Consider the following 226,185-nt stretch of genomic DNA (forward strand, 5'->3'; position numbering starts at 1 on the left):
TCAAGTCTCTTTTCACTCTGTTATACAGCGCCACCCCGATTCTAGTACACTGCATTGTATAGCATATTGAAATGAAAACTACTGTAAGATAGTTCATAATTTTATTACTGCATGCAAATAGACTGGATTTTAGAAGTCTGAAGGATAAGATCATGTACTATCCACTAAGGAAAATAGCAATGATAATTCTTTCAGTTTTCAGTTAGAATCTGTTTGCAAAGTACCCGTTAAGGCAAGAGAGATTATTTTTATTTTGTATAATGAAAAGAAAAAAAGCTAAAATTTTATAGATACAATTATTAAAGACAATAAACCTTGAAGAAGGTCCAAAACAACACTTCACATTCAATATTAGTATTTTACTTTGCAATCTCAAATAGAACACGCTAAGGTATTTTTATGGTAGTCTTCAAATATGTAAATGTGTTGTGTTAAAATTCTTCCCATTTTATGATTGGGAAATGTGAGAAAAAGGAAAAGACTTCTGTGAGGTCACCAGGTCAGAAACTAATGTATTAAACTATGGTTTTAGCTCAGGGTAGACAGATTTTAGAACAGAATTTAGGGTATAGGTCTCTGTAAAATGTAATACCACACAAATATTTGTTATTTGTGTTGCTGTTATCGTCACATGAGAATGGAGGCCCATAGAGGGTATGCATTCATTGAAAGTAGCTGTCCCATTGAATGGTTTGGAAAATCACCAATGGGTCTATAGAGTATAGAAAGTTATATATATTATGTAAGTAGACAGTCTTTGGTATGATTTTTCCCCCTTTGTAAAATATCAAAAGGAGTAACACTAAATTTAAGAGAATAATGCACCAATAACTGAATTCTTATGATTTCTCTTTTTCCCATCTCTTCTCTCACCAAACTCTCAGCTCCTTCTTTTCTCCTTGTCCTTCCTTTTCAAAGATAGAGATGATATTAGAGATGGGAAAGCCATGGAATTGTTTTTAGATTGTAGCCCTTTTGACTTTGTCTCTCCTTGGATGTTCTGGGGCCATCATCATCTCTGGCTGAGATTTGCTGGAGACTTCTGATAGAGCTTTCTGGTCAGCCAGTCACCCCATCAGACTGGGATTCCGAGAGCCCGAGAAAGTGACTCACCCAGCACGGAAGGTCCCACGGCTGTCCACTCCCGCGGGTCTCAATTATCATTCATTCCACTAGGGTTTGGTGTTCACTTCCATTAGGATACACCTCTGTGTTTGGTTTCAGTGAGCCACACTTCCCTTTTAGTCCTTGGTGCCCATTACAACTTTAAAAAGATGTCCATTGACTGATGAATGGGTAAAGAAGATGTGGTATATAAATATAAATATATATATATATATATATACACACACACACACACAATGGAATATTACTCAGCCGTAAAAAAGAACGAACCAATGCCATTTACAGTAACATGGATGGACCTAAAGTTTATCATACTAAGCGACCCCAATGAGTGGACAAAGTATCATATGATATCACTTATATGTGGCATCTAAAAAAATGGTAAAAATGAACTTATTTACAAAACAAAAATAGACTCACAGACATAGGAAACAAACTTATGGTTATCAAAATGGAAAGGGGAGGATAAATTAGGGATTTGGGATTAACAGGTGTGCATTACTATATATAAAATAGGTAAACAACAAGGACCTACTGTCTACTACTGGGAACTATATTCAATATCTTGTAATAACCTATAATGGAAAAGAATCTGAAAAGGAATATATATATATATATATATATATATATATATATACACAGACATATATATGTATATATGTTTAACTGAATCACTTTGCTGTACACCTGAAACATCGTAAATCAACTATACTTCAATTAAAATTAAAAAAATAAAAGCTAGCTGACAAACAACCCATGATGTAATTTGAACGGCATTGGAGGAAATTAAGGAAGTAGAGACCAGCGGTGTATATATTTAGAAATGTGCCTACCCTCCAGTCATCCCCCATCAGCCTCTGGAATCTTCTACAACCTGTCATTGTGACTCTACTACAGAGTTGACAGTCCCCAAATGAGGAGACAAAATGCTCGCTACTTGACCTGCACTTGCGAGATCTGTTTCACTTCAGGCCCTGGGACAAAACATCTTCAGGAGACATTTACATCCTTCCCACTGAAAATGGAGGCAGCTCAGCATCATCAGCCTTGCTGTTGGTATGGCTCTAATTCTGGGATCAAGTATTTTGGAAGCCGAGCACCTATCTCTGATGCAAGCCTCTAAACCTGACACCCTGCTTTGTGCTTGTCAGTTGTACGTTCTCTGCCCCTAAAGTTCCGGTAGATCCTGAAGCCCTGCAGCCTCTTGACAAAGTTCCCCGATGCCACACCTCCTTGTGTCCTGCCCCTGGACCATGTGTTGCTATGGTGCGCCTGGGTGGTAGACAGAACAATGGTGCCCCAAAGATCCTAATCCCTGGAACCTAGGAATATGTTAGGTTACAGAACAAAGCGGAACTAAGGTTGCAGATGGAATCCATGTTGCCGATCAGCTGACCTTAAAATAGGGGGGTTATCCTGGATTATCCAGATGAAACCAATGTAAACACAAGAGTCCGGAAACATGGAAGAAGGAAGCAGAAATATCAGTGTCAGACTGAGGTGGAGTGAGAGACTCGACTGGTCATTGCTGACTTTGAAGAGGGAAGACCGAGGTCGTGAGCCAGAGGCATGAAAGCCACCTCTAAATGTGGAAGAAGACAGGAAACGGATTCTTCCCTGGAGCCTCTGGGAGAAACACACACATCTCGTTTTGGTTCAGTGAGACCCATTTCTGATTTTTGACCTCCAGAACTTAAGATGATAAATTTGTATTGCTTCAAGCCACCAAATTTGCAGGAATTTGTTAGAGCAGCAATGGAAAACTAATATATCCTGCACATCCTCCCATCTCTCTTATTTGTGTTTAACCCCTAGTGAAGCAGCTACATTGCCGAATCTTTTTTCTTTGTTGCTATTATTGAAATGACTGTGTCTGTTGGTAAGTCTGGGTCACAGTAAGTCTCCTCTGCCCTGTGAAGGTTGACCTTTCCATGCCCAGGTCACGAAAATTGATACTCAAAAGTCCACCAAGTAGAACCTAAGATTTAAGAACACTGTCGGTCGGCCAGACCACATCTATAGGTACCAATCTACCTAACACCAGCTCCCCCTTTGTGTGACCTTGGGCAAATGACTGTGCCTCTCTGAGCCCCAGTTTTTATCTGTAAAATGGATAGTAAACCTCCTTGGATAGCATACTTGGAATGAATAAAAGATAATGCCAGAAAAGTACACAGTGCCTGGCACAAAGTAATGTTTACATAAATATTATTTCTGCTTCTTATCAATGTCTCACTCATTATTTCCCAGCTGGTACAACAGAGACACTAATTTAACCAAAGACCTTGATGAAATGCCTTGGGAAACCAGGCATATGGTCCCCTCTGCATTCAAGAACCACTTGACTCTGTGCTACTCCAGCGTGTAGACCGTGATATATCAATATGGGAAGTCATGCCCTTGGGGATTCCAAGACCAAACTTCAGAGGGACAGAAAGAGAATAATGATGTCATTTTGCAACACAGAAACTTGAAAGTGTACAGTGAGGTGGAAGATGTGGGCTTTAATCCTCTTCTACCACCTCATGGCTTTGAGTGGACTGGCCCTGGATAAACACTGAGGTCACTGAGCCTTGGTTTCCTCGGCTGTAAAATAACACTGACGAAACCTACTTTGCAGGCTGTTATAAGGATTAAGTAAAGCAATGTATATAAACAATGCATATAAATTGTTTAGCATATTTTTAGACTGCAGCATGTAATTAATACATGATAGTTATATATTTTATTTTGTTTTTGTACGTTTGCTATATTCCTCACAGATTTTCTCAGCACTCTGATAAAAGGATAGGATTGATTATAAAATGAAATGTAAAATTCTTACCTGAAGGTCTAGATTCAGTTTTAAGTTCACCCTGCCCCTTCCTCCAAAATCCAAATAGCTTGAGATCCAGTGCAAATGTAAGTGAAAAAAAAAATGTTATTGGCAACTGTAGTAGATCACTATACATTCTCTTGTTCAGAGCATATTCAATAAATTAATTCTTGGTGTGATCCTAAAATTGGTAAGGCAGCTTAGGTAAAATCCAGGGCAGTAAGTTGCCAGAACTGATTATGCGTCCTGGGGGCAGGACCTGAGAAACGGAGCAGCTGATTGGTTTAAAGAGGCTTATTCTGTGGATACACCCTCCTCCAGGAACCCCATATATGTACAAAGCCACTTAGGTGTTTTGTCTCCTCAGTAAACATCTTTAAGGGGAAAAAAATGTACTGAACACCTCTGGGCATGCCAACTAATGTTTATTATTTTAAAATACGAAATATGTTTTCTGGTTCACAACCCTCTCACTTAAGGTTTGACGGCATGAGCCAGTTCTCCCAGGGGTTTATTGATCCTAAAGAAATTAATCACTGAGGTCTAAAGTGGAGTGAAGAATTCAGTCTTGACCTACAGAAATGTGTCAACCAGCCCATGTTCTCGCGCAAATGTCCCTTCTTCATGATTATACAATCTGCTCCGTTTTCCAGCTCAATACAGCACAGTTCGGGTAAGAGGCTGGGGTAGGGGTCAGGAATTCCAAATGACACTGGGACCAGGTGAGACAGAGCCTACGTGTGAGTCACGTGAGAATGACTTGGATGGGGTACGAGAAGGGTCTCTCATAGCTGGACAGCCTTGTATTTCCTCCAGCATCAGGAATTAATCGTCGTTACCCCTCTCTGGGGACCCTGATGCAGTTGTGTGGTAAGAGTGGGAACTGTGATTTCCTGCCTCGGGCTTGAGGTGTATGACCCTTTCACTGACGGGAGGAGAAAGTAGACAAAGAAAATGCGCGGTGTAACTTCCCCCCGGGACCTTGAGATTGGGGTCCTGGGCCAATCTGCTGAGCTGGTGTTATCAGAACAAGCCCACGGGCAGCTAGGAAAAATGTAATCTCTTTCGATATGTTCCAAGATGGAAATCTTATGTATATACCTTAAAAGAGCCTATAAAACGGTGTCCTTATTTTGGCCTCATAATTAAGTCATAACAGAAGTCTGCACTGCTTTTACAAGGCAATATTCTAGTTCCTAAGTGGGTAAGAGACATGGATGCTTTTGCCAAAAATTGTAATTTATTCTGACAAGTACCCTCCGCCCCTGCTCCCACCCTGTTCTTGATGAGAGAAACAGGTCTGGGCTTGCTCTGAAAGAGTTAAAATGAAGCTACTTAAGCTCATGTGGGACATAAAAAAAAAAAAGAGCAGCAGAGTCTGTTGACGAGAGCAAAGTTAAGCTGGAGTTGCCATCAGGGCAGGAGTATTGATCATTTTGAAGAGGAGTTCTGGGGTTAGAAAGTAAGGTTGACTGACTGTTGTCACTTCGTGTATGTAGGGGACCACGCAGAAGTTGAGCTGCCCACTCCTGGTCCCTGGCAAACTGCAGGGGTCATGCGAAGGTGCCCCATCTCACATAAAGAAAAGGGAAATGTGTTTTCATTTTTCTCCCATAAAAATAATATTTAAAGTATGGTTCGGTTTCCAGACAGTTTTAAGAGCTAAAAGGCTCATGAGGTAGGGGTTGGGGGGAGTTAGGAATGGTCATAACATTTAAATGTGCAAAAAATTACCTTAATTTGGGGAACTTGCAGGAATTGTATGTTTGATATCAATTTATTTTCAGATCAGTGGTTTCATTCTTAAAATATTCACATTCTGCAGAGTCCGGATACAATTAAATTATAAAATGAGATGTTTGCAAAGAATTTGTTTCCAAAAAATATGGTCCCATAGGCCTATATTTTAGTAAACTTGACTTTAGAAGACCTGCTCCAGGCAATTAAATGTACGTAACTTAACAAAGCCCAGGAGTGAGGTTGCCTTCAGCTATACTCTTAGAAAAAAGATTTCCATAAAAGCGTGCTTTCTTGTATTCTATTCGTGAAAATTCTCTAAATATTATTCTGCATTAAAGACATGTGAAGTAAAATGATTCTTAAACGAGCTCAAATTTATCTAAAGGAAAATGAATCCATCGTTATTTGCATCCTTTCCCTTGGAAGGAGGGAAAAGGTAACATAAAAACGGAAAAGGTAGTGGGATGAATTCATTCCTTGGGTCTTCAGAAATTATGTGCATTTTTCCAATAGCTTTTTCATTGCCAAAAAGCACAATCCTAAGTCATCTACATTTTTCCCATTTGGAAAAAAATTGCATAATTGAACTGTTGCCAAAAGCAAAATATTTGATTGCACATTCGAAAGTGGCTTTCAGAAAAGACCAGTAAATCTAAGACCCCATTGCAATGTAGAAAGAATCTAAAAATGTCGTTGTCTTATTTATGTCTTCCAAGTATCTGACTGAGAAAATGATTGGCAGCTGTACACATACCCTGGCGTCTCCCTTGAGTTCTCAGTTACCTACTGCTGCTTAACAAACACCCCCAAAGACAGTGACTTAAAGCAGTGACAATAATTTCTCACAATTCTATGGGTTAGCTAGCTTCACCTGGGATCCTTCACGCTACTCCTTCCGTTTTCTGTTCTCACCTGGGACCGTTGGACCCCTTCCTCCAAGTGGTTTCCTGTCCTGGAATTAATTCTCTATGCCACGGTAGCCTAGGGGAGCACTCCAAGAGGCTCGAGATAGAGATGATGAGGCCTTTGAAGATCTGGGCTCTGGAATCTGGCTGCATCACTTCTGCCACCTTCTATTGGTCTTAGCAAGTCACAAATAGAGCCCGGATTCAAGGGGGTAGAGAAACAGACACCACCTCTGCGTAAGAGAAGTGACAAAGACACATGTGAGGGTCTGATATACTGGAATGGAGGAATTTGTGTTCACTAATTCAGGCTGCTCTAATAAAAACCCCACAGACTTGCTGGCTTATAATCAACAGAAAGTATTTCTCACAGTTCTGGAGGCTGAGAAGTCCAAGATCAAGGTGCTAGCAGATTCAGTGTCTGGTGAAGGCCCACTGCCTAGATGGTCATCTTTGGGCTGTCACCTCACATGGAGGAAGGGACAAGGGAGCTTTCTCAGGCCTCTTTGATAAGGGCTCTGCCCTAATGACCTAGTCATCCCCCAAAGGCTCCATCCCCTACCATTATCTCCCCAAAACCTTATTACTAAAATCACACTGGGCATTAAGTTTTCAACATATGACTTCTGGGGGGACACAGACATTCAGTCTATAGCCACCATCTGCCATAGGTGATTTGTAAGATTTGGTGTCAGGTCAGGAATGATAAGTGGGACTCTTTCTTTGACTCGACAGATGCTAATGGACTTGGAAACAGATTCACTGTTATCTTCCCACCAGTGACCGCTGATTGTTTGTCACCATCGAGATTTGAAGTATCACCTTGGCCCAGAAAAGTGGCTGGCACATTGTACAGCTAAATAGCTAAATAAATACTGAAGGCATTGAATGAAGAAAACACATGTGGATAAACCTTCACTCCTTTCATAAGAAATGAACTTATAGGAAAAGAATCCCATGGTTTTCTTGAAGAGGCAGTGGGGTGAACAGTTCTACACTAAGAGTCAGATTCTAATGCCCTCTATCACATTTCCCTGTCAAAGCACAGTAAAAAATGGTAATTTTTGGTACATAGTAGTAGCGGCTCCCTGCTTGTGTGCATGTGTGTGTGTCTGTGTGTGCGTGTCTGTGTGTGCATCTGTAATAAGGAGTGGAGTTGTAGTGAGTATTTCCTGTTGCCTGAAGGCTGCAGGGATCCAGATTTCTTGGCACACTTCTATTTGCAGAATACCTGGCTTGAGAAGCTCTAAATGACTGGACACATGACCCTGGTCCTGGACCCTTATTCTATCTCTGGAAGTGTAAGAATAAGGCCAACACCCTTCCCTGCTTCCTCTCAGGTTACTAGGAGGACGAAATTACACTAGTGAATTTGGATGGTAATATCCTAGACCCCCCAGAGTCCAAAGCTGGAAGTAGCACCAGTGAAACAGCATTGTTTTTTTCTCAAATGAACAAAGTTGTTCATGGAATGCTCATCATAATCTCCCCATCTTACACCAATATATTTACTATTTTGTTGTACATAACCTCAAAGCAATGCACCTCTGAAAGGAGTGCCTGAGGTAGTAGACTGATGTTCAACAATTACAGCCAATATTCTCTTGTTGGATAGTGTGCAGCCAGTCCCTGAAAGAAAAAGCCACAGAGATTTGAATGAAAAAACACAGAGCTGAATGTTATAGAGACATTTTGCCAATAGAGTCGAGTCCCGATAATAGTTTCTATGAACTAAATGGTTATGTGTCATGGTAAATAAAATCTGGTTTACATTTTATTTTACCCATATGACTTCTCTTTTCTGCTATTACTTAAATAAATGTAAGAGGATGACCAGAAAAATACGTATGTTCACTGGTGAATATTCCCTCTGAGAGAAGTTCAATTTAACAGGCCAAGCAATTCCAGAGCCTTCCTGGCACTCAGGGATCCAGCGGGGCATCTCCAGGATCCCTCCTTTCACGTTCACAGCCCTGCCCCAATTCTGCTCGCATCACCCCAGCTTGGAACCACAGTCCTTCATGAACATACATGAAAACAAAACAAAAAGTGCTTTTACCAATCATTTACAAAGTTTAGAAATTTCACTAAAGGTTTGAAGGTCACATAAAAAAGAATGCAGTCTTTTCTTAGTTTGCTGTCTTCTTTGCGGTTTTTTTTTCCTTCTCATTTTCTTCTCACTCTTCAAGAAACAAAGAAATGCTCCTGTCCTTGTATTCAGTAGATCAGCTCCACCCACATGGAGGACACTCGAGGTCTCAGAATCCCAAGGGAATTTTGTAATCAATTTTCCCAACAAAGATTTCTCACTATGATAATCCCTGTACTAGCCAATAAGTGAATAAAAATATCTCCACATTTTAGCATAACTTTATCCCAAGTTTCCACTCTATGAGCTGATGTTTATGTTCTGTTTTATTCACTGATATTCCTGATGACACTAATAGTACAGAAAATTAAGTTGGGGATGATGTTGTTTTAAAATGTAATACTGTCATCCAGCAACTTGTCTGCATGTCTAAACTCTCCCGTTGTCCCACAGAAACTGTCCCATTCCTCCCCCGCTAACTCTTCCTTCTCATTCTCTGCACAAATGCTTCCTTCCTAAATCACAGCTAAGACAGAAGTCAGGAGGCATCAATTCCTAAACTTGCTTCTCCTCCATCTAAAGACCTCTTTATGTCGGTACCCACCCTCTGTCTGGTCTTAGGGGAAGAGGCATCCCTTCTATAGCTCAAAGCGAATCCTGCCACCTGTTCTCTTGATCCTGCCAACTCCCTCGCTCCTCAGGGGTTTATTTCATCCATTTCCCTCCTGACATCATCAGCCTCTCTGTTTCAGCTCTTTCTTCCTCCTAAAACTCTCATTGGACCCCACTCTAACTACAGTTCTCTCTCTCTCTTTTTTTTTAATCAATATTTTTTTACCTGAAGTACAGTTGATTTACAGTGTTGTGTTAATTTCTGCTGTACAGCAAAGTGATTCAGTTATACATATATAATTAGTTTATTTTAATTTTTGGCTGCATTGGGTCTTTGGTGCTGCATGCAGGCTTTCTCTAGTTGTGGCTAGAGACGGCTACTCTTCATTGCGGTGCACGGGCTTCTCATTGCCGTGGCTTCTCTTGTTGCAGAGCACAGGCTCTAGGCACGCGGGCTTCAGTAGTTGTGGCACGCGGGCTCAGTAGTTGTGGCCCGTGGGCTCTAGAGCACAGGCTCAGTAGTTGTGGTGCATGGGCTTAGTTGCTCTGCGGCATGTGGGATCTTCCCGGACCAGGGCTCGAACCCGTGTCCCCTGCATCGGCAGGCAGACTCTCAACCACTGCGCCACCAGGGAAGCCCCGGCAGATGGACTCTTAACCACTGCACTGCCAGGGAAGCCCTGATCAATATTATTTTAACTGAAGTATAGTTGATTTACAATGTTGTGTTAATTTCTGCTGTACAGCAAAGTGATTCAGTTATACATATGTATGCATTCTTTTTTAATATGTTCTGTTCCATTATGGTTTATCATAGGATATTGAGTATAGTTCTCTGTGCTGTGCAGTAAGACCTTGTTATTTATCCATTCTATATGTAATAGTTTGCATCTGCTAATCCTAAGTTCCCACTCCATCCCTCCCCCCAACCCCCTCCACCTTCGCAACCACCAGTCTGTTCTCTGTGTCCCTGATTCTGTTTCTGTTTTGTAGGTGGGTTCATTTGTGTCATATTTTAGATTCCACATATAAGTTGTATCATATGGTGTTTGTCTTTCTCTTTCTGACTTACTTCACTTAGTATGATAATCTCTAGTTGCATCCATGTTGTTGCAAATGGCATTATTTCATTCTTTTTTATGGCTGAGTAGTATTCCATTGTATATATGTACTGCATCTTCTTCATCCATCTGTCAATGGACATTTAGGTTGTTTCCATGTCTTGGATACTGTGAATAGTGCTGCTATGAACATAGGGATGTGTGTATCTTTTTGAATTATAGTTTTGTCCAGGTATATGCCCAGGAGTAGGATTGCTGGATCATATGGTAATTCTATTTTTAGTTTTCTGAGGAACCTCCATGCTCTCTTTTTTCTTGCCTCTGCAGCCAAGCTTCCTACGATGACAGTTCATAGTTGCTGTGTTGACTGACTTGTTTTTACTGCTAGCATCCCTTCTTGCTGCTTTGGGTAACTAGTACCTGACTGCCCTCTGAGGAACCAGGCCCTCCTGCCTCTTTGTGATCTCAACCTTATCTAACCAATCTCACAGGCAATACTGATGGATTCAGAGATGGACACATGACCCAAGTTGGGCCAATTAGAATAAATTAGACCCAAGGAATTTTGTTTGAGTTATTGAGAAAGTAGATTTTTTCCCCAAGGGCTTGAAACCTGGAAACAGATAGTCCTGGAGCTGCAACAGGCTGTCTGCCAACAAGAGGAGAGGCCAGCTGAGAAGGGAGCAAACATGGAAGACGGGCCTGGAAATGGAGAGAAACTGGATCCTGGTGACGTCACCAGTGTGGCTGAGTCCAGCGGTGGCTGAAGCCAGAAATATTCCTGGATGTTTTAGTTACATGAGCCCATAGATAGCTTTTTACATAAGTCATTTCAGTTGTATTATTTTCCGTCCTTTTCAAGCAAAGAAATGTCTCACAAGACATTCCTCACCGTTTGCAATTTTTCCCTTCTCATTCATCTCTCATCCGCTGGGGTCCATCTTCCAGCCCCGCCGTGACACTCAAAGCTCCGTCGCCAAGTTCCCTTCTTTGCCAGGCATTTGTTCACTTGTCCTTCCTGTAGAGCTTGAAAATATTGGCCAATCTCTCCTTTTGTTGAAACTATCTTCTCCCTTGAATTTCTCCACTTTTTATTGTTTTCCTCTTGCCTCTCTGCATTTTCTTTTCTCCTTCTTTCTTCAAATCATAAATCTTATCACAATCAGAGTGTCATCCTCTTCTTAGTCTCTAAATCTGCATTCTTTTTTTTTTTTTTTTTTTTTTGTGGTACACGGGCCTCTCACTGTTGCGGCCTCTCCCGTTGCGGAGCACAGGCTCTGGACGCGCAGGCTCAGCGGCCATGGCTCACGGGCCTAGCCGCTCCGCGGCATGTGGGATCTTCCCAGACCGGGGCACGAACCCGTGTCCCCTGCATCGGCAGGCGGTCTCTCAACTACTGCGCCACCAGGGAAGCCCTAAATCTGCATTCTTTTCCTGTGTGATTTCATCAGCTGTTAGGGTTGTACGATCATTTATCTTTTAGTAGTTTGCAAGTTTCTGTCTCCTGCTCTGAGCTCTCCTTTGAATCCTAGACTCACACAGTCAAATGATCTTAGGCGTCCTCACCTAAATGTCCAAACCTACAAATACCATTTTCCTTCCAAACCTGCTTTACCCTTTTTCTATATTTCCTACACATTCCTGTGTTCTTATATTTATTACATCAGGCAACGACACCATGGACACCCTGCACTTGCCAGGGAGTCCCCGTCTTTGGATTTCTCACCTCCAGCCTTCCTGTCTCCTATTCATCACTAATTAGTTGCATGACCTTGGGAAAATGTCCTAGGCTTCAGTTTTCTCATAAATCAAACAGAGGTATCCATAATATTTGTTAAGAAGATGAAGTGAAACCTTCACATAAGCAATCCCATTCCTGGGCATATACCCAGAGAAAGCCATAATTCAAAAAGATCCATGCACCCCAATGTTCACTGCAGCACTATTTACAATAGCCAGGTCATGGAAGCAACCTAAATGTCCATCAACAGAGGAATGGATAAAGAAGATGTGGTACATATATGCAATGGAATATTACTCAGCTGTAAAAAGGAATGAAATTGTGCCATTTGCAGAGACATGGGTGGACCTAGAGACTTATACAGTGACGTATGTAAGTCAGAAAGAGAAAAACAAATATCGCATATTAATGCATATATGTGGAATCTAGAAAAATGGTATAGATGATCTTATTTGCAAAGAAGAAATAGAGACATAGATGTAGTGAACAAACGTATGGATACCAAAGGGGAAAGGCAGGGCAGGGGGTTTGTGGGATGAATTGGGAGATTGGGATTGACATATATACAATACCATGTATAAAATAGATAACTAATGAGAATCTACTGTACAGCACAGGGAATTCTACTCGGTGCTCTGTGGTGACCTAAATGGGAAGGAAATCCATAAAATAGGGAATATATGTATACATGTGGCTGATTCTCTTTGCTGTACAGCAGAAACTGACACAGCAGCGTGAAGCAACTATACTCCAATAAAAAAAAAAGAAGAGAGAAGAAAAGTAAATCTAACCATGGAGGGGGGGAAGCACTTCAAACAGTATTGGGCTCATAAAACATCTGAAATAAATATTAGCTTATATGTCAGTTTTCTCTTGATATGTAACAGGACACCCCATAACCCAGTGGCTTAAAACAAGCCACTCATGAATTTATTTTGCTCATGAATCTGCAAAGAAGTGAGGGCTCAGAGGGCCCAGATTACCTGCCCTGTGCAGCATCAGCTGGGGTGGCTGGACCAGGGGCCGGAGGGTAGACTTCAAGATGGCTCAACCGCTCAGGTGGTTGACAAGTTGGTGTTGGCTGTGTCTGAGCTCAGCTGGGCCTGGGGCCAGAGAGCCACGTTCTCCATGTGGGCCCCCCTGCCCGTTAGCTTCTTCATCGTAGGAGGAATGAGCACCCACGAGAAAGGAAGTGAGTCCTGAGAACAAGCACCCCATGGACAGAAGCCGTCAGGATCTTAAGGCCCGCGTGCAGAAACTGGCACTGCACTGCCACCATATTCTATTGTTCAAGTAGCCACAGAACCCGGGTTCGAGGAGAGGGGCCATGACAGTTTTAGACGGGCAGACTGTCAGAGGATGGAGAAGCCAAGTTACAAAGCCACCGCGGCTCTTTCTCTCCACTCCACCACCGTCCTCCTCTCCACAGCCTCTGCCACAGCTTTGCTTTAGCTTTTAGTATATTTCCTGCACTGCTGCCACCACCTATGAACTTGTCTCCTCTATTCGTGCTTTTCTCCAGTCTCCTCCCACACTGATATTTCTAAGACTACATTACTCACCGCCTTTAAATCCCTGGATCACTCCCCATAATATGAATAATTCCAATTCTTTACCATAAAACTGTAGTTCCCAAACTGTGCACCAAGTTACCCTGGGACGTCACATCAAACTCACAGTGGTACAGTGGGATATTTAAAAATTTCAAGGCAAACACAGAGACATCTATCAGCTCCTGCACAATATCATAGCTTAAGGTCTTTACCAGTTTCTGGATCGAGCTACCTTTCTTTTGACGACGTCTTACGTACACAAAGTTTGGTTTCGGGTGTTTTCTCTGATTAAAAAAAAAAAAGTACTATGTGAAAATCAGTGTGGAACAGGAAACGAGGGTGGTGGTGTCCAACCTGAGAGTTAATAAAATTTGAGATGTTCTCTGTGACCAATAGACATGCACATCCCATCAGTAAATTATTATTAAAGAATGATATAAAAATTACTTTTTTTTTTTTTTTTTTTTGCGGTACGCGGGCCCCTCACTGTTGTGGCCTCTCCCGTTGCGGAGCACAGGCTCCAGATGCGCAGGCTCAGCGGCCATGGCTCACGGGCCCAGCCACTCCGCGGCATGTGGGATCTTCCCGGACCGGGGCACGAACCCGTGTCCCCTTCATCGGCAGGCGGACTCTCAACCACTGTGCCACCAGGGAAGCCCTAAAAATTACTTTTTATTTCAATTTACATGCATTGTTTTTCCAAACAGCTGTTAAGTTGTTGGGACACAATTACTTAGTAAATGGTTTGGACCTGATTACTTAATAAACAGAACTGTTAAGTACTTCGTTTGTGCTCAGACTGCCATGAAAAATTCTGAGTCACTGAGGACACCATGAACTGAGAAAATCTGGGAACTTCACACATCATGTGTGAGACAGACATCTGAGAAAAAATGTTTAAAATACTGTTGGCCATCTTTCCTTTTTAAAATCTCTCCCCCAGCCACCAAGGTACTTAGTCAGGAGGAAAGACACTTGTTTCCTTGAGTTTGTCGGGATTATATTACTCTGTGCCTCATGTGCTATTTCCTCTATGTTTGCCCAAATGTCAACCCCTCTGGCCAACTTCCTTCTTCCAGATTTCCAGTCTCTGTGCTTCCTGTTCTCTAATCTAGGTTTGCACTCCCCACCTCTTTTCATGGTATCCTCTGGAACTTTCTCCATGATTTAATGACTCTCCCGTATCCTGAATTTCTTCACAGCCTATATCCTACTCTTTAATCAAAACCAATTCCTCCCCTGGTACGTGGCTTTCCCAGCAGCCTTCTTCAATGGAAGCCTTTCATTCTCTTATGTTAGGAATATTCCCTTACGTGTTCTCTTAGTGACTAACTTGCTTTGGAAAGCTAACAGCAGACCCTGACTTTCTCATCTTTTTGAAACACTCCTGCTCCTATAAGACTCTTGCCATCAGGTTAATCCCCCTGTCCTCACCCAGCTCCTCTCCGTCCCCAAGAGCATTTCGTTCCTCACTTCTCACTGTATGTTCCCCCATCCAGTGATGACTCTGTCCTCTGGCTCACCGTCCTTTTCTCCACCCTGTCTGGTCTCCATCCTGAGTGACGTCAGCAACCATCTGAATGTGTCATCCCACACCGAGGCTTTTCGGTCCTTGGTCTCCTCATTTCCAGCCACCTTCTCTTCTGCTCCATGTCGTGGTCTAGCCCAGACTTCTCAAAATGTGGTCCAGGGACTGGCTGTACCAGGATGGTTTAGGAGGCTTGATAAAATAGGCCAACTGTCCAGTTCTACAGAATCACATTTTTGGAGGAAAAGTCCAGCAAATCTGCATTTTAACACTCTTCCCAGGTGATTCTTAGGCAAAGTGACTTTGAGATCCACTGTGTTAAACTTGGCTCTCATCAAAACTATCCCATAGTTTAATTTAATGACTCAGAAATCACATTCTTTAACTAGAATCTCCTATCTTTCCAGAAAAATTTCTCAATTATTCCCACTACAACTGCTCCTTATATAATGAGGCCTCTCCCTTAGCTTTTTTTTCCTCATTATATGCTGTTTCCTGATCTCCCTTCCCTCTCTCTTTAGCTTAGATTTTTATTAATAATAATGATAGCAAATGTTTCCTGAGCATTTACTATATGGCAGACACTAAGTCCTTTATCATATTAATGCATTTGACCCTCACAACGTGATGAGGTAAGTGCTCATTTTAGTCCTCATTTTTTTCTTGCCCAGAGATTTTGGATTCCCTTGCCTGTGTATGCCTTCTGAGCTTCCATCCAGCAGTGCCCCAGCCCTGATCCACCCTCCCGTGCTTGGCCCCTGGCCGCTGAGCACAGCAGGAAGACCTGGGACAGTACGAGTTCATGGTCACCTGCCCTAATGGGCCCTGAACACCAAGTGTTGGGGGTCGGCATGGTCTCTCCCCCTCTAGTGGGCTATATCATGCCTCCCGCCTCAAAATCTCCCTTCTTTTCAGCAGAAAACTGTGACTACTACTTCACAAAATGGAAACCCTCAGACAAATACAAACAAAACTGCTTGCCGCCCAGTCTACTAAAACATCTACATTAGCACTTATGTTTCTTTCTTTCCTTTTTTTTTTGGTTCTCTTTTATATTTAAAAAAAAAATTTATTGGGGTATAGTTGGTTTACAATGTTGTGTTAGTTTCAGGTGTGCAGCAATGTTGTGTTAGTTTCAGGTGTACAGCAAAGTGATTCAGTTATACATATATAATACACTCTTTTTCAGATTCTTTTTCATACAGGTCATTACAGAATATTGAGTAGAGTTCCCTGTGCTCTGCAGTAGGTCCTTATTTATCTATTTTATATACAGTAGTGTGTGTCTGTTAATCCTAGTCTCCTAGTTGATCACTTCCCCCTACATTTCCCCTCTGGTATCCATAAGTTTGATTTTCGAGATCTGTGAGTCTGTTTCTGTTTTGTAAATAAGTTCATTTGTGTCCTTTTTCTTTCATTTACTCACATATTTGACAGAAATTTATTGGGTATTACCATGTGGCAGGCTCTGTGCTGCACTGTTTCAAGGAAGAGACAGGTTGTATGCCTCTTCTTATGTTATAATGTGAAAACCAACACCGAGAGCGGTCAAGAAGCTTGCCTGATGCCAAATCTCGTCAGTGGTGGATGAGCTCACCAGACCCAGGGTCCAAGCTCCTAACTGGCAGATGTCACCACTGCTCCCTCAGTGTCCCAGTAGTCCTGTGACCAAGAGTGAGAACTGCCAAGGGCCCTGGTTCAATGAGAGCGGCTACACTCACCTATTTCTTCTAAAGCAAAGCCTGGAGGTTAGGAACAGCTTTGTTATCGCTGGAGAATCTATATGTTTTCTCCTCTGGACATTGAGAACCACATAATTGATCATGGTAAATTTCGCTTTGTCATCTCAGAAGCTTAGGGCCAAATTCCAGCTCAGTGAGGACCTGCGGCTTATCTAGTTGTGCTCTTTTCTCTTTGCCCTTAACCACCCATTCCCTTGTTTTCACCGTTTGTCCAGATGTTTTAATTTTGGCATATGTTTTCAGTAAATTGCTCAGATCCTTTTTGGAGCAATATTTGACACAGTTAGAGATAATGTGTGTGAAACATTTTTTAAACTATAACTGTAGTTATATAAACTATGTAACTGGAGCTATATGAACTAAATATATAAACATAAAGAGGTAAAGGCAAGAGTTTTAGTCCTTTCAACAACTGCGGTACAGCCCAGCTATATGCATCTCAGATACAGTGAACTAAAGTTTTGGAGAACTGGAGAGAGCCCTGTAATTCCCATTGAGACTTCTGGCAACGAAAGTTTTGTCAGAGAGAGAAACTACATGAATGAAGGGTTCATTACTCAGCAATTCAAGAAAAATTGGGGGTCTGCATTCTTTTAGGTATTTAGAGTGCTTGTTACTTTGCGGTACGTGGGTGCTCACTGTGGTGGCCTCTCCCGTTGCGAAGCACAGGCTCCGGACATGCAGGCTCAGCGGCCATGGCTCATGGGCCCAGCCGCTCCGCGGCATGTGGGATCTTCCCAGACCAGGGCACGAACCCGTGTCCCCTTCATCGGCAGGCGGACTCTCAACTACTGCGCCACCAGGGAAGCCCAACTTTTAAAACTAGTTTAAGACTGAGGTTCTGGATAAAGATGGTGGAGTAAGAAGCCCCTGAGCTCCCCTCCTCTGATGGACACACCAAACCACAAGTGTATGTAGAACAGCTATTTCTGAGAAGGACCTGAAGCCACCCAGAACAGATTGTCTACAGCTGAGGACACAAAGAAAAGGTCACACTGAGAGGGGTAGGAGAGGCAGAGATGTAGTCTGGTCAGAACCCACCCCAGTGCAGCAACTCACAGCAGGAGGGATGTCACAACCGCAGGGGTCACCTGAGGAGCAAGTGGTCAGAGCCCCCCGTCGGACTCCCCAGCCTGGAGGTCTGCACTGGAAGAGGAGCTCCCATAACGTTTGGCTTTGAAAACCAGCAGGGCTTATGTCCGGGAGAGACAGAGGGCTGTGGGAAACCAAGGCTCTGCTCTTGAAGGGCTCGTGCTCAGACTCACTTGCTCTAAGTCCCAGTACAGAGGCAGCAGCTCAAAAAGCACCTGGACTGTAGGAGAAGGAGGTTCACTGACTAGTTTTAGGGCATGTGCCAGAGGTGCAGGGAGACAGTGGAACTTCCTCTGGGGCTGGCCGCTCTATTGGGTGCCATTTTTTTTTTTTATTCTCCTTCTACCTAGCCATTTGGGTGGGGTGGGTGCTATATCTGTCACTCTTTGTCAACCTAACTCTGCTGTGAGGACCCACCCACCCTGGCTGGCTCTCCAAAGCAGCTCTTGTCCCGCCCCACCTAGTGGGTAGCCTTGGCCAGCACTGGTCCCCTCCAAAGTGGCTTCCACTCCAGGGGGCCAGTCCCGCACACCAGCATTCAACAGTTGTGTCTGGAGGCCAGCCATGCATATCACTGTGCCCATAACAGTCACAGGTGGACATCTCAGCTAGCTGGGCCAGGATCCAGTGCCCCCCCTGCCCCCCACAATGTGCCCACAGACATCATGGCCCAACCCCAACAGGAGGGTGCATGCAGCCCACACAGAGGACACCCCTGGAGCACCTGGCTCTGGTGACCCAGGAGGGATTGTGACACTGGGCTCCACAGGACACCTTCTACATGAGTCACTCTTTCAAGACTGGGAGATGCAGTTTATCTACCTAATACATAGAAACAAACACAGAAAATTAGGCAAAATGTGGAGACCAAGGAATGCCTTCCAAATGAAAGAACAAGTAAAACCTCAGGAAGAGAACTGAATGAAACAGAGATAAGCAACTTATCAGAAAGAGTTCAAAGTAATTGTCATAAAGATGCTCTTGATAGAAGAATGGATGTACTCAGTGAGAACGTCAACAAAGAGACAGATAATATTTTAAAAAATCAAAATTAAAGAATACAATATCTAAAATGAAAAATACACTAGAGGTAATCAACAGCAGATTAGAGGACGTAGAAGAACAGATCCGTGATCTATAAGACATGGTAGTGGAAATCACCCAATCAGAACAGCAGAAAGAAAAAAATATTTAAAAATCAGACACCAAGATCCTTTTTGATCTACCTCCTAGGGAAATGGAAATAAAAACAAAAAGAAACAAATGGGACCTAGTGAAACTTAAAAGCTTTTGCACAGCAAAGCAAACCATAAACAAGACGAAAAGACAACCCCTCAGAATGGGAGAAAATATTTGTAAATGAAGCAACTGACAAAGGATTAATCTCCAAAATTTACAAGCAGCTCATCCAGCTCAATATCAAAAAAACAAACAACCCAATCCAAAAATGGGCAGAAGACCTAAACAGACATTTCTCCAAAGAAGATATACAGATTGCCAACAAACACATGAAAGAATGCTCAACATCATTAATCATTAGAGAAATGCAAATCAAAACTACAATGCGATATCATCTCACACCGGTCAGAATGGCCATCATCAAAAAATCTACAAACAATAAAGGCTGGAGAGGGTGTGGAGAAAAGGGAACCCTCTTGCACTGTTGGTGGGAATGTAAATTGATACAGCCACTATGGAGAACAGTATGGAGGTTCCTTAGAAAACTACAAATAGAACTACCATATGACCCAGCAATCCCACTACTGGGCATATACCCTGAGAAAACCATAATTCAAAAAGAGTCATGTACCACAGTGTTCATCACAGCTCTATTTACAATAGCCAAGACATGGAAGCAACCTAAGTGTCCATCGACAGATGAATGGATAAAGAAGATGTGGCACATATATACTGTGGAATATTTCTCAGCCATAAAAAGAAACAAAGCTGAGTTATTTGTAGTGAGGTGGATGGACCTAGAGTCTGTCATAGAGAGTGAAGTAAGTCAGAGATAGAAAAACAAATACCACATGCTAACACATACATATGGAATCTAAAAAAAAAAAAAGAGGTCATGAAGAACTTAGGGGCAAGACAGGAATAAAGACACAAACCTACTAGAGAATGGACTTGAGGTCACGGGGAGGGGGAAGGGTAAGCTGGGACGAAGTAAGAGAGTGGCATGGACATATATACACTACCAAACGTAAAATAGATAGTGGGAAGCAGCCACATAGCACAGGGAGATCAGCTCGGTGCTTTGTGACCAGCTAGAAGGGTGGGAAAGGGAGGGTGGGAGGGAGGGAGACACAAGAGGGAAGAGATATGGGAACATATGTATATGTATATGTACAGCTGATTCACTTTGTTATAAAGCAGAAACTAACACACCATTGTAAAGCAATTATACTCCAATAAAGATGTTAAAATAAATAAATAAATAAATAAATAAAAATGAGGATAGTTTAAGGGCCCTCTGGGACAAAATCAAGCATACTTACATTCATGTTATAGGGGTCCCAGAAGTAGAAGAAAGAGAGAAAGATAGAGAAACCTATTTGAAGAAATAATGGATGAAAACTTTCTTAAGTTTTCAGTTTTCCTGAAACCTGTGTCCAGGAAGCACACAGAGTCCTAAACAAGATGAACTCAAAGGGACCCACACCAAGAGACATTATAATTACAATGTCAGAAGTTAAAGAGAGAATCTTAAAAGCAGCAAGAGAAAAATAACTACAAGTTACATACAAGGGAGCCCCCATAAGATTATCAACTGATTTTTTTAACAGAAAGGACAGAAGGATCTGGCATGATATTTTCAAAATGCTGAAAGGAAAAAATCTTACAACCAAGGATATTCTACCTGGTAAGGTTATCATTCAGATTTGAAAGAGAGAAAAAGGGTTTCCCGGACAAGGAAAAGCTTGATGAAAAGGAGCTCATCACTGTGAAATTGGCCTTATAAGAAATGTTAAAGGGACTTCTTTTAATGAAAAAGGAAAGACCATAACTAGAAACAAGAAAATTATGAAAGAAAAAAATCTCACTGGTAAAGGCAAAAATGTAGTGAAGGCAGTGGATGAATCACCTATAAAGCTAGAATAAAGGTTAAAAGATGAAAGTAGTAAAATCGTCTATGTCTGAAATAATTAGTTAAGCAATACACAAAATAAAAAGATGTAAAATATGATTTCAATAACATAAAATGTGAAAGGGGGGAACAAAAATGTAGTGCTTTTAGAATGTGCCTGAACTTTTAGCAATCATCAACTTACAGTAGACATATATATGAGGTTTGTCATATATGAATCTCATAGTAACCACAGACCAAAAACCTATAAGATACACAAAAAATAAAGAGAAAGGAAAGCAAACATAACACTAAAGTTGTCAAATCACAAGGGAAAGGAACAAGAGAAGGGAACAGAGAAGAATGGAGAAGAGCTACAAAAACAACCAGAAAACAACAAAATGGCAATAAATGTATACCTATCAAAAATAACTTTAAATGTAAGTGGACTAAATGCTCTAATCAAAAGATAATGGGTGCCTGAGTGGATAAAAAACAAGAGCCGTCTATAATCTGCCTACAAGAGGCTCATTTTAGATCTAAAGACACAGACTGAAAGGGATAGGATGGAAAAAGATGTTCCATGAAAAGGAAATGAGAAGAAAGCTGGGTTTGAAATACTTATATCAGACAAAATAGACTTTAAAACAAAGACTGTAACAAAAGACACAAAAGGGTATTACATAATGATAAAGGGATCAATCCAGCAAGGGGATGTAACATTTATTAATGTATATGCACCCAACATAGGATCACGTAAATACACAAAGCAAATATTAACAGACATAAAGGGAGAAATTGACAGTAATACAATAAAGTAGGGGGCTTTTAACTAAAAACTTCACTAACTGGGTGAAGGAAACATACATCCAAGTCCAGGATCTTTCTCCTCAGGCAAGGGAAACAAAAGCAAAAATAAACAAGACTACTTCAAACTAAAAATGTTTTGCACAGAGAAGAAAACCATCCACAAAACTAAAAATCTGCCTACTGAATGAGAGAAGACATTTGCAAATGATATATCCAATAAAGGGTTAATATTGAAAATATACAAAGAACTCACACAACTCAGTATCAAAAAACAATCTGGGGTTTCCCTGGTGGCGCAGTGGTTGGGAGTCTGCCTGCCGATTTACGGCACGTGGGTTCGTGCCCCGGTCCGGGAAGATCCCACATGCCACGGAGCGGCTGGGCCTGTGAGCCATGGCCGCTGAGCCTGCGCGTCCGGAGCCTGTGCTCCGCAGCGGGAGGGACCACAACAGTGAGAGGCCCGCGTACCGAAAAGAAAAAAAAATCTGATTGAAAAATGGGCAGGCGATCTCAATAGACATATTTTCAAGATATGCAGATATCCAGCAGACACATGAAAAAATGCTCAACATCACTAATCATCAGGATAATGCAATTGAAAGCACAGTGAGCTATCATTTCACACCTGTCAGAATGGCTATCATCAAAAAAGACAGCAAATAACAAGTGCTGGCGAGGATGTAGAGAAAAGGGAACCCTCGTACACTATTGGTGGGAATGTAAATTGGTGCAGCTAGTATGGAAAATATGGAGTTTCCTCCAAAAAATTAAAAATAGAACTACCGAAAAAAAAATAGAACTACCGTATGATCCAGCAATTCCACTTTTGGGTATTTATGTTGGAGAAAACAAAAACACTTTTCAAAGATACATGCATCCCAGGGTTCATGGCAGCATTATTTACAATTGCCAAGATATGGAAGCAACCCAAGTGCCCATCAACAGAGGAATGGCTAAAGAAAGTGAGACGTACAAACTTAAACATTTACTTAAACAAATTATACAGTCACATAGAAAAGCTCCAAAGAAAAAAAGTGAAATACAATAGTATTTCATAAAATAAAAAAAGAAATTTAAAGAGCCTTTCAAGCAACTGTCAAATATTTATTGAGGGTCTACAATACACTAGGCACGGTTCTAGCCACTGGGGATACAGTGATGAAAAGCATAGGCAAGGTCTCTGTGACCTATAAACTAGACTAAGATTTTGTTCAACCACCAGTATGTTCCTGTTTTAGAGGATGCATCCCATTTGAAAATTAACTCATGTACATAGACTTACATATTTAAAGGATATATCCAACAAGTGTACCCATGACAAGAAAAGGCTGTTATTAAATATTAGTATTATTATAGCCTAACCCCTTTCAATGAAATGTGACATGTTTAATAATATTCATACTCAGCAGCTCACTGCAATGATCCATGTAGATCTTTGAGAATTTCCTTTCATTCTTTTTATTTGTCCATAAGTATACTTGGATAGCTTCTTGAAATAAATCTGTTTTAAAGAAAAGATAAACATTTAGATAGAAAACACAGAAGGCTGTTTTTGTTAAAACTGAAGTTTTCTCTTTAAATGATTTATATGGATAAAGGAATGTGTAGCCTTATAAACTCTTGGGAGTTGAGGGATTGGGCATGGATATTAGTGCTTTCACTATAAACTAGCTGCAAAACAGGAAAGCATTATTCTAAAAAATATTTTAGATGTAAGACAGGAAGACATATTTCCTTTAAATACAGGGTAAAGCATAGGAGTATGCTTCAGCCATCTTCATCTGAACCATAGGGTCTTCTCTTAGAAGTTTTGCTACTGTATATCATTTTTCTAATTTGACTTCCTAGTCTACTCTCTTTTCAGTTCTTAGAACATATTCCCCAACAAAATAAATAATTAAACTATAGATGAACTGTCAAAAGGGAATATTATTTTAATGCAACATTAACATTTTGGTAATTAACATGGAAGTTAATGCATTTAGCAGATGTAACAACATTAGACTTGTAAATTTTAATTAAAGTTAATGGCTCGTGATAGCTGTAGAGAGCAGGCATCCTCTCTAGATACTGAAAACATGTCTGATGTGATTAGAAATACTAAATGTAGAATAAAGGATAGTACTGGCAATGACTATTTTTCATTTCTTACAAAATCAGCAACTTGAAAGTCCTTTCAAATGAGGAAACTGGCAAGCGAATGGAAGTTAATAGAAGAGGTGATGATAATATTTATGGAACTGACTCAAAATGCACAAACCGTTTTTGTGTATTTCCCTTTCTATATGAAGCTACCTGAGAAAATTCCAAGAAAAGCAATGAAGTTACTGAGTAATTTTAAACTAGGGACTAATATGTCATCTTCAATTCTCTCTGAAATTTCTAATGGAAAGTTGCCATCCAAAAGTATACTCAGATGGCTCAGTCTAGATTTCTGAAAACAAGAGTCAGTTACTTTGAGTGACAAATAAACAAAAAACCTGCGTGTAAAAATTTTGATAAAATGATGAATATGTTGACTGATAGGTAGCCACACTTATTAACCAGCTAAAAGTATATGTAATATTCAAATTCAATGCCAATGATAGATGTTTCACAAACAGATAATAAGTCTGCCTATTTGCCATTGGGGGTCAAGATTCCTTTAATGTTTCCCAAGTATCTTCCTTTCTACTAAGGCCTAATTAATTAAGGTTACTAATTCCAAACAATCCACTAAAGATACTGTATTTCTTCCATTCTAAGACATAGCTTCTTTATTTACTAGACTATAAGCCTGTCTTGTTTAAATAGTACTTGGCAAAAGTAGGAACCCACTAAATATCAGGCGAATGAATGAATAAATTTAGTTTTCTGAAATTTAAATAAATTTACAATTAATATCTATATTTAATACTGGCTATTAATTATATATTATATACATTATATTATATATACAATGAATACTGCTTTCTTGTTTGGTCCCCCAAAACTGTTTTAAAATCCAGAGTGTCTTACAGTGGATGGTGGAGTGGAATCAAAATACAGAAAGTTAAGTGTTTCCATAAGTAATTATTGTTTTAAGAATAAAGTGAACTCTTCAAAGAATAAATTGGACCCTGTATCCAAGCAGCTCTGAATGCAACATTTTCACGCGCCTTCACTGAGAGTACAAAATACAAAAGACTCAATAAAGGATGAGCTGTAAATACCAGAAACTTGGATGCTGGCACACCCCCAAGGAATGATGGATTCTGAGTTGTTGGTCAGGGCTCACTCCTGACTGTCAAATTCCTTATGGTGCAAAGCACTGAACCGGTCAGCATGAAAGCTTCTGTCATTCTTTAGTCCTAGAGGTGGTATGGATTGCAGAAATTACAGATTAAACAGAGACCATTTCAATTTCTTTTCACACTCGATTTTTGGCTTGGTTTCCAACCTAGATGTAGACGGGCTAATTTGCAGGGCTAGTGAAAAGTGGTAGTCCCGAGGTTTATTGTATATTATAAACCTAATGGAATGTTGAGAACGAAACCTTGCTTTCCAACTGGTTTCTCTAGCCGTCTTTAAACTACGCTATAAAAATGACGAGAACTCGAAGCGGAACTGCATCTGCTGGCGAGTGACCATTCAACGTCTCAGATTTCTACACATAGAACATGGATTATATCATAATTTTGTTATGAATTTTAAGCCTCTTTCAATAATAACAGTGACCTCCTAGGTCAGGTATTTTCTGGGTAATTAGTAACCAGCTGGGTTAGGAGTCTAAATCTCATAAAATATTTTAAAGATGATTTTATGTTTTTGTAATTCAGAAAGGTCAACCAGTGAAATCAGGTAGTTCTCTGTTTTTCCTAATGGTGAATATGAACTTACACCTCAATCTCACTTGTCATTTTGTGAAACATGGACTCTTCCTGTCATTAGGGGCAGAAAAATACAATTCCAAAAATTTAAATATTTGGAAACACAGAGAAGGTAAATGATAAATTTACCGGTGAGCAGGAATTGTAATTCAAAACATGAACCACTGACCAATCCAGTACAGACACAGTGATTTTTTTCAACCACCCATGTTTAGGTCTCCCTGAACTTTGAGTGCTAATAGTATATCAGCGTGGCAAATAATTTTACACCAGAGTTACCAGACTTATTAAATATAAATATGGATGCCCAGCTAACTTTGAATTTCGAATAAATAAAGAACAATTTCTTTTTTAGTCTGAGTATTGCATGAGACATACTAAAGTATTATGTGTTGTTCATCTGAAATTAAAATTTGAGTGGACGTCCTGTAATTTCTTCTGGCAACCCTACCTCCTTGTCCAGATTCTGGTGTCTCCCCCTCATTGGCCTCTTAGCCCTAGTTCCTGCAGTTTAGGTGGGGCTGTTTGTGGCATGTGTGTGAGGTGTCCTATGTGTGGCCACTCATCATCTTCTCTCCTGCCAGACCTGCCAGACCACTGTTCACACTTTCCTGGGTCTGTCCCTCGTCCGCATGGACTTTGACATTCTCTCTTCCCAGAGCTCCAGGCTCTGGTAGGAATAAATGCCTGTGCTCGGGACACAAAATCTGCCCAGTGTCTCTAATGACACCACTTTCGGGATTTCTGACCACAGGGCGGAAGGTGCTTCAGAATCCCTGATCCCCAGAGACCTCACCTCCAACCCATGTCCCCCTTTTCCTTTATCTCCAGGCTCCTGCCCCAAATTCTGAACTGACCACATTTTTGTGAGGTGATCAATCACTTCCTCATAAAGATCTGCCTCCCTTGATGGCTTACTCACCTTGCTTTTCAGCTGGAAAAATCTGGCTTTGCTGGGTTTTCTGACACAGACTTCAGAGATCTACTTTTGAAATTGAAAACCTGACTATTGAATTTCTGTTTGCTTTCACCTTTAAGCTACCTTGAGGCCAAGGTTGCCTGTGGTTGAAAGGGGGGGGGAACAAAAAAGAAAAAAATGACTATTGTACGATTTTACATGACTGTGTAGCTACTCTTAGAATGTGACTTTGGGCTCAATGTTTTGCCCCAAACTTCTTCCTTATCTTCAGATTGAACACGTGGTCATCTTTATCAACCTACCGCCGTCCAGTTATCTGAGGGACCCTGTGACCCTGTGAAAGGTCTTAGTCTTGTAGTTCTCAGTTTTTCTCCTTGTTTACAAAATGGGACATGTTGAGGAAGAGTTATTTAATATTTTTCAAGTAACTCTTATGTGTTATGTAATATGAAATATTTCATTACACACAGTATCAAATACAACAATTCCTAGCCTACAAAGAACAAAATACAGTACAAGGCATGCCTTTGAAATATGATGACTGTACACAGGCTCCCCAGTTCTCCCTTATTATAGAGTGTATGGTTGTATGCGGTGATGGGATCACATTACGTTGTGAGTGGATCACAGATTTTCGACATTACAAGGATTCCAATTGTGTATTTATTTAGTCAAATTTCCTCATTTCAAAACAGCACAGCTGTATTTTTTTTAATTAATTAATTAATTAATTTTAGTTTTGGTTGTGTTGGGTCTTCGTTTCTGTGCGAGGGCGTTCTCTAGTTGCGGCGAGCGGGGGCCACTCTTCATCGCGGCACGCGGGCCTCTCACTATCGCGGCCTCTCTTGTGGCAGAGCACAGGCTCCAGACGCTTAGGCTCAGTAATTGTGGCTCACGGGCCTAGTTGCTCCGCGGCATGTGGGATCTTCCAAACCCAGGGCTCGAACCCGTGTCCCCTTCATTGGCAGGCAGATTCTCAACCACTGCACCACCAGGGAATCCCCCACAGCTGTATTTTTCAATTAAGAGACATGGTCGGGAAGTTTCAGAGAGAGTCGGCCTGTCCTTTACAAATGTGTAATTTTACACTTCATATTCATCCCAGTCATCATTTAGCATTTATCTTGTCAGTGGAATGTGTTAACTTTTAGAATAGAAAATCTAAATATTGATTTTTCTAAGACTGAATGTATCTTCACTGGGGGTACTCACACTCATGTCCATTTCACTTTTTGCTCATAAAACAATTTATCTAGCAATTATCTAACAATTTAAAAATCAGGACAAGAACAAATGATTTATGGTGAAAATGTGTATCAATTATTGATAAAGATGGAAAATATACATATAATTTTATAATAATAAAAGAACTATGAATTAAAACAATATGACCCTTTTATTTTTTTCCTTCCAAACTGGCGAGTATTAAAATGATTAGGGTAGTCCCTGTAGGTGTAAAATATTGAAGTGAATCAGAAACACAAACCTTGCTCGAAAATTCTAGCTTACTTCATTGGCATTATCCTAATCCTGCATCTCTTTTTTCCTTAGCAGTGATATCCACCCTCCTGGCTTCATTTACCATTTTACACCTATGTTTCAAAAATAATTATCACCTACATATTCAGACCCACACAATCAACTGGCTACTTGAATTCCACTTGGATGACTCACAATTACCACAAATTCAATACCACAGTGGGATCAGCCCATATATATTGTTCTACAATTTTCCTTTCTTTTATTTAACCTTTCATTGTAGGTGTTTTTTCATAATGGTATATTTATATCATTAAAAGTAAATCCATTTTTGTCCCTTTTTGCTCTCCATCCCACTGTTAATGCTCTCTGGTCGGGACATCATCATAGGTAGCCTGGAATTTTGCAAGACCTTGCCTTATTGATTTCCCTGTGCTCACTCTTGGACACTTTCAATCTTTTTTTTCTCTAATTAGCCAAACCATCTTGTAAAAATACTGAATTTAGCTCTCCGTGTGATCCGAAGGACCTGGTAGTCCATGGGGAAAGGTTTGAATTTTCTTCCAAAGGAAAAGGGAAGCCGTTGAAGAGATTCAGAGGTGGGGAAGTCACACACCATCACTCACCCTTTTCAAGGGGTGCTTTGGCTGCTGTGTGGAAAAATGGATTGTGGGAGCACTCGTGGGATCCAAGAGACTAGTGAGGGGGGCTTTAGCTGTGGTCTAGACGGGACGTGATGGAGGTTGGGGCTGAGGTAAAAGCAGTGACGAGAGGTGGACAAATTCTTGAAATATCTTGTAGGTTTAATTGACAAGAATTTCTGATGGCTTGGATGTGCGGGGTAAGGGAAAGAGAGTAACTGAGAATTATGGGAGATGGGGAAAGGAATTCGCTTAAGGAAGCAGTCAGAAATTTCACTTGGGGTATATTAATTGTGTCATGCCTCCACCACATTCAACTAGAGATTCGAGTAGGCACTTGTCCATATCAGGCTGGAGCACAGCGGAGGAGTTTGGGCTAATCAGATAAACGTGGGACTCATATTTATAGCCCTAAAAATGGAAGACGGGGAATATAGTTAGAGAAATGGTTGCAGAAATGAGTCTGAGGAACTGTTACATGTAGCGACTGAGGAGTGAAGAAAGAGGCAGCGAAGGAGACCAAGAAGGGACAGTCAGAGGCAGGAGAAAACCAGGAGAGTCAGGTATTGCAGAAGCCAGAACTGAAAGTGCTGGAGAAAGAGGAAGTGCTGCTAAAAGGTTAAGTAAACTGAGGACAGAAAAGTACTCACTGGAGCTGGCAGCACAGAGGTCAGGGATAATTTTGATACGAGGTGTCATTACTGTTATTTGCCAATCATAACGAGTGAGTTTCCAGCTTAAATCCTTTCAGTGGCTTCTCCTCGGCCCCATGATGCAGTTCAAAACACTTCCTAGGTCTTTTAAATCTCTCCACCTTCCGGCCAGTGCCCTGTTCCCTGACCCGTCTCTGCAGCCATACTGGACCTCTCTGAGTTGCAGTCCTGAAAACGTGATGTGCTCTCTCTCCTGTCAAGGTCCTCACACAGGTTTGAACCAACAGTAACTTCTAGACTGTGTGGCATATGAGAAGCAGCATTACATGGTGGTTAAGAACGCAGGCTTCTGTTAATCCCAAGCTCCTAATTTATCCCTGCCCCCCTTTCCCCTTTGGTAACCATATGTTTATTTAGATTCACACTACTTTATATAAAATAGATAAACATCAGGGACCTACTGTACAGCACAGGGAAGTCTATTCAATATCTTGTAATAACCTAGAATGGAAAAGAAACTGAAAAAGAATATAGAAGTGTATATGTATAACTGAATCACATTGCTGTACACCTGAATCATTGTAAATCAACTATGCTTCAAAAAGAAAATACAAGAATGCAGGCTTGAGAGTCAGCCTTCCCAGATTTGAATTCTGGCTCTGGCTTTTCTATTTGTGCCATCTTAGGAAGTTCCTTTTCTCAACTTAAGTTTCTGCAGTTCTTTTTGGCCCTTGAGTAAAATGGGATATGTCATAGAATTATTGTTAAGAGGGAAAAAAAGTCACACTCGAATGAGAATTACAGGGCATCAGACTATGGATGTTAAAAAGGTAATTGAATCATGCCTTCAAAATCTCAAAGAAAAATTATTTATAATCCATATTCCTGTATCCAGGGAAAAAAAGTCAACCAGTTAGAAGGGCAAAATAAAAACATCTTTCCAGACATGTAAGAATTTAGAAAATTATCTCCCACACGGCCTTTCTTAGGAAATTATTTGAGTATGTACTCCTAAAAATAAGGGAATTAAAAAGTTGAGGAGAGGACAGGGAAGGCAAGAATAAATGACTATAGCGAAGGAAAGTGATGAAGGGAAGTCTGAAAAACAGCTTCACAGCAGGCTCAAGTGACAATTAATCCTGATTGGAACCAGAGGATGGAGAACTTTTGAAGTTCCTAGGAAAAAAATACAGCATCCAGGAATCTGATCATATGCCTAGCTTTAATATACTGGGTGATCTGAAGAAGGAAATAAATGCTGACAGTATAAGAAGCAAACAAAGGCAACAAGACAATCCAGGATAAATTAAAAAGGTACATAGGATAGTTATGCTACACTAATTGGATTTGAAATAAACAAGATTTACATGGTTAAACCACAAAGTTTAAGTTTCATTTGACATAACCTCTAGAATTAACTTATAGACAAAAGATTTAGTTACGGTCAAAGTGCCAACTTGATTCTCTACAAGTTCAAGTTTAGATGACTGGAGTGGGAAGGTAGAAGGTGGAGAGTTCAGCTGATGGGAAGGACATGGGTACAGTTATCCTCATCTTACAAAATGGGGAGTGAAAAAATAACATCTCTAGTTGCTGGCATTCATCAAGGGTGTCAGATGCAAGGTGACTCTGACTTTACCAAGCAGAAAGGAGATCACTAAAATCATACTGGGAAACTAACAATAAGAGTTTAGTTTTAGGAAAGCTGATAAAAAAAACAACAGGCTCAGAGCTGTTTTTAAAAGTAATATCCAAAAGCATGTTGCAGAGCTGGTCTGATGAGAAAAGCCTTGGTGCTCCCACTGCTTCCGCTCCCCAACCAACGACACGACAGTGCCAGGAACTCGCTCACGCAACTCTGGGAAACAAGCACTACCATTGCCATCAGCGGTCACCCTCTGCCATCCACGCACTGCACACTTGGAGGCTCAGGAGAGCCTGTTTCTTTTCCCTCATGTTGTTCACCTGTAAATGAGACTAGGAACAGGTGCATCTGATTGGCTGAAACTAGGCCATGTGCTTCTGTCATAGACACAAGGGAAATGGGACTGAGTTTAGCTCTTAGAGTAGAGGGGAAGGAATCAGAACATTGGTTTTTCCCCAAATATGATATTTTAACGCTCGCCGGAGATGAGGACAGATGAAACAATATGTAAAAGTCTATTATTTAAAGTTATAAGAATAATTTAAACAGAGACTAAAATTATTGCATTCTTTTTTTGTTTCTTGTTCTTACAACCTGAATCCAATTCATCAGAAAATTCTGTTGGTTCTCCTTTCAAAATATGTACAGAAAATGACTCCTTAATGCCTTTCCTGCACACAGCCTCATCCCAGCTAGCGCAGTCTCTGCCCTAAATTACTAAAATAGCTTCCCAGCTGGTCTCCCTGCTTCATTCTTTGTCCCTTTACAGAATATTCAAAGTTAGCAGCCAGAGAATTCCTTTCAAGATATAAGAAAAATCCTGTTGTGTCTGTGCTCAAAACCACGCAAAGACTTCGAAGGTGACTCATTGTAAAAGTCTAAGGCCCTTCAGGATCTGCTGTTCTCCCCACCCAGCTGTGACCTCATCTTCTATTCTGACCCCACTCACTGGTCTCTCATCCTTCATCCAACGTGAGGGAAAAGCTTTGGTCCTGAGCACTCTTCCCCCAGGTGTCTGCATGGTTAACTCTCTCGTACCTTCAAGACCACCCTGCCCTTAGACCTCCCAGTCTCACCCTTTCTGTTTTACCAAGTTACCTTTTTTCAACAGCTCTGATCACCTTCCAACATACTATGTATAATTTACTTAATTATGGTGTTTATTTTCTGTCTCAAGAATGGTAGTTATTTTGTCTCTTTTATTACCTGGTGTATCCAGGCCCTTAAAAAAGCTCCCTGGTATAGGAAAAGAATAAGCCATTGTTGAGTAAATAAATAAATGGATGAATAAATAATTGCTATAAAACTTCATAGGGAAGAGCTGGTGGAATTAATTTATCTAAATTCTGGTTTGTCAGAGCAGAACGCTGATAGATAGACCCTAAAACAGGTCAGTCAAGAAATATCAGCATATATTATTTAGAATTATGGCAGTAACTACAAAAAGAGCAAAAGTAGAAATATATAAAAGTGGTTGTGTCTGCAGGACAGTACTGGGAGAAGAAAGAAGTAGGGCAGAGCTCTGTGGCTTTTTATTTTAAACCTTTTTGAACTCTTGGATTTTTTTTTTTTTTTTTTTTTGGCCGCATGGCATGCAGGATCTTAGTTCCCTGACCAGGGATCAAACTCGTGCCTCCTGCAGTGGAAGCATGGAGTTTTAACCACTGACCACCAGGGAATTCCCGTGAACTCTTTGTTTTTAAAAAATCATGTATGTGTGTTCAACACTTTGACAAAAACTAATGTTTTTGGTATAATCAATTAAAAGGAAAATGTAATGCTGCATTAAAAAATTTAAATACATAATGAAAAATGAATTATATGTTCATTGTGAGTAGGAGATAGAATGTACAATGGGAAGTTGATATGGGCTGAATGTCTGTGTCCCCACCAACACCCATACGTTGAAGCCTAATCCCCAGTGTGATGGTCTTTAGAGGTGGGGTCTTTGGAAGGTAATTAGATTTGGATGAGGTCCTGGGGGAGGAGCTGTGAGATGATTGGTGCTCTTATAAGGGGATGGAGAACCTAGAATCTCTCTTTCTAATCAATGTGGGGATGCACCATGAAGTTGTTTGTCTGCCACCTGGAAGAGGGCTCTCTCCAGAACCTGACCTCCCTGGCACCCTGATCTCAGACTTCCAGCCTCCAGAAGTGTGAGAAATAAATTTCTGTGGTTTATAAATTTCTGTGGTAATTTGTTAGAGCAGCCAGAACTGACTAAAACAGGAGTAAAAATCATGACTAATAAAAATAATGAAGTAACTTCAATATTCTTCTGGTCAAAATACCTTCCTAAATTTTTTATTTTTATGATGACAAATTTCAAGCAAAGAATGAATATATACGTGCCCATCTCTTAGCTCTGTCAAATTTTAACATTACACTTAATTTTGTATTCCTACTCTTTGATTTGCCTGGTGTGAGTCCCAAATATGGGTATAGATGGTTCATGGAAATATTGACACATGACTCTTACAAATTCTTTTTTTTTTTTTGCGGTACGCGGACCTCTCACTGTTGTGGCCTCTCCCGTTGAGGAGCACAGGCTCCGGATGCGCAGGCTCAGCGGCCATGGCTCACGGGCCCAGCCACTCCGCAGCATGTGGGATCTTCCCGGACCGGGGCACGAACCCGTGTCCCCTGCATCGGCAGGCGGACTCTCAACCACTGCACCACCAGGGAAGCCCCACAAATTCTTAATAGTAAAGGTAATGGCACATGTGCTACTCTAAAGAGAATTTTGTAAATTACAGGTAGAATAATGCTGTTGAATATGATGAGGCAAAATAATGGCTAAGCATTGCATTTCTGGATATTTTTATGCAATAGGACACACTGATCAAATCCTAACAGTTTTTGCTTTCCTGGCAACTCACAAATATGCATGGAACTTATAAGACATGTCTGTAAATGGGAGGGCAGGATCTAAAAATTATGCTACAAAGATGGTATATACCCTTGTGCATATCTGAAACTCAATTTATGATTCTAGAAATGTAATTGTTGGACGTCAAGTTCATCCATTAAATAGTAATAGCAGTTAATCTCAGTTGTTTCCATTGAAATTGGCAAGCCTAGCTCTAATCTGTTATGTTGGGTGCCATTTTGATAAGAAGTGTGTGATAATACCATCCCCGGTATACAATATTGCTTCAAATTGCTCTTTTCGTGACTTTGCAAAGCATTTCTCTTACCTGGTTATCATCTGGCACTCCGAGAAGACAGTGAGCATCAGCTGACCCACTTGGGGAACGAGGAAGCCACATCACTCTCCAATCTGTCCTACTTGCCATATTAATGAGCTGTGTTACCACCTGCCTCAGGGGAGCATGTGTGATCAGTTCTCCCACTTCTGATCGTGCTGTCATGATGATGAAGGGCTGAGAGAGAGGTTTAGGAGAAAGAAACCTAGTTTAGTTAAAAAAGAAAAAGAGCAGAGCTGATTTTAATAATAGCAAAATTAGTATTAGCACTCTTGGACATACTGTAATTCTCAAAGATATTAAAAGGAAAACCTCACCAAGTTAACTCTTCCTGTTTGTTTGCAGTCCTTCCTGATGAATGATTTAGAGGGACAGCCTAAGTTTTAGGCCACCTGTCAAATATAGAATTTACATGAACACAGAAAGTTGTTACTAAGCATCGTGGTCTCTGGTGAATTCTCAGTAGAAAAATATTAACATAAAATCTGTGGGGATTACAATATTTGACTCAAGACTTTACTAAGCTCACATTAAGAACCAAATATTTGGTTAGAGATATGAGAAAGCATTTATTTTCTTCCTGTGTAACTCTTAATGCTTCATAATATCTTGATGTGACCTTGACATTTTTAAGGACTTCATTTATATTTTTGTCGATTACAAAATACAAACATTACTATTTTAATTCTTTTTATTGAGCTATGTATAAGGACTCCACAGACAAAGAGCTCTAAAAATGCTTTTTTTCTGTGAGTATCTCAATTTCATGGGAGAATACCACCCAAACCGATCAGGTTTATACGAACTAGGACATGTGCAAATATAAGTCCAGAGAAAGCTATGAAATTGAAAAGAGCTTTCAGACTTACTATAAAATTTAACTAGACATAGGTAAAAAGCCAGCTAAGCTCAAATTTAATGACTAACCTTCACTGTAAATTGGGCATATCTCAAAAAACACGATACTTATTAAATGATTTCAGAAAAATCACATACCACAGTTTTTTCATAGAGTTTTAAAGCAAAAGCGAACTCAGAATAATTATTATTTCTCTTCCAAAATTCTATTCAGCATTCTTGTCAATGAAGGATACTGAAAATTTTTATAATAACTCTTAAAAAACCATGCTTCATTTTGGTTCCTTAAGAAGGAAAACTGAATCTCCTCTATTTTTTTTAAGGCTTCTATAACAGACTGAAAAATGATTCAATAATATTGTAAGACTTCAGATATACCCCTGTTACATTCTAAGAGGCCAAATTAGTTGGCTATGGCTACCGTAATAAAATATCACAGACTGGATGGATTAAACAACAAAAATTTATTTTCTCAGAGCTCTGGAGGCTGGAAGTCCAAGATCAAGATGTCGGCAGGGTGGCAGTGTTGGTTTCCTTGGAGGCCTCTCTCCTTGGCTTGCAGATGGGCTTCCACATGGCCTTTTCTCTCTGTACACCCCAAGTTGTCTCCCTTTGTGGGTCCACATTTCTTCTTTTTATAAGGACACAAGTCAGATTGGATTAAAGCCCACCGTCACAGCCTTTTTTCTTTAATTGAAGTAGAGTTGATTTACAGTGTTGTGTTAGTTTCAGGTGTACAGCAAAGTGATTCAGTTTTATATATATATATATAGATAGATAGATATAGATATAGATATTCAGATTCTTTTCCCTTATAGGTTATCACAAAATATTGAGCAGAGTTCCCTATGCCATACAGTAGGTCCTTGTTGGTTATCTATTTTATATATAGTCGTGTGTATATAGTAATCCCAAACTCCTAAAGCATCCATCACCCCTTTCCCCTTTGGTAACCATAAGTTTGTTTTCTCTGTCACAGCCTTATTTCAAATTAATCTCCTCTTTAAAGGCCCTGTCTCTACACTTACAAATTCCTCTTCCTCTTGCCCCTCCTCTTCTTCTCCCTCTCCCTCCCCACCTCTTCCTCCTCCCCACTTCCTTCTCCTTCTCTTTCTTTTTCCTCTCCCCCCCCTTTTGTTATCTTCTTGACAATTCAATAATTCAAAGCTTAGTTATGGAAGAGTGGAGAAAATAGGAAAGAATGTTTGAACTGTCATTTTTCTGCATTTTTCTCTAAGTCCAAATCTGTTTCATTAAAAGAAATCATAATAAATTTGGGAATCATGCAGAACTTCTAGCAAGGAACTTTGAACTATTTGAGGGTCTGAATTGCTTCAGTGCCCCCTTGGCATGTCTTGGCGGTGGCATAGGCATGAGAGGAAATTTATAATAATTCTTTAGATCACCACTTTAGAATTTTCTGGTATTAAATTTTCATCACTTTGCTCTGGTCCTTGGAGTCTCCCTGTTTAAAATACTAGCATATTTTTCAGTTTAAAAAAAGGAAAAGAAAAAATAAACTAGTACAGCTTTACCAAGAGCGTTTATCCTGTGGGATAAAATTGTTTCTGAAGTTAAAATTCTTCTTCCTGTTTTCCCAGCATATCAGGTGGGGTCTCCCTTAAAGGTGAAGGACAGGGATCATGCTAGTGAAGGGCGAGTCTGCCTTCCAGTCCTTAGCACAAAAGTCATCCTGCTACTGTCTGAAGCTGTTGCTCAGACAGCTTTCAATTCAACTCAGAACACTTCCTTGAATTATTGATAAATCTGCATCATTTGGGGAAGTAGAAAATGGTAACATGGTGGAATTAATAGTTCATCTCATTCTTTCTTCAGGGATATGGCATTTTTATGTGTTGCACAGAAGAAAGACCTTATAAGTGAAGATTTCATTTTGTAGGAAGTATATTTATGTAAGAGGATACAAAGGATGCTCCGAAGGGAAGTCTTGAATCATTCATCAGTGTATGCCTCACAGTACTTTGTACTTTATAGTGAATTTTCAGTAAATATTGGCTGAATAAATAGATGAATTTACCTGGAGATGAAGCAAACTCAGGCATATTAAAATCCATATTGTCAACAGCACTAATTCTCAGCTCTGAGGCTGCAATCAGATAGATACGCCATAAACAGAGATTTCCAAACTTTCTCAGTTCGTGGTGGTGCCCTTAAGTGTATCAGCAGTTTTTTTTCACAAGCCCCTTGACAAACAAACAAAAAAACAAACCAAAAACCAAATCCCCAAACCCTAAACCCCAACAAAAATCAAACAAACACCACCTGCCGATTCAGGTCACCAAGTAATTAAATCTTAACAATTTAGTATTTATGCCCTAACAACTCAGTAGCCATTTGAAAAAAATTATATGCATAATTTGAAAGAGCAAATAATACTTTTATTTCATTCTTAAATAATCACAATTACTAATAAGATGCACAGCTTCTTAAGCCTCAGAAGCAGATTGGACAACACCCCCCATGTCATTTTTGGTTCTACATTGATTATTTTCATGATATTTGTTTTTTAATCTCAGCAATCTCCCAAAACTCAACTTCACAAAGATATGATGTCATCAAAAGGAATGGAACTCGATGTAATATCCAAACAGTGAACTGCCTCAGGCTAGTAGCTCATAAGAAGTCTGACAAATGTTGAGTGTTGCTGTGATTCCCTCAAATATTTAAAATTTTCCTAAATATTCTCATATGAGTTCACTGTAGTGAACACAGTTTGAGCAAATAAAGTGTTATCAGCAAGAGTCAGATTATTGAAGGTACCAATCATTTTCCTAAAAATAAGACTGTTCTCAGTTATTTTTGTAATAATACCACTTATGTATTGACTTTCCAATACTTTTTTCAATAGTTTTAGGGAAGCAATGCATGTAAGAGCTTAGGATGTGGGACCTGTACATAACCACATTCATTGAACTTGCTGGAGTCACAAGTATTTGGTATTCTCACCTGTTCTGGGCATTTATTATTCTTTCTCAGTTCCTCTATTGGAAATGTGGAGTCTCAGTACCCCTATTTGCTATCACCTAGAAGAATCTGCTTGGCAACTGTATGTTTTTTTTTTTTTTTTTAACTCCTTCCTGCAATTAAGCTACAAAACCACTTGGTGGTGATAGATGCTTTATTCATAACAACCAATTACCAAATATGCTTTTTGAGGTCTAGTCAAAATCATTTTTCCACTATTTTCAGATTTCTAAAATTAAAACAATAAAATAGCTGAGTTGTAAAGTAAATAATTCTAAATAGAACTTGCAAAGGAATAAGTAGAAAGATTTGGTTTGGTACTTTCTTCACTAATCCTTGTATACAATTTACTTTTAATTTTCATTTTATACTTAGATTTTGATTAAAATATTTTGTGTTTTTTAAAAACAGATTTAATGTTCTGCACCTTTGTATCATAGTTCATTGATTCTAAGACACCACTGAATATGAGAAGCATTCCAACTTCACAGATGTTAAATGTTAAAAACACAAAAAAGGTGTCTTAGAAACAGTGAGATGCTGTATTTGCAGATTCCAAAAGAGTCTTAGTTCATGGGAGATACTCAGTAAATATGTCTAGGGAAGAAAAGAAGGAAGGAATAAGAAAGAAAGAAGGGAAGGAGGAAAGAAGACTGTGGAGGGGAGGATAAGGAAAGGAGAGAGGAAAGAAAGCAAGAAAAAGGGCAGAAAAGAAAATGACATCCTCTTCCCCAAGAATGGGCATAATTCTGAGGCTTTCTTGGTGGGAAACTTCCAATTTTCCTTTTCACAGATGGAAACTTTATTTATTACATCAATAGTAATTTGATATTGATGAGTTAATAAAAATGAAGCCACTGAGTTGTAATCCCAGGCCCATGAGCTTCTGCATTCCTTTCTTCCCACGTGGAAGGAAGAAAAACCAGACATAGCTACCTTTGGACCTTCATGCAGGGGCTAAGCCTTGTTGCCTCCTTTCTGTCTGGATCTCACTTTGTGTCACCTCCTCAGAGAAGCACTCCTGGACTGCCTATGCCAATGGGATTCCCTCTCAGAGCTTCTTATCCTTGGTTCCCTCCAGACTGTCTCCTCATCCCCACAAGGGCTCATTAACTAGGCTTAAAGTGTAACTCATTTCCAAAACCATGTATACTTTAACAGTGATTTCAAAGATCAGAAACCATTTAGAAACCAAAGGAATGCAAGCCTACATATTAATTACAAGATTTAGATTGAAAAAAAAACAAACCACAGTAACATGCACTAACACTGAATAATCTTAAACCTACAAAACTAACAATTTATAGTTAATCCGTGATGATAAAGGAGGACCAAACTCTGTACCAAGGGCAATGAGAGTGAAGGAAGGATAAGCTGGACTTACTTCCATGTATTTCTGGAGCTGGATTGCTAATTGGCTTGTGTGTGAGCTTCTGTGATTTAGTAAGCTAACAGGTAAGCTTATGTGAACCTAGCCCATCTTCCTGCTTTTGGACAGGCCAGAAAGATGAGCTAAATTCCATTTTTTAATTTCAGTAGAGAAGGATATTTGAGAGCCTACTTTGCAAGTTTACAGACTCTTTTTTTTTTTTTTTTTTTTTTAATTTATTTGGCTGTGCCGGGTCTTAGTTGTGGCATGTGGGATCTAGTTCCCTGACCAGGGATTGAACCCAGGCCTCCTGCATTGTGAGTGTGGAGTCTTAGCCACTGGACCACCAGGGAAGTCCCAAGTTTACGGACTCTTTTCTTGCAGTTACTTTTAGGCCATATCTTTTGTAAGTTTCTCATGTTTTACTTTAAGGCAGGTTATTACTCTGCTTTACTAGTAAAGGAGAATAGCAAGCCTGTTAGTGCATGAGGGTCATCCTCCTTTTGCTACCCTGAGATGTGATGCCTGGAAAACCTCCATGTGCTTTGTTACAGTTGGTACCTCTGTTCCCCACCTCAGCCCCACCACCTTTTCTTTGCCTTACGTCACACTCCAGCATCCCAGGTAGAACCCCAGGGGCAAAACACAGATGAAGCTCCATCCCAAAGCTGCACTGGTCCCAGAACTGGTCCGTGAGCTGCTGCCCCATCAAAGGTGTGAAGATCTCCTAACACAGCAGCTGATTTATCTCAGTATATGTTAAGAAACAGAGGAGGGTATTGGTTTTGATTTTTGTATAGTTTTTGTACACACATAAATTTAAAGAATCATGAAACAGGAAAATATATAGATTATCCATAAAAAGAATTAAAATAGTAGATTCTGAAAGTAATAAAGTAGATTCTAGCTTTCAGGGGCTAAAAAATCAGCAGCAAAGATTCAGATGATATGATTGTTCTGACTTAATATAATCTCTCTACATATTTAGATTTCAAGATAGTGTAATTGTCCATAAACTCACTAGCTAGGTATTAGGAATAAAGGCTTGGTAATGTAGTAATTACAGAAATGTATATTAAAAATTTTACATAGGAAATTAAAACTAACCAATCATTGACATGACACGACTAATTTTCATGTTTTGTTCCAATCATTTCTAGTTTATATTCTGACAGTTCTACAAACTTCCCATTGTAAAACTGTAAAACATGCCTAACTATTTAGATTGGAGTTACAAGATATAGGCCTGATGGAAGTATTAATTTCATGTAATTTAGAACATGAAGAAGTAATATTTTTATTATTTACTTGTCTTCAGAAAATGATTGTCTTTACCTTTCAATATGAGCAAGGAAAAGACAAATAAAAACAAAACAGAATTTTTAAAGTTGCATACTTTGGTTGCCCAAACTATACATTATGTGTGTGTATATTTATATATTCTTAAATAATTTTTAAAAGTTACTTATATATATATATATATATATGAGCAACTTTAAAAGTAATTTATATTTTAAAAATAATAATAATATAAAATAAGTAGATATTTATATAAATAATTTAAAAGTTCTGAAGATTAAATAAACCTATTAGTAATACAGCAATAAATAACACTAATGGGCAAATGTAACAAAATTGTCCATTTAGGACTGTTTGCGGTTTCCATGGGTGACAGTCTACTGTTTGTCTTCTACTCTTTCAAAGAAGGAATTATCCCATAAATCTATGGATAAATATTCGTTTGCCTCACCCAGTACTTGAATGGTTTATGAATTTAAAGGTTCTTGCCCTGAATTTTAAGGATTGGAAGTTCACCAAGTTTTTAAGCATATTTCTGATTTTTGCCCCCAATTTTCAAGCTTTGGAAATGACTGTTTTGTTCTAGGAAGTGTTGTCCCAGGCGCCTCTTACTCTACATAATGCTAACTTTTCCATAGGAAAGCTGATATGACAGAGTGATTAAAGAAATAAGATGTCTGTATACATGTACCACATCTTGAATGAAATTGTGCCATTTGCAGAGACGTGGATGGACCTAGAGATTGTAATACAGAGTGAAGTAAGTCAGAAAGAGAAAAACAAATATCGTATACTATCGCTTATATGAGGAATCTAGAAAAATGATACAGATGAACTTATTTGCAAAGCAGATATAGAGACACAGACATAGAGATCACACTTATGGTAACCAAGGGGGGAAGGGAGGGTGGGATGAACTGAGAGATTGGGATTGACATATACACACTACTAGGCATAAAAGAGATGACTAATGAGAACTTACTGTATAGCACAGGGAACTCTACTCGATGCTCTGTGATGACCTAAATGGGAAGGAAATCCAAAAAAGAGGGGATATATGTATACATATAGCTGATTCACTTTGCTGTACAGCAGAAACTAACACAACATTGTAAAGCAACTATACTCCAGTAAAAATTAATTATAAAAAAGAAGAAATAAAGTGTCTCCATAATTTGAATTTTACCTGATGGTGAATTCAATGGCAGAATTATGGAGGGTGTTGAGGGTGTTTATGATTATCTAGGCTTATTGTCATAAAGACAGTGAGAGCCTGCTTTCGGTATATCTTTGAGTTTGACATGGCATGATTCCAAATCTGGCTTTACTCACATCCCGTATTTCCAAATAGATTGAACATTAACTGTGCAGTTGAACTGCTGAAGAAATCATTACTGAGGTATTTTTAAATGCACTTCCACCCTTAAGTAGAACAGCTGAAAACAGAAGATCGAAGAGATGCATATTTTAAGCAATAAAGGCTCAAGTGTGAGCAAAGAGGGTTAGAAAGAGGAAAACAACATTGGATGCAACTTTTCACTTCTTGTATTGACTTTGTTAGTGATGCCCTTTTGGATCTGTAGTCTAAGGGCAGCCTCTCAATTTATCTATGTGAAATATTAAAATCAAGAAGAAAAACATTATTTTCCATTTTCTTTCCTTCGTAGGAAATAGACAACTGTTTCAACTGCTCAGACCTGAACGAATTTGGTGCATCCCAAGGCAGAAGTGAGAGCACAGAAGTGGTAGAGGGTGATAGAAATTAGACAGGACTCTGAGATATTCCCATTCAACTTTGTGAAATCACAGAGCATTTGTAGCATCCCCCTTTCAGGGTAGACACATGCACACAAAATTTTCCAGAGAAACCTGCACTCTTTAGATTTATCTTTAACCGGGCTTTCTGTTAGCATAGATCAGAGAAATTGCCACCAAGGTGGAGGAAAGGGCACCCTGTGAAATGGCCTCAGTTTGGTCCCACATCAAGGATGGGATGTACCAGTGTGAAAAGGAAAATCATTCCTGAGTATATTTCCTTCATTGCTTTGACTCTTTGCCTACTGCCTATTGGCCCTCTGGCTTTTGTAGTAAGAGTCAAAAAGTAGAGATTCAGTTGAATCCTGTTGACCAGAGGAAATCATGATATAAACATAAACGGCCAGTTGTGCTGTTTCTTTCTTGTTTTGCAACCAATATAAAATATTAGGGACTTCCCTGGTGGTGCAGTGGTTAAGAATCCGCCTGCCAATGCAGGGGACACGGGTTCGAGCCCTGGTCCGGGAAGATCCCACATGCCGTGGAGCAACTAAGCCCGCGAGCCACAACTACTGAGCCCTCGTGCCACAACTACTGAAGCCCGCGTGCCTAGAGCCCGTGCTCCGCAACGGGAGAGGCTACTGCAGTGAGAAGCCCGTGCACTGCAACGAAGAGTAGCCCCCGCTCGCTGCAACTAGAGAAAGCCCACGGGCAGCAATGAAGACCCAACGCAGCCAAAAATAAATAAATAGAAGAAAAATATTTTAAAAAATAAAATAAAATATTACATTTTCCTATGTTAAATATATATATATATCTAACATATATGTGTGTACACACACACACACACACACACACACACACACACACACATACAGTGTTGAAATGATTCCTCAGTTTTAAAACTACTACAAAAATAGCTGGGAAAAAGCTGCCGTCAGTATGCTGCTAAAATAAACCATGAACTGTCTTCTCAAGGTACAGAACTAGATAGATGGGACATAGCAGAGTTGTCTTTCTGTGATTTTGAATTCTAGGTGTTTGATGGCAGGATAACATTAAGGCAGATTTTATTGCTTTAAAGGGAAGTTCATCTGCATGATCCGTTAATAATCACATGCAAGGGGCCAGGAAAGTGAAAAAGTAGCTTTCAAATATTTTTCGTGAGTGTTTTTACAGCACGGTAGAGATTTATTTTCTGCCACTGTACAGTGACCAGAGCCAGGCCCCGAGGAAAGTGATCTCCCTGGGGTTGTCTGCAGTGTGCACTTTGACCTCTTCCTCTTGGCCCAGGTTAGTCCAGACATTTCAACAGCTTGACTAAGCCTCATCACCGGTCAGCTGCCAAGTTCAGCGGCTGCCAGGATCACTAGCTGCTTTTTAAGTACACCTGTTGCCAGCACTGTGTATGAGTCAAGAAGGCTAGACCTTTCTGGTCTATCCCACTGGCTAGGATCTCTTTCAAAGAAGAATTATTTTTAATACGACTTCATCATTCTTCATCAGGAAAACATTTTTTTTAGCAAGCTTCTCTCCTTACAGAGAAGTTGTATTGACCCTGAATTGCTATGGTACATCAGGTCTGGGTTAACCTACAGATAAAAAATGGTTTTGATAATCAGTACTACCACTACTTTGTATTTTTCATTGTGTGGGCCAGCAAAGCTACATGAATAACAAAACATGTAGACAGGGTGCAAACTGAAAGGGTTTTTTTTTTTTTAACATCTTTATTGGAGTATAATTGCTTTACAATGGTGTGTTAGTTTCTGCTTTATAACAAAGTGAATCAGTTATACATATACATATGTTCCCATATCTCTTCCCTCTTGCATCTCCCTCCCTCCCACCCTCCCTATCCCACCCCTCCGGGTGGTCACAAAGCACCGAGCTGATCTCCCTGTGCTATGCGGCTGCTTCCCACTAGCTATCTACCTTACGTTTGGTAGTGTATATATGTCCATGACTCTCTCTCACTTTGTCACAGCTCACCCTTCCCCCTCCCCATATCCTCAAGTCCATTCTCCAGTAGGTCTGTGTCTTTATTCCTGTCTTACCCCTAGGTTCTTCATGACATTTTTTTTCTTAAATTCCATATATATGTGTTAGCATTAACTTCACCGTAAATGGTACTTGATTATGACACTTAAAACCTTTCATATATAATAACACATATATATGAAAGGTTTTAAGTGTCATAATCAAGTACCATTTACGGTGAAGTTAATCTGATAGTTAATGGTAAGTATTGCATGGTAATTAGGTATAAACACTAAGTAGCACGTATAAAGGACTGTAATTAGTGCATTTCAGGGAGCCAGGCAAGCATTTTTGAAGCAAGCTTGGTGGGGAGATGAATAGAAAAGCAGTTAAACCTGGACTCTGCTCTAATGATCCCTCGGACCAGAGGAGCCTCTTTGGCCAGAACTCTCTGCTTTTCCATGAGCATTTGCTCTAGGCCAGGGGCCCAGGGCAAGGGGACAGCCTCCCCTATCAGCACAGAGGTGATGAAAAGTCATAGATAGAAAGTATATTGGATTTGGAGAGTCTTCACAACTTCTGAAACACTGTACACTATCTAGCTGCAGCTTTGTAGTCTTTTAAGGTGAAGAAACAGGACACATAGGGATGTTTTCAACACTCTGGGCATCATTTAGCCATGATAGGATACTTCTAGGGCTTCATGAGCTCTGTTTTGATCCATTTCCCTATCAGTCACTGTTCATGAGGGATAAGTGTTTTCCTCATACCAGTGAAATGTCTGGTCCGTATCCGAATGTGTAGTTCATTTAATTAAGCGTGTTTTATTGATTATCTATCTACCTATCGACCCATGTACATTTCTAAAAGGTGGTACAAAAGATAGTTTTTAGAAACCTTAACCAGGGTGAAATGTCTTAATCCTGGGAATATCTGGTTATTTTCCCTGCTGGGTGTGCCTGTGTATAACTCAAGTGACACTGTCCTTACTTGACTGATTTTGATTTGGTGGGACTCGACAGAGCAACCTGGTTCAAATGCCAAATCATTGGCTTCATTCTTGCCCACTTTCCTACCCCAAGTTCAGTTCATTGTTAAATTTTGTTGGCTGTATCTTAATATATCTGGGAAATATTTATATCCCAGAAATATATCTGGGATCTGACCATGCTTATCACCTCCACTGTTAGCACGACAATTTAAGTCATCAATATCTTTTACCTGATTGTTATACTAGTCTTTTAACTGTTTGACTAGTTTCTACCCTGGAATCTGTTCTCCACAGCAGAGCTATTCTCTGCAAACCAAAGTCGATTTGGTCACCCTTCAATGGCTCTCCATTCATACCCTGCTTTATTTTTTAATGAATTACCATTTGACATAGTATGCATTTATTGGCTTATTACATTATTATTACCTTTTCTACAATATAAGGTCCATGAGAGCAGGGACTTTGTGTCTTGGTAAGGGTTTATCTTTATTCCTTAGAACAGTGTCTAGCAGGTTTATTAACACTTTATTAACCACTGAAGTCAACATCTACTATGGAGATTTTGAATTATTTTCGTTCTAAAAGTAAACTTTCTAAATCTTAATTCCATGGCTTTAACATTTTAAGCATTTGAGCTATAATCTACTCATTCTTAGCTCGAATCCCTTTGGTTGGGAAGCCAAACTAGTGAACGGACCTAGGAGTGATAGCAACTGCTTAATGAGCACTTCTATGCCAGGCTCTTGTGCTTCAGCATTTTGCTGTATCTCATTTAATTCTAGCCTAGTTCTAGAGACAGGTATTATTACTATTCTTCTTTTACATTTAAAGAGACTGAGACTTGGGAGAGATGAAATAACATAATACTCAGAGTTAATAACCCCTGAGCTGAGATTACAATCAAGGTGTGGTTGACTCTATACTGCCTTCTAGCCGTGTCCTCCGGTAACGCGTGTCAGGTTATTGAAGTAGCGAAGCGGCTTAATTCAAAGCATTCCTTCTGCAGTTCCATGTGCTAGGGTTCTGGGATATAACAAATGTCCCTCCATCCCCCAAAGACTCTTAGGGACCAAACCAGGTAGTTCCGCTTTCAGGAATGTCCTAAAAGCCACTGTCCTCTAAGCTGGGTCTCTTACTTTAATGTAAGTTTCTCAAGCGCAGAGGCAGTTACATCACCTAGGAAAAGACGATGGGATCAAAACGCTATGATCCAGAAGAAGAAAGCGTTGTCACCAATTTGGCTGACCGCTTGCAAATAGGGCACTTAAACATAAAGTTCTCAAAAAGCAGCCGACCCCCGGCTTGGAGGGAAGTTGGCGGAAAGAGGGGAATAGGTTTCGGCCTGACCACAGGACGGCTTCTCCAGACCCGCCCGGGCTCCAGCGCGTAAGTCGAGGGGTCCCTCCGCGGAGGCCAGCGGATGCATCGTGCGGCCAGAGCAGGGCTCGGGGGCGGGGCTCGGCGTGGGGGCGGTGCCGACGCCCGCTCCGCCCCCTCCTCGGGGATGCCGGGATGTTTACACTCCTGACAGCAGCAGCCGCTGGAGGAGGAGCGGGAGTCTTGGGAGGATGGGCCACCGCTAAGCTCGCGCTCCGGACGCGCCTCGCCGTGCACAGGGTGGGTCTCCGTGCCTGCAGCGTCCGCGGGGGCGGCGCGGCGGGAGGTGGCCAGCGCTCCGGGCCTAGCAGCTACAGCCCCCGGCCCAGCGGGCCTGTGCGCGGCACCGCCTGGCCGAGCCGCCCGCCCGCCCCGGGTCCCTCGCCGGCCGGAGAACGGAGAGCTCCCCGCTTCTTGGTGAGTCGCCACCGGGGTCTCTGGCGCGCGGGCCGGGGCCCCGCCAGCTGGGGCCGCCTGCGGGAGCCAGGCGGGAGGGGAGGTAGGTCCGGCTCGCGCGCGGCAGCCTCGGGACCCCGCCAGGGGGAGAGGAGGCTGTGCGGGGCGCGCGGACGAGCGGGCGGGGGCTTTGGTCCGGTCGTGGGCGGTGGCGAGAGCCTCGTGCCCCGTGCGGCTCGGGCGTCCGAGGCCGCCGCCGTAACTAAGAAACTCCGCGGCCACGGCTGCGGCGCAACAGGTCTCGGTTTGGGGACCCGAGGAACTTGGCGAAGTTCCGCCTCCCGCCGCACGCTCATTGGCGGCGGCGGTTATTTATTCCACGTGGATTGGTTGGGTTCAGCTGTCAGCCGTCAGCCTCAGCTGGACTGGGCAGAGCGAACTTCTGAGGAGAGGTGGGTGGTGGGAGCCTTGCAGACCGGCCTTGAGAAGTGCGGGGAGGGTTACCGGTCTGTTGGAGAAGGAGCTTTCCTGGGACTCTGTCAGAACTAGGAAGCGTCAGGGAGAGGGATTGCAAGGCAGTAGCGAACATTGGTGGTGATAGTGGCAATGGAAAAGAAATAAAGACATTGAACACTGAGGCCCAAGCCAGAGAGGCGAAGGGGAGCGCAGAGAAGAAAGGAGAAAAGTAAGACCACATTGCCCCAGGACAGGGTCAGGAATCGAACACAACCTAGAGGAAGGATCCTACAGTGAGATTTAAGAATCCCTGTTACCTCTTTCCTATATACTGTAGGCCTTGGGAGATGATGTTTCAAACAGGTGAATCTTGTTCTTGCACAGCTGTAGGTCTTGTTAGGGATAGATACTAAGAATAGACTTATTTTACAGTAAGATATGTTTCCAACCTTGAGCATTGTTGGTGATGGAATTGAAAGTCAGAAACATTGCAGAAGTGGAATGATTTTTCCCCTCCTTTGAGGCTACTGATCTTAAGGATGCAGTTGAAACGATCAGATGCCCATGGTTTGTAGAGCATTGTGTACCCGTTATAATTAGAACCACTGTTTCTAATTCCTTCTCCAAGGAATTTGCAGTTTCAAGGAGTATGCACACTCCCAGCAGGCTACAGCAGAGTGTCTCGCCAGGTTGCATTACAGAATAAAGTACAGAATGTGTGTGTGAGACCCATCTGTTCTGTTTAGGAGCTTGAGCTGCTCCGGGTGTGGTCGGAGAATAGCATAGTACTTTCACTCAAAAAGTTTATGGTACGTTTGGGACTATCAGACAAACACTGAAAGGGTGAATAGTTAGACAAGAGATACAATTAACTCTGTAATGCTTTGTGGCAACTCTTGCTGAATTGATGCCGAGTATTCTTGGCTGTAACGCTTGATGAAGGCCAGTGCCCCCAAAACGGTTAACATAAAGCGTAAGCAACTTCATTTCCAGACGAAGGGATCCCTCGCTACCGTCGAGGAGATCCAGTCCACAGGTTGCTTCACTCCTAAAACCGCAGCATCCTCAGCTTGGCCCTGGACTAGGTGGGAGCTTGCTGGGGTGGGGGAGAGATGTTGAAACTTTGAAAAACTTTGCGTCTCGGAGGCGTCAAAGGGGTAGAAACTATGGGGACGGCGAGAGGAGGGCGGCGAAACTAAAAGGCTAAGGCACCCCTAGTGGAAGCTGGTTGCTTTCCCGGGGTCTGGGGCAGCCCGGGACCTTGCAAGGCGCGCGGTCCTGAGATTCGGCTCTCGAGCAGGAGGCCCCGCCCCCTTCAGACTGACGGCCTCCACAGCCAATGCGCGGTGAGGACGGCGCTGCTCCCGCTGGAGGGCGGGCACTTCCCCCGGCCCCGGGGGCTCAAGGGAGGGGGGCGGCGTGTGGGATAAACGGGCAAGATAAGGGGAGGTTGTGAGGTAAACACGCAAAACGAGGAGGGGGGGCTTGTGAGAGAAACGCATAAAACGAGGAGGGGGCTTGTGAGAGAAACACGTAAAACGAGGAGGGGGCTTGTGAGATGGGGGACGTGTGGGGTAAACGGGCAGTGTAAGGGGAGGTTGTGAGAGAAACAGGCGTAAAATGAGGAGGGCGCAGCGGCAGGTTCCTAGGACCCCGTGGTGCTCGTCTCCTTTCAAGGTTCAGCCGCGCTTTGGACCCACCGGTTGGTGTGACTAATGGAGGGGAGGAGGGGCTCTCACAAGACCCCTCCTCATTTTACGCGTTTCTCTCACGAGCCCCCTCCTCGTTCTTTGAAATTATCTGAAAATGAAAACCAAGAAATGTCAGAATCCCAATCCTTAAGCGTTTTTACAATTACTTGGGACTCTTTCCACAGTTAAAAAAATTTTTTTTTCACCTAAAAAAGTAAAGACCGTCCCTGGAGTGCAGACTCATTTCCTAGTTTGCACTGCTGTGCTGCTCGGGGTCGTTGACTCGGGTCACACCTGCAGCGCCCTTCACGCCCTTTCCAACTCACACATTGTCCTGGCTGGACAATTTCAAGAGCGCTTTTGCAGCCCCTAAAGCAGCACTTACGCCAAGAATGAGGAAAGCACGCCTGGTATGATGGCCGCGTACTGGTGGGGAGGGGAGGTTTGAGGCCTCGGGTGTTAACCTACCCGAATAGTAAAACTCAGTTTTGTAGTCTCCACATGACCAGAACGCGGGTATAGTTTGTGCGCAGGAGTATCTGATCTCGTACTCCCCTCCCTTCATCTTTCTGGTGGTTGCAGTTGGCAGTGTGAGGCTCTGGTTTATTGCAAACATTTAAGTATTTTCTTCCCGACTCTTGTGCATTTACTGAAATGTAGATTTCTTTTTTTTTTTAACTTAAATATGTAGTCAGAGAAATCATTAGAGAGTTTTATAACCAAAAACTGTTTTCATTGGAACTGCCTGATGTTTTAAAATGTATCTTTCCAGTATTACTAGTGTAGCCACTGTTCAGGGCGTCTGGAGAGGAGAGAATAACGATTACTTAATGCAGTTTTGGAAAAGAAGTTGCTTAATTAGGTAATAGGTCCCCAAAATTCCTTTCAGGTTTTGATTTTTTTTTAAAACAGGCTTTGGTGTTTAAAAAATGTGCAGGGCAGCTGCATAAAGCAATACACTGTCCACATTCCTGGTTTCATTCAAATTAATATATTTGTCCCTTCAAATATTTGCTCAAGAGTTATGTGGGTAGGTGTTTTAGTACATCATTCATAAAACGTGGCAGCAAACTTAGCATAATACTAAGGGTGTTTTGGAAATGACCTGTGTGATTAATGTTTGCTCTGAATTGCCTTACCAGCAATTATTTTATCAGCATTTCTATAAATATATAACAAGATGTTTTAAGAAGCATTTCTTCATACTTTCGAATGTTTCAATTCATTTCTTCCTCCCTTCAATTTTATAGGGAATTTATATAATTGTAATCAAATATATTTATTTGCAGGATATAACGGCAATTGAGAAATTTTGAACTTATACATAGAACTAATGTAGAACCATTCATTCTTAGAGCTATAAAACCTCTAAACTGCTGATTCCTCTTTTGGTGAGTAATAGTTTGATTATCCCTGTGTATTATACATCTTTACAGAATAAGGAAAACACTTAGAGAATATATTTCATGGTTTTTAGTGAGCAGTGGAAATGAGAAGGACAGATAGATGGTCTTGAAGCATTCCTTAATTTTTTGGAGCAGGATAACTTCTTTTTTTTAACTTTTGTTAAAATAACAGCTGTCATACTATGTATATAACGAGCCGATACAATGAGCTGTTTGCTAATAGCTATCCAAAGTGTTAATCGGAATAGTGTGTAACTGAATGGAAGTTATTTAATTGGTCTATCAAATATTAGAAATTTGTATGTTTTCTGTTACTTAATGGAAATAGACCTTTCTGTAAATCTTGCCATTGGTCTTCTATTGATAATCAGTGTAAGTCATTAAAGGCAGTTTTTTCATACCAGGTTGCTTTTGTAGAGAACAGGGGTTCGCAGACTTTGTCTGTAAAGGATGAAAGAGTAAATATTTCTGGCCTTGTGAGCCGTATGGTCTCTGTGACAGCTACTGCCACTGTAGCCGTGGACATACCTGAACAGGTGGGTGTGGCTGTGTTCCAGTAAAACTTTGTTTATACAATCAGGCTGGAGGCCCAGTTCTGCCCTAGAAGGTAATACCAAGGGTCTAAACCTGATTCTAGGATGGATGTTTGGGCTGACAGGGATTTTCCACAGCACTGTGTTCGCCTTTTCTGGTCCTTTGATCCCTTATGACGTTCTCTTGATCTTCCCCAGTCCTCTCAGAATAACGCCCAGTTATTCATTGCCAAATTTTGTGTTTAGTCTCAGAGCCCTCATAAATATATCAGCCCCTTTCAGATTTATTCACCTGTTCAGGGATTTCTGTCATTCTTTGCCTCGGGGCAGGGGGGGATCCCATACCCATCCAGTGATGTTGAATGGATTTGCGCTCTCTCCGCTTCCTTCTTGTTGCTAAGCCAAGATGGACTCTGATGTCAGACATTTTTCTTTGCTTGATTGACTGATAGCCCTAGAAGGAATGTGCTTTGCTGTGTTTCTTTAACTAGTAGTTTTTGTTCTAAGTCGACTGGAGTGACTGCTTTTTCTGCTGTTAGAGAGAATTTCTGGCATGAGCAAGAGGGTGCACAGATTTTTTTTTCTTGTTAGAAAAATTGACTAAGCCTTTTTTTCTTTTTTTTGGCATTCTAATTTAATCATTTTATTAAGCTTTTTATTAATTTATTTATTGATAAGTCTTTTATAAAAGACTGTTTTTCCAGTAAAAAAAAAAAATTCTAAAAAGGGCCTGCATTTGTAAGGAGAGGCTATAGTCACGGGCGTTTGTGGCCTGGGAGTACTTGTGGGGTACCTGACTCTTTGCTTTCAGTAGAGTTAGCTGTGGCTGACCTGGTTGCAGCTGCTGAGAAGCGGTTGAATGGAATGGAAAAGGCAACAGTTTTGAGCTTACACAGAAGGATTTCCCAGTCCTAGCCAGGAGTGGGTTCTGGGTGGGCCGAAATATTGACCCCTCGGGGCGGGGCCTGGGGCTTCAGAGCTTCCCCGCTAGTTGCCAGCAGCTGCTACCAGCCTCTTCTCTTTGTGTGACCTTGCTGCACAAATATCATTTTCTGTGTTTACCATGATGTGAAAAAGACTAAGGCCAAGGCTTCGCTCCTACTCTCTGACCTTGCTTGAGTTACTTGATTTGTTCAGACCGTAGTTTTCTCAGCTCAGGTCACATTGCTTTGAGGAGTAAATGACAACATCTTTGTAGAAGGAGGGTAGTAGGCTCAGTGAGTGTTAGTTTCATTTCACCTCTTTCTCTATTCTTAGGACGTTTTGTGGTGGGAAAAACACGTCTTCTCAGTTTCTTCTGATGGCAGGCCCTGCTGCCCAGCTTTATCTGAAGAGGCTCCTACCCAGCTCTGCTGCCATTTCTACTTTCTCCGCCTTAATTATTCTTCCCTTTTGCCCTGTGATTTCCATATTTATAATTTAATTGTTCCCAGCACGAGTTAATGTTTTTACTAAACTTTGTGGGGAGAGGGCAGTAATCCTTAGTTCCTCAGGTAGAAAAAGCCACAAGAGCCTTGGGGGTTATAGTTTGGACAACAAAAAAAGTGAGAGTTGCAGAAAGATACTTAAATACTAATTCAAAAATGGAAAAAATTAAAATATTCTTTCTAGTGTGCTTCCAATTCTGTTTTTTTTATTGTTAAGGTATTTTTCTCATATTCTGCTACTTAACTGGCAAATTACTCTAATTTTTTTGTGGTCGTAACCATAGCAAAGCCACATATCCTCTATATATTATGATTGGAAAAATGGAACAGTTAGACATGTTTATGAAAAATTGTTATACCTCTAAAATGTAAGGAGTTGCCAATCTTCCATTGCCTTTTATATCTGTTGAACCCTATAGTAAAATAATGGGATATGTTTGCATACTGTCATAAAGATACCCAGAACTGGACAATAGGTAATTTATTTCAGGCAAATAGCTTGTTCTTATTTCAAATAGTTTACTTCTAAGCATGGTTTGTTATTTAACAAGTACAGGTAAATTGAAAGACATTATACAAGAAGAATGTTTATTGATGGATTGATTTTATAGGAATAAATTGATGTTTATTCTCCATTTTTTATGGTAACCTACAAATTCACTTCTTTTGTGTGTGTGTGTGTGTGTGTGTGTTTAACAGTCTTTGGTATTTAGACACATTTAGAATAACATAGCAGCAGGTGAGGTATTCAGTGAAAGATGGCATTTTTTTAACATTTTAATATATACCTAAAATAAAGTTTTAATGAAGTTTCTACATTTGATAAATATTTTGGTTGTTGAATGGCATATTGTTTTCAACTTCACTTTGTCATTTTGTGACCTAGAGTGTTCAAAGTATCAGCTGTTGATGAAGAGCTGTATTTTATTAGGTGCTTCTCCCACTGCTCTTCTAATCGTTCTCATCGCTCTCTCCCTCTCTCTTTTAAGTAGGAAGGAATTTATTACACCATGTTTAATAGTATTTGGTGGCTGGGAGGGAGTCTGAGCTTCTAGCAAGGTTTCCCAATACTGGGCCACCAAGGGAGTTGCTGCCTCTTTCGTGATCAGAAAGCCACCAGCCTGGGACTACACAGCCACTGCTCACGATGGCGCTGCTATTCTGGGGGCCCTTGACTGCTGCGGTCCAGGTGATGGATGCTCTGGGTTCGGTACTTAACACCTCCTGTATTAGTTTCCCAGGGCTGCCCCAACAAATTACCACAAACTGGGTGGCTTAAAACAACAGGTGTTTACGCTCACAGTTCTGAAGGTCAGAAGTCAGAAATCAAATTGCCCACAGGGCTGTGCTCTCCGTGCAGGCTCCTGGGAGAACATGCCCCATGCCCTTCTCTCAGCCTCTGTGTTGGCGGCCGTCCTGGACGCTCCTTGGCTGATAGGTGCACCACTCCAGTCTCTGCCTGTGTCATGTGGCCTTCCTCATGTGTCTCCTCCTCCTCTTAAAAGCGCACCAGTCTTACTGGATTAGGGTCACCTGATGACCTCATCTTTACTTCTATTCACTTACACTTAAAATTTAACAAGCAAAATCTGTACTTTTTTTTTTCCCCTCCCAGATTCTTCACCACACAAAAGATTTTTAAGATTTCTGGTCTTCCTGTTCTGAACAGAATATTTTCAGGTTGTACAGAGATTGTACCTGAGAGATAAAGGTACCCAGGTTATCCTGTACATATGTCATCTGCAGTTTGTATTTTATACTACCATAGAAGAGCTGTTCCAAAATCAATTTTCCATTCACCATTATTTTGTAGTTTCCCTTAGGAGACCTTAAGTCCATAATTCACTAAATCAAATACTTTCAGAACTGGAAGGAAACTTATAAATTGTCTAAACTGGCCTTTTCATTTAATGTGAGAATAAACTGAAACTCAAGGATGTGAATTTGCTAATCCACATTCCACTAGATTCCTTAATAGTCCATATTGCCTTGTGTGTTACCTTTGTCATGCTCTTGGTAGTAGGCATGGTGTTTTGTTTTCACTTGCTTGAATTAGCAGTCTTGTTGCATTCACAGTACGTGCTCAAAAAAAGACTTGAGGATAGAGTGACATTGCACCTCTGATTGCCCATATCAGGGCCTTGATTCAAGTCAGCAAATATTCGAGAGCCCAGCTGTGTAGTGGGGAAGTATTTCTGTTGCCTCTAGAACGAGGAACGTTAGCGTATGTTGCTATATCCTTACTATGAAATAGGATCAAAGAAGAAGAAATTCCTGTTATGGAGGCCAGTTCTAGGAAGCAGTCCTTAGTTAGAGATGGTAGATAGATAGTAAAGGCCAGAAAGCTCCTGGGTGATCACAGGGTTGTTTGGTCAGTATTTCATAAATAACACATTTCATTATATTAGATACCTTGATTCATGAGGGCCAGGCTTCATTGTTTGTTTGTCATTTTGCTGTATTGACAATAACTTACGTGTCCTTGTTGCTTCTTGCACAGTATGTATGACTGAAACGTTTGTTAACCCCACTGACCAGTTTCTCCCTTTAATTTCTTCTTTTGCCATGATTCAGAGATCATGATGGGCTGTTTCCTTTTTCTCTGTAGCCATGCCTTTCTCTTAAGTTGGTTCTCATTTGTTTATTATATGTGTTCCCTGTTTCAGTGAAAATCCTATCTTACAAAGCAGTTATTAGAGATTAATCAAATCAATCCTAAAGGATTTGTCTTATAATTCCTTGAAATAGTTATATCTATCTGTACATTGAAAATAATTTTCAGAAAACTTGTATAGCCGTTCAAGAATACATAGTGGCCTTCTTGCCATCACCGTGGTAGGCTGTATTTTCAAAGCATTTGTCCTATTACTGTGTTTCTCAAACTATGGTCCTCACAATGCCTGTGTCAGAAACACTGATTTGATAAGTACAAGCACTGGCGTTTAAAAGCAAGTACCCCAGATGGTTGTTATACACAGATTGGAAAGCTACTGTTCTCTGATATAGTGCAAGTGATTTTAATGGAGGTGTTCCTCAGGCAACAGTAAGAAATGCCACATGGCCTTTTTAAAAAAGATTTTTTCATTTAAAAAATTATTTATGATGGAAGTCCATCCCTACTGCTACCATCATTTCTCACTGGGGCTGTGTGGCCCTTGGAGTAGTTCACACTTAGTAATCAGACCCTTCTAAGCATATGTAGCCAATGTTTCAGCTCAACTGGTGGCCAGGTATTACTGAAATCAGTGTTATAAATCAATTAAAATAAATTAGATAAATACACATAACTGTAAATAAGAATTGAGTAATAATAGAAAATTCCACTTCAAACTAGTGAGAGAAAATAGTACATCTAAGTGTTAATTTTAGTTCTGTCCCAACCAAACGGTCCCTCTTGAGTGTACTGCTTGTGCTGTGTGCTGTTCTCACCATTTTTGGCATTTTTAGGGTATTTTTCTCAGCTGGGTGTGAAGGCTTACCACTTCCCTTACCTTGAGATGGTTTGCATTTTGCTTAAGGGCAAAGCCCTTAGCCTGGCAGCAGAGATTTTGCCTCCAGGCCCCAAGGCCCGAGCTTTACCTGCAGTTGCCTCTCTTGCTCCTGGGTTTGACTTTGCCAGGCTCTCCTGTCCTGCTTATCTGGCCGAGCTGGAAAGTGTTTGGGAACAGCGTGATGACGGCGTGATGACTAACCTGTTCCTTTTTCCATCGATAACAAGGAGCTGGTTCTCGAGTCCTTTCTAGCTGCCCTCCTTGTCCCAGATACAGGCCTTAACATGTAAGTTATGTTCTTTACTTAAGCAAGCCTATGTGGCCATTTTAAAACTACTTTCTATCAGTGATTTTTTGTTTACCTTTTTCTTTAATTAATTTGGAGTGTATCAATAAATTCAGGCCCTTTTTGTTTATCACCATTTCTACACCCACCTTAAAGAAATATATATTTATACACATATACATATGTAGATCATAAATAATGTAAGAAGAAACAGCTTGACAAAGAAGGTTTTGAAGTCCTGGATTGAGTCCAGGTTCGTTTTTGTATGTTTTCAGAGGCCAAGCACAGGGTCTTAGGGTGAGTTAAATTAATATCCACAGAACTCAGTTTAAGAGTTGAGTGTCTGGCTTAGGAGAGAGATCACGGGGTGTGATTAATGGTTCAGTTAATAAAAAGAAGCCTGGGCTGCAACGATGTGCTCGGTTGCCAGGACACCCTGTCTCCCGGGCTGTGGTCCCTGCAGGGCACGCTACAGTTCCTAGGCCTTTTTTGTTCACGAGATGGGTTGTCAGCCTCTGAATGGCAGTGTTTCCAGAGTAAGACCCAAATGAACATCCATTTTTCTTCATTGTGAAGTTTGTGGGGTATTTGCGTATGCATCTTGAGACCCCTGGAAAGATGATCCAGTTGGCTGCACAGCATTTGATGTTAAGCTTAGTTTCAAATCAAGGCCAGCTTTCTCTGAATTTGGAAGGCATACTTGCCTGCAAGCAGAGAGGCAGGCCGTTTGCTCTCTGGAGAGCTGCGGCAGCTGTAAGGGTGAGTCTGTGTCTCTTCCCTTTATGATCCTCCTTTTCGCATTTGTTCCTTTATTGTTCTCCCCACTTTCCTACTGGGCCCCACCAATTCACAGGTTGAAGAAAGAAATTTGGGGATATTGGTAAGTAGCTCACAGTGAGTAGACAAATAATCTAAACAAAGATCTATCTTTATGCTTTTAAAACTCAGTTTTGATTAATTGCGGAAGATGGGAGACAGGCGTGAGCAGTGTTATCTGTATGATCACTCCTGGCTCACCCGTCTTTAACAGCTCTGTATCGGGACCTCTGTCTTCAGCCTCAACCCTGACCTGCCTTTCCAGATTCACTTCTTTATTCTCCCCCAGATGTTGGTCCCATCTGACAACTTACCATTTTTTGATAGATTTTGTACCCTTTCTGGCCTCTGCTTTATCTTTTTCTAGCTGCTTTTAATTTCCATTTTTTTATACTTCAGCTGTTCAATCTCAGTGATTAAAAATCATCTTTATCCTTTAAGACTCTGCTCAAATGTTATACAAAAAGTACAAAGAAATCTTCCTTCTGCTTCTTTAGGCCTTTAGTGCTTATCGACTCTCCCTGTTGTTGTACTTGTCTTAGCTTCCGCCCTGGAATATGTGCTTCTGGAAGGTGTGAATCATGTCCTGTACATATTTGTGTTTCCTGCAGGGCCTGGGACCATTCTTGTCAGAACTGGCCATTCAGGGAATGGCAGATGACTGCATCCCAGAGCCTGTATGGGGCAGAAGGTCTGGGTAGATACGAGTAGTGAGAGAATGTCCAGGACAGTTGAGCAGTTGATTTCAGGGAAGTATAGGGTGAATGGCAGACACAGGGGCCCACAGGGTGTGGTATGAGGGAGGTTTACTCAGTGAAATGGGTAAAGGTCTCACCTGGGCTTGGTGTCTGAACGCTGAATTTTTGAAAGATCTCAGAGTGGGGTGAGATGGGAACGAGGACTGGGAAAAAACAGGAGTATATGCCAGACACGAAGTTGGTGGGGATGGAGAGGGGTGTGGGGTCAGGACAGAGACCAGTTGGGTGATTAGGTATAAATTAGAGGCTTGGGCAACAAGGAACAAAGTAAGAACTGAGCTCCTCTAATTAGGACATACATTGAAACAGGACCAGGAGTCAGATGACATTGATTTGAACCTGACTTATTACTAAGGTGTTCACCAAGTATCCTTCTGTTTCCCTTCCTTAGAGGCTAGCCCATTCCTAGTTCAAGGTAAGTGCTTTGGCTTTTCTGTAAAGGGAAAGGAACCTCTCTCTGCCCATAGAGGGTGCTTACTGTATATATTTGCCAAATGAATTCCATTATGATGTTCTGATAATCCCCTCATGGATAATCCCCTCAATAACTAAGTTATTCCCTTCTTAGGAATAATTACTAATTTGAATTGATGGAAAATTATCATTTGATTTGTGTTCATCAAATGCTGACATAGTAAAAAGTTGTTCCACTTCAAAACAGATACGTTTTATTTAGTATCTTTTCATATTTTTAATTGCTAGAAGTTTAAAAGAACAATCAAAATGTCAATAATTATTTTAAAAAACATTTAAAGGCCAAGCCAGATGGACCAGAAATACATTGTATATTCATGAACTCAAGAAGAGACACATAGGCAGTTAACCTGGGAAGGTACCACCTTATCAAAGGTCTTGAACACTGTGCTCAGGAGATCGACCCTTTCCTCTCCTGTGATGTGATTATAAAGAGTTACTTGTACCTTTATGGTTTCAAGTTTTGTTTTTAATAGGGGTAAAAGCTATAGTGCTTTGATACTTCTTTATTTGGTTCTTAGTTAATGGCACGTCAGGAACTAGCATCAAAATAGAATCAAGGTTATTATAAAGGGGACCTCAGATATATTTGTTAAAAAAATGTATTAAGTTGAGTTTGGTTTATGAGATGTATGAAGAAATTTAGTTTATATTTGAAAATCCAGACTTCAGTGATCCTATACTATACTTTAAAGTTACCAAGAAAAAGTAAGATTACCAAGAAGAAGTGCTATTTCTTTCTTTTTTTTAAAAAATAGATTCCCCCTTTAGCGTCCTCTAACTTTTTCCCCCTTTTAAAATTAAGGATTAAGTTAAATTTATTTGTTTGTCTATCTACTCGTTGATTCAGTTTTTAAGGAAACACCCCCAACACCTTCTGCCTGTTTCTAGGTAGGTTTTAACCTTGTTTAAAATCCTTCAACTATTGTCTTGAATAATTTCCAATCCCTTAGTCTCCTAACTGCGGTTTGGGCGTTGGTGCTTGCTCTGCTGCGTCCTTAGCTCCTGTCTTCCTGCCCTGCTTGTGGTGGCCCCGCTCTCCCTGCGTCAGTCGGGACGTCCCCGTCCTCTGCCCGGCCAGCTCGCACAGTTCCTTCAGATGCACCTCGGTGTTTTCTCTGCAGGGCTGGCCTGGCTGCCAGGCTGCCTGGGCATCCTTCCCATCAGCTCTTGTCCTGGCAGTCCCTGCCACGGCGTCTGGTGGAATACTTATTTCCTGATATTGTAAAGTCTGTTTCTTTGTCTCCCCTAAGAATAACCTGATGGGTTGGAATTACCTCAGTGCTTTTTGTATTCCCAGCCACTGGTAGACACGTTAGCTGTGGTCAAAAAGTGGCTGAATGAGTTTTGGAGAAGATAAGAAAGCAAGCAGATGGGCATCTGGGATGGGTCCCAGTCACGGCAGAGGGTCTGGGTAGGTGATATTGTCCTTTATCTCCAGTTCCAGCACGTTTTTCTCCCTACCCCTGTCCCCCACCTTTGAGTAGCTGTGGCTGTTTATTGAAATGGGATGAAATAAAGACATGAGAGACTTCACTTTCTTGCAGATTCTTAGGATGTTTTATTTGTGTCCTGGTGTTTGCTGCCTCATTGAAGGCAGGGGTTTAGATGTCTTTGACTAAGCGTGAAGAGTTGATTCATCTCTCTGTTACGTTTTCTAATTCTTTTGCAGTTGTGACTGTCTCTGTCCTCCTTCATAAGCAGAAGGAGTATGGTCATGGGGGTCAGGAGGGCAAACCTTGTCTCGTATGGTTTTGGAGGCCTTCTCAAAGCTCTGTGCAAAATACACTTACCTCTGGTCTGCCCTTGTCACTGCAGTGCCAAGATGGCCTCCCACGCGGAGCACCATCCAGTCAGTGACTGTCAGAAGGGCGCAGATCCCTCCACTTGGCTTGGGAAGGGAAAGTTGAAATACTCTAAGATACAAGGAAATACAGGTTTTGCCTCAGTTTTAGATAAAGTTACCATAGTGCCTAGTGCTGAAGAGCAAAGGCGAAGAAATATTAACCAGATCAGTGTAGAGTTCAGAGCCCTGCTGTTTACGCCGAGAGTACAGAACAGCTTCCTCCGTTCGCATTCAATGTGCATTCGCCAGAACTACCCAAGTTAAGAACAAACATGGCTTCTTGGTGGCGCGGGGGTGGGGAAGGCCTCGCTCACGTGGATCTTGGATGCCTGTGGGAGGCCCGCATGACCTGTCTAGTAAGTAGCTGGTGGTTGCATGTGGCTTGAACACCGCAGAGCAGTCCGGCTGGTGAGCAGCTCTGGGGTCATCAGTGTGGAAGGTGGAAGCAGGTGAGCATGCCTGGGGAAGGTGTGTCAGGGCCTGTCCAGCCTTCCTCACGTAAAAGGGCAGGTTCACTAAAAGGTAAGTAAATACTCAGTGAATCCTGGGAGAAATTAAAAGTTAACTTCTGTGTTGTTGCCTGACTTCAGCTGTAAGTATGACATGTAAGGTATTTCTTGTGAAGACCCAAATCAGGCTGTTTCCATCCTTAATGAATCTGTGCTTTTAAAGCCTCTTACTGTTTGCCATTTTTCTAAGATTTTATCAGTTCTTTAGTCAGAGGAATGGACTTCTGCAGAGTCAGAAGGTTTCTGAAAACAAAACTGAAGTAGGTGTCAATTATATAATTCCATTTTGAGTGTAAGTCTGTAATCACTATTAATTAGATTTTCAGGTTTTTTTCTATGAGTCCTTTATGTTTAAAGTCTCACGTACAGTCCTAGGTAGCTTCTTCAGCATACCATGTTTATTATTGCTACTATTAATGTAAAACAGTCATCCTTGTTCTTTGGGTAGTATCTTCATAAAATCATAGTTTCACATGATGAGTGTGCCAGAGAAAGTACATTTGTTTCTAGTGACTGTAAAAGTTTGGCATGATTTGTAGTGTGTGTTCAGAAGAGCAGGAGAGGACTGCATGGTGGTGCAGCAGCAGTGACATGATGGGCGGTGTTGGCTGAGAAAGTCTGCTCCGCAGCCGCCTTGGTCAGCTTCACAGAATCCGTTTAAAGACTTGTGTGGTTCTGTGGTATGAAGAAGAATGTAACAGCGATTGAATTTAGTTCCTCAGAAGGTAAATTTTAAAACATAAAGTATAGCCATGATTTACTTAAGTTTGTTGAGAAATCTTTTTATTAAAAGCTAGGACAGTTTTGTGTGACTGTCAGTGGCTTTTCCTGCTTGCTTCTTCTCCCTTCTTTCTTAATTTTCTGTTAATTTTCATTGCATTGGAAGTCTGTGTACAGTAAAACGGAGGTCAAGCAGCCAAGAGGTCTAATTCTTCTTCTTCTTTCTGTTTTTGAGGGGCGAGAGTGGGCAGGAGGGGGCAAGGCAGGAGTTTTCATAGAAGTAGAGTAACACATTCAGTTTGTTTTGCTAGACACTGATTGTGTCCTACTAACCTAATTGTCCCTTAGATAGACTCTGTTGTTATGACTGACTCAGGTTGTGAGAATGTCGTGGGGCCCTGGGTGTGGGTCAGTGGAGAAGTTCCCTGGCAGGGAGTCCTGCCTTTACCACCGGGCTGTAGGGCTCCTTTCCTTGCCTGGGGTTTAGGAGCGTCAAAGGACGGAAGTGATAGGACATCTTTTAAAACCACTTCATAGTTTACTGTAAACTAGCCTGGAAAGAAATGAGGGTTTTGGAAGTTCAGGAATAATCAGAATATAGAGCAGTGACTGTGGTAGAGCACATGTGCTAAACAAATGAAGAAACAGCAGTTTATAAGCTTTTTTTAAATAAGGATAAAATATAAAATCTGTGTTAATTCAGAAAAATCTATTAAATTTTTCCTTTATTTAAATAAGTGTTTTTTAGTGATGATTTTTCAGTTAGTGAGTGCTTGTTACAGACAAAAGGCTGTTAAAACAAATGACCTTACAATACATAATTCATACTCATTAAAGTGTTCCCAAGTACTGGCTTGTATTCCATGGGGTCTTATCAGCTTTGTTATGATAGAATTCACTCCTATGAATTATTTAGTACAAGGAATGCTTTTTATAATCAGATTTGGAAGATGGGTCCAAGCTATTTATCTTAGCTCTTTACGTATGTCAGTCTTTTGCCGTGGATGGTTATAGTTCGGCTACCATGCTTTTTTCTGGTGTTAACAGCTGAATGGTTGGCCTAGTGATCACGTGCTTTTGCCAGGCCTTCGTTGTTGCTGTGTGGGTAACTGAATGACATGGCAGAATGATAAGGGACATTTATTGTGTTTGTAACAGCATCCTGTGCCCACAGTTAACCAAAACAAATGGAAAGTGTCAAAAGCTTTTTTGGACAAATTTCTTTGAAAGGGGTGAGTAAGGATCACTTGTGTTTTTTAATCCTCATAGGGAAATTCTTCTGTAACGATAAACAGAAGAAATAATACCATCTTTTATTTGTATTGAACTTTAACCCTTTTGAGAAGTAGTAATACTTCATTCTTCCAGGCACTGTTTCTGGTAGAAAACTCCCTGTATTTGCCACTCAGGGAGAAGGATTTGGGGCCTTGCTGTGTCACCGCAGGCTGTGTGCTCATCGTGAGCTTTCCTTCAGAGCAGAGCAGTAACTTGTCCTTGATCGTTCAAAAGTGTCAGTAGATGCTCATGTGAATTTGAACTAGTTAGGTCCTGATTGTTAGACCTGTGTTCTTTATAAATTCTTGTTTTCTAAATTTGATTATTTAACAACTGTTTATTGGACTTTCATATGTACTGGAGGTTAAAAAAAAAAAAAAAAAAGGAAGAGACAGATTCTGTCCTTAAATAGTAATTGCTTGTGTTGTTATTGGACCTAGTGAGGTATTGGACCTCAAATGCACAGATAATGGAGTCACTAAAATGCCCTGGGACAAATTACTTAAAGGGGTGTTTTATAAAGGTTCACCTGAGTGTGAAGCAAGGTTGGCCAGGCAGGCAGGCTAGCTGGGAAGGGTGTTTCAGCTAGGATGGCACACTGTGTCAGAGGCGCACAGGCGTGAAAGAGCCTGGCATTTGGAAGAAGTGTCAATGGTTCATTAAGGCCAGAGTATAGGATTTATATGCAAGCCAGCAAGGCTAAGAAAAGTTTCATTCCTTAAAGGGTTTTAGGCAGGAGTGTGACATATGGAGGTTTTCGTTTGAGATTGATCATTATGGTGGGTGTGGGGAGTAGGAATTACATTACCAAAGTCAGGAAGAACAATTAATTGGTTATAATAGCTGCAAGGATCATGAGAGTCCGGGAAAAGCAGAGAGAGGTTTCGAAGGTAGAATTAATGGGAGTTGGGGACTCGTGCAGGTGAGGGAGTCAAAGGGTCTGTGATGGCCTAGGAACTATATGACTGAGTGGCAGTGCCATTCACTGAGGAGGGAATACAGAGTAGAATGGATTTGAAGTGGTCAAGATTTTAGACGTTTCTGGTTTGGCTAATCAGGCAGAGAGATCCAGCCAGTAGGGTTGGAAATGAGATTCTGGAGCTATTGGTTCATAAATCATCAGTATGTAAGAGGCAGGCTATGTGCCAGATGAAAATGCATAATTATTGATTTAAATAATCAAGGGACTTGCTGTTAAAGGAAACCTGAGCAAGCAAATAAGCAGAATTGCTCATTGATCATCGAGCAAAAGATGTATTTTGTGTGGAAAGGAAAGAAGCAGATAAAATAATTTTCTAATCACGCCCTTTATGGTGGTGATTCAGATTGCTAGCTTGATTTATTCCCAGCAGGTAGTACATTAAGTAGAAGTAAATACATTAACCAATAATTGATAAAAGTAAGTCACTGGAACTTGGATCTTCATCCAAGAAATTGGAAGGGATTAACGTGTTCTCTTTAGTATCACAAAATACTGGAAGTAACGGACCCGTTACTGCAGAGAACAAAGCATGGTGCTGTGGCTAAAACAGTGTATACATAGCCAAATTATTGTTCACGTGTGGTTAAAAGGGAGTGACGGTTTCAGATTTTCAAGGGGTAGAGAAAGTGTGTTGCATGTGTGACCTTTAGAAAGAATACTTATAGATGTACTATAGGAGAAAAGTCAAGACTAAGAGTTTGGGAAGGGGCCATCTTTGTACGAAAGCATTGAGAATGAGCACTGGAGCAGATTAGATGTAAAAGCAGGACTAAACAGGTGTTATTCAAGGTTGGAAATAGTACAAAATGCCAGGGATAACTTGGATAGGCTGTGGCTATAAAACGTATAATCTCTGGAGATGGAGAATTAGGGGAAAAGTAATGACATGATCAGTCCTTGGCTAACCTGGATCGGATTGTGCATAATAAGATGGATTTTACTTTTCCCTTGATAATCAGCCAAAAACTGGTTAGTGGAGGACTTAAAAAAACTTGGAAGTCACCATTAGTAGAATTTAAAATTGGAGGGGATATATGCTTTCTAAGTAGCTGGACAGGATTAAAGCAAGCAAACATGGTTCATACGGCAAGAGATGAAACAACAAACCAAACAGGAAGGAAACAAAAAACAAGACTCTAAAAGACAAATACCAGTGAAACAATTTACATTAAATGTGTTTAACGTGTTAAATGTGTTACATGTATTAAATTTCTGTTTTAAAAGATGGACTCAACCTAAAAAATAATCCTCACCTGTGTCCTGCTTTCAAAAGATACTTAGAACAAAGAAACATAGAAAGGTTAAAAATAAAAAGGTAGGCCAAGATTTGTAAGGAATACACAACAGAAAACACAGAAGGTTAAGAATAAGAATTCCAGAGTAGAATTGAATGAAAAAAAGAAAAGCACTGAAGACAATAAAGGACAGTTTTAAAAAAATTGACTCGCTGTAATCATTAGCAGACCAGTAACTATGAAGATCTGAAGTTATATGAGCTGCCTTCACAACAGACTTCTAAGCCCAGTTTTTATATTTTCACTTCATAAAATTAAATGAATGGGAATCTTCTGATTCATGCTCTTGAGTTAGTATATTCTTAATACCAAAAATTGGACCAAACATTTAAATAAAATATCAACCAAGCTATGTTTAACAGATTACCAGAGTTCTCCAAGAGATTAATGGAAGTTCTGTGGAAGAATTTTGTGGCTAGACAGTTTTGGAAAAATCTGTATAGGGTACCATTTTTGAGGGTCACAGTGCACTTTTTAGCATATTAGGGTCCCTGAGAAGTCTAGCCCAGTATTTGTTTAGCCCAGTATTTTGCAGATACCTTTGATGATGGATCTCTCTCTGTCTCTCTGTTTTGGTTGTGGAATACCAATAACAACTTAAGGGAATCCGGTGTTTTAAAGAACAGAGTTTGGAAAACACTTCTGAATATTGGTGTACATTCTGTAATAAAATTAAGACTAATGGAACAGTTGAAGAGTCAGTCATTCATTAATCAAGGAGGGTTTATCTGAGCATATAAAGGTGGTTTAATAGAAAAGATCTAGTTATATGATTCATTACCTTGTTTGGTTCAGTAAGAAAACTTGTATGATAAGCTTACTAGAGCAGAAAAGCATTTGATATCATTTGATACCTAACTCCTCCTTTTTTTACATTAAAAAAACTTAGAAAATTGGGAATATCGTTTGATATGGAATATGGTCAGTATCATAATTTGTTGCAATTTCATAGTTCGTCCTTATTCTTATCTGCTATATTTTAAGCTTTTTGAGAGAAGGAAATAATAATTAATTTTTACATTTTTTTTGTTACCCAGTCTAATATAGGACCTTGTGTTTTATGCATTCTGTTGCGATTTGTTAATGAAGACATTATTTGGAAGTGTATCCGTATGTAGTTTTTAGATCAAAATGGATTATAGTAAAAAATGATCTTTTTCTTTATGTCAAGTATTTTTTAAGTGTGAAATACATGATTTTTCAAAATGGAAATAGATACTCTTCAGGATGGGCCTCTTTATGTTTGCTTTATTCATTTGCCTAGCAAGCCTTGAATACTTAAGGTGAATTTAAATTTTGTCTAACAGTTAAGTGACAGGAAATTTTATAAAGGTTCTTGAACAGTAAAGGGGTATTATAAATACTGTTTTTAAAAAGGATTATCCTGGCCAGAAGGATTATCCTTGGTAAAGCAGGATGCGTAAGGAAGACTCCTATAATGGCAGAAGTGCTCATTTAGGAAAAGCAAGGGATTTGGGGACCCGAGGCCGGCTCAGAACTTTCCAGGATGTGGTTGGGTTTTGAGCTAAACACAATTTTTCTGTGGTCTTGAGGATTGCATTCCAGCCCATGAAACCCTAGCTGTGAACTGTGGCTTTACAGAGCTTGAGAAAATTTTGTTTGTATGCAGATTTCTGCAGTCTTTCGATTTCCAGGAAGAAGCCACAGTTACTCAGGGCTGTGTGTGTGTGTGTGTGTGTGTGTGTGTGTGTGTGAGTGAGCGTGTGTGAAGAGACACACAATAGGCTGAACTTAATACTGATTTATAGGAGTCAGGAAATCTGAATTCTAGTATTTTCTCCTTGTATGATCTTGGATAAGTCATATAACTTGCCTCTTTGGAGTTTTCTCACCTGTAACCTGGAAATTATTCCCCCCCCTCACTCCACTGTGATGTCTTGAGAAGGTGCCTGTGGGAACTTTTTAAAAATTACAGGGCTTCCCCGGTGGCACAGTGGTTAAGAATCCACCTGCCAGTGCAGGCGACACGGGTTTGAGCCCTGGTTGGGAAAGATCCCGCATGCAGTGGAGCAGCTAAGCCCATGAGCCACAACTACTGAGCCTGCGCTCTAGAGCCCACAAGCCACAACTCCTGAGCCCATGTGCCACAACTACTGAAGCCTGTGCGCCTAGAGCCCGTGCTATGCAACAGGAGAAGCCACCGCAACGGGAAGCCCACGCACCGCAACTAGAGAAAGCCTGAGTGTAGCAACGAAGATGCAAGGCAGCCAAAGATAAATAAATAAATAATTTCAAAAAATTACAAAACTGTAAGTGTAAGATGTCAGTAAAGCATATTCATACTCATTTTGCTGGAAGAGGACATATAAACAGAATTTGGAAACCCTAAAAATCATGGCAACAAGGAAACATGAAGATCTTTTTTCTTTTGGATTTTCAGGTGAAAATTAAGCATGCAGTTAAAACTAGTATTTAAAAGCCTTTCTGTTACAGAGAGAAAATTAATAATACAGTTGTGTCATAATTTAGAATCAGTATTTACATTGCTAACATTTTGTTACTTATTCTAAAGTGACTTGTTCAGTGTATACCCTGAAGTCTGTTGTTTTAACTGTATAGCTAGATGAAAATATGGCAGAAGAGGTTTGCATGAGCTTTCTTTTCCTTTTAACGGTTTGCTTGAGGAATGGGCAGGTTTTTCTTCACTGGACAGACGGTAAAGGGAGGACATTGAGTGGATTTCCTAAGCTTGCATTTGCTGGACAGTGACAGAGTCAGGGCTAGAATTCATAATTTTTGTTGTTACCATATTTTCTCCCTTTGGCTACAGCATTTTTTTGCTGATAATTATGACTTTGTAATAATATTTGATAATCATAATAATCTTTTAGGAAGATAGTCCAATGGTGTGTGCCTTTTGCTTATTGATTTACAGATTCACAGTAAGAAGACACAGGGAGTATTTTCTATAAGAGGACATACGATTTTTTCTTTGAAACAACAAATTCTCAGGCTTATTAAGTAAATTACATTCATATAGTCATTTACAAATGTGTGAATTAGTAATGGCCTTATAGCTCACACATTTTTCAATGTTGATTCATAATAGGACAAACTGTATAAAGTACTTCATGAAATGATGCTCTAATATGCATTCATAAAATGATTGGTTTTTTTTTAAATGTAAGAGAAATATCTATATGGGAAAGGTTAAAAGGGGATAAGTTATGAAACTGAGAATGTCATCTATTTTATATGGTTTTTCCCATTAACTTTAAACACATGATAGTTCCCTTGTACCTTGAGGTAAATAATTATAAGTTGGAATCTTAGAGCATCACATCATCTTTAAATAATTCAGAAACAGTAACAAACACAGTAGCATTAACTTAGTTTTTTTTGTGAGGTCACCTGTGTACTTGAAATGTCATTCTAAGCAAATAAAAACTTTCGCTTCTTGGTATTTTAGATTTCAGATTAATTGGCCACTGACTGTTTCTCAGTAGTGTTTTATTCCGTGAAGACTTTCATGAAGGGATCTTAGGAATGGCTCAGGCATCCTAGGGAGGCTCTTCTCGGGGGCGGGGACTGACCTGCAGCAGCCCAGGGTCCCTAGCTCAGAGGGAACTGCTCCAATTTATGCAACGTGACTTATTTATTTCAGAGGAAATTAGAATTTGGCGGGTGTTTGAGACTGGAAGGGACTTTGGAAGTCATGTCCTCCAGTTGTATTTGATATTTTAGGTAACTGAGGCTGAGAGCGTTAAGTGAGACGTTACAAAGACCGTGCTTGGTCCAAGTGGGTTAAGTTGTATTCTGCGTATCATATTCAAGTGCTTTTCTTCCACTGTTATTATTTATGTTCGTGAGAATCTCCTTGATAACATCACTGAAGAAGTAAACAGAAACAATGAAGTTCTAAACTTGTAGGGTTGTAGGACTCTTACATTTCATTCAGTGCTATAACAGAAGAAATGATTATTTGAGAAATTTCACCTAGATGGTGGACTAATCCACAAGCTGTACTTAAAATATATTTTGTTAACATTTAACAAAATGTTGTAAAGCAAATCAGTTTCTTAAAAATGACACGTGAAAGGGACAGCGCTTTAATTGAAGTAAAGACCTCATTAAACTTTGACAATTAATGAAATAACTACGTTTGTTAGGACACTGGGTTTTATGTTAATATATCTTTGACATATTAAACAAAATATAGGTAGATGTTCTTCAAGTTTACCTCTGTTTGATGGAAGTAAAGAGTGAAATCATCAAAAGGTGGGCAACAGGGAGAAGTCTGTATCAGGACAGCAGATTAGTCAACTTCTATGTAGTTGACTGTAATGGACATTTTTGATGGCAAAGCTGTAAATCCCAGGAGATACAGAGATGTGCATAATTTGATTGCCAACTTTCAGTTAGGAAGGTGTTCTTGGACATACATTAATAATGGTTTTGCCATTCTTGAGTTTTCTCTTTCGTTTAAATATTAAATAATAAGTAGGTCTATTTGGCCTCTGTTTCCAAGCGGAGAGGCTTGTTTTAATCTCTTAGGCTTTGACCTGGAGAGGCAACAGTTGTGAATAAGTGTGTGTGTGTGTGTGTGTGTGTGTGTAAGAGAGAGAGATGGACTTGTGTTTGCCTGCTTTCTTATTACAGCCTAAGATTCTGATCATGGATTATGACTTGGTTTTCTGGTTGGTATTCTTGCTGCCACGCCTGCAGTTTTGATTTCTGTATGTATGACAAGTAGTTAAATAATATGAAAAAAACATGCAGGGATTTTAGGGTTATTTTTTGGAAATACTACTTCTGTTTTTAAATTTGAGAAACTGTGACTTTTAAAACCACTGTTCCTTGTTCCATGCTATCTACTTAGGGACTTAAACACATTTATTGTTTTGATAAAATAGAATCCAGCTGATAAGCAGTGGTTATTCACTGTACCTTGTGAAGGCGTATTGTGGAAGAACTGTGCTGGATATGATGGGAGATTCAGAGGAATCTGCTACAGCCTTTGTCACCAAGGATTTTATAACCCTGACCGATGGTGTCATTGACAATGTGAGGAAGGCCCTTAGTGCCTGTAGAGCACACCATAGTGTCAGGCTACTGCAGGGACGTCAACGGACAGGGGGTCTCCTGGGGTTTGGGTGGACTCCCCCAAGGCCCCAGGGAAGCAGAGGGGTGTGTGCTGGGCTGTGACTGGAAGCTGTTGCGGTAGGCGAAATTAGGGTTTCTAAAGGTCAAAAATGGGCCAGTTTGGCAAAAAGAGTGCGACATGAGGCTCTGATTCATTCTGTGTATGGCTGCCAAAGTGGTATTTGTAAAATGGAAAACCAGCTCTAACTCTTTGTCTGAGAACCAGCCAGTCTTTGAGTCTGCGTTGAGTAGCCTGAAACTTGAGCCTTCCCTTGACTTTCCATCGGCTGCATCTCTGGCAGCTGCTTCTGAGGCCTCTTCACTGGGATGTGAGCTCTTCAATGGAAGGCTCCCTTTGTTGTTCATCTTTTTATCCTTAGTACCTGCCTGCTTCAGAGAAGGAAGTCAGTACATTGCTGTTGAATAAATAGGGGCCTGCAGTTCCAGGCTAAGGAATTTGGACTTTATTCTAAAAATGGTGGAGAACAATTAGAAATTTTTAAGCAGAACGATGATATAGTGAAGGTATTCTAGGATGATGAATGCAACTGATTATTATGATGCTAGCTAGCCTTCTCAACATTATACTCTGAAATGCTTCTGACTTATGGTAAATACGCATTTGTAGTCCTAGACACTTGTGGTAGTTAATTGATGGAACAAATCCCTGCTGCTTTTCTTATTTTACTCTAAATTAGCATTTAGAGTCAGTTTTAACCACTGCTTTTTAACTTCACCAAAACAAAGCAGGATTAGGTAGGCTTTATTTTTTCACTCATTTGGCAAATACTTGAATGTCTGCTTTGTGCCCATTGTGTTCTAAGCATTGGGGGACACATAGCGTGTGATTCCAGTAAGCAAAAATCACTCCTAGGGTGGTTCAAAAATCATGTGAAGAGAACATAAATAGAAACATTTTCCTTTTCTCTGTTTCATATTTTTCTAAAGGACATCAGAAATCTGGGAGTGTAGGAACCTCCTCTGGACTTCCTTGGACATTGTGTGTATTGGTGATACCTGGACCATTTAACAGTTTGATGCTTAATTAACAATAACTTTCAAGTGATTTAATAATGAGATATGCACATGCCAGATTGTAGTTCTTAGGAAATGTATCAGTGTTACTGGTGCTTAGTACTCATTGATTACTCACAATATACGATGTGCTCTAACAGAAAGCAAGGTTTTGACTTTATTCACTGGGCAGTTTTCACAAATGGTAAATACAATATAAATAAATGTGCATAGTATTTCACTTACTTAAGCATCGGAGTCCTTTATAATAATCTATGACTTTAAGTGCCCCCTTTGAAGGAGTGGATGAATAAGCACTGTAGAGTTCTGAACTTCATTTCTTCAGTTGATAGGCTTGACTTTTTTCCCGTCAGCCTATTTGACTGAGAGACAGTTTTTACATGGCTTTATTGGAAAATTCATATATATAATAATTTCAATTTTAAATAGTCAAACTGCTTATATATTCATAAAACTTCCATTATTTTTCTAGATCATTCAAAAATTTAGAAGATTTGTGACTAATGGTTGACTTAAGGATTCTTAAGTGAAATTTGGGTTTGTGTTGACAGCAGTTTTACCAACTTTAGAACACATACACACACAACAGAACACGATGTCAGCAGTAATAACAAGATTATCCTTATCTCCACTAATATAGTGACAAAATATTCTAAGCCAAAATAGAACGTTACTGGTGGTTTGGGGAAAGTCCAGTGACAATACGCTTTTGAAAGGTACTAGGAAAATCCGTATTAAAAACAATGTCTTCACTGTTCTATTTTCAACATACAAACAAGCACGCCTGTGAAGACCGGGGTGTGTTAATGGGGATGCCCACTTCTCGTCTCTGAGGCGTTTCTTTTACTTAGCAGGAAGAGAGAAGCTTTTTGCTTAGTGATTCTGTATTTTAACTTAGTTCTGTCATGAATGGGAACTGTGTCCATCAGTTGAGATAAGCCAGGTTTTCTGGCGGATATTTTGTTTTAAACAGGTGTTATTGGTGATTGCCTCATTTTATGTATGGTTCAGCTTTGTGAAACTACTTAAGACATAAAATTTTCACTTCATACTCCTCTGGGAGGGAGGAAATGAATTCTCCCAATTCAGAATGTTCCTTGGTAAAGCTTTCTTGATGGGTCTATTAAAGTCTTGTTCTGAATTATAGAACTAAGAATCTCATTCCTTTTTTTAAAAAAAATTAATTAATTAATTAATCTTGGCTGCATTGGGTCTTCGTTGCTGCGCGGGCTTTCTCTAGTTGTGGCGAGCAGGGGCTTCTCATTGTGGTAGCTTCTCTTGTTGCAGAGCACAGGCTCTAGGCACGCGGGCTCGGTAGTTGAGGCGCACGGGCTTAGATGCTCCGCAGCATGTGGGATCTTCCCAGCCCAGGGCTAGAACCCGTGTCTCCTGCATTGGCAGGCGGAAGAATCTCATTTCTTGAATTATGTGATCTGATATTAAAACAGTGGAAGTGTAAGAAATGTGGTGTCTTGACATATTGAAGGTTGCAAGCACCTCTGACCATCCATGAAGTGGAGCCTTTCTGTATGTAATGAGTATGAGGGACAGACAGAACCCAGAAAGAACACCTCCCATGTGGAGGGGCACTGCCTGGAATTCCTCCTCTGTCCCCTTTCTTCCCCTTCTTTCACCCCCTCATTAAATGAACTCCCGCTTATCCTTGAGGCCTCAGTGGGAAGAGTTCCTTGACAGCCCCCTCCCCCGTTTCCCCCAAACTCTGGTATATGGTCCTTTATCACCTTGCCTTTTTCACCTGTCAAACTAGCCATCACAGGGACCCTTTCTAACTAGATTGCAGGCTCCCTGAGGGCAGCGTCCATGTCCGTTCTGTGCAGGATATACGCCCAGTGCCTAGTGTAGCACCTGCATATTATAGGCCCTTAATAAGCAGTGTTAATGTGGTGACGACGGAGATATAAAGGTACTCAGAAATACTTAATCAGTGTCAGTGAGGATCTGTGTCAGCGGAACTGGGTGAAACACATCTAGTCAATCTGAAAATAATAGAGGAAAAAGTCGGTGTGATATGTGGACTGCCCAAAATTGAAAAAGTCATATTATGTTAGATTAGATTTATAATCATACTGACTTGCTTCGTCTTGTGGATTTAAACGAAGCTGAAAATAAATTGACCAGGGCCTTCCTCTCAATCAGCTGCACTTGTTTTTTATTTCTACCCTAACTACGCAGCTGTCTATGCATCCCTTGTGCTCAGTTGACGGCTAAATTGTCTTCCTAACAACTAATCTTGGGTTTGTAGCACATGTGACTGTGCCTTGCCTTACTGATCAGGTTCTCCTCAAAAGTTCAACATTGTGTCTGATTTCCATGTTTCCTTTCTTGGAACAGGTAGCTCTAGGGTCTCAGGGATTTGGAAACTATTTTTGTTATTGTTTACTGCTTTGCGTAGTGACCTTTTGATAGCTGCTGAGTTGTGGGAATAGGTTTGATAGTATAAATATAACAGGAGCATATCTCAAAGAGATTTTTTTCTTTGGTTTTAAAATGTTCTTTTCCTTAATTATGTCCAAACTGATTTAAACGTTAAAAACAATTATTCTGAATTTTTCTCACACCAATGAGAGTGTTGAACTGAGTACAGAACATACGTGTGAGCAATACACACTGAAGTATAAGTTAATTTATGTGTATGGTTTTTCTTGTAATCTTAAAAATTGAGACCAGTGCATTTGTGGTAACTGTGAAGTGTCACCCACGGAAACAGCCTTAGAAAGCTGTAAATTGTGGAATTTGCTAAGGAAACAGATATCTTCTTCAGGGAGTCTGAATTATGGTTGTTTTTCTGCACATTGTATGATACATGCTTAAGGTATAACTACAAATTGGTGAGGGAATGATGAGGGATGAAAGGGTCCAGAGGGGGGAGAAAGGTAGTCTTGTTACTTGTTTCAATAGAAACAATATTGGCATAAAAAATTATGTATAAATATATAAAGCTGGGTTTTGTGAAAAGAAAGGACTCGTTCAGTTTGATTGGTGATTGGTTGCTGGTCGTCTTCCAGATAACTTGTCATTTCTGTTTCAATTTCCTGAGGCCATACCGTTGGGTGCATACTGAAATATTGAACGTGAAAATGAAAATCTATAAATCATTTTCTTTGTTAAAACATGTACGCAGAATCTTGGCCCTAGAAGATGACCTTATGAGAGAATTTATGCTGCGATTCTTTAACGAGCTAGAAGATTTATGTCACCGGATCACCTTTCTAATGGTCATTTTATTTAAACTTATGGTCAATATGTTTAGAACAGTAAACTGATTAATGGAAATTATTTTTATATGTGAAAGGTTGTATTTAAAATTATTTCCATAGCTATTGAAATATTATCTTTCTTCTTAGTTTTCTGTTTAGTAATGAACTCAGATGTCAAGGCATATTGGGTGTGTGTTTGGTGAAATAGAACATTAAATCCATCGAAGTTAATATTCTGATTTGTTGAACTCCCTCTTACCTTTACAGTTTCCTTTAAAGGTGTGAAATGCCAAGATACTGTGTGAAGAACAGGTGGTTGTTGTTTTATCCTGTTTCTAGTATTGTTATTTGCTGGCTGTCATGCAGGCCCAAAAGGAGTCGGTGCTAAGACTAGAATAAACGACAAAGCGAGCAAGAAGCTTGGCCTGCTCCGACTCTGAGGGAGCTGAAAGTGGATGGGGAGACGTGATTAGAGCCCAGGGGTTCATGAGAGCACAGCCACCAGCGGGAGCGCCAGCATAGCCGCGTTGGTGCTTCTGCCCACGGGTCCCAGGGAGGAGGAGAGGGGCCTGGTTGGTTGCTGTGCTTGCATTGCGTTCCGGCTCGTAGCTCCGGAACCCAGGGCTGTCATTTGAAATAGACGTTTGAAATTTTTGCTGTTTTTGGTTAATTATGATGTAATTAATCCCTGATTGTATGAACCAATATCTTATACTTCGATTAGTTATAGTTAAAGCACAATTGAGAGAAGTAGATACTTGCATCTTTCAAGTTAAAAGGACTAAGGATTCCTTCTAACTGAGTGGAGTGAGCAGTCGTAGGACGCTGCTGAGTAGGCTGTCATAGCTGTCAGGTGGATGTTAGGTTGCACTTTGCATTGTTAATACTGCTTTTGGTTTTAATAACCTCTGGTTGAAAATTCTTTCCAGGGAACAATTTTTATATAGAATTTCAGTCTGGGAGAAAACATCTCATGACTCACAGACCTCTTTAAACTTTCAGATTAATGTTAAAGGCTTTTAAGATGAAGGCAGATTTTGTTTCAGAATATTTCAAAATATTTATTCTTTTGGGACCAACAACTTAAAATTATTTTATTCATTCCTTCAGGGGCTGCATTCTTCTTAGTATTATGCTCAGAATAGCTTCTAAGCTCGGATGATACACTTTCAAAAATTCGAAAAGGTAACTACTCGGTTAAACAGCATTTAGTCGATTTTAAGAAGTTGTTAGATGAATAAGGAATTTGTATATTAACTGATTTAAAAGTTAAACTTCACTTTAGTTTCACTGATTAAAAAAAAAGAAGGGAAGAGTATCATTTTATGTTTACTTAAATTATTTGTTTTGTATTGCTGTATAAACTAATATGTTAATTTAAGAATACAACACTGTATTAGACAGGGTTCTCCAGAGAAACAGAACCAAGAGGATACACATACAAACACACACACACACACACACACACACACACACCTCTCTGTATATGTGGTTACCTTAACCTGTGCAACTAGCCGTGTATCCAGCTGTATACATACATACACACATCAGATACACATGTATAAAGAGATTTGTGGTAAGGAATCTGCTCACGCGATTCCAGAGGCTGGGGTGCCCCCAGATCTGCCACCTGCAAGCTGGAGACCCAGGAAAGCTGGTGATGTAGTTCTAGTCCAAGTCCAAAGGCCCCAAAACCAGGAGAGGTGGTGGTGTGAGTTGTAATGCAGTTACGAAGGCCTGAGGGCTAGGAGTGCCAGTGGTGTGAGTCCCAGGCCAAGGGCAGGAGAAAACCAACATTCCAGCTCAGCAGTCGTCCAGAGAGAGAGTTCCCCCTTGCTCCGCCTTTTTGTGGCATTCAGGCCCTTGATGGATTGGATGCTGCTCCCCCATGTGGGGAGGGCAGGCTGCTTAACTCAGTCCTCTGATTCCAATGCCTGTTTCATCTGGAAACACACTCACAGAAGCTCAGAAATCATGTTTAACCAAATATCTGGGCACCCCATGACCCAGTCAACTTGACACATAAAGTGAACCATTCCAAACACCACGGATAATTCTTTCCTATGCTCTTAGTCATACTATTTCCAGAAGTGCTTGTACTGTACTTGAATCAGATGAGACAGAGGAAAATGTTTTGATGAAAATATTACTTTCGCCTTAAGTTCCCTTTTCCTGAAGCTGCATAAAGAATAGCCAGGGATCCCTCTCGCCCACCCCCAGTACTGTCAGTGATGTCCAAATCCACTGTGAAACTTAGGAATTGGGTCCGTTTCAGGGTTGTCGTCTGGGAGCATACTGTCATGTCTCAGTCAGTTGCAATAGACAGACTCTTGAGACTCCTCTAAGTTTCAACATACCTCCATCTTCCTAAGTCAGAGTATTCTGGTATTTCCTCCCAAGACAGGCAAACCAACTCAAACTGTCAGAGTGGTGGTGTTTTTATACCATTATTTTTCTTTAATGCTTTTTAAATGACTTAAGCTTTAACAAAATATATATTTATTGAGTTTGCTATTTTATGGAATGCTAGAATTAAAATATGGTTTTTCTAAATGAATAATTACCAGTTATACATTTAGAAATTTAGTATTTTTTTCTAGAAATGTTTTGTTTTGTTCTGTATTTCCACCATTTATTAGAAGATTGGCCCAAGAAGAGAATGACTATTTTATTTCCAACAAGTGAGATTTGTTAGAATATTGACTTTTCTAAATCAGTGAAAGGTTTTTGCTGTGTTTGCTATTAAACAGTAAAGGGGTAGTCATAAATTTTATATAGTATTTATCATTTTTATATTTTTAAAACGTGTTTAAAAACAAGTCGTAACAGAGATCAAGTTTAACAGAGATCACTTCTGTTTTAACTCAGTGGATTAGGAACCCTCAAACTGGGAAACTAGCACATGGAGGGGGTCCTAGGCTGTTATTCCCCTGGGAAGGGGGTCTTTTGGCAGAAGTGAAATGCTCTTTCCAACACGCCCTGAGCATTCTTGTGTGTGTCTTTTGGGCACGTAGGAGGGGAATTGGGAGGTCCTAGGGACATTGTCCTCCAAATATTCCCACCTACGGTATATGAGAGTTCTAGTTGCTCCATATCTTGGTTTTATTTTGCCAGAATTCAAAGTTTTTAGCCTCTCCGATGGGTATGACATAGTACCCTGTTGTTAGTTTAATTTGCCTAGCTCTGATCTTAAAATGCTGAGATTGAATATTTTTTCAAATGCTCTTCTGAAAATTACTTGCTCATGTCTTTGCCAGTTAAAAAAATTGGATTGTCTTGTTTATTGAGCTCTTCACAAACCCTAGATATTAAGGTCTGTGTTGGTTATATGTATTATGAATATTTTTTTCCTGGTCTGTGAATTTTCTGCACTTTTTCAGTTGTCTCCCTCGATGAACGAACATCATTGAGCTTATCAGTGTTTCATAGTTGTATCTTTTATCCTGAAGTATATTTCCTTCTACTTTGATGTCATGAAGATACTTGTCTATTTTCCTCAAAAGTTTTACTTTTCACATTTAGGTCTCTAGCCCACTGTGTGTAGTGGAAGGTGGTGGTCCCCTACTTATGTATGTACACATGTAGTGCCTGTTCCGTCACATACAGAGTTTTCATACGGGAGTAGTTCTGTTTCTGGGCTGTAGTTCTGCTCTGCTGGTCTTTGTTTTTTCCTGCTTCAGTTACACTTTCAGTAAGTCTTGATCTCTGTTTGGGAAAAGCCCTTTGCCTTGGTGGTGTTTCTCAAAAATTTCTTGGCTATTTTTGGCTCCTTTTTCTTTCATAATTCAGAATTAGTTTCATAGACATAACAAATACACAACACATTTTTTCAGGAATTTGTCCATTTCATCTAAGGTTTTAGATTTACTGAGAAAAATTATTATTATTTTTGTATTCTTTCCCCCTGACACTTCTTATTCTTCTGGATTTGTAGTTATTCTTATATTTTTATTATCTTTCTTTTCACTTTCCTTTTTTCTCGATCAATCTTGCCATAGGTTTGTCTATTTTTATTAATTTTTTTTTTTTTAAGAACCAGCTTTTGGTTTTGTGGAGTATTACTGTCTTTATTTTCTATTTCATTTATTCCTGCTCTTTTTAAGTTATTGGTATGACTTGGAATTTTATTGGATGTGGGGCAGACAGGGCTGAATGAAGGATTACTCCATGGTTTCCACTGTAGGGACGAAGTGGATGGTAGTGTTTAAGGGTTGAAGTGAAAATAGTTGGAATCAGTTCGTGGGGAAGTCATTGAGTTCACTTTTGTATAGCAAGCTTGCAGTGGAGATGCTTAGAGGAGAAGCTGGACCTGAAGTAGTCATTTCGGTATTTGCTTATTGATGGAGATAGTCAGTGGAGAAGAGTGGGAAGAGGGAAAGACAAAATGCTTGTAGGTCAGTGGGAAGCCTTCCTGGCACAGCAATACCATCACCATCCCTATTTCCATTTAGTTTAAAAACCTCTGTACTTCCAAGAATAGTTGTGCGTACATTTGCAGTAATGTACTAATATTTGCAGATTCCACAAATATTTCCACATGTTTATTTCCACAAACGCCCCTATGTCACATCTCAGAGCCCCATTTCTTCCCAGTCTGGATCCTGACCTCGGAATAGCAGTCTCAGCAGAACTGATGATCTGCTACCCCGACAGTTAGTCTTGGGCCCAATCTTTGGCCCTTTCTGCTGACTGCAGACGATGAAAGGAGCCTCCTTAACTTTTCATGTGACCTCAGATCACTCTCAGTTTTCATCCCCTACCATTCGCTGACGACCCCAGCAACAGCTGATTCCATAGTTCTTGCAAGTCACTACTTCCCATCAGCCTCTCATCAGGTGGGATTACTCCACCTGCCAGTAAATTTCTTTCAGCTGGTATTGCATCCCACTGCATGACTAGTGAAAGTTTTAACCATCGCACTATTACTCATGCGAGGGGCTGTCTGTGCTTCACCTGTCGCCTGTGATCCAGGTGCAGAATCCCATCTTTGAGACTGCTTTCTGGACCACTCCTACTGGCAACTGCCATTGGCCAAATTCTTCAGAAAACAGACTCTGAGATCTGCATGCGTGGCCTTTTTTTTTTTTTTCTGTATAATGCTTTTGGGAACAACACCTGGGAGGAAGCAGGATGGTCAGTGGAGGTACTTAATTGCAGTGTGGTTGCAGCAGAGGCTTCAGCCAATCCCACGGGAACATTCCAGGGCTGGACTGGCCCTTCGGGATGGTCCCAGGTTGATGGAGGAGTCTGGACCTTTGTATGACCGTCTATGGAGGCAGCTGCCTCGAGAGGAGCTCAGGTGTGAGCCCTCAGCAGCCGTCACTCCTGCAGCTCGAGGGACCAGCTCCTGACCTGGAGGGTGACCTGGAGGCTTTTAGACTCTCTTCTTCCCAGTGCATGCATTTCATACCACTGATATTAATTAGTTAATTGTGTGGTTTAACTCTTTTCTTTACCTACTGCTTTTTTGTTTTTTCCTCTGCTAGTTCTGTTTGCTGCTGAGAGAGGTGTTTTAAAACCTCCAACTCTTGATTGTAGAATTGTGTGGGGTTGTTTTCCTTCTAGTTTTATCAATTTTTTGCTTAATAGATTCAGGCTATGTTATTCAAATATAGGATTGTTGTGCCTTGTTGAATTGTACCTTTCATTTTTATAAGATATTCCTCCTTTTAATAATGCTTTTTGTCTTTAAAAGCTACTTTGTCTAATCTAAATAGAGTTTCACCAGCTTTCTTTTTGGCCATTGTCACGTAGTATTTCTTTTTCATTCTTCTAATAAATCTTTTTGTGTTCTACTGTATATGACGTATCTTACAGACAATTCAGAATTTGTGAGTGTCTGGTCTGATCAGTTTTGTCTTATAATTGGAGCTAATAGTTCATTCATTTACATTTAAGTGCCATTACTGAAATATTTGGATTTAAGCCTATCATTTTATTATTTATTTTCTACTCTTCCAGCTGGTCTTCGTTGCTCTTTTGCCTTCTTTCTTGCCTGCTTTGTCAATCATTCCATTGTTGTTGTTGCTGTTTCACCCCTGCCCCATTACCTTGCTAATTATACTCTTTCAGTGCTCTGTTGAAGAATGCCAGGGAGATTTCAATGCATCTCTGACCTCTTAGAGTCAGCATTAAATTAGAACTTTTATCACTTCATGAGCAGTGCATTGCTTCTTTTTATAGATATTAGTTTTCTGGTGAAATTCTCTGTATTTTCAACTAATTTACAGAGCATATTAATCATTATTTTAAGGTTTTTTTCTGATGATTCTAAAATCTGTTTCACTTTTGGGACTGTTTCTGTTATCCACTCCCCACCCCCTTTTTTTTTAGGTTGTATGTCTGGTTTCTTGGCCAGCCTGGTGATTTTTATTGCACAGCAGATCATAGAGGCCCTGAATGGTGTCACCTTCTCCAGAAAGGATTTGGTTTTCTTCTGGAAGGCGGTCACCTTTCACCTTGATCCGTGGAGGTTGGTCTGTCCCGGGTCTTGACTGCTGCCTCGGGTGCTCACCTAGACCTCTGCCCCATAGCAGTCTCTGAACTCCAGCTTTGTCACCCCAGCACCTCGATTCTGCCAAAATCGCTTGTTTGGCTTCTTAAGCTGTCAGCAACTGCTTTCTCTTTGGGTTTTTGGATTATTTGTGATGCTAGACTTACTGGCTGCCTTCCCTCAATTTTGTACTTGTTCATGTTGAGTTGTTGCGATCCATAGAATTTTTGATAGCGATTCTTGCGGTCTCTGATGCACAGGCTATGTTTTATTGTTTATAGTTTTATTAATTTGTGGGCTTTTTAGTGGGAGAGGATTGTATTTGCATTCATTGTGGTGAGGAGGGAGCAACAGAAGTGTCAATTAAATTAGTGAGTCCCCCCAGAATTAACCCCATAGGGTGTATCTGATTTAGTGTCGTTAGGATAGCCACAAAATAGTTCAGTCTTACTTTAGCTTAAATTTCATGGGCCTGTATCCTATTTTATCTCATTGATTCATTTCATACACTTGATAAACCCAGAGTATGTAGTGCAGTACTCAATGGGAATGGCAGGCTCCAAGTTTAGCAGAGATGGTTTCACATAAAAAGGGCCAATGAAATATCTCCTGGGTCCCAGATTTTCACTGGGCCAAAATGTGACAACCACTGCTTCACATCAAGGGTGGGCAGACTATGGCCTGTGGCCAAATATGGCCCTGACCCATGTTCTGAATAAAGTTATATGCGAGCACAGCTGCTCCCCTCCTCCGTATGTGTTCCACGGTGGCTCTGCCATTAGGGTCGGCTGGCTGCAGCAGACACTGTATGGCCTGTGAAGCTGGAAATGTTTGCTCTGTGACCCTTTGCTGAATGAGTTGGCTGATCCCTGCTTTAGACTGTCAAACTTCAGTGACTGAATCCTTTTATAGAATCCATCATTAATATGCTAAGAAATTGGCCACCGCTTAAAAAAAAAGGCTGTTCTCTCTTCTTGCCTGCTGTTCTTCCTTGATTTTTAGAATTGCTTCTGCTCCCGTCTCTGCTCTCTCTGGACCCTCACCCTGTTGATCATCTGCTGGGAGAAGGCAGGTGACAGAGGTGGGTGGGGTTTCTGCCCCAGGGACGTGCAGACCTTGAGGAAGCAGCAGGGCTGGGAGGTGCGCCTTCCCTCTCAGGGGCCACAATGGGGGACACTTAAACGGGGTCACGTTTAAGCTTTGTTTCAAAATGCAGCAGGTACTGAAACTGGGTGAGACACAGACTGGTTCAGTCATCAGAATTGGGGAGCCTTTTGTTCAGCAGGGCTTTTAATGACCTGTGTGGCCGTCACAGAGAGCACTGTAGTTTAGATTTAGCACCGAGCTAAAATGTCACGTCTGAGGACACTTGATGACAATCGTTCCTCTGAGGGCATCTAGTCTGCTGACTCTTTTTGGCTGAACGTAAAAAGTCAGAGGTACTTTAGCCACGTCTCTTTCCAGAACAGAAATAACTCAGATGTGGCCGCGGCAGCACTGGAGCTCCACATTTGTTACACTGGCTTAGGGGCTGGGTGTTCGCAGGCGTCAGTCATCATGTTCAAGTTTTAGTGCCGTCGTAGGCGTTGTCAGGAATATGAACAAATGTGGCCCAGCCTTTGTTCACACGGAGGGCTGGCTGGGCGCCCTTGTCACTTGGCGTCCCCTGCCAGCCACGGGGAAAGGTGCTGAAATCCAGCGTGGAAACTCAGTGCTTGAGAAGGTTTTATTTTTGGGTTGGAAGCAGATGACTCCCGCACCTGTGGAGCGCTGCGTGCACAGCCTCACAGGCAGGCGGAGCGCCCCCCTCGCTCTCCTCCCCTGTCCCGGTGCCATGTCACCAGGACAGTCTCGCCGGGAGTCGAGGTGGCTCGGGGGCCCAAGGGGAGCCACAGCCTCCGCGATCTCCCTCTTATCTAATGTGACTCTCTTGTCAGGGAGGAGGGGGATTAAGGAAAAGAATAGAAAAAAAAATTTGTTGGGAAACAATCTTCCTGCCACTTCTGTTTTTAAGCTAGAATCAACACATTTGAATTACAAATGCTTTTAGAAGAAAATAATGTATTTAGTATGAAGTTTTCATGAATTCTTACATGGCATTTATAACCATTTCTCTCCCCACCATTAATTTCCCAAGTCTGTTTAGAATCTCAGTGATTGTAATTATTGTGTAAAGTTGAAGGGGGTTGAAATAGATGACACCTCACACCCGCATGGATGTTGAAATGCCCGAGCTCTCTCTGGAGCGTCAGGTGATTACAGTTCACGTTTGCCCAGGGCCGCGCCTCTCAAGCCTGGTCCCTGAAACCGTCTTCCTGGAGCATCAGTTACACTTGTGGATTATTTGGGGGGAAAATGTTTCGTATAATGAAGAAGAGAACAAAAACTTCTCATCTTTTAACAGAAGCAATTAACTTAGGGGTGAATTTCTCGCTGACCTGGCTTGAGGCCAGTTCCCCCAGGTCCCAGGGCTGGGCCCCTCCTCCGACTCCTGGAAGAGTTTGAGAAGCAGCGTGTTACACACACGTCAGAACTCAGTTTCTTTCCTCTCCGGGGGGAGCAAGAATATCTCTCTGTGGGGACGTTCCATCTCTGCCAAAGGAAAGGATGATTCGGTGTTGACTTGGCCACTCTTAACGGCCTTTGGAGGCTGAAAGCCCTGTTCAGTGAATGGAGACCGTGGGGGAGAAGTGAGGACCATCACGCTTCTGAGAGCACGTCCTCATCAGGACAGTCCTGCGGCAGAAATAATGACAACCCCCCCCGCCCCTCCCCCCCCCCCCACACACACTGCCCCTGTGCCCAAAACAGGGCTGCCGGTGACAAGAGCTCAGAAGAAGTGGCGTTCGTTTCATCTGCAGCCTGGACAGTGCCCGAGGTTGACTCACTGCACTTCCTTTGGGTTCCCTCCCTCCTTCCTTTTCTTCCTTCCTGTTTTCTTTTATAGATCCTTTCCTTTTCAAAGATCCTTTTCAGGAAAGTAGCGGTGTTTGTACCTTGATGATACAATAGAGAGCTCTGAAGGTGAGAGCATATCTTAACACTTACTTGTTGCTGTGCTGAGACCTTACTTGGCATGTGTCTGAACTGGAAGATAGTAAGATGCTTGATGGTTCTTCAAGTTCAATAGCTTAGATCTATATATTTGTTATTTTAAAAATCAAACTCAGAGGGCTTCCCTGGTGGTGCAGTAGTTGGGAATCCGCCTGCCAATGCAGGAGACATGGGTTCGAGCCCTGGTCCAGGAGGATCCCACATGCTGCGGAGCAGCTAAGCCCGAGAGCCACAACTGCTGAGCCTGCGCTCTAGAGCCCGTGAGCCACAACTGCTGAGGCCTGCACGCCTAGAGCCCGTGTGCCAGAACAAGAGAAGCCACCGCACTGAGAAGCCCACAACGAAGAGTAGCCCCTGGTCGCCGCAACTAGAGAAAGCCAGTGTGCAGCAACGAAGACCCAACGCGGCCAAAAATAAATAATAAATAAATAAATAAAAATCAAACTCAGATATTTCATTTATATATATTGTCTGAAATAACTTCCAAACATGGTAATTTAGGGAATAAGTCAGATTACATGCGGATTTGAAACTAATGGATAATCTGTTTTAAACCAGGAGGAGGGGAGATATTCAGAAGAGACTTCTGTGTTGCTGAGAGATGTTTGTGTTCCTTCTAATTTCCCTTTTAAAAAAAAATAACATATAATAATAACATGCTAACAACAGAAATCCATCAGAGAGAGTCTCGAGCTCCTGCTGCGGCTGCCCCTCCCCTACTCCTCCTTCTTTCAGGTCACCAGTCAGTGTCCTGGAGTAAAAACCCCACTGCTTCTTTCTTTTGGGGTCCAGCTTAGACTCAGAAAGATGTTGAGTGTGAGCTGCTTTCGTCTTCTCTGCCTGCCTCTGAAGCAGCGCTGTTAGTGGGCCCAGCACAGTGGCAGATTTGGTGGCCAGAGTGCTCGTCAGCACAGCCGCAGTGACGCTCCTGGACACAAGGGCGAAGCAGGAAATAGACTGGCCCACTTCCTTATTAAGTTCTAATGCTGCGTAGTTTGCAAACTGAGTTGTGCACCATCATCATATGTGTACCTGTTTATGTATTTATTATTTTGTACCCTGTTTTTAGGTTTCACATATAAGGGATATCATATGATATTTCTCTTTCTCTGTCTGACTTACTTCACTCAGTATGACAATCTCTAGGTCCATCCATGCTGCTGCAAATGGCGTTATTTTGTTCTTTTTTGTGGCTGAGTAATATTCCATTGTGTGTGTGTGTGTGTGTGTGTGTGTGTGTGTGTGTGTGTGTGTGTGTGTATGTGTATGTATACACCACATCTTCTTTATTTATTCCTCTGTCGACGAACATTTAGGTTGCTTCCGTGTCTTGGCTGTTGTAAATAGTGCTGCTATGAACATAGGGGTGCATGTTGCTGCAAATGGCGTTATTTTGTTCTTTTTTATGGCTGAGTAATATTCCATTGTGTGTGTGTGTGTGTGTGTGTGTGTGTGTGTGTATACAGTACATCATCTTTATTTATTCCTCTGTCGACTGACATTTAGGTTGCTTCCGTGTCTTGGCTGTTGTAAATAGTGCTGCTATGAACATAGGGGTGCATGTTGCTGCAAATGGCGTTATTTTGTTCTTTTTTATGGCTGAGTAATATTCCATTGTGTGTGTGTGTGTGTGTGTGTATACAGTACATCATCTTTATTTATTCCTCTGTCGACTGACATTTAGGTTGCTTCCATGTCTTGGCTGTTGTAAATAGTGCTGCTATGAACATAGGGGTGCATGTGTCTTTTCGAATTATGGTTTTCTCCAGATATATCCCAGCAACTATACGCCAATAAAATGGATAACCTAGAAGAAATGGTATGCATTTATTCTTTAATGGAGAGATGCCGGTCCCACTCCAGACCTGTTCAGTCAGAATCAGGGGGCAGGAATCTGGGCGGGGAGCCCAAGCAGCTAAATAACAACAAGAACAACTCCGCAGGTGACCTGATAGCCAACCAGGGTCGCAAACTACTGATTCATGGGCTGCACTCAAGATTAATTTTGTTCAGAATGATGTATTTGAAAATACCTCTTACTTTGGTTTAAACAACTATTTGCTGTGGAAGAAACATATTAATGCATAATTAAGAAATGAAGGAAATGTATTTACTCACAGCCTACATTGCACACTTTTTGACTTCCTCCTGTGTATCCTTGGTCTTGGATTTGAGTTAATCCTTTCCCCTACTGAATGGTGGTACGCGAAGCCTGTTTCTTACTAGGTTTGCTGAACTAGGCAAAGAGTAAGAGCAAGTAAAAAGATAAGTAAAAAGACGGCTCACTGGAGCATTTCTTTTCCTTAAGAGACATTAAAAAAATTTTTTTTAATGTTAGGAATATGAAACACCGAAGTTTCTAGGAAGAAGAAACTTTATTCTTTCAGGTTTGATATATTTATTCAGAGGGTGATTCAACTACAGAATGAAGCATTTTTAGCATTATGAAATCCAATGTTTTAAAATCTTTTTCCTTGCAATTCGATTACTAATTTATAATCCTGAAGAAATTGTTTCATCTAAAGTTGTTCATGCGTTCAGGTCTTTTGCATGATGTCTGATGTGATCGGTAATAAAGGTTGCAATGTAGTAGTAGCTATGATCACAATCCTCTAAAATAATATTTTATAATGGGTTTAGGGGAAAGAAGGAGGGAGGGAAGAGAGTAAAAATTTGAGGACTTAGTAAGTGACATGTATTATCATCTTATTTACAAGCATAGAATTTTGAATTTGCTAACAACAAATCAAAACTTATCCTAGATAATACTTTTAAAGACGTCAGCTTTTTGGCATTTTTGAGTTCTAACAGCATGACCTACTGGCTTTTGCAGTTGAAGGTTAAAAACGTAACTTTAGTATCAGAATTAAATAATAAGGCAGAATCAAAATATTAGGTCACAGGCAATTTGTATTAATTAAATTCATTGGGAAGTGAGTTATAGTAAAGCCACAACACTGATTTCAGTAACTCAGTGGATATGGGAAGTGATTTCCTGACATGTGCTCATTTAGTTTTTGGGTCGTTGGTCCCTTGATTAATCTAAGGATTCTGTTTCACGTGCTACAAGCTTTTGCATCTAAGATGCTTATATCTTATACATGGATGTATATATTAAGGAGGAAGATAAGATTGAACCAGCAGGTGTCAGCAAGAACCATAATAAAACCATCAGTCCTGATTATCCCAACCTTTGTTTTGTTACTTTTCAGTGATGCTTTAACATAAAACAACATTAAAGTGATTTTTCAGTAGACACTTATCTGCCTTGTAATGTAGAACCCTTCTTTCAGATGTTTTAGAGAACATGTCTGAAGTGTAACAACAGCTTTAAAAAGATTTAGTTCAAAGAAAGTGTTGTTTGCCAAATGCTGTGAACTTTTCTTCATTTCACTCTCTTGAAAAAATTCACCATAAATTATTCCATATCAAAAAAGTTTATATTTAACAGTTTAAATATTTCTCTGGCTGTGTTCTACTTTTTTCAATACACCACTCCTATTGACTAGTCAACAACCATATGCATTTTATAGGAATAGGAATTCATAAACAACTCTCCTCGTACTGGGTTTAATCGTTCAATGAAAATACAGCATTTACGTTCTCTCAGCATCCAATTACTTATTTTATTTTAGACCAATTCTAAGTCATTGAATTGTCAGGGGACGGTAATGTCTACATTTCCACAAAATTAAAAGGTTCAATACATTTCTCAATGTGCCATAATTTTTATTAGAAATTCTATCTCTTATTTCCTTCTTCCTCACATGATGACTTGACAAAAATACAAATACAAAAGGCAAACAGGATACCATCTTTTGTGATGATTTTATTAGAGTAAACAAAAGAAGAATGAGTAAGGAGAACCTCACTGAGACCTCAAGGAGGTGTGTGGGAAGCAGGATGATTTCAGGTACTTTTCGTTTTCTTATTATCATACCAAATAAAGACCTTCTATTTTACAAGCATCCTTATTAAAATCTAACGTTACCTGAGCAATCCCATTCCTAGATATTTACCCATGTGAAGTGAAAACTTACATGTGAACCTGTATGCAGATACTTATAGTGGCTTTATTTGTAATTGTCCCAAACTGGAAAACAATGCAAATGTACGTTAATTGGAGAGTGGATAAACAAGCAGTGATACTTCCATTATGGGCTGATGGAACTGTTCTAATTTTGATTCTGGTGGTAGTTACAAGACTAAATTTGTCAAAATGTATGGAAATTGAACAGGAAAATGGCAAGTTTTCTGTATATAAATTATACCATAATAAAAAGAAGTGCTAAAATAAATTTTGGACAAGATAAGTAGACTAGAAGAATGAAGATAAGGCTAATTTGTACTTTCCTTTTTCCAGACATTGTAATAGGAACCTTAACATGCTTTATCTCCATTTAACCTTCTTTTATATGTTGGTTTTCATGTATTCAATTCTAGATTTATTTGTAACTCTACAGTCACTTTTATCTATTGGTTCATGCCGATAATACTTACTTAAATGTCTGCCATTGCCTTTATTTATGATTCCTTCCTGCATCTTCCACCTTCTGTCTGAGAGCATTTTCATTCTGTCTTTTCTCTCTGCTGATTTTGGTTCATGTGGTCTTATTTGCTAGAGTGCCTAGTTATTTTTTATTATGCATTGGAGATTATATGTGTAAAATTGTTTGTAGCAGTAATTTGAAACCTAAGATATTCTCTTTCTCCAGAGTGTATGTTCATGTGTTTCTGCCAGGTACCTGGGGGTTTTAGCTATCAGAGATGACCTCAATCCAGTTTCAGGATTTCAGATGATTTAGTATTGTGAAGGTGTGTTTACCAGGGTTAAGGCTTTCAAGGTCCCAACCCAAATTGTGGGGCTGTTCGCCACAGCCCCTTGTTGAGACGTGGACTACACTTTCTCTAGTCCCAAGAGGCTGGAAGTGCTGTACAGCCTCTCGGCATCATAACTGCCCCTCCACAGGCAGTGCAAAAAATGCCCAGATATTAGACCCACTTCTCCTTGGTTTCCTTCATCCCTCAGACACTGGTCCTTTAATTCTTCCCTATTTCCACAGCTCCGTGATGCATTCAAGCAGATTGAAAAATATTTCTTTTGTGTAACTAACTGCCCTCAGAGGGGAGGGTTGGTCTGAATTATCCTTTTGCTATTATGGAAGCTACGTTTGCCTGTACTGTTTTTAATACCCATACATGTATACAAATGTGCTTTTCTTAAAAATAATTTTATTCTATTAGGCAACTTCCTGTTTTTGATTTAAAATATTATGAAATCATGCTAGAATCATAGATGACTATATATTTGCTATATGTTTAACTCTGTGCCAGCCACCATGGGGATGCATAAAACAGATAATTTTCTACCCTTACTTGGCTGATATTTTGGCAAGATAGTTAGCTTAAACAAATCACGACTCAATTATCTACTTGTTACTGATAAGAACAGTATACTTTGAGTACATATAACATGGAAATTTGTCTCCAAATCTTGCTTTTTCACTTCACATTATACTGGGTACATCTTTAAATATCATTACAATTTTTAATAAACATTTGGTCAGTCTAGGGTTCTGTTTTGTATGTTTACTGTAATTTATTTAGACATTTTCATATTGTTGGACCATTATGTTGTTCCTAGTTTTCCTTTATGATAAATGCTTTTTAATAAACATTCTTGTATATAATCCAAAATTCACTCACTGATTTATTTCTTTAGGATAGAGTTATGGGATTGAGAGTCTTGAGTAAAAGTGTATGAATGATTATTAATGTTTATTGCCATATTGCTTTCTAGAAAGGTTATTACACGTATGTAAGCATTATGTATAATTTTTAAATATGTGTCATTTTGAAAGGTTATCAGGTGTATACTCTTTCATTGTTGCTTAAATTTGTATTCTTTATCAGTGATATTGAACATTTTTTATATTTATTTCTAATGTACATTTCTTTGTGCCTATAACTATTAACAAAAATAAGGCAGAACATTCTGCTTTATGAATGAAACTGTAGCACTAGATTTAAACTAGAATTAGGTCTTCTACTGCTTCTTTTCCAGTGCTATAATTTTATTATTTTATACTTGGATTGCCATTTTTAACTTGTTCCTTTGTTGAGAATATTTTTTAAAAATTTCTGTAATGAGTAGCAGGAAGTAGCTTCCGGAGTCTTTAATAATATAGAAAAGTATGTGTTAGATAAGGAACGATATAGTTGATCATTGTTTATCTGAAATCTCTTGAGATTGGTATGTACATAGTTCAATATTTAGGATTTAGTACTGTGTCAAAACTGGTTGTTGAGAAACTGGATAGAATGATGAAATTATCAAAATATATGTTTGGAAACAGAAAGAGAAAGATTTTTAATGAATAGAATCTATACATACCCATTGTTAGTTGAATTGCATTTACTTTAAGCTTTAAGTTAGAAGTTTAATTGAAAGATTGCAAGATTGACTGACCTTTAAGTCTTTATTGTTAAGTAATTTTTGTTGCAGAATGAAGGAAATATTTTTCTTTAGCTAAGCATTCTTTAATATTGACTATAATTAAATTTTTTTATTTAATGGCTAGTTATAACTTTTTTGACCAAAATCACGCTCACAAATAAAATGCACAAAATGATTTTCTTACAAATATCAATGCATATTTAAGTCTCATCTTTATTATTCTGTCATATGTTTAGTACTGTACTTTATAATTGACCAAAAAATCAGGTTACTGTTTTGAAATGTATGATTTTAAGGCAGTTTCTGTAAGAAATAATTAATTCATTGAGGATGTCTATAGACACAGAATAAAGCTCATTTTGTTGATGATTTTGGCCAAGGTGAACATATTAACTGAGGTTATTCAATTCAAGTAATATTCAGAAAAAAAGTATAAATTTAGCATGATTTAATTTGCTTATAACTACCTCAGGGCTTTGTATTTTATAAGTTTATTAAAATATGGGAACTAGGAAAGGTATTGTTTTCATTTAAGGAATGGTGCTGTAAATGCTGTTTCAGTGTTCAAATTAAGATGGCTATCTAATACCTTGTCACTGAGGGCTATGTTATTATCGTTTATAGTATATATAGTATTTTGTATTTTACTTAATAATTTTCTTACCAGGGTCATGTGAATTATGAATTAGTCCACTGACAGACACAATTGCTTTTAAATAAGTACTTTGTCACTGAGTTAGCTTTTATATCTGAAATTCAGATTCTTAATTTTGTAGTTTTCTTTTCTGCAAAATATGTGACTACACACAAGAATTGTTTTACTTTAATGTGTACTGAGATTGTGGATATATATGAAAATATTTGGAGTATTTAAATATCCATTCATGATAAAAAATTTCAACAAAGTTGGTATAGAGGAAACATACCTCAACATAATAAAGGCCATAATGACAAACCCACAGCTAACTTCATACTCAGTGGTGAAAAGCTGAAAGCTTTTCCTCTAAGATCAAAGACAAGACAATGCCCAGTCCTGCCATTTGTATTTAACATAATTTTGGAAATCCTAGCCACTGCTATCAGACAAGACAAAGAAATAGCATCCAAATTGGAAGGAAAGAAGTAATGCTGCCATTGTTTGCAGATGACATGATACTATATATAGAAAACCCTAAAGTCTCTACCAAAAAATTATTAGAACTAATCAATGAATTTAGTAAAGTTGCAGGATACAAGATTAATATACAGAAGTCTATTGCATTTCTGTACACTTAATAATGAAACTATCTTTAGATCAGAAAGAGAAATCAAGAAAACAATCCCATTTACAGTTGCATCAAAAAGAATAAAATACCTAGGAATAAATTTAAGCAGGTGAAAGATCTGTACTTGAAAAACTGTAAGATATTGATAAAAGAAATTGAAGATGATACAAATAAATGGGAAGATACATCATATTCATGGATTGGAAGAATTAATATTGTTAAAATGTCCATACTACCCAAAGTGATCTACAGATTTAATTCAATCCTATATAAAATACCCATGACATTTTTCATAGAACTAGAACAAATAATTTTAAAATTTTCTGTGGAACCACAGAAGACCCCCAAATAGCCAAAGCATTCTTGAGAAAGAAACACAAAGCTGGAAGTATCATGCTTTCTGACTTCAGACTGTGCTACAAAGCTACAGAAATCAAAACAGTATGGAACCGGCACAGAAACACACACATAGATCAATGGAATAGAATAGAAAGCCCAGAAATAAACCCATGCTCATATGGTCAACTAGTCTATGACAAAGGAGACAAGAATGCACAATGGGGGAAAGACAGTCTCTTTAATAAGTGGTGTTACAAAAACTGGACAGCTACATATAAATGAATGACATTAGAAAATTTTCTCACACAATATACAAAAATAAACTCAAAATAGATTAAAAACTTAAATGTAAGGCCTGAAAACATGAAACTCTTAGAAGAAAGCAGAGGCAGTGCATTCTTTGACATTGGTCTTGGCAGTATATTTTTTGATCTGTCTCCTTAGACAAGGGAAACAAAAGCTAAAATAAATGGAACCTAATCAAATTTAAAAGCTTTTGCATGGAGAAGGAAATCATCAACAAAATGAAAAGACAGCCTACTGAATGGAAGCAAATATATGCAAATGATACGTTTGGTAAGAGGTTAATCTCCAAAATATATAAAGAACTCATACAACTCAATATAAAAAAAAAATCCAATTAAAAAAATGGGCAGGAGAACTGAATAGACAGAGAAGACATACAGATGGCCAACAGGCACATGAAAAGATACTCAATATCATTAATTATTGGGGAAATGCCAATCAAAATCACAATGAGATATCACCTCACACCTGTCAGAATAGGTGTCATCAAAAAGACAAGAAATAACACAGGTTGGAGAGGATGTGGAGTAAAGGGAACCCTCGTGCATTGCTGGTGGGAATGTAAATTGGTCACTATGGAAAATAGTATGGAGCTTCCTCAAAAAATTAAAAATAGAACTACCATATGATCCAGCAATTCAACTGCTAGGTATTTATCCAAAGGAAATGAAAACACTCATTTGAAAAGATGTATGTTCCCAAGTGTTCATAGCATTATTTAAAATAGTGAAGACATGGAAACAACCTAAGTTTCCATAACAAATGAATGGATAATGAAGGTGTGGCATATATACACAATAAATTATTAATGAGCCATAAAAACAGAATGAAATTTTACCATTTGTAACAACACGGATGTACAGAGAAGGACAACATGTAGACAGAGAAAGACAAATACTGTAGGTTTTCACTTGTATGTGGAATCTAAAAAAGAAAACAAACGAACCAATATAACAAAGCAGAAACAGACTCACAAACACAGAAAACAAACTAATAGTTAACCAGAGGGGAGAGGGGTGGGAGAGGGGGAGATAGGTAAAGGGAACAACTACTAGGTAAAAAATAAGTAAGTTACAAGGATGCAATGTACAGCAGAGGCACTGTAGTCAATATTTTATAATAACTTTGCATGGAGTATATTCTATAAAAATATCAAATTACTGTGTTGTATGCCCGAAACTAATATAATACTGTAAGTCAATTATACTTCCATTTTAAAAAAGAGAACTGTTTTCAGACACATTGAAGAGCTTTAGCTAATAAAAATAATCGATATGAGAATTACAGGACAGTGTATTGAATTCCCCTTTCCTAAAGATTCTACTTGGCAAAATGTGGCTGTTATGAACTTTTTATATATGGCCTTTCTCCTAATAACTCACAGTTAGGTTTTTCTGTATCATTTTCATCCTGTACCCTGCTCTTCCTAACACCCACCCTATTTTGGTTTCTTCTCTATCAGTCTAGTTTGGATGGTGCTACTACTGTGCCCTGTGTCCTCCAAGCTAATGATGACTTCTGGAGTTGTCTTTAACTTTCTAATCAGTCAGAAGTCCTACACGTCTAAACATAAGCCACTGTAAAATCTGTCCTCTGTTCCTGATTTTCCATTCATTCAGCAGATGTTTATTGGGTGCCCGTTATGTGCCAGGTTCTTGCTGGGGGAGTACAGCAGGGAACAAAATGATAAGGTCCTGCCTTTATGTTACCTGCCTTACAGCAGAGGAGATAAACAATAAACAAGTTTAAAAATGAACAAGATAATTATAAATTGCTATAATTGCTCCATAGGAATGAAAGGGTGATGATATGAAAGGTAAACAGGGAGGGCTGGGTCCTACTTTGGAGAGGATTGTTAAGGTAGGGACAGCGTACAAAGGCCCTGAAGCCAGGAAAGACTTAGAGGGTTTCAAGAGCAGAGGGGTTTTCATGTTGATGGCAGGTCATTAGTGGGAGAGACTAGGATGACCTGATGTGGGAGAGGGAGGCAAGAGATGCTTTACAGGGTCCTCCTGTATTTGGCAAGGAGTTGGGGTTTTAGTCCAAGAGTAATGGGAGTGTCATGAAGTGACTTGTGTTTTTAAAATATTGGGGTGGCCAAAAAGTTCGTTCGGGTTTTCCTGTAAGATCGGAAATACCACTGTGAAGAGAATGGTGGAAGAAGAGAGAACACTTCCTAGGCTATGAGAGTAATCTCTGGCGGAGATATAATGACACCTTATAGGGTTGTATTAGTGGCAGTAGAGAAGCATGGACAGATTTGAGATTTATTTTGGAAATAGAACAAATGGCACTTTCTGGTGTGTTGGAATGGGGAGCAGGGAGGTGAGGGGGAGGGAAGAATCACAGACGAATTCTAGGTTTTTGACTGGACCAGAGCTTCTGAAAGTGTGGTCTTTCGACTTCTGGGGATGGTGAGGGTCGGGGGTTGGGTGGGCTCCTTGAGGTTCATTCATGTGGTCTGCAAGAGCAAATGATTTTTGTAATATTAAGACATTATTTGTAAAAGCACTGATGCCTTAGCTTGAATCAGTGCGGCAATACCAAACTACTAGTCTCTGTCTTCTCTACCCATATGGAATAGTACTAAAAAGTATGAGTTTCATTTTAAAGTGTACTTGATGAAGCAGTTAAAGAGTATTATTTTTATCACATTTCAACCTTTGAGTACAAGTCCCTTAATATGTGCAATGAAATGGGAAGTAGACTTTAAGCGCCATGGCAGCAAATCAAAGTTGTCTTGAGAAAAGCCTCTCTTCAGGTGTTGGAGGAGCAGACTGACAGCTACTGTTTTCATGGGACACCGTTTTCTCTTGAAACAGCAACTGACATTCAAACCTAGGTGTTTTGTAGACATTTTCTTGAAAATTAAGTGCCTGTCATTTAAGGGAAATCAAGTGACGTTGTTTGTTACTAATGATAAAATTCCAACTTTTAAAGTGAAAGTTGGAATTTTGGAAAAATTATATTCATCACCCTGTCCTTGGCATCTTCCTGGTATTTAAAGACTTCTGATGAGATTAGTGGTGATATTAATGAATGTGTTTTTGAATATTGTATAATGAAATGGTCAACATTTATAGAGGATCTGAGTAACTAAGGGAACTAAAATTTTCCAGATGACCAGTGCATGATGTTACAAAATCATGCATGAGTAAAAGATCTATTTAGAGGGCAAGAGAGACCATTGGATTTTCACATTACAGAGTACAAAAGTTCATTGGTGAGTTTTGACAGTCCACATTGCAGTTAACCTTTATGAATCTGCCACTTGTCAAGTTTGGTGTTAGTACTAAAGAAGAGTATCCAAGACAGGAATAAAGACGCAGACCTACTGGAGAACGGACTTGAGGATATGGGGAGGGGGAAGGGTGAGCTGTGAGGGCGAGAGGGCGAGAGAGAGTCATGGACATATACACACTAACAAACGTAGTAAGGTAGATAGCTAGTGGGAAGCAGCCGCATGGCACAGGGATATTGGCTCGGTGCTTTGCGACAGCCTGGAGGGGTGGGATAGGGAGGGTGGGAGGGAGGGAGACGTAAGAGGGAAGACATATGGGAACATATGTATATGTATAACTGATTCACTTTGTTATAAAGCAGAAACTAACACACCATTGTAAAACAATTATACCCCAATAAAGATGTTAAAAAATAAATAAAAAAATAAAGAGTAGGAAAAAAAAAAAAGAGTATCCACAGGGATATCCACAGTGGGTATTAAAACAGTCTATTTTCCAACTATACATCTGTGTAAGACCAGGTTTTTAAAAATATACTTTAGCCAAAACAACATATCTCAACAAACTGAATGTAGAAGACAGACATTAAAGAAATTTACAAAATGTAAAACAATGTTTCTCTTCTAATTTTTGAAAAGTTAACTATTTTTCATAAAAATATGTTATTTATAAGCATGTAGTGATTGCTTTTATTTGTAAATGAATTAGTATGTATTTTAAACATTTCTCAGTTTTAATTTCTAATGTGGGAAATATTGATAGCCATGATCCACATGAACAAAAGGTCTTTGGGGTTCTCAGATAAAGAGGTCCTGAGACCCAAAAGTTTAAGAAGTTTGGGCTTGACCTACTGAGTAGATGGTGATACATGTAAAGAGATAAAGAAGATTAGAGAAGCTTGCCTTTTTTTTTTTTTTTTGAAGAATGGGAGATGGAATCTTCTATTCAGGAATTGTGAAGATATCAGGTGGTCATTTGGATATTGGTGTTTGTGGCTCAGAGCTCAGAACAGATGCGTGTAGTAGACAGAAATTTCAGAGTAATCATACATGGTTAGTAATCAAAGTCATGAGACTGGATGGGTTGACTTGAGAGAATGTAGATTTAAAAAAAATAAAGATTCAAGTCATAGAGCACTCCAACATAAATGTTGGATAGCAAAAGGAACTTAGAAAAAGTAGCTATAATGTGGGAGAAAATCCAGGAGAATGTGGGACACAGAACGTTTCCAGAAAGTGAGATAGTTGTGTTGAAAGCTGGTTGAGGTGAAGTAAGAGACCTTGGTGAGGGCCCTTATCATCTCTTGTCTGGACTGCTGCAGTAGCTTCTTGACTGGTCTTGCTTGTGGTTGTGAGCCCCTCTACTCTGTCACAGAGCAAGAAAGGTTGTATTTCAAAAAATGAACTTCCCTCTCTTAGCTTCTTGAAACCCAGCATTAGCTCTCTGATACCAGCTGGATAAAGTAAATATCATAACAGCTTTCTCATGAGCGGACAGCTGTCTATGTTGTTAGCCTAACCTTCTGATATTAACTCCCCCCAGCTATCTCTCACCACCTGCCAACTTTAATTTTACTTATAAGATGTTGTGCTCTGCTTTTGGGTATTTTGATGTGTCCTTTCCTTTTCCCAGGTTTCCTCTCTTCATTGCCTCGTCTAAACCTTGTGAACTTCTCTTCCTTATTGAAAACCCGATTCAGGCAGCACCTTCTTTGGGCAGCCTTTTTTTATTGAAGATTGGTTGACAAATTTGTTGAATTTGATCATAATTTTACTCACCATTGATTTTAGACTTATTAAACTCTAGCAATTATTATTTGATGTTTTTATGACAGAGATACATTTATTCATTCATTAAATAAATATTTGCTCAGCACTCATTTTGTGCCAAGCATTGACCTAAGAACTGGGGGTACAGCCGTGGATGACACAGATCCTGTATCATGGAAATTATAATCTAGAAGACTGAATGCATGTTTAACATATTTATACATTAAATGTGTTTTTATTTCATTTGTGAGGAGATTAGTGGAAAGAGATAATACATAAATATATTTGGCCTTTGGAAATATGATGATATTAAATCAGTATACAAACATTGATATATTCTTATTCTGTAAAAGCATTAAGAATCCAGTGACACATGGAACCGCGTTAGATATTATGCAAAGAAAATTTTGTTGCGTTATTATTCATTGTATTACTAAGCTTATGTGCGACATGAGTATTTCATACAGAGTTTTATTTCTAAGCAGAGGCTCTTTGACCTCTGTCTGGGATACTGTAGAAGTGATTTCCCTGTTATGCAGATTGTTAGATTAAATCACTTCTAAGTTTCCTTTGATTTTTATGTTCTTTTTTGTGTTTTTTTGTTGTTGTTTTACTTTGGCTTCTTTTCTTCATAATTTTATTTGCTTAGACATTGTCACACATCAGGAGGTGTGATGAAACCCACTTCGTTATAATCTAGCATAACATTTCTCATAGTGTCTTCTCTTCTTAGGATTGGTCAAGCTGTGGGATATTAAAATATGTTACACAAAGAAAGCATTTTGTGCTTAAATAAGTTAAATATAAATGAAGTTGTTTTTTTTAACTGCAGGCCTGCTTGGGTCCTTTAGTAATATTTAGCTAATATTTACTATGATTTTCTAAGAGAGGTTCATATAGCGAGTAGTATTTCACAGAGGTCTTTGACCAGGAAACCTTTTTTTTATGAAGTGTCTTGGGAAACTATCTGTGGGACACTAGATGTGAAATGTTGATTTTAATGATTTAGATTTCTTTTTTTTTAAATTTAAGTCTTTATTCAGATGTTGTCTTGCTTAAAATGTAACAAAAAAAATGAAAATTTCTTGGTGTTCTGAAATGTGCAGTTTTGAGCAATAATCTGTCCTGCACTAGAATAATAGCAGTTAAGTTGTAAGATACCATTTTGGATGTGTAGTTGGTTTGTAATAGCTTTTCTTTTCCTAAGCTGGAGAAACTGTTTAATTTATACTGCCTTTTGCAAAAGTGTCCTTGTTGCTTATACACATTTTAAATAACCAATGTTGCCTTAATGTGTAGCCTTAAAGCATTGTCTGTTGATTGTTTAATGATTCAGATTTCACACTAAAATGTATTCTAATTCGTTACTGGGATTCTCTTTCTCCTTCCCCCTCCTCACTCCTCAAATCCAACACTATATAAAATTGAATCCAAAAATACATAAGTAGGATTATATATCATGACTAAATGGGGTCCATCCCAGAAATGAATACTGGCTTAGTGTTCACCAAAATGAATGTTCAAAATTTAAAATAAATGAACCACCAAAATTCAACATTTTAACAATTTAAAACATGTATAATCAGCTCAGACACAGAGGAAGAATTTGACAGAAATCTAACATCTATTCTTTATAAAATCTTTCAGCAAAGTAAGGATAGAAGGGCACTAGCTCAACCTGATAAATTAAGGGCATTTATGAAAAATGTACACCTTACATTATACTTAATGGTAAATGGCTGAATGCTTTCCTCCTCAGATAGGAATAAGAAAATGATGTCTCTGCTTCTATTCATTGTACTGGAGGTTCTAGCCATTGCAATAAGGCAAGAAACTACAAAAAAATCTACTTGAACCAATAAGAGAGTTTAACAAGTTTGCAAGATAAAAGGTCAATATACAGAAATCAGTTGTAGTTCTGTATGCTATCAGAACAGTGAAATAAAAAACACCTACTATTAACAATAGTATCAAAAAATATAATATACTTAGGAAATAACCTGAAAAAACATGTGAAAGGCCAGTATTGAAACTGAAAACCATTACTGAAAGAAATTAAACCTAAAATAAATGAGATATCCTGTATTCATGGGTCTGAAGACCCAATATTATTAAATGTCAGTTTTCTCCAAATTGATCTATAGGGTTCATGTACTTGTAATCAAAATCTCAATAGACTTTTTTTTTTAAATAGAAACAAACAGGCTGGTTCTAAAATTTATATTAAAATCATATATGTGATTAAGCATGTAACAAGACTTTATAATAAACCTACACCATACACTGCTATATTATATATATGTGTGCAGTCATTTGATACATGATGAAAATGATATAGTAGCACTGTAATGGGGTGTGGGGTAAAGGACAGTCTTTGCAGTATATGATTTGAAATCAGTTGGATAGCCATATGGAAAAACAAACTAAATATTGACTTCACCATATATTGTACAAGACTTTAATTCCAGATCAATTGCAAATTTAGATATGAAAGCCAAAGCAATAAAGCTTACATTGAAAGATAATGTATGAGAATTTAGAGTAGGGAAATAATTCTTAAATTATTAAGCATTTTGTACACAGAAGCATTAACCATAAAGGAAAAGATTGATCAATTAGAACATATTAAATTTATGAATTTCTGTTCATAAGTTAATTAAAAGATGCCATTGGGAAGGTTTTCTATAAGATGGTAAAAAATATTTGCAATACAAATAACCCATGTCTAGAATATTTTTATTGCTTTTTAAAGGGTATAATGAAGTGAAAATGTGTTTTAATTTCTGTCTGTTGATCCTATTTAAATGGACCCTAGTTTTTTAACCCACAAGATTTTAGTTATAAAATTACACTTACGAAGAACCTAGAGATACTTGGTGTTGTGTAGAATCAGTGCAGAAGTGGCTCCTGGACAGGGGTGTCAGCTGTGTTTATAGTTCAGTTCTTGAGCCTTGTGCAGGACTTGGCGTATGCTTGGTCTTCAGCCTGTGTTTACTGAATTAATGGGTGGATGTTTTGTAATTACAAAAAAATATGTATAAAAGAGTAAACACCCTCATATGAGGACAGGCCTTTTAAGTTTAAACCTAAAAATCACAGTAAGCATTATAGTTGGACATGAAGAACCAAAGTGCTAACATTTTTAGAACATGAAGATGAAGTGCATTTTAGGAATGTAAAATGTTAGCCACAATTCCGGGAAGCTTACCGTGGTTATTATCTTCTCACGTCAGGGAGGGAGAGGGGATGCCTCTTTGATCTATAAGATGTAATGGAGAATAGAGAATTTCATCTCACAAAACGGGATTTTCTAAGCATAACATGCTACTTTTGATAAGAATTAGCTGAGATAGTGAATATTTGTGTTAGCTAAGCAGAGCTTGGATTTAGCGAATGGCAGATAAGAGTATAGAGTGTCTTAATGGACATTTTTGAAGCATTAGGTTCATCTCAAGTATGTATTGGTAATGATTGCATTATTTAAATTTCAACTTTACATTTTTTGCAGAGTTCTGAAGTTCCTGTTGCTTCAGACGATGGATGAGCAATCACAAGGGATGCAAGGACCACCTGTTCCTCAGTTCCAACCGCAGGTAATTTGTTCTCATAAATGCAGCCGTAAGAGTGTGTGTGTGTGAGAGTGTGTGTGTGTGTGTGTGTGTGTGTGTAGACATAGATGTACATGCAGTGAGGAAGGAAGTAGTACATGTACAGTCCCTTTAGGAAATAAAGTAGCCAAAAATGCTAGTATGAATTTCCAAGCTTCAATCAGGATTGTTTTTATTATAAAATACTGTTTTAGAATATTTAGTTCTCATGTACAAATATGAAAAAAGAGGGGGGGCAGCTTTAGCTTTTAACTTGAATTGAATGACCTACAGGCTTTGGAAGCTAATGTTTGGCTCAGAGAGGAAGAGAAAAGGCAAGGCGGCGCCTGTGTGTCTAGTGCCTGTCTCTGCTCTGGCTGGTCCTGCATTGCCCACGACTGCCTTCTGTTACTGTCACTTTTCTTATTTTCTCTGAGTAGCAGTGTGTTTCCCCTGTTACGTAGTTGCTCGTTTTTTTATAGCATGAAATGAAGTTAAAGGAATGTTTCAGCAAAACATGTCCACACACTATAGAAGTTAATTACCTAGCATGCTGTGTTCTCTATGGATGCTTACCCTAAAGCCCGATGCATGATGACGTGTCTAAAATAACATTCATCCCTGCACAGAGGCAGCAGTTCGTTTCTGTTGTTGTTATTAATAAATACCGTGTTTTTTCAGTTTGGTGTTGGAGACCTTCTACAGTGTCCCAAATTTACTGTGCTAGCCTTGTCCAAGTTTTGCTTGATCGTATTTCTGGAAATGAAGAATTGGTAGATGTACTTTCGTGGTATCTTTGTCTGGTGTTGGTATCAGAGTGATGGTGGCCTCATAGAATGAGTTTGGGAGTGTTCCTTCCTCTGCAGTTTTTTGGGAATAGTTTCAGAAGGATAGGTGTTAACTCATCTCTAAATATTTGGTAGAACTCGCCTGTGAAGCCATCTGGTCCTGGACTTCGTTTGTTGGGAGTTTTTAAATCACAGATTCAATTTCAGTACTTGTAATTGGTCTGTTATAGATGTTATTTCAAATGAGTTCTGTAGTCAGATAAGTTTGGGAGACTTGGATTTACACAGCTGCTTCATGACAGTACTTTCTCAGAGCCTTCCCTGTATTATTGGGGTGCACTGTGAACTTCCTGGAGGGGGTTTTGGGGTGTAGTGTTTTCCAGACTTATTTGACCACGGGATCCTTTTTGTTTAAGCACATTTATTGGCTTCTCTCAGAATCCATGTCTGTGAGGCACAGTGCAGGAAATACTGCCTACAGAATAAACTATCTTTTCTGCCTCTGTGACTTTTTTCATCTTGTACCCTCATATTCCTCTCCAATTTTTGAAATCCTGCCCACCCTTTAAAGGACCATCTAAAATGCCATCTCCACTATGAAGCTTTTTCTGATTTTGTGAATGTAATATTTTTTCCTTGGAAACGTGATGGTGCATCCTTTGTATGTCTCTTCTGGTATTTCTGAGGCCTTTGTGTCATTTTACATAGGCATTTTCCTTATCTTTGCTGTTGGGTTAAACTCTCCTTGAGGATTTATACTGTGTCTTACTTTCTTTGGATGCCCTGTGATACTGCAGCTCCCCACATGAAGCAGGGTCTCAATAAGAATGTGTGATTGAAACCAACCAGGGACTCCTTCAAATGAACATGTTTAAATTAGCCCTTTACCCAATTGAATTTTACATTGTTTTCTTTGTTACACCCGTCTGAATCCTCTGTACCGTATTCAGAAAAGAGACCCTTTAGAGAGCTTAGAGTAAGGCCAATATTTTAATTTCAAGATGATTGTTTTTTATTTTTTAGATCTACCATCTATATTTTGTGTACGGTCATAAATTATCAAGATTATAGTAAGCAGTTTCTATCTATTAGATACAGACGTATCTTAGTGCTAGTTTTACACACATACGTAGATACTGTGGGTCCGTATTATATTGTTTCTAGTGAAGACAGTAAAAGAAGCACTTCTAAAATTAGGTAGTTCATGTCATGATTTTGAAATTCTGTTTTGAACAGTCCTAAATTTCAAAGGAAAAAAAAATGAGCACTTTCATTTTTGCCTTCTACTGACTCACCAGCCAGGAAAGTCATGGTTTCCTGGGACCATGCAGCATACATTTCAGAACCACGTCTGTGGTTCTGCATCTCTTTTCACACAGTTCCCTTCATCTCTGCCTCCTGCTGCTGCTCCCAGGGGTGGGGGAAAGAGGGAGGGTTTTTCCTGTCTCTGCGTCCAGACTGATGGTGTGAGATTACCTGACAAGAGTTTACAGGCGTTATTGCTTATTAAGTCTTTGAAAAGTGTTACTGCTCTCAGTAGCATGATTTTTAAAGGCTGGCAAAGGACAGGCTCTGCTAGGGGCTGACAACCTTCTTTTGTTCCACACCATTGGCCTGAATAACGGGGTGATATGGCAACATATGGTTAGCTGAGTGACTCCTACTTTTGTGATGCTAATACGTGTCTGGACATAAACCGAAAACGAAGTCAGCTTTCTAAGTGTCAAATACCAATCCCCTGTATAATGACAAGTGATGTATATTCTTGGCATATCTTTCTTTTTCTTGTTCTGAGATGAATACTCTAACCCCTTAATGTGTAATATGTGGTCTCACATATTACTGTGAGAGCTCCTTTTTCTTTAGTACGGTGTGAGGTTCCTTTTTTATAAGCTTCAGGATGTGAGATTTATGTATCTCTATTAATTTTTTTGTGTGTATTGTCATTCTCTTGAACTTAAGGAAATTTTTTTTCTATCAGCTTCCTTTTCCTTCCCTTTTTCCTTTGATTCCTCTACTAAAACCAGAAAGTACTGAAAGGATGTTTTGACGAGATTTGTATGCTGTCGGACTCTTGTTGGTGGAACAATGGATTTAGCTTAATTTAAAAAAGAAAATTCAGACTATATAAAAAATGGTGACAGAGAAATAGGAAAATACTAAACTATTTTAGTATGAGACTAATTTTAAACAATGGGGGCTTACCTGGTGGTGCAGTGGTTGAGAGTCCGCCTGCCGATGCAGGGGACGCGGGTTCGGGCCCCGGTCCGGGAAGATCCCACGTGCCGTGGAGCAGCTGGACCCGTGAGCCATGGCCGCTGTGCCTGCGCGTCCGGAACCTGTGCTCCGCAACGGGAGAGGCCACGACAGTGAGAGGCCCGCGTACCGCAAAAAAAAAAAAAAAAGATTAAAAAAATAATAAAGAAAACAATGGAAGTTTGCAACTAACATTTTTTGAGTATTTTGATTTCTGATCATTGAGTGAAGAGCACTATGGTACATTCACTTTTTATCATAAAGATAAATGTAAAACAATTATAATCAGAGCACAATTTTAAGAATTTATGGGAGTGATTAGAAGGGAGGATTAATTTTAATTATGATAATCACCAGGACTTAGGTTATAATTATTATTTGTAAATTTGAAGATATCTAGTGTAACGCTTTGGCTACCTGTGAAAGAGGGAAAGCTTCCCAGATCTACAGGTAGGAAAATAGACGTTCCTCGTTTTTATTGCTTGGAAGGTATGAGAACCTTGTCTGGGAGTCTTCCAACCCAAGCAGTAAGGTAGATCAACCATTCCTTTAAGCTTCCTGGTGGCCCAAATTATTTGCAGCCCCCCTGTGCTTTTGCATCCCTGTGAAGCGAGGTGTAGGGATGAGATGAAGCTAACCTTGTAGCATGTTTGGGGTAGTGATCTGGGCGCTTTGTGGGCCAGAGCGACGTTGCCCCCAGTGGACTGTGTTGAGTGGGATGAGTTTTGGACATGATGATTATATCACCTTCCCCTGTCTTTAGCTCATCTTACAGAATCACTTTATGAAATAAGGGTCATCATGTAGTTTACTTCTTTTGATAAATTGATTTTGCCAAGGTGTTTGTTGTAAGTAGCATTGAGTACAGCTTCTGTTCTTTGAATTGTTTATAGAAATTTCGGTGTGGTGTTCTCCCTTTGACAGTTGCCTTCAGTGAATGACTTTAGGTGCAGGAGAATGAACAGCAGCTGTTCTGAGGAAAGCAGGCTCGCGCCGTGGTTTCAGTTCACGACGTCTCGTATCTCTGCTCTCCCCAAACCCCCAGCACTGTCTCCCCCGTCCTCACACTTAGTTGATGCCCTTGCTTCCTGTTTTCACTTAAAAACACCGTAACAGTCAGAAGAGAACTTCCACCGACTTCTCCCAGACATGTAGTCACATGACTGGCCTTTGCTGTCACCAGATGAACCAGCCACACTGTGCCCAAGGCCAGCACGCCCCTGACCACTGGATCCCACCCACCCCCTGCTCCTATTGGCCCCTCTCTGCGGGCCCTTCACTAGTACACCATCGCGTGGTTCTCTCCTCCGTCTCAACAACAAACCGTGACCTGCTCGGGTCCTTGGACTCTTTAATCAATAGAAATTGGTAGGAGGCCAGATGAGAGATCCAGGCAAGGCTTTATTGAGACTCGTGCCGCAGCGGGGTGGGGCTGGGGGTGGAAACGAGCAGTAGGTGCCCTTGCTTGCTCCCCGAGGGGGCTTGAGCTGGTTCATCAAACGGGCTGAGGGCGGGGTGGGTCTGGAGGGGTAGGTCTGGAGGGCAGGAGGCCTGGCTTAGGTGGTCTGCTCGCCCTCTGGGTGGTGCTGTGTGCAGGGATCTCGTGCAGGACCCTGCTTTTGCCCCTGGCACCTCAGAAGGGGCCGTTGGTTTGGGGCCTGTGTGTACCTTATTGTTCATAACTGCCCGACTGCACATGCGTGCAGTTATTTTTAGTCCATAATGGTTTCTTTATATCCTGTTGCCCAGGTGCAAGTGCAAGCACTCAGGTAGAGGGTCCCCTGTCACAGCCTATCTCAAAACCAAAACAAGTCCAAACCAAAAACCAGCTTTTAAAGTCCTTCTTTTCTCCAGCTGTTAACTAACCTATTTCTCTGCTGCCTTTTATTGCTAATTCTTAGCTTTATTTGTAGGTTTGTCTCCCGTTTCCCCCTTCGCTCTCTGAAATGTGCTCCAGTTAAGCCTTCTCCCCACCCTCCCGGCTAGACTGCCTTGTCAAGGTCCCAGCTATGCGCAGGTGCTCCGTCCCTGGTCAGCTCTCAGGCCTCGTCCTCCTTGGCTCATCAGCTGCATTCAGTAGTCGATGGTACTCTCTTCTTTGAAACCTGTTCATTGCTCAGCTTCCAAGAACCTTGTTTTTCCTCGTCTTACTGGTCCATCCTTTGCTGATTTCTCCTCACCTCCTGGACCTCTTAACAATAGAGGGCTTCAAGGCTTGAGACCTCTTTCTGTCTATATCCCTGCTTGGAGATCTCTTCCAGTTTCGTGATTCTGAGTATGATCCATATGCTGGTGACTCTCACATTTATATCTCAGCCTGGACCTCTGTCCTGAATTCCAGACTCATGTATCCAGTTGCCTGCTTGACTTCAAATTTGTATGTCTCAAAGCGAGCACATGGGAAGCTGAACTCTGAATGGTCCCCCCCAACCCTTCTGTCTGCAGGCCTCTCTGTCACAGTTGGTGGCAGGTCCATCCTTCCCTTGCCCAGGCTGAAGCTCCTGGAGACGTCCCTGACTTCTTCCAGCTCTCTCGGGTTGTGTCTCACCTGTTCCCAGACCCCACAGCTCCATTTTTAACACACAGTTAGAATTGGGATACTTCTTGCCTCCTCTGCTGCTACTACTGTGGTCCAAGTAATTCTACTTTTTCTCAAAACTTATTTCGGTAGCTTCCCAGCCTCCATCCTTGCCTCCCTTCAGCCCTCTCTCAATACAAAATTATATAAACTTTAAATGTAAAATACAAAATTTCAGTCAAATTGTGTCTGTTTAAAACCTTCTAGTAGTTTCTCATAGGCTTACTCACTCATCATCTTCCAGGGTATATTTAACTATCACCTTCTTTGATCATTTAATGAAAATTGAACCTTCACACCCACCAGTAAGCCTGTGCTGCCATATTTTTCTGCATAGCATTGATTGCCTTTTCACTTTTTCATTGTCTGTCCGCTTTCTCTAGAGTATAGGCTTCATCCCGAGACCCCAGAGTGGTACCTAGGGCACGTAGTAGGCATTCAGTAGATGCTTGTTGAAGACAAACTGGGTGTCAGATCAACCCATTCTCCATCTTTTCAAGCACCACCTTTTAAATGAATATTAAGATACATAAATGTCTTTGGAATTTCTCTTCCTGGCACAAGTTCAAGCAGTGGCCTGTGCCTTGGTACCTACATCAAAAATACGATAGGAAGCCATTCTTGGCAACGCTTTGTTAGACTGAGGTGTGAGAGACCAGCCTGCGCCGAAGCAGGGAAGAAGAGCTCAGAGAAAAAGAAATTTTCTCCAGGACAGGTTTCCACATCTTTGTGAGCCCAGAAGTCAGGTGTGGCCTAAGATGTCTGAACTCTTAATTTACCATTTTTGTTTTTCTTGGGTAACAGTCTATATACAAAAGTAAATGTGTATTAAATGGTTTATTAAAAAACACATCCTCCATTTCTTATGGACTTTTTTTCACCTCCTTGGTTTAGCTGGAACAGACCTCTTTCCCCCAAGGACACTGTTTCCCGTCACCCTCTCAGTGGAGGCTGCTGGTTCTCTAATAACCCCACGCTGTGAGGATCGGGGGTCGGATGGCAGCCTGTCTGTCCACAGAGCCTCTTCCAGACCACGATTCCTCCTTGTTCTTGGGGTAGGGAGGCCTGAAACCTGCTGCGTCAAGGCTCTGCCACCCTAAGAAAGGGCGTTCACCTTCCCTGTCGCTGTTGTCTCCTGACCTCTTCGTGACCCCTCGCACTACTTGGACACTTGGCCCCTGGCTCCTGGCTTTTGTCCAGGGCAGTAGCCCTGCTGCTGCTATCAGTACCTGCTTCTGATTGAGTTCTTACAGCGCACCCACCCTGTGCAAAGCATTGTGAATGTGTGTGTCATTTATTCCTAACGCAAGCTGTAGGAGGCGTTATCTGTCACACTTCACAAATGAAGAGACCGAGGCTCAGACCAATGAACTAACTCACCCTTGGTCACGTAGCTGGTAAGTGGCGGGGCTGGGATTGGCACCGGGTCTGTCTCACTCTTTAGAGTGAGCTTTTAGAAAAAGCTCCCCATCCATTTCCTGGCCAGCCTGATCTTCTCAATCACCGTGACTCTTGATATTTTTATAGGTACCTCAAGCTCCTACTCTTCAAGATGGAATTTATTATTTCCTGCCCAAGATTGTCCTTTTGCCTGTGACTATTAGCACCGTCCATCTAGGCGTCCAAACTACAAACAAGCAAATCGCATACTTTATATTAGGCAGTTTTCCTCTTGTCTTGATTTTGCTCCCTAAATAGCTCTTGAATCTGCTAATTCTCTACATCCTGACTGTAACTACTGTAGTTTATTTAGATTACTGCCACCTTTTGCCTGGATTATCGCAGAAGCTTCTGAACTGATCTCTTTACCTCTCATTTTACCATTTCTAGTTCATTCTTTACATTGTAGCAAAAGTCATCTTTCCAAAGTGTACTTTTTATCGTATCACTTCCTAAAAGCGCCGGTTTCTATGGCTTTTAGGGTGGATTCTGCATTTCCTCGTGTGTCGTAGAGGGTCTTGCATCATCTGGTCGCCTTTTTCTTCTCCAGCTGCATTTTGTGTCTTTCCCTATTTTGGACACAGATTCAGTCATGTCTTGCTTATACCATGCTCTCCTTCGGCTCCAAATCTCAGATGCTGAGGTAATGGTCTCAGGAGCCGTTCAAGGAGATTTAGTCCCTAATGGAACCTAATAGCATAAAGGCTCCTTATAATGCGGATGAACTACATGGTAGAGGCCCTAAGGAAAGTGTTATCCTAGAGGAAACATGTAATTTGGAAGACAACAAAAAGATTATTCTCAGAAAAATAATGATTACTGGGTAGTTTCTTACACTAGTATGCTTCTAACAAATCAGAATATGCTATACCAGCAGTGCAGTGTTCACTTCTGTAGATCATGCTTTATATCAATGAGTAGTAGGTCATGGGTACTCAATAAATATTTGTTGGATGAATGAATTAATCTCTAAGTGAAAGCTAAATATTGATCAATCTAATTATGTTGTATAGATTTTAGTTACTTGAGAGTTATTTTAGGAAAAGACTGTGGCAATATAGAATAATAAGAAATCTGTCAAATGAGAAGTGATATCAAAATATTTAAAGCTTAGTTGAGTTTTGAATTTAGATTGCTTGTTCGTATTTACATATATAGGGGTAAGTGTTCCTTAAATTTTAAAGGAAATGCCTTGAGAAATTTAGATGGGTTTTAAAAGGATGGGAATGCGGTAAGGATTCTCTCATGTGCTGTCTTGGAAATTTCTATTTGAATAGTCTGATGTGGGCAAAGATGAGGTCGACATTAATCAAAACAGTTTCCCAGTTCTATTTGGAATTGCATCCAGAGCCTGAAATATAGTTTTAATAAATACAGTAATGAAAATTGTTCCATTTTTGAGGGTGAACGTAATATTTGGAAGATTCAGAAATCTTTTGGAGCCAAGTATGTACTTGGTGAAAAAAATAAATAGTCTTGGTATTCTTCTTTCGATCAAAATGAGATATCTTCTTAAATGAGACCAGTAATTTTCGTGTGATTCACAAACTGATTACAGTCCAAGGAGGAATTTCAAACATATTTTCAGTATTGGAAGCCTTCCTGGAGTAAGTCCATATCCTCTCACGGTGCTTGTTTGAAGGGCAACGTTGAATGTATAGATTCTAATATGTTTGTTAGACTTCGGTTGTGTCATTTTACATTTAGCATACCTTTATATTTTGTCTCCCTTTATATTATTATTATGTGAATATTATGACTTTTTCATATGACTGTGGTTATGTTTCATACATCTTTCTCACTAAATATTTATAAAACAAATATTCCTCAGATTTAGAAATTTTGATAAGCACTTCTTTTTCCAGGAACACTTATGTAGAATACATTTAATTATGCATTCCTTTTATTTATTTTTTTTCCTTGACTGGGTATCATTCAGTGTAGGAGAAGAGGGGGATGGAGGGGGAGGGATTTCTAGGAGAGTTCTGATAGGGTGTCCAGGAGGGCGCCAGGGGGGCACCAGGGCTGAGTTTCAGGCAGCACTAACTTCTAGAACCAACACATGGGAGAGAGGGAGCAATGGGTTCCGTGGCCCAGAGTGATGAGCAAAGTGAGAAGAGAAGGCTGAGGATGGAGCCCTGTGGACACCAGAATTTATATGTGGGGGGGAGCACGTAGGGGAGCTGGGAGCAATCAGGAGCGCTGGCTGTTCTGTGGGGTGGTTCAGGGCCTGAGCCCTGAAGTCGGATTGCCTGGGGTCAATTCTTGGATGCCCCACTTTCTGGCTGTGTGATGGAGAACAGGTTATTGAACATCTGTGTGTTTCACTTTTCTTATTAATAAATTAGAGGAATCATAGTTTTTACCTCCTATGAGCTATGGAGCTTCTAAGATTGTGCTTGGCACGTAGATAGGACCCAGACGACGGGGATGAGGGTGAGGGTGACGATGACGACGTTCTGCCAGTGACACTCTTGGAGCATAGGTTTCTCCACCAGTGGTTGGCGCTGCATCATCTTACATCCTTTATTACATTGTTATTACCTGCCTTCTGCCCACACTGTTGCTTCGTTAGCCTTGGTTATCCTAGTCAGTGGCATCACTATCCATCGAGGTGCTCAAGCCCCAGATCCATGATTTATCCTTGATTTCTCTCTGTCCCCCTCTCCTCATACTCAATTCATCAGCAGCTCCTTTGACTCCACCTCAAGATCATATCCTGATTCCGTCTGCTGTTCGCATCTCCCTGCAACAGTCAGGTCAGGTCCACTTCCTCCTGTCCAGTCCCCCTGCTTCCACTCTTGCTTTACTCATCCTCCTGTCCATTCCTTCCCCACCAGCGTCATGAGTTGTCATTGTAAAATGTGTGTTAGCTCGCAGTACCGTGCTTCCCTGCTGGAGACCCAAGTCCCTCACTGGTGCTGTCAGAGTGCCGTGCGGTTTTGTCATGCTCGCCTCTAACCTCGTTCCTCAGCCCGTCACCCTTGTTCTCCATCTTCCAGCCAGTGTTCCTTCAACACACCCAGTTCATTCTTTCCTCGAGACATTTTCTCCAGGTTTTCTTTCTGCCCTTTTTTTTCTTCTGGTCTTTTAATCTCACCATAAACATCACCTTCTCACCAAGGTCATCCCAGAATTACCCACTCTAAAATAACCATCCACTCATTTTCCATTATATCACTCTGTTTTATTTCTCTGCATATGCTTAAATATTAGATACTATTATGTATTTGCTTATTGTCTTTTTGTTGTTTTGGATTATGTATTTGTTTAATCTCCCTCCTCTGTTAATAACTGTGGAATAAATGAATACATTGTAGAAAACCTCTCCCCTCTATTTGTGTCTGTCTCTGTCTCTGTTTCTCTCAGGGAAAGGCTTTTGCTTGCCATGTTTAATTGTACCAGGTATGGCTGGTGGTGCTCATGGGGCAGATGGGAGTGTCTTCATCATTATCCTACTCATGAAATGCTGGGAAAGGTCATCAGTATTTCTGGTTACATAATTTGGATATAGTGATTATGCGGGGTAGTGTAACTAATGATGATTAAATGATACAAACACTGGGGTCTTATAAATGTTTAACTAGATAATTGGTTGTATTTGATCACTCATTTTTCTTATGCTATAGTGAATTCTCTCCTTTGTTTGATAAAAAGCCAGTTATAATGATTAATGGCATATTGTTCCAACTGATGTAAATCTCAGACACTTAGTGTCTTTAGGAATAGGTTACTTTTGAAATAGTTAAAGAAATTTTAGGGAGATCATTTTTCACATGGGAAGAAGCATGACTAATTAGACTCTGCTGGCACATGTGGTGTTTTGTTTTTGTTTTTTAATATGTGTTTTTTTTATTTCTAGTGAGGTTTGTAGAAAATAATGTATAACAGCTTTATGTTAGATATTGTTGAAAGGATGTTCTAGTTTTTGTAGTTTGGAGGTGAGTAATATCTCTTTAGAGATCATACACAGCATGAGCTTTATTGCCAAATAAAATTGAAGGGCATTTTGAAGTTTTGTAACTTTTAAATTTTTGAGAAATTTAATAATGTTAATATAAATATAGTTTATTAGATTACATAATTGGTAATATGAAAATCACCAGTAAGAGGTGAGTTTGCAGTAACAGGGAAAACCATATTAATGATGTTAAATATTGTAATTAATACTGGCTTGTATATTAGATCATTGATAACAATACCTCTAGGAATTATCAGGACATAATTTCCTCTCTGGGGAGTCTGTTGAGTCCATGCTGTGACTCTTCTAATTTCCCCAGAGAGAATTATCATCATCATGTTACCCTGAATTATCTTACTGCTCATTAAATGTTCCTGCCTTCAAATTTAAAGGAAATTAAAGAAATTAATTTAGTCATGGGAAATTATTAATTGTTTAACGAGGTTGCACCTGTGATAGTATGAGCCTGTGGCACAGCAGAAGGAATTTTATTTTAAAATGAAAAGTATTTATGTGAAGGAAGCAGTTAACAGACTGACATGTAGAAGTTAATCCCAATTAGTTAGCAAGATCTGGCGGTATGTAATTAAAGTGCATTCAGATCAACAAGAGATTTCATTAATGAGAATGCAGAACACTTAAGGTGTTATAAAAAGCTTCCTTCACTCTAGAGTTTGATTTTTTTTTAGTTGAGTATTTTGAGTATTTATTTTATGTTTCTGAGATTTTAGGGTTCTTTTATAGTATAACTTGCAGATTCACATATCTCAAGAGACTAAACATAATTTACCACAAAAATGTAATGCAAATGCTTCCAACATCTGTTTTAATTGTGTCCTTTATTTAAGGAGTTGTGGGTGTCTTATAGTTAGTAATTAAGAAATAAAATAACAACAGTAAAAACAATAAACAATAAAACAATAACAATATCAAAACAATGTATGTAGGCTTACAGTTATGTTATTCATGTTAATTAGTTATATTTTGAGACTTATTCCAAAAATGAATGTGTTTGAAAATTCTTGTATGGGGTATGTATGTAGTCTTTATTTAGTAAGTTTAGAAGCTACCCCGTGCTGAATTAATCACACCCTTTCTCAGTTTCTTTTGTCACGAAGAGCTTGCAGCTTCACACTTGCAGGGTTTATGGGCTTTCAAGCAGTTATTGTCTTCCCTTTGCCTGTGAATTTAAACTTTACTGTGAGCATGTTCCAGCCCGATGGCTGCATTGCGGCCACACATGGTTTTGTTTATTGCATGCTCCCCCACAACAATTAGGAGGCCTTCGGGCAGAATAGTTTTAGTTAGCTCTAGAGTATGGCACCAAGGAGCCTTACACCCAGGGGATCAGGCTGTGTTCATTCATGAATCAGGAAGACAGTCCGCGTGGTAACTGGGGTGTCCTGGTTGGAAGGCAGAGCCCAAGACTGGGCGGTGCTCAGAGACCCTAGTAAGGATGTGGCTGGCATATGGGAAGCCTAGCTGTAGATACAGACAAACTCCAGTTTCGGCCAGAGGAAGAGGACCAAAGAAGCAAATCAGGGTCAAGACTAAAGAATTTCAGTCTTGAAAACCCGAGGACAGGCAGGAGGCTGTACAAATCCAGAGCCTGTGGGGAGAGAGGGTCGGTGGCAGGCTCTTACCGCTGGCGCCCCTGGGGGAGGGGGCGTAGATGATGGTGAGGGAGTGCGTAAGCTTGGCTCTGTCCCAGGGGACACTCACGCACAGTTCTTTGTGCGGGTTCACCCCTATGCTAGAGAAGTGGGAAACAAGGTTTGGGTAGCTGGCCCAGCTGAGAAAGATACTGGGCGTTAGAACTGGGGTTTCGAGCCCAGGCCTTGCTGACTGACTCCAGAACCTGTGCCGTTTCTCTGGGGCTTTATGGGAACTCAGTGGATTCTTCTGTACCGCCTGGCCCAGGTCCGGCCTCAGAGCACAGTGTTCAGGGCTTGCTGTACTGCCCTAAGAGGGCAGTGAATTAGCACTAAGGTCCCCTTTCCTGCTGCGGGTGCAAGGGGAGTCTCTGTCTCACCTGTTGGGAAGCTGTTACTGGCAGAGACAGCGTCCACTTGCAGGTCTGGAGCTTCCCCACTCCCCATGGAGCTTCTGCCTCAGACCTGCTGGGAGCTTCTCCGTGGTTACAGTCATGGGGATGCACTTAGAACTTTCATATTCATTAAGTTCTTTCAGCTACATTCACTTACTTAGTAAATATTTATTGTCTGTTTCATGTTGAGCTGCCTTCATGGCATCTGGACACAAAGATAAAACTTGGTTTCTGTCTTTGAGAAACTCTGTGTTCGGAGGGAGAAATATACACATGTAAACAAATAATTAAAATCCAGTGAGGTCTGGACCCTAGCTTAGTGCCTGAGTTTGCACCACTGTGTGGAGAGTTGACTGCTGTCGGTTGCTGTGCAGGCCCAGGGGCAGGAGCAAGCAAAGCCTCCTGGCGAACTGAGGACGATTCCTGAGAAGGGCTGGCAAGTCAGCCCCCAGGACGAGCTGGGCTGGCCAGGTGCGAGGGGCGCAGTCACTCAGAGGGCCTGGGACACACAGATGCCTTGCACGGAAGGGCCGGAGCTGCAGGCGTATTTGGCGCCGAACGGTGTGGTTGGAGGGGAGGCCCAGGGCAGGGGCCAGGTGACTGAGAGAGCTCCTGTCGTAGGTGGGTGTCAGTGTGTTGCGGAAGAAGCAGAGTAGCTTTTTACTTTCATAAAAGTTAAAAATCCTTTAAATGACTCACATCAAATCCAAAAGCCATTTTGTGCAGCTCGGACAGGTACCCTGGTCATTAAGGGACTGCAGAGACTGAGACCCAGTTTATCCACCAGAATGAGAGCACGGAAAGGCAATTGAAGTGATTTTATTTGGTTTATATTTTATACTGATTTGAATCTCATTATTTTGCTGGGTTATTTTATTCCCATTATAATTAAAATGCTAAGCTAAAGAATATGGGGAATTGGACATCATCCAAGAAAGAGACTATAGCTCTTTCCTAAAAATAGTTCTTTACTTGTGTGGGCACTGATTTGATACCATCTTTTTTATTTTAAGCACCTCATACAGCGCTGCTTACATGGGGCATAACTCATCAAAATGAACTGTGGCACTGAATACAGTATCAGAGAGTCATTACCGAAGTATATGTATAACCTGCCTGGCGATCTCTTAAAGGAGACCTCATCCTACACAGGCTTATTTTTATACAAATTGCAGCGTGGCACAGACACGGGGGGGTAGTCGGAGATGTGCAGCTATGCTTCTTCTCATGTCAGCTCTGCACGTCTACACTGGGTGACAGGACATGGGAGCAGATGAGACAAGCTGTCACTCACCCACACTGCCCTTTGAAGAAAGGCCATGGGGGGAAAAGGTGCCGCAAATGGGCTGTGAAGTTTACATACACTGCCCACTGTTAAACAGATTACGTCTAATGAAGTGTCTAATGCTCAGGCCATATCAACCTAATCCTTGGTGGCAGTTCATCCCTCAACTGCCAAAAAACACCGCCCTCTGGCCCTCTCTCGCCCGCTCTGGCCGCCAAGCACAGGGAGGTGCCCAGCCTTAATAAACCGAGACAGTGTGTGATCTGACATGCAAATGTAGGTCATTGCATATGTAAATGTGTGATTACAAACCTGCATGCCAAAACACATTAGTGAGACTTTGCTCTCAGCATGCGGTTGTCACACTGCCTTAGCAGTTCACGCTAATATTTGTCAGTTATTGTGCAGACAGAAGATGGAATTCCCAGTCAGGTTTAAAGGATATGGATTGCGTGATACCGTTCCTAATGATGAAGCTGTATTTCACTGCTGAGATTGACAGGTTTCATCGGGAGAAGGAATGGTCTGTACATTTTGGGGAGAGGAAGAAAACCTATTTCTCAGATGTTGCAGACTATCCTAGTGTGTAAATTAAAAAATAAAAAAAAAGATTTTTTAGAAAAGCCTGGACAATTTAAAAAGTCTCTCCTCTTTAAATGAAACAAAGTTAAGGAAACTAAAAAAGTTGCTAATATCCACTGAATATATCTGAGAAGTGAGGCTTTGTAAGTTTCCTTTGTTAAGTAGGTGTCACAGTGACACTTAATTATAAATTCATCTCAGTGACCACAAAAAGAAATCTTATATATGAACAGAGTGGCAGGTTGTCTCCCTTTATTTTATAATTTCGTTTTTATTTTCATTTTTGACATACATGTTTCTAGTCCCAGTTTTGTTTTTTCATCAAAAGGCCTGAAATTGAAAATTGAACTTGAAAATACTGTGGATCATCATGTAGGGTCCCATAATGTTGTATCACATTGTAGGTGACTTTGTTTAGTAACCCTGGCAGTATAGCAAAGCCTATACTTAGGAATTGGGAATCAGCTAGACAGTGATTTGGTTTGATAACATCTACCTTACAGGATTGTCATGAGAATTGAATTAGGTGGCATATGAGGTACTAATTTATAGGACCTGTTAAGTTGTAGGTACCAAAACAGAACCTTTTATTATTGTAGTAATGTTATTGTATTGTTATTCTAACAATTATTTATGGTTTTATATTTATATAATGAATTTGTGAAATTTGTATTCTGATTATTTTGCATGTCTTAAAGGAAGAGTGGTATTTTTCTTGACAGTATTTTGGACTTTCCGAAGAAAGAAAAGCAATGCACAAGAGTAGAAATCATTGCTACCTTTTTTCTCTTTTTGAGAAACATTGTATTTGAATGACAGTGAAACTTTGGCAGAATTTTAGTTTTTGCTAGCATGACAGATGTAGTGAAATGAACAAGGTAACATGTATTAGGGGTTAGTGTAATGCCCATGTGTCAAAATAGCCTTGTACATAAGTCATGGGGTCATCAGCTTTGACTAAGGTTTGCTTGAGGGACTCAGAGATAAATTACTTTAGTGGGTTTAGGAACCAGTGCGCCCTTTGGTTGCATTAATAGGTATTTAATGTTCAGTCTTACTAGAGGGGGCCCAGTGAGGCCCCACAAGAACGTCATGTTTACTCTGAGTCGGCTCAGAGTAGAGCAGGTCCAGAAGGATGTGAGCAGAGTGGTAAAAGGCCAAGAAGCGTGTACTTACCAGTAATCTAGGAATCTTGAAAAGGCTCGTGTGTGTTTAGCCAAAAGAGAGAAGATAAAAGGGCATACGATGGCTAAACTATTGTTACACTTTTATAGGTAGATCGCTACAGATAGATTATGAGTGTCATGAGGAGCTTAAAAGGCAGTAGTCCTTGGACATGTGTGGTAACCTCAGCAGCAGACAGTGTTGGATCCTAGTGGATCCTAGATCTGTCCTATGACTGGTTGAATGAATGAATGAGTCTGTAAACAATGAACGAAAGAACTAGGACAGTGGATAAAACGTATAAGGAGTTGGGATTTGCCTCCAAATGGGGACGGCTGGGGTGCTGCCTCCCAGCACCTGTAATTCTTTCTCAGCACCACTGAGAGCCCTTCCCTGTACCTGTGTAAGCTCTTTCAGAGCAGAAGCATTTCTGATGCATCTCTGTTTCCCTAGCAGCTAGTACAGTGCCCGATGCATAGTAAGTACTAAAATGTGTTAGTTTCAAAAAGAAATGACATTTTCCACAAACAACAAAAAAATATTGTTTAAAAATGTAATTATGTACTGAGTGACAGAGGCCAATCTGAAAGGCTACAATACTGTATGGTTCTAACAATGTGACATTCTGGTAAAAGCAAAACAATGGGTACCGTAAAAAGTCAGTGGCTGCTGGGGTTTAGTGGGGAGGGAGGGATGAATAGGCAGAGTATAGAGGATTTTTTAGGGCAGTGAAAGTATACTATATGATACTGTAATTATGGATACATGTTATTATACATTTGTCCAAACCCATAGAATGTACGACACCCAGAGTGAACCCTAACGTCAACCACGGGCTTTGGATGATAATGATGTGTCAGTGCAGGTTCATCAGTTGTAACGAAAGTCCCACTCTGGGGGGGTGTTGGTAGCGGGGAAAGCAGTGCATGTGTGGGAGTAGGGGGCACATGGGGGACCTCTGCACCTTCCTCTTAATAGTGCTGTGAACCCAAAACTGCTTTTACACAATTACGTCATTTTTAAAAAAAATTTATTTTTACATCTTTATTGGAGTATAATTGCTTTACAATGGTGTGTTAGTTTCTGCTTTATAACAAAGTGAATCAGTTATACATATGTTCCCATATCTCTTCCCTCTTGCATCTCCCTCCCTCCCACCCTCCTTATCCCACCCCTCTAGGTGGTCACAAAGCACCGAGCTGATCTCCCTGTGCTATGCAGCTGCTTCCCACTAGCTATCTATTTTACATTTGGTAGTGAATATATGTCCATGCCACTCTCTCGCTTTGTCACAGCTTACCCTTCCCCCTCCCCATATCCTCAAGTCCATTCTCTAGTAGGTCTGTGTCTTTATTCCTGTCTTACCCCTAGGTTCTTCATGACATTTTTTTCCCTTAAATTCCATATATATGTGTTAGCATACGGTATTTGTCTTTCTCTTTCTGACTTACTTCACTCTGTATGACAGACTCTAGGTCTATCCACCTCATTAGAAATAGCTCAATTTCGTTTCTTTTATGGCTGAGTAATATTCCATTATATATATGTGCCACATCTTCTTTATCCATTCATCCGATGATGGACACTTAGGTTGTTTCCATCTCCGGGCTATTGTAAATAGAGCTGCAATGAACATTTTGGTACATGACTCTTTTTAAATTATGGTTTTCTCAGGGTATATTACGTCTTTTTAAAAAAACCTTAATGATGAGGTGGTAAACTCACTGCCACTGGAATTGTTCTTGGTAGAACTTAAATGATTGTCAGGAAGTTTAGAAGATTTTCATACATTACTTGGCAGGTTGGACTAGGTGAATTTATATATATATGTGTGTATTTTTATATAATATGAATAGTTCGATAAATACTTGTCGAGTGAATGGCTGTCTGCGGGTTTACCATAGAAATCACCTACTTATGTGAAGACAATCAATGATTGTGTGTATATTGTGTGATTGAAAACTTTTCTGACTTTTTTAATTACAGAAGGCCTTACGACCGGATATGGGCTATAATACATTAGCCAACTTTCGAATAGAAAAGAAAATTGGTCGCGGGCAATTTAGTGAAGTTTATAGAGCAGCCTGTCTCTTGGATGGAGTACCAGTAGCTTTAAAAAAAGTGCAGGTAAGATGACTTTAATTATATAAATCCACGTAAAATTATACTCTGTGAAGAATAAATAGAGAAAAGTGCATCCTGAATGATTGGGTCATGACAGTCTTAAGTTGAGAACGATGGGAAGGAATAAAAATTTTACTGTAAACACTTGCATTAAGTGCAATACATGGTGGAAATCATTTTTTAGTTTTAATACTACTTTTAAAGTTCAGCTGGTTTTGTTCACCCAGATTCAGTAATGACTAGAATGATCTTAGAAAAGCTTTCACAGCTCTAGGTTTTAAGAGGCAGATTTGAGTTGTCACCATGGCTCCTGACTGGACGTGTGGCTACGTGTTGTATCCTGAGCTGCAGGCACTGCAGAAGGAAACCAGGCTCACAGAATGCACAGCCTGATAAAGTCAGTAAACGGCAGGCAAGGTTAGGGGGAGGTTTTCGTTAATGTAGAGAGCCACACTGGCAATAAATGAAAGAAAACTGAAGTGAACTTTATTTACTGGAGAATAAAAAAAAAATGAAATAGGTAAAGTCAGAGGATTGACGTCTTACGTAAAATCCACACGTTGTATTGGTATCATTCTAGCATCAGCTCTGCTCTCCAGTCCTGACTCTGTCTGGGTTCCTCAGATCCATGGACCTGCCCCAGCTCACCTGGCCAGGCCCTGCCCCAGCCCGAGCCCAGGACAGGTCACTGCCCTGATGGGTCCACTCGCCTCTGGTCTCGAAAGCACTTGCCTTTCTGCCCCAGAGTGTGTTTGACATTGTACCGTTTTACTTCCCTTTTTCAGGGAAGGGCATTCTTGTTCACACCTGCCTGTGGACTTTCCATTTTACTCTGCAGCCCTGGTGTCTTTTCTGTGTCGAGACCTGCAGAACCTCAGTGTCCTCTTATTATTATTATTTTAATTTTGTAAGGGATCAGTATACTTGCAACAGCTATTGCAGAGGTGAACAGTTTTCACTCATATTTTTAAGCAAATAGTAAATATTTATGAAAGATTTTATGGGGCATATATGTTAGATATAAAGAATAGGACAGATGCTGTCATATCCACCACTCACCTTTGACACACTTCTGCCACTCCCTTCCTTCAGAGGTCACCATGTCCTGAATTTGTGTGCTTTTCTTTAGAGTTTTTCTCCAAATCTGTATACATTTCTGAAGAAATTTGTTGTTTGCTTTTGCATTTTTGAACTTACATAAATGTTGTCACATGTTGGTGTGTGTGGCTATGCTTTATTCTTTATATATCTAGTATTCAATATGTAGATATGCGTGTGTATGTGTAGTAGTATTACATACTACGTGTGTATACTATCCAGTTCTTGTTACGTGCTACTGGTTGTGTACAGTTGTTTGCTGTTACAAACAGTACTTCCGTGATGTTCCTGTGTATGTTTCCTGGTGCACACATGCAAGAATCTCCCTTTTGCATGTGCCTGAGGATGGAAGTGATGAGCCCAGGGCCACGTACGGTCAGTGCTGCAAGTTTATACCGAGTTCTTCCAGCGGTTGCACCGTTGACCTTCTCTCCAGCAGCACGTGAGGGTAGCCGTCTTCTCTCATGTAATCTGCCATTTACAGTAAGAACATAAAATATACAATGCAGATATTAGTGTTTATGACACAGATGACTTTGGGAATGATTATTTCCTAACAACAGCTCTGATCCTTTTTTTTTTTTTGCGGTACACGGGCCTCTCACCGCTGTGGCCTCTCCCGTTGCGGAGCACAGGCTCCGGACGCGCAGGCTCAGCGGCCATGGCTCACGGGCCCAGCCGCTCCGCAGCATGTGGGATCTTCCCGGACTGGGACACGAACCCATGTCCCCTGCATCGGCAGGCGGACTCTCAACCACTGCGCCACCAGGGAAGCCCTCTGATGCATTTTTAAAATGTATTGACTTTCTAATATGTATCTCTGGGCAGTGTGGGGGGGGAGGAAAAGAAGCTAGCAATTTTATTCCTGCCCACCAAGGGAAAAAGAGTCTATCTAGAGCAATGAAACGTTAAACCCTGCGGCGTGGATTCCTGGTTTCCCTAGTTCGCAGAAAGGAAATGTCAGTATGAGCTGTTGGCGTGGCTGGGATTGGAACGGAAGCCAGGCTGTCGAGGTGAGACTAGATCCTGGAGAGCTCTGAAACCAGGAACAGGACTTTGAGTAGGAGGGAAGTGAGGATTCGCTATGGATTCTCTAGGAGGGTAATAATCTTCAAAATCGGTTATTTTCAAGATAAAAGTACAAGCTGAACACACAGAACGTACTAGAGAGAAGACAGCTGCTGATTTGCCCCAGGTGTCAAGGCGGGGCTGGCTGGCTGGCTGGATGGCTGGCTGGATGGATATGTGGGTGCGTGGGTGGGTGGATGCTTGGATGGGTGGGAGGATGGGTGGGTGGATGGCTGGGTGGATGAATGGGTGGACGGATGCATGGATGGATGGATGGAGTGAGAGACCATCTAGGTGGAGTCCCTGCGGCCTTCCTGGCTTCCCTCTCCCCCCTACCCCCCACCCCCGACCCTGAGTGTGGACAGAGAGACAGCGCTCAGTTCTGTCTCTAAGGATTGCGTTTTAAATCACAGAACCTTGTCATTGGAAATACTGAGAAAGAGGGGGAGAAAGAAGGGAAAAGGGAGGGAGGGAGAAAGAACAAAAGCTCTTCCAGGCCTCTTGTAATACCGTCTACATCGTTTCTGGTTGCCTGTATCCTTCTTTCCTTTGACTGGAAAATTGAATGGACAGGAGTGGATGTGCATGGTCGTGTTTCCAGTCAGTGCAGGGTAGATGCCCCTCCAGCTGCCCCCACTTCACACTATGGTAAACCCCAGACCGCTGCCTCCCGCTGTGCCGAGTTCAAGTTTGTCCTTTGGGCTTTGCCTTCTTCTGTGCTTCTTAGGGTTGCTATTGGGACATATTCTAGTTTAAACGTAACTCCTTTATACAAGAGAGAATTGTTGCTGTAAAGATATTCTTAGCTTCTGTAATTAGGGAACAGTATCTTAAACCTTTGTGAGGAGAAATATATTTGCATTTCAGACATGTTATCGATTTTTGTGATGTATTACACTTGCGCTGAACAATAAAGACCAGGGTTCTTCCTTTTTAAAAATCCACCTCTGCAGCTTAGTATGAAAATGTTTTAAACTATTGTTGACCAGACTCTTTTCCTGCCTGAAGAATCCTAGCCCTTCTTTAAAAAATTCATAAGGAATCAAACATTGGATATCCCCATGCAATTTGTTATTTTAAGGCTACTTTACTCGTCTAAAGGGCCATGTCACTGTTTCCAGCTCTTCTAGAATCCTTCCTGGTTGAGTTCATGTGTTGAAATGTTGCGTTTATAACTCATTTCTCTGCTCACAAATCTTTGATGAGACTCTTTAGAAGCAGAGTGCAGGTTCCTCAGCGTAGTTCTCCAGGCTCTTCTGTACTTTGTCCTGTGTCAGGTATCACTTTTCTGTGGCCAACTTGCCGGAAGCCCTGGTGACTTTTCTGGATGTTTGCCTGTTACCTGTGTGTGGAAAGGAAAGAGTGTGTACTGAATGCATGTTCCTTCTTTGAAATCATAAAGAGGTTGAGAGCCTGCAGTGTATGACAGCATTAACCAACCTTCTAGAAAATTTGCCCACATCCCGTCATGATTTGTTTGCCAAAATTAAGATGGTTCTTAACTGATGGAACATTTTTGCAATTCCACATACTGGCTTTGCTTCCCTGTCTCCCTGCTTCCCTTCCTGTTGCTCGTTCAGTTCACTTCTCCAATGTTAGCGATCACTTGATGTTCAGTGGTTAGCTTCTTAAGGCTTTGAGAACACCAGCATGAACAGAATAACGGAGCTCGTGGATTCCAGTGGAAGTGCGGCCAAGACACGTCTAAAATAGTGAGGGAGGAACCACAGTGGGCGCAGCCTTGAGGGGCCCAGGGTGAGAGGGAGGTTGGGAAAGTCTTCACAGGCGTCGGGCTGTGTCTCAGAACCACAGTTCTTTGTGTTGGAAGATTATCAAAGAATTGTTTTGATCTGGTCCACTTAATCTCTGTTTTATTATACTTAGTTCATTGATTAGAGCTGTGTAATTGGAATTGGTAGACGTGATGTTATAGCATGAATTTTGGTTTTTTGTGTCTCAGTTCTTTGACCTTTTTTACCCTGACTTTTTAATCGTAGGTGAAGTAGTTTGATCCTTAGTTCATTAATGCTTAATTTGTCTTTTCTTGCTCTTAAGTTGTATGCTGAATAATACTGTTTTACTGTGGGACATCCATTGTCAGTCAGTGACATTTATTAGAGTCACTTCTGTATAAAGCACTTTTGTATACTTACAAACAAACATAAATAGTGATAATATACAGTATTTGTTCAGATTCACCCTTTTGATCCGGGTGATCTCAAAAAAACTTTCTGAAAGGACAAATATTCTTTGATATTTGTTTTACTTATATTTACTTATATTTGATAATTATGTTAAAGCATTCATCAAGAAAATCACTTTTTATAGTATATTAATGAGTATAACTTGCTCTTTTACGTGTGTTAATTTTAGATTAAAGATTTTGCATGTTTGCATGTAATTAGACATTAGGATTTGCATGCAATTAGAAATTTGTGGGCAGTAGCTTCTTCCGTAATGCATACACTGATTTTAACATATTTGTAACACTTTATAGCCATATATTCAGTCTCTTTTTCAGTGTTCACCGTGATTACGGAATTCGTCCTGCAGCTTTTATCAACTTCATTATTTAATCCCTATAGACTTCTTTGAAACTTTCAATAGATACTTGAGCAAATGAAAATTAGGAAGCATTTGTAAGAATAATTTATATATTATATATTTTTTAAATTGAAGAATAATTTAGTAATTGATACTGTACTAGTTTACTTGTCAAGGAGGCAGAGACTTCATCTTAAAAAATTAAAGCTTCTTAATTTTATTCGTTTGTACTTTCAATTTTATTTTAGGCATTTTGAGGCATATAAAAATGTAGTAAATTTTTAGCCTTATCGAATATTTAGAGAATGGGGCGTTCTAGTTAACAAAATTTGGGGGTTATAATGAATTAAGATATATACCATAAATAGTTTACTAACATTAAAATATTTAACTGATACAGTGGACATCAGTGAAATAATTTAGTTATTTGTCCATTTTTTGATGTTTCACAAATTTTTCTTTTAGCATCTTATGGTACCTTAGGGTCATCATTAAGATAAATGCAAGTTTTGATTATGTGAGTTTATCTTAAAATTTTTAAATGAGAAACTCTTCTAGTGGCCAAGCTCGGTGAGTAAATATTGTTCTTTGTGTGAATCTTCTCTCTCCTCGACATCCCCACCGTCCTCCTCATCGTCTCAGTGTAAGGTGCTTCTCTTTCCTTGACTTGGGATGCGGGGACGTCATCTTCACTAGGGTTTCTTCCCCTTAGTCTGTGCCCAGCCATCGTTATTCTCTTCTGTCCTTGAAGCCCATCCAGTTCAATACTTGTTCCATCTTGCCCCTGTCTGCCAGTCTGCAACAACCCCCTCCTTTTTTTTTTTTTCTTAAATATGTTTTCAGCCCCTTGCTCTCATTTTCCTCTGTCCCTTCCCTGGCACCATGCTGACTCTGCCAAGACCAGGCATCACGGTTGCTCAGCACGCCCACCCCCGGCACCCGGTCTGCTCGCAGCACTGTCACAGCCCACCCTGCGCTCTGCTTGTCCTGTCTTAACTCTCCACATCCCCTCTTCATCTCCCTGTCTCATTTCTCTCCCATTCTATCTTTCCACCAAAGCTTGTTCTTTGACCTCATCCTGACCACGGCCCTCTATTCCATATTCTCTAGACCTCTTATTTAAGGTCTGATTTCAGTTGTTTGTGTGTTTCTTGGACCTTTGTCAGCTATTTGAGCAATGCGGATGTTTCCACTTTACAATCTCCCCCATCTTGTTCCTGTCTTGCTAACCCCCCGGGCAGGGTTTCTCTTCACTGGGTGTTTCTTCATTTCCCGGTTCACATGTACCCACTGTTCCACACCCCCTAGCACAGAAGGGTTCAGGTTATTTCTTGGAGTTTTGCTTACCTTTCTTTGGAAATGCACTCTCTTGTACTCCCTACTTGGATATATTTTAACCACGGTAGTGAGAAGAACACAAACCAGCAGGTACATACGATTACAGTGTTGTCAGTGGTGGAGTTAAAAACTACCACCTACTCTGAAGCCTCAGCCATGGCCCGTATGCCTTCATGCTTAGTGGAAAAGGGCATCTCCTGTGTGACAGTGACGACCTCTGCCATCTGCTGTGCTTTCACGATTGCACAGCCATCCTAATCCATCTTCCCTTCCCTACCTGCGCTCTGGACAAGATCTTTCTCTTCTGTCTTCCTAGAGACTTTTTCAGCTGCTGCCCGTTTCTCCCGCATCCACCTCTCCTCTCCTGCAGTGTCATCACTTGACGTTCTTACTGACGTCTCCGTAGTAACTGTTGCTTCAACACCCACAGCTTCTTCACACTACACTGGCTTGGTTCTCCTGTCTGTCTGGATATCCCTTTTCTTCTTTCCTTCAGTGGCATCTCTTTTTCCCACTCCTTTCAGGATATTTCTCACTGTCATGATTTTGGATTGTTTGCTTCTCCTGCACCACCTTCTCCCTGACCCCTGTAGGGTGGCTTCTGAACCTCCGGAAGCCCTGACTAAGCTTTGCTGAGCTTCAGGCTCTCAGGAAGTCTGAACAAAGGATGAATTTCCCGTGGTACATATTAGAAGCTTTTTAATTTTAAGCAAACAGGACTGATTGATGCCCTAGGAGTTAGATCACTATATACTAGCCTGTTGAGTTAAAAGGCACCCCCTTGGAAACAAAGGTTTTTTGTTTTTTTTTTTAAATAATCATGTAAAAATTAAAGACACACACAGGTATCTAGTTCCTTGCCATCATTTGCCAGGGCCTTAAGGAATCCACGAGGAAGAAATTGAGTCCTGTCTTTTGCCTTGAAGTTCAGACACGTTGGTGCATGAAGAGAGGAAGGCTGACGGCCGCTGGATTATAGGCCTGGGTGTCAGAGGAGCGCGGTTCCTGGCTCCAGTGCAGATCTCTTCGAGCACTCACCTGGCTTAACTTCCGCCCCCCTCTCCACCCCTTAGGGGCCTGTGTATTGAGTCTGGGAAGGGCTGGTGGTAGAGACTTTCATTATTCGGAGATTATCTTGTTCGATGATTGTAATTTACGTCTAGAGAGGCCACTCAGCCCTTCTGCCATGGATTTTCTAACTCCCTCACCCATCTTCCATCCTTCAAATAAGAAAGTCTGTGCCTACCACTCAGCAAGTGCGGGAACCAGAAGTCACTGTGGCATCCGGGTTGCAAGGGGCAGGAACACCGGGAAAGACAGAGGCACAGTCCAGGGGTGAGATCAGAAGAAGGACGGAGGGCACGTGGGAAACAGGCCTCAATGTGGGACAAGCTGCTCAGTTCATTTATTCAGGCTCTGTGAAGCTGGGGAGGCCCAGATGTTTGGTTGAGATTTCCATTTATGTAAGATTTATTTAAAGTAAGATGTAACAGGTTTGTCAAACTCTCTCAGTATATTTTTTGAAGTACTTCCTTCGCTACATTTTAAGTATTTTTTTCTCCTAACAGATTTACAGATGCCCTTTTAAGGACATTTGTGTTTAATGTTTAAGTCACTTGAAAGCCTTTTCCCTCCAAAGATACCTAGTGTTAACCTTTTGAGTTTCATTAGTCGTGAGTAATTTTGGCAAAATTTAAAGGTGACAAAAGAGAACTTTTTAAACGATTCAGAGAATACCAAGAATGTATCAGCCAATCACTTGCTTAAACACTGCTAATAACTTTGCTCTTATCAAACATTAGTTTAAAAACCCAAACATTAGTTTAGAAACTTTGGTAGAGCTGGAAAGATACCTTCTGAAGACAAGCTTGTAAATAGTTTATGAAAATCCAGATTTTTTTTTCATGTGTATTGCCTTTTGCTCACGGAATCAGACAGCTTTGAATCTATGTCTGCGAATGATTTAATCTGAAGAATCAGTTTCTGTTTTTGTCTTGACATGCTGGCTAAGAGAAAAAGCAAGATAAGATACTTCTGAATTTCCAATTAAAAGTATTTGGTTCAGAATTTAGTTTTGCCTTAAATGTGCCAGCAATGCTTCATTCCTCAGTGTTTGAGAAGTGACTTTTGGTATTGAGAATTCAGTTCAAGATGGAAGTTAATTTGTTAATTCTGAATTAGTTTAATTATAAGTTGAATTAAAGATTCATGATTTCATCATGGCACAGTTCTGTCTTTGTATTTTGTGTCTAGTTAGGGTTTCCTAGAGCTCTCATACACATTCTCATCTCGCTCAGTCTTTCGTGTTTTAATACTTTTCCATCATAGAGACATTGATTACTGGGAGATTAGATTTATACATGTCTCCAAGTTTGTGATTATTTTTTTTTTTTTTTTCCATTTTAGTCACTGGTACCAGAATGATCCTTTCTCTGTTTCCTTAAAAAAAGTTTTCAGGAATTCCTTCAAGGTCTAAGACATTCAAAATTTTGTACTTCCCCACATTTCTTCAAGTTGTATCAAGTCCCCTGTGAGTGGTAGTTCCCGAGAATGGCATCATAGATAAGTAGTGTGTGTGTGTGTGTGTGTGTGTGTGTGTGTGTGTGTGTGTGTGTGTGTGTTTAATATCAGTAACTAACATCAAGTTCAAAATTTTCTGTTTACATTAATATTTGTTTGATTTGTTATTTAGTGACAACATCATTTTTCTGGCACCTTTTGGCATTTTGGGTAATGAGTGGCTTTCCTACGTGAAATTGCTAAATGTAGAGTTTACTCCTTTAAGTAATGAACTTGTCATTTTACTTATTTCTGTAAGAAATCTTTCTGAGGTGTATTGCACTTCCCTGCATATATGAATCAAGCATCGGAAGCCCCGGCAGCCACAGCCCGCCCCTCGAGGCACTCATGTCACTTCGTGCAGCAGCACTTGCTGGTTGAGTGTCACGTTCTGTGCTCGGGGCTGCAGTCTGCCCCTGACAGTGTGCCTCCTGAGGACTGCAGGCTGGTTCCCTTATTTGTAGCTATAATAAAACATAACGATAAGTTGGCATTCAACACAGTTTTATGAATCATGGAAAAGCAAGAAAATGAACGTGTTATCCTCATTTATGCTTGACGTATTGACTTATTAAGATATTTATTTATTGTTAATTTTCCATATGCTTGGAACATTGAGCGATTTCTTTGTCTTCAGAGACATACTAAAGAGCCCTTTGATTGTATTATTTATTTTTATGTTTTTTACATTAGATCAACGTTTCTCAACCTTTTCTTTATTTTCACCACTCACCTTTTTAGACATTTTTTCCCAATTATGCCCCCCACCATGAAATTTTAATTCTGTAGATACAGTGTGTCTGTTTAGGTATCATATGTATATCTGTGCTTAGAGAGAGTAAGACTTTGTCACCCTCTCTCTGAAGAACCAATTTTCACCTCCTTGGAAAATTGACAAGGGTATCAGCCCTGTCAAGAATGCATGCATTAGACCTTTTAGACCTGATTTGATCATATAGATTAATGGTTCAGAGCTTGGGTTATAGTAGGATAACTTGGAGAATGAATTCTGGCTGCTCCATTAATTACCTATGTGAACCCCTGTCAATTTCTTAAGCTTTCTAAACCTACTTTCCTTCATGTGTAAAGTGGGAATACTAACATTATTGTCCTCACGCGGATTAAATGAGAATTAAACGAGGTGGTTCATGCAGTATATTTAGCACATATTGTTCAGTATTTTAACTATTATTATATTAATATATCACAATCTCACAACTTCCGTGCTGTTCGATTTGGACTTAAGACTTGAAATATCTAACTCTTCTCTTTTCCCATTTTTAATACTGACTGCCTCTGGAGGGAAAATGTAACTTCTAGTCACATGGGATAAAATACCTGTAGATCTCCACAGCTCCTAAAAGCTACTTGGAAAGAATACTTCTTAGTGTGTGTGTAATTATGTGCAAAGTATTACAGTGGACTTACATGGTAACTTGAAACATAGATTACTATTTTATTAAGTAATTCTGGATTTTATTTTTAGATATTTGATTTAATGGACGCCAAAGCACGTGCTGATTGTATCAAAGAAATAGATCTCCTTAAGGTAAATAACAAACGAACTGTTGACTGTTTTGAACATAACTGAGTAGGTTGATAAAAGTGATTTATTAAATATCACACTTAAAAACAAAAAGATTTTTCAGATACAGCTTATGCTGCACCGATTTCAAGTAACATATAAGTTTGAAATCAATATATTGAAGAATCCAGTTACCTTTTGGATTTACTGTACAATAATTTAATTGGAACATTTGGTAGGATTAGCTTTTTTTTTTTTTTTTTTTTCGCGGTACGCGGGCCTCTCACTGTTGTGGCCTCTCCCGTTGCGGAGCACAGGCTCCGGATGCGCAGCCTTAGCGGCCATGGCTCACGGGCCCAGCCGCTCCGCTGCAAGTGGGATCCTCCCGGACCGGGGCACAAACCCGTGTCCCCTGCATTGGCAGGTGGACTCTCAACCACTGCGCCACCAGGGAAGCCCTGGTAGGATTAGCTTTTTTCCCCCATTTCAAACTAGAAGATAAATAAAATAGACATAAAACATTGAAGAAATTTTTTCTCGATGGTCCCAGTTAGACATATTCTAAATGTTAAGTAATGTAAATGCATATTAGCATTATGTCAGGGTATGGTATATTGAGAATGTGGACTGATCCAAATGGCTCACATTTTAAAAATAATATTTCCATGCTTTTTGCAGATGTAGAAAGGGTGGTGTAAGGAGTATGTCAGAATTAGCTTTTCAGTTTCTTATCCACTCAAAGAATAGGACTGACATTTCAGTTACCGTCACACTGCGTTTATTATAGTGAGATTTCTTTTGAGGAATTCAGTGGTTTATGTTATATTTTTAACTTTTGGATAAAAGTTGGATGATTTTTATGCCATCCAGTTTTGTTTGTGCCTGAAGTGAATCAGATCTATTCAAAAAGATAAGAGTAAGATCAGATTGAACCATGCTTTCCACTGTTCTATTTGTTGTTATTTCCTGGGACATGAAGTGACTGCTTTAATAAACCTTTGTTAGAGAAATAATATATCATCATAGAAAATGTGGGAGGAAAACCTTTTAAGTAGAAAGAAGAGAAGAAAATCCTGTGTATACTCTTTGGGATCATTTTTGAATAAGTTTCTTTGAGGAATGATTTTTCTTATGTTACCTTGCTTAAAGATTGAATGAAAAGATTGTACAAAAAGACTGTAAATGTTTATAGACTTATGAATATATTTCTACAAGGTGAAAAATTTTTACGGTAATTTAATAATCAACCCCGTAGATAAGTTCAGAATATTTATATTATTTGATGTAAAAGTGATATTTAGATACAATATAGTAGATGCCAGATTTTTACCACTGGCTGGAGCTATACTAGGATCACCCTTAACTTCAAAATAGTAGTAAAAAGGAATACTTTACTTAACATTGAGTGGCCTTAAATGACATTTATCATTTTGAAGGATATAATTTTTAACAATTGGTGATTTAATTTAGTCATTCGTTTATATGCATGTATTTATATATTTGTTCATCATAGCAATACTTTAAAAAATTTTAAGTGTATAATTTACTCTATTATTTCTAATAAAAATATTAAAATAAAAATGTCTAGTTTTACTTTCAATAAGTATAATACTTATTTCAAAATTCACTAGATTAAAGAAAAATATAGTCATGTTAAGATTTCTGTAACTTAAAAATGAAATGCAGTAACTAACTTTATTCTTAAGTTACGAAACTGTGACTCTTGGGAATTTACAGTAAGAAAACTTTTTGATGCCTGTTTTTTTTCTTTTTCCCAGCAACTCAACCATCCTAATGTAATTAAATATTATGCATCATTCATTGAAGATAATGAACTAAACATAGTTTTGGAATTAGCAGATGCTGGTGATCTATCCAGAATGATAAAGGTAAGGTTTGTTTTTTTTTTTTAAACTGAAGATTTATTTTTTCTAATTGAGTTGTAGGTTAAAAATATAGGCATGTTAGCTACTTTAAAGACCTCAACGTGGTGCTTAACATACGGTAGCCCTGTAATAAGTGGTAGGCAGTAGTGATGATTATGATTATGAAGCTAGATACCTGGTGAAGTCACACTGGATATGTGAACACTCCGAGACCAACCTGGAAATAGACCGAGGGCTCGTCTTCTGTAAGCTGAAGTTATAGTTTTGCAGCTTGATTTCTCCAGCCAGAGCACCCTCAATCTTGCATCTCTGGACATCAAACAGAGGGACCAGTGGGAAATAGTAGGGCAGCCTGACCTGGGCTGTCCCTGCTCCTGGGAGGGATGCTCAGAGAAGAAAGTGGGCCTTAGATTCAAAGTTGCACATCAAACCCTGATTTGACCACTTAAAAGTTATTTCTTTTCTAAGGGCATATTAATTGGGTTTAAGTTCAGCTACGAGTTATAGAAACTGCCAAATAACAGTAGGCTAAAAACTGCTTATACTTGGGCTTAACTTAACTTCTTTTTTTTTTAATTTATTTTTTTGGCTGCATCGGGTCTTAGTTGTGGCATGCGGGATCTTTCATTTCGGCACGTGGGCTCTTCGTTGTGGTGCGCGGGCTTCTCCCTAGTTGTGCTGTGCAGGTTTCCTCTCTCTAGTTGTGGCGCACAGGCTGCAGGGCGCATGGGCTCTATAGTTTGCGGCATGCGGGCTCTAGTTGACGCACGTGAGCTCAGTAGTTGTGGCACGCGGGCTTAGTTGCCCCGTGACATGTGGGATCTTAGTTCCCTGACCAGAGATCAAACCCATGTCCCCTGCACTGCAATGCAGATTCTTTACCACTGGACCACCAGGGACTTACTTAACTTCTGTGTGCCATATTTTTTCCAAAACAAAATAATAATAGAACCTACTTCATAGGGTCGTTTTAAATGATTAAGTAATTGATATTTACTAAGAACTTAGAAGAGTGTCCCAGGTATAGGAAGGCTATGTAAATGGAAGCTGTTGCTGTATTATTAGTGTTATTATGTATATTTCTCTGTTGCATAAAATTCTGGGGCTAATACGGCAGTTCTGATCTCAAATTCTCAGAGACCAAGCCTGTTTACAGCTGATCAAGTCGTAGGCATGAAGGGAGAAGGGTACTGGCTGGCTGTATCTAAGGCACATCACTGGATGCTGCCACACACTGTTTTCCGTTTCATCCCATTGGCCAGAATTTCATCTCATGAACGTGTGTAGATGCAGGGGAGGCTAGCATGTGTAGTCTTCATTTGGCTGTCCATGTGTGAGCTAAACTCTTACTCTGGAAGCTGAATTGAACAGTGTGGAAATCAGCAAAGACCAACAAAATGAGAAGAAGCGAGAGCTGTTCATTCTGAGCCTGTTCCAGCAACGGAGTCAACCACTGTCACCAGCGTGTTGGCAGAGATTCTCGGGCAGGTAGAGGAGGAGGGACTCTTTATAGTGGATAAAAGAGGAGGCTTCGGGTGTGACCTGATGGGAGGCCACTGACACACAGAAGCTGTTGGTGAGCTCACTCCAAGTCGGGCATCTTAGGTGACTGGCGAGGCTGTGTATTTGGCTTTCTCTGGTTGGTCCTAAGTTGGAAGCAAGGATGAAAATCGGGGAAGCTGTCAGTTATTAAGTCCTGGCCATTTGGGGCTGTTACAGAAGTTACTGTTCAGCTTACTGGATTGTCACTAGAGAGAGCAGTCTGACCTCCTCCGAGTCTGATGGAGCAGGCTGGCTTCCCGGGCTGCTTGTTAAAGATGGAAGGTTGGTTTCCTGGTCAGGTTGCTGGGGACTGTGGTTCAGAGTTCTGTTTTTATATGTGGTCTGGCCATTGTCTATTTGTATATTCAGTCTCTTAACAGATACCTGAGCACAACCAGTAATCTCTGCTACATGGAGTTCTTGTAAGGGGTTTTTAAAAACAGGGCTAGGTGCTTTGTATGCATTATCTTGTTTCCTCGTCAGAAGAATTCTTAGAGGTAATTTTGACACTTAGAGAAGATAAGTATCATTACTAATAAATAGAAGAACTGTATTTGAAGTTAGGTTTGTCTGATGTAAAAACCCATGTGTTTTTCTTTAGTGGCCCTTAAGAATTTTTGTATCACAAAACTCCTTTGAAAAATCAGATGAAAACTCTTGACCTTCTCCCCCGGAAAATGCTGATGCATACACAATTTGCATTCCGTTCCAAGCCCTTTGCAGATGTTCCGGTCAAGGTGTTTGTGGGTTTACTAGCAGTAGCTGAGAACCCTGCTCTCCAGTGTGAGTTCAGTGTCAGCCACTTAAACTCTCATTACTTAACTTCTCTTAGGGTCAGTTTCCTCATTTGTAAGATAGAGACAGTTTTGAGATTGCTTTCTAAATTATAAAAACGCTACATAAAAGGAGGATAACATTCCTGCTATCACAGAATGCTATCAAGCTGACTCTGTTTAAAGTCCTGTGGTAGGATGACACACTTCCCATCAGTTACCTGACTTGCTGTTGTAGGGACTTCCCACCGCTACCACAGATAGCTAACCACCAATTAATTTGCAGTGTCTGCAAATTAATTAACAATAAAAAAAATGTAGTCTTCATTTTAAAAAGAAATGCAAATACACAAATGGAAAATCTTACAAAACAGCTGTCTATCAAGATGAGACTCATAAAAGCTCATGTAAATAATCCTTACAAGAGAGACAAGTAAGATAACATTCTTTGCTTGAACCTTTAGGTACAAGAGTTATTTAATTACTTATAGTGCAAAGGAAAGAGGGCAAATCCCTACTGGGCAAATGCCTGCTGAAGCAGATGAAAGAAACAGACAATTTCAGTTACAGAGTCTTGCCCTAGATTGAGAGCTTGATGATTTAGGGGCTTGATTGCCTTTTAGAGTTTTTGCTCTTGTTCAATCTGGTTTTCTTCCTTTGCTGCTCCTACTTTACACATAAAGGTTGCTGTTCCTGGCCTAATGCCAAGGCATGCCTGGGCCTATGACATTTACCTTGGAAGAGTACGCCTATCCTTTCACATTTGAGAAAACTAACTCAAAACCAGAGTGCCTTACAGAAGCCCTGTTACCTCCATCTTCAGCAGATTCAGATTTCTTCGGCCCGTGAGGAAGGAAGAATTTGTCAGTGTGATCTTATATTTATTGTGGTGGTGAACTCAGCTCCATATTCAAACAGACTTGCCATCACTTGACATTATCAAGGAAATTTTTAATCAGCTGACCCTGTGGATCTAGTAAGATAGATTCAGAAGAACAGAACTCTGGTAACGAGTAGTAACTTACCATTATAGAATGGATAGCTATACCCTTAGTCAGGGGCTACTGATTAAAATTTGAAAGTATCTATCACATAAAAGACTGTTTAGGGAACTTTTTATAAAAATAAAATATATCAACTGATTCCTAGTAAGTTATAAGCTTTTAGAGCAACATAGTGTATACTTTGGTAGAATACTGGAGTGGTTCTTCTTGACAGGATTAGTGCTATCATTCCTCCATCCTCTCCCATAGGCTTTACTGTGTAAGCCTTTAATGATCCTGTCCTTTGTTAGAGCCGACATCAGTTTGCCTAGTCAAGATAGAAGACATTCTTGGGTCTGGTTTTCCAGATCCTCTTGGAGCTGCACTTCTAAAGGTTGAAAGTAATACTATCAAGTCTGTAGATCTTACAGTAATCTCAGCATAATGACCATAACAGAAAGTTTCTCTAGTGTTCAGAATAGAAATTTTGACTAAGCAGATTCACATAAGTAGAATGTCTTCATATCCTGATTATAGTCATGTATGCCTTTTGCAGTATGATATTTTAGACCTGACCAAATACCTAATTGTACTGGGAGGGAATGATTTAATAACTTGGGAGGATCTGACCTGTGAGATCTCTCCTGGCCCTTCATCAAACAGAATTACTCTGATTATGGATTGATGCATTTCAATAGAACACATAGTTGTGGCTTTTCTCTCCATTTGACTTAGTAAGCGTAGTGTTTATTATTTTTTTAAATATAAAATATCTCTAATTACTTTTCTCAAATGGTGAAAGCCTTAACTTTCCTCCCTGCATTTCCATCTCCCAGATAAACCACTGACTTTTACGTGCATAAAACCTTTCCAACTTTATTTTGTATCTTTACACACATACACACACATACAAAAATATATACTGATTGATTATGTATTCTTTCTCAGACGCATCACAGTGCATTTAATTATTGCTTTATTATAGACAGTTGGACTGTTTCCATCGTTTAATTCTTACAGAGAAAGCTCCAGTACAAAACCTTGTGTATTTCAATACAACAGTACCATACACACTGTACTTAATAGACAGTTACACAGATTTCTATAAATAATATTGCTGACCAATAGGGTATATGCATCACAGATACTGCCAAATTGTTCTCTCAAATAGTTATACCAGTTTGTAGCCTTAAAGAAAATAACACTCTTTAATTTGTTTATTTACTGGACACTGTGTGCTGTACGCCTGGTTTATGGCTTCTCGGAACTTGTCTAGGAGAGAGGCATTTAACTGACACTCATAGAAAACTGTGTAACTGGAGCTGTAATAAGGTTTGTAAAGGAGTAGGATAGATTAGAATGGTAGTTTGTAACAAGACAGCCAAATCTAGACAGACTGGGAGCTTCTGAGGGTGATAGAGGACTCTAAGCAGTGATGCTATGGCCTTGATTTAACGACTTAATCTTAATGATTGAGCTGCAGTTTCCTCAGGTATGAAATTGGGTTAATAATACCTGCCTTATAGTCTTACTATGAGGGCTAAATAATATATAGGTATTTTATTTTTGTAGGCATATGTACAGATGTGTGCACATACTCAAGTATTATAATTACATGTGCCTATCTGAATGTGTGCTATCTACTCGATAGGTACTGGAACGTTCTTTATTCTGTTTAAATACTCCGGTCACCCCTTCTCCCCTCTCCTCTCACCACACTTCACAGATGGCAGCCTGCCTCCTCTTTCACAGGAGGAAGGGGACGTCATCTTCCTCCTGTGAACGGACGTCATCAGTCAGGATGCCATCACCTTCCCGTGGCCGAACCTGCTGGAGCAGCCTGGCCCTTCACCCTTCTCTCTTCCTTCTCTCCTGTCTCCGTATTCCTTGTTGGACAGAAGGGGTTGTGTGTGTTGCCACCTGGATTCTTTGTTCTTTCTCTACCCCGATTCTCAGAAACCTTAGTTATCTACTCCCCATCCTGGAGGAATCTGCTGGGTCCTTCTAACGCCACTTGAACATGCTCAGGTCACTGTTATCTTTAACACGTTCACACGCACACACGTGCATTCACACACGTCCCGCCTTCATGCATTCATTGATTCATCCGAGAACCGTATGTCTAGTGGGCAAGACAAAATGATAGGCGAGTGGAAATGCAGTATGTCAGACGTCAGTCAGTACAGTGGAGAAAAAGGAAATCCGGTTCAGAGGAGGGTGTTGCTGCTCTAAACGAGACGATGAAGGGAGGCCCTGCTGAGTTCAGTCCTGCCACCCCCGCCTCTGCCTGGCTTTCCCTTCCCACTGCCCGAGTTCTGTTTGTCTCCACAGTCAGACACTCACTCCTGACCTGGCTTCAAACACACCACAGGGCATGGCTCTCGAGTGACCCGTGTCATTCAATCCAGTGCCCGGGTCCGGTCCTCGTTCTGCTTGATCCTCAGCCGCCTTTGCCTCTGCTTTTCCTACCCTCCTTCTTAAAAGACTCCCTCTATGGCTTGTTGAGTCCCAAAGTGCCTTGGTTTTCTTCCTGCCTCTCTGGAGACTCTGATTCTTCTTGACTGAGTCATTCTCTTCTTCCTAGTCTTTAATGACGGAGTTTTAAAAGTTTCAGTCCTGGCTTTTTTTTGCTTTTTGCTTTTCCCTCCCTTCCCAGTTGATCTTGTTTGTGCCAGTGGATCAGTTACTCTCTAGGCTCGTGTTGATCCAGTTTCTTGTCTGTAGCGTGGAGTTCTGTCTGAATCCTGAGAACATGCGATTCCCCACGTCTACACGGGGACCCGTGGTTTCCCTCATGGAGGCTGCCCCTGGCTGTCCAGGGCGCACGCTGGACCCCAGCAGTCTTCTCGGACATTCTTTCTCTCTTACCTCCCCTTCTCAGTCTGTCACCGAGTTCTGTTTACTTTCCTTCTCAGTGTCTCTCAGATTTCTCCACCCAGCTCCGTTTCCGTTTCTCTCCCTGCTGAGTGAAGGACTGTCACCTCTCACCTGGAACATGAGAGCTTTTTAACTAATCTCCCAGCATCCAGGATCCACCCCTCAAATCTATTCTATTTCTCCATCAGTCTTTAAGAGAAGTGAGGAGGGAGAGAAAAACAAAGAAAGAAAAATCTCTGCTTTCAAACCTTCCTAGAGTTTCCCATTGAGGTAAAGGTACAGATGTTTGACGAGACGTACAGAACCACGTGTGATCCAGAACATAGGCTCTCGGAGAGAGGAACCCTCCTCTGCGTCGTGTCCTCACGCACTCCTCGTGCTGAGGACAGAGCCCTGCACACAGTAGGTGCTCAGCAAACCCTTGCTGTAGAATCTGCCCCGCCTCCCCTCCCAGGCCCCAGCAGCGACCTCTCAGTTCTTCTTCAGGGCAGTCGAGCATCAGCTCCCGCTGCCCCAGGTGCTGTGCCCCCCAGGCTGGCTGGGCTTATGTCTGTCTGTCCTTCGGCTCTGCTCAGACATCACTTTCTCAGGGATGGTTTTCTTTGACCTGTAGACGGCTTTATGCTCTTAATACTCCTGGCATACTCTTCTCTCAGTGCTTCGTAAGACATTCATGCATTTATTGGTGGGATTATTTTCCTGATGTCTGGATTTCCCATTTGACCTAAAGCCCTGCTGAGTACAGGGACTGTGTCTCACAGCCTGCCTTCATTTTCCAGGGAGTACCTGGCTGATAGTAGAAACGCAATAAATGTGTGGACAGTGTATGGATAACAGTTGATTGTCTCACCTCTGTTCCACTCCTCTGTTCCAGGGGTCCATCAGTAAACATGGGTGGTGGTATGACAGGCACATGTTTCCTACTGTTTCATACTCCGGTCCCACGAGGAGTTGCTAAGATATCGAGTGGTATGTGGCATGAGAGGAGACAGTGTTCTGATACAGGAAGGGGGTTTTTTGGCCCTAAGAAATTCTAAAACTGCTTTCTAACCACTTTGATTTGTGTTATAAGCCAGTCTTTATAAAAGGGACCACATTATGGAAAAAATCATAGGAACTTCTTTATGAAGGAACATGACAGTGACTTAGTGCTTTATAAAGGACAGCAGTAGATACTTGAATTGTAAGAAATGTGATTCATTTCTTTATGGTGAGTAATATTGTAAATCATTGTTCATCACAACAATATATTTCACTGTCTCAACTCTTCAGCTTAATTGGGGTAGAAGAGGAAATATAGCTCCTGGTCTGTATTCTAGAAATGAACCTCTGGATAGCACTGCATCAAAGATTTTTACAAGTAAATAATTAATTGGTTTAGAGCAGGCTGACAAATATAATTAAGCAATTTATAGTGGAAATATTCAGTATTTCTCTAATTAGTGACAGAGGAATACCTGAGGCTGTGGTCAGATGAAATACTTCCCAGATGAGTTTTAAGATAAAAGGAAATCCAGAATTTTTCATCATATATTTCTTTATCATCAGTAATCAGAATTTTAAAGGAAAAGACTCTTACAAAAAGTAGCAGTTGGATTATAGTTTATCAAGTTGTGACATATATATGCTATACATTCTCTTTATTGTATCCTAAATTGGACCCAATACATGTTCCATTTTGTAGTATGCCTTATTAATACTATTTATGTCACTTTTCTGTTGCTAAGAAACATATTTGGTGATGGAGACTTAGTATAGAGGAGATAAGAGACTAATCTCAGAAATATATAAACTAGAGCTTTGTTTATTACACTTTGTCAGTAGAAATATTGCTAAAATATATTTAAAATTTTCATAGCCAATTTTGCCAAAATATAGTTTATTTTTTGAACTATTTATAAGTTCCTATATAATTGCCTATTAGAAAGTCAGTTTGAGACAGATAGAAGAAAATATAAGTGCATATATTTAACATTATGTTTTTTAAAGCTGTACTTTACTAAAATATCAGTAAAACAAGATATAACCCAACATAAAAAGTCTCATGAAGGGAAACTCAGAAGTTTGTTATCTGCCAAAAAATTGTCATACCACACCACACTGGCTAAGAAGGAAGTAAATATTATTCTTACAGATTTCTTTTTTGTGAAATATGAAATACAAATAATTTAAATTGAACTCTGTTTTGTGCCAAGAGTTTGGCACAATTTCAAATAATTAGTTAAGGCTATCTTTTTTTTCCTCTCCAGTTTTATTGAGATATAATTGAGATACATCACTGTATAAGTTTAAGGTGTACAGCATAATGGTTTGACTTACATGTAATATATTGTGAAATGAATATCACAGTAAGTTTAGTTAGCATCCATTAGCTCGTATAGGTACAATAAAAAGAAAATGCAAAAAAAAAGGGGAAAAATGGTTTTATTCTTGTGATGGGAATGCTTAGGATTTATTCTCTTAACAACTTCCCTGTATATCAGACAGCAGTGTTGACTGTAGCCATCATGCTGCACATTGCATCACTAGTACTTACTTATCTTATAGCTGGAAGTTTGTACCTTTTGATCATCTTCCTCCAGTTCCCCCTCCCCCCTCCCTTGCACTTCTGGCAACCACAAATCTGATCTCTTTTTTCTATGAGACTGTGTGTGTGTTTGTGTGTTTTTTATTTAGATTCCATATGTAAGCGACATCATGCAATATTTATCTTTCACTTAGCACAATGCCCTCAAGGTCCATCCATGTTTTTGCAAATGGCAGGATATCCTCATTTTTTATGGCTGAATAATACTCCATTGTATATGTACCACAACTTCTTTATCCATGTACTGATTGATGCACACTTAGGTTGTTACCATGTCTTGGCTACTGCAAATAATGCTGCAGAAACATGGGGCTGCAGATATCATGTTTGTTTTCATTTCCTCTGGATATATTTCCAGAAGTGGAATTGCTGGATCACATGGTTTTATTTTTAGTTTTTTATTTTTAGTTTTACTTTTTTGAGGCTCCTCCACGGCAGCTACACCAGTTTACAATCCCATCAACAGTGTACAAGGGTTCCCCTTTCTCCACATCCTGGCCAGTATTTGTTGTCTCTTGTCTTTTTTTGATGGCCGTTCTAACAGGCATGAAGTGGTATCTTATTGTGGTTTTGATTTGCATTTCCATAATGACTAGTGATGTTGAGCATCTTTTCATGTACCTGTTGGCCATTCATATATCTTCTTTGGAAAAATGTCTACTCAGGTCTTTTGCCTGTTTGTTAATTGGATTATTTGGGGGGTTTTTTGCTATGGAGTTGTGTGAGTTCTTTATATATTTTGGATATTAGCCCCTCATCAGATACATCGTTTGCAAATATTTTTTCCCATTCTGTAGGTTGCCTTTTCACTTTTTGATTGTTTCTTTTGCTGTGCAGAAGCTCTTTAGTTTGATGTCATCATACTTGTTTATTTTTCATTTTGTTGCTTATGTTCTAGGTGTCATATCCAAAAAATCATTGTCAGGGAGCTTTTTCCTGTTTTCTTCTAGGAGTTTCATGGTTTCAGGTCTCACATTTAAGTCTTTAATTCATTTCGAGTTAATTTTTGTGAGTGGTGAAAGATAAGGGTCTAGTTTTATTCTTTTATATGTGGATGTCCAATTTTCCCAGTACCATGTATTGAAGAGACTGTCTTCTCCCTATTGAGTATTCTTGGCTCCCTTGTCAAATATTAGTTGACTGTAAATCCTTGGGCTTATTTCTCAGCTCTCAATTCTTTTCCATCGATCTATGTGTCTGTTTTTATGCCAGTACCATACTGTTTTGATTACTGTAACTTTGTAATATAGTTTGAAATCAGGAAGTGTGATGCCTCCCGCTTTTTTCTTCTTTCTCAGGATTGCTCTGGTTGTTTGGGGTCTTCTGTGGCTCCGCATAAATTTTAGAATTGTATTGTCTACTGCTGTGAAAAATGCCATTGGAATCTTAATAGGGATTGCATTGAATCTATAGATGGCTTTTGGTAGGATTGACATTTTAATAATATTAATTCTTCTGATCATGAACATGGGATTTCTTTCCATTTTTTTGTGTCTTCTTCAATTTGTTTCATCAACATCTTGTAGTTTTCTGAGATCGTTCACCTCCTTGGTTAAGATATTCCTAAGTATCTTATTGTTGTTGATGCTACTGTAAATGGAATTGTTCTCTTTATTTCTTTTTCAGATAATTCACTATTACTGTATAGAAACATTACTGATTTTTATATGTTAAATTTTTATCCTGAAACTTTACTGAATTCGTTGATTAGAACTAATGGTTTTTTGGTGGAGTCTTTAGGATTTTTTACTTATAAAATCATGTCATCTTCAAGTAGAAACAATTTTACTTCTTCCTACGCGGTTCTAATGCCCTTAACTTGTTTATTTTCTTGCCTGATTGCTCTGGCAGGTTCTTTCAGGGCTGTGTTGAATAAGGGTGGCAAGAGTGGCTCCCGTGTCTTGCTCCTGAGTTAGGCTACCTCTTCTTATTTGTAATATATTTAGATATAGGCTGTGTTTTTGGATTGTCAACTGTGTATTTTCTACATTGTTACCACCTGTGTGGTATTTCTTTTAAATTTTGTAGGAGCTTTAAGACTCTTCCTTTATACAGACATAATGTTAATCTTTTATACTGATTTTTTTTACTGTGTTTATAAATGCACTTTGTATTAGTTTTTAATTGCTAATTATCACAAACTTAGCTTAAAGAAACACAAATTTATTATCTCACAATTTGTGGGGGGGTCAGTGAGTTCACATACTGGTTTGTGGGTTCTTTGCTCAAGGTCTTAGAAACTGAAATCAAGGTGCCAGCTGGGCCTGTGATCTCATCTGAGGTTTAGAGCTTTCTTCCTTGTTCACTGATTGTTGGGAGAATACAGTTCCTTGCGGCTGTATGATGGAAGTCCCTGCTTTCTTCCTGGCTATCAACTGGGAGCCGTCTTCGAGGCCACATGGCCCTCTCTGCTGTGGCAGTTTGCTCCCTTAAGGCCAGCAGGAGAGTCTCTCTGGCTTTGAATCTCTCTGACTTCTTTGAAGGGTTTACCTGATTAGGTCAGGTTCACCCAGGATAATCATCCTGGTGATTATCTCAAAAGTAGCTGATTTAGAGCCTTAATTATGTCTGCAGAATCCTTTCTGTCACATAAGATAACCTAATATGGGGGTGATAGTTCATCACATTCACCACCCAGCTCATACTCAAGGGGAGGGGATGGTGCACCAGGACTTGAGGATTTTGAGGGGTGAGGTATGTCTGAGAATTCTGCTTACCACAAACTTTGATAAGTTAGCTAAAACATGAAGTGTTTTGGAGATAATTATTATCTTCAAATATTATAACGTGTAAATCTTGTTCGCCTTCTTGGTGTGGTTGTTTTTTTTGCATTTGCAGACATATTCTTACCTGTTCTTATCCAAATTTAGAGGCTGTACTGGAAATAAAATCACTTAGAAATGTCTTTTACACTCTTGACCTTTGGATCCTTGAAGCAGTAAAATCTCCCCAGCAGCACCATCTATCTTTGCTGACTCTGATTTATGGTTTAGAGGATACAGACACTGTCCATTTCAGCATCTGGCATAAAGTGTGCAGCCCAAGCCAGACCACAGGGAGAATTGCCAGCGATTCCAAATGCAGTCTGTTTCCTGCTGAATCTCTTGTATACGATTGCTATCTATCTTATTTCATACATGACTTTAGAATTATTCAGAAGTCTTAAGGTTACAGATTAGCGGTGCTATCTGAAAAAACTATACAGAATTGAATATTCTATACATAGGTACCTACCTACCTACATCATGCATGTACACCTGTGTGTGTGTAACCACGTAGATTTATGTCTGTGTGGTATGTATATGTAGGTGTGTTATACAGCACTATTTTTACAGAAGCAGTGTTACTGATAAAGTATCCCTTGGGTTTTCTTTGATACCTGTGAAGTTTGGTAATAAAGTAGTATTGAACTTAGGGATTTTAATAAATTGAAAATTATGTGCCATAATGGCCGTTATGTCGTCCTGTGAGCATAATGAAAAAGTGGTGTGTAAGTTTTGAACTATATTTACTTAGGAAAAAATAAGAAGATAATTTTCAGGGAACTTTTTGCTCCTTCTATTTGAAGGTAATATTGATTGAAAGCTGCCTTTATAAACCATTTACCACCACGAGCAGTAGTGCTGGTAGCTGTAGACAATTAAGTAGAGAGAAGAGGTATGGACTTCTGTCCAATTTTTCTTTGTTCAAATTTCTACTGAGAGACTTTTATTGTCTCATTATTGTTCTGCTGTCTTCCTTGTCCATTAAGAATATTGAAATATCTTTCTAACTCTCTTACTATTGTCTGGTTTAACATAACTAGAAAGAATTCATCAGAGGCAAGTGTTGCCCTCTCTGCTTGTGAACTTCCATGTCGTCCTAAAGATGGACTTCCTGCTTTTTCATCTCACCACCTCTGTCTCTAGTCCTCTAATGCAGTAGGGACAACATCTTAAGTATTTCCAAGTATTTTCCCATGAATTTTAGGAACATGGAAGCTTCTCTTAAGAATTATCAACGTGGCAGCAATGCAGGCATCATTCCTTGTAGTAATTCTGATGCATTCATATCTTTTTCATTGATTTTTTAAAATATCCTAAGTTTCCTTGACACTGTTGTATGAACATTTAGAAGGCAACTTTTCAGGGGGAAAAATATTGTGACTTTATAGGAGCTTATTTTTCTTGTTTGCTAAATAAGGTCTTTTTTTTCCCCCAAGGCTTAATTACTCAGAAAAAATATCTTATCTGTTTCACATTTTCTACCATAAGATAAAATATGTTTTCCACTTCCATTATTAACCTATATGATTTTGACTTTGGGGAATGAATGGATTACATTGATGTTCTATTAAATTATAATTAGAAACAGCTGAGTACACTTAGCAGCTTTTCTAACATTTATAGGAAAGGAAAAAGACAAGTAGAGCTTGGATGAGAAATGTTTTATCAAAGAGGATAAAATTAGATGCAGATGATAAGTATTTTTAGTGATCTCCTGACTGCCAAGCCCATATTACTTGCATCTTCTAAGCAACGTAGGATACCTAAATTTTATTCTGAGTGCCAAGGGTGAAAATATTCACACATTGCAAATTAGTATCACATACCAAAATTCTAATTGAGACATAACTATTTTATGCATTTATATAATTCCCAGAATTGGTGTATAGCAAATACTTGTACAGTTTAGTCTGTTGACACCTTCTTATGCCTTTGGAATAAAAATATTTCCATAGAAAGATTGACATATAATAAAAGTCACACTTAGAACTGTCAGTAACACTTTTAGAAGCATCCTGTCTTTTCCATCACCCAGTCCCTGTGCATTTGATTCTTTGAAATAACCACTGCAAAATATCATCTTATAAAAATGCATTATACTTAGAGAAATGTTTGGGAACATAACATCCCTTCTGTTGGTAAATGGTTGACCTAATTACAAGGTCAGTTACCTTATAATTACCTAATTACAAAAATTTGACCTGTTATCTCATGTGAAGGCCATTTATAGCATTAACTGGACCTATGGGGATCTCAGAGGTATTAGGATTGTTATTTTTGCTTTGTTTTTATCAGCTGGAGATTTAAAGGACAGGACATACTAGTAAAATTTGTTACTTTTAAGTGTGAAAATGTGCCAATCAGGCATTTATTATTTGTGTTTTATTTGTAACTGAGATACTTTAGAGGCAGCAGGTGCCACACAGATCATCTCCAAGCTCTGTTTAATATAGTGAGGACACAGAGGCCCAGCAAGGTTAAGCGGCTTCTTCAAGGTCACACAGCCATTACTGTCAAGAATCAGGTCTGTTATTAAAGGCGCATATGGATTCTGTGAGTGGCACATGAAACATCTGATGACACCCCCAAGCAGGAAATAGTTCCTCATAGTGAACATAAATTACTTACTTCCTCCTGTGAGATACTTGGAAGAGATGGAAAACAGCTGATGCCTGCAATGCCAGTTCTCATATAACTTCATTATTTCTTGTTATTTAATTACCATTTCTCCTAATTTTCTTCAAGAATGACTTGCCTGACAGGATTGTTATTTGTTGTTTTTTTGGTTTTGTTTTTAACTACAGCAGTATGTTGTTTCCAAAGGATGCTTGGTATATGGTTCCCAGGACCAGCACACAATCGTGGGTCCCCTTGTTGACAAATGACTAGGAATTTCTAGGTGGCAGAACAGAGCATTACACTCAGTGCAGGGCCCTGCATGAATGTATGGGCCGCACACCTGTGAAGCTGGCACTCTGGTTCTGGGTGTTTTGTCTGAAACTTTCTTGTTAAAAATTAATATACCAAACTACGGGCTTAAATATTTTGATACACTATAGAGATTAACTTTTTTTTTTGATCCAACAAGATAAATTTCTGTTCTTTCTCTGTTGATGAGTTTATGCTGGGTAATACTGTTAAATTTTTTTCCCAAGATTTCCTGAGGAGGAATGCTAGAGTTATAAAACTTAGAAATAAATGTATGTGCTGTTTGGAGTAGTGGTGTCTAGATTCAGGAACCAAGTGACCCCAAAACTGATACTTGATAAGCAGTGCCCACTATGTAATTTGGTCTGGGGCATTTAATTTGTAGGAGGATGTTTGACAATTTAAAAAAAAGATGTGACTATTTTCCAAAAATCTTTGAATGGAAGCAGCTTGCATCAGCTAGCCTCTTTTATATTAATACACATCATTCAGTGACATTGCACATGTTTTACCAGGGATGCTGAATTTCACCTAAGTGAGATGCTGGTAATCTTTTTACACATAAATGAGAATATAATATAACCTGATGTTTGTATATGCATTTTACATGTACCCTGGCTGCCTTTTTTGTTACATCTTTTCTTTTGATGTGAATAATGTTCAGTGTATATTTGAATAATGTTGATGGAGATAGAAAAATATGCTTTTAAAGTAAACAATATTTGAAGCTTTGCATAGAAAAAAGATGAACGTACCTTTGAAAAAAGACTAAATAATAATTCTGTCCAAGTGGTTAGGCATACCTGAGTGCTAATTTCTGTCTTTTCATGATTTTTTAGATATTTTATTTTCAGATATAAAAAGTTAAAATTCTATTTTATAACATAAATATAGTAAAAATGACATATCCTGTAATATCCAGAAATCTTTATTACTACTAACGTTTAAAAATTATTTATTGCTTTATTAAAAACTTACCACATGACAAATAAATGTACATTTTTTATTTCTGTGTATTGGTATTAGATTTTTTCCAAATCTAGAGCTGAATATTTATGTGGGACTGTCTTCTTTCGAAAGAAAGATAGGATTTTTGAACAGTAATGCTATTTAACTGGATAATTAACTTTTAAAAGATATGTATATATTAGAATAAGTTAAGAAAAGGTGGTTCTTTTTTTTAATACATTGGCATTTTGTAAGTTCCTCCTTTGTAGTGCTAATATAAATTTTACCAGTAGTAAAAAGAATTCAAATTTGTATTGCCTTTTTTCTGTTCATCCTCTTTTTAAGAGATAGCCAACAGTGCCACCATCAGAACAGACAGCCTTTTCTCATCATAAGTATTGGTTTCCTCAAAAAAAAAAAAAAAAAAAAAAAACCTACACTGAAGGATGGTTGAAAAACTGCATGTGTTTAAACAGACACATAAAAAATATTGGGAGATAACCAGTGACGTAATGAAACTGCTTTTGATTTATTTTACGATCCAGTCAAATTCCTAAAATTATTCTTCAGAAACATGTTAGTAATTTAGATAGTTACATTTGGCCAAGTCATTCCGTCTCGGTAGCATTATATTGATGCCAGTTTATTGTTATCACCTTTAATTTGTTATTGAAAGAAACGATCCTAAACAAGAATATGAAAACATGAAAATAGTCAGACTGTCTTGGCCTGGTTACATCTTCCATTTTGAGGGCAATTTTTTCATTCTGCCCTTTCCTTTATATATGACTTATTTTTTAATAATGGAACTTTAAAGGTGAATTGTCAAGTTAATTATAATTACGGTGGTTTCAGAATCTATATTAAAGCATAAGATTCTTCTTTCATGGTCTGATACTTACATGATACGGTATATTTATTTTTGAATGAAAAGAAACCTGGTCCCCATCTTCCTGTTGACATCAAACAGTCTTCTGATATGCTAATCCAGAGTGAGGGAAAGCACATAGACTGGCTTTATTTGGAGTCATTCCAAATCTGAAAGAATATTATGTGTATAGAACTGATTTTGCAGCATTGCCCCCATAGAATGAAAACCGATGCTGACACAGTCTGCAATTAATAAGACTTAACGTTGAAACATGATATGGGAGGTTTTCACCATTTTAGTATTAACCCTGATTTGCTTTTTAATATCCTGGTCATCTAATTGTTATCTGTTTTTTTGCTACTGATGTAATAGCTATTGAAATTGCTAATAAGTTCATTCCTATAGTATGTGTTCCAATAAAGATTAACCTAAAGTGATTCGCTTTTCCTTCAAGATTTATCCTTTGGTGTATTGAGTGCATATGAGACAGTAAATATAATCCTTTGCTAAGTATGAAGTAGGGATACAGGCAGATTTGTTTCCCTGTATTGTTTTTCCTTTCAGCCTGCCCTCAACTGGTCACAGGGGTAGGAACTGACACAGCTCATTATTTTGGAATCATCTGAAGTACCATTCTCCATATTCAATAAGAAAAGAAATCAAATTAGTTGAACTTTCAAAAATGTCAAGTCACCAGATAAAGTGCATTAAAGCACGTATTTAAATGTTGATGTCTATTAATAAATGTATATCTTAAAAAGTTAAAATTGTCTGAAAATTTGTCTAAATGAAATACTTCTTCATGTTGGTCATTTATAGATTTTGCTAAGTAGAAAACGAATTACACTTTTGTTTTTGAAAAATAATTTTTATGTAAAGAATCTTTATAAATCTTATGAAGCTATGAACTGTGTTCTTGAATCAGCATATTATTAGTATATTCTTCTAGCAAAGGTAATGTAGAAAAACGGGCATGAATATGTACCTTTGGTTTTGCAGTTATTTAGTTATTGCCCTCTTACGCGTGATGGCCCACTCCTTCCAAGCTAGCATATTTACACTCAGCTTTTTTTGCCCTGGTCTTCCTGTAATGTTTTGCTCCCATATTTAGTTTCATTCGTTCAAAGCAAAGTGCAAGTTTGACTTGGAGTATGCAGTGGAAATATTCATGAAAACTTTCCACATAAATCCCTTTTATTTATTTAAGTTTTAATAAATTAAGTGATATTTCAAATCACCAAGGATGGTTCAATATTTAAAGGAATTCTACTTCACTACCTTCTGTCAAGAGAAGGACTATCTTGTAATGAACATAATCACCTCCATGTCTCTAGACTCTTTTATTCCGGCTATTCTTAAAATAAAATCTGACATCCTCCTTTTAGGATAAGAAATTACTTTATGTGGATGTTAATTTTTTGAAATAGATGGACACCACAAAGACGTAGCATGATATGGCTTGTGCTGACCTTAGATACAATAGGGAGACATTTAAGCCATTGTGTCCGGTAAAAAATCTTGGTATCCTTTCACTATGGAAAATCATGTTTTTTAGCTGGTAATAGGTAGATAAAAGTAGGTGTTTTTCTGACTGAAGTCAGAATCTAGTCTGAAGATAATTTCTGTTTTTAAAATCTTATTTAAAATTTTTTAAACAGCATTTTAAGAAACAAAAGAGGCTAATTCCTGAAAGGACTGTTTGGAAGTACTTCGTGCAGCTGTGCAGTGCACTGGAGCACATGCATTCTCGACGAGTCATGCACCGGGGTGAGTTCAGTCATGAGTAACTTTTAGTGTTGGTGTCAACGATGCACAGTATCAGGCTTTCCCAGGTAATTTATTTCCAAGTTTTGATTTTACTAGAATGATAAACCTTTAAGTGAAGACTACTTGGGTTTTTTTTAAAATAAGAATTAGTTATTTTTCTGTTTGACTTTTTTTTTTTTTTTTTTTACTGATTATGTTGGTAAAAGAAAAAAAATTAGATGCAGGAAAGCAGTTGAACATGCATAAGGAAGAGGTTTTTTTTGTTTTTTTTAATGAACTATACATTACAGCTATTTAGATTTTTAATGTTCAGCATTCACTGTTAATGTATTTATAGTTATCAATCAAATGGTTGGGTGGAATGTATGAAGGTTACATCACTAAGGCATTAATCCCTTGATTTGGGGGTTTGAATAATTTCAGTACAATTTACTTAAGCAATTAAAATTTCTGAGGTCATCTAAGTAAAGAATTACCTGTGTCAGAGTTATGATTTTATATTTTGTGTAAACATGTCAATAAATTGCTCTTTAGTGGGATAGTCTATTTGAAATAGATATAAGAAGGGCACAAATTTATTTTGTGCTTTGAATGTCACAGAAGTTTATTTGAAAATGGAAAACAAAATACATTTTAAATGAAAATGAATAGTGATCATCCTGCATTGATGATTATCTGTCTGTCATGGGACTGAGACTCAGAAATATTAGGCTATATGAAAATTACTCGAAATAATTGGTTAAAAATTCAAACTGACTTTCATTTTTGAGATATATTTTAAATTCAACAATGAGAAGTGTTTTTTAATCCCTTGAATATACCTAAACTGACATCATCTTTCACCTGATCCCTTCATTTATTCACAGATATAAAACCAGCTAATGTGTTCATTACAGCCACTGGGGTCGTCAAACTTGGAGATCTTGGGCTTGGTCGGTTTTTTAGCTCCAAAACCACAGCTGCACATTCTTTAGGTAAGAGACACAGTATAATTTCATTCGGTTATCTACCCCCCTTCCCCCCACCCCGCCCATATGGTTAAAAATGTAAGGGATGTACAGATTACGTGCTAGCTTTTATAGTCTAAATAAAACTATTTTAAAAATCATCAGGTCCTGAGCTGAAACCTGTCAGGTATAATATGTCCATTCATGTGACAGTTGGATACTTCTGTTAGTTTGACCCTCAGGCAGGCATTTAGTAAAAGAAAATGCCAATGAACAAATCTAGTTTTAACCATTGCCATGGATCCTTCCTTTTCTTTTACATTAATAATATTAATATGAAGAATAAACCATATCTTGAAAAAGGACCTCACCTGACCATTTAAAAATACTATAGTTGTTTGTAAATGTTTATTTATTAAAGTAACATACATGGTTGTGATTGCTGTAGAGGGGGGACCTAGAGATGATCTGTGGCTAAGGAGGAAGATATTCTCCTAAGTTATAAAGTAGAAGATGCTTGTAATTTATTGATTCTAGAGCTGATAATATACGAGTGTCCTTTGTACCTAAAATAGAACTGAATGTAGCTATTACAACATTATATTAATGGAAAGAAGGTTGTCCAGTTTAGAAACAATAATTACTAGGAAGAAATAATTTTTAAATTGAATAACTTAAAGGGAGTGTTAGAGCTTCTCCTGAGACTCTTCAAATCATATTGTCCCCTTGTAATATGACTTTGTCAAAATGGTAACAACCAAAATAAAACAAGGATTAAGATAAAAATAAGTTGGCTTTAATTTAATGATGCCCCATCTTTGGTGAAAGATGAAATCATTGAAAACAAGTGATTTTTTGGATAAAATTATTGTTTTTAAATGAGAAATAAAACAATTTTAAATGGCTTGATGAGGAATAAGTGAGTTACACTAAATAATGATGTTGTGAAACGAGCATCTGAATTAGTTGACTGGACATTTTTAAATGGCTTTGACATAAAGGTCCTGTGTGGCCTTGAACCTGTCATTTAATTCTTCTGTATATAGGATAGTGTGTGGCACATAAATAGGCACCTGATCAGTCTTTGCTGAATGACAAGATATTGGGTCCTAGATTAAGAAGTGGTGGGAAGATAATACTTTACCCTTTACACAGAGTTTCAGTTTTGTCCAGTACTTTAAGAAAATAAAATTTCAACTGATGCTGAGTAACAATGTTTTAGTTTTCTCTTTCACTTTACATTTATTCTTGCAGAACATTACAATTTTTTCAGGATAGGAAAATTTGATATGAAGTTCCATAAGAAATGCATAAATTTGCAGAGCACTTTAATAAAGTTTTATTTGGAAGTTCCAACTCTGACAATGCAAATAGTAGAGGATTTCTGTGAAGAAAACTTTAGATTGTTCCAAGCCAGTGCCACTGATCGTTAGGGAAGATAACGTGTTCACTGTTACTCATCTGAACGGAATATCCTAACAGCACTTTGTTGTTAATCTACTTAGAAATGCTAGGTTACAGTTACACATGCACACACATACAGGCACACAGGCACAACTGCACGTATCCATGCTCCTGCACACATATATGTATTGTGTAATTGCTGCTTTGCAGGCTGTCGCTCTGAGCATGCCGTAGTTGCCTGACCCTAAGTATCCAGCATACTGTGTGAAAACCAAATCTTAACCGTTTAGGAAATGGGCTTCTTTAGCTTGCCTGTCACTGCCTCTTACAAAAGTCCCCAGTGGGGTTTACAAACGTGTATGCATGTCTTAGATTTAGGTGATGTGTTATTATATGATATAGAGGGTAAAAATTTAATAGGTTTAATAATTCATTAAGAATTTCTAACGTCAGTTTTTATCTAAATCAATTCACTTAGCGTCATGTAGTTTGTGTTTGTGTGTGTGTGTGTGTGTGTGTGTGTGTGTGTGTGTGTGTGTGTATGGACACACACACATATAAATGGGGATGCCCATAATTATAAAACATTCTGAGATACACCTGAAGTACAGACAGTGAGGAAGTAGCAATGAGACTGGTTTGTTGGATGAATGAATCAATAGAAAAATAATTTGTTTCACAAGTATTTTTGTTTTCCATGTTATTTGGAGAAAAATATTCTTAAAATAAGAAAACGTGCTTTATTCCTGCCTATCTTCTCTGTGAAGTAAAGATTTTGATGGTTTGAAACTGAAGTTCACTAAGCAAAGTACGTTGAACATCAAGAATTAAAGTTTGAACTCTAGCCTACCAAGGTATTTGGACCCAATAAAAATCCTATGTAGGAGGATCAGGAAAACTCTTTGCTAACAAAGAATATGTATAAAATAACAAGGACAGAAATTGTGACATAGATTTATGTTTGTTGACAAGTTGACCCTAATTTTTGCTTTTAAAGAATTATTGCCCTCCTGTGTTACTGACATATATTTTTATTTTTAAGAGCAAATTTAAAAGATTGCTTTTAACATAAACAATAAGGATATATAGTGCAGCATAGGGAAATTTAGCCATTATTTTGTAATAACTTTAAATGGAGTATAATCTGTAAAAATATTGAAACACTGTATTGTACACTGGAAATTTATAATATATAAATTATAATAAAAAATAAAAGATTGCTTTTATTTTTCCAAAAAGTACTTGAAAATGTGGCCACCTCTACAAATTTATTTTGCTCACAGAAAATATGATAAACTGTATGTTTTACAGTTGTTGTTTTTTTTCTGATTTTGCTGAGGATTAAATCTGTAGGGCATGATTTATTTATTCACAGTGCAGGTTTAAATATTAGTGAAACTACAAATGAATGAGACCTGTATATCGTTCATAAAGGAAAATCCGAATAAGATTACTTTGAATGAAGTCTGTTCTGATGCCAAATTTTGTTAAATTTTGTAAAGGAGATTTTTTTCAGGAATTTAATTCAAAAAGGCAAAAATACCTAGGATTTTAGAAATATCTTGTTGTAGTAACAGATTTATACTGTTTATTTCAAAGTACATTTTTTTCAAAAATCAAAGATTTTTCACTTATTTTTATTCAATCATTAGTAAGGAACACACTTCCAAATTTTTTTGTATTTAACAATCCTTAAGAGATTGTCAAGTCCTTGAATTTTTCAGTTGTCTCTTCAGTTTCTCTTTTTTTTTTTTTTTTTTTTTGTGGTATGCAGGCCTCTCACTGTTGTGGCCTCTCCCGTTGCGGAGCACAGGCTCCGAACGCGCAGGCTCAGCGGCCATGGCTCACGGGCCCAGCTGCTCCGCGGCGTGTGGGATCTTCCCGGACCGGGGCACGAACCCGTGTCGCCTGCATCGGCAGGCGGACTCTCAACCACTGCGCCACCAGGGAAGCCCTCTATCTCTTATTTGTATCATTTAATTACATGGTAACATATCGACATGCAATAAAATCTCTGGTTCTCTCACATTTTCTGTAGGAAATGAAGTTGTGTAGGTGGCCACGTTTCCAGTCAGTTTTCACAACCAGTTTTTTAACTAAGGAGTATGTCAACATAGAATAATAATAATTCCTTAAATTCAGGGTTAAAATTACAGATACTAAATCTGATGTTGCTGGATGTTCAGACCATGTTCAGTTCTTCAAAATTGAAAAAAAAAAAATCTCAGAGGCCTTTAGTTTTTCTTCTGCTCCCACCACACACAGTGTCTCCCAGTCTATCCACTTTCTGTCCTGTCCTCCTTAATCCACAACAACTTCATGTTTGGACTAGGAAAGTATCCTCCCTTGTTTGTAATATTCCTTCCCCAAAGACATTATCTGATCATGTTACTTCCTCCAAATATTTGACTGTTCCCTGTGGCCTAAAGAATATCGTGAGAAGTCCTTGGCTTCGCGTTTGGGGTCCTCTAGGTCGGTGTCCGCTGGCCCACTTCCGTCTTTGGCTGCCCACCTACCTCATGATGTCCGCCGTGCTTTTCCTCTTGCCTTGTTCTGAACGTGAGACAGAACAGAGGACACCTGGATTTACCTGCCCATTCTTCTGTAGGACCCTGAACAAGCCCTTCATTCACTTTTCCCAGGTTCAGTTTCCTGGTTTCTAAAAATGGAAATGTGGGTAATAACCATCCTATGTCAAGCAACCCCTAACCTAATGATAAAATGAACGCAAACATGTTTTCTGAATACTGCAAGTTGCTGTATGAATGTGAAGTTGCTTATGTTAACATGACAGTGGTGTGGGGAGAAGAGGAGAGGGAAGTCATGTGAAATTTATTTATTCTGTTGAAATACCTGAACTGATTCATTCAAAGACACAGGTGCTAAATCAACTAAAGTTGATTTCCCAACTCATTAATGGGTGATAACCTGCAACTGGGAAAACATTAGTCTGTGTTTACAGTACTTTCATGCTGTTCCATTTACTTAAAGACAGATTCCCATTTTTCTGCCTTCTCCTTGTAGACCTTCTTCTGTCCTGCTCTCTGGCCAGTTCGGTTGGTCAGACGTAGCGCAGTCATTTACAGAGTTGCCTGTGCTCCTGGAGGTGGGGAGTAATGTGCCTGATTGTTCTGTACAGTTTGCAGCCGTTCAGCTCCCTGAGGTCCTCGCAGGAGGATGTGAGCCATGGATGCAAACTGTTCCCCTTCTAGAGCCCAGGAGACTGAGGCATAGGAGGCGAACGGGCTTTGCCAGTGAGGCAAAGCTTCCCCAGTCTGCGGTCCCTCTCCCACCCGGCACTGTATGTTTTTGCTGTATCCGGACCTTGTGGCGTTTTCCCTGACTCTGCCACTGTTTTCTGACTTGTTACTTCCCTCCGTCAGGGTTACCTTATCCCGCTGTGCACATAGCTGAGGGGCCTGCAGGTGAAAGTGCAATTTGCCCCCATCCTGCACTTGACTGTTCTGCATGCCCAAGACCCAGAAGTAAATGGGACGGAAGTCTTTCTTACAACCATTCTGTCTACCAGCAACTGGGGCTGATATTTCTAAGGAAGCGGCTCTTCTAGACTGAAAACTAAAACTTCACCAAAACCTGTGAAGTAGGAACATGGCAGTCAAGGTGTAATTTTTCTCATGTCACCTTGGATTATTTAAAAATAATCCAAATACATGATTGTTAGTCAAACCATATCAAACTGCCCTAATTTCCTGTGATAATGACCCAGAGGAATCGTCCACGGCTACTAAATATCAACAGCAAACGTAGCAGTGAATATGCGCACAACATTTATTATTTGCAGGCACTTTTAAAGCACATTTTCTCCTCTGTGCCTTCATGTTGTGTGGGGCTAGGGTGGGGATTACCGAGCTCTCTGTGTTTAATACTGAACCTGACCCCCCCACACACCGTCCCTACGGTTCCTGATCCTTTATCCTATTTTCATTTTTCCGTTTTTCCTGTAGGACTTTGTATCTTCGAATACGCTGTGTTACTCACTTATTACGCTTAGTGCTTTCTGTCTTTCTGCCTCAGCCATGTGGAAGCTTCATGAGGACCGGGTTCTTCATGTTTTTGGTTCTCTGATGTATCTCAGATGTGTAGGAGAGGGCATTGCACATAGTAGATGCTCAGTGCATACTGATCAAATGAATTAGAGACAGGCTACACATCAAAGGATGGATTTAACTAAATATATCAGTAAGTATAGGTTAGATTATGCCGCAGGAAGAAACAATAACAGCATTTAGTTGCTTGGCACTGAAGCGTATTATTTCTCTGGTCACCCGGAGTCAGCTGTGGGCCCCCGTGTGGGTCCCGGTGGCCGCCCTCCCTCCAGGTGGTCACTTGGCATTTCAGGGGGCTTCAGCCTTGTGTGATCTTCATGAGACGAAGAGATCCTGGAGAATCACTTACTGGCTCTTAGTTAAGTCTTTCTACTTGAGTGTAACACATTAATTCCCATTCGTATTTTATTGGCTACAACAAGTCTCGTGGCCACATCCATCTTAAAGGAGTGGATGAATAATTCTCGCAGGTGTTCAGGAAGAGGAGAACCGAAAACAGTGAAGGTGAGCGCTGTCCCCCTTCATTGTCCATGAGATGAAGGAAACATACCTCATTCATTTGTTTATGTGGTTTGCACTCCTTCTCTCCTTGTTTATTTTTGTGACATACTTGTAGCTATTGCACCTGAAGGGTAATTAGCTCTCTTGATGGGATTGTGTGCCCGGGGCGGGACGGGGGGGGTGGGGGGTAGGAAGAGGGAGCCATGGATAGCCTTAGGGAGTGTCCATCATTCTGAATTAGGAGATTCTGAGCAGAGAGATTATTTTTAAATCCAGAATGATTCATGAGGTGTGCTAGAGTATTGGTCCTTGGTGAGTTTTCTCTTGATCAATAAATCTGTAATTTTCCCTCCTGGATGTACTTGTGATAGGGACCTTATTTTGGCCAATTTAAAACATTTATAATAATAATTATTACTCACCCAACTTCAAACACCAGCTGTGGACTGAGTGCCATGTAGCACATGAACTGCTTTCTCTTCTGCATCTCTAATTCAAATCTTTAAAGTGGTTGTGATTACCTGGTTTAGGGTCCTTATCAGTTAGTGAACAACCAGAGCTCTTTTAAATGATAAAAGATCACCATTTTATTATTTTATTCTTCTTATGGTAAATGTATTGGCTTCTACCCCCCCTCCAAAAAAATACCCTCAAAGAATGTACCTCATCCCATCCCCAGACTGTCCAGTGAACTCGTAGAGGTCGAGGGTGCTTTAGACCACAAGCATTTCCTGTGGGGTTCTTGGCCTGTGGCTGGCTCGGCACGTGGAATTGGCCCACGTGACGTGTGAATGAATCGTCAGTGCATTTGTGTTTCTTTCCTATTGGTTCCCTAACAAATTCCCACAAATGCAGTGGCTTAAACCAACAGATTTATTATTTTTGCAGTTCTGTAGGTCAGAATTCCAACATGGCTCTCACCCAGCTAACATCAGGGTGCCTGCAGAATGGCATTTTTTTCTGGAGCTTCGAGGGGTGACTTATCCGGGTTGTTGGCAGAATCCAGGTCTTCGGTGTTGCCAGACCCAGGCCCCTTTTTCCTTCCTGTGTCCTCCCGAGGCTGCCTCACCTTCTGAAGCTGCCCTCATTGGCTTCTCCTCCTTCCTCCATCTTCAAGTCCCGCAGTGGCAGGTGGAGACCCTCTCACACTTGGAATCTCCCCTGCCCCTGCCCTTGCAAATGTCACGGACAGGCCAGGGTAGTCTCCCTAGCTTCAGATCCCTTTGCCGTGTGATGTGACGTTCGCGGCGTAACACCAGGTGCCAAAGTGCTGCCCGCCTCCCCGGAGTAGTCGGCCTGACGGCTGGAGAGTCTTTGGTGTCCTCCTCTAAAGCCCGGTAAGGTGACGTGGTTTAAAAGTCAGAGGTTTTAATGGAAGTTCACAGTACTGAAATTAAGCACTTTCTTTTTTAGACAGATGTCTTAACGTTAAAATTTCCCATTTTTAATTATAGACTTTCATCAGTGATATGTGTTTACTTTTCAAGGGAGAAAATACCACACTTGCATTCATGTAAGTTTTGCAGGCAAGTCCTTTTCTATCATTACTATTAGTTTATTAACAGTTCTTTTTTTTTTTTTAATTATTTACAAAAGCTTGTTTAATCCTCAAGGGTCGTCTCTCCTTTGTGCCAGTCTTGCTTTTGAGTGCCTTGCCTCCTCATGGACAGAAATAGAAAGCAATTTTAACAAAACTTAATTAGAAAAATTAAACTGCCATAAGATATAACCACATTATGTACTCCAAAGGTATATGTAAGTAATTAAGGGTAGTTATCTGCTATTCAAGCAAATCTACTTGCATCAAAGTTGCATTTATTATTTACAATGAAGTGTTTCCTGTCTGACGGCTTGCTCTAGTGAAAAGGAGAAAAAAAAAAAAACAGCTTAATCATGTTCTAATATGGCATTTTACTTGCTTTCTTAATGTCTCCCGGAAGAGCAAAGATAGTTTCCTTTTTGCATGTACGTGTGTGATTTAGTTATTATATATGCTTGTTGTACCTCCTGAGGATGGAATAGATTTTTACAAAGAGCTGGCTAGGGGGCTCTGATACTGGTCCTTGTGCTGGACAAATACTTGAAACCTCTTGGGGGGAAATTGTGTTGTGGTTGTCGTCGTTGTTTGCGTTACAGGGTTGCTTGAACTCCTCTTTCCCTTTCAAAATGAGACAATGGTTCTCTGATTTTGTAATGTTGCCAGCTGAGTAAACGCATGGCCGTCCTTCCACCAGCATCAGAATTTTCACACTGGGGTCTCTTGAGTGTACAATTCATGCTCCCCACACTATTTCCAAGTGTGACATATCCTCTGATTACAACTCGGAAAATTAGTGTTCTTGAACCAGGCTTTAAAGCAGTTTCATTTTTGGTGCCAAGTGCCACCTGTGGTCACGTGCTTGTCCTTCCCACACCTTCCCTAGCACCTCTCTGTGGGTCTTTCCTTGGCGTGTACCCCATCATAGTTCAGCGTGGTTTGGAGGCTTAAAGGCAGCATATGCCTGGTCAGTACTAAAGACTACTTTCACTGATTTATTTTTAACTTGCAGTCCTTTCTTGACTTAAATAATCAGGCTGGGAAGAAGCTGTTATCTAATTGTAAACTGTGCATGTTTAACCTCTCAGCTACCATAAAAAGTATCTATTTGAAGCAGAGTAGCTGCAGAGAAGCACTGAACCCTGACCCTCACTCCTGGCCTTTGGTGTGTACATGCTGAGACTTGTAGAAGAGTTCTCTGCTGCTTAATTTGGAAAGATACAGACTTTTTTTTCCCAGTCTTATTTCACAGTCGTCAATTTTAATGAAATAACTGTTTAAATGCAAGGGACAGAATGACCTGGCTTGAATTCTACATCCACACCTTACTAGCTTCGTGATCTTTGGCAAATTACCTGACTTCCTTTTGCGTCCTCTCTACAACAAGAATAATAGTAGTAACATCTCATTAAACTACCTCTTGGGGACTCCTCTGATGGCGCAGTGGTTAAGAATACACCTGCCAATGCAGGGGACACGGGTTCGAGCCCTGGTCCGGGAAGGTCCCACATGCCGCGGAGCAGCTAAGCCCGTGCGCCGCAACTACCAAGCCTGCGCTCTAGAGCCCACGAGCCACAACTACTGAGCCCTCGTGCCACAACTACTGAAGCCCGCGTGCCTAGAGCCTGTGCTCCGCAACAAGAGAAGCCACCGCAATGAGAAGCCCGTGCACCGCAGCGAAGAGTAGCCCCTGCACACCGCAACTAGAGAAAGCCCGTGCGCAGCAACGGAGACCCAATGCGGCCAAAAATAAAATAAATAAAATAATTCATAAACCACCTCATGATAGCCCCCATTTCACTAGCCAGTGAGCCCCATGAAGACAAGGATTCAGCCTGTTTACTTCTGTCTCCCCAGCACCTAGAACAGTGTGGGCCCTGATAAACTGTTAAAAAGCTCAGCAAGGTAACACATGTGATCCATTTAACACAGTGCCTGGAGCAGAGAAACAGTAACTAGAAAATTTTCTGGGTTTTTAAATGTTATCAGTTACACTTGAAAGATGAAAAATTTATTTAACAAACGTCTTTTGTAGAAGAAATATTGATCTACCACTCAGCCATTCTATACTGACCTCAGATAATACTCCTTACAATTAAGTAAATTTGGCCTCCATGGCGTCTGCCAACATAATTTCTGGGCTGGCTTAAGAGTATGAAGGAAAAAACGAAAATTAATTCCTATTCCCTGAAGTTGTGTGTGTTTGTGTGTGTGTGTGTGTGTGTGTGTGTGTGTTTAAATCAAATTGAGGTTTAAGATGAATTGTGTCCTTTCAGTTCTCCCAACAAGGAATGTTCAAAGCTTTCTTTTCTGCAGTTTGTTCTGAGAGAAAGAAGCAACATTTCTAAACTGAATTTGCTTGTTTCTACCCTCTGACGTAAAACATTTCAGTCAGCTGTCCTAGGTAATAGTTTAAAACAGGAATATATTACTTTTTTCCACTTCACTTTCTGTATGGGTGTTTGCAGGGTTTTTATGAGTACTGGAGAATTTGAGAGCAAAGGGATCTCAGAAACGATCTCATCTTCTTCATCACTGCACCTTACAGATGAGGAAAGTAATAAAAAGAGAAGTTAAGTGGTCCTAGTTAGTTGGTGCTAAATGTTTATAAACTATTGAAAAAATTCTGTATGTAACTTACTCTGATGAATTGAAAGTTATTAGTTTATTCTATAATAGCATGTTAACAGAAGTTTTTGACTTTCTTAAACATATTGTAGAACTTGCGAAAATCAGTCTTCATTTTGTTAAGGATACATTTTAGGATGTATTTATTGTTAATAGAGTACTTCCCATGTAAAACTTTTCTCATATAGCTAGAATAAGTCAATTAACATAATGGATTTTTTTAAAATATTTGAATGACTGTCTTACTATAAAGAAGGGTCAGATAGCATTTTCAGTTGTTAACAATTTTCCTCTAGTATCAGACTTTCTGTGTTTATAATGTTATCATCCGTTTCTTACTCACTTTTACTCCTGTCGGGAGGTTAAAATGACATAAGTATCTGCTGCAGTGAAATATATTCCCGTTTTACCTCCAGCCACGCATTCTGGAAAGACTAGTGGAATCATGCGTCCTGCCGTCTGAGGCTCCTCAACGCACAGTACTTTGCGTGGTCGTTTTAGTGTCTAATCATGTCACTCTGCACCGCCCCCTTGTCTTGTACAGTCGTTAAGAAGTCACCACATTCTTGAGGCAACAGCACTAATACACACAGCTGTCATGAATTTTAGAAAAAAAGGTTTTTAGGAAATAATCATGTATTCATTAAGTTTGAAATGTGGAGAACGTCTCACTGCATTTAAACGCATTTCGCATTTTCCTGGGCACTTAAAGTTTGCGGCTCTGTGCCCAGTAGAGACGGGCGAGGATGGGCAGGGGCCCAGCCTGTGCTCAGTGTCGGCGTCCAGGACGGAGGCGCCCTGCGGGGGCAGGTCGGGGAGGCATGGGGGAGGGGCAAGACCTGCCTCTCGCACCCAGGCTCAGCGCTTAGTGATGAGTCTGTCCCATCAGTAATCATAGTGCAGGAGGCAGACTTTCTCCTTTCCCACTTAATGACGCTTTTGGACATGATGTGTCGGTCAGAGAGGTGAGTAGCATACTCAGATTTCCATTTTATTATATACGCAAGATACACATAATTGAAATACCCAAACATGCGTATTTAGTATAAAGACGCTGGTTGCTGGTAATATGAAGGAGAACCCTCGTCTGGGTTTAAAGCCGCAGCGTTAACTCTGTGTGTAACTGTTGGTAATGACCTCCAGCAGCGCCCTAAGAGGCTCTTCTGTACCTTGCAGTTTTTCAGGATTTAGGTTTAGTTTAGTGGGATTCCTAATCATCCTGCTTCTCTGCCTCCTTGGCTCTCAGGCCAGCCGTGTGTTGGGTCTGTGTGGCAGTTAAGGTGTGATGCTGGGGCTAATCTCTGTAAAATGCAAGCATTTGTTCTTCTTTTTCCCTCTCATCAATCTTTCACACTCACATCAAACCCCTAATGTATCAGCAGGTTTCCCAGAGCTACTGGTTAAAATTACCTTTGCTTTTGGTAAACTCTGAACCTTCAAGCCTCACTGTTTTCAGTCGCCCCCTGTGGATTCCGTGAAGCCTCTCTCTGCACATCCCTCACTGCCAGTCACTGGCTTCACGTCCGGGAGCCTGTACAGAGCCATTTATTATTCCAGCTGTACCCCTCCCCCCTTGAATGGAGAGCGTTCAGTATGCCCACAGTTGGTGTCGCTTGTGAAAACTACAAGTGGAAGGGGCCACAGCGCCCAAAGCTGCAGAGCTTGTGTTTATCTGACTCAATAATAATGCAAATTCTTTAAACCTAGCCATTTCTAAAAGTTTCTTGGCTTTTCTCACCCTTAGAGAATTTGGCAAACTCACTTGTTTGTCTTCAGAGGAAATGCTGCAATTAAATCATTTTTTTCTTAAAGTTTGCGTCAAATATCATGTCCGAATACTTCATACTTTAAATTTCTTTTATCCTCCTGTTTGCATACTCCTTTTTTCACTTCTTCAGTTCTGTAAGTACCTCCCTTTCATCCATTCTGACTAGGACCATCCATTACTAGGAAAAATGGATTCCAGTATAGATAGGATTTCTTGTGAATCGCTGGTTCATGATGTTTTCAGCTTTTAGCCCAGCATAGTTTCCACACAGCCGTTAGGTTATAACTTCATTCTTTTGGAAGAAGAGGATGATGCCTTTGAGGATGATGCTTTGACTGTTGATGTGCCTCTTCTTGTTGCCTCTGACGAAACACCGCTGTTCAGCATTCTGAGTTACACTCTCATTAGATTTACTAACTCCTAGGGAGTACTTAAAAATTAGTAGAAGAAGGGAATGTGCTTTTCTCTGTGAGCAGCAGCATAGTTTTGGTAGCTGTTGCCTCAAGCAAGTAAAATTTCTAAATATTGTTCTCAAACTTTGATTTTCTATTTGGGAAAAAGCCTTAGGCAGATGGTGAAATAATAGTCATCTAAGTTTGAGACTTAAGATATTCACTTCCAAAGTCACTTCAGTGTTTTTTACCCTTCAAAATATAATGTATATGTCTTACTTATTTTAAGATATTTAATACATTTTAAATTAAATGTATTATATTAGCATTCCTTATATTATGTTCACATTTTCTAAAATGGTCATAAAAAACCAAAAAATGTACTCACACATCGAAACAAGCAAACCCCCAAATTATCCGGAGTATCTTGTCTCTATAAAGTTCTCAGTAGCAATAGTCTCGGACATTTTTTCAGAGATGTCAGTGACTTTTCACATATGTTATTATATAACCCTTTGATGTACAAAAGTCTGTTTTATTCTTTATAAAGTGGGAGTAAGGTACTGAAGGTTAATGATTATATCATTTTAAGAGTCACAACAATGTTCTAAGGGATGTTTCTGTAAAAGTTAATAAGTATGATTTATTTATATGTACTCTACTCAATTATGTATTGCTGTTTATTTTAGAATTATTATATCATCATGTTTAATTATTTGGGATATACAAGCCATGTTTAAAAAAATCAAGAAATGAAATCAATGTGAGTCACTTAGTAGATTTTTGTGTTAGAATTCCTTTCTTTTTCTTTAGTTATGCTCCCTAGATTCTCCCTGAATTGATCAAAAGGAAATAAAGTGTAACCCACCACACCCTTTTTAAAGTGGGATAGTTGTAAACATGCTGTTCAAGGATCAGGGAGGAAAGAGGAAGTTTAAAAGTTTTGAGTATTCCCCAGCGCAATCTTCTGATCCTAATGAATTATTTTGATGACATTTTAAATCTGGAATTTTGGATGTAATTTCTTAGCACAGCGGCATCTTCATTCTTTTCCTTCTCTTGTTTTATTTGGTTTCTTTCTGCAGTGGGTACACCTTATTACATGTCTCCAGAGAGAATACATGAAAATGGGTACAACTTCAAATCTGACATCTGGTCCCTTGGCTGTCTACTGTATGAGGTAGGTAATGGTGATAAATTCCATATATTGAAGAGGTTTTACTTACTGGAATATATTTCCCCTATCCTAATAGTATATAGTTATTTTTTTCTGGGTGATGTTTAAGAATTAGCTTTTTAATTATGAGGAAGTTAATTCATTGACTTAGTAACTGTTCGTATAATGAAATTTAGTAACTGTACATTTCTACACATTTACTTCCTCTAATATAATTTTAAATTGTTTCCTTTTGATGGGAGTTTTATTTCTTAAATGTTTTTTATGTTAATATAATGTTGCTATATAATCTTACTTATAAAAATACACATTTGAAGATCTATTAAAAAAAAACTGTTGCCCATGCGTAACAGGATGGATATAATAGAATGGATGTAAAATATGAAAGCATAGTAAATAGCTTTGTCACATTTTTTTTCACTTTTATGTAGATTAATTCAGCTTTAAGGATAGTTTGTAGACAGATAATTCTTCTAGGTTATCACTTAGTTTCCATGAGTAACGGTTTATATTGGTAAAGCTCAGTGAAATACTCTCTCTCACCTGTTCTACTGGTGATAATTTATCAAAGGAAGATGGAATCATGTAGATAGATCCTCTAGCAAGTATTGCAGTGTGACAGTTTGAGTGAAGAGAAGAAAGCATGCTATGAGCACATTTTATATTCATGTTATATAGTAATGGTATCAGAGAACACTCATGCTAGGGACTTCTGTAATTTACTTCTTTAATTGAATGGTAATTTTCCTAGGAATGTAGGCTTTCAGTCAAAGCTGTTAACTAAAACTTAACCTACATCTCGGTAACTCTTTTAATAAAATAAAATGAAGGAAAATAATACATTGAATCATTTTCATATTTTAAGGTATACAAAGGAAATCTGAACTGGATAGGTAGAAACCAGTGTATTTCTTACTCTTTATTTTATGTCTCGTCTTCCTGACTTAAATGGAATATATGATGAGATCATCTATTTTAATTGTTCCACCTTTACTTGGAAGTAGAGCAGCAGCAGGTTTTTTAAAATGTGTATCATAATCTTTAATTATTATTTTACAGATTGCAGGTTCAAATTTCCTTAATTTAAGGAACCTGAGATTGTTTATTTTGTTCTTCCTACTAAATAAACTAATGACCACTTAAAAAGAAAGAGATTTTAAAAATGTTCTTAAAGAACATCCTTAGGATAATTTTTATTAAGAAAAGTTATGAATTAGTGATAGAACAAAATACATGTTTGTACGTATTCACATGAGATTAAAAGAGATTTATGCTTACTATATTATATTATGTTAATAGGTTGGAACCCTGTTGCACTGATTTGATTATATTAAGTTATTGTAAAGTTTAAAAGGCACTTTGTACATTTTAAAATATTTTATACCTGTTTAGGTGACCTTAGATTCCTTCAGGCCGTAGTCTAATAATATTATCAAAGCAACATTTTCCCTTTATACACCTAAAAGTAAACAGCAAATTGGTTTCCACTAAAGAAATTAAATTTAGCAATGAAAAAGAAAAAGTTCAGTTGAGGTAATAAGCATTTTTTGGGAAGTTTGCTAATTATTGTAGGAGCAGCAGACTCCCATGTCAAAACTCAAATAATTCTTCACATTCTGGATTTGCCTTTGAGAGGCAGTGTCCCATTTTTATGTATACTTGAACACCAAAATAAAAATTATTTCTTTGGACACTCCTCCATTCATGTGTGTTATGTGTCGTGGATGGTTCTGAGTTACAGTATTTAACATGGTAACATTAGTTTTCAGCTCAGCACATTTCCTCAGTTGCTCTGTGTAGGTGATTGGGAAGAACTAGAATTTTTCTAAGGATTTAATTTACCTTGATGCTGTATATCTTTCTGGTTCTGTATTAATAGAATGTCAATAAAAATGCCCAGTAGTTTAGCTTTAAAAAATTGGCCATAGCGTCACATCGATATTTTATATTGTATCCCACTAAGAATTTACCATTCACAACGAAGGAGTGGGAAGCCTTTTTCGAAAACGTATTTTAAACTCAGAAAATTAGACTTTCAGATATTCCTGAAACCTCAAAAAAAAAAACTAGCAGTACAGTTTTAATTGATATGCAACAAAGTAGACTTTACTAATTAAAATCAAGATGCTGTGCTTTTGCTACACGGACCTTTACATGGAAAAGTAGGTTTTACACATTTCCTTTATTGTTCAGTGCAGCAATTGCATCCTTCCAGGGTTGTAGGTTGGTGGCTTACAGTTCAAAAAAAAAAGAGAGCTGCCACCAGCCCCAAAGACAGACAGTGGGCTTTCGTCCCTCCAACACCCCCAGAATACTAATCAGGGAAGTCGGACCCTGGAGGTCAGGGAGCAAGTCAATCATTCTAGCGATCGTCTCAGTGTGGAGGATCAAATTAGCCTGAAAAATTCAGCTGCTGGGAGGAGAGGGCGAGCAGCTGTCAGGGGCAGCATCGAGATGCACTAATGAACCAGATGAATAGTGCAAAAGCTTGAAAATAAAAACAGGACAGTTGACATTTTTCATCTGTCAAAGCAGGAGATGCATGAAAATATACTATTCCTGTTTAACTCCTTAGGGGACATTCAGATTTTTTTTTTTAACACTGCAGTATTGAGACAAAAGTACTGTAATGAACTCCTGGCACATGATAATGAATATACGGACGTTTACTTAGGGTTTTTGCAAACACGGAGAGACAGTAGTTTATACACACAGTCTATTTTTCAAGGGGGGCATTTTAAAGATTGTGTTTTATCATAAAGTGTCCTCGCATTTCAACAAAACATGTTATTATTATTGTAGCCCCTCTTCTAGAAATTTCCTCTCAAATGGAGTGGAAATTTGTATGTTTAGGGACATGCACCTTGTTTGGGGGTTTCTTCTCTTCGTGGGGAACACCTGTTCCTAAGGCGGTTTTGCAGGAGATCTAGGAAAGGGCTGCCGGGCGGCTCTGAGCTCTGCTTCCCCCCCCAGCCCCGCGGTCCAGGCCGGGAAGGAGTTAAGCTCTGCCTGCAGCGGCCCAGACAGATGAGAGCCATTCGCAGCTCATGTGTCCCCGCCGACGCCCACCCCACCGAGGAGCACTGCTCGGCCCAGCGTGTTGCACGCACGCCCAGCCTGTCTGGGGAATGTACACATTGTCCTTCCAAAATCAAACTTATTAGCACATGTAGAAAAGGGTGACTGACTTGGGGGCAGCGTCGTACTCCGTGTTGTAGTCTCACGCCCGCAGTTCAAAGATTCAGGAGGCGAACATTTTCAATTGAATTTTTAGTTTGTAACCCTGCTAACCGCAGTCCTTGCTCACACCTGAAATCAGGTCAAGTTAGAACCTGGTCTTAAAGTTAAATTCAATAATGTCTTTTTAAAAGGCATTCATTCTTAGAGTCGTTTTTTTTTCCTACATAAAAATCTCATTTGGATGCCTTGAAGTAGCGGCTAGACTCCTAGGGCTTTTGAGCACATTTCGTGTTTTCGAGACATCATCAAAAAAGAAAAGCAGTTCTAATTCATTGTGAACTAGTTGAGGATCAGTTATAACATTCAGACTGAGAAGACATTTTTTATCTCAAAATAACCTTTTCCTACAGAAACTGTCGTGTGAAATAAAATGCTATGTGTTCGTTCCCCAAGCATTGCTAGATTATAATTCAGTTTTAACTTCAGTTTCATTTTTGTTGTATTGTGACCATTACATGGTTGATATATACCAGTGATGTCTGTCTAGTCATGAGATATACTAGTCGTTCCTGTAGCATTGTATTTACAAAGAGTCTTAAGTTATTTTCTTATTCTTCTAATACTGTTTTATACTGCGTATGTGTGCATGTGTATATGTTTAAATAATTATATGCTAACCATTTCTCCCTTTTAGGGAAGTTTAAATGTTGAAAATAATAACCAAAAATTGAAGTAAGACTTTTTAGGACTTACTCAGTAATTCTCTGAAAAGGATATTCATGAAACACAAAATGCCTACAGAACTTTATTTAAAGTATTTGTAATTACCCCCCCCCACCCCCCGCAGTGTAATATACTTGATGAAATCTCCCTTAAAGTTACCATGTAACTATATCAGTTTCATTGGGAGCATTTTACAGATGGCTGCGTTACAGAGTCCTTTCTATGGCGACAAAATGAACTTGTACTCGCTGTGTAAGAAGATAGAGCAGTGTGACTACCCACCTCTTCCTTCAGATCACTATTCAGAGGAGGTAAGTCATTTTTCAGTCATGCGTTCATGTTGTTCATTTTGCTGATGTTTGCATTTTATTATAGAATCTTCTTTTATCCATTGATACAAATGACAAGTACAGGTGGCAGAAAGAGCACCTTCATTCCGTTTTCCTTCTCTCGGAGGCTTGGCTGTTAGAGAGGTGACCACAGTTAGTTCATCACGTGGAAAGGAACACAGCACAGCACGTGGTGTGACACCGGCCACTTCCTACGTGGGATGGGAACAGCGGCTGACTGCAGCCTCCTAAACACGGCAGAGGGCAGAATTAATGCTGAAGCCAGGCTCTGGGCGACCAGCATGTCCAGTGGCCCCTCTTAACAGGGTCCCTCCTCATGCCTATGGTCTCAGAGCAGCACACAGTTGTAACTTTCTCTTCTGGCACCACTTCCTTCCCTCCCTTCGGCCCATGTTTTCCCAGAGTGGAAGCAAACATCTCTCAGCTGCATGCGTCTCAGTCTTATTCTTTCAGCTTTACCCTCTTTCCTTTTGCTTTTACAAGATCTGTCCCATCACCACCTCACTGCTGCAGTCAGATTCCTGTAGGAAATGTTTGTGCTTATCACTGTAGATGTGGTAAAAAGTACATTGGGTAGAATTGAAAATCTTAGAGGACTTTACCTTGTTAAGATCTGAGCTGGATCCTTGCTTGCTTTGGGAGCCCACTGAAATGAGTTGTTTGGGCTCCACCCAACATCCAGTTTTTCATTGAACAAAACATCTCCCATTTTTGCCTAATGCATCATGATTTTATCTATATTTAAGGAGGAGATATGCAGAATAGCAGTGTCTCAGGTTAACTAAGTGTGTTCACATAACTGTTTTTGGAAAGCTCACTGGGGACCCACCCAGAGAAACCACTGTTTTAGGACATCTCACCTGCTCATGAGCAGCAGATGTTTTGCCCAAGGAAAATGGAAAGGGGCAAAGGAAAAATATGAAACAATTATAATGTTCACCTTTTAGGTGGTCTTAGCACTCTTTCTATGTGAAATGAATGCAGTCGGTTCCAATTTTATATAAGGAAGAGTGAGTCCATGTAACTTGAATAATAAATATCTCTAAAGAATTTTTACCATATGTAAGGCATTTGTGGTCCTAGGATGTTGAAAGTACCTTTTTTTTTTCTAATAGTTTTGATATTGATAATCAATGACGCTTGGTTTTTTTGTTTCACAGCATTGGTATTCAGGTAATTAGAACAAACTCTTACAAGGCAGTGGTAGTAATTTAGAAGTATTACCTTTATTTGATGTTAATGCTATTATGTTAGCCATTTTTAATTACTATTTTGGGTATAGAATATAAATACGGCACTTCACAAAGCCAACTGCAGAACTCTCGGCCTGGAAATACAGTAGGGTGTGAATAGTCATGCAAAATGATAGCGAGAATGTCAGGGGCCGTCCTTTGTTGTGTCATTCATGCTGTCTTCTTTTTTCCACGAAGCGCATGAATATTTCACATATCTGCATCCTCATCCCCTATTCTTCTTGACTAATTTTCAGACTGTCTGAATTTGCATTTCACATGGTAGCTGATTAGGAGATGCCGAGTGCAGCAGTGAAGCCTCAGCAGGCGGTTGCCATGGTGACCTTCAGCAGGATTTTAATGATGATACCACTAGTGGTTCGTTGAAGTCGGCCTGCCTGCAGGGCTACTTCACTGCAGCTAAGTGTGAAGTTGGATTTGCAGATTCTCAGCCAAGGGGCAAATATCAAAGTCTGGCCCAGATAGAAGAAGGTCTTATGGTTGGGAAAGGAAAACAGATTACACTTTTTTACTTCACTCTATATAGTTACCAGTTTTGAAGAGAGATATAAAGCAAAACATGTTAGATGATGTACTTTCCAAAAAAGATAGTACAGTCTCTCCGATTGGCAAAATTTGCTGTTGCACGATGATAAAACTGAAAGCTGTAATGCGTAGGTAAACAGGGAAACTAATTCTTACTGAAGAAATGAGATACAAAAAATACAGACTAATGATCTTACTTTAATCTGTTCAGTTATGTAGAAAAGTTCTCAGAATAAGAGCTTTGAAATGCAGATGTGCTTAATAAATATTTTCTCTCCTTAAGTAGGAACTCAGTTTGTTTGGAAAATAATTATACAGAATTTATGGTAGCAAAAAACCTGAACAGACTTCATGCTGCCACACTTTAACGGTATCTTAATATTCCTTTATATAGTAGGCTTTACAGATCTTTTAAAAGTCTAAATTGCCATGTAGCTTTTTAGTAGGGCAAAATTTAGGAAACAATGAAAAGTGAAGTATAAAGTTTTTCAACAGTGAACTTTTAGTTAAAAGACCAATCCATTAGGTGTCAATTTTATAGCTCAAATGCTAACAGACTCTATATCTGTTGGAAAACTAAACATTTTAAGCAAATTAATTTCCCACCAAATATCTATTTGAAAACTTACCAAGTTGATTTAGCTACTGCTAAATTTTTAAGGCTCCTGCCCAAAGAGGACACACAGGGAGCATTTCATGAGAATAAAAGGCATGCCTGCCAACCAGCCTCAATTGATCAGAATCCTGAGGAGCTCTACAAGGTTTATTTCCAGATACAGTCATTCCATTTAGAACAGCTCAGAGTTTAAGAGCTTAGGAGTTTTAAATTTCTTATAATCTAAGACATAGATACACTTCAGCATTAAAAACCAAAGCTGAGAAATAGTATCCTTTGGAAGAATAAACCTGTATGTCAGATATTTCCTTTTGAATTAAGTTGTTGTTATTATGTACAGTTTAGGATTCCAGACTGAATTATCTCAGCTGCACATGAATGATATTAGGAACGTATATATATTTGTAGCTGACTAAAGTATCTTATGACTTTTAGTGTTCAGTATTCTTTCCTTTTCTAGTAGTGATCTCATTCATGTAGCAATAGGGAATTACTGTACTTAACAATAAAAATATTGGGTCAAAAAAAAAAAGGTAGATATTTTCCCTGAGATACCTCTTAGTTTTAATTAAACTTGGTATTGTTGGTGATTAAGAAATTAACATTAGTGAAGCAGACATTTATTGAACATTTACTAAGTCCAAGGAGTTGTAATTCCCACGGCCCCTCGTAGTCTGGCCTGGGCTGAGCTCTCCTGGCGTTCTGATCACAGTGTACTCGCTTCTTTCCTGAACTCTGCCCATGCAGGTTGTACTAGAAGGCCCATGAATTTCCTTCTTTCTGTGGGTGCTGCTTCCTTGTGTTGAAGCGCTCCTTGCCTTGTGCTTTATCAGGCAAACTCATTGTCTTTAGAACAAACCATGGCCGTCATCTTCTGCATAAAATTATCCTGCTCCCCTTTCTCCACCCCTCAAACCCTCCTCCCTTGGCAGCCACACTGCATTATAATTGTTTTTTTTCATTGAGGTAGAGTTGATTTACAGTATTATGTAAGTTTCAGGTGAACAACATAGTGATCCACAATTTTTAAAGGTTATACTCCATGTATAAGTATTATAAAATATTGGCTATATTCCCTGTGCTGTACAATATATCCTTGTAGCTTATTTATTTTATGCATAGTAGTTTGTGCTTCTTAATCCCCTTTTGTCCCTCCCCTTTCCCCACTGGTAACCACTCGTTTGTTTTCTGTATCTGTGAGTTCGTTTCTTTTTTGTTATAGCCACGTTTGTTTTCGTTTTTAGATTCCACCTATAAGTTATGATGTACAGTATTTGTCTTTCTCTGTCTGACTTACTTCACTTAGCATAATACCCTCCAAGTCCACCCATCTTGTTGCAAATGGCAAAATTTCTTTCTTTGTTCTGGCTGAGTCGTATTCCATTGTGTATATGTACCACGTCTTCTTTGCACATGTGGCTCCCCACTCCAGACTGTCTGGCTCCTGTAACTGCTTTTTATCTGTGTGTCTCTAGGGCCTGGCACACTAAAAAAGGTTCAGTGATTGATTGATTGATCAATCAATTGAGCGAATGAGAGAGTGAGATTAAAGGAATAAATGAAAAGAATGAATGAACCAGTTAATGTCAATTGAATGAATGAATGTTCTTACAGAACTCTCTATGCAGTGAGGAAGAAAATTACTCAAAAGACAGGTCAGAGGTATGATGTTTCCTTTTATTGATGTTACCTGCTATATGATTTTTTTCATTCTGATAAGCAAGCAACACCATATCTGCAATGTCCAATGTCCATTACTAGGAAATAAGGCAAATAGATTTTTTCCCTTCAGTTTCTATATTTAATTTCTTTGGGAGATACTGGAGTAATCATCAGAATTGTGCATTTTCACGATTGTTCACTAATTTATCTCAGGAGAATCTAAATTTTAAAAATAGTGAATAGTTTATTGAAAATCATTTATATAGAAAGTGTAAAGTGTGGTTCTCTACTGAGTTAGTTTCTTTTTAACCGATATTTGAAAATCTGAGCACTAACACAATGCGAAATATAGATTTGTGTCTTTAATTTTTTTTTTAATTAAAAAATCCTAGCATAAGTAGAGAATACACAGGAAAGGCTGAAGAGAATTTTGCCTCAGCAGATTGGAAGGAAGTTCTGAAAAGTTGAGTAAAGAGTTTGTAGATGAAAGTGAAAAATGGAAATGAGTAGAGTGAAGAAGAGTGTTCTCAGTCTGAGAAGACAGAGTAGGGAGAAATTAAATTGAAGATTTGAAAACCATACTTTAAGTAAAAAACAAGTGCCTGTAAAACATTGGTGAGATGGTTAAAGCTTTTTAATAAAGTGGACAGTGTTATGATAGCAGTGCTTGTGAATCTGACCTATTATGGCAAATGCTTATCTGTTTAGTAGTAATTTTAAATTCATTATAAGTGACAGACTATTTTAGGACACAGTACTTGTGGTTACCTTGTAATTTTTTATATATATATATATATATATATATATATATATATATTTTTTTTTTTTTTTTTTTTTTTTGCCGTATGCGGGCCTCTCACTGTTGTGGCCTCTCCTGTTGTGGAGCACAGGCTCCGGACGTGCAGGCTCAGCAGCCATGGCTCACGGGCCAAGCCACTCCGTGGCATGTGGGATCTTCCCAGACCGGGGCACGAACCTGTGTCCCCTGCATTGGCAGGTGGACTCTCAACCACTGCGCCACCAGGGAAGTCCATTGTAATTATATTTTTGAAAACTTGATAATTTAGTAGGTCTTACTACTTCTTTTATAGGTGAAGAAACCAAAATATAATATTGGAATCAAAATTATTAAACCATTAATCAGTTTTCACATTATTTAATGCCTCTCTTATACATTAAATTTCTGTGTGTTTTGTGGCTTTATACCTCCAGCCCACAGATAGAAAAATATCAGTTACTATTAAAACTCAGTTAATGGAACTACTTCTCGAATATGCAATTATCCTATGAAGTATCAGCCTAAAAGGTCACATCCAAAGAACTAATGGAGAATGGATGAAATCTCATAAACATTCACCTCCAAATAATCTTTTTCTTTAACGTTATTAAATAACAAACAATTTTTTTTTTACTTTATTACTTCCATTATGATTTCTTCCTTTCTTAGACAATGCCACAATTCCCCCTCCTCCTTTTTTATTTTTTTTAAGTTAGAGAAATGGAAGGCAGGAGGGAGGGTTTTTTCCAGGAATAGTTCAGTGGTGCACACTGGCAAAGTCTTCCCTACCACTTCACTCAAATGCATAAGAATTTCCAGCATCATTTTCATTATTCTTTTTTTTTTTAATTGAAGTGTAGTTGATTTACAACATTGTGTTTCAGGTGTACAGCAAAGTGATTCAGTTATATACATACATATTTTTCACATTATTTTCCATTATAGGTTATTACAAGATATTGAATATAGTTCCCTGTGCTATACAGTGGGTCCTTGTTGTTTACCTATTTTATTTATAATACTTTGTATCTGTTCATCCCAAACTCCTAGTTTATCCCCCCTTCCCTTCCTTCCTCTCCCTTTTGGTGACCATACGTTTGTTTTCTCTGTCTGTGATTCCATTTCTGTTTTGTATATAGATTCATTTGTATTATTTTTTAGATTCCACATAGAAGTGATGTATAATCTTTGTCTTTCTCTGTCTGACTTACTTCACTTAGTATGATAATCTCCACGTCCATCCATGTTAGTGGGAATGGGATTATTTCATTCTTTTTCATGGCTGAGTAATATGTCATTGTATATGCGTACCACTCCATCTTTATCCATTCATCTGTCAGTGGACACTTAGGTTGTTTCCATGTCTTGGCTGTTGTAAATAGTGCTGCTCTGAACATTGGGGTGCATGTAGCTTTTTGAATTAGACTTTTTGTCTCCTCTTCTGGATATATGCCCAGTAGTGGGATTGCTGGATCATATGGTAGTTCTATTTTTGGTTTTTTAAGGAACCTCCATACTGTTCTCCATAGTGGCTACACCAATGTACATTCCCACCAACAGTGTAGGGGGGTTCCCTTTTCTCCACACCCTCTCCAGCATTTGTTATCTGTGGACTTTTTGATGAGGCCATATGAGGTGATACCTCATCATGGCATTTTCATTATTCTTGAGACTAGGTAAGTATTGATTTTTCCAGAGTATTTAAAATATAAGGATTAAAAAGCTTGATCCTTTCTATGCTTGATTATATATGAATAACAAAATAATAATGATGAATTTTTAGTTGAACTAAACTGATTTCAGATATTTATAGGTTATTGTAGAGTAACTATATTTGCATGGCTTTAAATAAAATTGGAATACCTAAATTTTTTCAACTTCTGAAATCACCATTTTCTTTCACCCACATAAGAAGTTTCTTGTTAAAGAAGGAAGGTCTGCAGCATTATTCCCATTTTACACGTGAGCAGACAGAGACCCAGAAGTAACAGAGCAAATACTAGACTCCAGGGCACCCCTTACGACATCCACTGCTTGTGCTGCAAGAGCAAAGGAAGCAGCCTTTGGAAGGAGGAAGGAGAGTCTCAGGTCTACCCCAGGCTCGTGGGCTCCTCAGTGCTCTCTTTTCTGTCCCCACCCTCACCCACCATGTCACCTGGGCGCCCCTTCCCGGGGGCACTGTGTCCTGGGCAGAGAGGCAGGGTCACAGCTCCCTCAGAGCACTCCTCTGCCTGGCCTGGCCGCAGCTTGTGGGTCACGCCACACTGAAGGGAAAGAATAAGGAACTTTCGCAGAAGGGTAGGAATGATTTTTACATATTAGAATGTGTAAAAACTACTACATGTATTTCAAATAAGGTATCAGAAGTGTCGATCCATGACATGCTAAAACAAAAAATGTTATGATTTGTTGTAATTTTATTGCTTCATTTCCCAAATGTTTACCCTTAAGGAAAGGAGAGCAAAGTACTAAGTGGAAGCCTTAAAAATTAAAACTGGCTTTTTAACCTAATACTTACAGATAATTTCTGTTTATATTTAAATTCAGAATATGCTTGAAGAAGTTTTTTAAGTTGAGTCAGTAACAAAAAACATGACCTTTGTTTTAGCTCATAAAAGAGCTACTTTATGTAAATAAGAAAAAAAGATGAAAGTGCCAGGTACAGATTAGTTTTGCATATTTTGAAGTTAAACTATAGTTTATAAAACCTCTTATTCATTTGACCAGTCTAAATAGTTCTATTTTATAGTTGCTGCCTTCACAAATTTTAATACAACTATATAAATTTCCTGGAGTTCTTACTGGAAGTTAACCATTGTTATTTAAATTGGTGCTGGAAGATTATTCCTAATACACTGTCCCAAGAATATTTAAATGAGGGACATTATATTATATGGCACAAATAATGTTTGGAAGTATATCTGTTTTCACAAATATTTCTCTAGTTCTTATAGTTATGTAATCCAATGCTAAGTGAGATGAGAGTATTTTACTTTAAAATGTAGAATGAGATATCTAATAATATTAAATATAATCTATAACTGTGCCATTATTTGTTAAAATTAACATTGAGTGTTATCTCAAACACTATTTTTTTTTCATTTTAACATCTTTATTGGAGTATAATTGCTTTACAATGGTATGTTAGTTTCAGCTTCACAACAAAATGAATCAGTTATATATATACATATGTTCCCATATCTCTTCCCGCTGGCGCCTCCCTCCCTCCCACCCTCCTTATCCCACCCCTCCAGGCGGTCACAAAGCACCGAGCTGATCTCCCTGTGCTATGCGGCTGCTTCCCACTAGCTATCTACCTTACGTTTGGTAGTGTATATATGTCCATGCCTCTCTCTCACTTTGTCACCGTCTACCCTTCCCCCTCCCCATAGCCTCAAGTCCATTCTCTAGTAAGTCTGTGTCTTTATTCCTGTTTCACCCCTAGGTTTTTCATGACATTTTTTTTCTTAAATTCCATATATATGTGTTAGCATACGGTATTTGTCTCTCTCTTTCTGACTGACTTCACTCTGTATGACAGACTCTAGGTCTATCCACCTCATTACAAATAGCTCAATTTCGTTTCTTTTTATGACTGAGTAATATTCCATTGTATATACGTGCCACATCTTCTTTATCCATTCATCCGATGATGGACACTTAGGTTGTTTCCATCTCCGGGCTATTGTAAATAGAGCGGCAATGAACATTTTGGTACATGACTCTTTTTGAATTATGGTTTTCTCAGGGTATATGCCCAGTAGTGGGATTGCTGGGTCATATGGTAGTTCTATTTGTAGTTTTTTAAGGAACCTCCATACTGTTCTCCACAGTGGCTGTATCAATTTACATTCCCACCAACTGCAAGAGGGTTCCCTTTTCTCCACACCCTCTCCAGCATTTATTGTTTCTAGATTTTTTGATGATGGCCATTCTGACTGGTGTGAGATGATATCTCATTGTCGTTTTGATTTGCATTTCTCTAATGATTAGCGATGTTGAGCATTCTTTCATGTGTTTGTTGGCAGTCTGTATATCTTCTTTGCAGAAATGTCTATTTAGGTCTTCTGCCCATTTTTGGATTGGGTTGTTTGTTTTTTTGTTATTAAGCTGCATGAGCTGCTTATAAATTTTGGAGATTAATCCTTTGTCAGTTGCTTCATTTACAAATATTTTCTCCCATTCTGAGGGTTGTCTTTTGGTCTTGTTTATGGTTTCCTTTGCTGCACAAAAGCTTTTATGTTTCATTAGGTCCCATTTGTTTATTTTTGTTTTTATTTCCATTTCTCTAGGAGGTGGGTCAAAAAGGACCTTGCTGTGATTTATGTCATAGAGTGTCCTATGTTTTCCTCTAAGAGTTTTATAGTGTCTGGCCTTACATTTAGGTCTTTAATCCATTTTGAGCTTATTTTTGTGTATGGTGTTAGGGAGTGATCTAATCTCATACTTTTACATGTAGCTGTCCAGTTTTCCCAGCACCACTTATTGAAGAGGCTGTCCTTTCTCCACTGTACATTCCTGCCTCCTTTATCAAAGATAAGGTGACCATATATGCATGGGTTTATCTCTGGGCTTTCTATCCTGTTCCATTGATCTATATTTCTGTTTTTGTGCCAGTACAATACTGTCTTGATTACTGTAGCTTTGTAGTATAGTCTGAAATCAGGAAGCCTGATTCCTCCAGCTCCGTTTTTCGTTCTGAAGATTGCTTTGGCTATTCGGGGTCTTTTGTGTTTCCATACAAATTGTGAAATTTTTTGTTCTAGTTCTGTGAAAAATGCCAGTGGTAGTTTGATAGGGATTGCATTGAATCTGTAGATTGCTTTGGGTAGTAGAGTCATTTTCACAATGTTGATTCTTCCAATCCAAGAACATGGTATGTCTCTCCATCTATTTATATCATCTTTAATTTCTTTCATCAGTGTCTTATAATTTTCTGTATACAGGTCTTTTGTCTCCTTAGGTAGGTTTATTCCTAGATATTTTATTCTTTTTGTTGCAATGGTAAATGGAAGTGTTTTCTTGATTTCACTTTCAGATTTTTCATCCTTAGTGTATAGGAATGCCAGAGATTTCTGTGCATTAATTTTGTATCCTGCTACTTTACCAAATTCATTGATTAGCTCTAGTAGTTTTCTGGTAGCATCTTTAGGATTCTCTATGTATAGTATCATGTCATCTGCAAACAGTGACAGCTTTACTTCTTCTTTTCCGATTTGGATTCCTTTTATTTCCTTTTCTTCTCTGATTGCTGTGGCTAAAACTTCCAAAACTATGTTGAATAAGAGCGGTGAGAGTGGGCAACCTTGTCTTGTTCCTGATCTTAGTGGAAATGCTTTCAGTTTTTCACCATTGAGGATAATGTTGGCTGTGGGTTTGTCATATATGGCCTTTATTATGTTGAGGAAAGTTCTCTCTATGCCTACTTTCTGCAGGGTTTTTATCATAAATGGGTGTTGAATTTTGTCAAAAGCTTTCTCTGCATCTATTGAGATGATCATATCTCTTCTCCTTCAATTTGTTAATATGGTGTATCACGTTGATTGATTTGCGTATATTGAAGAATCCTTGCATTCCTGGAATAAACCCCACTTGATCATGGTGTATGATCCTTTTAATGTGCTGTTGGATTCTGTTTGCTAGTATTTTGTTGAGGATTTTTGCATCTATGTTCATCAGTGATATTGGTCTGTAGTTTTGTTTCTTTGTGACATCCTTGTCTGGTTTTGGTATCAGGGTGATGGTGGCCTCGTAGAATGAGTTGGGGAGTGTTCCTCCCTCTGCTATATTTTAGAAGAGTTTGAGAAGGATAGGTGATAGCTCTTCTCTAAATGTTTGATAGAATTCGCCTGTGAAGCCATCTGGTCCTGGGCTTTTGCTTGTTGGAAGACTTTTAATCACAGTTTCAATTTCAGTGCTTGTGATTGGTCTGTTCATATTTTCTATTTCTTCCTGATTCAGTCTTGGCAGGTTGTGCCTTTCTAAAAATTTGTCCATTTCTTCCAGGTTGTCCATTTTATTGGCATAGAGTTGCTTGTAGTAATCTCTCATGATCTTTTGTATTTCTGCAGTGTCAGTTGTTACTTCTCCTTTTTCATTTCTAATTCTGTGATTTCAGTCTTCTCCTTTTTTTTCTTGATGAGTCTGGCTAATGGTTTATCAATTTTGTTTATCCTTTCAAAGAACCAGCTTTTAGTTTTATTGATCTTTGCTATCATTTCCTTCATTTCTTTTTCATTTATTTCTGATCTGATTTTTATGATTTCTTTCCTTCTGCTAACTTTGGGGTTTTTTTGTTCTTCTTTCTCTAATTGCTTTAGGTGCAAGGTTAGGTTGTTTATTCGAGATGTTTCCTGTTTCTTAAGGTAGGATTGTATTGCTATAAACTTCCCTCTTAGAACTGCTTTTGCTGCATCCCATAGATTTTGAGTCGTCATGTCTCCATTGTCATTTGTTTCTAGGTATTTTTTGATTTCCTCTTTGATTTCTTCAGTGATCACTTCGTTATTAAGTAGTGTATTGTTTAGCCTCCATGTGTTTGTATTTTTTACAGATCTTTTCCTGTAATTGATATCTAGTCTCATAGCATTGTGGTCAGCAAAGATCCTTGATACAATTTCAATTTTCTTAAATTTACCAAGGCTTGATTTGTGACCCCAGATATGATCTATCCTGGAGAATGTTCCATGAGCACTTGAGAAAAATGTGTATTCTGTTGTTTTTGGATGGAATGTCCTATAAATATCAATTAAGTCCATCTTGTTTAATGTATCATTTAAAGCTTGTGTTTCCTTATTTATTTTCATTTTGGATGATCTGTCCATTGGTGAAAGTGGGGTGTTAAAGTCCCCTACTATGACTGTGTTACTGTCAATTTCCCCTTTTATGGCTCTTAGTATTTGCCTTATGTATTGAGGTGCTCCTATGTTGGGTGCATAAATATTTACAATTGTTATAACTTCTTCTTGGATCGATCCCTTGATCATTATGTAGTGTCCTTCTTTGTCTCTTGTAATAGTCTTTATTTTAAAGTCTATTTTGTCTGATATGAGAATTGCTACTCCAGCTTTCTCTTGGTTTCCATTTGCATGAAATACCTTTTTCCATCCCCTTACTTTCAGTCTGTATGTGTCTGTAGGTCTGAAGTGGGTCTCTTGTAGACAGCAAATATATGCGTCTTGTTTTTGTATCCATTCAGCCAATCTGTGTCTTTTGGTGGGAGCATTTAGTCCATTTACATTTAAGGTAATGATCGATATGTATGTTCCCATTCCCATTTTCTTAATTGTTTTGGGTTCATTATTGTAGGTCTTTTCCTTCTTTTTTGTTTCTTGCCTAGAGAAGTTCCTTTAGCAGTTGTTGTAGAGCTGGTTTGGTGGTGCTGAACTCTCTCAGTTTTTGCTTGTCTGTAAAGGTTTTAATTTCTCCATCAAATCTGAATGAGATCCTTGCTGGGTAGAGTAATCTTGGTTGCAGGTTTTTCTCCTTCAACACTTTCAATATGTCCTGCCACTCCCTTCTGGCTTGCAGAGTTTCTGCTGAAAGATCAGCTGTTAACCTTATGGGGATTCCCTTGTGTGTTATTTGTTGTTTTTCCCTTGCTGCTTTTAATATGTTTTCTTTGTATTTAACTTTTGACAGTTTGATTAATATGTGTCTTGGCATATTTCTCCTTGGATTTATCCTGTATGGGACTCTGTGCTTCCTGGACTTGATTAACTATTTCCTTTCCCATATTAGGGAAGTTTTCAACTATAATCTCTTCAAATATTTTCTCAGTCCCTTTCTTTTTCTCTTCTTCTTCTGGAACCCCTATAATTCGAATGTTGGTGCGTTTAATGTTGTCCCAGAGGTCTCTGAGACTGTCCTCAGTTCGTTTCATTCTTTTTTCTTTATTCTGCTCTGCAATAGTTATTTCCACTATTTTATCTTCCAGGTCACTTATCCATTCTTCTGCCTCAGTTATTCTGCTATTGATCCCATCTAGAGTATTTTTCATTTCATTTATTGTGTTGTTCATCATTGTTTGTTTCATCTTTAGTTCTTCTAGGTCCTTGTTAACTGTTTCTTGCATTTTGTCTATTCTATTTCCAAGATTTTGGATCATCTTTACTATCATTATTCTGAATTCTTTTTCAGGTAGACTGCCTATTTCCTCTTCATTTGTTAGGTCTGGTGGGTTTTTATCTTGCTCCTTCATCTGCTGTGTGTTTTTCTGTCTTTTCATTTTGCTTATCTTACTGTGTTTGGCGTCTCCTTTTTGCAGGCTGAAGGTTCGTAGTTCCTGTTGTTTTTAGTGTCTGTCCCCAGTGGCTAAGGTTGGTTCAGTGGGTTGTGTAGCCTTCCTGGTGGAGGGTATTAGTGCCTGTGTTCTGGTGGATGAGGCTGGATCTTGTCTTTCTGGTGGGCAGGTCCATGTCTGGTGGTGTGTTTTGGGGTGTCTGTGGACTTATTATGATATTGGGCAGCCTCTCTGCTCCTGGGTGGGGTTGTGTTCCTGTCTTGCTAGTTGTTTGGCATAGGATGTCCAGCACTATAGCTTGCTGGTCGTTGAGTGAAGCTGGGTGCTGGTGTTGAGATGGAGATCTCTGGGAGATTTTCGCCGTTTGTTATTATGTGCAGCTGGGAGGCCTCTTGTGGACCAGTGTCCTGAAGTTGGCTCTCCCACCTCAGAGGCACAGCACTAACTCCTGGCTGCAGCACCAAGAGCCTTTCATCCACACGGCTCCTTAATTTGGGATGATTCGGTGTCTATTCATGTATTCCACAGATGCAGGGTACATCAAGTTGATTGTGGAGCTTTAATCCGCTGCTCCTGAGGCTGCTGGGAGAGATTTCCCTTTCTCTTCTTTGTTTGCACAGCTCCCAGGGTTCAGCTTTGGATTTGGCCCCGCCTGTGCGTGTAGGTCGCCGGAGGGCGTCTGTTCTTTGCTCAGACAGGACGGGGTTAAAGGAGCCGCTGATTCGGAGGCTCTGGCTCACTCAGGCCGGGGGTAGGGAGGGTCATGGAGTGCGGGGGCGGGCCTGCTGCGTGCTGTGCGTTCTCCCAGGGGAGTTGTCCCTGGATCCCGGGACCCTGGCAGTGGCGGGCTGCACAGTCTCCCCGGAAGGGGGGTGTGGAAAGTGACCTGTGTTCGCACACAGGCTTCTTGGTGGCGGCAGCAGCAGCCTTAGCGTCTCATGTCTGTCTCTGGGGTCCGCGCTTTTAGCCGCGGCTCGCGCCCGTCTCTGGAGCTCCTTTAAGCAGAGTTCTTAATCCCCTCTCCTCGCGCACCAGGAAATAAAGAGAGAAGAAAAAGTCTCTTGCCTCTTCGGCAGGTCCAGACTTTTCCCCGGACTCCCTCCCGGCTAGCCACGGTGCACTAACCTCCTTCAGGCTGTGTTCACGCCGCCAACCCCAGCCCTCTCCCAGCGCTCCGACTGAAGCCGGAGCCTCAGCTCCCAGCCCTGCCCACCCTGGCGGGTGAGCAGACAAGCCTCTCGGCTGGTGAGTGCCGGTCGGCCCTGATCCTCAGCGCTGGAATCTCTCCGCTTTGCCCTCCGCACCCCTGTTGCTGTGCTCTCCTCCGCGGCTCCGAAGCTTCCCCACTCCGCCACCCGCAGTCTCCGCCTGCGAAGGGGCTTCCTAGTGTGTGGACACTTTTCCTCCTTCACAGCTCCCTCCCGCTGGTGCAGGACCCGTCCCTATCCTTTTGTCTCTGTTTATTTTTTTCTTTTGCCCTAACCAGGTACGTAGGGGGTTTCTTGCCTTTTGGGAGGTCTGAGGTCTTCTGCCAGCGTTCAGTAGATGCTCTGTAGGAGTTGTTCCACGTGTAGATGTATTTCTGGTGTATCTGTGGGGAGGAAGGTGATCTCCGCGTCTTACTCTTCCGCCATCTTCCCGGACGTCAACCTCAAACACTATTAATAACATTTGATTTTCCTTCCTAAAAATGGTTTTAGTAAGTTTGAAACTCTCATCACTTATAATATCACTTGACCACCTTACTTAAAGTTGCCATATAAGATTAGATCTTTAAGCTTTAAATGTTTCATTTTTGTTTAAAAAATATATTTAAGGGCTTCCCTGGTGGCGCAGTGGTTGAGAGTCCGCCTGCCAATTCAGGGGACACGGGTTCGTGTCCCGGTCCGGGAAGATCCCACGTGCCGCGGAGCGGCTGGGCCCGTGAGCCATGGCCACTAAGCCTGCGCGTCCGGAGCCTTGCTCCGCAACGGGAGAGGCCACAACAGTGAGAGGCCCCAGTACCGCCAAAGAAAAAAAAAAAAATATATATATATATATATATATATTTAAGCAGGCCCTTTGTTCACGTATGCTTCTGAAGTGACACTGGGGACTCGCTCCTTGAAGACGAATCCAAAGTGGTGCCCTATATTTTACGCATCCTGTAACTTTCTAAAGACGTTTCAGAGTTTTCAGAAGACACTGAATGATTTTCTATGGAACGGAGCCATAACGTTACCTTGTAACGTATCTGTGTAGGAGGGCTTTCTTTTCCCTTCCCTCCCTGCCAAGTCAGTCCCTAGTGATGCTTTGGCATATGCGTTGGATCTGCCTCCTCATTTTGTATAAACATCTGAAGCTTCGAAACATAGTGCGTGTTAATGTATTAGACCCACTTTGGGGTGCTAAAACGTGTCCTTGTGTAGATGGATACTGGGTGTGTTTGGGAGACTGATATACCATAATTGGTCTCAGAGGGATTAGGATGGGGTGGAAGAGAAGCAGTACCAAGAGCAGGGTCTGTCACTCTATTGAGAGTTGTGTCTGTGACCTTGCACCACGATGCACAGAGAGCCCTGTTTTCATCACCTGTACGCAACTGAACTTGACGCTTAAGTGGGTTATCGCCCTGACAACAGTGACTGTTAACACTCTCTTCTTCTAATATTTTTGGTACCAACCTATCTGCTTTGACATTTCTTTAGACATATATAGATCAGAATATATTTGCATTTTCTCTGCTTCATTAATTTCCATGTGGCTTATGATTTCATAATCCTTTAGAAATGTTGGAGACAATTCATTTTATTTTTATGTTATATGCTTTTCCTCCCTTAAATGTTTGTGTTTTTATTTTTTAATTTTTTAAAAATTAATCTATCTTTGGCTGCGTTGGGTCTTCGTTGCGGTGTGCGGGCTTCTCATTGCGGTGGCGTCTCTTGTGGAGCACGGGCTCTAGGCACGCAGGCTTCAGTAGTTGTGACACATGGGCTCAGTAGTTGTGGCTTGCAGGCTCTAGAGCGCAGGCTCAGTAGTTGTGGCACACGGGCTTAGTTGCTCCGCGGCATGTGGGATTTTCCCGGACCAGGGCTCTAACCTGTGTCTCCTGCATTGGCAGGCAGATTCTTAACCACTGCACCACCAGGGAAGCCCTGTGTTGCTTTTTAAATGTCCCTTAAACATCTGAATCACAGTTATTTCTTCTCTGATTTTTGTAAAGGGTCCTACATATTAAGACCTTTATTTTTAACTTGTCCTATAAAACAATTTAAAAACAACAAAGTACCTGTTTTTACAAACACATGTAAAGTAATGCAAACTAAACAATTTTCTCGAGGTAACGTAAACCATGAAATGTCTCTTTTATTTACTCCTGTTTATTTTTATTAATGTAATATCTACTGATTTTGGAGTTATTTCTATAAAGTAATAAATGGAAAGCTAATTCCCTCAATTTAAACAAAATTTTTTTGAGCAAGTGATTGCCTGACATTATTATTAGAAATTAAAGCCCGACATATAGGAATATATACAAAATTCTTAAAGTGATTAAATGAACATATGTCTTCCTTGAACGTAGTTAATAATGTAGTACTTAGAATCATCTCAAAGTGTTGTATAGTTTTTCAGGATTTTTAAGGTAGTTTCTTCCAGAGGTTTGCAGGAACTTTTTTTTTTTAAATGTAAGACTAATACTGAGGGAGATCACTAAGATAATTCTTTCTTTTTGATTATGTAATGTCTGACTGTCTGATAGAAAACTTAGAGACATTTTTTTATGATTCATCATGTCACTGTGTAAATTCATAACCTGATATAAAAAAATTGTTCTCTGTGAAAATTCAAGTACATTTTCTTTGGAGGGAGTCACATTAGAATACAGGAACAACATAAGAGATGGTAATAGGGTTGAACAGTCATTAATTAGAGGAAGAGAAAAAACCCTTACCTTTGCTAGACAGTCTCCAACTTTTTAGTTGTTAAATAGCTAAACTTGTTCCATGGCCATTTGTAATATAAAAGTAGTAAGTTGGGCTTCCCTAGTGGCGCAGTGGTTGAGAGTCCGCCTGCCGATGCAGGGGACACGGGTTCGTGCCCCGGTCCGGGAAGATCCCACATACCGTGGAGCGGCTAGGCTCGTGAGCCATGGCCGCTGAGCCTGCGCGTCCGGAGCCTGTGCTCCGCAACGGGAGCTTTCTCACAACAGTGAGAGACCCGCGTACCAAAACAAAAAGCAGTAAGTTATTTGTTGTGATTCTTTTCTCCCCTTGCTTTGCCAAAAGACTATTGCAACTGATTTCCCCCCACTAGTTTAATATGTCTATTTAAATGTATCTTTAGAACAACCAATAGTTACATCAGAGAAAACTCCATCAAATTAAGAATTCGGGCCTATATAAATCTGCCATAACATGTTTACAGTCCACCATTTTTCTAAAAGGATTTGAGATAACTTACAATAAAAGACACGACTTACAGGTTATTAAAATAGAACAGAAGCCCACTTCAGGACCAAGGAGAGAAGGGGCATGTAAATATACCTATACAGAGCCGCTGAGGCAGATCTGTGTGTTTCTGTCATGGCTCCACGGGAAACAGTAAGCAAATCGTTTCTCATTTTAAGGAGGAAGTGTACCTGTTCTTCAGAGAAAACAGAGTTTTCTCCTACTAAATTATGATAGGAATATCTCCTGTAAGGGTCTGTGAGTAATATACTGGCATTGTCTTACACAGCAATTATACAATAAATGCCTAAGTGATTTTTGGTAAAAGCCAAAGGCAAGCATTAAAGCATGGTTTGGGAAAGGTGATTTAGCAGCAGGATGAACCAGTGTGCTCCCAGCGTGCAGCCTTCTGGTGGCCTAATTTGAGGGTACATCAAAGGGTACATCATAGATTATCCAAAGTTATAAGGATGAATTGTATTCCTTACCAGGTCTTCTCTAAGTTTTCATCCTCTTAGCAGGTTTGATAGGAGCTGTGTAGCACACGTCTCAATACTCTCTGAGTTCAAATTTTTTGAATAGTCCAGTCTTTGGATATTCAATACACCATTATGTATTCCTTGACAAGGAACTGCAGTGATAGGTTCTATTCTGCTGATTTACTTAACGGAAAGCAAGCAGCAAGTCAGGCTGACACTTTTGATCAAAGCTGAAGCATCTCACCACTCTGCTCACCAGTTGGAAGTCAGACCAGCCTCAGAGTACCTGAATAAAGTACCTGAGATGTTAGTTTCTCTACTCTGGAGGACCACCTGTTATCACCCAGTAACCACCGTTCCCTGTCAGAACCCTGTAGCTCGTCTCTCTTGATTGGAACTCAGATAGACCTTAACCCACGTGACATCACTTTCTAGTGGTAATGATTTAAAATTAAACCATTGAGTGTTACTGGATGATCAGTGTGTGTGGGAAGCTGTATCAGGCATCATCATGAGGGGTCCAGAGCAGAAGGCCAAGCTGGTAAAAGGAAGCAAGCTGTCAGCTGGAGGAGTGTTCCAGTACTGTAGTGGTGGAGACTGTGACAGGAACAGTGCGTCTTCTCAGCCAGTAGGACTTGGCTGGTGATTGTTGGGCAGGGGGGCAGAAGTGTGATGAGGGTCTGTACAAATTTCAGATTCTGGCTTCAGAAATGGGAGGCACTGCCCAAGACAGGAAAAACTGGTCTGGGGAGAAAAAGAATAAGATCTCAGTTCTGAACACGTTCCACATGAGGTGTTAAAGTCCGTGTGGGTAGATGTGTTCAGAGGGCAGTGGTGGGGCGGGTGCATGGATGGGGCCCCTGAGGAGGTCTGGTGACCCTCGGCACGTGGCAGTGGCTGCAGCACAGATGAAGATGACGCAGGATAAGAAGGCAGAGGGAAAAGGGATAAGGAAAGCGCTTTGGGGCCCACCAACACTGGAGGGATTGTCAGAGGATGACAAACCTTAAACCTACAAAGAAAATTGGAAGGAAAAGTCTGAGAAGCTGGGGCAATGTGGTGCCGCTGGGGGTGAGGGCCCAAAAAGGTGGCTGCATGGGCTCAGGAACTCGAGGTAGTGAGTGCAGATTCTAGTCACCCTTGAGTTTAGTTTTAGAGCAAATAAATGAGGTGCAGCAGCAGTTAGGAGGAGTTCCGTGGACAGACTTAACTGTACTTACATACTATGGTAAAGGAATCAGCAGATGAGGAGAGACTGACAATTTAGAAGAATAACGGACTCATCATTCACTCATTAAATATTCAGAGCCACCTGGGTCCTAGTTACTGATGTACAAAGTTCAGATTCTGGAAGAGATTCCAGTGACAGAATTGAGAAGAGAAAAAACACTTCTGATGCTGAAAGAACAGGTGATGTGGCTCAGGTGCAGATGCCAAGGAAGCGTGAGTCTCATAGTCTTGAGACACACGCTCAGTATCACAGAATATTGAGTAGAGTTCCCTGTGCTATACGGTAGGTCCTTGTTGGTTATCCATTTTAATGTCAATCCCAAACTCCCAATTTATCCCTTCCCCTACCATCCCCCCCAGGAACCATAAGTTTTCTAAGTCTGTGAATCTGTTTCTGTTTTGTACATAAGTTCATTTGTATCATTTTTTCCTAGATTCTGCGTATAAGCAATATCATATGATATTTGTCTTTTCTCTGACTTACTTCCCTTAGTATGATAATTTCCAGGTCCGTCCATGTTGCTGCAGATAGTATCATTTCATTCTTTTTTATGGGTAATATTACATTGTATATATATGTACCACATCTTCTTTATCCATTGATCTGTCAATGAACATTTAGGTTGCTTCCACGTCCTGGCTATTGCAAATAATGCTGCAGTGAACATTAGGGTGCATGGATCTTTTTGAATTATGGTTTTCTCCAGATATATGCCCAGGAGTGGGATTTCTGGATCATATGGGAGCTCTATTTTTTGTTTTTTAAAGAACCTCCATAATGTTCTCCATGGTGGCTGCACCAGTTTATATTCCCAGAAACAGTGTAGGAGGGTTCCCTTCTCTCCACACCCTCTCCAGCATTTATTGTTTATAGGATTTTTGATGATGACCATTCTGACTAGTGTGAGGTGATATCTCATTTGATTTGCATTTCTCTAATGTTAGTGATGTTGAGCATCCTTTCATGTGCCTCTTGGCCATCTGTGTGTCTTCTTTGGAGATATCTTCTGCCCATGTTTTGATAGGGTTGTTCTTTTTGTTTTTTTGCTTTTGACAATGAGCTGCATGAGCTGTTTGTAAATTTTGGAGATTAATCCTTTGTCAGTCGCATTGTTTGCAAATATTTTCTCCCGTTCTGGGTTTTTTTTTTTTTTTTTTCGTTTTGTTTATGGTTTCCTTTTCTGTGCAAAAGCTTTTGAGTTTAATTAGATCCCATTTGTTTATTTTTGTTTTTATTTCCATTACTCTGGGAGAAGGATCAAAAAAGATATTGCAGCAGTTTATGTCAGAGAGTGCTCTATGTTATGCTCTAAGAGTTTTATAGTATCTCGTTTTACATTTAGGTCTTTGATCCATTTTGAGTGTATTTTTCTATGTGGCATTAGACAGTGTTCTAATTTCATTCTTTTACATGTAGCTGTCCAGTCTTCCCAGCACCACTTATTGAAGAGACTATCTTTTCTCCATTGTATATTCTTGCCTCCTTTGTCACAGATTAGGTGACCATAGGTGCATGAGTTTATCTTGAGACTTGACTTTCTGTCCTGTTCCATTGATCTATATTTCTGTTTTTGTGCCAGTACCATACTGTTTTGATGACTGTAGCTTTGTAGTATAATCTGAAGTCAGGGAGCCTGATTCCTCCAGCTCCTTTTTCTTTCTCAGGATTGTTTTGGCTATTTGGGGTCTTTTGTGTCTCCATACAAATTTAAAAAATTTTTGTTCTAGTTCTGTGAAAAATGCCGTTGGTAATTTGATAGGGATTGGATTGAATCTGTAGATTACCTTGTGTAGCATAGTCATTTTCACATATTCATTCTTCCGGTCCAAGAACATGATATATCTTTCCATCTGTTTGTGTCATCTTCTATTTCTTTCATCAGCATCTTATAGTTTTCAGAGTACAGGTCTTTTGCCTCCTTAGGTAGGTTTATTCCTACGTATTTTATTGTTTTTGATGTGCTGGTAAATGGGACTGTTTCCTGGGTTTCTTTTTTGGATCTTTTGTTGTTAGTGTATAGAAATGCAAGAGATTTCTGTGTATTAATTTTGTATTCTGCCACTTTGCTGAATTCATTGATGAGCTCTAGTAGTTTTCTGTTAGCATCTTTAGGATTTTCTATGTAGACTATCATGTCATCTGCAGACAGTGCCAGTTTTACCCCTTCTTTTCCAGTTTGGATTCCTTTTATTTCTTTTTCTGCTCTGATTGCTGTGGTTAAGACTTCCAAAACTATGTTAAATAAAAGAGGTGAGCAAGAGTGGACATCCTTGTCTTGTTCCTGATCTTAGGGGAAATGCTCTCAGCTTCTCTCCATTGAGTATGATGTTAGCTGTGGTTTTGCCAAATACGACCTTCATTATGTTGAGGTATGTTCCCTTTATGTCCATTTTCTGGAGAGTTTTTATCATAAATGGATGTTTTTACCAAAAGCTTTTCCTGCCTCTATTGAGATGATCATATGGTTTTCCTTCTTCAGTTGGTTGATCATGGATTCACATGGATTGATTCACATGGATTGATATGCAGACCTTGAAAGTTCCTTGCATCCCTGGGATACCCCCACTGATCATGGTGTATGATCCTTTTAATGTATTGTTGGAATTGGTTTGCTAGTATTTGGTTGAGGATTTTTGCATCTGTGGTCATCAGTGATACTGGCCTGGAATTTTCTTATTGTGTGGTATCTTTGTCTGACTTTGGTATCAGGGTGATGATGGCCTCATAGAGTTCGGAAGTATTTCTTCCTCTGCAGATTTTTTGAATAGTGTCAGAAGGATAGGTAGTAACTCTTCTCTAAGTGTTAGATAGAATTCGTTTGTTCAGTTGTGAAGCCATCTGATCCTGGACTTTTGCTTATTGGGAGTTTTTAAATCAGTTTCAATTTCAGTACTTGTGATTGGTCTGTTTATATTTTCAATTTCTTCCTGGTTCAGTCTTGGGAGATTATTCCTTGCTAAGAATTTGTCCATTTCTTCTAGGTTGTACATTTTATTGGCATAAAGTTGCTTTTAGTTGTCTCTTAGAGTCCTTTTTATTTCTGTGGTGTCTTGTAACTTCCTTTTCATTTCTAATTTTATTGATTTGAGCCCTCTCCCTTTTTTTCTTGATGAATCTGGCTAAAGGTTTATCAATTTTGTTTATCTTTTCAAAGAACCAGCTTTTTAGTTTCATTGATCTTCACTATTGTTTTGTTTCTATTTCATTTATTTCTGCTCTGATTTTTATGATTTCTGTCCTACTAACTTTGGGTCTTGTTTGTTCTTTCTCTTGTTGCTTTAGGTGTAAGTTTAGGTGGTTTATTTGAGATTTTTCTTGTTTCCTGAGGTAAGCTTGTATTGCTATAAACTTCCCTCTTAGAACTGCTTTTACCTCATGCTTTCATTTTCATTTGTCATGCTTTCGTTTTCATTTGTCTCTAGGTATTTTTGGATTTCCTCTTTGATTTCTTCAGTGGTTGTTTAGTAGCATAATGTTTAGCCTCCACGTGTTTATGTTTTTTACAGTTTTTTTCTTGTATTTGATTTCTAATCTCATAGCATTGTGTTCTGAAAAGATGTGTGATATGATTTCAGTTTTCTTAAATTTACTGAGGCTCATTTTGTGGCCCAGTATGTGATCTATCCTGGAGAATGTTCCATGCGCACTTGAAAAGAATGTGTATTCTGCTGCTTTTGGATGGAATGCTCTATAAATATCAAGTAACTACATCTGGTCTAATGTGTCATTTAAGGCCTGTGTTTCCTTATTAATTTTCTGTCTGGAAGATGTGTCCATTGATGAAGATGGAGTACTAAATTCCCCCACTATTATTGTGTTACTGTCTATTTTTCCTTTTATGGGTGTTAGTATTTGCCTTATATATTGAGGTGCTCCGATGTTGGGTGCATATATATTTACAATTGTTCTATCTTCTTCTTGGATTGATCCCCTGATCACTATGTAGTGTCCTTCTTTCTCTCTTGTAAGAGTCTTTATTTTAAAGTTTGTTTTGTCTGATAAGAGTATTGCTACTCCAGCTTTCTTTTGATTTCCATTTGCATAGAATACCTTTCTCCATCCCCTCACTTTTCAGTCTGTATGTGTCCCTAGGTCTGACGTGGGTCTCTTGTAGACAGCATATATATGGGTCTTATTTTTGTATCCATTCAGCCGGTCTGTGTCTTTTGGTTGGAGTGTTTAATCTGTTTATGTTCAGGGTAATTATTGACATGTATGTCCTTATTGCCATTTTGTTAATTGTTTTGGGTTTGGTTTTGTAGGTCTTTTTTCTTCCCTTCCTCTTTTGTTCTCTTCTTTTGTAATTTGATGACTAACTTTAGTGTTGTGTTTGGATTCCTTTTTGTTTTTGTGTGTGTGTATCTATTGTAGATTTTTGTTTTGTGGTTACTATGAAGTTTTGATATAGCAGTCTTTATATAAACAGATTATTTTAAGTTGCTTGTCTTTTAATTTCAAATGCATTTCCAGTATCCTGCATGTGTACCTCCTCATGATTGCTGGTTTTGATATATTTCTGTGTGGATGATTTCCTACCTTTACTGTATGTTTGCCTTTACTGGTGAGCTTTTCCATTCATAATATTCTTGTTTCTAGTTGTGACCTTTTCTTTTCCGCCTAGAGAAGTTCCTTTAGCATTTGTTGCAAAGCTGGTCTGGTGGTGTTGGATTCTCTTAGCTTTTGCTTGTCTAAAAGCTTTTGACTTCTTTGTCAAATCTGAATGAGAGCCTTGCTGGGGAGTAGAGTATTCTTCTTTGTAGGTTCTTCCCTTTCATCAATTTAAATATACCATGCCACTCCCTTCTGGCCTGCAGAGTTTCTGTTGAAAAATCAGCTGATAACCTTATGGGAGTTCTCTTGTATGTTATTTTTTGCTTTTCCCTTCTTACTTTTAATATTTTTTTCTTTGTCTTTAATTTTTGTCAATTTGATTACTGCGTGTCCTGGCATGTTCCTCCTTGGGTTCATCCTGCCTGGGACTCTGCACTTCCTGGACTTGGGTGACTGTTTCCTTTACCATGTTAGGGAAGTTTTCAGCTAGAAGCTCTTCAGATATTTTCTCAGGTCCTTTCTCTCTCTCTCTTCTCCTTCTGAGACCCCTATAATGCGAATGTTGGTGCATTTAATGTTGTCCCAGAGGTCTCTTAGAGTGTCTTCATTTCTTTTCATTCTTTTCTCCTTATTCTGTTCTGCAGCAGTGATTTCCACCATTCTGTTTTCCAGGTTACTTATCTGTTCTTCTCCCTCAGTTACTCTGCTGTTGTTTCCTTCTAGCATATTTTTCATTTCAGTTATTGTTTATCTCTGTTTGTTTTTCTCTAGTTCTTCTAGGTCTTTGTTAAACATATCTTGTATCTTCTCAATCCGTGCCTCCATTCTTTTCCAAGATCTCGAATCATCTTTACTCTCATTGCTCTGAATTCTTTTTTGGGTTGATTTCCTATCTCCACTGAGTTTGTCTTCCGGGGTTCTATCTTGTTCCTTTTTCTGGGATATAGTCTACTGCCTTCTCATTTTGTCTTACTTTCTGTGATTGCAGTTTCCATTCTGCAGGCTGCAGGGTTATAGTTCTTCTTGTTTCTGCCGTTTGCCCCCCTAGTGGATGAGGCTATCTAAGACGATTGTGCATGCTTCCTGTGGGAGAGACTGTTTCCTGCCTGCTGGTGGGTGGAGCCTGGTCTTTACCCTCTGGTGGGCAGGGCCATGTCAAGGGGTGTGTTTAGCAGGCAGCTGTGGCCTCCGGAAGACTTTTCTGCTGATGGCTGGTGCTGTGGTCCCTCCCTGTTGGTTGTTTGGCCTGAAGCATCCCAGCACTGGAGCCTGTAGGCTATTGGGTGGAGCCAGGTCTTGGTGAGAAAATGGTGGCCTTCAGGAGTGCTCATGCCAATGAGTACTTGGCAGAACTGCCGCTGTCAGTGTCTTTTTCCCCACAGTGAGCCAAAGCCACCCCCCACCTTCACAGGAGACCCTCCAATACCAGCAGGTGGGTCTGGCCCAGACTCATATGAGGTCACTGCTTTTTCCCTGGGTTCTGGTGCTCACGAGACCTTCTGTGTGCCTTCCAAGTGTGGAGTTTGTTTCCCCAGTCCTGTGGAATTCCTGCAACCAAACCCCACTGGCCTTCAAAGCCAGATGCTCTGGGCGTTCCTCCTCCCGTTGCCAGACACCCAGGCTGGGGAGCCTGATGTGGGGCTCAGAACTTTCACTCCTCTGGGAAAACCTCTGTGATATAATTATTTCCAGTTTGTGTCTTGCCCACCTAGCGGGTATGGGATTTGATTTTATTGTGATTGTGCCCCTCCTTCTGCCTTGTTGTAGCTTCTTCCTTGTGTTTGGACGTAGGATATCTTTTTTGGTAGGTTCCAGAATTTTATCGTCAATGGTTGTTCAGCAGTTGTGATTTTGGTGTTTTCATAAGACGAGGTGAGCTTACATCCTTCTACTCTGCCATCTCGTCTCCACCCCCCAGAAAAGTCTTCATGAGAAAATAAACCACGTATCTGAAGGAGATTGAGCCACATGAATGGGGAGGAAAAAGCACATGGTGGGTTGTTCTGGCTCCATCTGCTGAGGGGTTTCTGCTTCGCCTGGTGTCCCTGTGAAGCCTGTCCTTACGATGCTCATCCACCTCTCCATTTCCCTCACTCTTGGTCCCTTCCCCTTTCGATTACTTCTGGCTCTCGTCTTCCACCCGGGGAGCCAGAGATCCTGTCTCCTTCAGCTGCAATCCTCATGGCGGGAGCATGTGAGGGCCAAGCATTTGCCACAGTAGGTTGGAAAGTTCACCCTATTCTGAATTACTGTGCAGGAAAAGTGAGGTTTCTTGACTAGCCTGAAGGGTGCAGCAGTTTCATTCAGTCAAAAAATGGCTATTGCATCTGCTTGTATCTTGGTTAAATAGAATTAATTTTGGTACCACAGGTGTCCTTTCTGCTTCTTTTATCATTTTCATCTCTAAACAAAATTTCTGACAATGAGGTGACGTGTTAGAAAACATTGTCTTTTTAAATATAAGTATCGTTATAGTTTTCCTGCTGTTTTCTATATTGTGTATAACTGGGTGTATTTGTTATTATTTTAATGGATAAAATGCCAACCTCTTTCTGATTTAAATCTCTTAGATCACCATAGTAAGATGCCTTGTGTACGGCCATACCCCTTAGAATGTTGAATACTATCCTCTGCACCACTGCAAAGAATAGAAATTGAAATCCTCAGACCCTCTCAGTGGGACTACCATTAACTGTCAGCGTTGTTGAACTTCTAGATGTGAAGTCGTATCATTAAACTTCATTCTGGTAGACTCATACAACCTAGGGGCTAGAGCTAGAAGAATCCTTATAGGTTATCTACTCCAGCCTCCTTTTTGAATAGATGAAGAAATAAACCTTGGGAGACAGTGCCTTACTTCAGGGCACAGGGCTGCAAGTGCCTTGAGCGAGCCCGGCTTCCACAGCCCCGTCCATCTCCTCCCCTCCTCTCCCCTCCCCTGGGGGCCTCCTTCCACACACCTTCTTTCCAGCTGACTTTTCTCACTTCCTCATCGCACTGTTAACAGACTCAGCCCACAGATTTTATCACCAGCTTCTGTTTCCTCCAGATGAAAAAAATCTTCGTGGTGGACGTTGAGGACTGTGAAGAAATTACAGTGATTTGATAATTTATGTGCTGTTATACTGGCGAGAAAGAGTTAATGCAAGTGTTCAGAATATCTGAATAATTTCAAAGACATACTTAAATACTAAAGAATCTGGTTCTTCCTCTTGATTTGGCTTGTCATCTGGGAAAGACCAGATTATAAAGACGCGTGTTTTCATAAACTATGGCAATAGAATTAAGAATAATTCTATATCCTTCACTCATTGGCTGTAGGATCAGATGGAAGGATATTTTCTTGATTTGTCAAAATGTGTTTTCTGTGATGTATTGGGTTCTCCAAAAAGTGCCTTCAGTTTTTAAGTAAAAATAAAAGACACATTTTTCATTTTCACCAACAACTTTATTGAACAACGTATTCACTCTTGTTCCACTACCTTCTGCCATTTTTCAGGCAACTTCATAATTCCATCTTCCCAAAACTTTTTATCTTTTTGAGTAAAGAACTGTTCCAGGTGCCTTTTACAGTCTTCTGGGGAATTGAAATTTTTTTCCATTAAGAGAATTTTGTAAAGACAGAAATAAATGGAAATCCGAAGGTGCAATGTCTGGGAATATGGTGGATGAATCAGAACTTTCCAGCCAAGCTGTAACAGTTTTTTGCCTGGTCACCAAAGAAACATGTGGTCTTGCGTCATCCTGATGGAAGATTATGTGTTTTCTCTTGACTAATTCCAGACACTTTCTGTCAAGTGCTGCTTTCAGTTGGTCTAACTGGAAGCAGTACTTGTTGGAATTAATCATTTGGTTTTCCAGAAGGAGCTCATAATAGAGGACTCCCTTCCAATCCCACCATATACACAACATCACCTTCTTTGGATAAACACTGGCCTTTGGTGTGGTTGGTGGTGCTTCATTTCACTTGCCCCATGATCTCTTCTATTCCACATTGTTGTATAGTATCCACTTTTCATTGCCCGTCACAATTTGTTTTAAAAATGGTATGTTTTCATTACGTTTAAGTAGAGAATTGCATGTGGAAACACTGTCAAGAAGGTTTTTTTCACTTAACCTATGTGGAACCCAAACATCAACGCAATTCACATAGCCAAGCTGGTGCAAATGATTTTCAGTGCTTGATTTGGATATTTTGAGTATGTCGGCTATCCTCCCTCATGGTATAATGTTGATTGTTCTCAATTAGTGTCTTGAGTTGATCACTTCAACTTCAGCTGGCCTACCCGACCATGGAGCATCATCCAGCAAGAAATCTCCAGCACCAGACCTCGCAGACCACTTTTGACACATTCAGTCAGTCACAGATATGCTGAAAATGTTGCTTTTTTCCTTCCATCTTCAATATTAAAATGGCTACACAAAAATTTACCAACTTTGATAAGTCTTTTTTTAAATGCACGCTAATATGACAGGTGTCACATACAATCTAACAAAATGTTTTGAATAAAGTTAAAGACAACTAAGTGCTACTAGAGCCATCTGACGCAAAAAACCAAATGAACCTTTTGGCCAACCCAGTAAGTAAACCTCAGTCCTCTCATCTATAAAATGAGGATATAAATACTACTTCATACAGTTGAGAATCAGAATACTATTTGTTACTTAGTTTCCTTTATTATTCTTAGTTTGGAGGAGTGCTTTTACTTTAAAACTAATAAAAACTTTATATATATATATATATGCAAATATATAAATTGGCTTATGATAAATGTATGTGACAGCCATTTATCCTAATTTCCTTGTATAAATTTAGATATATAGTAAGCTATTAAAATTTAAACTTACAATCAAGGCTATTGTAGTAAACTTTAGCTCAAATAAATGTGTAGAGATCTTCAGTTAATTTGGAGACTTAGAGTTTAAAACTTACTGTCTTTCATGACTTCTGTCTTCTGATTAAACTTCTTTGAAAGATCATAAGATCATTGTAAAGCCTGATTATGGAGAATGCTCCATGCTTGACATTAACACTCACCAATGAATATGCTTCTTAGATCCTTCCACTAATTGTAAAGTCATTGACAGCGGTCACATATATTTCCAGCCAAATAAACATTTAGCAGAACACTTAACCCTGTAAGTCTATAGCTTTTCAAAGTGTGTTCCTTGTTACTGTCTGACCAGAATGGTTTCCTGAAGCAGGTTGTCTTTTCTGTCTTTGCAGCTGCGGCAGTTGGTGAACATGTGCATCAACCCAGACCCAGAAAAGCGACCAGACATCACGTATGTGTACGACGTGGCCAAGAGGATGCATGCCTGCATGGCCAGCAGCTGAGCGCATGGACGGCGTGGAGGATGTAAGCAACCCAAGTTCAAGTATTTCTGTGCAAATCATACCTCCCTGTTCTTGGGTGTTAAGACTAATATTTCAGAGCTAGTGTGCTTTGAATCCTTAACCAGTTTTCATCTAAGCTTCATTTTGTACCAATTTAAGTCACCTTCTTGCAAACCCCAGTGACTTTGGAATAATCAGATTGCATGTTAGGAGAGCAAATGGAACATGATGGTTTTTAATGGCTAAAGATTTTTAGAATTATTTTGAGTTTTGTGCTGATAAGTCATGTTCAGATAGACTCTCAGTGCCAAATGTTGGCAGCTCGGCTTGGCCCCATTGGGACAGACGTGCAGCCTGAGGAAGGTATCTGAACATGTGCCTTGTGTGCTGCTCTCCAGTCATTTATGGACATTTGAGATGAACCCAATTGTGAACTTTTGTGCTTATTTTATTTTTAAAAGTTTGAAGTATGTGTTTTAGTTCTTAGCATTGTAGCTTTCAAATAGGATTCTTAAAGATAAATGTAGACATATGAACTATTTGAGAAGCCTTTAAAACTCTTATAGATTTAAAATAGCTTATACATTCAAAATGCAACTATTAAATGTGAAAAGATTTGGGGATAAAATGTGAGTCAGACACTGAAGAGTTTTCTGCTTTATTTTGTTTTATTTTAATATCTTTGAAATTCTCCTTGCATTAAAATGGTATAAATGAATCCATTTAAAAAGTGGTTAAGGATTTGTTTGGCTGGCGTGGTAGTAATTTTCCAAGTTGCACATTGCCCAAGGCTTTTCTGTGTGTTTTTACCATTCTTTGTACATTTGAAAAATATTCTTCGAATAATCCTGCAGTACCATTTTCAATTTCTTTATAAATTTAAATGCTCTACTCATGATTGTACACTATAGTGTAAGCATATGTTTTTATTCATAGATTTTATTGAAGTTCTGATTGATCCCCTTCAGAAATTTTTTTTATTCAAGTTACTTTCTTATTTATATTGTACATGCATTTTATCCACTAATGTTTCAGATTTTCTGACAACATAATAACCTTAAAATAAATATTTGATATACCAACACTTTTCCTGGATTGAAAACATTTTTTTTTTCAATTTTTAAAATTTGGGCCACTGTGTATGCACAGTGCCGTGTCTTGGTAGGAAGAGGGATGTGCATTGTACTGTAGCTGTGAATGTTGATACTGTTTCAATTTATCCGACAAGGTTGTAACTTTAGAATATGTTTAAAGAAATGAAAACTGGCCACTACCACAAACAGAATTTTTATGAGCTAAATGTTTCTATTGAGAAGCTTTTAGGCAAAGTACTGTATTCATGCATAAAGATAACAGAGGTGGTAACACTTTGTTTAGTTTAAGGAAATGGGCAGAGTTTAGTAAATGCTGTCATGGAGATGTTTTCCCTGAATGCCTTCATGTTAGTGGTGACCAGCTCCTCCCAGAGTTGTGAAGCCAAAAGCCTGCGTGGCAGTCACTGCCTAAGGACGCCCATGCCACCATGTAACCTTGGGACAATAATCCTGCCAACAGGAAACCCTCATGCTCAGAGAACACCTACCTTTAGCCCATATGACTGCTAGTTTTATTTTTTCCACAGAAGTATTTTTTCTTACAATCATTTGAATACGTCCAAGTCATTTGTAAACTTTAAAAATGTACAAAGGACAAAAGTGTAAACTTTTTTTCTAAATTTAGTCAGCTACAGTATCTTAATCATTTCTGAATGGAGGGTAATTTTATCCCGGGACAGACACAGGAGAGGTGGTCATTCTGTATGTGAGGGCCGGGCATGCTGTTTCTCCCAGATTCTGGTGACTTTGACCGCATTGGACGCCCGCACCCTCCTCTCCAGAGTGACGAAGGGAATTGTTTCTGTTGACCATTAGTGTCATGTTCATTTTAATGTAATATGATTTATGGAGGTGAAATGTTCTCTAGTTGGAACAGATACACTCCTTTTTCTTGCGATCTTTAAAGATACATGGATCTAAAAATCATCAGCTTAACGCCTCACAGGACTTTTAAGCAGAGATTTAAACTTTTAAGTGAATCTATCTGCTGGAAGGAGATAGTTGGGAAGAACTTATTGATCAGGGAAGTCCATTATTGTTTTCTACATATGGAAACTTTTTGTTTTGGACATTGTATCCTTATCTAAGTGTTCATATTTTTCTTGCAGAAACCACTGCACATAACAAATTTTAATTTTGAACGGGATCATTTGAAAGAATTATGAAGATGATTAATTTTTATAATCACCTATAAAATGTTCTCTTTGTGTTTCTGTTTATAAGTAAATTTTGTATTGATTAAGTAAAACATTTGAGTTGATGAGGAACAGTAAAATGAAAGGTACATCTGATTCTAACCCTTATTTTAGACTTTGGTACCAGTTCCCCAGGACACAACATGGGGTGACTTTGTTTCATGTGCTGAGGTTTAGGAATGGTAGATGAAGCGTATCCCTGTATAAATAAAGCGTTCAGCAATGTGCAATGATTGTGAATTTAGTAAGACAGGACAGCCACTTCATGACCGCTTACCATTCTACATAGTGTCTATTACACAACACCATTCTTGTATCAATATACACTTCAGGTGTTACTGTTAACATTTGCATATTTATTTTAACCAAAATGTTATTCATATTAAATGTTTTTTCTTTAAAATGAATGTATTATGTTTATACCCCACGAATGCATAATTATCATATGCCTCCTATTTCAATAGTACTGTAATATGGACTTCTTTTGTGAAGTACTTTTATTTTGTTATGCTACCAATACACATACTAAAAAGACTCTGTTGTTAGCTTTGAAAATTGTATAATATCCTAATATAAATTAAAAATTAAGTACAGTAAAAATTTTTATGTATCTATGATTTTTTTCCTCTAAAGTCTACCATTGTTTATTTCACTTAACACTTAATCTACAGAAGCAGTTCTTATTCATTTCCATAACTCTGTCATTTTGGAGAAGGCTGAGAATTAAAACAGTTGGGGGTGGTGATAGTGGAGGGCTGACAGACCCTAAGCAGTAGGCTTTTAAATACGCATTAAATGAAGGCACATCTTCACCTGTCCCTGCTCTCTTTGGTACATCATTTAGTGTCTTTGAGTAAGAAAAGTTTCTTAAAATTATAAAAGGTGTCTAAAACTCAGGCAACAGATTCTATTCCTATCACTGTAGTATACCCCTAATAATATTACAGATAGTTGGAATGTTCTTTTCACATAGGAAGTGACAATCGCTACCATGCCTGGAGACTTGGAGGCCAAAAGATCCTAATGGGGTAAAATCTGCCAGGCTGGTAGTAGAGCGAGAGGTATACCTTACACATCAGGATCACATTCCCAGTAGCTTGTGGTGAAGTATAGCTCATTTTATAACCTAGGACAGATAGTAAGGAACCTGCAGCCTCACTGTGTGTGTGCATGTGTGATTGTAAGTAATAGGAAATTTTAGGTTCAAGATACTGTTGGACTATTTGAAATTTTATTTCAAAAGTATGTTTGTTAATTAGAAAAGTCAGTACCAGTCATCTATGTTTACATGGATTATTAGTTGGTGCAGCTATCTTTACCACCAAACTACTGCACTAACGAACTTTAAAATCAAAATGTTGACATACTGACAAAGATTGCTGCCACAAAACCTTACCAGAAAATATCTGTGGAGCTGTTACATTATCTATTTTTAATAACGTGGGTTCCAGATGCAATTAATGAAGAATTAAAACAGGCTCCTCAGATTGTTTTTCAGAGGAATATGAGGATGTTTGTGAAGTTTATTTTAATTGAGGGGTTTCTCTGAGGGAGTTTCTTTCTGGTCTTCTTACACACCCATTTCATTGTTCACTTGGGTCTCTAATTTTAATCCTTAAGAGAGAAAAGTAGAGTAAAAGAGAACCTGAAAGTTAATATTTGTAACCAGGGGTTTTGAGTAAATTATTTTCATTGCGAATATTACAATGCCTAGAAAATAATTTTTTTCACTCCCAGAAGCATAATCCTGTTCATACGTTATTTCTCTAATCCTCACTTTCTCAAGTATAAAGTCGCGATGTAAATTCGTAAACACTACAAGAGAATTAAATTGCAATACATTTTATAAAGGGCTAAGTGCAATGCCTGGCACCAAGCGAGTGCTTGCTAAACAGAGCTGTTGTTACACCATATGCATCTTTTCTGACCCCACTCTTCATCTACTTTTGCCTAATTCTCTCCATTCTAGGCCCATAGGACTGGTTTTCCAAGAGCCCCAAGTTCTTTCTCACCTTAGGGCTAGTACAGCTTAAATAGCTCTTCCCCTTTGGCCACAAGAATCCTCCTGCTCTTCCATGGCTGACATCAAATGAACTTTTCCAGGAGCCACTCATCCTATACTTTTCCTTTGGTGCTGACCCCACTGCACCCAAGTGATCACTTGTATGACTCTTGGTTAATTTGTAATCTGCTAGACCCTAAGCTCCAGGAGGACAGATGCTTCCTGTGTTGTTCAGTGTGGTGTTATACGCTTAACACGGTGCTCCCCTCGTGGTAGTCACACAGTTTATTCTTCTTGAATTAATAGTATAGTGCTTACAGTGTCAGAAGTGGAGCTGAGTACTCCAGGGGATTGTGCAAAAACGGCAGCAGTCAGGGAAGGAAGGACAAGTAAGGACGTAAAAGAATCAAAAACAGAAGGTAAACCAGAAGAAAAACATGAAGTTATCAGCTGCCAGAAGTTACAAAGAAATTAGGATAATAAGGATTAAGATTGGGACCCTGGACTTAATGCGGAAGTCATGGTGATGTTCAAAGTGGACGATTCACTAGGAGAAGAGTGGAAAACAAGTTGGGGGTAAAAACAGAAAAGATGTGGCATATGGAGAAGAAGTAGATGGTAACCAGGCGTAGTAGTAGCTCGATTTTAAAGGTTAAATGATGGTTAAGAGGTTAAGAGAAGTAGCAAGTGAAGAAACTGAAAATATTAGATCAGGAGTGCAGAGGTGATAAAAAAGAACGAGACCAAAGAATTGATCCACGAACCCCACCAGTGTTCACTGGGCATCCCCATATACCAGATCCACAATACAGTCTTGAGCAAATGTCTCTGTTTCCATGGATTTAAAATCAAGTCCAAGTACGTCTATGAAAGTATGTAAATGCAAGTTGTGATGAGGAAATTTCCTATGGAGGAAGAGAGACACTGCGGAGGTGACACTTAAGTCTAGACCTAAAGCATGAGAAGGAGTCAGTCCAAGAACAGACAAGGGGAAGATCCTGGAAGGCAGAGGAAGAATGCCTGGGAAGCTTCAGATGGGAAGAAGCTTGGCTGTCCAAGAAGCGAAAGATGAGGGGGGTGAGGCAGGGTGGAGGGATGCATGGTGAGTTTGCAGGTGTATATTTTCCCTATATTTGCAACAAGAACTTGGTAATATAAACAGGAAAAGAGTTTATGATAGCTAAGAATTATAAGGTAACTAGAAATAATTGAAAAACGTATAAGACCTATATGAAAGAAATAAAATCTTGTTTAAGAACACAAAGAAAACCCCGAATAGAGAAAAAGGCCGTGTTTTGGATGCGAAAGTTAAATATCAAGTACTATATAATGTTTGTTAGTAATGGATTGTTGATCCAAATCTCATAATTTCTTGCAACCAGATAAAATGATGTCAAAGTTCATATGGAAAAATAAATATATAAAAAGAGCCTAAAACTTTTTTAAAAATAAAAAGACTGAACTTATTACATATTAAAACCTACCATAAAGCTACTTAAAGCAGTATAGTATTGGCAGAGGAATCGATGAACAGTGGTAGAATGAAATATAAAGGTCAATCATAAAGTATTGTGGGACCTTAATATATGAGAGAGAATGACGTTTATGGTAATGTATGTTTTCTTAAGGGCACTAGATGAAAACAAACAGATTTCTAACTCACACTATACAGAAAAGTAAATACCAGATAAATTAATGATCTAAATTAAAACAAGGAAGGAAGGGGGAAAGAAAGGAATAAAGATAAATTAGGAGAATGCATAACACCATAGGAGTAGGTGACCTGTGTAATCTAGATAGGAAACTAAAAAGAAATAATAGCTGTATTTTTGACCACATAAATAATTGGCAGTGGATATCATATGGTAACATATACCACAAACAAAATCAAAATACAAATGATAAACTAGGAATCACATATAGGTAAATATCCTCAGATTGATTAGTAAAATTGGTAAGTAAAAATGCAAGAAAATAGGAGAAAAAAGACCAAAAGATATAAAACAGACAATTCACAGTAGAATAAATTCAATTAATAGTCAATAGCAAAAGAAATCAGTACACACGAAAAGTGATGACATCGGATGCTGGAGAAGATGCAGAAAATGCACTCTTTTGATTGTTGTTGGCAGTGGGAATTGTGATCATTTAAACAAATCTGGGTAAATGGCAGAGTAGAAGGACCTTACGCTCACCTCTTCGGACAAGCACACCAAAATCACACCTAACTGCTGAACAACCATCGATTAAAAAGACTGGAACCGGGCTTCCCTGGTGGCGCGGTGGTTGAGAGTCCACCTGCCGATGCAGGGGACGCGGGTTCGTGCCCCGGTCCGGGAAGATCCCACATGCCGCGGAGCAGCCGGGCCCGTGGGCCATGGCCACTGAGCCTGCGCGTCCGGAGCCTGTGCTCCGCAACGGAAGAGGCCACAGCAATGAGAGGCCCGCGAACCGCGCAAAAAAAAAAAAAAAAAAAAAAAAAGACTGGAACCTACCAAAAAGGATTCTATAACCAAAGACATAAAGAAGGAACCACAATGACACAGCAAGAGGAGCACTGTGTCAGATACAATCAAATTCCATAACATGGGGTGGGGAGGGCAACCACAAACTGGAGAATAATTATATTGCAGAAGTTCTCCCACAGGAGTGAGAGCTCTAAGCCCCACAGCCTAGGGGTCTGGCATCAGGAGGAGGAGTCCTCAGAGCATCTGGCTTTGAAGGCCAGTGGGGCATGCCCGCAGGAGCTCACAAGGCAGGGGAAACAGAGATGCACTCTTAAAGGGCTCACACAAGAACTCGCATACACTGGGACCAAGGGCAAAAGCAGTGACTTCATAGGAGCCTGTACCAGACATACCTGCTGGTCTTGGAGGGTCTCCTAGGGAGGCGGGGAGCGGCTGTGGCTCTCTCTGGGGTCATAAAAGCTGGTAGTAGACATATAAGGGAGTATTCATCTACTTGAAACTCTTATGAGAGGCAGACATTTTGCCTGAGCCAAGAGCAACAAGATCTGGCCCCATCCAACAGCCTGTAGGCTCCAGGCTCTAGAACAGTCTCACCCACCATGGGTGGACACCAGAAACAAGAAAACTTGTTGAGTTTGGGATTAGCAGATGCAAATTATTATACATAGAATGGATAAAAAACAAGGTCCTAGTGTATAGCACAGGGAACTCTATTCAATATCCTGTGATAAACCATAATGGAAAAGAAAATGAAAAAGAATGAATAGATACATGATAGATGACAGATAGATGATAAATGTATAACTGAATCACTTTGCTGTACAGCAAAAGTAACACAATATTGTAAATCAACTATACTTCAATTAAATCAATTATTTAGAAAACCCTTGAGACAAATGAAAACAAAATCACAACCACCCAAAACCTATGGGACGCAGCAAAAGCTGTTCTAAGAGGGGAGTTTTTAGTGATACAAGCTAAGAAGAAGAAAATCTCAAATAAATAACCTAACCTTACACCTAACTTAACTAGAGAAAAATTAACAAACAAAACCCAAATTTAGTAGGAGGAAAGAAATCATAACTATCCGAGCAGAAATAAATGAAATACAGCCTAAATAAACAAACAAAAACAAAAATCAATGAAACTAAAACTGGGTTCTTTGAAAAGATAAATAATATTCAGAATCCTTAGCCAGACTCATCAGGAAAAAAAGGAGAGGTCCCAAATCAATAAATGTCCAAATGAAAAACAGTTACAACTGACATCACAGAAATACAAAGGACCCTAAGAGATTACTAAAAGCAAATATTTGCCAATAAAATGGACAACCTAGAGAAAACAGACAAATTTTTATAAAGGCACAATCTCCCAAAACTGAAGCAGGAAGAACTGGAATATATGAACTGACCAATTACCATTCCTGAAATTCAATCCGTAATTTAGAAAGTCCCAACAAACAAAAATCTAGTGGATGGCTTCATAGGGAATTTCTTCCAAACATTTAGAGAAGAGTTAACACATATCCTTCTACAAATCTTCCAAAATATTCCAGAGGAAGGAACACTTCCTAACTCATTCTATGAGGCCATCATCACCCTGATACCAAAAGCCAGACAAATATAGCACACACAAAAAGAAAATTACAGGCCCATAGCACTGATGAGCATAGATACCAAAATCCTCAACACAGTATTAGCAGACAACAAGAATAGATCATACATCATGATCAAGTGGGATGTATCCCAGGGATGTAAGGATTTTTCAATATTCTCAAATCAATAAGTATGACACACCACATCAACAAATTGAAGAATAAAAACCATATGATCAATTCATGCAGAAAAAACTTTTGACAAAATTCAACACCATTCATGATAAAAACTCTCCAGAAAATGGGCATAAAGTGAACATTTCTCAACCTAATAAAGGCCATATACGACAAACCTACAGCTAACATCATTCTCAATGGTGAAAAGCTGAAAGCATTTCCTCTAGGATCAGGAAAAAGACAAGGCTGTCCACTCTCAACACTTTTATTCAATATAGTTTTGGAAGTCCTAGATATGACAGAGAATAAAAGGAATCCAAATTGGAAAAGAAGTAAAGTTGGCACTGTTTGCTGATGACATGATACTATACATAGAAAGTCCTAAAGATGCTACCAGAAAACTACTAGAGCTCATCAATGAATTTGGTAAAGTTACAGGATACAAAATTAATACAGAGAAATCTGTTGCATTTCTATACACTAACAATGAAAGATCAGAAAAAGACATTAAAGAAACAATCACATTTACCATCTCACACCAAAAAGAAAATAATACTTAGGAATAAACCTTACTAAGGAGACAAAACACCCATACTCCAAAAAGTATAAGATGCTGGTGAATGAGATTGAAGACAACACAAACAGACTGAAAGATATACAATATTCTTGGATTGGCAGAATCAATATTATTGAAATGACTATACCACCCAAGGCAATTCAGATTCAATGCAATCCCTTTCAAATTACCAATGGCATTTTTCACAGAACTAGAACAAATAATCTTAAAATTTGTATAGAGACAAATAGTCAAAGCAATCTTGAGAAAGAAAAACAGAGCTGGAGGAATCAGTCTCCATGACTTCAGACTATACTACACAGCACAGTCATCAAAACAATATGATACTGGCACAAAAACAAATATAGATAAATAGAACAGGATAGAAATCCCAGAAATCAATGTAATCATCCATGGTCAATTAATCTATGACAAAGATGGAAAGACTATACAGTGGAGGAAAGACAGTCTGTTCAACAAATGGTGCTGGGAAAACTGGACAGCTACATGTAAAAAAATGAAATTAAGCATTCTTTAACAGCATATGCAAAAATAAACTCAAAAATGGATTAAAGAATTAAATGTAAGACAGGATACTATAATACTCTTAGAGGAAAACATAGGCAGAACACACTTTGACGTAAGTCACAGCAAACACACTTTGACATAAATCACAGCAGTATCTTTTCCAAGCCAACTCCTAGAGTGATGGAAGTAAAAACAAAAATAAACAAATGGGACCTAAACTCAAAGCTATTGCCCAGCAAAGGAAACCATAAACAAAGCAAAAAGATGACGCACAGATTGGTAGAAAATATTTGCAAATGATGTGACCAACAAGGGATTAGTCTCCAAAATTTACAAATAGCTCATGCAGCTCAATATCCAAAAACCAAACAATGGTCAGAAGACCTCAATAGACATATCTCCAAAGAAAACATACAGATGCCCGAGAGGTACATGAAAAGATGCTCAATGTCACTAATTATTAGAGAAATGCAAATCAAAACTCCAATGAAATATGACCTCACACCAGTCAGAATAGCCATCATCAAAAAATGTAAAAACAATAAATGCTGGGGAGGGTGTGGAGAAAAAGGAACACTCCTGCATTGTTTGTGGGAATGTAAATTGACACAACCAGTATGGAGAACAGTGTGGAGGTTCCTTAAAAAACTAAAAATAGAACTACCATATGATCCTGCCATCCCACTCCTGGGCACATATACGAACAAAACTCTAATTCGAAAAGATACATGCACTCCAATGTTCATAGCAACACTATTTACAATAGCCAAGACATGGAATCAACCTAAATGTCCATCAACAGATGAATGGATAAAGATATACTATGGAATATTACTCAGCCATAAAAAAGAACGAAATAATGCCATTTGCATCATCATGGATGGACTTAGAGATTGTCATACTAAGTGAAGTATGTCAGACAGAGAAAGACAAATATATGATATCAGTTAAATCAAAATCTAAGAAAAAATAATACAAATGAACTTATTTACAAAACAGAAACAGACTCACAGACTTAGAGAATGAACTTATGGTTACTAGGGGAAAGGGTCAGAGGGAGGGATAGATAGTGAGTTTGGGAATGACATGTACACACTACTATATTTAAAATAGATAACCAATAAGGAGCTACCATACAGCACAGAGAACTCTGCTCAATATTCTGTAATAACCTAAATGGGAAAAAAATTTGAACCAGAATAGACACATGTATATGTATAACTGAATCACTTTGCTGTACACCCGAAACTAACACAAAATTGTTAATCATCTATGCTCCAATATAAATCAAAAATTTAAAAAAGGACAATCACACACACAAAATAGAAAATTAATGGCCTATATCAGAAGGAGAAGAACAAATAGCATATAATATCACTTATATGTGCAATGTAAAATATGCAAATGAACTTCTATGAAACAGAAACAGACACACAAACATAGAGAAGAGACTAGTGTTTGCCAAGGGAGAAGAGGAGCAGCAGAGGGATGGCTTGGGAGTTCGGGTTTAGCAGATGCAAACTATTATACATAAAATGGATAAAGAACAATCTCCTACTGTATAGCACAGGGAACTCTATTCAATATCCTGTGACAAACCATAATGGAAAAGAAAATGAAAAAGAATGGATAGATGGACAGATAGATAGACGTGTAACTGAATCACTTTTTCTACAACAGAAAGTAATAAAACATTATAAATCAACTATATGTCAATGAAATCAATTTACAAAAAACATAGAGACAAATGACAACGCAAAACGTATCAGACACAGCAAACGCAGTTCAAAGAGGGCAGTCTTATGCAATACAACCTAAAAAGAAGAAAAATCTCAAATAAATAACCTAACCTTACACTGAATGTAACTAGAGAAAGATGAATTAAAAAAATCAAAAGTTAGTAGAGGGAAAGAAATCATAAAGATCAGAGCAGAAATAAACAAAATAGAGCCTCAAAAAAAAAAAAAAAAACAGAAAAAAATCAGTGAAACTAAAAGCTTGCTCTTTGAAAACATGAAAAAAATTGAAAAACCTTAGCCAGACTCATTATCAAAAGAAGAGAGAGAGCCCAAATCAATAAATGTAGAAATGAAAAAGAAGTTACAACTGACATCACAGAGATACAAACAACCCTAAGAGATTACAAAGAGAAACTATTTGCCAATAAAATGGAAAATCTACAGCAAACGAACACATTTTTACAGAGGTACAATCACCCAGAACTGAACCAGGAAGAACTGGAATATATGAACTGAACAATTACGAATCCTGAAATGGAATCAGTAATTTATAAAGTCCCAACAAACAAAAACCCAGGACCAGGTGGCTTTACAGGGAATTTCTGCCATATATTTAGAGAAGAGTTAACACCTATATTTCTGTAAATCTTCCCAAAAAATTGCAGAGAAAGGAGCACTTCTGAACTCATTCTATGAGGCCACCATCACCCGGACAAAAACCACCAAAGATACCACACAGAGAAAAGATAATTACAGGCCCATATCACAGATGAACATAGACGCCAAAATCATCAACACAATATTACCAAACAGAATCAAACAATACATTAAAAGGATCATACACCATGATCAAGTGGGATTTACCCCAGAGATGCAAGGATTTTTCAATATCCACAAATCAATCAGTCTGATACACCAATTAAACATAAAAAACATATGCTCCTTTCTAGATAGGCACAGAAACCTCTTGATAAAATTCAACATCCATTTGTGATAAAAAAATAAATGCTATATACGGTCGGCACAGAAGAAACATACCTGAATGTAATAAAGAACATATATGACAAACCCGGCACTAATATCATACTGGACAGTGAAAAGGTGAAAGAATTTTCTCCAAGATAATGAACAACAAGATTGTGAATATGCCCATTCTCACTACTCTTATATTAACATAAATTTCAAAGTCCTAGCCAGAGCAACAGAGGAAAAAAATTAAAAAAAGAATCCAACTTGCAAAAGAAGAAGTAAAACTGTCATTTTTTGCAGATGACATGCTAGTACACATAGAAAAGTTGAAAGAGGCAACCAGAAAATGGCTAAAACTCAACAATGAATTCAGTAAACTTGCAGGATACAAAATTATTACAGAGAAATCTGCTGCATTTCTATACACTATCAGTGAAAGATCCAAAGGAGAAACTCAGGAAACAATCCCATTTATCATAGCATCACAGACAACAAAATACTTTACAAAACAACCTACCTAAGGAGGGAAAAGACACTTACTCCAAAAACTATAAGCTCTTGAGGAAAGAAATTAAAGCCTACACACACAGATGGAAAGAACTGTTCTTAGATGGGAAGAATCAATATAGTCAAAATTATCACACTGTTCAGAACGATCTACAGATCCAATGAAATCCCTATCAAAAGACCAAGGGCATTTTTCGCAGAAATAGAACACAAAAAATTTAAATCTCTATGGAAACACAAAAGACCCTGAGTGACCAAAACAATCTTGGGAAAGAGGAAAGAAGCTGAAGGAATCACTCTCCCTGTCTTCAGATTATATTACCAGGCTACAGTAATCAAAACAGTATGGAATACTGGCAAAAAAACCCCAACATATAGATCAATGAAACAGGAAAGAAAGCACAGAAATAAACCATTCAGCTATGGTCAATTAATTTACGACAAAGGAAGCAAGAATATACGATGGAGAAAATACCGTCTATTCCATAAGTGGTGCTGGGAAAACTGGACAGCTACATGTAAAGAATGAAAGTAGGACATCCTTAAGACCCTATCCCACAATAAACACACTATGAATTAAAAACTTAACTGGAGAACTGGATACTAAAAGACTCCCAGAGGAAAAGCTAGACAGAACACACTTTGACATAAATTGCAGCAATATCTTTCTAGTGTTGGCTCCTAGGGTAATGGAAATAAAAACAGAAATCAACAAATAGGACCTAATCAAACTCAAAAGTGTTGGCACAGCAAAGGAAACCATAAACAAAAAGCAAAGACAACCTACAGACTGGGAGAAAATATTTGCAAATGAGGCAACTGACAAGGCCTTAATTTCCAAAATATGCAAACATCTAATACAACTGAACAACCAAAAACCAAAGTAACCCAATCAAACAATGGGCAGAAGACCTACAACGACATTTCTCAAAAACATACAAATGGCCAAACGGGCACATGAAAAGATTCTCAACATCAGTAATTATTAAAGAAATGCAAATCAAAACTACAATGAGGGACCACCTCACAAAGTCAGAATGGCCATCATTAAAATGTCTATACATACCAAATGCTGGAGAGGGTGTGGAGAAAAGGGAACCCTCCTACACTGTGCATAGAAATGTAACTTGGTGCAGCTGCTTTGGAAAACAGTATGGAGCTTATAGAAAAAACTAATAATTGACTTCTCATATAAACCAGCAACCCAGTTACTAGGTATATAACCAGAGAACCTTCTAATTCAAGAAGTTACATGAATCCCTATGTGCACAGCAGCACTATTAAGCATAGCCAAGACACGGAAGCAACCCAAATGTTCACTGACACATGAAAGGCTAAAGCATTTGTGGTATATGTATACGATGGAATACTACTCAGCCATAACAAAGGATGAAATAATGCCATTTGCCGCAACATGAATGGAGCTAGAGATTATCACACTAAGTGAAGCAAGTCACAAAGAGGAGGAGAAATACCATATGTTATCACGTATATGTGGAATGAAAAATCTGACACAGAAGAACTTATCTACACAAAAGAAACAGACTCACAGACATAGAGAACAGAATGCTTGTTGCCAGGGAGAGGGGAGGCATGGAAGAGATGGATTTTGAGTTTGGGGTTAGCAGATGCAAACTATTATACATAGAATGGGGAAAGAACAAGGTCATGGAGAAAAGGCAACCCTCCTATACTCTTGAAGGAAATGTAAATTGGTACAGACACTATAGAGAACAGTATGGGGTTCCTTAGAAAACTAAAAGCAGAGCTACCATATGATCCAGCAAGCCCAATCCTGGGCATATATTCAGAGTACTACATAGTTCTAAAGGATACATGCCTCCCAATATTCATTGCAGCACTCTTTACAATAGTCAAGACACAGAAGCAACCAAAATGTCCATTGACAGAACAATGGATGAAGGAGATGTGGGACATATATACAATGGAATATTACTCAGCCAACAAAAATAATGTAATGATGCCATTTACAGCAAGATGGATGGACCTGGAGATTATCCTACTAAGTGAAGTAAAAATATCATACAATATTGCTTATATACGGAATGTAAAAAGAAATGACAGAAATGAACTTATTTACAAAAGAGAAACAGACTCACAGACATACATTACACACTTATGGTTATCAGAGGGAATGGGGTGGGGGGAAGGGATAGATTGGGAGTTTAGGATTTACATGTACACACTCTCGTATTCAAACAGATAACAAATAAGGACCTACTGTAGAGTACAGGGATTTTGCTCAATATTTTGTAATAACCCAAATGGGAATTAATATGAAAACGAAGAGGTACATGTTATAATGTATAACTGAATCACTTTGCTGCACACCTGCAACTAACACAGCATTGTTACTCAACGATATTCTAATATAAAATAAAAATTTGTAAAATTTAAATTAATTAATTAATTTAGAGAAGGAACAAAGTCCTAGTGTATACCAGAGGAAATTGTATTCAATATCCTGTGATAAACCACACTGGACAAGAAAATGAGAAAGAATGCATAGACAGAAAGATAGGTAGGTGTATAACAATCAATTTTCTATACAGCCAAAGTAACCAAACATTGTAAATCAACTATACTGCAAATAAATCAATCAAACAAAGACCTAGAGACAAATAAAAGCAAAAACACAATGACCCAAGACCTATGGGATGCAGCAAAAGCTGTTCTAAGAGGGAAGTTGTTAGTGATACAAGCTAACAAGAAGAAAAAGCTTCAATAAATGACGTAACTTTACACCTAAGGTAACTAGGGAAAAATGAACAAACAAAACCCCAACTTAGTCGAAGGAAAGAAACCATAATGATCTGAGCAGAAACTTATGAAATAGAGCCTCAAAAACAAACAACAAACAAAGAAAAGATCAATGAAACTAAAACCTGGTTCATTGAAAAGATAAACAATATTCATAATCCTTAGCCAGACTCATCAGGAGAAAAAGGGAGAGGGCCCAAACCAATAAATGTAGAAATGAAAAAGCAGTTACAACTGACAGCACAGATATACAAAGAACACTAAGAGACTACAATGAGCAACTATTTGCCAATAAAATGGAAAATCTACAGCACATGAACACATTTTTACAGAGGTACAATCACCCAGAACTGAACCAGGAAGAACTGGAATATATGAACTGACCAATTACCACTCCTGAAATGGAATCAGTAATTTACAAAGTCCCAAGGAACAGAAACCCAGGACCAGATGGCTTCACGGGGAATTTCTACCATACATTTGGAGAAGAGTTAACACACATCCTTCTGCAAATCTTCCAAAAATTTGCAGAGGTAGGAGCACTTCTGAACTCATTCTATGAGGCCACCATCACCCGGACAAAAACCACCAAAGATACCACACAGAGAAAAGATAATTACAGGCCCATATCACAGATGAACATAGACGCCAAAATCATCAACACAATATTACCAAACAGAATCAAACAATACATTAAAAGGATCATACACCATGATCAAGTGGGATTTACCCCAGAGATGCAAGGATTTTTCAATATCCACAAATCAATCAGTCTGATACACCAATTAAACATAAAAAACATATGCTCCTTTCTAGATAGGCACAGAAACCTCTTGATAAAATTCAACATCCATTTGTGATAAAAAAATAAATGCTATATACGGTCGGCACAGAAGAAACATACCTGAATGTAATAAAGAACATATATGACAAACCCGGCACTAATATCATACTGGACAGTGAAAAGGTGAAAGAATTTTCTCCAAGATAATGAACAACAAGATTGTGAATATGCCCATTCTCACTACTCTTATATTAACATAAATTTCAAAGTCCTAGCCAGAGCAACAGAGGAAAAAAATTAAAAAAAGAATCCAACTTGCAAAAGAAGAAGTAAAACTGTCATTTTTTGCAGATGACATGCTAGTACACATAGAAAAGTTGAAAGAGGCAACCAGAAAATGGCTAAAACTCAACAATGAATTCAGTAAACTTGCAGGATACAAAATTATTACAGAGAAATCTGCTGCATTTCTATACACTATCAGTGAAAGATCCAAAGGAGAAACTCAGGAAACAATCCCATTTATCATAGCATCACAGACAACAAAATACTTTACAAAACAACCTACCTAAGGAGGGAAAAGACACTTACTCCAAAAACTATAAGATATTGAGGAAAGAAATTAAAGCCTACACACACAGATGGAAAGAACTGTTCTTAGATGGGAAGAATCAATATAGTCAAAATTATCACACTGTTCAGAACGATCTACAGATCCAATGAAATCCCTATCAAAAGACCAAGGGCATTTTTCGCAGAAATAGAACACAAAAAATTTAAATCTCTATGGAAACACAAAAGACCCTGAGTGACCAAAACAATCTTGGGAAAGAGGAAAGAAGCTGAAGGAATCACTCTCCCTGTCTTCAGATTATATTACCAGGCTACAGTAATCAAAACAGTATGGAATACTGGCAAAAAAACCCCAACATATAGATCAATGAAACAGGAAAGAAAGCACAGAAATAAACCATTCAGCTATGGTCAATTAATTTACGACAAAGGAAGCAAGAATATACGATGGAGAAAATACCGTCTATTCCATAAGTGGTGCTGGGAAAACTGGACAGCTACATGTAAAGAATGAAAGTAGGACATCCTTAAGACCCTATCCCACAATAAACACACTATGAATTAAAAACTTAACTGGAGAACTGGATACTAAAAGACTCCCAGAGGAAAAGCTAGACAGAACACACTTTGACATAAATTGCAGCAATATCTTTCTAGTGTTGGCTCCTAGGGTAATGGAAATAAAAACAGAAATCAACAAATAGGACCTAATCAAACTCAAAAGTGTTGGCACAGCAAAGGAAACCATAAACAAAAAGCAAAGACAACCTACAGACTGGGAGAAAATATTTGCAAATGAGGCAACTGACAAGGCCTTAATTTCCAAAATATGCAAACATCTAATACAACTGAACAACCAAAAACCAAAGTAACCCAATCAAACAATGGGCAGAAGACCTACAACGACATTTCTCAAAAACATACAAATGGCCAAACGGGCACATGAAAAGATTCTCAACATCAGTAATTATTAAAGAAATGCAAATCAAAACTACAATGAGGGACCACCTCACAAAGTCAGAATGGCCATCATTAAAATGTCTATACATACCAAATGCTGGAGAGGGTGTGGAGAAAAGGGAACCCTCCTACACTGTGCATAGAAATGTAACTTGGTGCAGCTGCTTTGGAAAACAGTATGGAGCTTATAGAAAAAACTAATAATTGACTTCTCATATAAACCAGCAACCCAGTTACTAGGTATATAACCAGAGAACCTTCTAATTCAAGAAGTTACATGAATCCCTATGTGCACAGCAGCACTATTAAGCATAGCCAAGACACGGAAGCAACCCAAATGTTCACTGACACATGAAAGGCTAAAGCATTTGTGGTATATGTATACGATGGAATACTACTCAGCCATAACAAAGGATGAAATAATGCCATTTGCCGCAACATGAATGGAGCTAGAGATTATCACACTAAGTGAAGCAAGTCACAAAGAGAAGGAGAAATACCATATGTTATCACGTATATGTGGAATGAAAAATCTGACACAGAAGAACTTATCTACACAAAAGAAACAGACTCACAGACATAGAGAACAGAATGCTTGTTGCCAGGGAGAGGGGAGGCATGGAAGAGATGGATTTTGAGTTTGGGGTTAGCAGATGCAAACTATTATACATAGAATGGGGAAAGAACAAGGTCATGGAGAAAAGGCAACCCTCCTATACTCTTGAAGGAAATGTAAATTGGTACAGACACTATAGAGAACAGTATGGGGTTCCTTAGAAAACTAAAAGCAGAGCTACCATATGATCCAGCAAGCCCAATCCTGGGCATATATTCAGAGTACTACATAGTTCTAAAGGATACATGCCTCCCAATATTCATTGCAGCACTCTTTACAATAGTCAAGACACAGAAGCAACCAAAATGTCCATTGACAGAACAATGGATGAAGGAGATGTGGGACATATATACAATGGAATATTACTCAGCCAACAAAAATAATGTAATGATGCCATTTACAGCAAGATGGATGGACCTGGAGATTATCCTACTAAGTGAAGTAAAAATATCATACAATATTGCTTATATACGGAATGTAAAAAGAAATGACAGAAATGAACTTATTTACAAAAGAGAAACAGACTCACAGACATACATTACACACTTATGGTTATCAGAGGGAATGGGGTGGGGGGAAGGGATAGATTGGGAGTTTAGGATTTACATGTACACACTCTCGTATTCAAACAGATAACAAATAAGGACCTACTGTAGAGTACAGGGATTTTGCTCAATATTTTGTAATAACCCAAATGGGAATTAATATGAAAACGAAGAGGTACATGTTATAATGTATAACTGAATCACTTTGCTGCACACCTGCAACTAACACAGCATTGTTACTCAACGATATTCTAATATAAAATAAAAATTTGTAAAATTTAAATTAATTAATTAATTAATTTAGAGAAGGAACAAAGTCCTAGTGTATACCAGAGGAAATTGTATTCAATATCCTGTGATAAACCACACTGGACAAGAAAATGAGAAAGAATGCATAGACAGAAAGATAGGTAGGTGTATAACAATCAATTTTCTATACAGCCAAAGTAACCAAACATTGTAAATCAACTATACTGCAAATAAATCAATCAAACAAAGACCTAGAGACAAATAAAAGCAAAAACACAATGACCCAAGACCTATGGGATGCAGCAAAAGCTGTTCTAAGAGGGAAGTTGTTAGTGATACAAGCTAACAAGAAGAAAAAGCTTCAATAAATGACGTAACTTTACACCTAAGGTAACTAGGGAAAAATGAACAAACAAAACCCCAACTTAGTCGAAGGAAAGAAACCATAATGATCTGAGCAGAAACTTATGAAATAGAGCCTCAAAAACAAACAACAAACAAAGAAAAGATCAATGAAACTAAAACCTGGTTCATTGAAAAGATAAACAATATTCATAATCCTTAGCCAGACTCATCAGGAGAAAAAGGGAGAGGGCCCAAACCAATAAATGTAGAAATGAAAAAGCAGTTACAACTGACAGCACAGATATACAAAGAACACTAAGAGACTACAATGAGCAACTATTTGCCAATAAAATGGAAAATCTACAGCACATGAACACATTTTTACAGAGGTACAATCACCCAGAACTGAACCAGGAAGAACTGGAATATATGAACTGACCAATTACCACTCCTGAAATGGAATCAGTAATTTACAAAGTCCCAAGGAACAGAAACCCAGGACCAGATGGCTTCACGGGGAATTTCTACCATACATTTGGAGAAGAGTTAACACACATCCTTCTGCAAATCTTCCAAAAATTTGCAGAGGTAGGAGCACTTCTGAACTCATTCTATGAGGCCACCATCACCCGGACAAAAACCACCAAAGATACCACACAGAGAAAAGATAATTACAGGCCCATATCACAGATGAACATAGACGCCAAAATCATCAACACAATATTACCAAACAGAATCAAACAATACATTAAAAGGATCATACACCATGATCAAGTGGGATTTACCCCAGAGATGCAAGGATTTTTCAATATCCACAAATCAATCAGTCTGATACACCAATTAAACATAAAAAACATATGCTCCTTTCTAGATAGGCACAGAAACCTCTTGATAAAATTCAACATCCATTTGTGATAAAAAAATAAATGCTATATACGGTCGGCACAGAAGAAACATACCTGAATGTAATAAAGAACATATATGACAAACCCGGCACTAATATCATACTGGACAGTGAAAAGGTGAAAGAATTTTCTCCAAGATAATGAACAACAAGATTGTGAATATGCCCATTCTCACTACTCTTATATTAACATAAATTTCAAAGTCCTAGCCAGAGCAACAGAGGAAAAAAATTAAAAAAAGAATCCAACTTGCAAAAGAAGAAGTAAAACTGTCATTTTTTGCAGATGACATGCTAGTACACATAGAAAAGTTGAAAGAGGCAACCAGAAAATGGCTAAAACTCAACAATGAATTCAGTAAACTTGCAGGATACAAAATTATTACAGAGAAATCTGCTGCATTTCTATACACTATCAGTGAAAGATCCAAAGGAGAAACTCAGGAAACAATCCCATTTATCATAGCATCACAGACAACAAAATACTTTACAAAACAACCTACCTAAGGAGGGAAAAGACACTTACTCCAAAAACTATAAGATATTGAGGAAAGAAATTAAAGCCTACACACACAGATGGAAAGAACTGTTCTTAGATGGGAAGAATCAATATAGTCAAAATTATCACACTGTTCAGAACGATCTACAGATCCAATGAAATCCCTATCAAAAGACCAAGGGCATTTTTCGCAGAAATAGAACACAAAAAATTTAAATCTCTATGGAAACACAAAAGACCCTGAGTGACCAAAACAATCTTGGGAAAGAGGAAAGAAGCTGAAGGAATCACTCTCCCTGTCTTCAGATTATATTACCAGGCTACAGTAATCAAAACAGTATGGAATACTGGCAAAAAAACCCCAACATATAGATCAATGAAACAGGAAAGAAAGCACAGAAATAAACCATTCAGCTATGGTCAATTAATTTACGACAAAGGAAGCAAGAATATACGATGGAGAAAATACCGTCTATTCCATAAGTGGTGCTGGGAAAACTGGACAGCTACATGTAAAGAATGAAAGTAGGACATCCTTAAGACCCTATCCCACAATAAACACACTATGAATTAAAAACTTAACTGGAGAACTGGATACTAAAAGACTCCCAGAGGAAAAGCTAGACAGAACACACTTTGACATAAATTGCAGCAATATCTTTCTAGTGTTGGCTCCTAGGGTAATGGAAATAAAAACAGAAATCAACAAATAGGACCTAATCAAACTCAAAAGTGTTGGCACAGCAAAGGAAACCATAAACAAAAAGCAAAGACAACCTACAGACTGGGAGAAAATATTTGCAAATGAGGCAACTGACAAGGCCTTAATTTCCAAAATATGCAAACATCTAATACAACTGAACAACCAAAAACCAAAGTAACCCAATCAAACAATGGGCAGAAGACCTACAACGACATTTCTCAAAAACATACAAATGGCCAAACGGGCACATGAAAAGATTCTCAACATCAGTAATTATTAAAGAAATGCAAATCAAAACTACAATGAGGGACCACCTCACAAAGTCAGAATGGCCATCATTAAAATGTCTATACATACCAAATGCTGGAGAGGGTGTGGAGAAAAGGGAACCCTCCTACACTGTGCATAGAAATGTAACTTGGTGCAGCTGCTTTGGAAAACAGTATGGAGCTTATAGAAAAAACTAATAATTGACTTCTCATATAAACCAGCAACCCAGTTACTAGGTATATAACCAGAGAACCTTCTAATTCAAGAAGTTACATGAATCCCTATGTGCACAGCAGCACTATTAAGCATAGCCAAGACACGGAAGCAACCCAAATGTTCACTGACACATGAAAGGCTAAAGCATTTGTGGTATATGTATACGATGGAATACTACTCAGCCATAACAAAGGATGAAATAATGCCATTTGCCGCAACATGAATGGAGCTAGAGATTATCACACTAAGTGAAGCAAGTCACAAAGAGAAGGAGAAATACCATATGTTATCACGTATATGTGGAATGAAAAATCTGACACAGAAGAACTTATCTACACAAAAGAAACAGACTCACAGACATAGAGAACAGAATGCTTGTTGCCAGGGAGAGGGGAGGCATGGAAGAGATGGATTTTGAGTTTGGGGTTAGCAGATGCAAACTATTATACATAGAATGGGGAAAGAACAAGGTCATGGAGAAAAGGCAACCCTCCTATACTCTTGAAGGAAATGTAAATTGGTACAGACACTATAGAGAACAGTATGGGGTTCCTTAGAAAACTAAAAGCAGAGCTACCATATGATCCAGCAAGCCCAATCCTGGGCATATATTCAGAGTACTACATAGTTCTAAAGGATACATGCCTCCCAATATTCATTGCAGCACTCTTTACAATAGTCAAGACACAGAAGCAACCAAAATGTCCATTGACAGAACAATGGATGAAGGAGATGTGGGACATATATACAATGGAATATTACTCAGCCAACAAAAATAATGTAATGATGCCATTTACAGCAAGATGGATGGACCTGGAGATTATCCTACTAAGTGAAGTAAAAATATCATACAATATTGCTTATATACGGAATGTAAAAAGAAATGACAGAAATGAACTTATTTACAAAAGAGAAACAGACTCACAGACATACATTACACACTTATGGTTATCAGAGGGAATGGGGTGGGGGGAAGGGATAGATTGGGAGTTTAGGATTTACATGTACACACTCTCGTATTCAAACAGATAACAAATAAGGACCTACTGTAGAGTACAGGGATTTTGCTCAATATTTTGTAATAACCCAAATGGGAATTAATATGAAAACGAAGAGGTACATGTTATAATGTATAACTGAATCACTTTGCTGCACACCTGCAACTAACACAGCATTGTTACTCAACGATATTCTAATATAAAATAAAAATTTGTAAAATTTAAATTAATTAATTAATTAATTTAGAGAAGGAACAAAGTCCTAGTGTATACCAGAGGAAATTGTATTCAATATCCTGTGATAAACCACACTGGACAAGAAAATGAGAAAGAATGCATAGACAGAAAGATAGGTAGGTGTATAACAATCAATTTTCTATACAGCCAAAGTAACCAAACATTGTAAATCAACTATACTGCAAATAAATCAATCAAACAAAGACCTAGAGACAAATAAAAGCAAAAACACAATGACCCAAGACCTATGGGATGCAGCAAAAGCTGTTCTAAGAGGGAAGTTGTTAGTGATACAAGCTAACAAGAAGAAAAAGCTTCAATAAATGACGTAACTTTACACCTAAGGTAACTAGGGAAAAATGAACAAACAAAACCCCAACTTAGTCGAAGGAAAGAAACCATAATGATCTGAGCAGAAACTTATGAAATAGAGCCTCAAAAACAAACAACAAACAAAGAAAAGATCAATGAAACTAAAACCTGGTTCATTGAAAAGATAAACAATATTCATAATCCTTAGCCAGACTCATCAGGAGAAAAAGGGAGAGGGCCCAAACCAATAAATGTAGAAATGAAAAAGCAGTTACAACTGACAGCACAGATACACAAAGAACACTAAGAGACTACAATGAGCAACTATTTGCCAATAAAATGGAAAATCTACAGCACATGAACACATTTTTACAGAGGTACAATCACCCAGAACTGAACCAGGAAGAACTGGAATATATGAACTGACCAATTACCACTCCTGAAATGGAATCAGTAATTTACAAAGTCCCAAGGAACAGAAACCCAGGACCAGATGGCTTCACGGGGAATTTCTACCATACATTTGGAGAAGAGTTAACACACATCCTTCTGCAAATCTTCCAAAAATTTGCAGAGGTAGGAGCACTTCTGAACTCATTCTATGAGGCCACAATCTCCGTGATTAAAACAAAAAACATAGACAAAAATATCATACACAGAAAAGATAATTACAGGCCCATATCACAGAGGAACATAACGCCAAAATCATGAACACAATATTAGCAAACAGAATCCATCAATACATTAAAAGGATTATACATCCTGATCAAGTGGGATTTACCCCAGAGATGCAAGGATTTTTCAATATCCACAAATCAGTCAGTGTGATACACCAATTGAACATAAAGAACATATGATCCTTTCTAGAGAGGGAGGGAAAGCTTTTGATAAAATTCAACATCCATTTATGATAAAAAAACAAAACAAAACTCAGTAGACGGTGAGCACAGAAGAAACATACCTCAATGTAATAAAGGTCATATATGACAAACCCAGCACTAGTATCATACTTGATGGTGAAAAGCTGAAAGAATTTTCTCTAAGATAATGAACAACAAGATCATGAACATGCCCATTCTCACCACTTTTATATAACATAAGTATCAAAGTCCTAGCCAGAGCAACAGAGGAGAAAAATAAAAAAAAGAATCCAACTTGGAAAAGAAGAAGTAAACCTGTCATTTTTTGCAGATGACATGCTAGTACACATAGAAAAGTCTAAAGACGCAAACAGAAAACTGCTAAAACTCATCAATGAATTCAGTAAAGTTGCAGGATACAAAATTCTTACAGAGAAATCTGCTTCATTTCCATACACTATCAGTGATACATCCGAAGGAGAAACTCAGGAAACAATCCCATTTATCACAGCATCAAATAGAAGAAAACAGTTTAGAAATCAACCCACCTAAGGAGGGAAAAGAACCTTACTCCAAAAACTATAAGATATTGATGAAAGAAATTAAAGCCGACAAACACTGATGGAAAGAAAGACCTGTTCTTGATTGGGAAGAATCAATATTGTTAAAATTATCACCCTGTTCAGAACGATCTACAGATCCAATGAAATCCCTATCAAATGACCAAGGGCATTTTTCGCAGAACTAGAACACAAAAAATTTAAATTTGTATGGAAACACAAAGGACCCTGAGTGACCAAAACAATCTTGGGAAAGAGGAAAGAAGCTGAAGGGATCACTCTCCCTGTCTTCACACTATATTACCAGGCTACAGTAATCAAAACAGTATGGAATACTGGCAAAAAAAACCCCAACATATACATCAATGAAACAGGAAAGAAAGCACAGAAATAAACCATTCAGCTATGGTCAATTAATTTAAGACAAAGGAGGCAAGAATATACGATGGAGAAAATACCGTCTATTCCATAAGTGGTGCTGGGAAAACTGGACAGCTACATGTAAAGAATGAAAGTAGAACATCCTTAAGACCCTATCCCAAAATAAACACACTATGAATTAAAAACCTAACTGGAGAACTGGATACTAAAAGACTCCCAGAGGAAAAGCTAGACAGAACACACTTTGACATAAATTGCAGCAATATCTTTCTAGTGTTGGCTCCTAGGGTAATGGAAATAAAAACAGAAATCAACAAATAGGACCTAATCAAACTCAAAAGTGTTGGCACAGCAAAGGAAACCATAAACAAAAAGCAAAGACAACCTACAGACTGGGAGAAAATATTTGCAAATGAGGCAACTGACAAGGCCTTAGTTTCCAAAATACACAAACATCTCATACAACTGAACAACCAAAAAGCAAAGTGACCCAATCAAACAACGGGCAGAAGAACTACAACGACATTTCTCAAAAACATACAAATGGCCAAACGGGCACATGAAAAGATTCTCAACATCAGTAATTATTAAAGAAATGCAAATCAAAACTACAATGAGGCACCACCTCACAAAGGTCAGAATGGCCATCATTAAAATGTCTATACATACCAAATGCTGGAGAGGGTGTGGAGAAAAGGGAACCCTCCTACACTGTGCATAGGAATGTAACTTGGTGCAGCTGCTTTGGAAAACAGTATGGAGCTTATAGAAAAAACTAATAATTGACTTCTCATATAAACCAGCAACCCAGTTACTAGGTATATAACCAGAGAACCTTCTAATTCAAGAAGTTACATGAATCCCTATGTGCACAGCAGCACTATTAAGCATAGCCAAGACACGGAAGCAACCCAAATGTTCACTGACACATGAAAGGCTAAAGCATTTGTGGTATATGTATACGATGGAATACTACTCAGCCATAACAAAGGATGAAATAATGCCATTTGCCGCAACATGAATGGAGCTAGAGATTATCACACTAAGTGAAGCAAGTCACAAAGAGAAGGAGAAATACCATATGTTATCACGTATATGTGGAATGAAAAATCTGACACAGAAGAACTTATCTACACAAAAGAAACAGACTCACAGACATAGAGAACAGAATGCTTGTTGCCAGGGAGAGGGGAGGCATGGAAGAGATGGATTTTGAGTTTGGGGTTAGCAGATGCAAACTATTATACATAGAATGGGGCAAGAACAAGGTCATGGAGAAAAGGCAACCCTCCTATACTCTTGAAGGAAATGTAAATTGGTACAGACACTATAGAGAACAGTATGGGGTTCCTTAGAAAACTAAAAGCAGAGCTACCATATGATCCAGCAAGCCCACTCCTGGGCATATATTCAAAGTAATATAGTTCTAAAGGATACATGCCTCCCAATATTCATTGCAGCACTCTTTACAATAGTCAAGACACAGAAGCAACCAAAATGTCCATTGACAGAACAATGGATGAAGGAGATGTGGGACATATATACAATGGAATATTACTCAGCCAACAAAAATAATGTAATGATGCCATTTACAGCAAGATGGATGGACCTGGAGATTATCCTACTAAGTGAAGTAAAAATATCATACAATATTGCTTATATACGGAATGTAAAAAGAAATGACAGAAATGAACTTATTTACAAAAGAGAAACAGACTCACAGACATACATTACACACTTATGGTTATCAGAGGGAATGGGGTGGGGGGAAGGGATAGATTGGGAGTTTAGGATTTACATGTACACACTCTCGTATTCAAACAGATAACAAATAAGGACCTACTGTAGAGTACAGGGATTTTGCTCAATATTTTGTAATAACCCAAATGGGAATTAATATGAAAACGAAGAGGTACATGTTATAATGTATAACTGAATCACTTTGCTGCACACCTGCAACTAACACAGCATTGTTACTCAACGATATTCTAATATAAAATAAAAATTTGTAAAATTTAAATTAATTAATTAATTAATTTAGAGAAGGAACAAAGTCCTAGTGTATACCAGAGGAAATTGTATTCAATATCCTGTGATAAACCACACTGGACAAGAAAATGAGAAAGAATGCATAGACAGAAAGATAGATAGGTGTATAACAATCAATTTTCTATACAGCCAAAGTAACCAAACATTGTAAATCAACTATACTGCAAATAAATCAATCAAACAAAGACCTAGAGACAAATAAAAGCAAAAACACAATGACCCAAGACCTATGGGATGCAGCAAAAGCTGTTCTAAGAGGGAAGTTGTTAGTGATACAAGCTAACAAGAAGAAAAAGCTTCAATAAATGACGTAACTTTACACCTAAGGTAACTAGGGAAAAATGAACAAACAAAACCCCAACTTAGTCGAAGGAAAGAAACCATAATGATCTGAGCAGAAACTTATGAAATAGAGCCTCAAAAACAAACAACAAACAAAGAAAAGATCAATGAAACTAAAACCTGGTTCATTGAAAAGATAAACAATATTCATAATCCTTAGCCAGACTCATCAGGAGAAAAAGGGAGAGGGCCCAAACCAATAAATGTAGAAATGAAAAAGCAGTTACAACTGACAGCACAGATACACAAAGAACACTAAGAGACTACAATGAGCAACTATTTGCCAATAAAATGGAAAATCTACAGCACATGAACACATTTTTACAGAGGTACAATCACCCAGAACTGAACCAGGAAGAACTGGAATATATGAACTGACCAATTACCACTCCTGAAATGGAATCAGTAATTTACAAAGTCCCAAGGAACAGAAACCCAGGACCAGATGGCTTCACGGGGAATTTCTACCATACATTTGGAGAAGAGTTAACACACATCCTTCTGCAAATCTTCCAAAAATTTGCAGAGGTAGGAGCACTTCTGAACTCATTCTATGAGGCCACAATCTCCGTGATTAAAACAAAAAACATAGACAAAAATATCATACACAGAAAAGATAATTACAGGCCCATATCACAGAGGAACATAACGCCAAAATCATGAACACAATATTAGCAAACAGAATCCATCAATACATTAAAAGGATTATACATCCTGATCAAGTGGGATTTACCCCAGAGATGCAAGGATTTTTCAATATCCACAAATCAGTCAGTGTGATACACCAATTGAACATAAAGAACATATGATCCTTTCTAGAGAGGGAGGGAAAGCTTTTGATAAAATTCAACATCCATTTATGATAAAAAAACAAAACAAAACTCAGTAGACGGTGAGCACAGAAGAAACATACCTCAATGTAATAAAGGTCATATATGACAAACCCAGCACTAGTATCATACTTGATGGTGAAAAGCTGAAAGAATTTTCTCTA

The 226,185-nt window shown here is 39.1% G+C and overlaps 1 protein-coding gene across 3 annotated transcripts; it reads left to right on the top strand.

Annotated features, from left to right (window-relative positions):
* Positions 1-47,179: 47,179 nt before the first annotated feature.
* NEK7 (NIMA related kinase 7) lies at positions 47,180-200,058 on the top strand. Of its 3 annotated transcripts, XM_059998792.1 has the most exons (11): positions 47,180-47,305; positions 101,039-101,123; positions 119,205-119,345; positions 129,436-129,498; positions 131,253-131,363; positions 149,293-149,401; positions 150,268-150,375; positions 163,731-163,825; positions 167,923-168,036; positions 197,067-197,199; positions 199,381-200,058. In XM_059998792.1, the coding sequence occupies exons 2-10, from the start codon at positions 101,067-101,069 to the stop codon at positions 197,175-197,177; spliced, it is 909 nt and encodes a 302-aa protein (XP_059854775.1). In that variant the 5' UTR covers positions 47,180-47,305; positions 101,039-101,066; the 3' UTR covers positions 197,178-197,199; positions 199,381-200,058. The 3 variants fall into 3 exon arrangements, with proteins under 3 accessions (XP_059854775.1, XP_059854774.1, XP_059854776.1); XM_059998791.1 differs by having other exon boundaries at positions 197,067-200,058; XM_059998793.1 differs by lacking the exon at positions 119,205-119,345 and having other exon boundaries at positions 197,067-200,058.
* Positions 200,059-226,185: the final 26,127 nt, after the last annotated feature.

This window comes from Delphinus delphis, chromosome 1, assembly GCF_949987515.2.
Source record: "Delphinus delphis chromosome 1, mDelDel1.2, whole genome shotgun sequence".
NCBI lineage: Eukaryota > Metazoa > Chordata > Mammalia > Artiodactyla > Delphinidae > Delphinus > Delphinus delphis.

Excerpts from the sequence above, each read along its gene's own strand:
- NEK7 (XM_059998791.1), top strand. The coding sequence starts at position 101,067 with ATGGATGAGCAATCACAAGGGATGCAAGGACCACCTGTTCCTCAGTTC. Across the intron at positions 101,124-119,204 it reads TTCCTCAGTTCCAACCGCAG|AAGGCCTTACGACCGGATAT; the intron begins GTAATTTGTTCT and ends TTTTAATTACAG. Across the intron at positions 149,402-150,267 it reads TCGACGAGTCATGCACCGGG|ATATAAAACCAGCTAATGTG; the intron begins GTGAGTTCAGTC and ends ATTTATTCACAG.